The sequence below is a fragment of the Antechinus flavipes genome, chromosome 2 (assembly GCF_016432865.1).
Source record: "Antechinus flavipes isolate AdamAnt ecotype Samford, QLD, Australia chromosome 2, AdamAnt_v2, whole genome shotgun sequence".
Classification (NCBI taxonomy): Eukaryota; Metazoa; Chordata; class Mammalia; order Dasyuromorphia; family Dasyuridae; genus Antechinus; species Antechinus flavipes.
In genome coordinates, this window is record NC_067399.1 from 367,841,932 (window position 1) to 368,123,479 (window position 281,548).

A 281,548-nucleotide genomic window follows, 5' to 3' on the forward strand; every position below is an offset into this window, starting at 1 on the left:
AGTGAATGACACACCCTTATAAAAATCAAGCAAGGCTTCAAAGAAGAGATATAAGAGGTACCCATAATTCACTTTTTTGAAAAGATAGAGCTCCATGGACTTAGCACTTTTTGTATAACTTCAGATTGTGTATTCATTTGTTATACTATTTCTCCTCTTCTTTTAAAAATATTATTTGTTATATGGGATAATTATTAGGGAAGGAGAAGTAGGAAAGATATGAAGAGAAATTCTGGTGATTAAAAAAAATAGATATCAGTAAAAAGTATCTTTTAAAAAAGATATCAAATTAGAGTCTCCATGGACAGACTCCACTCAACATCTGCAGAACTTTTTTTCCCCTGTGGCAGCATTCTCAAGATGGCATCCCAGCAATCAAACAGTTACAGAATATTTTGTCTATTCATATGAGTTGTAGTTACAAGTCTGGAACTTTGTGAAACAGCAAATCCAGGGAAGAATGGAGTTTGCCAGGTGGAGACACTCAAAAGCAAATTCTGATTGGGTAAATCCACAATAATCCAAATCCTGTGCATATGGAATAGCACGACTGCACCAAAAAAGATAAAGCTGAGAGATAGAAGTATCTCTACTTCTGAGATCTACTCTCAGAATCTATTCTGAGAACAACAGAGAGCTCAGGAATTCCTCAGGGACTCAGCCCAGTGAGGGGACCACACAACTTCAGATCCTTTCTGTTGAATAGAATTAGGATAATAGATGTCAGTGCCACCTGGTGGTTAAAAAAAAGTGCTTTTCAGATTTCCATGATCCTTCCTGGGCTGATCACACTACTCTCTCCAATAATCTATAGAAAAATCTAAGTGTTCAACAATCTTCTCTTTGTCTCCTCCCATTCTTCAGTCTTCTGACAGAGTTTAAGACTCCTTTTTTTTCTCTTTAGATCCTTTTTCTTCTTTATTTTTATTTTAAAGCATTTCTTCAGGTCTTGAAAAAACACTTCATTCTGTCTGAGGCAAATTAAGTTGCCTTGTGCTATTCACAGCATTTAAATGTGACGTGTGTAAACTCTTAAGGTATACCATATTAATTCCAGCTCCTTCCCTTTGTTGATTATTTCCAATTTAATTTGTATATGACTTGTTTGTACATAGCTGTTTGTATATTATCTCTCTCATTATACTGTGAGGTGTTTGAGGGCAAGAATAGTCTTTTATTTTTCTTTGTATTCCCCAGCACTTTGCACGGGGCCTGGAAGAGTGGGCAATTAATAAATGATTTTCCTATATAAGTTAAAAGTACTATAATATTTGTTATATTCCTCAATACCATTTGTTTTAATAGGTATAATATAATAAATAATAAATAATGAATCATTAAAAAAAACTTAGTTTCCACAAAATGTCAGTTTTACAAAATGCAATTGAGAATGAGTTATAAGAGAATTTGAAATTTTCAGTAATTAAATTTAATAATTAAATTTTTGTTTCTAATTTAAATTGAAATACTATTCTTTGGTAATGGATAAAATGTAACTGGTTTAAAGAGAAAAATCAATTGGATCAGCTGAAGCTAATATAAGCAACTCTGATAGTTTAGATAATAGAAATACAGGAATACAAAATAAAAAAAAAACAAATCCAGAAATATAATTCACCATATTTATCATTAGATTTCATTATTTTATTGTGCTTTAACTTCAGATTATGAGTGCTTTAACTTCAGATTTTTGAAATCTAATAAATTAAAATGACATCTTAAAATGTAGGGGCAGCTAGGTGGTGAAGTGGACAGAGCACCAGCAAATACTTAACATTGCCTATGTGTGTTACCCTGGGCAAATCACTTACCCCCAATTGCCTCATCAAAAAAGAAAAAAAAAGTGTATTAATGAATATGTTGACTTTTTCCTGAGAAAATTAGGTGCCTTAATAAGAAGAAAAAACTTTTTAACAAAAACCATTGACATCAAAAGATTGTTTACATCATAAGTTGCTTACAGAATCACTCAGTATAAAATCTGTCATTGGATAAGAGAAACTTTGATATTACTTGTAGCTATGAATATATTAGAAATGATGCTTAGCAAATTATATGCAAAATAACTTCAGTGATTCCATTTGCAAGTAATATGCTGGGGAAAAGAAAATTGACTATATGCATAAAGATCTTTTTAATCAATTATTTGAGGAACTAACATCTTCATATTTTGGATTTTTTAAAAGTGGTTGAAGCAACAGATATAGTTAAAGACATTCATTTGATTACACATGTACAATATATTATTGAAACTAATGGTAGCAAAGATAAATTATTTTATAAACCTCTTGATAGCAATACTACAGAAAGAAAATTTCAATATAATTGAATAAGATATATGATGGCTAAGGAATAGGGATAGATGAAATGATAGGAGATTATGATCAGATAAACAAGTTCTTGATCATAGAAATTGATTAATGAGTAATAGTACAATGACCCTTGTGTACAGCTGAGGTGGAATATAAAAGTAAGTGATGGGAGTTTGATAGTGATAGAGAAATTGAGAGTGTGTGGTTTAGGTGTTTGAAGGATTATCAACATTAATGATGACATCCTCTAATACGAGGGTACAAGTTTGGGTGGAGGAGATTTTGAGTTAGGACTTGAACTCATTCACCAAAAAAAAAACATATTCTGGAGACTGGTTTATTAACAGTCAGCTGCTTCTGGGTAGAGTGATAAATTTAGAAAAAGTTAACTTCAAAAGGGAAGGCACTTCATGGTGGCAACTAGTGTTTATAGACTTATGTTTTATTCTGGTATTTATCATTACAGAGTTCAATGCAATTTCCCCACATTATGCTATTTTCATCTTAAGATGCTTTGGTTTCACTTTCTTACTGTCCCAATCTCAAACATTTAGTTCAATTTTACATTATCTTCTGCTCTTCAGTCCTATGCTCCTTTTTCTTGTCATAAATCATATCTTCCCGCTAGATTACTTCCATCATTCACCTCTTAAATGGAAGTGAAGGAAGTGATATGACCATGTTCACTGGATCTAGTGCAAATTTATGTCATCTAATCTCAATGGGGATCTCATTGAAGCAAGGCAATCAGTCCTTTTACTTTTCCCTAGTTGATTTTCTGTGTCATCACAGCAGGTGTTTTAAACTATTTTTGTGATGAGGAGGTGTGCCTTCTAACTTAAGACTCTATATGAACAAATGGTCCCATCCCCCAACCCCTCACTTTTCTCCAGCCAGTTCCCATCATCATCATCATCATCATCATCATCATCATCATCATCATCATCAACATCATCATCATCATCTCTCTCTCTCTCTCTCTCTCTCTCTCTCTCTCTCTCTCTCTCACACACACACACACACACACACACTAACACACAAATAATTTCTTATTTTCCTACCTACTAATTCTTACTTCCCTGCTGTCTATAAATACACCTAGGTCTCCTGCATACTTTAAAAAATAAAACAAAACCTTCACTTGATGATGAGTATATAGTTACAATTGGAAGGGACCTCATCAGCCATCTAATCCAACCCCATCATTTTACAGATAAGGAAACTGAGACCTAAACATTGCTTTCCTGAGCTCATATAGGTAGTAAACCTCAGAAGTTGGATTTAAACCCAAGTTCTCCTCTGATTCCAGAACTAGTGTTCTTTCTACAATAGAATGCTGCCTGGCCACCTATATCTTTTCTCTCTTTCTCAGTTAAGCTCTTTGAAAAAAAATTGTCTATGCTCATTGTCCCAACTTCTCACTCTTTTCTTTAATTTTTTTTGAAGATCTGCTTCCTTTCCCTTCTTCTCTTCATCTTCCACCTCCACTTCACCTTCCACCATTGAGAGAGTAAGTGCAACAAAATCCCTATTGCAAACAAGAATAATCAAGAAAAATAAATTCTTGTAAAATCATGTCTTACTCTATACTCTGAATTCAACATCTCTCTGTTGTCTGATTCTCACTCTTTTTTAAACTCTTCTCAATCTGGCTTCTGAAATAGCATTCAAATGAGTTATCTATGATCTCTTAATTGCCATATCTAATAGCCTTTGATTATTATTCATCCTTATAGATTTCTTTGTCACATTTAATACTATTGGTCATCATCTCCTGGATATTCTCTTTGGGTTTTCATAACTCTCATTTGATTTTCCAGTGCCCATCTCACTACTTCTGTCTGTTTTGCTGAATGTTCTCCATAGCATGTCCCCATGGGTGTTCCTTAAAGAATTTGGGGCCCTCTTCTTTCTTAAAAAAAATTTTTTTTGGATATACTCTTTCACTTTATGACCATATCAATTTTCTTGGGTTCAATTTTCATTCTTTTGCAGGTAACTCCCAGATCTAAATATTTGGTATAGTCTTTCTCCCAAGTTCCCATCTCACATCATTATCTGCCTACTAGATATTTCAAGCAAATTAACCAGTAGATAGGAAACCATAAAATGTCCATGCCGCTCTGTGTGTGTGTGTGTGTGTGTGTGTGTGTGTGTGTGTGTGTGTGTGAGATGTGTAGGCATATCGAAATCAACAAGTCCAAAACAGAACACGTTTTCTTTCCTCAAAATCTATTCTTCCAGACTTCCTTTTTTTCTGTCAAAGGCATCATCTTCAGAGAGTTAATAGACTTAAAACGCAATTTAAGACACACTTATGATTATGGCCCTTGTGGGAATTCTTTTGTTTGAATAATGCATATCTTACAAAGATTTTGTTTTCCTTTTATTTTTCAGTAAGGAAAGGAAATGGGTTGGAGAGAAATATATATATATTTTTAAAAGACCATCATCATCCTTCCAGTCATTCAAACCCATAAATTTGGTATCATTCTCTACCTCTTACTCTCACTCACTCCACATCCACAGTAAGTTTTCAAATGGGGTCACAGTCTTAAAAAATATTTGACATGATTGAACAACAAAATAATTAAACTTTTATTGTTTTGTGTTTGTTCTTTTCATTTATATTGTTGTACATTGTCTTCTTGGCTCAATCTACTTTAATGTGCATCAGATTGTATAAATCTTTCCTCATCTGAGTCTAATTTAGTGCCTAAGTCTATCTAGCCTGAACAATTGAAATATATTTGCTTTTTCCCACAGGTTCAAAATAAACTTCAATGTCTCAAAGTTCAGGATCAAATATCAACTCTGGCATTTTAAGTCCTTCACAACCTGACTCAATCCTATCTATCACCCACATCCTTACCACACATTATTTCCCTCCGTGCATTCTACAATACGTCAAAACTAGCCTTCTTGTTGATTCTCAGACAGGATACTTCATCTCTAACTCTATCTCCATATATTGGCAGAACTCCACACCTAGAATTCACTCCTTTTTCATCTCCATACCTTGAAATCCCTATTGTTGTTCAGTTGTGCCTGATTCTTTGTAACCTCATTGATGATTTTCTTGGCAAAGATAGTGGAGTGGTTTACCATTTCCCTCTCCAGCTCATTTTACAGCTGAGGAAACTGAAGCAGAGTTAAGTAGCTAGTCCGGGTCACACAGTTAGTATGTGTCTGAAGCCAGATTTGAACTCAGGAAGATGAATCTTCTTGATTCCAAGCCTGGTATTCTATTGGCTACACCTAGCTGTCCTTGAAATCCCTAATTTCCAAGACTCGGCTTAAGCACCACCTTCATGTGAGGCCTTTACTGTTTACCCTGATCATGAGTGCCTTCTCCTCAAACTTACCTTGTATCTGCTCTGTGAGGGTTTTGCGTGTATCTTTACATGATCCTGTTATTTCCCCTTTGGGGAAATTTTTTTTTCTTGTGCCAAGTGAACTTAAGAAATAATTATTAAAATTTTCTTTTGTTATGGTTTGATATTAATAATACATTCAAGTACTTTTAGACAATAAATGTTAGTTAATTGAAATATAGATAATGTAATTTATCATTTATACTAAGAAAATATGAGTGAAGAGCTGCATATAGTGGATTTTTTTATTTTTTTGTGGGGGGTTTTGCTGAGGCAATTGGGGTTAAGTGATTTGCCCAGGGTCACACAGCTAAAAAATGTTAAGTATCTGAGGCCAGATTTGAACTGATTTCAGGCCTGGTGCTCTATCCATTATACCAACTAGCTGCCCCTGCATATAGATTTTAAAATCTATAAGAGTATTTTTTTAAACACTCCAAATTATGTGATAATATGGAAACAAGGCATAGGGCATGCCTATGTAATTTCAAAACACGTTTACTTTCTAGTGTCAATATATTTCAAAAGGTGTATAAGCAAAAAGAAAACATTGACATTTTTCTCAATGATAATAATAAAGGTGAAGTAAGTTCTTTCTATAATATAAATATCTCTCTAAATGTGTATTTTAAATATGCTAACTATAATGGGCCTTTCTTTATATCCCAAACAAGGGCAACTAGGCAAGGAAGTAGATAAAGTGCCAGACCTGATGTCAGGAAGGCTCATCTCTAAATTCAAGTTCAAATCTGTCCTTAGACACTAGATATACGACTCTAGGTATGTTATTTAATCCTGTTTGCCTCAGTTTTTTCTTCTGTAAAATGAGCATGAGAAGGAAATAGTAAACCACTCCAGTGTCTTTACCAAGAAAATCTCAAATGGGGTTATAAATTCTGGGAGTTGAGTAGCCATAGGTCATATGTAGAGATTGTATGTGGAGGTGGTTCATCCCTGGACTTTCCTGCCTATAGAACAGTGAATGTTTGCCTTAAGTAAAGCCACACCCAACATGCTAGAACTTCCCAATTTGACTAGTTTGCTGGGAATGCAATTAAAACTCCCTATATTTAGTCTGAGGACATGTCTTCCTTGTGGTTTGGTCCACATTGGTATGAACTGGTCCCACTCCCTGCTGTAGCCCATAAAGCTCCAGCTGGGGAAATGGGATGAGGTTTATACAACGACAGCCTAAGGTGCAGAATCTTTGGGATAGAGAGAGAAAGACTCAATTCAAGTAAAATATCATACCCAGAGGGCCAGACCAATGCTGGGGCAGACTTTAGGGGTAGCTGGTCTCAATAATTATTGAGTGAGTTTCAGCGTGTTAGGGGGGAGCCAGTGTTATTATGCAAGATCTTTTCAGCTTTAATATCCTATGATGCTATGGAATAGAAGAAAGGAGGGGAAAAAAAACAGCATTTACTGACTACCTTCTATATGCCAGGCACAGTGCTAAGCTATTTGTAAATATCGCAAATATTATTTCATCCTCACAACAACCCTAGGAGAGAGATGCTATTATTAAATCCGTTCTGTTGTTGTTGTTTAGTCATGTCCGACTCTTCATAACTTCATTTGGGATTTTACTGGCAAAGATATTAGAGTGATTTCCCATTTCCTTCTCAAGTTATTTTACAGATGAGTAATTGAGGCAAACAGAATTAAGTGATTTACATTGAGTCACACAGCTAGTGTCTGAGGTTAGATTTAAACTCAGGAAAATGAGTCTTGATGACTACAAGTCCAGTATTCCAACCTCTATACCACCCCATTTTATAGTTGAGAAAACTAATGCAGGCAGATTAATTGACTGGTCCAGAATTATACAGCTAGTAAGTATATAAGATTTGAATTTAGATCTGCTCTTCCTGACTCTCAGCCCAGCACCTAGCTGTCCCAGAAACATCCTGCTACTATCTGCCATAGGTGTCTTTGGACAGAGGAAGCTCAAAGTAGGCCCATGGGAACACTGAGTCCTGATTGCTTTCCTCAAGAGGCAGGAGGTTAGAAAGTAAGTCAAGTAGGTCCAGCCTTAGGCCAATCTAATATAATAAAAACTCTTGCTTTAGTCATTGAATTTTCCTAGGAATTGATGGTTCATCTCAGGATCTATCAAACTATTTTCTTTTATCCACAGAATTCCATTTTCTTAGAGGTGAGTAGACCTTCAGAGTTCTTCCCAACCAATCTTACTCTATGAACTGAGAGGCAGTATGGTATTGTAAAAAGCTCTGATCTACTCTTAGATATTTCATTTATAATATTTATAATCTTGGACAAATTTTGTCCCTTTGTTGGATCTAATATTTTTTAATCTGTAAAATAGAGGGTATTGGATAGCTTTAAATACTACAGCTTTGAAAGACTGGCATATAAATTAGTAGAAACATTAAATATGTGTGTATAATTATCACACACACACACACACACACACACACACACATTAAACTACATATATACTAAACTAAACAGTAAGACTTATTCTACTTTCCCCTGAGGGCAGCAGAAATCACAAGGAGACAGATTTCAGTTTCATATAAGGAAGAATGTCCTAATATTTACAGTGATTTCATAATTAAATGAGTTGCCTTGGGAGGAAATGAACTCCTTATCACTGTTGATGGGAAGAAGGGATGGATGTCTATTGGTGATATTAAAGGTTTTAACAATCATCTTTGTGGGAAAATATATATGCATGGCATTCTTTAAAATTTAATCTATTATTAATATTTTATCTATAACTTTCTTTTTTTAATTTAATTTAATTAAAAAATAATAATACCTAAGGGATCCCATAAACAGTTATGGACACAAGATGAGTAACCTAAGAGTTATTGTGTAGAAAGGAAAATTTCCAGATTGAGTCCAGCCTACAGTGGGGAAAGTGTCCCCCAATAATTCACTGTACTAACACAATTCCCATATAATAGGGAATACATATATCTGATTGGGGTTGGACTAAATCATAATAATGGTAATTACTCAACTTAAATATCATTTTAAGGTATATTTTCCTCATGATAATAAGACAAAAAAATAAATTGAGAATAGGCAAAATTATTTTTATTTTCAGACACTATAGGATAACTTAAGAGAAGTCCAGAGAATCAATGAAAAATTCAATTTAAAAAATTAATGACTTCAGGAAATTAACAGAATATATAATATTTTGCCAAAAAATAAATCCAAGTTTTCTATAAAACTTGGAAAGATTCATTCAAACTAAAATGCATAAAATATCTGGGTATTAACCTGCTAAAATATGATCAAGACATATAAATATGGCCATAACACATAAGTTATTAAAGTAAAGATCATTGTCCATGTCTAGGTTGAATTAATTAAAATAATCATACTGTTTAAATTAATTTAAAAATTTAGTGCTATATAAATAGAACTACCAGGGAGTTACTTTATAGAACTAATGAAAATAATAATAAAATTCATTCAGAGGAATAAAAGACTAAGAATTATGAAGGAAGTAGGAAGTAAGGAGGTCTAGTATTACTAGATCTCAAACTTATCTCAAAGCAGTAATTATCAATGCTACTTGGTTCTAGTTAAAAATAGAAAAGCAGATCAGCGGAACAGATTAGATAAGCAAGACCCAGAAGCAATCAAAAACAGTAGCCCAATGTTTGATAAATGAAAGAACACAAAGTACTGAGGGAAGGACTCTCTTTTAGACAAGAGTTGTTGGAAAAATGGAAAGGTAGCTTATCAGAAATTTGCTTTAGACTCTAAAATTTAAATCTTGGGGGTTTTTGAAACCCTTTCAGAGGGTCTAAAAATTCAAAATGAGTTTTTATTTCTAACATGGTAAATATCTGTAAATACAACCCACATAAACAAAATTTTTTTGGACAGATCCTCAATAATTTTTAATAGCATAAAGATATTGACAGCCATGGTACTATCTTATACTATGTAAGGTAAAAATGAATAAGCAACCCAAATATAAAAGAATACATTGTAAAAAAAAATTTTTTTAATGGAAGAAAGTATGTTTCAGGCCTATATTTAAGTATAGACAAAAAAGGGATAAAGGGAATTATAAAAGATAGCTTTAATTCTAAAATCAAAAAGGGGTTGTATGAACAAGATCAATGTAGATAGAATAAGTAGAGAAGCTAATAATGAGGAGGGGAGGGAATCTTTGAAGCAAATGTGTCTGAGATAGTTGAAAAATCTAATACTTAAGTAAGGAGATAAGAAAGCATCTAGCTGTCCAAGATAAAGTTCCTTGTTACCCAAGCCCTGATGAACAAAATCTGAGTCCTGAAAGAGCTGGCAGATGTCTTTGGTGAGCCACTCTCAGTAGAAAAGGTGCAACAAGACTGAAAAAAAGTTTTCAAAAAATTAAGAGGATATATTCTGCAAACTATAGGTTAATAAATTTTAGTTCACTTCCTGCCAGTTTTAGAAGATATTGTATTTGTACTAGATCTCAAACTTATCTCAAAGCAGTAATTATCAATGCTACTTGGTTCTAGTTAAAAATAGAAAAGCAGATCAGCGGAACACCAAAAGATATTACATTAACCAACTGCTGCCCTCAAGAGCTCAGGAAAGCTAGTAGCCAACGATACTCTATAGCTCTGTCCCCTTATATGAATGGTACTGTACAAATTCTTGATTTAGGGATATGTTTGTGTGTTTAATAATCAAATCACCTGACTAGTGGTCCCCACTTACTAACTTTGCCCCATTCCTACCTTCAAGCTGTGCCTCATTGAATCCTTTCTACCAAGAATATTATTTTTAAGATGTTACTATATTTATTATAATTGTTACAAAAGATTACTAATAAAATTTAAATTCTTTAAATGCTTGAATTCTTCTTTAAGTTTTTAAATTTTATTTTAAACAAATACAAAATAAGAGAAAAAAACAGTGCCATGTCACAACAGAACTTGAGAAAAGATTCAATGTAAAGCCATTTTCTTCATTCCCTCTTTTCTTGGCTGCATACATATACATACTTATACATACTTTTACTTATACACACTTTTATTTATACATTTTAAGTTTAACGTAAAATAATTAAAATTAGCCATTTTATATCTCAACAATGCTCTTAAATTATAATGGTTTAAGGTCTGATACTACTGAATTTGTTTTCTTTGTCTCTTTTGCCCCCATTCTTTTGTTCTTCCAAATGAACTTTGTTATTTTTTCCTAACTCAGTGAAAATAAAATTTTATTAATTTATTTGGGATAGCATTATATAAATGTTAGGTAAAATTATCATTTTTTTATTATATTCACTTTATCTAGTCATGAACAATAAATATTATTTTAATTATATAAGTCTAATTTTTTTAACAAAAATTTTTATATTTATATTTGTATAGTTCCTGTGTTTTGGCACATATCCTCTCCAGTATTTTATACTGCCCAGTTATTTTTAAATGGTCTGAAACAATATTGAATAGTATTGTTGACACATAGGTAGTTTCCCTATTTTTCTCTTTTAATTAAATCTATTTCAGCTTTAACTTTGTCTGGGATCACAATTATTACCACTGTTTCTTTTACATAATAAATTCTATTCCTGACCTTTATTTTATGTTTGTGTGTATCACTCATTTTCATAGCATTTTCTTAAAGCAAACATATTGTTGAATTCAAACTTTTAATTGCTATCCCTTTTTGCTTTATGGGTAAATTCATCTCATTCACATTCTAAACTATACTTGTTTGTTGTTTATTTTCCTCCTGTTTTTCCTAAATATCCTCAAACTATTCTTATTTCTGTACTTTACTTCTACCCGCTGTTTTGCTTTCTTATTCCTTAATTTAGCTCAATTCTCCAATAATCCTTCCTTCAGCCTCTCCCTTCACCTTATCCCTTTGCCCTCTTATTCCTTTCTGAATTTAAAAGACAAATTTTTAGACATATGTGTTATTCCTCCTTTATAACTCATTCCCACTGAGAGTAGAGATCCCACACTACTGCCCTCTCCCCTACTAACTTTTTCTCTTATCAATTTTTCCTGGTTTGCCTCATTTGTATTAGATAATTGCTCCTTTTTATCTCTCCTTAGTTTTTTTTAAGAATCACTCTTATACTCAGCTCAACCCAAATCTTTCTTTCAAACTATGCAAATGAAAATGACAGTCATAAAGGAACTGACATTTTCATATGTAAGAAAGTGATTTTATTTCTTTGCATTGCTCCTTCATGTTTCCTTTATATTCCTCCTAGATAATGTATGTAGAATTTTCCTTTAATTTGTGCTGTTTTTGTCACATACATCTGAAAGTCTTTCAATTCATTGTGTCTTTTTTTTTTTTTTTCATTCAGGATTTTACTTAACTTGGTTAGGTAAGTTATCCCTGATCATAACCCCCACTCTTTTGCTCTACAAAATATAATATTCCAAGACTTACATTCTTTCAAAGTAATGGCTGCTAGATCCTGTGTAATCCCTCTTGTACTTCCATAATATTTAATTTTTTTTCTTGTTATTCCCAATGTTTTCTCCTTAATTGGGAGTTTTGAAACTTGGCTGTGATAATCCTGTAAATTTTCCTCCTGGAGTCTGTTTCAGGTGGTCATTTATGGATTTTTTATATTACTGCTTTGCCTCCTTGTTCTAGAACTTCAGGGCAATTTCAGGGATAATTTCTCATACTATTGAATCAAGATTCTTTTTTAAATAATCATAATTGTCAGCAGCCTGACAATTCTTATATTGTTTTTCCTTGATTTGTTCTCCAGTTATTTTTCTTATGAGATGCCTCATTTTTCTATGTTTTCATTCTTTTGATTTTGTTTTATTATTTCTTTGTGTGTTAGAACATCATTAATTTTTCCTTTAAAAGTTATTTATTATTTTTTAACATATATTTTATAAGATTTTGGCTTCCATTTTTCCTTTTATCCTTCCCTCCCCCCTCCAAGATGGCAGTCTGCTATAGATTACACACACAATAATATTAACCATATTTCCATATGAGGCACGTTGTAAAAAAAAAGAAAGATTCAGAATAAAATAAACTTCAAGAAAGAAGAAATAACCAAAAAATTAAAATAGTATGCTTTGATCTACATTCAGACATTTCCTGGATGTGTATAGCATTTTCCATCACGGGTTTTTGTGGTGTTCTCTTCTTTTCAAAATTATAATGGTTCTCTCTGGGAGGAGGTTTGGAGGCAACCTTAGTTTCAGTTCAAAGTAATAATCACCTCAAATGCAGCCAGGTGTTAAAGTAGTTCTTTATTGTTTCTTCCAAAATAGCCCAGTTAGCTTTCTTTGGTTCTGAGAGCTGTCGTTGCTAGTCTTTTGCCTCTTCCAGCTTCTGCCTCTAGCTCAACTCCAACTCCTGGCTTCTCAATCCCCTCAGCTGACTGACTCACTTCTCAGTCTCTTCAAGTCTCTTGTTTCTGACTCCAAGACTCCTTATATATGATCTCTTAAAGGTGTGAACCCAAAGATTAACTCCTCCTCTGAGAGAGTGGGATTGTGGGCTTCTGACTTGTGAATCTCCTGAACTTGTGAACTCTAATGTGTGAGCTAATATGTGAACTCTCAAAGGTGTAAACTTAAGCATTGTTTCTATCAATTCTAGTGACTTAACATCTTGTTTCAAGTTCTGGCTCATAACAGGTTTTTTGGAATTATTTTAGGTTATTGTGTAATGCCAGAGAAACTGAGGCAAGATAGAGATTAGAGAGTTTTTAATATTTTATTTGAAAGGAGAAATTTACTGGGACCAAATGGATCCATGGTTTGGTCCCAGGGCTGAATGAGACTATCGTCTCCATGAATCCAGCCAACAATGTGAGTTCTCAATGACATATATACACGTGGCTCAGATACAGGGGGTAGACCGAGGCAGGGGCGGAGTCAGAATGCTGAGATTGGAAATGGGACTCTGACAGGGTGGGGGGAGGCACCAAACATTCTGGGATTACAGAATGGGGAGAGCCACTCAACATTCTGATGATGCCTAAGATAGAAGATCTTTCTTCTTATCTGGATCATCATAATTAGGAGGGAGGGATGGTGTTGCAGGATTGATCAGAATAATTAGGAACTGAGGCAGAACAATTCAGGGAAACTAAGGCAGGACAATTCAGGGAAATCGAGGCAGGACAATTAGGGAAACTGAGTCAGGACAATAAAAGAGAACTGTGCCACAACATTCCATACTCTCTTACTTCTGAATGTTCAAATCATTGAATTACCTTCCTCTAGGTACGTGGAAGGTCTTGCATCATAATTTCGACCAACCCTATGTAAAGCAGGTAAACCAAAATAAAACTAGAAAAATGCAAGGACTTATGGCAAGGACAAGTCTCTCCCTGATAACCCCAGAATTAATCAGCAATACAAAGGGTCCTGTTGCAAGCATGTCAGGTCCTCTGCTGTTCCAGAGCCTCTCAGCCAGAGAATCCAGTTTGAGATGGACAGTTCACTGTGAGTTAGGTGGTCTGCAGTCATTTGTGCACTATAAGCTTATAGAGCAGCAGGATTCAAGGGCTCAAGGCCCATTCAGAGGGGCAACCCTCTCCTGGGGAGAAGGGTGAAGCTTGGAGTAGCTCCATCTGTCCCCTCTCAATAGAACAGGAGCTGCTACTAGGATTCAGATTTCTGAGCAGATTATACACAGTTAGATCAAGGTAGGTAACCCTTTTACAAGTCTGATACCAAACTGCGAGGTCCTTTGAGAATGCTGAAATACTAATTAAGGAACTGGGGTTACAGGAGTGGAGAAACAGATCAGAGTGACTGCCAGTCCCAAGACAGGTGTCTGATTTCTGGTTGTTTCTGAAAAATAATCCCCAAAACTGAATCTGCCAGGGCAATTCCAGCAGAATAAGGGATTTCAAAGTTAAAGCATAACTAACAAATCATAGTCCAATAAATTTAAGCAAGGAGTAAAAACGAAAAGGACTATTTAAAGGATTTCCAACTCAATCTGAACTAGTGAGATAGGGGGTGGGGCAGGAGTACCTAAAGCAAAGTGAATAGGATTCCCATTCTTTCAAGTATTTTGAGAAAAATACATCAGTTTCCCCAATTTCCTATCTCTTCCTCCCCCTTTTTTTTTCTCATAGAAAGGAATTATCAAATAATCATTCCATATATAAATCCCAAGAATTAATCAAAATTCCTATATATAACAGACTAGTACAGTTTTAACAAATTCCATCCCAAATCATAATAGATGATCCAATCAGGGTTCCCAAATTTCCCCATACCAGTCCATTCAAAGCCTCATTCAAAACTGCTTCAGGCTGAGCACAGGCGGAGGCTCTCAGTCCATGCAGAGGGTGGATATGGCGTGCTGACAACTACCAAACTTCAGATGGGCCGATCCATGTCCCAGAAGCAAGTCAATATCTGTAATTTGACCAAAATCTTTATTAAAAAAACCCACAAATCTAACAAATAAAGGTTAGAACAGTCTGAGATGGAAAGACTGGTCCACAAGGACCAGATATGGAAGGCCAAAATAGATTGGCCAACAGCTTAACAGATTTTCTTCACAGGACAGGCAAAAAGCCTGTCAGCTGTAGTCCCAATAGCAGTTAGTTTTCATAGACCACTGTTAATTGTCCTCTTATCATTTAGAAACCCTAAAAAAACTTGAATATGAAGACACAATATCCAGTAATAGATAGATGACCAGGTAAATACTCATTTGCCTAAGTATTTAGGGTATAATGATTATAGATAACCAGATTGGAAACAGCAAGGTATGACATAAATGAATTGCATTAACAGTTTCTATTGACCATTGCTCTGATCATAGAAATCAATCACAGGAGGAAAAAATGCAGGGATATAACTATAACATAAGCAGTTAAAACTCAATCTCCAGCACATACAGGATAAAATAGCTTCAATTCATTTTTACTCCAATTAATTGTCCCACTTTAAAACTCCCAAAAAGCATTAACTTATAAGCCCAAGAAATTTTACTTCCAATAACAAATCACATTAACCAAAATTTCAGATAAATCCTAAACAGATATTTACCATAACCTTATATTTATAACAGTAAGAATTTGTCTCAGTAAGTTCACTTCTTTCATATCTAAGTAGACAGTTTCACAAGTGAACATTATACATACAAATCATTTTGCTTTTAAAATGCCCAATACATAGACAAGTATCCCAAATTATATACTGTCCTTAACAGAAACATTTTCAAAAGGACAAAGAAAAAAACTTTTATTTTCAGAGGCCCTTTAAATGAACTCAGGATGACCCAATACAATCATTTAAAACTTAGATAGAATATCCTATACAGAATATCCTAATACCACATAAAAGAATCCAAGAAATTCTTAAAAATATTAAGCTTTTAGAAATAATCCTACCAAAGTATGGATCACATTTATGACTATATTCCTTAAACAAGGAAACCATTATGTATCAAAAGAAACAAATATTCAATTAACTTAAATTACAGTTTATTCTTCCAGGTGGCTATAAAATAAAAAAGGAACGGCTGGAAGACACTTAGTGGTGGTGGGGTGGGAGTGGAGGAGAGGATTCCACATGGCCACCCTTCTCCCCACTCTACCTCCAATGAGCAGGAGGGAGGGAAGGCCAGCTAAACTGCACCCCTGAACAAAAGATTCCCTCATGTTCCCTACTCTTAAACTCAAAGATAACCAAATCTAGCCAGCATAGGCAACAGTAAAATTATTTCCCATAATTTTAAAATTGCCCAAAAGAATACTCAGAACAAATCTGGCATGCAAAGGCAATAGTAAAATTATTTCCCACAATTTCAAAATCATCCTAAAATTCCTAATCAAATGTTTTCTCCTGCCTGAGTTTCAAAGTAATTAGCATAAACTTCTTTGTCCTCCAGAGTCCCTATCTGCCCAGTACAGTCTAGGCCAGGCTTGAATTTGAATCAGGTGAGGTCATATTGCTCTTTCCTTTGAAATCCTACTAGCCGGCTTTGAAAAATGCTTCCAGAAAAAAACCAAGTGCCAGTTTAAATACTTTAAAATACTAAAAAATTAGTGCAACAAGTTAAAAAGTTTAAAATCACAAGCAAGTTCTATGCCAAGCACAGCTGCAAAATTGAAATAACCAATTCTTAACCATTGTTCTTAAACCTTCAGCAGAGCTCTTTAACAGAACAGAACGAACAGAATAGACAGACAAGTCACACAGAACACAGAACACAGACATAGACTGCACAGTTAAAACATTAAACAAACATTTGACACATATAACCATAGAGTGCCCAAAAAGGCACTCAGAATCAGATCAGAACAAATGTGTCTTAGAAGACACCCAAACCAGAGGGGATCATCCTGTGTCCTGGAATGATACCCTTCTCAGAATTTAATGATGTCAGCATTTTATTAATCTGAGAATCCAGATGCTAGCACATGTGAGGGATGAAGAAGACCCTTACCCAAAATGACTACTCAGAGATCACTCAGTAGAAAGCAAAAAAGTTATTTATTAATAAATTCTAATGAGAATGAGCAATTCTACTGCAAGGAGGGAAAGAGAAAAAGCTCACAGTAGAAGGGCTAAAGATTTAGGAAAGATATACAGTTTTTATAGGTTTGGTTACAAAGGATTACATCATAGGTTGGGGAGCATTGAGAAATAGGGGCCTTCTCCCCTAATTGAATGTTAAACATTGGTGCCAAAGGCAGATTAGAACGGAATGCTTTGTTTCCCTCATTCCAAGGGGAATGTTCAGTCAGACCTTCAAACTTCAGATTACTGAGCTGACACATTTAATAATCTAAATATTGATAATATTGAACAAGGATAAATGTCATCATTTCTTGTTAAATAAATATATTTAGTTTTAAGTAAATATTGGCTTGCACACACCGTACTTATGCAGGTCATAGAGACATAGAAATAATAAAAATAAAATACAGAAAAAGAATTCATACATTCCTGTAAGTTCTTCACCTTATCTCTCTCTATTCCCCACACACAGATAGAACAGGTAAACAGATTATGTCCTAAAACATCGAGACTTACTCTCCCGTGGCCAAATTGAAAGTGTCTACCATCAGTGTGGCTGCGGCTGGAGAACTGCTCTCTTCCCAGAGACTTTGAGAAATTTAGAGAACTAACCTTTCCCAAGAAAAAAACCCAGATCCCCAACTGTCCCCTGCCCCAAGGTGGAGACCCAAAAGATTTCTAACCTCTAATCCCATTCTCACTTTCTAATATCTCAGTGGGACTTCCAAAATGTAATGATGGAGAAACTGAGGCAAGATAGAAATTAGAGAGTTATAATAATTTAATTTATTGGAGAGTTAATCAATTGACTGGATACTTGGAGATGAGAGTCCATTCCAGTCAATTGGTTAACTCTCCAATAAATTAAATTATTATAATTCTCTAACTTCTATCTTGCCTCAGTTTCTCTGGCATTACAATTGTATTGGTGAGGAGACATTAATTTCCCTTTGCCCAATTCTAGTTTTCAAGGAGTTATTTTCTTCCTTAGTTTTTGATTCTCTATTTCTAGTTGGTCATCTTTCTCTTCATAATTTTCTTGATTTTCTTAGATTACTCTTTTTTTCACCTAACTTTTCCTCTTATTTCTCTTATATAATTTTTAAAGTCCTTTTTAAGTTCTTTTAAGAAATCTTTTAATGCTTGGGACAATTTGACATTCTTTGTTGAAAAAGAAGTGGTTCTTACTCCTCTGAATATGACCTCAGATCTTCTTTATCCCAATAGGAGCCATTGAACATTGGGTTTTTTCTCACATGCTTGCTTATTTTAATTTTAATTTTGTTTTGTTTTTTATGTTTTGCTATTAGTGTTGATGATTGAATGAATGAGATCCCTCCTTTTTGGAAAAGCAGGTTCAGAAGCCACAGAATTTGCTAACCCAGAGGCTGTGAGAAAAATAGGAGATTTTATTTTACATTTAGAGGCTCTCCCTTAGCAGGCCTATTTTTTCCATGAAGAAAATCTGCAAAGAACGATTAGCAAAAGACCTATTTTATAGGTAAGTCTGGGGGAGGTTTGATAATCAGACCAGGATTTCTCAATTGAATGTGAAGTTTTTTTCTGACTTCTTAAAAGAGCAATAGGAATTTGATTTGCCCTTGAATGGTACTGCTTATCTCACTCTGAGAGGAAGTGAGACCATTTGGAGCCTGGGTTATTGCAGATCAAAGGGTACATGGTTTTTGTGATTTTACACAATTTTTACAGAGTTCACTTGGGTCATTTTCAGATTATTTTACACAAATCTTATAGAATTCACTTGTGTCAGTGTGATCAAGTTCTAATTCTAAGCTATGGGGAATGATGACCAAGGCTTGAGTCCTTCTTATTGTTATTTTCTGAGGTCTGTTCTAGGGCTCAATCTTGGGCCTTCCTCTTCACTCTTCACTCCTAAGCCAAGGCTAGAGTACCATCCTTCCTCTTCCCTATGCTGTCCCACAAATAATCTTACTCCCTTTGTAATTTTGGTGGCTGCAAATTGTAGCTGTCCTCTCTGCCCTAAACTAAAACTAGGTACTCTGCTTTTCTTGCAATTGCGAGCAGGGTCTCTGTCCTTCTTCTACTCAATAGGTGTGTATGCCTTTTTCCCCACAGCATCAGCTCAGCCTGAAACATGTCTATGCTATGCTAGGCATCCTTCAACAATGGAAGATCCTTCTTTTTCTACTCAGAGGTCAGACCCCAAACTGTGGAAAAAGAAAGTTTCTAAGGCTGAGGTTGCCTCCCACCTTCAAATGCGCCCAGACTTATTTGTTGATTCTGCAGAAATGTTTTTAGTCATTTTACTCAGATAAGATCTTAAGGTCAGGTCTTTCCTGGGGATTTCTTATGTTGTCATAAGGGAAGAATTGCTTTATCCTTATTTTTGTCTACTTTTACTGTTCTATATTGACTTTTAGGCAATTTCTGTGTTTTTCTGTGAAAAAAATTTGAAGAATAGAGTTTTCTGATCAACTCTGCCATCTTTCCAAGATTCTTTCCTAAGATCATCACTAAACAACAACAACAATACATTAACAAAGTGGGAACATAAACTTAAGTATATTAATACCAAAGAAATAATAGCAGGTATCATATACTGAGACTTGTTCAATCTAAAATTCCATCCCTAGTAAAGGGAAAAAATCCTGTTCAGGTTGATATCTATTTCTCCACTCCCAACCAGCATCTTCATCCACAGTCTGAGTCTTGGAAGAATACTTATTACTAAATTTTCCACCTCTCAGGAAAAAATAAAGCTTTGATACATATATTTAACTCATTGCTGTCATAGAGAGTACCATAAAGACTTTCCTGGTTGTACCTGCAACAAGCAAATGGAGCTGCAGGGATTCAAGCATTGCACTTTTCAGAATCTGCAACTTCAATGGGCTTCAGTCTATCCTAGCAACTCCCAACACTAAAATGTGCTATAAATTAAATATTTCACAAATTAATTGCCCCCAAAAAGTGTAGTAACACATAAGGTCATTTAATTAAAGGAACATGATTAGTATCTAGACCAGGTGTTCTCAAACTCTTTAGTATTTAGGACCATCTTATCCTTTTCTTTTCCCCAATTTTTATTTTTCCAATTATATGTAAAGATAATTTGCAACATTCATTTTTGCAAGATTTCAAGTTGCAAATTTTCTCTTCCTCTTTCTCCCACCTTTCCCCTCCCCAAGATAGTAAGCAATCTGATATGTTATACATGTTAATCATTTTAAACTCATTTCCATATTTGTCATGTTATGAAAAAAATCAGAAGAAAAAGTAAGAAACACAAGAAAGAAGAAGCAAGCAAACAAACAAATAAACAAAGGTGAAAATAGTATGCTTCAATCCACATTCAGTTTCCATAGTTTTCTCTCTGGATTCGAATGGCATTTTCCAACCCAAGTCTTTTGAAATTGTCTTGGATCACTGCCTTGCTGAGAAGAGGTAAGAATTTCATAGTTGATTATCACACAATCTTTCTGTTACTGTGTACAATGTTTTTCTGGTTCTGCTCCCTTCATAGCATCAGTTCATGTAAATCTTCAAGGCTTTTTTGAAAGCAGCCTGCTCATCATTTCTTATAGAACAATAATATTCCATTACATTCATAGACCATAACTTATTCAACTATTCCTCAAATGATGGGCATCCTCTCAATTTCCAGTTCCTTGCCACTACAAAAAGAACTGCTAAAAACATTTTTGTACATGTGGATCCATTCCTCTATTTGATGATCTCTTTGGGATATACAGACCCACTAGTGAGACTGCTGGATTAAAGAGTATGCACAGTTTTATAGTCCTTGAGAGTGTAGTTCCAAAAATAATTTCCAAAATGATCCAAATGGATCAGTTCACAACTCCTCCAACAATGCATTAGTGTCCTAGTTTTTCCATACATTCTCCAACATTTATCATTATCTTTTCCTGTCATCTTAGCCAATCTGATAAGTGTGAGATGGTATGTGAGATGGTATCGTAGTGTTGTTTTAATTTGCATTTCTCTAATCAATAGAGGTTAATTGTGGTGATTGAAATATTAATACAACAAAGTAGTCCCAAAACTGGAAATTAGTATGGCAGAAACGAGGTACTGACCCACACTTAACACCGTACATCAAGATAAGGTCAAAATGAGTTCATGACCTAGGCATAAAAAATGAAGTTATAAATAAGTTGGAAGAGCATAGGATAGTTTACCTCTCAGACCTGTGGAAGAGGAAGAAATTTATGACCAAAGAAGAACTAGGGATCACAGTGACTGACCACAAAATAGAAAATTTTGATTATATCAAATTGAAAAGTTTTTGTATAAACAAAACTAATGCAGACAAGATTAGAAGGGAAACAATAAACTGGGAAAACATTTTTACAGTCAAAGGGTCTGATAAAGGCCTCATTTCCAAAATATATAGAGAATTGACTCTAATTTATAAGAAATCAAGCCATTCTCCAATTGATAAATGGTCAAAGGATATAAACAGACAATTCTCAGACAAAGAAATTGAAGCTATTTATAGACATATGAAAATATGCTCCAAGTCATTATTAATCAGAGAAATGCAAATTAAGACAACTCTGAGATACCACTACACACCTGTCAGATTGGCTAGAATGACAGGGAAAAATAATGGGGAATGTTGGAGAGGATGTGGGAAAACAGGGACACTGATACATTGTTGGTGGAATTGTAAACACATCCAGCCATTCTGGAGAGCAATTTGGAACTATGCTCAAAAAGTTATCAAACTGTGAATACCCTTTGATCCAGCAGTGTTACTACTGGGCTTATACCCCAAAGAGATACTAAAGAAGGGAAAAGGACCTGTATGTGCCAAAATGTTTGTGGCAGCCCTGTTTGTAGTGACTAGAAACTGGAAAATGAATGGATGCCCATCAATTGGAGAATGGTTGAGTAAATTGTGGTATATGAACGTTATGGAATATTATTATTCTGTAAGAAATGACCAGCAGGATGAATACAGAGAGGACTGGCAAGATTTACATGAACTGATGCTAAGTGAAATGAGCAGAACCAGGAGATCATTATATATCTCAACAACGATACTGTTTGAGGATGTATTCTGATGGAAGTGTATTTCTTTGACAAAGAGATCTAACAGTTTCAATTGATCAAAGATGGACAGAAGCAGCTACACCCAAAGAAAGGACATTGGGAAATGAATATAAACTGTGCTTGCATTTTTGTTTTTCTTCCCGGGTTATTTATACCTTCTGAATCCAATTCTCCCTGTGCAATAAGAGAACTGTTCGGTTCTGCACACATATATTATATCTAGGATATACTGTAACCTATTTAACATGTATAGAACTGCTTGCCATCTGCGGGAAGGGGTGGAAGGAGGGAAGGGAAAAATCAGAACAGAGGAGCGTACAAGGGATAATGTTGTAAAAAATTACCCTGGCATGGGTTCTGTCAATAAAAAGTTATTTAAACAAAGTAGTCCCAGTCTGTGAGCAAACTATGCCATTATGTTAATCTGTTTCTGTAGACTGTCATACTCATATATTGCTCTGATCAATTTTTATAATTTTTTTAAACAGTACCCAATAGATTCGATGATTATTCCTTTGTTATGTAGTTTAAGGCTATCTGTACTAGCCATCTCTCGCCACTTCTTCCTCATCTGTTTTTCATCCTCTTTTTTGAGATTCTTAATCTTTTGTTCCTCCAAAAGAAAAGATTTTTCTAGTTCTATAAAACAATCCCATGAAAATTTGATTGGTTTAGAACTGGTTAAGTAAGCCAATTAAACAATGTTGTCACTTTATTACACTGCTGCAGTCTAATCATGAAAAATAATTTTCCTCCAATTATTTAGGTATGTCTTTATTTTGATCGAGTATTTTGACATTATATTCATATAGTTCTTTTATGTATATTGCTAAATGGACTCCAAAATATTGTTTTCTATGTGGTCATTATTTTGAATTCAATTTCTCTATCTCTTCCTGCTGAATTTTGTTGGCAGTTTACAGAAAAACTAATAATTAATATAGGTTTATTTTTATATCTGCAACTTTGCTGAAGTTATTGTTTCAATTCATTTTTCATTGAATCTTTAGGGTTCTTTAAATAGTATATCATAGTATTTATAAGATCTTATATATATAATGGTTATATATGTATATATAACCATTATATATAGTGGTTCTTTTTATATATGTGGTTATAATGGAGTTACTTGCTTTAATCATGTATGAAACAATTTTTATAGAAATAAAGAACTGAATATTTGAAAAGATGTTCAATGTTTCGTAATTAGGATAAATAAGTAATAATAATTTCTGAATGAATTTATACATTTAAAGCTATGCTGATCAAATTAGACAAAATAACTATAGAATTCATAATAAATAAAAGGTCAGGAATACCAAAAGGAATTTTTTTTAAGTAAAAGGAAAAAAGGAGGCTTGAACTTTTAGCTCTCAAGTATGAAGCATCTGGTGGCACAGGGATAGAGTGCTGGACCTGGAATCAGAAACATCTGAGTTCAAATCTAATTCTAGACTTACTAGCTGTGTGATCCTGAATAAATCACTTAATCTGTTTACCTTAGGATTTTTTTCAATTGCAAAATGGGGATAATAACACCTACCTCACCGTGTTGTTATGAAGATTAAATGAGGCAATATTTGTAAAAAGCTCTTAGCACAGTCTGATATATGTTAGTGCTATATAAATGCTTATTTCCTCCTTCTTCTTTAAATTATACAACAAATTTTCTTCCCGGGTTATTTCTACCTTCTGAATTAAATTCTCCCTGTGCAACAAGAAAACTGTTCGGTTCTGCACACATATATTGTATCTAGGATATACTGTAACCTATTCAACATGTAAAGGACTGCTTGCCATCTGGGGGAGGGGGTAGAGGGAGGGAGGGGAAAAATCGGAACAGAAGTGAATGCAAGGGATAATGCTGTAAAAAATTACCCTGGCATGTGTTCTATCAATAAAAAGTTATTTAAAAAGTAAATTATACAACAAAGAAATAAGAACCCAAACTACCTGGCTATAGATAAAATACAGAAAAATAGGCCAGTGGAATAGATTAATCATAACAAGCTATAACAAGTTGCTTATTGTAGTCTGTTATATAAACCTGGAATCACAAAACATTAGGAAAATTATTCATCCTACAAAAATTGCTGTGGAAACAAGATTACCATTTGATGAAAAATGGAAACAAATTTCAGATCTCAAAAAGAACACAAATGGATTTATGATCACAATATTTTTTAAACCAAAAAACTTAAAGGACAAGAGATTATTATCTATTTCTCACTTGTAGAAATGGAATAATATATATATATATATATATTTTCTATTTAACTTTATTTTCAGTCCAAAATTTTCTCCCTCCTATCTCCTTCTCCCTTACTCATTGAGAAATCAAGAAAACAAAACACATTACAAATACTTATCATCAAGCAAACCAAATTCCTACAATTAATCATGTCAAAAAATCAATGTATGCTTCAATCTGAGTTTATTTCTCTAATGAGAGGCAGATAATATGTTTCATCATGAATAAAAAGAAATAAATTCCTAACAAATCTTGGTTTAGAAAAAAGACAAAATTTATAATTTTCATTATATTAAGATAAAGTTTTATGATCCCTCTTAATTATTCCTTTCCTTTCCCAAATGCCCACAAGAGCCTAATACTAGTGAAGTCAGTAATTTAAAGCCATTGCTTATGAACCCCCATTGGTGTTTTTTTTTAAACCAAACCAGATGACTATAAATTCAAAATTAAAATATTTAATGAAACTGAATGGGCAATAATATGGAATTAAATCAAATATTAATTCTCTAGCAGCGATTTACAAATAGCTGTCATATATTCCTCTAAATCTGTCTCTCATAGAACAGTAGTTTTGCTCATATTAAACCCTTGGTATTTCAAAACAGTAAGAGAGTATTTTTTACTCACTAGTGGAAAGTGCTAGGGAATATCCCAATAGACTAGCCTCAGCTGCTACCTCTGTCTTCCTATCACCCTGTTCTAGTCTACTTGATCACCCCTGCCACACTGGCTCTTACTGCAGAAGCAGCATGGAGTTCCTAGCTTCTTCTTGTAGTATCATATTAGAAATCTGACTTCTCAATAACATCTCTTCCTTCAGTTCCCTTATCTGTGGCCATGCCAGAAAAGCAAATAAAAGCAATCCCTCCCCCTTCCCCATCTAACCCAGAGAAATTGTTCAGAACAATAAAAAGAAGACAAAATATGGTCTAGTGACAACTCTGATAAAATAAACATACTAGATCCAACTATTCTGGAGAGCAATTTGAAACTAGGCCCAAAGGGTTATAAAACTGTGTATACCCTTTAACTAGCAGTGCCATTATTGGATCTATATCCCAAGGAAATCATAGAGGAGGGAAAGGGACCCACATGTGCAGGAATGTTTGTAGCAGCTCTTTTTGTGGTGGCAAGGAATTGGAAAATGAGAAGATGTTCATCAATTGGGCAATAGCTGGACAAGTTGTGGTATATGATAGTAATGGAATATTATTGTTCTATCAGAAATGATAAACAGGCTGATTTTACAAAAGCCTGAAAAGATTTACACAAACTGGTACCTAGCAAAACAACAGAATCAGGAATATATTGTACACAATAACATCAAGGATGTTCAATGATAACTATGAAAGACTTGGTTTTTTTTCCCAGTAATTCAGTGATTCAAAGCAATCCCAATAGACTTTGGACAGAAAATGCCATCTGCATCCAGAAAAAGGAACTATGGAGACTGAATGTAAATCCACATATGCTATGTTCACTTTGTTTTTCTGTTTTTTTTTTTTTATCTCTCCCATGGTTTTTCCCTTTTGCTCTGATTTTCCTCTCCCAACATGATTCATAAAGCAATGCATATTAAAAATAAATATTTTTAAATATATATACTATATTCCCATTTTAAAAATATACTATATTCCACTGTTGGTGAAATTGTAGCATGATCCAATATTTTTGGTCATGTGGAATTTTATGAGTTAAAAATGTGTCTTTCTTTTGACCTAGTCAAAAGATGTCACTTCTGAGCCTATACTCAAAAGATGCACTTGACAAGAAAAGAGACCTATCTGTACAAATATATTCCTAGGCACAATAACAACAACAATAACAAAAATCTTCCCAGAAATCAACAAGATCTGTTTATTGGGAAATTGCCAAATTAGAATATAGAAATTCTATATGAATATGATGAATTCAAGAAGAAAAAGAGGATGAAGAAATCAAAATGAAAATAATATGAACATCGAACACAATTATAGAGTTGAAGATATTACTGTTAGTAATAAAATATACTTTATATATATATATATATATGTATATATATATTTATAAAGATAAAAAGAGAATACATGGATGATGTGGATATTACTATGTAAAAGTTAACATGTACATCATTTAGGGTGGTATTAACATTCAGTAAATACTGGAAATTTACAGACGTGCATTTGGGACATATCTATCTACCTACACTTCCTAATCCCAAGGATTTTATCTTCTCTCCCTGCCTCCCCCTATCAGAGTCAGAGAAATATGTGCCTAGATTCAGGAGATTTGAATGAAGAGGTTCTGATCCTGATTGAGAGAGACTTCTGGGAATGACACTTAGAATGGTTTAAGAAAACCCTGGAAAGACATAGGAATTGAAGCAAAGTGAAGTGAGCAGAGCCAGGTGAACATTGTACACAGGAATAGCAACATTGTATTGAATACTATAATTCATGAGAACTCCAGAGTTTCAAAAAGAATGCTATACATATGTAGCTATTTACAAACTTTTGGGAGCTTCTGGTTTGTTTCATTTTGAACATTAATTTTTCTTTGAAATGGTGGTCCGTACCTGTACAAATGGTAAATCTCCACAAACTGAAAAGGGCTGAGAAGCTATTTTTACAAGAATGAGAAATAGCATGGAAGTAGCATGTGTGGACACTGTCACTGGTTCATTAGCTAACTTTTTTCCATTGATCTGCATAGTTGGAATTATTGGTACCTTCAAAATCCTTAGGACCTTATTTCCTTTTTCAGGTAAATTATTTGCCCAAGGGCACAAAATCAAGTGGCAGAACCAGGACTCAAATCTTTGTCTTCTGACTCCAAATCCTGGGATCTTTCCACACACAAGCAACTGGAGAATTGAGTCACAAAAACTTCAATTCAAATGAAGCCTCAAACACTTAGCTGTGTGACCCTAAGCAAGTTCAGATTCCTCAGTTTTAAATAGGGATAATAATAGTACCTGTCTCACAAGCTTATGGGCAGGAGAAAATAAAATAATATCTGTTAAGTACTTAGCATATTGTCTGACACATAGTACACAGATAATAATATTTGATCTCTTCTTTGACCTTTTTTTTTTTTTTTCCTCTGTTCTGAGTAAAGAGAGTGGAGCCTTTTACTTTGGTCAAGATGAGTCACACCTCACTGTACCAGACCTAAAAATTATATAATAAAGCATCAGTCATCAAAACATTTGATACTGGCTAAGAAATAAAGTAGTGGATCAGTGAAATAGGTTAAATCCACAAGAAGCAACAGTTAATGACTATAATCTATTATTTGTCATACCCAAAGATCTCAGTTCTGGGATGTGAACTTATTATTTGATAAAAATTTCTGGATAAACTGGAAAATAGTATAGGAGAAAGTTGACACTGACCAGCCTCTAACATCCTATGCCAAGATAAGGTCAAAATGGGTTCATGATTTAGACATAAAGAGTGTTATTATTAGCAAACTAGGAGGACAAGTGATAATCCTCTCTCCAGATTGATCTATGGCCAAAAGAACTAGATATCATTATGAAATGCTTATGGATAATATTAAGTATATTAAATTTTAAAGGTTTTGCACAAACAAAACCATTGTAGCCAAGATTAGCAGAAAACTGGGAAACATTTTTTACAGCCTGTGTTTCTGATAAAGGCCTCATTTCTAAAATATAGAGAGAATTGACTTAAACTTGTAAGAATACAAGCCATTCTCTAATTGGTAAATGGTCAAAGGATATAAATAATTTTCAAATTAAGAAATTACAGCTGTTTCTAGCCATCTAAAAAAACGTTCTAAATCACTGGTTAAGATGATGGGAAGAGAATGATAAATATTGGAGGAGATACAGAAAAATTAGGACACTAATGCATTGTTGGTGGAGTAGTGAACTGAACCAACCATTATAGAGAGCAATGAAACTATGCTCAAAGAACTATAAAACTGCACATCCTTTGATCCATTAGAGTGTCTACTAGGTCTGTGTCTCAAAGAGATCATGAAAGGGGGACAAGGATCCACATATACAAAAAAGTTTGTAGCAATCCTTTTTGTAGTGGCAAGGAAATAGAAACTGAGTATATATCCATTAGTTGGGGAATGGCTGAATAAGTTGTGGTATATGAATGTAACAGAATATTATTGTTCTACAAGAAATGATGAACAGGCTGATGTCAGAAAAGCTGGAAAGACTTACATGAATTGATACTAAATGAAGTGAGTAGAACCAAGAAAACATTATACACAGCAACAACAAGATTATGTGTTGCTTAACTGTGATGGACTTGTCTCTTTTCAACAATGAGGTGATTCAAGGCAATTCCAATAGATTGTAATGGAAAGAGCCATCCCCATCCAGAGACAGAACTTGGAGACTGAATGTGTATTCATAATATTTTCACCTTTTTATTATTGTTATTTGTTTTTTTTTCTTTCTCATGTTTTTTTTTCCCTTTTTGATCTGATTTTTCTTGCCCAGTGTGACAAATATAGAAATATGTTTAGAAGAATTGCACATGTTTAACCTATATTGGATTGCTTGCTATCTTGGGGTAGAAGGAGGGAGAAAATTTTGGAACCCAGGGTTTTGCAAAGATGAATGTTGAAAACTATCCTTGCATGTATTTGGAAAAATAAAATGCTATTTTTAAAAACTGATGATCCATAGCAGTGGATAGATTGAGGGGCCTGGAGTAAGGAAGACCTGAGTTTAAATCTTGCCTCAGATACTTTTTAGTTGTATACCTAAGCGAGTCACTTAACCTCCATTTTGCTTCAGCTTCCTCAACTATAAAATGAGGATAATGATAGCAACTACCACTCAGGGATGCTGTGATTCAGGGAGATATTTGTAAAGTAGTTAGCATAGTACCTGGCACATAAAAGTCACTTTATATATGCTTCTTTACTTATCCCCAAAGTTAGGACTTTTTGATCATCACAAAATCACTTTTCATTAATTCCCATTATTATTAAATTAAAAGATTTTTTTTTAAAGATGAATCATAGGAATGTGGGAATCAGAATCCTAGACATATGTTTCTGTCAGTTCAGCAATGATAACCCAAGGAACAAGGAACAATCTTTGGGAGTAACCTTCAGGACTTCTTTAGGCCCAATGGAAACATTTCATTTGGCAGTGATGCTATCTTTGGACATGAACTAGATGAGATTAATGCTGTATGTAACCTATTCCCTTAGAGACTAAGGTGGTATAGGATAGAGTAAAGCTTCAAAGTATCAGAAGAAATATTTGTATGTGAAGGAAATATTCCTCCCTAAAAGCTATCTAGTGTTAAATGGGAGTTAATGAAATTGGGAGTGATAGCTACTGGCCCGTCAAATTAGGAGAATATGTCTGGTGAGGGTTTAGTTAATGATAGAGAAGAGATACACTCTACAAGCTGAGGGGAAGATGTAGCCACTTGATTCTAAGAGAATAGAGTGAAAACACACCCCTTACATCTGATTTTCTATTCTTACCTTCTTGTTTATTTATTTGAATAGCTATACTTATCAATGGAAACTAAGATAAAATCTATAGTAAAAACAAGACTATTTTCTTCTCACTCAGAAGCACACAGCCATAGGTAATGTCCGAGGTAGGAGGAACTTTCCATTTCAATTTCCACTAAGCCCAAGACAAGGAAAGTGACTTATCCAAAACCAAGTAAGTGGCAGAGCTCCCTAAAGTCCTAGGATCACCCTAGTGGTTCTGAATGTGCTCCAAGTTGTTTATGTCTTACTTAAAACATTGTACACAGCATTAAAAATAATATTATAGTTGTAGTCTGACCAAGGTAGAGAAAGGAAAGAAGGAAGAAAGGAAGGAAGGAAAGAAGGAAGGAAGGAAGGAAGGAAGGAAGGAAGGAAGGAAGGAAGGAAGGAAGGAAGGAAGGAAGGAAAGAAGGAGAAGAAGCAAAGAAAAGGAGGGAAAAGAAGGAGGGATATGAAGGAGTTTGGGAGGTTGAAGAAAGTGGGGAGGGAGAGAGGGAAGAAGGGAAGAAGAGATGAAGACTATAAGATGGATCTAGGGAAAGAACATTCCAGGCTAAGGAACAGAAGCATAGTCACCTGTGGAGTACCCTAATACTCTCCTTAGATGAAATTCCACATTTTTTATAAGGATTTCTCCCTTCCTTTTCCCCTCCCTCCACTAGCTTCTCTGGCCTTCAGATCAGGAAGGATAAGCTCTCAGCCCTTCCATTGCTCCAAACTAAGGACTCCTGTGGCTCCCCCCACACATACACATATACTTACTCTCCTAGATGACATTGGCAATGACAAAAAGAGGAGAATGTCTTGCACCTATTCTTGGCTCCTTGGCTGACTCACTGTGGGATTTCAACCCAGTCATTTAACCTTAATGGACCTCAGTTACCCTTCCTCTAGAATGGGATAATAGTACATTGCTTGGACTCAGGCATGGTACTGAGGGAGCAGAATCTAGAAAGTATTTTGAGCAATGAAGATAAAAGGTTACAAATGAATACAAAGTATTATTACAATTGTTTGGATGGTGACATAAGGTTAATTTAGAAGGTGTGTAACAGAGGATCTGCTACCCCATCAAAAACATATCATTATTCTTCCTGTCATTTTCTGTGATGTGTCTCTGAAGTATATATAATTGGCTTTGTTTCACAGGTGACTATGCTATTGTTCTTTAGTCTGGAATGTGTTCCCCTTTTTTCTCAGATCATATCCTATATTCTTCCTCCTCCCTTCCTCTTATCTTCCTTTCCTTCTTTCCTCCCTCCCTATCATTTTTACTGTACTATGCACTAAGAACTGTGCTAACCTCTTTACAAATATTATTTCATTTGTTCCTCACAACAATCCTATGAGGTAGGTGCTACTATTATTCCCATTTTACAGATAAAGAAATCAAGACAAACATTTAATTATATACCCAAAGTTATCCTCTGAGGCTAAACTTAAACTCAGGTCTTCCTTTTTCCAGGCCCAGTATTCTATCCGCAATACCTACAGGTGTATGTTGTAAAAATAGTTTAAAACAAGGTTGTTTGAGAAAGAGAGCACTGGCAGTTGAGGAGTGGATTAGAAGTTTATGAAGAAGATGGTGCATCATAAAGGAACAAAGGGACTCTGGAGTTGATATATACCAGACTTTGGGAAGCAACCAGTGAAAAAACACAGAGGAAGAAGATGAAGTATTGTATGTGAGAAACAGAGAAGGCCAGTTTGGCTGGAATGAAGAATGCAAGAAGGGGAGTGCTATTCAACAGGGCCTTGGTAGTCCCCATCAACCTCTAGCCCTTGCCTTTTATAGCCAGACCAAGGTAGACTCCTCCTCCCTCTCCAAGAATCAGCTGTGGAGGGCCATGATTCAGAGCTGGCTACTGCCATTGCCACCACCAAAGGAGACCCTGCCAGGATCTTAAGAGGAGCTATACTCCAACAGTACAAGCAGTGGCAACAAGCCTGCTAGCTTCATTCATGATCTGTAATGACATTAAGGAAAAGATCTTGAGCTTGGATGGAGCAGCTCTAAGAGTTCACACTGTGATAGCTCTGGTTAGTTCACAGATACCCCAAGATATTAAAAGAACTTCTGAAATAGATATTCAGAGCACTGGAAAAAAAGAACAGCTTGCAATCTAAAGCAGATAATAGGGTGGAAAAAGAAAACAGAAAGAAATGAAAAGCATCTTGAAGAAAACAGTGTTTCAATCTGGGGCTGGTCAAGGAAGCCCCAAAAATAACCTCTGAAGGATTAAAAAAAAACCCAAACATTTAACACATTCAGCTACCCTCAGCATGAGAAACACAAAGATCACAAAAAAGGGAGGCATGTGCTGTTCTGAATTTTGGAACATTTTTCTTCCATCCCAGCTGCTATCTCATTTCTTCATTGTTAGATTGGGAATTTCTGTTGGAAGATTTCTCTACCACCTCCACCTTTTAGGGTCCAGCTTCTTAAATCCCCCATATAAAGGTATGTAAACTAAATGTAAGGGTTGCAAAATTATGATTTGATATCAGTAAATCTTTGATTTTTATGCTTATTTTATATACCTATGTACTTGGGTCACATAAAAATTTCTTGGGTGAAAAGGAGTCACAAATGGAAAAAGTTTAAGAAGCCCTGGTCTAGGGGAGCAGGCTTAGGAGTCTCACCAAGTAGCAGGACTTATCTTTGAGTATTCAGAATAGTTACTGGAGGAAGGTCCTGGATCATAGTTCCTGTGGCTTGAGTTCATGCTCCCAGTTCAATAAGAATGGGAGGATAGAGACTTATATTCATGTCCTAGGAATCAGCTTAAGTACATCAAACTGTTTCACATATTCTCTCTGTAACTTTTAGCTAGTGAAGTCTCTGATGAAGACCAGCATACATACATCAGCTACAATAAAATTATGTGATGTTCAATTCTGATGGATGTGGCTCTTTTCAGGCTAATTCCAAAGGACCTCTTCTTCTTCTTTTTTTTTAATTTGCTGAGGCAATTGGGGTTAAGTGACCTGCCCAGGGTCACACAGCTAGGAAGTGTTAAGTGTCTGAGACTAGATTTGAACTCAGGTCCTCCTGACTTCAAGGCTGGTGCTCTATCCACTGTATTATTTAGCTGCCCCTCCAATAGACTTCTGATGGAGAGAGCCATCTGTATCCAGAAAGAGGACTGTGGGGACTGAATGTAGATCACAGCATAGTATTTTTATCTTTTTTATTGTTGTTTGCTTGCATTTTTTGTTTCTTATTTTTTTCCTTTTTAATCTGATTTTTTTTTTTGTGTGTGCAGCATGATAAATGTGGAAATACCTATAGAAGAATTGTACATGTTTAACATATATTGGATTACTTGCTGTCTAGGGGAGGAGGGGAAAAGAGGGAGAAAATCTTCGCTTGTATTTTGAAAATAAAAGGCTATTATTTAAAAAAAAAAAAAAGATCAATATGCGTTACCTTTCCTACCCCAAGGCTTGGTGAGGCTTGATGGATTGTCATGAAATCCAAAAACTTCTGGATTCCCCTAAAGAATAATTTGTATTTTGAACAGGTGGATCTTGTCCAAATTAAAAGCATCATATTTAGGAACATGTCCAAAATAACTCTGTGGACTTGTAGTCACAAATGGTCACAAATAACTCTCTGGATCAGCTTGCATAGGCTCGAATAGTCTCTTGATGAAGATTTCCTTGAGCCCTACTGAATGGTTTTCCTGAATAAATGTTAACATAGAAAGAAAGCCAGAAAGGTAACAATTCGGACTTTTCAGGAGGCGATGCACTAAGCTCAATTTTTCTCATGCAATGTTAAAAACAATTTGTTTCAGGAAAAAAAAAAAATTCCTTCATTTCACTTGTCCTACCTCTACCTTGCTTCCTTTCCCTAGAACTTAAATGAGCAATCCTCTGCTTAGGCCTATGTCAATAGGCTAGACTTGCCTGATTTGGCTATTTCCTTTACCCTGCTATATAATGAACCAACACTTGTTCATTTGCCTACATTTTCCAAATCCATTTTATCACGAAAAAGCCTCTATTTTAATAACTATAAGTGGAAAGAGAACAATTTTTTTCAAAATCTTTCAAAGATGCTTGTATTTAGTTCACCAGAATCCTGTGAACCTTCAAATTTTCCTAGTCTATTTGAACAATTTCTTTTAAAAGACCACATTTTTACCATGCTAGACACACTAAACATTTGTTTATGTTTATCCCTTTTTCCCCTCACTTCCTCATTTCACTTAAACTGAAATAAATGCAACCTTTTACTTTGAAAGAAAAAAAAAACTTGACTGTCTTAGGGGAAGTCAGAGAAGAAAGATCATAGGATCACAGAGGGTCTTTCATCTTCATTCAGACCAGAAGACCAAAGCGACCCAGAAAGTGGGGAATGAGTGATTCAGGAAGAGCCGGAGGCACAGGTTGTGAGACTTAGCAGGAAATCAAGAGCCATAGTTTCCTTAGGGGAAGATCAAGAGCAAATTTTAGAATGACTCCCTGCCCCATGACCTAGAGGAGGGATAGATTAGAGTGGAGGAGGAATGTGATACTCCCCCAACTGCTTTGAGGAACAGAAGCCTTCTCTGAATATAGGCCTAGGATTTAGGACCAGAGTAGAAAGAGGAAAAAGTAGCAGTGCTCCCATTCCTACTTTGGGGTGACATGTCTTGCCATTGCTATTTCTGTCCCATTAGTAGGATGTTTCCTCAGAAAATATCCCCTCTAAAAATTCCAGTCATCCCCTACAATGTAATTTCATTAAGGCTACAGGTACCCTAAAGGTACCAATATGGAACCAATATGGCTGGGTACTGCAGAAAAGAAATCAGGAAAAAAAAGTGAGCAAGGAAGAGAAGAGGGAAAGAAAGAGACCTCCTTGGGAGAGAGATTTCAGACTTTCAGATCTGAAAGGAATTTTATGGATCCAGTTTCCCTTATTCCATCCCACTTCTCTAATTTAAGCTCACAAATCACATCTCTATATTTCCTACTATTACTCAACCTCTGCTTGAACACTTCCAGTGACAGAGAGAGAGTCTACTCATAGCACTCCTATAGTATTTTGTTTCCTTCATTTAGAAGGGATCTGTGTTTGAATCTTGATTCTACCACTTGTTACCTATATGGTATTGGACAAGTCTCTGGCCCTCAGTTTCCTCATTTGCAAAATGAGGAGTTGGACTAGATGACTTCTAAGGTCTTTTCCAGTTCTAGTTCTGTGGTCCTATGCATTATTATTTACATACCACCTACCTCACAGAGTTGCTGTGAAAATCAAATGACAGTATATACAAACCTTAAAGTTTTATACAAATGTCAATTATCATTACCTTTATTGTTGTTGTTATTAGTTAACATTGTTTAATTTAGTTAATTTCACCTTTTTAAATATTATGTGTCAGGAACCGTACTTGGTGTTGACAATACAAGTATGAAAGTGAGACAGATCCTGCCCTCTGTGAGTTCACATTCTACTAGAGACATTCAAACTTGAAAATAAGTTTTTAATACAGCAAATAACTCAGGAAGCTGTGCTAAGTAACGCTTTAATAAATGATCTGGATAGAGGCAGAGAGGAAGCTGACAAGAAACATTAAAATTAATAATAATAATAGCATCAATATGTTTTTTTTTAAGGTTTGAAAGGCATTTCAAACATTCAAAAGAAACAAGTACAGGATAAACCCTAAAGAATTGATTGTGTCCCTTTCCCCAAATCAGATCACAAACAGATCAGGGAATAAAAAATATTTGGGAGGATGGGAGAACTGGAGAAGGGAAGAGAAAAGAAAAACATTGAGAGAGACAGAGATAATTTAACTTAGTTCATTGTCCCAGTCATCAGAAAAAAAGCACAGCCAGTCTTACTTGTATAGAATGATGGATTTCATCTTTTAATAATTCTAGAGGAAGTTTTTAATTTTTTTCCCTGAGGCAATTGTGGGATTAAGTGACTTGCTCAGGGTCACTCAGCTAGGTGTCTGAGGTCAAATTTGAACTCAGGTCCTCCTAACTTCAGGGCTGGTGCTCTATCCACTATGCCACCTTGCTGCCCCAGGAAGTTTCTTTATTTCTTTGTAAGCATCTAGCTGGCTCAGTGAGTAAAGCACAGGACCTTGAGTCAGTAATACCTGAATTGAAATTCAGCCTCATACTAGTGACTCTGGATAAGTTATTTAATTTTTGTCTACCTCAGTTTCCTCATCTGTAAAATGAGGATGATAATAAGAGGATATACCTTGCAGGCTTTTGCAAGGATCAAATGGTATAATGTTTTTGAAATGCTTTGCAAACCTTAAAAGAACCACATTGATGCTGTTATTATTATTAATTTTAATATTTCTTGTCAGCTTCCTCTCTGCCTCTATCCAGATCATTTATTAAAGCATTATTTAGCACAGTTTCCTGACTTATTTACTGTATTAAAAACTTATTTTCAAGTTGATATTGAACAATTATTGACTACTTGTTGGTTTCTGACATTCAACCACTTCCAAAGCCACCTACATACATCTGGTTCCTAGTTCTACCTTCTGAGGTTAAGCAACAATCTGCTCCCACTTCCCCACAATAGCTCGATAATTTTTCAAATACTTGAACATTGGCAACATCTTTCTCCACACCCTCTCTCCTTTATGTAGGATTTAGGAAAGAGACATTTACACAGTCTTTAGTGACTCCACAGCGCCTTCTACCGACAGACGCAAAAGGCTACTTTAGCCTACTCTGGACTGGACTTGGTCCATTCTTCCTTGGCATTAAGGGCAAGCTGAGTGTATGCTGATTGATTGTTTGGCTTGTTGTGGAGCGAAGGGAGGCTCGGGGGAAGTCACTCCAACCAATGAGTATCTCCTGTCCTTTTAACTTTGGAATTCTGTCCCCTGCCTCTATCCATAAATCCTTCGGCTTGGCCCTATCTCCAAAACTGAGCAGGAAAGAACTTCAGAAATCACAATCTGTCCCTGAATAGTCTTAGTCTGTTTCCCTAGATGCCTCCCTATGCTTTTTCCCTGCATCTGTCCTTCCATCAGTATATGTATCTCCCCCCACACATACACTCCTCAGTCTTCCTCCATACCTCCCTCTGCTTTTGTCCATCCTTCCATCTGTCTCTGTCCTTATTCTTCTGTTATTGTTTCTATCTATCCCTCCATCAGTCCCTACCACTGTCATTATTTCTCTGTGTCTTTTCCTATGTTCATCTCTGTACCAGTCTATTCCTCTGTCTGTCCGCTTAATCATACCCCGCTCCCAAATGCCGCAGACACATATCGTCAGAACATTTTATAAAACAAGAGCCTGAGCCAGAAACTGCAGCAGAGTCTCAGAGGGGAGGTACCCACTTGGTGCCGCTGGCAGCAGGGAGTGCTATAGGGTCGCCAAAAGCCAGAGGAGGGCAGTCGTATACCAGCTATAGCGAGAAGACCGACCTACATCGCTGCGATCGCATCTGGCTGACCGCCCTCTAAGCCAGGGAGCTAGGGAGAGATGGGGAATGGGGAATGGGCGGTAGGCGGCGCCTTCCTTTCCTCCTCTCCTTCTTCCTCTCTTTCTTTCCTCCTTCCTTCATCACTAGTCTTTGTTAAAGACTTCCAGTGAGAAAATGACGACTTTCCCTGCCACTTGCTGTACTTCTGGAAGCTTTGGTGGTTAGAAAACTTTTCCTGACATCAAATCTAAACCCGCCTCTTTGCAGATTCCCACTTTTTGCTCTTGGTTCTGCCCTTTGGGGCTAAACAAAATTAAGTCCTTACTTATTACTGCTTTTCAATTACTTGAAAATAGTTGTCATGTCTTTTCTTCTTCAATTTCTTCAGTTGGCCCTCATTAGTCAGGCAAATAGTACAGTGGATAGATCCCTGAAATTGGAGGCAAGAAGATCTGAATTAAAATCCCATGTCAGGCATTTACTATGGGCAAGTTTTAAAATCTGTTTCCTCATCTGTAAAATGGGGTACCTACTTCCCAGAACTATTGTGAAAATGAAATGAGATAATATTCATAAAGTATTTTGGAATCCTTCAGTATCATATAAATACTAGTTAGAATAATTAGTAATATTTAGCAATTAACCTATTAAATAATTTAGTAATATTTGCACCTGCTAATTTTTTTTAGATTCAATCCAAACTTCTAATCTATAAATATTTGTCATCCAATTCTTCCTCCTAGCTTTTTCTCATCTATAATTTTTATAAGCTATTGCCTATATTTTCTTTAATGTTTATTTTCTATACTTTTATTTACCATCATCTTAACATTTATTTAAAATGTTACCCAGCACTAGATTAAGCACAGCTTCCTCAGTTACTGTATTAGAGATTTCCTGTTCAATGATATTGAACAATTGTTGATTATTCTTTGGGGTCTGTCATTTAACCACTCTTAAATCCTAAATATACTATCAAAACTCTCCAACTTACAAAAATAATATGAGAGACTTTGTAAAATGTCTTGGTCTAAAAGTCTGGTACCCCTGTCACAAAAGTATTTAAGGATAGTCTTTTATGACTGATTCATTTTTTAAAATTCATTTTATTTTTAATTTATGGAATAAAACTAACATAACAGTATAATGAAAAAAGATGATTGTACATAAAATGGCAAATCTATTCTTTTTTTTTTCTTCTCTTCCTCTACCCCACCCTAGAGATGGCCACCATTAGACATAGTTATATATATGGAAAATTATTCTATACATATTTCTATTTATCAGACAGCTCCTTTCACTGTCAGTCTTTCAGCACTGTCTTGAAACATCACACATACATTCTTGATAAAGCCTTTGTCATTACTATTTTCTTTCCTAAGTGTTCACTAACATGTTCAAAAATTTAGTCAGGACCTGGGGCAACTGAGTGGCACCATGGATAGAATACCAGTTATGGAATAAAGCCTCAAACACTTACTAGCTGTGTGATCCTGAACAAGTCACTTAATCCCAATTACCTCATTTAAAAATATTCAGCAATGAAGATCCCCCACAAAGACATGATAAGATAGGGACCAAGTTTGGGGGTAAGGGAGAGGAAAATGGCAAGGACAAAATTTAACTTTCAAGACTAGACTACTGTGAGAAATGAACAAAACGATTCAGAAACAGTTCTGGGTACACTCAAATTGGAACATCTTGAGTCCTGAGGGTGAATTCAAACACTTCCAGAAACTGGGAGTTCATTTTCTCCCAAGGCAGCCCATATCCCTGTAGAATAGATAATTTGAATTATTGGGAAGCTTTTTCTTAGAGTAAGCTAAAATTTGTCTTTTTATGGTTTCTGCTGATTGGACCTACTTCTGCCCTCAGGGGCCACATAGAGAGAGTCTGATCTTTATTTCATATGACTGTCTTTCAAATGTGGGATATCATAGAAAGGAATCATGGATATCAAAGGAGTTAAGAGTGTGAAGGTCTTTAAAAAGCATCTAAATTATGCATGAGGGGAAAAAAAGATGTGGAGAGGGGAAAGGTCTTATCCAAGATAGAGAATGTTAATAGATCTAAGACTTTGGGACAGCTAAGTGGTGAAATTGTTGGAGCACTAGGTCTGGAGTAAAGATGAGTCAAGTTCAAATCTGACCTTAAACACTTGACAGTGACTGAGCTATGTGTCCCTGTGAGTCACTTAACCCTGATTGCCTCTTCTTTCCCCCCCCCCAAAATCTAGATCCAGGAGTTCTGGGGTCCAGATCTAGATTCTTCCCAATATACATATTACCCCTTTGCACAGGGCAGTGGGAAAGGTAAAATGGGGGGGGGGGAACAGGGAACGAAGAGGTAGAATTTGAATGGAATGCCCTCTGAAATTCCTCCCAGTTTCAAGAGTCTATGATTCTAGTGCTAAAATAAAAACATATTTGGTGCTTCATATGATCATCAACTCCAAGGACAACTTGATAACCCAAGCAAAAGGTTCAGATCCTGAAAACTTCCATTGTCATATTTGCCTTAAGTTTGGGCCTCTTTCTATTCATTTTCTCTTCCTTCAGGGTAAAAAAGATTTGACTATAGATCTTTGGTTTGCAAGTCTAGCTGTCTGTTTCTCTTAAGGAGCATCTAGTATAAATAACAATAAACCCTCTCTAAGCATTGGCTATGTGCATTGCCCTATCATAGGCCTGATGGTATAAATTGTTTTTTAATGCTATAATTCCTGTCCTCAAGGAGCTTATGGTCTACAAGGTATAAACATTTTGTCAAATTTATTCTTAAGAAGTTTTCTTCAATATATGTATATTTCCATTTTGCAAAATTTAGTTTTTAAGGAGTTGTTTTCTTCAATCAATTTCTATGCTTCCTTTTCCAAGGCCTTGACTTTTTCAAACCATTTTCATAACTCTCCTGTAAAGCTCTCATTTCTTTTCCCCATTTTTCTTCTATCTCTCTTTTTAAATCCTTTTTGAACTCTTCCAAGAGAGTCTTTTGAGATGGAGATCAGTTCATATCCTTTGAGCCTTCATCTGAAGGCATTTTGCCTTTGCTGTCCTCTTCTGTGTTTGTGTCTGATCTTTCCTGTCTCCATAGTAACTCTCTATGGTCAGAGCTCTTTTTGCTTTTTTGCTTATTTTTATAGGTTGAGTTCCACTCCTTGGGCACAGGGAAGATTTTCTTGAGATTCCTCTGTAGGAGGTCAGGGATTTTTCATTGATTGCTGGGATCAGTGGTGCTTCAGGTTTTCACATTGGTTGGGTGGAGTCTGTTATGTTCTGTCAAAGTATGATAGGGTTCAGAGGCTAGCAATTTGCCTTCTGTAGTTGTGTTAAAGTTCTCACAGCTGATATACTGATCCCCTGGCCTTCTGAACCAGAACAAAGTAGACAATGCTGCTGTATTTTGGCTAAGAGCCTCCCATGAGATTCCCCTGCAAGTCTACCTGCACCTGTGTAATACCTGTGTTAGACAGCGTTCCCCCCTGCCCAATTGTCCTAAAGTCTTTCCAAGATATCTTAAGATGGAAAATTAGTCTACTCCAAATATTTGTGGGTTCTGTCATTTCAAAATCCATTCAGAAGCTTGATCTAGTAGTGTTGATTTTGAGAGAAGCTGGGGAGAGCTCAGGCAATGTCTGTCTACTTTCCACGATCTTGACTCTGTCCCTTACTAGGATATAAACAGATAAACATAAACAGATAAATATATCATCAGGTAGGTATTATGGGGGCAAAGGAAAGATCTTTGTCTTGTATCCATTGTCAGACTTCGGTGTTTTTTTTTTTTTAATCTGCCAATTATCCTTTTCTTTTTTTTTTTATTGTCAAGGATGATTCAATATTTTTGTTGTTGTGCAGTCATTTTTCAGTTTTGTCCATCTCTTTGTGACTCCATTTTAGATTTTCTTGGCAAAGATACTGAAGTGATTTGCCATTGCCTTCTCCAGCTCGTTTTACAGAGGAGGAAACAGGCAATCTGGGTTAAGTGACTTGCCTAAGATCATACAGCTATTTTTGTCTAAGGCCCGATTTGAACACAGGAAAATGAGTCTTCCTTACTCTAGGTTTAGCTCTCTATTCACTGTGCCATCTAGCTTCTCCAGTTCATTGTTAGAGAAGGGGAATATGACAGGAACTAATTGTGATGTTTAAAAACAAGGCAATACAATTTTTAAATGGGAAAAATAGACAATGAATCTCTTCTTTTAAAGAGAATTTTTATTATAATAATACCATATGGACTATAACAAGATTTCTGCCTCTAATAGCTAGCATTTTAGATAGTGTTTTAAGGTTTACAAAACTCTTTACAAATATTATTTTATTTTATCCTCTCAACAATTCTAGGGGAAGGTGCTATTATCTCCATTTAACAGATGAAGAAACTGAGGTAGACAAGGGTTAAATCATTTGTCCATGGGTTCTTTTTTTTCTCAATAATATTTTATTTTTCCAAATACAGGTAAAGATATTTTCAACATTCATTTTTGTAAGATTTTGAGTTCTAAATTTTTTCCCCCTTCTTTACCTTCCCTTTCCCCAAGACAGTAAATAATTTGATATAGGTTAAACATGTATAATCATTTAAAAAATATTTCCATATTTGTCATGTTATGAAAGAAAAATCAGAATAAGAAAGGAAAACCATGAGAAAGAAAAACAAAGAAAGAAAGATGAAAATAGTATGCTTCAATCAACATTCAATCTCCATAGTTCTCTCATGTGGATGACATCCCAAGTCTATTGGAATTGTCTTAAATCACTGCATTGCTGAGAAGAACCAAATCCATCACAGTTGATGATCACATTATCTTGCTGTTGCTGTGTACAATGTTCTCTTGGTTCTGCTCACTTCACTAAGCATCAGTTCATATAGGTCTTTCCAGGCTTTTCTGAAAGCAACTTACTCATAATTTCTTATAGAATAATAGTATTCCATTATATTCATATACCATAATTTATTCAGCCATTCCCCAATTATTGGGCATCCACTCAATTTTCAGTTCCTTGCCTCTACAAAAAGTGTATTATAAACATCTTTTGGTTTTTTCCCTTCTTTTATGATCTCTTTGAAATACAGATGCAGCAGTCACACTGCTGAATCAAAGGGTATGCACAGTTTTATAAATCTTTGGATGTAATTCCAAATTTGCCCATGGTTTCATAGCTAAGAAGTCTCTTAAGCTGGATCTGAACTCAGCTTTTCCTGACTCCAGGTTCAAATCTATCCACTGTACAACTTAGCTGGCTCTCTATAAAAGGCAGACTATCTTTCCTTCAGATATTTGGAAAGTTTTTTGTAATTATAAACCAAAAGTTGTAATGTTCAGACTAGCTTTCTGGAGGACTTCGAGATCAGCCCAAGTCCCTTGGTCTTAGTAGAGAAGTGATGAACTCAGGACAGCCACCAAGAGGCTGGTCAACAATGGAATATCTTTCTTCCAGTCCTTCTTAGCCCTTATATACCCTATTATAATTACATCATTATAGTATACTATGTATGTGTGAACTAGAGAACCATTACATCACCATACTAAGTACTAAGTATATATGTGAACCAATTCCACTGAGTTAACACCTTGTTTCAAGTATACTTCTCCAGAATTCTAGCCCTCTACAAAAAGTAATTTTTGAGGTTGCTTTTAAAGATCACAAAGAAATTTCAGTATGTAGAATTTTGGCTTTCATTGAATTCTAAAGCTGTATCATGGTTTAATCTGATGCCAGATAAAAAAGAACATAGCAAAACTGATGTAATAGAGAATATTTTCAAGCAGTGGATCAGGAAGATCTCCCCAGAGGGAATAGTGGCCAACTGGAGCTTTATAGGAATATAAGGATGTGAAGAGGAAGGGTAGTCTAGGCATAGAGGACAACCTGGACAATCTCCATGGATGTATATTCAGTTAAGGGAACAAGTAGATCCAATTTAACTGGAACATTCAGTTTGTCAAGTGCAGTTAATGTTAAATATAAGACTGGAAAGGTAGATTCAAGCCAGTTTATATAGAAATTTAAATGCAGACTAAGAAGTTTCTATTTGGCATAGGGAATCACTAAAGTTTTGGAAGGTTTTCTTTTTTGGGCGGGGATGAGCAGGGAAATGACACTGCTAAAAAGTTGCATCTTGTGGAGATTATTATTGTGGCAGCCCTGTGAGGGATAGGTTATCGAGGGGAGAAAGAATGAAATCAGGGAGACCAATTAGGAGGGCTATTACCAGAGTAACTGAAATGAGACAAAGTACAGTTATCCCTTCCACAGAGTGATTTTCCCCATCAAGATTTTGACATATCATGGATCAGCATAAAAAGATTAAGTGGGAACTTTTTGAAAGTTTTGCAGAAGCCATAAACAATATGAGAAAGGCCAGTAGACAACACAGAAAAAATTTAGAAACTCAGAAATGCATAAAATATATGTATAGTTTTATGTAACATCAACATATTTTATCTTTTAATACCATAGTTATTCAGATTTCTCTGGTACAAAGGAAGGACCCCCAAATTTTCCAGATCATGAGAGTGCCATGCCCCTAACCTCTGAGATATGGAAGGGATAACTGTCTTTGAACTAAAGTGGTGATAGTATAAGTAGAGGATAGTAAATGGATTTGGAAGAAGTTGCGAGTAGAATCAGTAGGAATTAAGCTAGCAATTGATTGGCTATGTGAAATTAGAGCAAGGAAAGTGTATTAGGTGAGGGAGGATTTTGTTAAGTACTTCGGAAGATAGAAATGCCATTAATTGAAACCACAAAGTTTTATATATATATTTAAGGTTCATTTCTTTCTATTGAAATCTTTCTTTTCCTTCAAGGCCTAGTTTAAATAGCCCTGCAGGAAAGGCTTTGAGTACAGTCCAGGGAATAAACTATATCATCTCTCTTAGAACACAACTAGAAGCTAGTATAGAGAGGATCATCCACAATAGGTTCACCTCTTGATAATTATTCTTTTTTCATGGGAACACAGGAAACAAATAAAAATGCAAAATACCCTCCATACCAATAGAGTCCCTTGCACTTGTGCACTGTGGTAGAAAAGGACACAGAGAGTACTAAGAATCATGCAGACCAACTCTAAGAATCAACTTAACTGTTGTTACTCTAAATGAGAATTCCTTGTCACCCCCAGTCAACAAGTAGACAGATGTATAAATACTGGAGGAGTCAGATTGTATTCATCTTGACATTCTTGTTATAAATGGATACAGAAAAATGAAGGAAGTTGTTGCTAAATGGAAAAATAGCTCACAGATTTTCCTTTGAGGGAAAATAAAGGAGTAAATTGAGGTAACTGATTTTATGGGGTGACTAAGAAAATAAGAAACATCATTCCATGGGTCATTTTGTCATCTCTTATTGCAGTGCTCATAATAAACATTAGCAAAGATATCATAATGGAAAATTGCATCTTCTATATCCACATCTGCTACAGAGGATGTGGAAATAGAGAAATTCCATGAATAATTTAATAATACCCTATAAATTGAATCAATGTGTACTCTGATATTTGATAACTATACTGCAAAGGTAGGTTAAGGGGATGACTGCAGAAAACATGTTGGAAAGTGTTATTCAGGAGTAATGGGGGAAAAAGCTCAACGTCTTAGAGACCCCAAAGAAAACCTTATGTTGATATATTATAATTATATTCTCCAAAAAAAGGGACACAGTGAAAATGACAAACATTGAACCTCATGAAAAAGAAATGAAATTGATATTTTAACAGATAGACCCTATGACTTATTACTGATGTAATTCTCAAATCAGATGTCTATGTTAGATCATTGAATTGTTAAATGAAAAATCAAAACCAACAGAAAAACTAGAAGAAAAAATAAAAATGGGGTAAAAAGATTGGATATTCAATTAAAACAACTCCTGCCAGAACAACTCTATGAAACAAGTCATTGATGCCAAAAAATGGAAAGAATAACCTTCAACATAGATTATAATAATTTCCTAAAGATGTTTAACTGATATAAATCAGTTGCCTCCAATGAATAGCCCTAAAGTGCCTAGAAATTATTTCAACAAGCCAACATTTAGTCTTCTTGCCAAGCACAGAGATATAACAGCCAATGGCACCATCAGTATAGAATTTAAGCTCATTAAAAAAAAAAAAAACCTCTATATGAGTATGACAAAACACGATATATAGAATCCCTACTAAAATAGCAAGGTGCAATGGAAATACAAACAAGTTTAAAGAAAAGTTGGCAAAAGAGCCAACTAAGCAAAATCATGCCAAGGTCATTTAATGATGAGAGTAGAAGCAAAAATATGAAAAAGAAAATATTTTAGTTGCTTAATAAAAACTTATTGACTGATTGATTGATATAAAGAAGCATTTGATTTACTAGAGAAAAACAGAACTTTGCAGGATCTTCTCCAAGAAGATGTCTCTGGTATGTCATATAAGATTCCTTAAAAGATGACAACTTAGTTAGATGATCCTCTGTTATAAATACCCAATTAGCCAGGTAAAAAAAGAGAAATGCATACATGAGTGGCTAGATTAATGAATAACACATTTACTAAATATTTACTATGTGAAAAACAGTGCGCTGGGGAGATAAGAGAAGAGTTAGACAGTCTCTGTTCTCAAGAAGTTTGTATTCTATTGGGGAGACAATATATATGGAATATTTTCCCAGCAAATCAGATAGAAGCATATGTACTACCTCTTCTTTAGTGTCATTTCCATCATAAAAATAATATTAGTTTCTGATGTTGAATCATTTGACAATGTCAAAGACTTTGGTGAGAACTTTTTTTTCAAGGGGATTTTCAAAAGATGTGGCTGTAGCACGGACAGAAGTATGATCAATAAGGATATTTGTCAAGGAGGATTCCTTATAGAGAGTTAAAATCAAAGAGAAATTTCCTACAGCTAGTGCTTCCTGTATGCTCCTATTTGGGGATAACATAATTCTGATTGCTTTCAGTATTAGACCAGAGGTCCTCAAAGTGTAGTCCAAAGAATTGTTGGGGTCTCTGAACCCCTTTTAGAAGATCTACAAATTCAAAATTATGTTTTATTTCTAATATAGTAAATAGCTATAAATATAACCCATGTGAACAAAAGCTCTTTGAACAGATCCTCGATAAATTTTTAACATGAAGATACTGAGAACAAAGGTTTGAGAACCACTGTTCTAGACAATGCAGAAAATCCTAGATTAAATTCGTAATCATTCAGAAGAATACAGTCTTTCTTACACAGAAAAAATAAGCAGACAGAATACTTATTGTCTTAAATTATACAATTATAATAATAAAGTACACAATCAGATGAACAATTTCTCTTTGGATCTTCCAATACCCATAGATAATCATGGAAACATCAGAATGATGTGAAAAAGATTAGTTGCACATGGCCCTATCTACCAGAACTGGGTGGAATATATCAAAGTTACAGAGACAATGTCAGTAATTTCCTATCAATCAATCAACCTGCCTCTAGTACATTCTAGCTATAGCAAGTTATTAAAAGGCATCAGTGTCCCAGACAACTATAGGAATCTTATGTTACTGAGTAATTGTTCAACATTGATGGCAGAAATTTCTAAAATAGGAACTCCCAACAATAATAACTCCAGATCTGCCAAAAAAAATCAAAAATCAAAAAACCTCAAACCTTAATAACTCTCAGCAAAAATCCATCAAATGAATATCCAAAACAAAGAACAAATTATTAACTTAAATCCATAACTCTTAAAAGTCAGAACCCAAATGAATTAACAAACAACAAGGAAAAATCTTTTGAACATGTAATGTTCTTATTTCCTAAAATATGATGGTTCTGTGGGAGCAGGTTTCCTGGGGAGCTTCTGGAGGCAGCCTTAGTTCAGATCAATAATCACCTCAAATGCAGCCAGGTGTTAAAAGTTTAAATCCTTTATTGTCTCCTTCAAAATAGCCCGGTTTGTTTTCTTAGAGGCCTATCTCCCTCCTTGGTTCCAAGAGCTCTTGCAGCTTGTCTGCCAGCTTCAGTCTCCAGCTCTCTCTGAATCTTGGTTCTCTAGACTTGCCTAAAATACCACTTTTGGTTTTGATTTCCTTCCTAAAAAAAAAAAAAAAAAAAAAAAGTAAGTTCCTGTCCCTTCCTCGTGTGGACATTTTATTTACTAAAGGGTCAGAAAAAGACATTTTGTGTGAAACAGAGAAAAGCAATTTGAAGAAATACAAATAGTTCTGAACAGGTTGGGGGTGGGGAATGTCTCAGATAAAAGTACTAAGAAGATCTAGATGAAAGTAATTCAAAAGCAAAAGTATTGACAGAATATAAAGATGACTGAAGTACATTCTTTCCCAGAATGATTTGAATATAATTATTTTCAAGAATTTGGAATTTACTCTTTGGAGACTCTACACAAAAGAACTATTGGGAACTTTGTATAATAACCATTCATGTCATACTTAATAGAAATATGGATTTCTTCTCATTATTACATAAATCAGCACTTCTTTGAAGTATTAAGTCAATAGTAATCAGCTGAGGACAAAAATCACATGCAAAAAAAAAAAGAACAATAAGTGGGCAAACACTGAGAAAGAGAAATAAAAGAGTAGCTGAACTGGGAGCTAAAAGGATGTGGAAAACTAAACAGCACCACCCCACACACAAACACACACATACACACTTCTCCCAACTTCTCTATAAGCTGAGAGTGGGAAAGACAGACGTTGCTGCTAGGAACTGACTAAAGGAAACATCTGATGTAGGGAGCTGATTGGAGAAATCATTTTATTTCTATTTTAAAAACTGTTGAAGCCTGTCTGCCTTGCTCTTTAGCACCATTTATAGAGTTTGAGAAATGACTGAAGATAAACTGTAATTCTATAAACTAATTTTTTTGAAAGATCCTGGATATTGAATATAAGTAGAATTTTTTGTGGTTTGCTTTTTGGCATTATCTATAGCTTGAAGGAAGAGACTCTTTGACTGCATTGTCCTCTATTGAACTCTTTGGTTAGAGATGAAAAAATTTAAAGCCCAGAAAATAGACCTGTATTGCTCTATGGATTCTAGGTAACTACTTATTATTTTAAGATATATAATATTTCTGCCTTTATAGAGCTTAATATTACTTCAATGGCCCAAGCAAAGAAACAGCTTTGCTCAACAGAATATTGGAGAGATCCAGAAAAGGTCTTATTTAATAGATGATATATGGTATAGATTGTCTCATAAAGAATCCAACAGCCTCAAGGTCTGTAGTTCAGAATCATAAGTTGCTCTAGAAACATGGGTTTTCCTGTTTGTGTGCTTCGTTGTTAAGTTTCTATAAGTTTATGCTTATTCTCTTCCACCTTTGACATTGTGTGCATTGGTAGAATAATGTGACGTGGGTTTCTGGATAGATATTTATATTTTGATTATTTTTCTTTGACCTGCTACTTACTATATTTATGTTATGATTTTTCTTGTCTTTGCCTTCTCATTAAGTAAATGTTTCATTTTTAAGAATTAGTGGTATTGGGGCAGCTAGATGTTGCAGTTGATAGAGCATCAGTTCTGAAGACAGGAGAACCTGAGTTCAAATCTGTTCTCAGACATTTAACTCTTCCTAGCTTTGTAAGCATGGGCAAGTCATTTAACCTCAAATGCCTCACCAAAAAAAAAAAAATCAACGGTGTTATTATGACTGATATATACAAATTGGAAACACATTAGGGAGGACGCAAGAGCTACAATTATGAATGTATATGTGTATTTTCTCAAAAAAGGGTTATCTTCAGCATCTTCAGAGTTTAGTTATAGCAACATAGCTACCTGGGCAAGATTCCTTCTAAAAAACTCCTCAGAACTGTCAACATGTGTACAGATTAGGAACACGTCATTCCATAGAGAGGTAGAGGGAGGGGCAGGAGATAGTTCCATATCTTCTTTTATTTACTACATAAATGCAATTCTGGTTCTGCTGGTTTTACTCTTCATCCTTTCACATTTTCTGATATGTTTCATATTTTAGTATCATGACATCACAATTTTCGACTACCTATAAATTTATTGTTATTCTCCAATTTTTGAACAGGTTAAATAGGTTGATTCCAATTTTGTTGTTATTATAAATAGAGCTACTAAGAATATCTTTGTAGAGATAGTTCCTTTCTTCCTTTTTATGATTTTTTTGAGAATGACTCCTAACAATGGTATTATGTCAAAAAGTATGATCAGTTTTTACCCTTTTTATACATTGCCGTTAAATTAATATGTAGTAACAACAATAGTGTATTAGAGTGCCTATTTTCCCACAGTTCTACCAACCCTAGACTTAAACTTTTGAAAAATATTTTTTGTCATTCTACTAGGTGTAAAGTGACATCCTAATGTTGTCTTGATTTATATTCATCTTACTAGGAAAGTTGAGCATCTTTTCATGGAGATTTGCATTCTTTTCTTTGCAAATTGTCTTTTAATGTCTTTTGACCCTTGCTTCACTAAAGAGTATATATTATTAACTTTATAAATGTGCATAAATTCTTTATATATTTTGGATGTGAGATGCATAGGGCAACTCAAAGCCTGGGAGGTTTATTTCCAATTGCCTTCACGTGAAAGTCAGAGGTGTAAAGCAATAATTTCACAATTGCCCCATCAATCCTTTTTAATTATTGTTTTCCCAAACATATTTATCTAACTCTCAAGACTCCAGTGATTTGAAAGATACTGAGGTACTGAAGGAACTTGCAATATCTCAGATCCACACAATCACTCTTCCTTGTTTTTTGGCAGAGACCTACTTTGTTGGGAGGGGGGGAGGTAGAAATTAACAATCAAGAATTTATGTAAGTTAAAAGAGACTTTTTAACTCAACTAAAATAGATATTAGGGGCAAGACATGGATGATGTCGTCAGGAAGAAGGTATTCAAAAAACGGATTAAATGTATATAGAATCTAATTAGCTAACTGGCTAGTCTATATTTCCAAAGAGGTTGGTCTTTGGAGGGAAGACTCTGGGAACTGATAGATATCTGTCTTCTTAAGAGAAGGCTACTTTTCACTTGTCTGATGATGATTGGGTATGTGAGGGCTCTACTTTTCTAAAAGGGCTGAGATTCAGCCTCTGGGCTCTAAACTGAGAGGAAGATGATAGTAGTAGAGGTGGAAGAGGAGGAAGAGTCTAGATTGAGTAAGAAATTTTGAAGACACCAGTTCCAATGGGGAACCATAGAAACCAGGTGATTTTGGTAAGCTTGAAACATCAGGGGCAGGAGTTTGCCCCTTCACATATGTAGCCTGTCCAGATAAATTTCTTACCTTGTAAATGACCTCTTTTCTTATATATGATCTGTGTATTTTTGGAAGGGTATGTCTCAGTTTTATGGAGGAAATAGTCTATAATTTCTCTTCTTACTATGCTAGTTTATTAAAAGTCTTTGCTTTGAAATAATTGTGTCTTCTGATTGACTAGTAAAAGTAAACATATTGATCAATTCTGGTAGATGTGGCTCTTTTCAACAATGAAGTGATTCAGGTCACTTCCAGTAGACTTATGATGAAGAGAGAACTATCTGTATCCAGAAAAAGGACTGTGGGACTGAGTGTAAATCACAATATATTATTTTCACCTTTTTTGTTGTTGTTTGCTTGTTTTTTGTTTTCTTTCTCATCTTTTTTCCTTTTTGATCTGATTTTTCTTGTGCAGCATGACAAATGTAGAAATATGTAGAGAAAAATTGCACATGTTAACATTACTTTCTGAAGGAAAGGTAGGGAGAAAAATTTGGAATACAAGATTTTACAAGGATGAATGTTGAAAACCACCTTTGTATATGTTTTGAAAGTGAAAAGCTATTATTAAAAATAATAAACATATTGATGAGAGCTTATGGGGGAGGCAGCTGGGATCAAATATTAGAACAGCAGAGAGTCAGGAAGATGTGAATTCATATTCTTTTTAAACTATTTATTAGCTATGTGATTCTGGGAAATTTACTTGATTTCTTTCTTCCTCAGTTTCCTTATCTGTAAAATGATGATAATAATAGTACCTACATGACCAGGGTTGTTTTGAGGATCAAACTAAAAAAAATATGTAAAGTGCTTTGCAAACCTTAAAGAGCTATTTATATTTATACATTTATATGTAGCTATTAATATTATTTGTGAGCTATAATTTAGGCTGGGTGAAGATCCAGTAGCATTCCCAGGAGGCCCAAGTACAAAAGAAGGCACTATTAAGTTCTACAGATATTTTCTCCAACTATTTTTTATTTTAATTTCAAACATTTTCAAATTAAATATTTTCATATTTAATTTCAAACACATTTTGGGGGAAAATGGTTTTATCCTTATGTAATTAAATTTATTTTGCTTTCAATGAGTTCTTCTATTTGTTTGATAATAATTATGTCCTTCTCCATAGTTAAAACAAATGTTTTATTCCTTTTCTATTATTTTAAAAATATTTTGATTACTGATTGAGTAAAGATTTATTGTGATATATATTGTGAGATGTAGTTCTAAATATTTTTTTGAGGGGGGGCATACACCAATCCATTTTTTTCAGCAGTTTTTGATGGAATAGCAATTCCATTCTCTACCACTTTTTAATTCAAATTTATCAAATATTTATCTATATTCATTGAATTTTAAAATTTGTTCTATTGATCTATTCTCTTTGTTTTATTTTAAAATTGTTACTCTATGGTATATTTTAATATTTGATAGTTATTTTCCTTCTGCTGATCGTCTTTTTCATACGTAAAAGGAGGGTGCTCCCATCAACAAGGCCACTTTTTTCACATCAGAAGTGGGGATAGGGCTTGGAATTGTACTCAAGGTACAATCTCTGTTTAAGATACCAGATGATATTCCAAGCTCAAGTTTTTCCAACTTCCTTGCTCTGCAGAGGCTTGGGCAGGACCTTGCAGCCCCGGACCTTTTCAGTTCTGTGCCTATATGGATGGGATTAGCTTAGTTTAAGCCAAATCTAAGATTATGAATAAATCTCCTTCAAATGCTCATAATTTACTAGGGTTAGTTCACCCTGGTCCCGTTGAAATTTGAATCTCCTTTCCTACTATTACCCAAAAGAATTACTCAAGGATCTGTAGATTAGAAATAAATATTCATTGAGTAAAATCAAAAACGAAAGGTACAGATTTAAAACTTTCCAGTGGCTCAGACACTCCTGGTTATAAAAGGTATCTCATCTTCTGTGCTTGGTTTTCTCATCTGGATAACTTTTTATCCAGCCTTTAAAGTCTCATTGAAAGAGGTGGAGATTATCTCACTGGCATTCTGCTCTGGCCAATAAATCAGACTCTTTCCTTCTGATCTATAGTGTGTTCTCTACTGCTGATCACCTAGATTCTTAGGCTAAAATATAGTTCTGAAGCAGCTTGCATCTCCTTTCCTGGTTTCTGGCATACCTTTCTCTACTAGCAAGGCTTCCAAAATCATAACAGGACATAACATTGTCACGTCTGATCTCTGAATACTTGACATTTAGTGTTCCTCTCTGTGGAATGAGAATGGGCCAGCCAGGCAAAATGCTGGGTGATCCATTGAAGATTCCTCTGCAGTTTATGATGACAACCTTGACAGTTGTCCTTTCCAATAACTTATTGAATCCATTCCTTTCTATCTTTTTGGCATTTCAGAGGAAATGAAGAGGAAAAAACTGGACTTCTGGAGCTTGTGAGAAGGTGCCCCAAATCAGATGGGATAAATAGTTCTGAATATATGTGCCCATTTATTTTTCCATGTGAATTTTGTTATGAATTTATCTAATTTTATAAATGTGGTAGGAGCAACATCAGAACCCCCATCCCTCATGCAAATTAGGTTGGTTTTTCCTTGAAAGGTATTAAAACTGTCTCCAAGACTTTGTTGGTTCAGGGAACCAAAAGCTCACACTGATGACATCACTTCCTCATTTACTGAGTTCCAAATAGCCACAAAGAATTCCCGGCACCTCCTCTGATGCTTAACTGGTGGAAAACGGTGGGAAATTTAGGAAAGGGAGCTTTGCCCAGCTCAATCAGCTCAGAATATCCTCATTGGGTGCTATGGTGAAGTACATCTTCTTTTGTTAACTATTGAATAATCTACAGTGTTTATTTGTGCAATATCAAATGTAAATTTCCAGTAGATAGGCCTAAGTCAAGCAATAAACTTTTAAGGAAGAAGAGATTTTTTTTTTCCTGATAATATCCTTAAAATGTAACTTCAAAAATTTACACATACTTCATATTACTCTTTGCTTTGCTTGGCCCCGGAGAGTAAGCATTGAATGAAGTTAAGAAGGTTCACATTTCAGCTCTATGTAAGATAAAACTTCCTATTGATTAGGACTCCTAACAGTGTTACCTAAAAGAAAGGAGGGTTTTCTCTATTCAGCAAGGACCTTCCCACATTCTGAAGGATGGCTTATCAGGGATGTTGGGTTGGACTGAAGACTGAGCGGGCCTTTTGCAGCTCTGAAGTTCTGTGACTGATGGTGGAGCGCATTCCCTGGCTCCAAGAGCCCGCTCTTTGGCTTTTTGTTGGTGCTACGCTTTGCGGAGCTGATGGAGCAGCCCCGAGGCTGTATAAAAAAGGGATTGGTCCCTGAGCATCCTGGGAAACGAATTCCTGTGGAAGACTTTCCCACCCTGTGAGTAGGTTCTAAGGGTTACAGAAAAGTTCTGTCCCCTCTCTCCTAGGTCGCTTTCTCTTGAGACAACTCTACCCTGTGCTCCCTGTGAAGCTGAGGGGACCATTCCAGCTGGGCGACCAGAAGTCACCTGCAGGTGGTCCCTAAGGGGGCCCACACCTCGCCCGGGCCCTGAGGGCTGCCAGAGGGCAGGCGGCCGAGCCCAGAGGCATCCCCGCCCTGCTGTGCTCTCCCAGGAGCTAGGCTGGCACAGACCCCTGGGATGGGGAAGACAGCTAACCGGCCTGCCAGGAACTAGCAGCTGGCCCTAGGAGAAGCTCACGCTCACTCACTTCCACATGACTGACCCCCCAGCACAATGGGGGAATTGTCCACCCCTCCCCCAGCCTCGCCGACGTGAGACGGCAACAACTCGGGCTTCACAAGCCCGGGACCTGAGGACCTGGAAGGCGCGGAGTCACAGCCTCCTTCGGATGCCTTTCCCCTGCCCCCAACCCTAGAGGCCTTGGAGAGGTCAGTGGGGCCAGAGGTTACACCGAGGTCATTTAGGAATAAGCCACCAACTCGGCCCTCTCTGATTCATTTTGCCCAGACTTCTCTTTCTCTGTTCCTGCACCTGTCTGTGTCTGTCTGCTTGGTCCCATGGCGGTTTTGCTTTGACTGTCCAGCCTTCTCTGCCCCTGACTCTTGCTTGCTTTTCTTTTTCCCTCACCCTGGCCCTCTCTGTACTTTTCTGACTCTGTGTACCTATCTTATTTTAGATTTTTCTTTTATCTATGAATCTATTTTCTCTCAGTTTCTGTCTCAGTTTCAGTCTATCTCTATGTTCCTGCATATTTCTTTCTCTAGGTCTGTCTCTGTCACTCTATTTTGTCTCTGTCTCTGTCTCTCTCTGTGATTCTCTGTCTCCCTGTGTTTCTCCCTTTCTAGCTCTCTATCTCTCCCTTTATTTCTTTCTCCCTGTTTCTTTTTTCTCTGTGTGTGTCTGTGTCTTTCTTTCTCTGTCTCTGTTCTGTCTCTCTCTCCATCTCTGTCTCTCTTTCTTTCTGTCTGTCTCTCCCTTTCTCTGTTGGTCTCATGTCCCTTGGTCTTACAGCCCTTTCTCCTGGCTCCCAGGGTCTTCCTGAAATAACAGCTGCTGCCCAAAATGGGTTCAGGGGGAGGGAGACCTAATGGGGAACTAGGGAATATGAAGGCCTCCAAGGACAGAACTCTGCGATGGAACTGTGACTGAAATGGGTTTGACCTTGGCCTCTTTCTCCTGCTCCCTCTTCTCCACGTCACAAATTATTAGCACAAATTGGCAGCTGTTTTAGCCGTTTTCCGAGCCCATCGAGGTTTGCTGAGCCCGCTGCTGTTTGTGATTCTAATTCCCTGCCTCCCAGGCATCCCAGAGTCTTTGTTCACTCGCCCTTTCTGAGCTAACTCCTCCCTCCCCTCCCCACCCCCACCCAGGCTGATCCGTCTGGGATTCTGGCTTTCTCTTGGCCCCAGCCCTGCTCCTCAGATGCCGCCCATCAGGATGTCCACTAGTCTTGCAATCGTAAGGCTTCTGTTATTCACTACTGTGTGATTGGGCAAATCACCTAATTTCTCTGGGTCTGTCTCCTTGTCTGTAAAAAGAAGAAACTTCACTAGATGACCTCTAAGTCATCTCTAAGGTGCTTTCTAGATATTAATCTATGATCTATTCCTTGTGAGCTCCCAATGCCTTTTGCTCACATTGTTTCCTGTTCCTAGAATATCCTTTACCATCTATCACCGTTTATTCCTTTTTCCTTCAGGGCCCATGCCAGGTACCACTTCCTCCATGAACCCTTCCCTGCTCTCCCTAAATAGATATGAATTCTCCCTCCTCTGACTCTTCAAGCCACTTGGCTGAACTTCTCTTGTGTAGTTATCATGTATCATTTTTGGATTTTAGTCATCTGTTGATACATTCCCCTATAAATGTCATGAAAACAGAGACTGTGTAATCTGAACTCTTTCCTAATGCAAATCACAAAGCTCTCTAGACAATGGGCATTTAATAAATATTGTTGGATAATCAAAGTTCCTCAGAAGATCAGTTTATCGATTTAGTACCTCTTTTCTAATTGCCTAAGTGCCCAGACATTATTCCTCTGTCATGGGGAAGAAGGAAAGTGAAAAGATTCCTGTTCGAAGAACTTCATAGAGTACCAGTTAGGAAAGAGTCCTTTAGTCCAATTCGTATATGTAATTGAAATGTATTGAAATTGTATGTGTATATAGTTCAGTCATCAATAGAACAGCCAAAAAAGTGAGATCTCTTTCCCTGAAAATTTCCCAAGATGGGAAACTCAGTGCTGACTTGGTTAACCCATTCTACTTTGGGACATCCATCATTAATAAGTTTTTCCTTATGGCTAGCTGAAGTCTGCCTTTTTACAACTTCCATCCACTGCTTTCTGGGGATAAGCAGCATAAAAGAACCAAAGTCCTGTTGCTTTCAAGTATCTACAGTAACTGGCACTAGGCAAACTAAATCTTGCCAAGAAATGTCCTTAGGGGGCTGACTTGAATGAATAAATAATGATTTGCCGAGCAAAGAAGTTATCTTGTTGAAATCTTTCTCTGCCTTCAAGGCTCATCTCAAGTAATCCTTTCTCCTTGTGGTCTTCCTTAATTCCTCAGGTCACTTCCAACTAAAAGTGATTCTTCACTTAATTTTTCTTGGAATACTTTGTCTGGATTTTAAATTTTAATTCAATTATTTAAGAAGTGAGAGATGCAGATAAAAACAAGAAAATAGCCCCCATCTTCAAGAGACTTTCCATCCATATCATTAAACTGTGCTCCAGGTCAGATATTTCCTTATCCCCTTCACCCTTACTCTTCACATGGTCTCTATTGTACTGGCCTTTATCCATTCCTAATAGGGGGATACATGTATTCAAATAAATAAATCAAATTCTCTCTTGTAGTATACTTGTATACAAGTTATAACCCATTAGATTATCATCTCCCTGAACTACAGAAGCAATTATCATTTTAAAAATCTAGCTATTTCTAAATATAACTCTGGTGGGTGTTGCTGTGGATGGTGAAGTTGGCAGGCTGGTACTCAATCCTTTCTATTGCCTCTTCCCTTTTGGAATAAAAAAAGCTAAATCCTTTCCTGGCCTTGTCTATCTTCCCCCTGGGAGGTGATTTATGGTGTGATCTTTTCTTCTTTATTTCCCTCTTCTTTCTCTCTCCCTTCTCCTTCCTATTGATTTAATCTGCAATACCCAGTTACAACAATTAGCTCCTGATAGTATTGGAGCAATGCAATTGCTTAGATTCATATGATCCTTTATTTTATGAAGTTTATATACATAAAAGTTACTGATACAATTACAATAGCTCAGAGCCCATAGTTAGTAAAAATTCCCAATATTCAAAGACCCATCAGTTCACTGCCTTAATTTATTTTTGTGTATTTTGAGCTAGCCCCTGTATTTCTCTCTTTCAGCTTAGACTAAATATATAATACAAGTCTTCAGAACTAAACCCATGTTTCTTCATCTATAAAGTAAAATCAGGAAACAGGAAATGCTTAAATAAAAGAAGCAAGAAGAATTTATAATGGCATGGGAAAGAGAACTTGTAGAAAGGAGTTTGGGAACTCCCCCTCCATGAAGAGGTGTTTATAAGCAGAAGTTTTGGTCCAAATTATTATTCCATTTTGAGATTTCATGGTTAGCCAACCAAAAAAAAAAAAAAAAGGGAAGGGGAAGGAAAGAAAAATAATCCTTGTTTTCAAGTTCAAAGTCTAATGGACCCTCTAGATATCTCTCTTATTTCCCCCCTCCCTCTAGCCCACTCTCTTCTCTCTACTCCTTCCTTTCTCGACTCCTACTCCTCTTCATTGCCCCTTTATATGATGCTTCTCTCTAGCTCAGCTCAAATAAATCCCAGCAAAGATGAGGATAACATCTCCCACATTGTCACTGATGCTCAGCTCAAGCATTCCCAGCTCCTTTCTTTCAGTCTTTTTTCTTTTCTGTGTAGCATCTTTTTCCAAACTCCCCAGCATTCATGACTCAAATCTACCTTTTGGCTAAAAGATTATAATAATCCAAATTGAGTTAGGACTAAAATGGAATGTCTATCCCTCTGAATTAATATCTAAACACTAGGCAGTTATCAAAATCTTTTACAAAAATATCAATGGAAAAGGATCCCATTGGTCATGGACAAATATAATTTGGAACTGCTTTGCCTTGAATTAATATGGTTAATAAATTTGGCTTGTGATAGTGCTGAAACAAGAATTTGAACCTGAAAATCTGATTATATATTTTGCCTACAGGTAAATAAAGAGTTCTCTGATCCATCAGAGCAATAAAAATGTTATACTCTTCATGACACCTTATAACACTACCACATATCTTTCCCTAGTTTCCAGGGTCACACAGACAGGAAGTATTACATGTCAAAGGGCAGATTTGAACTCAGGTCCTCCTAACTTCAGGGCTGGTACTCTATCCACTATACCTACCAGTTGTAGAACAAAACAAAACAAAACAATTAAAGTTTAAAAAAATGTTTTTAGGCAATGAAAGCATTTTTAAAACCCAACTGCTCAAACTCATTGGTGCAACATCTTGGACACCATAGGTATAAAATTCTGGGTTGTGAGAAGTTGGCACTTCTGAGGTTTGGATAAAAATCCAAAGTATACTTTTTTACTTTCTTATTTTTCTTGAAGTTTTTTTTGTCTGTCTTTTCTTTTGCTACATGGCTAATATGGCTTTACTATATAGTTGATATCAAATTGCCTTCTCAAGGAAGAGAATTTTTTTAAAATGAAGGTTAAAATAGTTTTTTACATGTAATTGGAAAATATTTAATCAAGTTAATAAAATATATATTTTTAAAGTTCCACTGTTTAATACAGCTAGTAAAGTCATCTGTCTGAATAGGTATACCATCATGGCAAATGCAGAAATGAAATGAGCTGTGCTGAACTGAATCAACACTATTATCTTTAATGATTATCCCTTCTATGTTATTGTTCAGTAAAACTTCCTTGTATTGCAGATTATTTAGTCCACAATTGTTTCATTTAATTCGACTCCAAAACTTAAAACCATTGGACCAGTTCAAGCCTTGCTCAGAGGATCTTGTCTTTAATACATTTTGGCTATGTGATATGAGCAAATTACTTACCTTTTTACTGGTAGATAGTCCTCTATGACTAAGTCTGCAATAAGTATCAATAGAAAGAGTTTCCTCATTGGAAGTTCCCTACACCAATGAAATTACAAGCCTGGTTGAAAAAAGAATATAAACTAAGAAAAAAATTTTTTTGTATAAATTGTTTTATGAAAAGAGTGGGAGACATGCTAATGTGTTGGGTGGGGGGATACTTACCACATAGTTTACAAAGCACTGCTCCTCTCCTCCTCCCTTAACTGAAATTGTTCTGAGTACCAGAATTGCTGGTTATGTTTCTATAAGATTCTTACATGCTAGCATCCCAAAGCCCTTTACCATCTTGGTCAGTTTCCTCTGGATGATCACTAGCTTAATATCTTTCCTAAGGTACAAACTACTCTAAAAGTTGTCTGACTAAAGCAGAGTATAATGGAAACATTACTTCCTTGTTTTAGACACTATGCCTCTCAATGAAGTTTATAAGATAGTATTAACTCTTGTGATGGCCTTTTTCATAGGAGCTGTTGTGAAGTCATTTATGTATTTGGAATACAAATGGAGGACTTTATATTTAACTCTATTAACTTCCATCATATTCTATCTGACCCATCAGTCATGGCCCAGAGAGATCTTTTTGAAATCTATCATCCAACACATTAACTATTCCTTTAAACTTTGTGTCACCAACAAATTTGACAAGTTTGTCTTCATCCAAGTCACTGATAAAAAATGCTGTGCCAAAGAAGCTCAATAATGCATCCTAGGAGCATTATACTAGAGACCACCCTCCAAGCTGGCATCAACCTATTAATGACAACTCTTTGGGGACAGTCATTCAGCCAGATATAATCTATCCAACTGCATTATCACCTACCAGTATCTTTCCATCTCATCCACAAGCAAAGCTTTGTATGAAGACTCAGTACGCAGAAGGCTTTGCAAATGCTTTAGTTTAATCTAATTATACTATTTCAACAACATTCCTCTGGTCAAGAAAGAGAGGACATTAGCTTGGCACAATTTGTTCTTCATGAAGCTCTTAGGGATTCCAATGCCCTTTTCTAAATTTTGAAAAAACTTCCCTTTACAAAATGACCTAGAATTTTGCCAGGAACAAGTTTACTAATCTATAGTATGAAAACTCTTCCCCCCCTTTTTTTTTTAAAAATTGGAAAATTTGCTCTTTTCCAATCTTGTGGTATCTCTCCTAATGAATAATAATAATAATTAACATATAGTACTTACTATGTGTCAGGTATTCTTGGAATAATTATCTCAAACCCTAAGCCAACAGGATAAGTGACCTGTCTAGGATCACAAAGGTAATAAGTATTGAGAGTGGATTTGTCTAGCACTCTATCTACTGTGCTACCTAGCTACCCCTAATTCTCTAAGATCTTTCAAAGATCAACAGTAACTCAGCAATCATATTTTACCGGTAACCTACAATGTAATCTGTCCATTCCAAAATGATGACTTGGATTCAGAACCATAAATAGCAGTTTTAGTGCCCTAGACATTCTAGGACATCCCCTCAAATCAGTTTTACAATTCATAAAATTAAAATAATACAAGAAACAAGTGGAACAGATTCAACTGAGTGGAAGGGAACAAATGAAGGCCATTGTTTACAGAAGCTACATGGGAGAGAGGGATTGGGTCAAGAAATAGCTTACTGGAGTACAGCTCAACCATGTAGATGGAGCACAATCATTGGCCCACAGTAACTTCCTAGTTTAATTACTCTTGCTAATGCGATGGTAGGCTCAAAATTTTTCCATGTTATAGAAAAAGAATGAGCACTCTCAAAATGTAAATGTAACTATTTTCAACATTGTCTTCTTTACAGAGTATTCTTTTTAAATTGGGAAGGCCTTTTTAATTTCAGTGTCCTGGAGCAAAATCCCAGTTCTACAGACCAGGTGAGATCTCTGTTTGAATTCATTGAGGATAGTTAGTTGCTAATAAATCTCACTTATTTAAGGTTTTTTTGCACCTGCTAAAATACCCCCCCCCCCCCCCCCCCCCCGGGAAATAAAACAGAAACAAAATAAGATTTAAGTAGTATGAGCCTTCTTGAGAATATTCATTATCACATATCCAACCCAATGATTCAGTCCTTTCTCTATAATCCTTCTGTCACTCTTGATGCCACTTTAAAACACACACACACACACACACACACACACACACACACGCGCACACCCCCCCCCCCCACTTTCATTGTCCTCATCATTTGTTGCCAATCTCAGTTTGTTCTGGGCTTTAAGATTCCACACTATTCTCATAATGTTAACTATTCCCATACAGCCATGCTGCTTTTTCTTATTCATACTTAATTACTTTTCCTTGGTTACATCTTCTATACATATCCTTCTATAATCAGAGTTTGTTAATAAGACCCTGTGCATACATACCGGTCTCTTTGGGCAGCTTTTCTTTTTTTCTCATTATATTCATTTCTTCTTGGATCTTCAGAATTCCATGGTTGAGAGCTTCTCAATCCTCTTCAGCTAAAATTCTCATCAAAATATTAAACTATTATATTCCAACTATTCTTTCTCTGAATCCTTTGATACTGTCCAGTCTAACTCTTCATTTTATAGTTGGAAAACTGAGGCCCAGGAGGAAAAGGGACTTCACTAAAGTGAGTCAGCAACAGAGACCAGAGAATGGGCCTCTCTGTCCCAGCTAGTCCACAACTAAATTATAGTTTTCTAGAGGTTCGATGGCCCAGAAAGAGATCTTACCAGACTATTACTTCTAAGTCTTGTCTTATTTTGTTTTGTTCATTTCTGTCTCAATTCTTTTTAAAAAAAATATAAATAAAGCACTTGACTAGGTTAGATGAAGATGCAAAGGGGAAAGCATCTCCATTCAACTGAGAGACAGGAAGGGCAGAGTGGACAGAAATGGTGGAGTAAAGGAAATGCTCCAAAGCAGATCCTGAGAAGACAAACACGGGGTGGAGAGTAAAGCCCGGTTGATTTGGAGTTAGAAGACTCAAATCAGAAGTTCAGAGAATCACATACCTGGAGCTCTTAAAAAAACTACCTTCAGGGCCACTTAGAAGCAAGCTTGTAACAAACCCCTCTTTTACTAGTCAACCAGACGAAACCATTACTTCAAAACAAAGGTATTTAATGAACTATCATAAGAAAAGTGACAATAGAACTTTCCCTTTAGTCATCATAAGGTGGATGGATATTCACAGGCCATCCATGTAAGGATCATGTTAGTACAGTCTACATGCAGGTGGAAGAGCAACTCATCCTTTCCCTCATATTTCCAAGACATCAGGGCCACTGCTATCTGCAGGTGATATCCTCATAATGTTCTTAACCGCCCTCGCCTTCCCTACTTCCCACCACCTCCCCAACCCTACTTGTTCCCCAAAGGATAGCCAATAGCCTTTATTTGGCTTCTCATAACTGGGCTATTCCCATTGCTGCCACCTACTGGTCCTCTGCTGTAGTCCAGCTGAAGTATAATCTATTATAAAAGGAAGTGTTGAGTAAGGACTTACTCAAGATAATAGAAACCAATTAGCAGAGCTGGGATTTGAACTTGGCTCAGGTGATCCCACACTCACTTGACACTTTTTAGGATCTCTGTTTTCTCTTATGTGAATGGAGATTCATTATTTTAATCTAATTAGACAAATATTCATTTAGTTCCTACAGAGTTTAACATCTACTTGATGCTGAAGGAACTAAGGAAGACAAGAGTTTCTACCCTAATGAATCTTTAATCCATAGAATTTGGAACTGGAAAGAAATTGAAATTTTATCTAGTTCAATCCCTTTATCCTACAGTCATGGAAACTGAGAATCAGAGAAGTCCATAATTCTGATCAGGATCCGTCAGGTAATAAGCCAACAAATATCTAAACCTATAAATGCTAACTATAAATTCCAGATTTCCTGCTATTCCATGCCTTGGAGTTCACGGTCTAATTAGACACAAATAGCTATAGCACATAACCAAATGACATAATATGTGAAGAACACTTCACATACCATATAACTGTTAGCTATCACTATTTTTAGAAATATTAATAATAAACAATATTACATGAGTCCAGTCTTCCAGGGGCAGAAGGGGTTCAGAAAGTAGTATTTGAGTTGAGCTTTAAATGATATGTTAGATTTCATCAAATGAAGAGGACAGAAGACCTTCGAAGCTGCATAGAATGTCAGAAGTAGAACTAAGGGAATAGATGCAGGCTGGGTAAGGCTTTGGCTTTTGGCAGTCCTAGATAGAACATTGTTCACTTGTTGGTCAGTCATTTTTTTTAGTTGCATTTAATTCTTAGTGACCTCATTAGAGTTTTCTTGGCAAAGATACTGGAGTGGTTTGCTATTTCCTTCTCCAGCTTATTTTACAGATGAGGAAACTAAGGCAAATAGGATTAAGTGATTTGCCCAGCTATTATGTGTCCTAGGCCAGCTTTGAACTGGGGGAGATGCCTCCTGGACTGTTGCTCTATTCACTGCACCACTTAGCTGGCTGGCCCAGAACTTTAGTCTCATCTATTCACATCCATTTCTGAATAAGCCTGAAAGGTTGTCCAGAAAACCAAAGGTCATTCACTCCAACCTATATACAAACACACAGTATTTGCAACCTCCCCATTAAGTTATTAACTAGTCACCTCTTGAAGACCTACAATTAAGGTACAGAAGTGTCCCTAGATGAGCTCTTAACATGCCTTATAATATGAATATAATATTCATCATAATAATTTGATGCAGTAGATACAAGGGCAGTACCTAAAGTCAGAAAGACCTTCCTTTGAATTCCACTTCAGCCATTTATTAAATGACTTAAATTCTCTGTCTCAGTTTCTTCATGTGTAAAATGGAATAATAGTTCGTATCTTCAGAGATGTTAGGATTAACTGAGTTTTAACAGATATATTTTGACTTAACACTGACCTTATTTGTGGCAGCCCTTTTTGTAGTGGCAAGAAACTGAAAACTGAATGGATGCTCATCAGTTGGAGAATAGCTAAATAAGTTATTATTCCATAAGAAACAATCAGCAGGATGACTTCAGAGAGGCCTGGAGAGACATACACAAACTGATGCTAAGTGAAATGAATAGAATCAGGAGAACATCATACATGGCAACAAGATCATTCAATGATCAGTTCTGATGGACATGGCTCTTTTCAATAATGAGATATTCAGTTCAGTTCCAATGGTCTTGTAATGAAGAGAACCATCTACACCCAGAGAGAGGACTGTGGGAACTGAGTGTAGATTTTCATTTTTTGTTGTTGTTTGCTAGCATTTTGTTTTCTTTCTCATTTTTTTTCCTTTTTGATCTGATTTTTCTTGTGCAACATGATAATTGTAGAAATGTGTGTAGAAGAATTGCACATGTTTAACATATATTGGATGACTTTCCATTTAGGGGAGAGTGGGGGGAAGAGGGGAAATTTGGAACACAAGGTTTTCCTAGGATCAATGTTGAAAAATTATCCATGCATATGTTTTGAAAATAAAAAGCTTTAATTTAAAAAAGACTAATCCTAAAGAGCTACAGAAATGCTAACCATTATTAGCTATTATAAGGAGATATATTAGATGATCTTGTCCTGAAAGTCATGTGACCTATGGCTTAGTCCTGAGTCTGTTACTGACTGATTTGTGTGATGTCCATCAAGCTGTCAATAAGCATTCAATAACCGTGTACTGTGTGCCAGGAACAAGAGCTCTGAGGAAGCAAAGTGTGGGAGAAGACTTCTTTGATAATTTACATTTGCTAGGAGAGACAACATGCATCAACTATGTACAAACCAGGATAAAGTGGAGAGAACTTACCGAGAGGCGATATTAGAATTAAGGGGCACTGGGAAAGGCTTTCAGAATCAAATGGGATTTCAAAAAAACCCAGGCAAGGGAAATGAAGAAGAAAATTCCAGCTAATAAAAATGCCTGAATCTGGAGAAGAAGGATCTCGTTCTGGCAGGCCAGTATCACAGTGTGACAGAATATGTGGGGCTGAATAAGGTATGAGACTGAAAGAAAGGAGCTAAGTCTCATCTTCTCTTTTGGTTATTTCTCCATCTATAAAGTAGTATGGTTCAAAGAAAAGATTCCTAATACCTATTCTCAGTCTACTCCTTTATGTAAGTCATTTACCCTCGGGGTCCCAGGTTCATCTTCAGTAAAATGAGGGATTGGTACTAAATTGCTTGCGGATGCTTCGAGCTGTTGATCTATATAATCTCACTGTAGTGTTACAGAGGTGACAGTTAAGATTCTCCCTGAATAACATTCTCTTACCTGCACATACAACATACAATCTTTCCAACTCTGGGTGAAGGCTCATCAGGATTTTTTTTTTTGGTTTTGTTTTGTTTTTTAATAGAGACATTTAAACTAATTAATTAGCACTTATGAGAGAACTGGCTAGTAAGGCTTGCCCACCTGCCTGCCACTTCCCCACTATAACTGCCTGCTGCCAGGTGTCATGTTAGCAGGCTTAGATCAATTAGTAATTGTAATTGAAGCTGAATGTAATTAATTATATAATTAAATTCATGGGGCCCACACACATAGGAATTTCTGATCACATCACCCATTCATGAAAAACTATGGCTAGAAGATGTGGCCAAACCTCAATTAAACATTCAGGGGTGGGAAAGAGGATTTCTTTGCTATGATGGAGGCTGAATAATATCAAGTCAGATACAAAAACACAACATATAATAAAAATATAAAATACAAATATATTTATATTATGCATAATATAAATATATTTATATATTGAATATATATTAATATAAATATAATTTGGAAATATTTAACAAAAAATACAATATATAAACTAAACATAGATTTGTTTTCTAAGTCAATATGTGCAGAAAGTTTCCTTATATATGGTTAAGTGGCCTCATTTCTACGTGAATCTGACATTATTGGACTAAATAATTTGTGTGGGGCAGCCAAGTCCGGCAGTAGATAGACCACCAGCCTTGGAGTCAGTTGGACTCGGCCTCAGATACCTACTTGCTGTGTGACTCTGGGCAAGTCACTTTAGCTCCAGTTGTGTCCAAAACAAATATTGATAATCCCTAAAGTCCCTTTTCAGTGGTCCTATGGAATATGATACAAGTTGGTTGTAATGACAAACCACCAAGCAGTAGCTTAAGAGGGCTAGACAAAAACTAGACAAGCAAAAAAAGAGATGGTCACACATATCTATGATTTCAGAAAGATCTGTATGAAGAGATGCAAAGTGAAGTGAGTAGAACCAGAATAATGTATGCAATGACAATATGGTAGAGATGATTAACTTTGAAAGATGTGGTAACTCAGATCAACACAATGACCATCCACCATTCCAAAGGATTCATCATGAAACCCATCATCCATCTCCAGAAAGAGAAGGAATAGACTCAGAGTACAAATTCAACTTGTTTGTTCCTCCTTTTCTTAATTTCTTTCATTCTTCCTCCAAATTCCCACTAAAGTAGGAATTTGTTTTGCATGAGATATTTGCAATAGGTTTTGTTTTTCTTGCCTTCTCAGTGGGTAGGGGAAGGGGAGGGAATTTGGAACTGAAAATAAAATTGAAAAAAAAAAAAGAAACAAGCCTTTAAGTGTTGAGAGAGGTCCCAGCACAAACGACTTGTGTAATCTGGGAAGCCCTTAAGGCAGTGACGTTTGTCGTGGGATTTGAAGGAGAGAAAGAGATGGCCTAGATGTGACAAGAGAGCAGCAGAACAGGAGTGGGGAAGGAAGACCATGGTCCTTCAATGTGGCTTCATATCATTAGAACCAACTGGACCAAGGAAGATCCCTGGATAAAGATAATGCAACAATACCTTCTTCCTCAGGGCAGGGAGATGGGGGACAACCAGAGGTTAATATTGAATACATTTTAATCGTACCTTCTAGTATATGTTTTTGCTTAATTGTTTTTCTTTGTCACAAGGAAGGGTTCAATCTGGAAGGGGAAGTGGGGAAATGCTGTAATGATGTAAAGACAAAAGAAATCAATAGAATATATTTAAAAGAAAATAAAAAGAGCTGGAATCCTAGATTCAGAGTTTCACACATGGTGTTTCACAAGCCTAAAGTTGCACCAAGGCAAGAGAATACGCAGTTTTATAGTACCTACTAAGTGCTAGGGCAGCTAGGTAGTTCAGTGTATAGAGTATTGGGTCTAGAATCAAGAAGAACAGTTTAAATGTGACCTCAAAAATTTACTAGTTGTGTGACTCTAAGGCAAGTAATTTAACCTCAATTTGTTTAACCACTGGAGAAGGAAATGGCAACCCATTCCAGTATCTTTACCAAGAAAACTCAAAAGTTGGACAATGACTTATTGACTAAATAACAAACAATATTATGTACCAGGCATTGTGCTAAACACTTTACAATTCTCTTTTGATCCTCACAACAACCTTGGGAGGTAGGTGCTGTTTTTATCTCCATGTGACAGATAAGGAAACCGAGGCAAACAGATTAAGTGTCTTGTATAGGGTGACTATGCTACTGTTGAAGGGAAGATTTGAATTCCAGTCTTCCTGATTTCTATATACTTCACTACCAGCCTCTAACACATTAGATGCTTGACAATGTTATTAGCAAAAAGGATTCCTAGAACCATAGAATCCAATTAGTATTTCAAAATAACAGCCCACAGCCCATAAGCAATGTCTTCCATATCCTTAGCTTCTCAGAAATTGGAAGGGACTTCAGAAGGCCCCAGTCCAAGTCCTTCAACCATTCAAGTTCCCTTTGTTGAGATTCCACTTGTGACAAGATCTCTCCCTTCTGTATCTGGTCCCAGGCTCTTTAACCCTCTTCAGCAGGGCCAAACAGGATACCATCTATAGATTTTAGAGACAGACCAATCTCTGCCTCCTCGAAGCACCTTAGGGTCTGCAGAACAAAAATTGATGTCTTGCCTGAGAGCTTCATAATCATTACCCATAGAAATCTTTATGATGGCTCAGTGAGGTCAGCAAGGCAGACATTTCTATTCTAGGTCTAGGTAATAACTGAGGACCAAAAGGGATTATGACTTGCCCAATGTCACACAGATAGTTCGAATTAGGAGTGGTACTCTGTATTTTTTATCAAAACATCATCTGGTCCAGGTAGGTGGCAAAGTAGATAGAGAACTAAGTCTTGAATCAAAAGAGCTGAATTCAAATCCTACCTCAGGCACTTACTAGTTGTATCCCTCTGGGAAAGTCACTTAACCTATTTGTCTCTGTCATCTATAAAATGGGGGATAATAGCACTTATGTCCGGGTTTGTCGTGAGGATCAAATGAGAAAATTGTAAAAGTGCTTCAAAAATTGGAGGAGGAGTGCAAATTAGGGGAAGGGTCAACATGAGCTGGTAGAATTTTCAATTTAATTTGCAAGATTAGAATGAGCCATTTTCTTCCCAAAAGGAAGAATGGAAAGCTCCTATTAATGCATCCACTCCAGCAACTCTCTGCCCACTCACCCTGGAATAATCAACTTTGGCTAATTTCTTTAATTGGAATCTAATCCCCCCACCCCAAGAACATCTTTGCCCAAAAACTCTGAGCTCTATACCCCCAACTCCTCATCCCAAGGACTATTCTTTGAGCCAATAAGGCCACCTCCCTAGCCTCTACATCTCCCAGAAGCAAGGCCCAGCTTCAAGGATGACTCCAACAGTAAATACTAGGAGGAGGGTGGGTTGTTTTTATTATTTTTGCAAAAAACGGAGAGACAGCAATTCCCAGTCAAGATTGTCACAGTTTGACAGCACACATGGATACAGCTGCAAAATGAAGATGACACCTTGAAAATCATCACTTTTCCCAAAGGTCCTACAGGCTCTGCGATCATCTCCTTTGGACTAACCAATCACCATTTACAGAAGGAAAGAAATTCACTAGAAAACAGGGATTGAACCATTTGATAAAATAGATTTCATTCGATTAGCTTTACTACAGGCTGTAGGTTTGTTTGCTATAAAACTCTCCCACAAAAATTAGTTTTTAAATATACATATTTAATCTGAACTGCATTGATTAAAAAATTAAAAATTGATGATTTTTTTTACATTAACTTCACAGTATTTGTTTGCAGATGACGACAAACCCAGTGTTAACGAGTCAAGGCAGGACCGCTCTCCAAGAAAATAAACTCTCCAGGACTGGAATCACCCACATGGGAGAGAGTGTGCAGCAGCATCTCCCAACTGTTCCACCAGGAAGTGACCCACTGTGGGAAGAGCTGTGCTCAGACCTATGGTCTTCAAACACTCACACACATATATACACAGTCACACACATCACACACAGGCACACACTTCAGCAGAATACAGACACAAGTGCAAAAGTCCTTGTTAGAGCTGCCCAATGGCAGGAGCCAGGAAGACAGCATCTCTACAGCGAGAGTTCAAGTATTTTCTTATTTTTCCCCACAATTACCACACCTTGGAGCCCCTGACACCCACCTGTCTTCCCTAGCCTGTAGGTTTTTCTAAACTAAAAGATCTAAGCTCATCTAAGCTCACAGCATCACAAAGTTGGAAAGAACTTTAAGTATCACCTAGGTCCAATCTGCACAAAAGCAAAAAGCTTTTCTGTGGTCTTGGATACCTTTGTCATGTCAAGGCTGGGGATGTAGGTTCCAGATCTGGCTTTGCTGATGATTCCCTAGATAAATTTAGACAAGTCCCTTCTCCCCTTGAGCCTGTTTCCCCATTTGTAAAAGGAGGGAATTAGACATGACTTGTAAAGTCCTTTTTGGCTCCAGACTTTGTGATCACCAGTGAGTAATCAGCCCTCTGCTTGAAGGGCATCCACTGAAGGGAAGCTTCAGTTATACATGGCCCTACCTGCAGTCCCCTGTCTCACTACTACTTGGGTATGGATTGGGCTTGGTATGGAATATGTGAGTCTGCAAATTTACTTTTATTCACAGAGATCACAAAAAACATTATGCAAAATTTTAAAGTAAAAAAATAAAAACTTAGAAAAACTTCAGCTACCCTTCTCACCAATACTAATATATATTAGTTACTCGTTCCTTTACCAAACAAAGAAACTTTGGGAAGCATTACAGCGGAGATAAACTCATCATTTAAAACAAAAAAAGGTTTCTAGCAGTTACAGTATCACTTCAAATTAAAACTTCTAATAAATACTACATCAAGTTTCATCAGGAGAAAAGGAAAATAACTTAATTTTAGTAGACTTCGTCCTCAGTGCTATTTCCAATCACAGCAATATATATATATATATATATATATATATATATATATATATATATATATATATATATATATATGCCTATCTATATGTGTAAAGTATGTATTGATATATTATTCAGTAGGCTAAGACCACAATACAGAGTCACACGTCCACAGGACGACAATGCAGGTCACCACATTTTCCAAAGCCATGTAACAGTTTCAGCAGAAGTACAGATACAGTCAGGTAATGAAATGAGACACATGCCATAAATAAAATGAATTTTCACATTACATTCAGAGTTCAAAAGGGGCTGGTGCTAGGGTAGATAGGGAAGAAGGAGAACAAGCCAAAGTTCCTTAAAGAAACAGCCTTCCCACAGGTTGCAGCTAAACAGCTCCCATATGGCCCTCCTGAAACCATACATCTCCTTACCACAGTCAGTGCTCATGATCAGGGAGGGCAAACAGACAAATGTGCAAAAAAAAAAAAAAAAAAAAAGAAAGAAAGAAAGAAAGAAAAAAGAAAAGAAATCCTCATCCCACCCCACCCCCCCCTAGAAAAATCTGAAGTGTTTCAGAAAGTAAGCTCAGTGCTATTAATAACAAGCAACCTTATGGAAATTCCAGGTAAATGGGGGAGTGGATGATGAGGAAGCAGTGGCCAGTGGTCAATCCCGCTCAGCCCCACCTCAGGATGGTCAATCCCTCTCAGCCCCACCTCAGTTAGGAGACCAGCCAGCTGAGCAACACTCAGATCCACAAACACACCCAAACATCATTTGCTCAGACACACTCAGGGACTCGGATTCAAAGAGGAAAAATAATTGACAGTTAAATCTGACCTCCTTCTCAGACTCCACCAGCAAGCCTTCTAAGAGGTACATTCAATTCCCATACCCTAAAGAGAGGCAATCACTTGAGACTTTGCATAGAGAAGGTGGATCCAACTTGGGTGAACTCTCAGATCCTTTAATAACTCCAAAGGATCCATTTATTTCTGATCCCAGCTTAAATCTGTCTTTAAAACAGAGTTTTAACTACTGGATATTCTTGCCTTAAATCCTACATTTGACAGGATATGGGGACCTCAAATGTTCTTTCCACTACTTGCCTCAAAATACATACTTGAATAACAATTGTTCCTACCTTTCCAAGGGCACACCTATTACTTTACTTGCCACTTTCCTGGTCTTCTCCCATGGTTACCATTCCCCACCCTCCAGTTCCAATCTTTCCAACTCAGAACCAGGAACATGGAATGTCTTGTTTGTTCTGTGGCTCATCCAACACCAAATTCTGCCCCCACTATTCCCAGTATATCAAAGAGCTTCTATCCTGATCCCAAGGCTCTAATAGAGCTCACTAATTCCCAAAGACATCATTTTGCATGACATACATATTCTTCATTGGGAAAGGGCAAAAGGAAAAAGGCAAGTACTACAATTATTCCCTTTACATTCCAAAAGGCCCAGGGAAGGAAGATGAACAATCCATAAGATCAATAAAAGAAGAAATCTTGAAAATGACATTTACTCAAAGGAAATTCTAGAAAGTGAATAGTGGAAATGAGAAACAACCACATAAAACCTCCTGAGAAACGATCAAGAAGAGAATGTTAAGTGGAACTTAAAGGGGTCTCTCTATCTCTCTGTTTCCTAATGCTTGCTGCGTGGAGCCCAGTTGGCAGAAATAGGTAAGTCAGCATAGAAAGCATTTTAGTTTCTAAGAAGCACATTCTCTTCTTTTTGAGCTAAGAAAAAAAAACAAATAAACAAGGGAAAAAACATCACGAGGTAAGAACTTCAAAAGACAGGTCCTCTTGGCCTCTAATCATATCCCTGGGAAAAAAGGCTTTTCTAGAGGCAGCTTCAGAATTCAACTCAGAGGTTAGATCAGGCATTCCAGGAAGTGGTGATGCAAGACCACCTCTCCACAACGGTTTCTGCATGTCCCTGTCCTGCAGTAGGACCGCCCAGCTTTACACCCAAAAGCCCCTCGGGCTGGGTGCCGCAGCTACAACCATTCTCCAAATCTCTCTCTCTTTCTCACACACACACACACACACACACACACACACACACACACACACACACACTTCAGCTCAACCCCAACTCCTTCAGCACACTTCACACCACCAGGGACTTGACAAGGCCACAGTGGAACTTTCGGATGTGCCGGTACAAATCCCCAGATTGTGTAAAACGGCGCTCACACCACTTGCAGGCATGAGGCTTTTCCCGAGTGTGCACCACCGCGTGCCGGCTAAGATTGTGCGAGTACTGGAAGCTCTTGCCACACTGCACACAAGTGTACGGCTTCTCGCCTGAGTGGGTCCGCTCATGCCTCTTAAGGGTGTACATGCACGAGAAGGTTTTTCCACAGAGAGTGCAGGTGGGTACTGACCCTTCTGGTGACAATCGAGCCCTTGAGCCACCATCTTTGTCCCGAAAGTGAGAACTCAGGTGCAGCTGCAGGACGTGGGGATTGGGGAATACCTTGCTGCAGAGGGGACAGATGCAGATGTGACCGGGGGGCCCCAGCACCTCTGAAGCAGAGAGGTCTGATGCATCCAGGTCATCTTCGCTCTCATCCCTCTCCGGATCTAGCTCATCTTCTTGGCCATGAAACATGTGACCCAGGCCTGTGACTAGGCTTTTAGCCACAGGCCCAAATGGTTGGCCCTCTGGACTCCTTGCCTTGCTGTCCTCCTGGTCTGACAATGAGTCCTGCTCATCTTTCACCATCAGCTCTGCTTCCTGCTGCCGATGATCAGAAGCCAGCTGTCTGAAGACGTAAGAGGTGTGGAGGGCATCCCTCCCTGAAATGGGCTTCAGAGACAGATCCAGAGCACACTCTGAGTCACCAGGGGCCGGAGTGGGTATTGGGAGTTCAGTCCTCTGAGACAGAGAGACCCCCACACCATTATCCAAGGGTTTGGCCTTCCCAGGTCCTGGACTCAGCTCTGCTTTTTTGGACAATGAGGCAGGCCCCAAGAGGTTGTTAGACCAGGTGGGGTGGGCCCCAGACCGATCATACTCAAGGGGACTGAATCTTGGCTGGCCGGGCAACTCTAACTCATGGCCCAGGGATATGCTAGGGCCCAGGAAAGATCTGTCCTTCTCTTCCTCAATCACTAGTTCTTTTTCCTTTAGTTTACCCTTGCAGACTTTGACAATGTCATACATGTGGAGGTAGCTGGCAGCAGCTAGGATGTCCTCAATAGGCAGGCTGCTCAACTCCAGCTTGCCCTCATACATGAATTCAAGCAGCAGGCTGAAGGCTGGGGCCGTGACAATGTCACTGTTCAGATGCACAATCTCCCTTTTGTCTAACTGGTCCCTGTAGAAGAGGTAGAAGTACATGCTGCAGGAAGCGAGCACAGCTCTATGAGCCTGGAACCGAGCTTCCCCGACAAGCACAGTGGAGTCGCACAGGAATCCTTGGTGTCTCTGCTGACTCAGGCACTGCAGCAGCTGCCGGCTGTGGTCCGGGAACTCCATTCTGCCTTCATAACCTGGGCACAAACAGGAAAAACTTGAATGCGCCTGGAAACTCAAACCTCCTAGCAGCTGTAACCAAACAAGTCGGCTCTTCTCTTCGCTAGCTGGCTCTCTCTCCCTCCCTCCTTGCTCGCCTGCCTGTCTGCCTGCCTGCCTCCCTCCCTCTCCCTGCCTAGGTAGCAAAGAGCCAGTCAGGAATAATTGTTCGCTGGAGTTTGGTTTGTATTAAACTAACTCTCCCATCCCTCGGCACCTGCTAGAGAGCAGGAAAAACTTGATCATAAGTAAACAAGAGCTTCAGAAACACAGTGGGGGGAAAGATAGCCGGCAAGAGACTGGAAGGAAAAAAAGATCTAGGATAGAGGGAGAAAGAGAAAGAGGAGAGGGGTGAGGATAAGAAAGGGTGAGACATAGAAGAATGATCCAGAGCTTGGGTGAGAAGGGGAGACGGAAGGGGGAGGTGAGGGGGGAGAAAGAGATAGGGGAAAAGAAAGAGACACCGAGTTGGGAAGAGTCAGAGACGAGAAGATGAGAGACATAGAAAGGGAAAGACACAGAAATCCAGAGGGGGAAAGAAAAGGAAAAAGAGAAAAATGGGAAGAGAAGAAGAAAAGCAGTCTAACCTTTGTCTGTCTCACTCAGAAGAGATAAATCCCACAAGTACAAGTTACTGTGGTCACAGAAGCTGCCCTCCTCCTCCTCCCCCACCCCTTCCCAGGCCCTTGCAGAGCCCCCCAGATCCCCCCCTCCTTTATTCCCTCCCTCCCCCTCCTCCAGCTCCATGGGAGCCAAACTTCCCCCGCCCCGAGAATGAACTTCACTTTTCTTTGCTACATCGAAACCCTGGACTCCCTGACCCAGCCAGAGCCAGATCTCAGAGCCAGATTCACAGCCACAGCCCAAGCTAGAACCAGATCCAGAGCCGGGGCCAGAACCAGACCCAAAGCTGGAGTGGGGAGGACAGCGAGGAAAAGGAGGAGAAGGGAGGTCTTTTCAACTCCCAAGTTCCCCAAAGCCCACAGCCCCCTTACCTTCCCCGGGTACCCCCCGGGCGACAAGCCGAGCATGGACACCCCCCCTCCCCGCCTCCTTCCCACCCTCCGCCTGGGCGGGCGCCAGCACCCGGGGCCGGGAACAGCCACCACTGCCGGGCCAAGGGGGAGAAGGAGAGTGAGTGTGTGAGAGTGTGCAAGGAGGAGAGAGGGAGGGAGAGAAGGAGGGAGGGAAGGCTGCTGCGAGGGGGAGAGGGAGAGAAGGGGGGGCGGGGGAGAGGAGTGCTCGGTTTGCTAATTACAAGGCAAGCTGGAGAGTCAGCTGCTCCGACTTCCCAGCGATAGAAATGTTACCTCCAGCTGCGCTCCTTTTAATGCCATATGTTGCTCGGAATCTCGCTACCAGCCAACCACAGCGGGGCCGCCTTTTAAAGTTTCTTCAGCCCCATTGGGAGCTGCGCGACGGCAGCCCCGGCACTCCCTTGCCCTTCCCGAGCCGCCGGGCCCCGGGGCCCAGTTCGGCTGACCCTCGCCGCTGTCCTGAAGTTTCTTGCTCTCTTTCTTCTCCCTTCCCTCCCCCGCGCCAGTCCCAGGCCCCGACGCAAAAAAAAAAAAAAAGAAAAGAAAAAAAAAGAAAAGAAAAGAAAAGAAAAGAAAAAGAAAAAAAGTTTCAGGAAGTGCGCGTCGAAGCAGCCGCGGCCCGGCGGGAGCTGCGGGAACCGGGTTGGGGCTGCGGGGAGCGGTCCGGGAGCTGCCCCGGGGAGGGAGCAAACCGTGCGCAGGGCTGGCCGCACGCAACGCAGCTGGGAGCCAAACTTCGGAGCCGGGAGGGAGGGCGGGACGGACCCAGGGACTGAGGGAGGGAGGGACGCACAGAGGGGGCGGAGATGCCGGGGACTTCCAGGAGCGGGGCAGGAATGAGGTCACCCCACACACCCCCTTCTCCACCTCCGCCTGGGGCGGGCTGGTCCCAGCCCCGGGCGGCCCCTGGAAGGCGGGGTAAAGGGGGAGAAAAAGGGAGGAGGGATGGGCTGGACAACTGGGAGGCTTCGGCGGCTCCAGCGGTGCGCGCCCAGCCAGCTGCGGCGCCCAGTTCCCCCCGCCCCGCAGGGATCAGCCCCCGTCTGGGAGTGAGCTTTAATAGGAATATGTGCGCGCGCCGAGCAGGTTGGTAACCGGTCGCTCTCGCGATACTTCTCACACTCCGGCCACCGCCCCCCCTCCTCCCCGGGGGCCGACTGTCGTGCCAAGCCCGAGTGCCCCCTCCCCCAACTCGCCGTGGTTCTATAGAAGCAGCCGGAGGCGGGACAGCGCACCGGCTTCTAAGTTTGCGCTCATGCGCTCCTCTCCAGCCCTGGATGGGGTTTCGAGGTGCGGGAGCAGGGAAAAGCACTGTGCTCTCGGGTCAAGGCAAGGAAATATCGCAGTCTGATTCGGGGCTTCCCTGACCCCAAGAATGGACAAAATAGACTGGGGTGAAGGAGAGGAGGCTCCAAGGACAGTAGAAAGAGCTTTGGGCTTGGAGCTGGACACCTGTGATCTCCATCTAGCTAGTTTTGACGTTACCTCTGTTTCGGGCAAGTCCCCTCTGCATCTCGAGCCTCAGCTTCCCCATCCGTAAAACGGGATTGGACTAGATGATCCCTAATATCCCTTCTAAATATAACAGCCTTACGAAGCGAAGAATTGTAAAATAGGGCGTGGGAGGATGTCACTAGATGTTATGAGTTGGACAGCCCACCCGCCCCCGAAGTCCAAGGATCTGGGTTCAAGTCTCACCCCTGACTCCCACTACATGCAAGAATTTGGATTGTTCACTAAAACTTTCGTGGTCCCGGGTTTCCTAATCTGTAAAATTAGGGCGTTTTACTAGGTAGTCTCTGAGGTCTTTTGGTGATCATTTGACCTTTGCCTCTAAAAGCAGAACTGGCGTCACCTCCTCTTAAAAAGCCTCTGCCCTCACCACCCCATGTTCTCTCCCACTCACCCCTTTTTCCGAATTTACACCCTATCCATATTGGAACATTAGAAAGTGTAAGCTCATTGAAGCGCTTAGCACTGTGTGTGGGCACTTCGTAGGCGTTTATTAAGAGTCTGTTCCCTTCCTCCCAAGAGCTGCTCACATGCCTTCCTCACACATAGCGGATCCTTAATAAATGTATTTAACCCGAAGTGATTTGGAAGTCTGGACTACCTTCCCTGTTTCCAAGCCCTTCAAGCTGGAGATCATTTCCTGAGGTTCAATTTTTCTCCTTTTGTGAATAAAGAAACATTTACTAAGTCCCTACTGTGTGCCAACTGCAAAGATTGGATTTAACATTTTAATTAGCTGTGTTTCCACCCATGGGAAAAGCTTAACCTTTGATTCACACAGGAATAGGCACAGATCCACACTCTCACTCCCTCAGACACATTCCTCCCAAGCATGATCACAAAATCTTGTTCCTGCTTCTCTTTCTTCACATTCACAGATTCACACTTACTTTCCCCAGACATAACTCAGACTCACAAATAATCTCTTCCATACACAGACTTACCTCTGCATATTTACATATCAGGCACCACTCACAGAAGCCCTCACCTCCAAAACCTGCATACACTTTATCAGATATACTCATTTATACTCATCTTGGACACATATTCCCTGAAATACTCATCCAAGAGTGTTGTTGTACACATACTTCCAACTCAAATCCCATACAATAAGTTGAGTTCAAATCCAACCTTAGACACTTTACTGTCTGTGTGATCTCAGATTAGACACTCAATTGCTCTCTGCCTCCGTTTTCTCATCAGTAAAATGGGAATAATAATGCCCCCTACTTCACTGAATGATTGTGAACATAATTATGTAAATGCAGGTAATTATTATTTGGCTCCTTTACATTCATATTCACACCACACCAGAGATGTACATAAACCATTCCATAAACTAGCAGTGGTAGGAAGGAGCTACCCAGTTCAATCTCTTTTTATAGAAAGAGAAACTGAGGAAGAGAGACAGGGAAATGGAGATAGAGAAATGGACAGAGACAGAGAAACTGAGGCAAACTTGTTCAAGGTCACCCACAGTGTCTGAACCAGTACTCAGACTCCGGACTTCTGGTTCCCATCACCTTTTTCCTATTTTATACATGGGGCCCTCTTACACTAAACTATTCTGCCTACTGTTTTTAAAGATTGTTTTCGGGAAGCTCAAGGCCAGGCTTTATTTTTGAATGATGGCATTAAGAAATCAAGACAAAGGAAAGGAATTAATGGAAAGAGCCCTGGATCTAGGGATTGAAGGGCCAGTATTTTTGGGTCCTGTCTTGGCCACTTAGTGGCAAATCACATAATTTTTTTGTCCTTATTTTCCCCATCTGTAAAATGGGATCAATAATGGTTGTATTTCCTGCCTTCCAAAGAGAAACATGATTTGTATAGTTAAGACACTAGAGAAATAAGATATACACTTATGCGATGTCCCCAAATTTAATGAAGTTGTCCTTTTTCTATTCTTTTTGTGAATTATTCCAAGCAAGGTTTTTCAAATCTCTTCATTTTGAATTGCTAGAGGCATAATAATAATGCCTTTTTCTCAGGCCCCATAGCAAGCCCATCTTTCCACTGTAACTTTGTTTCCACTGTAACATCTTTTTCTACTGTAGAAGCTCTCCTCTTCCCAGCTTGCCCAGAGTTTCCCTTATGTCTAGCTCTCTCTCTTTCTCCTTTGACCTGCCAGAGCATCTCTTGTGTCTATCCTCCTTTTACCCCTTCTGCCTGACCAGAGCATTCTCTTTATTCTCCCACCTGTCTGTGGCCCACATTTGGAATGGCAATATGACCAGGGACTGCTGCTCCAGATGAGCCCATGTCCATCCCACAGATGCTGCAGAGAATTCATTGCAGCCCCTTAGGGCTGCCAGGTCCCAGGACCTCCTGGCTAGGATAATGATAGTCAACAGCTGCAGACTTACAAGGGACTCAAGGGCAAGGATAGAAAAAGAAGAGATCGGGTCCCATTCCCACTGCCTCAGTTTCAGCTGGGAATATTTGTTGGGTAATGGGGGGAAGGGAGGAGGAATAGTCAGATTCAGTTGCAGCCAGAGGAAAAATAGATTCCCAGCAAAGCCTAGGCAGCATTTTAGTGGACTCCTAGGTAGCTGGCACTTCAGGAAGTAGCAGGGGCCAAGAGACTTCTTAGTTCAAATAGAAAGATCACTTATGGAACAAAATCATAAATTTAGAGCTGGAATAGACTTCAAAGGACATTTCAACCCCCACATTTTACAGAAAAGGAAATCGAGAGGGCAATAAGGTGGTGCAGTGATTAGAGCACCGGCCCTAGAGTCAGGAATTCAAATGTGACTTCAGATGCTTACTAGCTGTGTAATCCTGGGCAATTCACTTAACCTGGTTGCCATTAAAAAAAAAAATAGAAAAGGCGAGGGGGGGGGGAGGAAAACAGGGCTGTAGAAGTCAAATAACTTATTTCAAGTCCCTTGAGCAGTAAGCATCCTCCAAGATTTGAACCCAGCCTCTCTGGCTCTAGACAAGAGCTAGGCAATGAATCCTTCCTCTATTTCTCACTGCCTAGGTCACCTTGGGCAAGTCATTTGTGAAAGATGATCTCTGTATTTACTTTTAGCTCTACAGTAGTTCCTGTGATCCTTCAGCGGCAGTAATTTACCCTGGGACTGATGATGATCCCCCTTGTCTGTTATCCTCCCCTCCCCTTTCCTACCTCTTGAAGTCAATGTTGAAGTTCCCTTATTTCCTCTTCCCCAGAGGGCAATCAGAAATGAAAGAAGAAACTTAAATGAGATGTCCTAATTCCATTCAATTCATACCTTTCCAGAGGAACCCCCCCCCCTTCTGGGTCCTATCTCATATTTAAGCTCGGTGGGAATAGGTGGGCAGCTACTGGATGCAGTAGATAGCATTGCCCCCACTCCATTCTCACCTCCCCAGCCTGGCATCAGGAAGACTCATCTGCCTGCATTCAAATCTGGCCTCAGACTCTTACTAGCTGTGTGATTCTAGATAAGTCACTGTTTGCCTCAGTTTCCTCATCAGTAAAATGAGCTGAAGAAGGACAAATCACTCCAGTATTTTTTTTTTTCCAAGAAAACTCTAAGTTCAGTTTTCTGACAAGGAGTCAGACATGACTGAAAAATGACTGAACAACAAGGGGAAGGAGGAACAAATTTAGGCAACAATCCCTGAGAAATCATGATTTGGTGAAGGAGAACTAAAAATCGATAGATCAACAAGCATTTAAGTTTGGGAGATAAGACAGAAGCAGGGTCTCTACTGGATCTGTAACCCAAAGAGATCATAAAAGAGAAGGAAAAGAACCCACATGTGTAAAAACATTTGTAGTAGTCCTTTTTGTAATGGCAAGGAACTGTAAAGTGATGGAAAGCCCATCAGTTGGAGAATGGCTGAATAAGTTATGGTATATGAATGTTATGGAATATTAGTGTTCCATAAGAAAAGACAAGCAGGCTGAATTCAGAAAAACCTGGAAAGTTTTACATGAACTGATGCTGAGTGAAGTGAGCAGACCCAAGAGAACATGATAGACAATAACAAGGTTATATGATGATCAACTGTGATGGACTTGGCTTTTTTCAACAATGAGATGATTCAAGACAATTCCAATAGACTTGGGATAGAAAGTGGCATCTGCATCCAGAGAGAGAACTATGGAAATTAAATGCGGATCAAAGCATAGTATTTTTGCTTTTTTGTTGTTGCTGTTTGTTTTTCTTTCTCATTTTTTTTCCTTTTAATCTCATTTTTTTCTGCAGCATGAAAAATATGGAAATATGTTTAGAAGAATTACACATTTAATCTATGTTGGATTGCTTGCTGTCTTGGGTGGGGGAAGTAAGAGGGGGGAAATTTGGCCCACAAAGTTCTATAAAGGTGAGTGTTGAAAACTATCTTTGCATGTATTTGGAAAAAGAACATAAGGCAGAAAGAACAGTAGTTGGTCAACAGATGAATTTTTGCAATTAGTGCACTGAAAAGCAAGGGGCATTCAGAAGGCTGGGAAGGCTTCTGGAAGGATCCTAGCTCATAGATTTAGAACTAGAAAGGACATGGAAGGTCATAGAATCCAACCCCCTCATTTTACTGATGACAAAGCTTTGCTTATATAGCTAGTAAGAGTCTGAAATGAAATTTGAACCCAAATACTCCTGACTCCTCTATATCATAATAAGATTGAGTAATATCTAGAAGTAGGAATTTAGACGGGGAAGAGAGAAGGAAAGGATGCTAAGATGGGGGAAGAGTGTAATCAAAGATAAGGAGGTAAGGATGATAAACAACATCTTTGTTGTTTAGTCATTTTCAGTTCTCCAGACTCTTCATGACCCCATTTCGGGTTTTCTTGGTAAGATCCTAGAATAGTTTACTATTTCCTTCTCCAGCTTATTTTACAAATGAGGGAACTGAAGCAAACAGGATCAAGTGACTAGCCCAGGGTCACACATCTAGTAAATATCTCAGGTCACATTTGAACTCAGAAAGATGAGTGTTCTGTCTCTAAACCCAATACACTCTATCTTTTGCCCCCTAGCTGCCCCCTAATAGACAAATTAGATTAGTAGGAAAAAATTCTGAATTGAGAGTCAGAAGACCTGCCTTCTACTTACATACTGCAAGACCAGGGAATTGCTAAGAACAGAATTCCACTTCAGGGAGGTAGTCTGGTCATCTTGGAGAAACAAATTAGCATAGTGCAAAGAACTCTGGCTTTAGAGGTAGGATTATGGGATCATAGGCTTAGCTGAAACAGATTGTAGAGGTCATGGAGTCCACCCCTTTCATTTTAGAGATAAAGTAACAGAGTTCTGAAGGGTCAAGGGACTTGACTAGGGTTACACAACTAATAAGTGTCTGAGGCAGGATTCAGACTCAGGTTCTCCTGATTCCCAGCCCCCTGCTCTGTTCACTATTTCATGCTGGTTCTGGAACTCTGATTAGCCATGTTACTTTAAGAAAAGCCATTTGATCCCCTGAAACCTCAGTGTCTTCCTATCTTCCAGGTTTATTGCCAAGAAGTCCTTTGTATCCATCCCTAAATCCTATATAAACACAAATGCCAATCCTAGGATTTAGATCTCCAACAGGTTTTGGAGATCATCTGCTCAGAAGTCCTCATTTTACAGACAAGAAAACTAAGATTCACAGAACAGTTCAACAAACATTTATCAAACACCTGTGCTAAACTCTGGGATTTCAAATGTAACCCTATACTTGCCATGTAAAGAAAAACAGAATAGTCCCTGGCTTTATGGAACTTACATGGTAGGGGAGAACACAAAACGTATTCAAATATGCCAATGTTAAGTATATGTAGTTGGGGGGAAGGGGAAGAGTGAGAAAGAGAGACAGGCAGAGACACAGAGATATTGAGATAGAGAGAGAAGGGGAGAGAGAGAGAGACAGAGGGAAAGGGATAGAGAGAAAGAGACAGAGGCATAGAAAAAAGGGAGAAATAGACACCAGCAAAAAGGAAAGACACAGAGAGACAGGGAAAGACTCAGAGAGCTAGAGAAAAAGAGAGACACACAGAGAGACCTACAGACAAAAAGAGAGATATAAAGACAGACAGAGATACAGAGACAAAAAGACAAAAAACAAGAGAGGCAGAAGAAGAAGAAGAAGAAGAAGAAGAAGAAGAAGAAGAAGAAGAAGAAGAAGAAGAAGAAGAAGAAGAAGAAGAAGAAGAAGAAGAAGAAGAAGAAGAGAAGAAGAAGAAAGAGAGAGAGAGAGAGAGAGAGAGAGAGAGAGAGAGAGAGAGAGAGAGAAAGGGACATATAAAGACAAAGACAAAAAAAGAGACAGAAAAAAAGAAAGAGAAAGAGAAGGAAAAGGAGGGAATAGAAAAGGAAGAATGGGAGAGAGGAAGGGAAAGAGTAAATATGAATAGCTGGAGGAATTTGAAGAGTCCTTGTATTGGAGATGGTATCTAAGCTGTGCCTTAAAGCAAGCTAAAGATGCTAAAATGTATGAAAAAAAATCAAATAGCCTGGTCATATCTGCAATTAGTAAGGATTGACTGATGGACACTACACTATGTTCTCTTGTAAACTGTACTTTCAATGTGAAGACAAAGTAAAGAAGTCTCCCAGGATATTGGATGTACTCTTACTGTCAACTGGATAAGAGGACAAGATCCACATAGGACTGGAAGTGAGGAGGAAGGGGTTTCTTGGCATAGGGGAATACTTTTGAAAGACACATGCAGGAGTGAGGAGATGGAAGATTGTGCCCTGGGAAGAGCTACCAGACTAGTTTGACTGGACTGTAGAATAAATGATAGGGAGTAATATAAACAAACAAATTGGAAAGGTAAGTGGTAGTCATATTATAGATATCTCTTCTTCTCATGGTGGTATCTTTTCATTCTCTCTGTTGAGAAAAAAAAGTACTTGTTACCTGAAAAAAATGAAAACAAATCCACGCACCTTCCAGTTTCTCCAAGGCATTTCCCTTACATGTGATCACTGCTCTCCCAGAAGCAGCTCCCTAGCATCCTCCTACTTGAAGAACTAGTGGCCATGAATGGCACTTTTATTATATTGACCAACATATCACTTGACTCTCGTAGTTTATACAGTGTTTTAGAGAGCTTTAAATGCCAACTGAGAATTTTGTGTTTTATTTTAGAGGCAATAGGAATCCTCTGAAGATTTGTGAATAGGGGTGTGACATGGCCAGATCTTTGTTTTAAAAATATCAATTTGACAACAATGTGGAGAAATGCTTATTATTAAAACTCCACATAGCTAAATAGCCAAGTAACCATTATGTATCTATTTGTGTTTGTATAAATTGTATATATGTATGCATGTGTACACACTTGGCTCATATAGAGCCAAGTAACCTGTATTTATCTATATGTGTATATGTATATGTGTAGTATATATATGCTAATATATTTAGTATATATGTAGGCATCTTGAGCAGACAATTAGAAAGATGTAGTAAGATAGTCCCAAAATTAGATAAGAATAGGAATGTGGGTTAGGTTAACTTTGGGAAATTGTATTTCTTTTAATCAGCAAAATAGTCCCCTGAGATAAAGACCTAACTTTTTCTGTGTTGTTTTTATACTTTAAATTATTATTAATATCTAAAATTTTATGTTATTTCCCCCAAAATCTATACCTTTCTTATCTTCTATCAGTCTGTCCTCCCTTGTAATGAAAACATAAAAAAGATGATTATGTGTTCTTAAGAGAAGAAAACAGTATAGCTATAGATTATTATTAAACTACTCTAGCACAAATCAGGTCAAAGGCTTATCATTTAAATAGTAATGTTAATGTTGTCTAACTGTGAGGCATGAAACATTATAGTTTGAGAGGACCGGAAGTTACTATTAACCCAAAGGGTATTGGAAGGGTACCTGGTGAACAAGAGCTGACTTCAATATAAAGAAAGAATTAGAAGAGAGAAGCAATGTGAACAATAACATAAAAAAAATGTATGAAAAGAAACCAAAGATAGCCTGGTCGTATCTGCAATTAGTAAGGACTGACTGATGGACATTATACTAGTAAACTGTATTCTCAATGTGAAGACAAAGTAAAGAAGGCTCCCAGAATATTGGCTGTACCCTTACTGTCAACTGGATAAGAGGACCTAGACAAGATCCACATAGGACTGGAAGTAATTCATGAGTTGTGATCTGTACATCTCAGGGAACTACCCACATGACTGTGTATTCCTGGCAAACTTTGCTTCCTTGGGTTTTTTTTTAACTTCATTTTTTCAATCAATGAAAATCTGCCTTCTCTTCCTTTTACCTCTCTTTATACCAGCTGCCCCCACTGAGAAAAAGAAAAACAAATCCCCTGTTACTAGCATGAATAACAGTCAAGTAAAACAAATTCCTGTATTAGCCATGTTCAAAAAAAATTAACAATTTGCTTTGTTTTTGATACTTTTCTGAGCCAAGTATCACCAATGAGATCGCAGCTCCATTGAGGATTTATGTAAATGAATAAACACTTGCCATATGCAAAATATTGTGTAAAGTAATGATATTACAAATAGAGAAACAAAGCAATCCCTACTCTCAAGAAGCTTCCATTCCAGTAAGGGAGACAGATTTCAACAACATAGAAAAATTTCTTGGTCCTCAGGATGCAGCCACAAAGCAGATGTTAATGCTTCCTCTTGGGCATTTCACTAATAAAATCATATGTTTCTAATGTTGAACCATTTGACAGTGCCATGAACTTTGGTGGCAAGAACTCCCCTTTCTGAGTCTTTGGTAACTGTGACTGTAATACCTGTAGGAAAATGGTCAGACCATATGTTCTCAGATGATGTCTGAAGGCACTGAGCTGAAAGCTTTGCTATTCCAAAGGCTCTTGGGTTCAGGGTTTAAGGACTTTTTTATCAAGATCTGAAGGAAGATTGTGTCCAAGGTTGTAGGGATGGTTTGACTTGCCTGGTATATATACTGCTTCATGTCTTTCTGAAAGGGTCTTCCTGATTCAGTTTAGTCTGTTGGTTGGTCAAGATGACTGGCCCCTCCTTCACAGGAAATGCTTTTCCAGATGATAGCCGTCAGACTAGAGGAAGGGCTGGTGGTCAGGGGTGGGGTGGTAGTACTGCCATTCCTAAGGCTCTTGCATCTTTTCTTGAATGAAATGGAGGAGAAATTGGAAGTAGGGAGACTAATTTGGATATCGTAGTACTACAGATCAGAAATGATGAAGGCTTCAGAGTAGTGTCTGGATTAATGGAGAGAATGGAATTTTATTGGGATTAAAATTGGCAAGACTTGGTAACTGATTAAATATGGAGATGCAACAGGATGAAGGGAGAAGGAAGAGTTAAGTTTGGTTTCATTTGCAAACATGTACCACGGGAAGAATGGTAATATCCTCAATGGAAAAAGGCAAGTTTGGAGGAAGGATAGATTTGGGAGACAATATAATTCCATCATGACCATGTTGAAGTTGAGAAGTCTATAGGACATCCACATGAAGATATGTAGAAGGATATTAGTACTGCAGTGATTTGCCCAAGTTTACATATGTAATAAAAAGGAAAGCCAAGATTCTGGGAATTTTTGAAAGCCAAAAATGAAAAGCAAAGACCAGCAGATGACAGAGAACCTTTGACCAAATACTTAACCCAAATTTTACAATAAACCATAATATCCATAATAGTATATCACAGCTGGGAGGGACCTAAATATCTATCTGCTTCAATATTCATAGTTTCAGAGAAAGAAACCAAGGTCCAGAGATGGGGACAGACTAGTTTAAGATTACGTAAACAGTATCAGAAGCAGAACTTTAACCTAGAGCTTCACATTTCAAACCTAGCTATCTTTCCACAGTTATATGCAACCTCTCTCTAAGTCTTAGGTGCCAAGTAGGCTCAGGGGTCAGAAGGCTTGGAATTTTGAGCTAAGCTTCAGGGATCAAACAAGTTTACTAAGAGATGAAAGGTGAAAGGGCTGGAAAATGAAGGCAAAGGCCCCAGAATTAATCTGAGAGAAAACTGGTATTCTGAAAGATGACTGAGTAAGTGAAGCTTGACTCAGGATTCTAGCATACCCTAAAAGGTGTATAAAGAAAGTAGGTCTCTTTTGCACACTGTAGGGAGATTTGTTAATGAACCTCATCTATAAGAATAAGCAAGACATATTTAACCTATATCAGATTGTTTACTGTCTTGGGAAGGGAGAAGGTAAGAAAGGAAGGGAGAAAAAAATGGAACTTAAAACCTTACAAAAATGAATGTTTGAAAACTATCTTTACATTTATTTGGAAAAATAAAATACTTAAATTTTAAATTATTTAAAAATTTTTTTTAAAGAAAACAAAGAAAACCATTATGGGGTAAGCATGCCTTTGTGACATCTTCCTGGTGGATGCTGGCGGCAGGTTGCAGTGATAGAATTATGGTTAAAGTGATTTTATGGGGAGGAGCAGCCATTTTCCATTAATTTATTCATTTTTTCATTGATTTATTTAATAAATATTTAGGAATTGCTTGCTGTATTCAAAGCATTATGTATGGTTGGGCCTGGGGCTGGTATAAAATTGAGATAATAAGTCCCATTAGATAATGGTATATTAATAATAATAATAGTTGCCCAATGGTATATTAATAATAATAATAAGTACCCAAACAGAGATACGTGCAATGCAAAAACAATAACAATTATAAGATTGTTGTTTATCCTTCATTTTAGAAGAGGACCAATGACATCATGAGATGATGTCTTGATTTAAATTAGATTAAGTGAGGCAGAGTTGCATAAATTCATTAGGCTCACTTCCAGATTTAATGGAAGTCCTATGGCAGGACAAATGGTAAGGATGCAGTGGATGATAATGTCTTTGAGGTTGGACCAAGCTCTAAGTGCTCCACAGTGCCAGCTTCAATTGCCTTCATGACCACTGGAGTAAGTTGATCTCATCTATACATTTTGTAGGGAGAAGTCTTCAAATGCTTGGAACAGTCATCCCCCTAAGCCACAGATGAGTTTGAGATCATCTAGTTACTTTCAATCTGATCTAGACTGTCTGCTGTTTTACTGGGATGAGGCTGCTGTTCATGCAGCATTGGAGTTACAGGTGAGAGTTGGACAAAAGGTGGACTCCAAAGATGGATGAAAGGCCTTGAAAAAAGGTTTGCCACCATGTTTAACCTATATCTGATTGTTTGTTATCTTGGGGAGGGGGCAGGGGAGAGAAAGGGAGAAAAGTTTGAAACACAAGGTTTTGCAAAGGTGAATGTTGAAAACTATCTTTGCATGTATTTTGAAAAATAAAATACTATTAAGAAAAGAAAAAAAGAAAAGGACTTAAAAATCTAATATGAGAGACAGCAAACAAACATATACAAATTATGCACAGAATAAATAGGAAATTTCTAAACAGGTATAGAGGAGCAGTATTAAATAAGTTCATGTATAGGAAGATCAGGTCTCAAGTAATACATGGACCACATTCTTTCTGAACATGGACTTATTCAATATTGGCCCTCTACAAATAGGAAAGACAAAGGAAGGTGCTAAGAATAAGAAGAGTTGGGAAAGGACTTCTTGTAGAGGATAGGATGTTAGTTGGGACTTGAAGCAAGCCAGGGAAATCTTCAGGTGCCAATGAGAAGGGAGAACGTTCCAAGTGTGGAGTACAGCGAAAGAAAATGCTTTGGACCTGAGAGATGGAATATTTTGTCTAGGAACAGCCAGGAAACCAGGTTCACTAGATTGAAACATAAAGCATAAGTAGACTAAAAAGGTAGGAGAGAGCTAGGTTATGAGGGCCTTGAATGTCAAAAAGAAAATATTGTATTTGACCTTGAAAGCAAGAGGGAGCCACTAGAGTTTATTGAGTAGAGGGAGAGAATGACTGGGTCAGCCTCATAGTTTAGGAAAATCATTTTGTGGCTTATTGGAGAATTGATTGGAGTGGGGAGAGATTAGCAGCAGGTTTTTGCAGGATTCAAATGAGGATAAAATATTAAGGCATTCATATAATCCATTAACTCTTTTTAGAAGAGAATTGAACCTGAAAGTAGTATAATACAGGAGAGCAAGCCTTTGACATTATAGTGAATTTTTTCCCACAATTCCATTGAAAATGAGTATTATCTGCAGACAAGATTAGAAGGGAAGCAATAAGTGGGAAAACATTTTTACAGTCAAAGGTTCTGGTAGAGGCCTCATTTCCAAAATATAGAGAGAATTGACTCTAATTTATAAGAAATCAAGCCATTCTGCAATTGAGAAATGGTCAAAGGATATGAACAGACAATTCTCAGATGAAGAAATTGAAACTATTCCTAGCCATATGAAAAGATGCTCCAAGTCATTATTAATCAGAGAAATGCAAATTAAGACAACTCTGAGATACTACTACACACCTGTCAGATTGGCTAAAATGACAGGGAAAGATAATGTGGAATGTTGGAAGGGATGTGGGAAAACTGGGACACTGATACATTATTGGTGGAGTTGTGAATACATCCAGCCATTCTGGAGAGCAATTTGGAACTATGCTCAAAAAGTTATTGAACTGTGCATACCCTTTGATCCAGCAGTGTTACTACTGGGCTTATATCCCAAAGAGATTTTAAAGAAGGGAAAGGGACCCACATGTGCAAAAATGTTTGTGGCAGCCCGCTTTGTAGTAGCCAGAAACTGGAAACTGAGTGAATGCCCATCAATTGGAGAATGGCTGAATAAATTGTGGTATATGAATATTATGGAATATTATTGCTCTGTAAGAAATGACCAGCAGGATGATTTCAGAAAGGCCTGGAATGAGTTACATGAACTGATGCTGAGTGAAATGAGCAGGACCAGGAAATCATTATATATTTCAACAACAATACTATCTGATGATCAATTCTGATGGACATGGTTCTCTTTAATAATGAGATGAACCAAATCAGTTCCAATAGAGCAGTAATGAACCAGTTTCACCCAGCAAAAGAACTCTGGGAGATGGCTATGAACCACTTCATAGAATTCCCAATCCCTCTATTTTTGTCCGCCTGCATTTTTGATTTCCTTCACAGGTTAATTGTACACTATTTCAAAGTCCAACTCTTTTTGTACAGCAAAATAACTGTTTGGACATGTATACATATATTGTATTTAACTTATACTTTAACATATTTAACATGTATTGGTCAACCTGCCATTAGGGGGAAGAGGTGGAGGGAAGGAGGGAAAAAGTTGGAACAAAAGGTTTTGCAATTGTCAATGCTGAAAAATTACCCATGCATATATCTTGTAAATAAAAAATTATAATAAAAAAATAAAGATGCAAAAAAAAGAAAAGAAAATGAGTATTATCACTCTGTTATTTAATTTCCCTGAATGGTAAACAGACTTTCAGGGTTGTTAAATAAGGACTCTCCTTCCCACTGGACATATACTATACAAGTAAATCAACAGTTTTGCTTAAAAGAATGTGAGTAGGAATTGTGTGGACTACCCCACTCAATCTATTTACAAGGAGCAAGCTACAACAAAAAACTCCCTCTTTCTCTATAAGTTCCATTCCCTGAACTCTAAAACTTGGAAACTTTTCAATTTGGAATAACCTATGAAGCAACCCCTAAAGCTGACACTCTCCAGGAAATCTCTTTTCTTTAGTTAGAAGACTAGATTCTGGAAACATGGTGCCAGGGAATTCAAAATTGCTTCTTTTCTACACAAGAGATGAGGCTTCTGGATTACTGTCCATGAGTTATCCTCTTAGATCCCATGGAAGCACATGTCCATTTCTGTCATGTACTTTTACTGCAAGCTACCATTGACTTTTCCTGGGGAGAAAAAAATGTGCATTGGCACAGTTCTGACTGTGCCACACTGGCAGATATCTTCTATGTCAATCTGTCTTTGGAAAGAGAAAACAAGTCCAACAGAGAGAAAAAAATTTTGAATTGGTCTTACCATGGAAGAAGAGGATGAAACCTCTGATAAGAAGCTCTTCTCCTGAGTTCCAGTCATCCCATCATCAGTAGTTCCTTGTGTATTCTGAACAGATGCCATAGGGCATGACATCATTCCAAGGGGAAGGTCCCCTTGGATGCATCCAAAAAAAGCCCACATTCTGTAATCTTATCAGGTATATTAGAGGAACTCATAAAATTGTTCAGGGGATTCCCTGATCCAATTGCCTCTACTGAATTGTAATTCAGATAGGGAAGTGCTTTTTTCTAATATGACTGAGGTCTAACACTGAGCTAGGTTAGACAAACCTAAAGGTGGGTAGAGCCCAGGAGGGAGGAGGCAAGCATAAGTTAAAGAAAGAAAGAAACCTGTGGGGCATCTCTTCCAGTTAAAGATAACATCCTGATTTCATGAATATAAGGAGTATTTTTTTAATGATTTCAATAATATTTTGTTTTTCCAACCTCAAATATATATACAAAGATAGCCCTCCGCATTCATTTCTGTAAGATTTTTAGTCACCCATTTTTTTCTTCCTTACTTCCTTGCTCCCCCCCAAAACAGCAAGCATGTACAATTATTTTAAACATATTTCTAAATTAGTTAGTTATGTTGTGAAAGAAAAATCAGAACAAAGGGGAAAAACATGAGGGGAAAAACAAGAAAGAAAGAAAGGAAGGAAGAAAGAAAGAAAGAAAGAAAGAAAGAAAGAAAGAAAGAAAGAAAGAAAGAAAAAGAAAGAAAGAAAGAAGGAAGGAAGGAAAGAAGGAAGGAAGGAAGAAGGAAGGAAGGAGGGAAGGAAAAAAAGAAAGAAAGAAAGAAGGAAGGAAGGAAAGATGAAAATAGTATGGAGAGAGGGAAGGAAGGAAGGAGGGAAGGAAGGAAGAAAAAAAAGAAAAAGGAAGAAAGAAAGAGAAAGAAAGAAAGAAAAAAGATGAAAATAGCAGTCTACATCGTTTTCCCTCTAGATGAGAATGGCATTTTCCATCCCAAATCTACTGGAATTGTCTTGGATCACTGCATTGTTGAGAAGAGCCAAGTCCTTCATTGTTGATCATCACATAATCTTGCTGTTACTGTGCACAGTGTTCTCCTGATTCTGCTCACCTTATTCAGCATCAGTCCATGCAAATCTCTCCAGGCTTTTCTGAAATCAGCCTGCTCATCATCTCCTGTTTTCTTTTTTTTTAATAACAGACTTTTATTTTCCAAATACATGAGAAGATAATTTTCAATATTCATCCTTGCCAAACCTTTTATTACAAAATTTTCTCCCTTCATTCCCCTCTCCCTTTCTCTAGATAGCAAGAAATTCAATATAGGTTAAACACGTGCAATTCTTCTAAACATATTTCCACATTTATCATATTGCACAAGAAAAATCAGATCAAAAAGAAAAGAGAGAGAGAAAAAAAGCAATCAAACAACAGTAAAAAAGGTGAAAGTACTGTTGTGATCCACATTCAGTCTTCTGTCCTTTTTCTGGATGCAGATGGCTCTCTCTATTGCAAGTCTATTGGAACTGGCCTGAATCATCTCACTGTTGAAAAGAGGTAAGTCCATCTGAGTTGATCATTGTATAATCTTATTGTTGCTATGTATAATGTTCTCTTGGTTCTACTCATTTCACTTAGCATCAATTCATATAAGTCTCTCCAGGTCTTCCTGAAATCATCCTACAGATCATTTCTTATAAACCAATAAAAGGGCTGCTACAAACATTTTTGCATATGTGGATCCTTTTCCCTTTTCATGATCTCTTTGGGATACAGACCCAGTAGCTGCTCATCATTTCTTAGAGAACAATAATATTCTAATACATGCACATACAACTTTTTCAGCCATTACCCAAATGATGGGCATCCACTCAGTTTCCAATATCTTGCCACTGCAAAAAGAACTGCTACAAACATTTTTGCACATGTAAATTCTTTTCCCTTTTTTATGCTCTCTTTGGGGTATAGAACCAGTAGGGACACTATTGGATGGTATGCACCATAGTGTGCATAACAAAGGATATACACAGTTTGATAATCCTTTGGGAATATTTCTAAGTTACCCTCCAGAATGGCTGGATCAACTTACACAACTCCACCAACAATGCATTAGTGTTGCAATTTCCTCATATCCCCTCCATCATTTATTATTATTTTTTCCTGTCATCTTAGCCAATCTGATAGATGTGAGATAGTATCTCAGAGTTGTTTTAATTTGTTTTAATCTCTGGTCAATAGTGATTAGAGCATTATTTCTCCTTACTATAGTTGACTTTAATTTCTTTATCTGAAAATTGTCTCTTCATGTCCTTTGACCATTTCTCAATTGGGGAATTGGGGAATATATATATTCTTATAAATTTGACTCAGTTTTCTATATATTTTAGAAATGAGCCATTTATCAGAAATTCTGGTGGTATAATTTTTCCCCAGCTTTCTTCTTTTCTTCTAATCTTGCCTACGTTGATTTTGTTTGAGTCACCAGGTCTGAATCCCATATGGAGCTCAAACTAAAACTTTTTTAGTCTTCTGAGATTAAATTAGTATGTGGCAGATAGGTGACATAGTGGATAGAGTACTGGTCCTGCAGTCAGGAGGTCCTGTGTGACTTCGAGCAATTCACTTAACACAGGTTGAAAAAAAAATAAATTAATTGTCCTCTTTTGTAAAATGGGGACTCTCTTAGGCTCAGAATAGCTTACATTTATTTGGCTTATATAATAAGATTTACAAAAGACTTTATGGATAGTATCTTATTTGATCCTTACAAAGGCCTGGTAAAGGAAGGAGGGCAAGTATTATTAGTCCTATTTTGTAAATGAGAAAATTGAGGTCTAGAAGGGGAAACAGCCTGATTAGAGTCACATAAATGGTAGAGGGTAAAGCCTTAATTCAAATCTAGGTCTTTTGACTTCATCTCCAAGACTTTTCTAGTCTTATATTCTTCTCTAGGAAGAATAGTGCTTTCATAGACAGGGACAACTACTAAGTTAAGTTAGGGAGCTGACTAAAACTCCCTGAGTTCTAGAATTGTTGTATTTGAAAGCCACTTTTTGTATCATCATTTTATATATGTTTGTAAGCTTTTCTTACTCAAGAGGGCTAGAATTTGAGAGATAAAAGCAGAAGTGGACCATAAATATAGTGCTCATGCTCTGCAAGTGCAACAAAAAAAGGCAATAATTTTGACCTTGTAACTTACCTGCTTAAGAAGATTCAGAGACTCCCTATTGTCTCTGGGATAAAAAAAAAAAAAGTAGAGGGTATCCAAAAGTCTTAGTGCAGTGCTAAATTGCAGTGTTAATCTGACTCAATTTTCTTTCCAGAAGTTCCTATTACTTATCTCCACACTCTACTTTTTTTGCCAGACTGGGTCTACTTGCTATTCTTTGTCCATGACATTTCATCTTTAGCCTCTGTTTGCACAGACTGTTATGTTTTTGTGGAATGTCCTCCTTCCTCATTTTGGAATCCTTATATCCCTTCAAGATTCAGTCCAAGTGCCATCTCTTCCATGAGACCTATTCTGTAATTGTGTTTCTCCCTGGAAATTACTTTCTATTTACTCTGTATATAGTTTGTATTTACTTATTCATGTACTTGTTGTTTCCTTTACCTGGTAAAATGTAAACTCCCTGAGAGCAGGGACTATTCACAGATTTTTTGTTTCTTAGTATGTTTTATAATCCCAATGCCTAGCGTGGTTTCTAGCATGCAGGAGGTACTTAATAAATGCTTGATGACATCAAGATTATGTGATGATCAACTCTGATGGAGGTGGCTCTTTTCAAAAATGAGATGATTCAGGCCAATTCAATGGATTTGTGATGGACAGAGCCATCTGCATCCGGAGAGAGGACTATAGAGACTGAATGTGGATCACAACACAGTATCTTCACCGTTTTTGTTGTTGTTTGCTTGCTTTTTTCATTTCCCCCCATTTTGATCTGATTTTTCTTGTGCAGTATGCTAAATATGGAAATATGTTTGGAAGAATTGCACATGTTTAACCTAGATCGGATTACTGTCTAGAGAAGGAGGGAGGTGTGGATGTAAGGAGACAAATTTGGAACAGAAGATTTTTCAAGGGTGAATGCTGAAAATTATCTTTGAATGTATTTTGAAAAATAAAAAGCTATTATCATAAAATAAATAAATAACTTAAAAAAATACTTGCTGACTTGAGCCAAAAGGAATTGAACTGAGCCGTGTCAAGCAACTGAGCATTGTTTCAATCAGTGAACTAAGTGGGACAATCTCCCCAAGGGACAGCAATATGGATGCCATCCAAGTCCCAAGATTGCACGATTCTGCAGCGCCTCACACACAAGAGATACTTAATATATGTTATTTGAAGCACAAAGTTTTGCAAAGGTGAATACTGAAAACTATCTTTGCATGTATTTGGAAAAATAAAATACTGTTTTAAAAAAGATAATAAATGTTTTCCTGGATTGAATTTATTTGATTTTTTAAAAATTTATGCAATAAAACAAATATCTTTATAACAAAGTATAATAAAAAGATGATTGCATATGAAATTATAAATCTACTATGTACAACTTGCTATTTTTTCAAATATACAACAAAATTTTTAATGTAAATTCCTTCCCCATTCCATTTTAGAGATGACAAACATTAGACACAAATATATATGTATATAAAATTACTCTATGCATTCTTCTATTTATAAATTCTTTCTCTGCATGCTGATACCTTCTTTCTTCATATATATTTTAGGTACTTATAATAGTCAAAATAATTTGTCAAAGTTGTTCTTTTTTTGTTAGCATAACTTCTATTTTGTAATATTTTTCCCCAATAGTATTTTATTTTCCCAGATACATGTAAAAATACTTTTTAACATTCATTTTTGTAAGACGTTGAATTCTACATTTTTCTCCCTTATCCCCTTACCTTCCCCTTCCCCAAGACAGCAAGCAATCTGATAAAGGTTAAATATGTGCAATATTTTTAAACATATTTGTCATGTTGTACAAGAAAAATCAGACCAAAAGGGAAAAAAAAAAACATGAGAAGAAAAAGAAAATCAAGCAAACACAAAAGTGGAAATACTATACTTTAATTCACATTCAGACTCCATAGTTGTCTCTCTGGATGCTATCGGCATTCAAAGTCATTCTTAAAACAATATTGCTGTTGCTGTATACAATGTTTTCTTGGTTCTGTTTGTTTTGCTCTCATTATTCTATGTTTTTCCATGTTTTTCTAAAATCATTGAGTTCATCATTTCTTACAGCAGCATAATATTTCATCATAAATATGTAACACAGTTTGTTCAGCCATTCCCCAGTTGCCTAGTGGGGCATCCTTACAATTTCCAGTTCTTGCCACCAAGAAAGCTGCTTTTAACGTTCTAGAATATATAGGTTCTTTTCTTTTTTTCCTAATCATCTTTGGAAATAGATTAGTTAGTGGTATTGCTGGATTGAATTCTAAGGGTCTCCAATGTGGAACTTAAGAATTGAGTTTTTAACTTTTGCTGCAAGTGAAGGACTGATGAATTGATTCAGGAATATCCTCCTAGAAGTAGTTGGATTTCATTTATTGGTTTATGGTGCTTGCCTTATTAGCATGATATTGTCTAAGGAAAAGGCTGTGAGAGACACAGGGAAGGCTTCAGCATTAGAAAATTTCTCTTCTATTACTGTTAAAGAACCTGAAATTCACTATCATCTATTGTACTTTGCCCTTCATTCTGAAAGATAATCATGACATCAGAGAGGTGATACCATGACATGCAAGTAGATTAGATTTGAGTAAAAGAGGGCTGTACAAGATTATCAGCCTCACTTTCTCTTCTGGAGTCATTTAGGTCCAGTGACCAAACTTAATTCAGTAAACACTGACCAAGCTCTACTGTGGGAAAGGTCCCTCACTTGTTGATGGGGATGCATAGAACAAAAAATAGTGAACAACAATTCCTGCCTTAAAGGAATTCACATTCTACTGCAGGCTATAATCTGCAAATAGGTTAAGTAAATAGGAAATAATTTGAAGAGAGACAGAACACTAACACAATAGGGAGATCCCCAAAGGCTTATTGTAGGAGGAGGTGAGGGTAGCTAAGTGATGCAGTAGTTAGAGTGCTAAGCTTGCAGTCAGGAAAACTCATCTTCCTGAATTCAAATCTGACCTCAGATACTTACTAGCTGGTTGACCTTGGACAAGTCACTTAACCAGGTTTGTCTAACTTTCTTCCTTTGTCAAATTAGCTGGAAAAGGAAATGGCAAACCACTCCAGGATCTCTTCCAAGAAAACTCCAAATGGGGATGTGAAGATCCTAACAACAACAAACAAAAAGGAGGAGGTGGTGTAATCAGCATGGCCCTTTCCCTTCTGCCTTGGGAAGGAGCCCACACGCATATCTGACCAGTTAGAAAGAGTGAGGGGATTATGTACTGTCGAGTGAGCAGTGGATAGAAAGACTAAGTGGACTGCGGGATTTGACAGAGGAGTGGGGCCAAAAAAGCCAACTCCTTCAGGCAACCTGGCTCAATATGCCCAAAGTCCATTCTGTACCTCTGTTTACAGGAAAGAAGACTACAGGGATTATGGAGATATTGTGGAAATATTATTGGATTTGAAGTCAGAGGCTGGATCCCAATCCCAGTTCTGGTCTTTTTGTGAACTTGAGTAAGTCTCTCTAGATCTCAGTTTCTTCCTCTATAAAACAGGGTCTGTAGTCTGGTCTACCTTACAAGATTATTGGGATGCTTAAAAGAGCTGGTGATATATAAAAATGTTATGGAAAGTGCTAGATTTGGAAACTAGTGTGACTTTGGGCAAATCTGTGGGCTTCTCCAAATCTATTTCCCCATCTGTAAAATGAGGAGTTTGTCTCTACAGTCCTTTCCAGCTTTAAATCCTGTAACTTATGACTGTCACTATTTGATTTCTAGTGTTTAATTGTTGGACTTCATCCAAGTATAGCTACTGAATTACAAATACATTTTATTTTGTTTATTTCTTTTTATGGGGATTGGAGGTAATTAAAAAAATTTTATTTTATTAGAACTCAAGATGTTCACAAATTCCTTCTGGGTCCCAGAGACAGAGTTTTCCCAAGTATTGTCCCTACCTCCCTATTCCCCCACCATGGTCAAGGCCTCGACTCTGCTCTGCCTTTAGTGTGGGGCTGTGGGAAGTTATTGCCTGATTGTTTACTCAGGAAGGTTGATAGTCACAGGTCCTGAACAAAGGTATAAGTCAGGTTTGGGCTTCAAGTATCAGGGTCCAGCTGGGAGGGGTAGCCAGATATTGGTGTAAGATACTATTTTAGACAACTCAAATCAGAGTGAAAGAAATAAGAAGGAAGTGGAGAGTTGTCAATTTCATTCTCAAAAATGCACACTAATCTCTCAGGACTTTAGGCTTGGAATGGCTTTATGGTGAAGGATACCAGTCTAAGTATTATTCTTGCCAAAACTGCTTTTGAATTTTTCCTGTAATTCTTGGCAAATGCGAATTCACACACCCTCCCATTCTTCCCAACTCCCACCTCCATTACTGTGTTTGGCATCCTCAGGATAAGAAAAGGGAATGTATCAACTCGGGAAATAAAGTAGAAATATTGACCAGGAAACTGGGATTTTAGTCCTGACTTTGTCCTTAAATCACAGTGTGGTCTCCATCATGTCACTGTCCCTCTCTGGATTTCTCCATTTGAAAAATAATAGGGTTTAACTAAGTATCCTTTTAAACTACTATTTTATATTATTGTAATCTACTCAGTACTGCATTTCTTTAGTTTAAGGACCCTTCCAGCTCTAAGAATCTATGGCTTAAGATCCCTGTCTAATAGGTCTATGAGTATGTGGAAGGTTCTGGTCTATTAGAGTATTTGGGGGTACTACTGACTCTATCCCTATCCTTTCCTACTTGCTCTAAAATATTTTATCCGTCTACCTGCTATGCTATTAAGGCTTGCTTCTTTCATTTGTTCAACAAACATCAATTGAATCCCTCTTGTCCAACTCCTTATGTTCTCATCCCTGTATTCTGCTTACTAGGAAGTTAGGAAGATGGGCAAAATCTGGCTCTGCTCTCAGGGAGCTCACAATGGGTGCAGAGGCAGAGATAAATAGAATTTGCCCTCAGGAACTAACAATTTAGAAGGATGGCTAGGACCTGAGCACTATAACTTCAAACCAAGGCCGATTCTGAGTAGAGCCATATAAAATGATAACATGGGGAGGTGAAGCCAAGATGACAGAGTAAAGGGACTAGTCAAATTCTTTCCCAAGTCCCTCCAAATTCCTTTAAATAATGACTAAACAAATTTTAGAGCATCAGATCGCACAGAAAGACAGAATAGAACAATTTTCCAGTCAAGGACAACTTAGGTTAGTAGGTAAGGTCTATGGCACCCTGGTGGGAGTCCAGCCATAGGCCCCAATATCCCAGCTCAGGCAGGCTGCTAGCAAGGTAGAAACAGGCCTTGGGGTCTCTGAATCAGGAACAGTATTGGCAGTTCAAGATCTTTCAGCTCAGAGACACCAAAGATGACTTGGAAGGTCAGCAGGAAAGGTTTGTCAATAGAGTGAGAAATTAGCAAATCAGTAGTTATGGGTGGTAATAGCAGCAGCAGCTTCTGGAGGCTCAGCTCACAGGAGGTCTCTTTACTAGCACTGAGGAAGAATTTTATTATTTTAGCACACTAGAACTTACTGACACAGTGGAATGATAAAATTGTTCACAGTTCCTGCGTCCCCTTCCCCCTGCACTCCCACCTTGGAAACTGAGCCTGACTTTAACAAAGAACTAAAAGTCAAGTCATAGGCTGGAGATATGAACAAACAACAGAAAAAGATTTTGACCATAGAAAGTAACTATGATGACAAGTAAGATCAAACCATACTCAGAAGATAACAGAATCAATGCTCTTACATCCAAAGCCTCCAAGAAAAATAAGAATTGGTCTTGAGCTATGGAAAAGTTCAAAAGGATTTTGAAAATCAAATAAGAGAGATAAGGGAAAAATTAGGAAGAGAATTGAGAGTGGTACGAAAGGAAATGCAAAAAACTGATGAGGAAAAGAATGCCGTAAAAAGTAAAATTAATCAAATGGAAAAGGTGGTACAAAAACTCACTGAGGAAAATTATTCCTTGAAAATTAGAATTGAGCAAATGGAAGTTAATGACTTTTTGAAAATCAATAAATAATAAAACAAAACCAAAAGAATGAAAAAATGGAAATATATCATTGGAAAAACAATGTGAAATATCTCATTGGAAAATAGATCAGAAAGCTAATTTTTAAAATATTGATATACCTGAAAACCATGATAAAAAAAACTTAGACATCATCTTCCAAGAAATTTTCAAGGAAGACTGTCCTGATATTCTAGAACCAGAGGATAAAATAGAAATTGAAAGAATCTACTGATGATCTCCTGAAAGAAACCCCAAAAGGAAAACCCCAAGGAATATTGTAGCCAAATTCTGGAACTCCCAGGTCAAGGAGATGTTGCAAACATCCAGAAAGAAACAACCCAATTATAGTAGAGACACAGTAAGGATAACACAAGATTTAGCAGCTTCTACATTAAAGGATCAGAAGATTTGGAATATTATATTCTAGAGAGAAATGGAGGTAGACTTACAACCAAGAATCATCTACCTAGCAAAACTGAATATAATCTTTAAGGAGAAAAGGTGAATATTCAATAAAATAAAGCACTTTCAAGCATTATTGATGAAAAGAGTTGAGCAGAGTAGAAAATTTGATTTCCAAATACAGCACTTAGGAGAAGTATAAGGAGATAAGTAGGAAAGGAATATCATAAGGGACTTAGTAAGATTTATCTATTTACATTCATGCATGGGAGTATGATACTTGTAACTCATAAGAACTTTCTCACTATTATGGCAGTTAAAATGAATATATATAGCCAGAGGACAAAGGTGTGAATTGAATATGAAGGGATAATATCTAAAAAATAAAATAAGGTAAGAGAAGGGAATGTGCTAGGGTAATGGGAAAGGGAAAGGTTAAATGGCATAAATTATCTGCCATAAAAAGGCAAGAAAAAGCTTTTACATTGGAGAAGAGGGGAAGGGAGAGAGAATTAGTGAACTTAACTCTCTTCAGACTTGACTCAAAGAGGAAATAACACATACACTCTATATGGATTTAGAAATCTATCTTTACCCTGCAGAAAAGTAGGAGAGAAAGGGGTTATTGGAAGGAGGGAGGGTGATAGAATAAAGGGCATGTTAGGAGTGGTCAGTAGCAAAACACTTTTCAGGAGGGTCAGGGTGAAGAGAGAGAATAGAGTAAACAGAGGGAAAATGCAGTTAACAATAGTAATTGGGAATAGAATTTTGAATAAGTTTCTTTTTTTTTAAATAACTTTTTATTGATAGAACTCATGCCAGGGTAATTTTTTACAACATTATCCCTTGCATTCACTTCTGTTCCGATTTTTCCCCTTCCTCCCTCCATCCCTTCCTCCAGATGGCAAGCAATCCTTTACATGTTGAATAGGTTACAGTATATTCTGGATACAATATACGTGTGCAGAACCGAACAGTTTTCTTGTTGCACAGGGAGAACTGAATTCAGAAAGTATAAATAATCCAGGAAGAAAAACAAAAATGCAAGCAATTTATATTCATCTCCCAGTGTTCTTTCTTTGGGCGTAGCTGCTTCTGCCCATCTTTGATCAATTGAAACTGAATTAGCTCTCTTTATCGAAGAGATCCATTTCCATCAGAATACATCCTCAAACAGTATCATTGTTGAGGTATATAATGATCTCCTGGTTCTGCTCATTTCACTCAGCATCAGTTCATGTAAGTCTCGCCAGTCCTCTCTGTATTCATCCTGCTGGTCATTCCTTACAGAACAATAATATTCTATGACGTTCATATACCACAATTTACTCAACCATTCTCCAATTGATGGACATCCTTTCATTTTCCAGCTTCTAGCCACTACAAACAGGGCTGCCACAAACATTTTGGCACATACAGGTCCCTTTCCCTTCTTTAGTATCTCTTTGGGGTATAAGCCCAGTAGAAACACTGCTGGATCAAAGGGTATGCACAGTTTGATAACTTTTTGAGCATAGTTCCAAATTGCTCTCCAGAATGGCTGGATGTGTTCACAATTCCACCAACAATGTATCAGTGTCCCTGTTTTCCCACATCCGCTCCAACATTCCCCATTATCTTTCCCTGTCATTCTAGTCAGTCTGACAGGTGTGTAGTGGTATCTCAGAGTTGTCTTAATTTGCATTTCTCTGATTAATAATGATTTGGAACATATTTTCATATGTCTATAAATAGTTTCAATTTCTTCATCTGAGTATTGTCTGTTCATATCCTTTGACCATTTATCAATTGGAGAATGGTTTGATTTCTTATAAATTAGAGTCAATTCTCTATATATTTTGGAAATGAGGCCTTTATCAGAACCTTTGATTGTAAAAATGTTTTCCCAGTTTATTGTTTCCCTTCTAATCTTGTCTTCATTTGTTTTGTTTGTACAAAAACTTTTCAATTTGATATAATCAAAATTTTCTATTTTGTGGTCAATAGTGATCTCTAGTTCTTCTTTGGTCATAAATTCCTTCCTCTTCCACAGGTCTGAGAGGTAAACTATCCTATGCTCTTCCAATTTATTTATAATCTCATTCTTTATGCCTAGGTCATGAACCCATTTTGACCTTATCTTGGTGTATGGTGTTAAGTGTGGGTCAATGCCTAGTTTCTGCCACACTAATTTCCAATTTTCCCAGCAATTTTTGTCAAATAGTGGATTCTTATCCCAGAAACTGGTGTCTTTGGGTTTGTCAAACACTATATTATTAACGTTATTGGCTGTTTTGTCCTTTGAATCTAACCTATTCCATTGATCAACTAGTCTATTTCTTAGCCAATACCAGATGGTTTTAGTAACTGCTGCTTTATAATTGAATAAGTTTTTTTGATGAAAGGCTCATTTCTCAAATTTATAGGGAATTAGTCAAATTTTTTTTATCATAGCTTTTTATATACAAAAACATATGCATAGGTAATTTTTCAGCATTGACCCTTGCAAAAACTTCTGTTTCAACTTTTTCCCTCCTTCCCTCTACCCCCTCCCCTAGTTGGCAGGTTGACCAATACATGTTAAAGTATATGATAAATACAATATATGTATACATATTTATACAGTTATCTTGTTGCACAAGAAAGATCGGATTTAGAAAGAAGGTAAAAATTACCTGAGAAGAAAAAACAAAAATGCAAGCAAAACAATAACAGAAAGCGTGGAAATGTTATGTTGTGATCCATACTCATTTCTCAGTTTTCTTTCTCTGGGTATAGCTGGTTCTGTTCATTACAGATCAATTGGAACTGATTTGGATCCTCTCATTATTGAAGAGAGCCACATCCATCAGAATTGATCATCATGTAGTATTGTTGTTGATTTCCTGCTTCTGCTCATTTCACTTAGCATCAGTTCATGTAAGTCTCCCCAGGCCTTTCTGAAATCATCCTGCTGGTCATTTCTTATAGAACAATAATATTGCATAACATTCATATACTACAATTTATTCAGCCATCCTCCAATTTGTAGGCATCCCTTCAATTTCCAGTTTGAACTGAGTCAAATTTATATATAAAAAAAGCCATTTTCCAGTTGATAAATGATCAAAAGATATGATGTATGCCCAAAGGACTATAAAATCATGCTTATCCTTTGCTTTAACAATACCACTACTAGGCATGAATCCCAAAAGAGATTTTTTTAAAAAGAAAAAGAACCTATATATACAAAAATATTTATAGCAGCTCTCTTCTCAGTGCAAAGAACTGGAAATTGAAAGGTGCCTATCAGTTGGGGAATGGTTGAATAAATTGTGGTACATGATTATGATGGAATATTATTGTTGTGGGAAACGATGAGCAGGATGCTCTCAGACAAATCTGAAAAGTCCTCCATGAACTCAAGCAAAATGAAATGTACTACATACAAAATAATAGCAATATTATGGGATGATCATTTATGAATGACTGTTATTCTCAGTAATACAGTGATCCAAGACTACTCTGAAGGACTTATGATGAAAAATGCTATCCATACCCAGAGAAAGATGATTTTATTTGAATATGGATTGAAGCATATTCTTTTTTTAAACTTTATTTTTCTTGAGGGTTTTTTAGGGGGTGTAGATCCATGTTTTTTTTTTTCCACAACATGGCTTTTATGGAAATGTTTTACATAACTTCATATGTACTTTTTAAAAGGGTTGGAGGTGGGGAGGAAGAGAGAGAATCTGGAACTCAAAGTTTTAAAAATAATTATAAAAATACAAATATTAAAATAGTATGAGTTTTTCTTAATGATAACATGTTTTTATAGTGCTTCAAAGTTTACAAAGCATTTTCCTCACCACCCACTCATGAAATAGGTTATACCAGTATCATATCTATTTTGTTACTATTGTTCAACCTTCATTCTAAGATTTTACAGATAAGGACACTGACATTCAGAGGTGAAAGGTCTTTCTTCAAACTATAAGTGATGTTTTCTCTCTCATAAGAGCACTATAACTATTTGACTTTAAGGTTTTAATGGAGAATGATATTACTTTTGTCTGGAGTCATCAAAAAAGACTTCATAGAGAAAATATCATTTGAGGTGGAAAATTGGTGGAAAAACTTAAAACTAAGAAACCATTGTTTATTGGGAGAATCCTGTAGATCTGTGAGTAAATAGATTTCCATTTAAAACAATTCAGTCCATTTAAAACACTCCAGCTTTTAAGAATGTATAGATTCAACAAACATATTCTGTGTCTACTGAGTACACTAAATGAAGCATATATTAGAAACTTATTGTGTATCAAGTGCTGTGCTATATACCAGGGACATGTAGTAGAAAAGGCAACAGTCTTTATTCTCATGGAATTTATAGTCTATTGGGAAAATAACATGTAAACATTTAAGTAAATACAAAATAGCAGCTGGGGTTATAGGAAAAGTCTCATGTAAGAGGTGCCACATGACCTGAAGTTAAGGATTATAAGAGATGAAATAGGACTGCATTCTAGGGATGGGATAATAAAATAATAATAATAATAAACTGACATTTATATAATGCTTGGGCAGCTGAGTGTCCCAATAGATAAGTTAGGAAGACTCCTCTTCCTGAGTTCAATCTGACTTTAGATACTTGCTAGCAGTATGACACAGGGCAAGTCACTTCACCTGGTTTGCTTCAGTTTCCTTATCAGTGAAATAAACTGAAAAAAAAATCATTCTAGTATCTTTAACAAAAAAATCTCAAACAAGGTCATGAAGAGCTGGACTCGATTGAAATTACCAAATACTATACAACATTGATTATATGCCAGGCACTGTGGTAAGTAATTTACAATTATCATTTCATGTGATCCATACAACAACCCTGAGGAAACTGAGGCAAACAGAAATAAAGTGACTTTCCCAGGATCACATAGCATCTGCCTGACTCCAGGCCCAGCATTTGATTCATTGCAAGGTTATACTTCAGTTAAATAAGAGAAGAAATGAGCCATTCATCAAGAGCTATTTCTCCAGACTTCTTCCCCAACTGTCTGTCTGTCTGTCTGTCTGTCTCTCTTTTTTACCTCTGTCACACATGAAGAAGTGGCTTTTTCTCCCTTTCCATCCTATTCTTCAACAGATTTTCCCCTCTATAATCCACACTCTATCTAATGTTCAATCTTTAACAACTTCCTAATGCATACAAACACACCCATCTCTCCTCCATTCTCCAAAAAAACTCTCATATCATCCATCCCTCCAAATTAGTAATCATTCTCTATTGTTCTCTTCTCTTTCCTGGTTAACCTTCTTGAAAAAATTCTCTACAATTGATGTCTTAATTTCCTCTCCTCCTTCTTGTCCTCCTCCTCTTCTTCTTCAATTTCAACCTTATCATTCACCCAAAATGCCTTTCTCCAAAGTTACCAATGATCTCTTAACTGACAAATGTAACAACCTTCATCCTTTTTGACTTGTCAAGCCTTTGACATTGTCTTTTACTCTCTTCTAGATACTCTCCCCTCTCTAGGTTTTCATGAGAAGACTCTTTCCTGGTTCTCCTCCCATCTGATTGGTCCTTGTCAGATTTTTCATAGCTTTTAGTTAGTAGCACTCAGTTAGAAATTATCATGCATTGTTTTCTTTCATGATGAGTCTCTTCCTCTTCCTTCTTTTAAAGTCATGATTATTTAGTTACAGAAAAAAAACAAAAAAAAATCAAACAAGTTTATGGACCTCAGGATAAGAAACCCTGCTTGATTTGGAACTATGCCCAAAGAGCTATAAAACTGTGCATACCCTTTGCTATTGAGTCTGTATCTCAAAGAAATCATAAAAGAGGGAAAGGACCCATATGTACAAAAAATATTTGTAGCAGCTCTTTTTTGTAGTGGCAAGGAATTGAAAATGGAGTGGCTGCCCATCTATTGGGGAATGGCTGAATAAATTATGATATGTGAATGTAATAGAAGACTTTTGTTCTATAAGAACAGGCCTGATTTCCCAATTCTTTCCCTCTCTCCCACCTTTTCCCTACCTTTAGGAAGGCAAGAAATGTGGTATACATGTCTTACTTCCTTAATTCTCTAAAATCTGGCTTTCAATATTATCATTCAAGCAAAATGCCTTTGTTCAGTTACCAATGATTTCTTAACCGAAAAATGTAACAACCTTCATTCTTCTTGACTTCTCTGAAGCCTTTGACACTGTTTTTCACCCTCTTTTTCTGGATTCTCTTCTCTCTCTAGGTTTTCATAACAAGGTTCTTTCCTGGTTCTCTTTTCACCAGGCTGACTGGTCCTTGTGAAATTTTTCACAGCTTCTAGTTAGTATTCACTTAGAAATTATCATGCATTGGTTTTTTTCTTGACTAGTCTCCTTTCTGTCCTTAGACTGTGAGTTCTCTTGAGGGCAGGGTCTGCCTGGGATTATTCCTTTTCTGCCTCCCTTATATATTTGAACTGAAAACATCCAAGGACTTAATTAAAATTCTTTCTTCTTTTCTCCAATTAAAAGAATTGATTTAAGGCCCACTAGCCTATTCCTGAGTCTCCTCTCTCCTCTACCTTAGACTTGGCCACAGGCTTCAACATAGTCTCATAGGTTACAGAATCATTAATTTTTGAAGCAAAAAATGGTCTCGCCCCTGTTAGGCAGCTTAATAAGTTCCCTCCCCATTTTCCCCCCCTGGAACCTCTTGCTTATAATAGAGGTCCTTACTCTGGCTAGGTTGAGCCATTTTCCTCCCTATTTAGATAGTCTGGCACATTGTCCAGCAGGGATTTCCTTAGAATGGGTCACAGTTTGCCAATTTTATTCTCACCTTCTTGTATCTGAAAGTGCCATGAATCAGAAGTAGGGAATTCTACTTTTCCCAGTTTTTTCAACAAAACATTCTTTCTTGGTGTGGGTGGGAGGAACTGCATAATTATTCTCCCTCCCTTGGAAAAAAGATGGTTTTCAAATTACAGCTTTGTTATTTATTATCTGTCATCCTATTAACCACTGGGTATCAGTTTCTTCATCTGTAAAACAGAACTAGTTATAATCAGTGTCTCCTTCGGATGTTGTGAGGATCAAATGAGATTATTATAAAGCATTTAGCCAGTGCCTGGCACATAATAAGTACTAAATAGATATTAATTATTTTATTATTTGTTTAAAAAAAAGGGGGGAGGAAGAGCTATGCTAGAGGACTAGTAAGCTCCTTTTCAGTTCTAAATCTGTTGATCTAACAAACTTAGAGCTAGAAATTGATGACGATGGAAAAGCAAAATAGAAGATAATAGAGTAGAAGGTAGTTTATTCCATGTTCAATTTTTCTGACTCAGTTTCCTCATCTGTAAAATGAGGGGGTTGGATTAGAAGACAAAGTCACAATGTATGTTCCTAAGGCTACAAAAGAGGAGGAGGAGGAAGGAAGAGTCAGAAAGAGAGGAAAGGAGAGGGAAGAGAAGGTGGAAGAGAGGGAAGAGGAAGGAAGAAGGGGATGAAAAAGAGGAGTCGAGAAGGAGGAGGAGAAAGGGAAGGGGGAGGAGGGAAAAGAGGAAGAAGGAGGCGGGGAGGAGCCGGGCGGATGTTGGCTGCATAGTTGGGGGAGGGCGGGGAAATGGGAGGGCGGGCGAAATAGCCGGGGTGGTGTGTGCCTGTGTGTTTGTGAGTGTCTCTGTGTGTATGTGTTTGTGTATGTGTGTGCGCGCGTGTGTGTAGGACAGTGTGAGTCCGGGTCGCCAGGGAGGAGGAGGAGCCGGACGCGCTGGAGGGATCCGGAGGCCCCGCGCCCGGACCTGCGCCCCCCCCTCGCCCGCCGGGGCCGCGGTAGCCCCAGCCTAGAGCCCAGCAGGCGGCCGGGGGGTGGCTCTCCGGGCCGCCCCTCCCTCCTGCCCTCCTCGGCCGGACCCTGCGCCCCCTGCACGGCCCAGCCCCCGCCCGGCCCCGGATCCGGCGGGAGGAGGAGGAGGAGGGAGGCGGGCAGGCTAGCCGGACTCCGCAGCTGTAACAGCGGCTGCCACAACTGGATCCCCGGCCCGGCCAATCCCGGCTGCGGCGGCGGCGGCGGCGGCAGCAGCGTCCGGGGCCCGGGAGGGTGGGAGGAGGGAGGGGAGGCGCCGCGCCCCCCGCTCCCAGCCCCCCGCCCCGGAGCGGACTGGCATGCAGAGCGGGAGGCGGCCCCGGCCCGGGTAGGCCCGCGCCCCGCCAGCGGCAGAGACCCCCCCCCCCAACTCCGGGCCTGGCCAGGCCCGGCTCTCCGCAGGTAAGCCCGCATCCCGGCCCGGCCATAGGCGCCCGGAGTCCAGGAGTCTTTCCTCCTGAGCCCCAGGGCCGGGGGGGAGGGAGGGGGGCGCCCTGTACGGCGCGGGGGTGGTGGTCCGGCCTGGTGTGCCCCGGCGCAGGACCTGCGGCAGTGCGCGGCGAGGGCGCGGGCGCTTTGTTCCACGGGGTTGCGCCCCGGGACGTGGCTTTTTGTGTTTCCTTTTGTGCAAAAAAAAAAAAAAAAGGAAGCGGGGCCGGGCAGGCTGCCCTCCCGCCTCTGCCCGCCTCTCCTCCCCGACCTTCTCTTCTCTCCCCGCCGCCGCCGTATCCTGCGATTAGCGAACAGGAAGCTGTTGGCCGCCCCAAGCCAGCCGGGCCCGGGAGCCCAGACCTGCGAGCGCTAGGCGCCCGCCGCCCTCGGCCCGGCTGGCGGGGGGCGTGGCGGGGCGCGCCGGGGCTAGGGGCTGGGGGTCGGGAGCGAGCCGGGGCCAGTTGGCGTGCCATCCGGAGGAAGGGACCCGGGCGCACACCCATTGAGGCTTCCCCCGGAGAGATTTGGGGCACCCGGGGAGGTGGGCCAGGCTGGATCAGCAAGGACCCCAAGAGAGCCTTTGCTCCTCGGTATCCCTAGGCCGGGCCGGTCAGTGGCTTGTTTTTGATTGCAGGCATCAGATTTTGCTGGGCAGCTCTGGGTGCTGGTCCCGTCTCTGTTCTCTTCTGTTTGACTTTGGGCAAATCAATTCACTTGACTAAGTGTGCAAAATTCAGTTCAACAAATGTTAAGTGCCCGTTGTGGACAGGATCCGAGGTTGGCACTCTGAATTCAAAAACAGAAGCAGCCTGGCACGCCCTTCTCTCAGGAAGCTTACAGTCTAATAGGGAAAGACGTGTCTACAAATTACTGATCCTAGAGACAATATGACAAGGCTTTTCAGTCTAAACAGCAGAAACGAGAAGAGGAGAAATGAGTTTTAGCTGGGGGAGAACAGCTTCACGTAGGGAACAGTGAGTAGTTGGAATGTTTACTGCAGAGGTGAGATTGCAGGGTGGATAGATTAGGGTTGGACTATTGAGGCCCTTGACTGGCAGGATCTTTATTAGGCAGAGGGGAGTAGCTGAGGATTCACTGCCTGCCTCCTATTGTGAGGATTTAATGAGAGAATGGAAGGGAAAGTGCTTTGAAAGCTATAAAGCATCTCATACCTGTGAGGGATCATTATTTTTGTTGTTAATGTATTCACAAGCAATATGACCTTGGGTGAGTAACTACTTTCACCACCTCTGTTTCCTCATCTATCAGCTGGTGGTAAATAGTATCCATTATTTGGGGGATAGGGTGGGGTGGAAGAGAGATAGGTTGGAAAGAGGCTTTGTTGAGGAATTAAGAAACTTTAATTTTCATCCCAGCTGTCACCTTTGTGCTTTCTGTACCAGTTTCACTAGCTCTAAAAGGAGACTCATTTTTTAGATTGTAAGAGCCATTGGTTAAAGTGTTTTGGATGAAAGACTAAGACCCGAGTTCAAATCCAGCATCTTGACTCATGTTCATTGTGTGATCACAAAGCTTAACTTCTCATTGCCTCAGGCAACTGTCTTAAACTGTAAGTTACCAAGGAGTTGCCAGGTTGCACACTGATGAGAGGGTTGGTTGTGTGTGGGTGTGTGTATTTGGGAAAGACATGAATAGCTTGGTGGTTCTTAAGACACCTTTCCTTTCTGAACTCCTTCTTTTTGCCTGGCCAGCCATTCTCAGACTGAAAGCTCAGTGAGGGACATCATATCTCAGCACAGACCACAGGAGTTCTTTCCAAATAACAGATTTTCAGTACTTGTCGGTTGGTTGTGAGTTTATAAAGCCAGTAGGCTTTTGAGGAAAACTTTGTGGTCTGCACAGGCCCCAATAAAGAGTTTGGGAATTGTCAGGTTTTGCTGGACTCTGGGTTTCATTAAGCTTGTCCTTGAAACTTAGGAAATTTCATCCCCTCACTCCTACCCTTTGTGTGGTCTTTAGTGGGTTAAAGGTCACAAAGCATTTTCTTCATAACAGTGCTGTAAACAAATATCAGTCTGATTTTACAGACAAGTAAATTGAGGCTAGAGAGGGAATATGGCTTGTCCAGGACCATAGGGCTGGTAAGTATGCAGGTTTCTACTGTGCTACCTTACTATACGTTGAGTCTTTGAGTCTGGGCTGTGCTCGGCTCTGATGGAAGAGAGATCAGAAGAAGAGACATGAGCTGTGCCTCTGGGCATTCTGTCTGGAGACTGCCATTGTAAACAATATATGATGCAAGATCATATGTATAATGGGACTTGAGAACAGCAAGTGCTCGTGGTCAGGAAGGGAGAGGTCAGCATAAGTTGTAGTAGTCTAGAAGGGCTTCCTGGAGAAGGTAGAACTTAAAAACAAAACTTGCTAGCATTTATATATATACAACTTTAAAGTTTGCAAGGCACCTATAAATATATCATAGATCTCACAATAGTCTTGCTGGGCCTCAAGAGTTGGGCCAGTATTTGTTTCTAGTCCCTTAGGTTCTCCAAAATGCTTCCTTATCTTTATTTCATTTAATGTTTACCATAAGAGGGGCTTGGATCAGGGTTTTGTTTTGTTTTGTTTTTTTTTAAACTATCTCTTTTAATAGATGAGGAAACTAGCCCCGAGTGCTTGTGACTTGCCTAAGGTCACATGGTAAGTTAGATTCTGCAGGGAAAAAGGCTTCCGCTGTTTGTAGATTCTTGGTTGGCCCAGGGGGTAGGCTAATTTCAAGAGAATAATTTCTTTGGCTTTTGCGCCTCATTCACCACTTATGACACCCATGGAAAAATCATTGTTGCGTGGGACTCGAGTGTCTGATTTGGGGGAGGGTCTCTCTTTTTATCTCTTCCCTTTCCTAAGGGGTCAATGATAGAGGCAAATAACAGGCCTTTTGTGTGTTTGTGTGTGTGTGTGTTTTTTTTTTCTCAGTTTTCCCCTTCCCCATCTCCCCTGCAGCCACTCACCTTCTGTGATTCAATTTTAGTGTTTTCCTCTTCTTCTTTCTGCCCCCTTAATGTGGGTATCCTCTAAGGTGCTGTCCATAAACTTTTTTCTTTTCTCTGGTCTTCCTTTGGCAGGCTTCTCTAATTTGATTCAATAAACATCCCACTGTTTCTCAAATACAACACTCATTTCTTTTCTCTGTGTCTTGGCATTGCTCCCCTCCCCCTTCCCCCACATTCCTCCCTCCTGCCTGGAATGCTCTCCCTCTTCATTTCTGTAGCATAGAATCCCTCCTGGCTTCCTTCAGGGTCCAGCTCAAACACTACCCTCAGCAGGCCTTCTCAGTCCCTACTACTTGCTAGACTCCTTCCACTAAAGTCATTCATCTTGTAGGTACCTGTTTATTTACAAGTTACCTCTTTATTAGAATGTGAGTTCCTTTGGGGTCAGAGAAACTATTTGTATTTCTCTTTGTATCCACAGTGCTTAGCATAGGGCCTGCCACATAGTGAGGATTTAATATTTGCTTGTTGAATGACTTTTTTTATGGTTCAGAATTTTTATATTTTTCTTTTTTAATGACCTTCATTTCCAGTTATATTTTTCTTGTCCATCTCTTGAGAACCAGCCTTTGTAAAAATACTAACTTATCAACAGTCTGACAGTTATATGAAATCAATCACACTTGTAGTCTGCCCCCACTACAAAGATCAACAAATACTTATTAAATTCCTTCTCTGTTCAAAGTATTAAGGGAAATGCAAAATTTGAAAAAGACTGTTTTTGTTCTCATGGAGCTGACAATCTGAAGAAGATGAGACACAAATGGAGGTAATTATATACATGGAAATATGGAAGAGAGATGGAAGATAAAGGAAGTTTCCTGGCATTTGAAGGCCAAGATGTACAAAATCACTTTTTACATCCCCTAAATGTTATTGTCACCTTGGATACCCCACTGGTACTTCAAACTCAGTAGATCGCCAAATGACCTATCTTCCCTCCCATACCTGGCCTTCCTCTCAGTTTCCTTCTCTTGGGTGACACTACTATTCTCTCAGTCACCCACACTTAAAACCTCAGTCATTCTTTGATTCTTTCTTCTACGTCACCTCCCTATCCAATTACTCACTAGGTCCTGTATCTACCTTCACAATCTCTCATCCTTCCCCTTCTCTTCATTTGAATTTGCCACAAATTCAGTTTTTCACCATCTCTCACCTGGATGTATTATAATAGCCTGCTCTCTGATTTCCCTTGCTCTCTATCACTTTTCTATTTCATTTTGTACAAGACATCTTCCTAAAGTATAATTAACCAAAGTTATTCAGTGGCTCCCTATTGTTGGTAGGAGAAAAATACCATCTCTTCTGTTTGACATTTAGTTCTTCTTATCATATACAACTTTGGCTTCTGTGACTTGACTTTACCCATTAAATAAAATATCTTCCTTCCCCTCCTCCCCTCCACCTCCCAAATCCTGTCAGGCTTTCAGAATTTAACTTACGTGCTATTTCTTTTAATCTTTCCTGATTTCTCTCTTTCTGATCTAAAAGGATTCTCCTTCTTCCCCTCCCATTTTCTACAACTTATGATTCATGTCCCTCTGTAATGTGCTCTTAAAGTATTTTATATTGTTATCTTTGTAATATGATTTCAAAACCTTAGAGAAAGAAAGACTCTTCTATTATAAACCCCACATTTTAGAGGAGGTAAACATGCCCAGAAGAGATTTTACCAAAATCATAGAGCAAGTCAGAAATCAAACAATTTCCTGACTCTAAATTCAGCTCATTATTTTTTAAATGGACAAACATTTATTTTCTCTTTGTCCCACTTCTCCCATCCCCATTGTGCCAAAGTAAAACATGCAGAGTCAAAGTAAATTCCCCCCTGAGCATATCTAAAAATGAAGAATTCTTCATATTGAGTCCATCACCCCTCTTTTTAAAGAGTATGTTTCATCATGGATCCTCTGGAGTTGTGATATATCAGTACATTGATCTAAAAGTCTAAAGTCTTTCCAAGTTGTTTGCCTTTAGAGTATTGTTATTGTATCACTACTTCTGTTTCTGCTCAGTTCACTCCAAATGAGTTGATAAAAGTCTTTGTTTTTTCTAACACTGTCCATTTTGTCATTTTTCATGATGAAATAACATCCTACTATATTCACGTACTTTAATTTATTTAGCCATTTCTCAAATAGGTGGCTTCTTCTTAGTTTCCCTTTTTGGGCTCCTGTGAAAAGTGCTGCTATAAATATTTCTGTACGTGAATTCTCTTCCTCATTTCTTTGATCTCTTGCAGTTATAGGCCTTGTAGTACTATCTCTAGAGGTCTTTGAAATGTTTTTCAACATATAAATACCCCAGTGATGCATCTTCTCATTGGTATTATGTCCCTCTGAAGTTGCAGATAACCCATCTGTGAGGATTTTGTGGAGGGACCTTTTTTTAGTAGTATTTTATTTTTCCAAATATACGTAAAGAAAGTTTTCAACATTAATTTTTTTATTATAGCCTTTTATTTACAAGATATATGCATATGTAATTTTCCACCATTGACAGTTGCAAAACCTTTTGTTACAATTTTTCCCCTCCTTCCCCCCACCTCCTCCCCCAGAGGGCAGGTTGACCAATACATGTTATATATGTTAAATACAATATATGTATACATGTCCATACAGTTCTTTTGATGTACAAAAAGAATTGGACTTTGAAATAGTTCAACATTGATTTTTGTAAGATTTTGTATTCCAAATTTTTCTCCTTCCTTCCCTTACCTCCCCACTCTCCAAGACAGCAAGCAATCTGATAGAGGTTAAACATGTATAATTCCATATTCCCATCTTTGTCTTGTTTACAAGAAAAATTAGACCAAAAGGGAAAAAGCCATGAGAAAGAAAAAGCAAACAAATTAAAAAAGAGAGAAAATGCTGTGATCCTCATTCAGTCTCCATAGTTCCCTCTCTTTATGTGGATGACATTTTCCATCCCAAGTCTATTGGAATTGTCTTGAATATGAGGTATCTTCTTGTCCACAAGATCATTGTTCATATCTTCCTATCATTCCCCCATCTATCTATCTAATAAGCTGCAGGTTTCCTTCTGAGTCAAAATTTGTAAATCATTTTTATATCATGGACTCTGTTGGCAAGGCTAGGGAAGCCTACTTATGGACTCCTCAGAATAGTGTTTTTTTGAATGCAAAAAACAAAATACATAGGACTGGAAAAGAAATCAATTGTATTGAAATATAGTTATAAAATACTTTAAAAGTCCCACAAGTTCATGGACTTTAGACTTTTAGATCAATGTAATACAAGTTTTAGCAAGTATTGGTACAGCTCTTTAGGCTGTTTTTTATAGATTCTGCTACTCAATAGGCTGACCTGGCCTTTTTGGACTAAGCATTTCCTGGATGTGTATTTTATATTACTGGTTTTGGTTCGAGTCATTGTTGATAATAAGTGGCAGCCCACTCATGCCTTAGTCATATATCTCTTCCATGGCCTTTACTTAGGGTCATCAATAATTCTGAACCTTTGAAATTGTAGTAGTCCATGATTCACCACCACATAGCATCAGCAAGAGAAATAATAGTGTTAAAGAAAAGATGGGCTTTTTTGACAGAGAGCAGCTTGGGAGTGCCATGTAATTTCCCAAATGCAATCCAACCTTCTGTCATCTCCCTATTTGATTTTGGGCCCAGTTTGTGGTCTTTCCACCTTCTGTATCTGCCCGAGGTCTGTGTTCTCTTGGATTGACTCAGTGGACTGCCAATCATATTGCAGTAATAGGTATTCTTCCCCCATTTGGTTTTTTCTCAGTTGATAGGTCAGTCTCTTTTGAGCAGTCTTGAATTTTGTTTCAGAGGCCCAGTAGTATAAACTCAATTCTTGAATTTCATTTATTTACTTATTTGCAGATGAAGAAACTGAAATTCCCCAGAAGTGCCTCAGGTCACATAGGTAATAAATTGGAGAAGGCAGGATTTTAATTCTGGTCCTCTGAGCCTCTGCCTCTATTCTCCCAAAGTATTTATCTAGTTCTTCTGGAGAACCCTACCACTTCTGTTTGAACTTTTTATATGGCATTCCCTGTGATTGTAATGAGCCCTTTTGATCATACATGTCCCTTTGTTTGATGCTGAGATGGATATTTTCAGTCAGAGGATTTCTGAGCACTCTTATGGGATACTCTCTATTTTGGAATTTCCTATCATCTTAATATTCCTGGAAGATACTGAATTCTGTCCTACTGAGTCAATTTTTTAAAAAGAAATATTAAAAAGCACTGTGATCTAAAACTTTCTTACTATTTTAAGTGAACATCTATATGATTATTATGCTATAGAAAATTGTTTGCAAAAGCTTGTCTATCCATTCTCTTGTTTTCCTTGTTTCTCCTCTAAGAATATAGCTCATTCTTTTTTCCCTCAATAGTATTTTATTTTTTTCTAAATAGATGTAAAGATAGTCTTCAGCATTCATTTTTGTAAAACTAGGCTTTCCAAATTTTTCTCCCTTCCTCTTTTAACTCCCTAACTGAGCAAGCAATCTGATATAGGTTAAATATGTGCAATTCTTAAAAACATATTTCCCTATTTGTCACACTTGGCTTATAAAGATTTTATTGAGATGAGTTCACATAGTTTAATCCTTGATGTTTCCTTTTTTTTTCTTTAGTAGTAATAAAAATGCAAAGCAGCAGCATGCTGTATGCTGTATATTGGTAGAGAATTGGGCCTGACCTTATACCATAGTATTTATGGTAGGAGAGAGTTGCCAGGAACAGGCAATGAGAATTTAAATGACTTGCCTGGGGTCACACTGAAAGAATTTGTCCTATGTAGTATAGTGACTGACCTAGGGTTAGGGTTTGCCACTTAACCTCTGACTACCCCCAAATAATCTGATCCTGAAAGTTATTGAACATCTTCTTTGATAGAGCAAATTTCCTTATCAGAAAGTTTTCCTAATCCAGAAATCACAGATCTTGATCAGAAAAAGTCTGATTTTTTTTTTCCCCCAGTTGGACAGTATAGATTTGCATTCATAGAGAATGTTTTCTCTCCTGGAGGTTCCCTTGAATCTTGAAATAAAAAATCTGGACCAAAAAAAGTCTCGTGATTTTTTTTTTTTCAGTTTCTTATTTCCTTACTCTCAGATTTCCTGAAAATACATCCTTCAGTGCTTTTCAGAGTTGTGTTGCTTATAACCACAAATTTCTTTTATGTACTTGATCTGGTCCAACCACACTGGAGACACTAAGACTGGTGATTCAGTTGCCAGGACAATGAAACTAGATTGCTATAGAAACCCCCATTGAATCTGTTCCATTTTTCATCTATTTGTTGTCCTCTTTCAAGTTTCCTTTGTGAAGTGCTCTTGAGATAACCTGACATAGTTGGGTCATTACAGATCTTTTAACATATTTCCCTTTCCTGTTACTCCTTATATTGTTTTATCACCTTCCTTTGTGACATTTTGCAAATAAATTTGTAGTATAAATAAATATGGCCTTTAAAAGCCTTTGCTTTAAGGAGATCAGGTTTCTTTGCTGAGGAAATTTTGCTATTGGCCTTCTTAACTGGGCGATTGCTTACATTGCTTAAAGTTTCCAGTGGTTCTCAAACTTTTGTTTTCAGTATCTTTATCCTATTAAAAATTATTGAGGATCTCTCCAAAGTGTTTTTGTTTATCTGGATTATATTTATAGACATTTACCATATTGGAAATAAAAATTATTTTTGAATTTGTAGACCTTCTAAAAGGGTTTCAGAGATCCCCAGCATTCTCTAGACCATACTTTGAGAACCACTGGAAACTCTTGTAGGAAGTTGAGATACAGCTCTACAACTTTTCCTTTGTCCTTGTCTTATTTTTCTGTGTAAGTAGCTTTTTTGAATAGATCAGGTTGAAGCTGTTGTAACTTAACTAGTTTCATCTTCATATCTGGAGCTTTTCTTTCAACTTGCTCTGGACCTTTGACCTTTCCTGTAAGTAGTCATTGATCAGATTGATTCCGCTTTGGTCACCATTGATATCTTGCTGTTAAGCTCTAATCAATTTCATTTTCTATGTGTGTAATGATTGCTGCCTGCAGTGGCCACCACATTCCAACTCTTCTTTAAAGAAAATCTTCAGGATACATAATTGCAAGGCATATTACATAATACATGTATGTGTATGTACACATGTGTGTATATACATATGTATTTGATATATTTTTGTTTTATTAAATATTTCCTAATTAAAAATAGTTTTTAACACTCATTTAAAAACATTTTGAATTCCAAAATTGTCCCTCTCCCTCTTGTCCCTCTTAGGCCCTTGAGAAAGTAAACAATTTGATATTCATTATACATCCAAGACACATTTCCATATTAGCCAAGTTGCAAAAGCAAACACATAAAGTAAGAAAAATAAAGCAAAAAAGAAATATGTTTCAGTCTGCATTTAGAGTTCATTAGTTCTTTCTCTGGAGGTGGATAATATTTTTGATCATGGGTCCTTTGGAATTGTTAGTTGCTAGGCTTTGAATAAGTTTTTTTTCCCACTCTCCTCTCTGTCCCACTGAAGATACCTAGCATCTCTCTATATATTGATTTGGTTCTAAGGATTTTGTCACATTAAAAAAATTTTTTTAATTGAGCATTTCCTTTTATGTAGTCTTCTATAGCAGAAGTTGGCATGTAAACCAAAATTATTTTCTTCATGGTATTTTTATCAAGATGAAATAAATACACATTTCACAAAATAATGTTTCTTATTGCTTTTTGGGTAAAAGATTGAAACTGATGCCTACCAACACCTATACTTGCTTCCCCAATAATAATCTATGAGCCATGCTTCCATTTGATTGAAACTTCCTCTTGTCTCCATTTCATTTGTGAGAATGTCAATATTGATATGATTCACTTCCTCTACTAGTATGTCATAGTGTTGGTCATGAGACAATAGGATCTCACATTTAATGTACCAACAGTTAAATTAATGTTGGTAGACAGTCTAAAAATTGTTTGATTTTTAGCACCTTTTGCCCCTTTTCTCCAAGTTTTGTAACTGTCACTCCAGAAGTAGAAAGGAACCCAAACAGGGTTTGGGGTTGCCATGGTTGAAAAATCCATTAGCTACCAGCCAGCCTTTCTTGGGGAAGAGCCTTTCTTTACTTACTTAGTAGATAATAAATAGCAGGCTCAATCTTCTACTAGGACCATGCTCAAAACTTTTCCCGTTTAATCTGAAAGTGAATAAGAGGATGGGAATAAACATTTATTATGTGCCTGGGATTGTGCTAAGTGCTTTATCAATATCCCATTTGAGACTCACGACAACTCTGGGAGGCAGGTATATAATAGTTTATTATTCCCATTATACCCATGGGGGAACTGAGATAAGTGACTTTCCCAGAGTCATCCAGCTAGAGAATGAGTTAGAACTCAGGTTTTCTTGACTCCAGGCCCAGTCACCAAAGATGACTCTATGCACTGTGTCATCTAGCTCCTTCTTTTAAAGGATCTTAGATTAAGTCCAAACCCTTATCCATAGTCACTCAGGTAATAGGAGATAGAGCCAATATCCAAACTTAGGTTTTCTGATTCTGAAGCTTAATATTCTTTACAATGTAGTATATTGAATATAGTCTATCCTCCCCCCTCAAACAAACAGTATTTTGAGTATAGGGATCTTAATTAATAAATCATCTTTGTTCTCTGTTATATTCAGAATATGGGACATGGAAATATCTGGTGATACTGTGGATAGAGCTCTGGACTTGGAGCTATGAAGATCTGAATTCAAATTTGACCTCAGACATGAATGTAGTAACTGTGGGCAAATCCCTTAACCTCTGTTTGCCTTAGTTTCTTGATCTATAAAATGGCTGTAATAATAGCATTTATCTCCCAATGTTGTTGTAAGGACCAAATGACAATATTTCTAAATTATTAACATGCTGTCCTGCTATATACAAGTACAATAAGCCCTTTCCTTTTTACTCCCCTTTTCCCTTTCTCTCCCCCTTTCCTTTTCTCTCCCCCTTTCCCTTTTCCTCTCCCTTTCCCTTTTCCTCTCCCTCCCCCTTTCCCTTTCTCTCCCCCTTTCCTTTCTCTCCCCCTTTCCCTTTTCCTCCTCCTTTCCCTTTCCCTCTTCCTCCCCCTTTTCCTTTCTCTCCCCCTTTCCCTTTTTCTCCCCCTTTCCCTTTTTCTCCCCCTTTCCCTTTCCCTCTTCCTCCCCCTTTCCCTTTCTCTCCCCCTTTCCCTTTCTTTCCCCCTTTCCCTTTTCCTCTCTCTCTCCTTCCTTCCTACCTCTATCCCTCCCTCTCTTTCCTTTTTCTTTCTTTCCTTCCTCTTTTCTTCCTTCCCTCCCTCTCTTTCCTTTATTTTCCTTCCTTTCTCCCTTCCTTTCCTCCTTCTTTCCCTCCTCTCCTACCTAAAACTCAGAGGAGAAAGCAAAGGAGGGCAAACACCAGCTCACATAGCATGCCCCAAAAGTCTTAGGGCAGTTTTAAGGTGTGGCTTTAAAAGCTGAAGACTTTTGGGATGCTGTATGATGCCGATTCTAAGTATTACTGGAAAGATCATAACTTTATATCTGGAAAGAACCTCAGAAGCCATCTAGTTCCACTTCTTCATTCCTGGCCAAGGGAGTTAATAGATAGTGCATAAGTGAACACAATAGGATTTGAACTCTCATCCTCTGACTCTAGGATCAGTGTTCTGTTCTTTCTACTGTGCATTGATGTCTCTCGGGACTGGAAACTTTCCTGTATTTGAGTTAACTTGAATAAGCCATATAATTTATCTCTTGTTTTAAAAAATGTTTGTTATTTTTCTTGTCATATAACTTTCATTTCAAAATCTGTCACCTCATCTATCAAAAGATCCATATCCTGTAACAAAGAAGATAAAAAGGAAGGGCAAAAAAAAAAAAAACCTTTTAAGTAAAACTAACCCATCTTCTAACCTAACAGTATAAATAAGCAGTGTTGTACACTCATAATCCCTCATCTTGGTAATGAAGAGAGGAATGTGCTTTTTTTTCCCCATTAGGGACCAAGCTTAGTCATTTTCCTTGTACAACATTTAAATTTTTTTGTTCTTTTCATTTACATTTTAGTCTTATGTATTGTTTTCCTGGTTCTTTCTTCCTTCTTTCCTTCACTCTCTCCTTCCTTCTCTCCCTTCCTCTCATCCTTCCCCTCTTCCTTCTCCCTTCCCTCCCTCCCTCTCTGTCTCTGTCTCTGTCTCTGTTTCTCTCTCTCTCTCTCTCTCTCTCTCTCTCTCTCTCTCTCTCTCTCTCTCTCTCTCTCATAGGGCAATTGGGAGTGACTTGCCTGGAGTCACAGAATAAGTTTCAAGTGTTTAACACCAGATTTCAACTCAGATCCTCTTTACTCCAGGGCAGGTGCTCTATCCAATATTGCACTTAGCTGCCCTGCCTTCTATCAATTCAACTGTTCATCTGAGTCTTCCTCTGATTGCCCCATAGTCATAATTTCAAAATCTGAGAAATTATGGCTCTGTATCATTTCATTACATTTATGAACCCCAGTTTATTTAGCCCATTTAAAAAGCATCTACTTAGTTTTCAGTTCTTTCCTACCACAAGACTGCTGCTATAAATATTTTGGTGTAAATAGAACCATTCTTTCTATGTTTGAACTCCTTGGAGTATACACCTAGCAATAAGATCTCTGGGTCAAAGGATAGGAGTATTTAAACCACTTCTTTAGAATAAATTCAACTCCTAGGACTTCAACAAACAGAAAGGAAGAAAAAAAGACTTTCCTGGGCTTGGAAAGAGTCTAAGGAAAGGTATATGAAGAGATATGAGGCTGGGGAGATCAGCCTGATCAAGAATAGATGATGAAGGGGAGAGAACATGTGACAAACATTTTGGTTTTGGAAATAATGTTTTATTTTTTTCCACAATTATGTATAAAAATAATTTTTTGGGGTGTGTGTGTGTGTGTATAGCAGTTGGGGTTAAGTGACTTATCATACAGCTGATAAGTGTTTAGGTCTTCCTGACTCCAAGGCCTGTGTTCTATCCACTGTGTTACCTAGATGCCCCAAAACAATTTTTAACATTTGTTTTCTTTAAAAAATTTTGAGTCCCAACTTCTTTCCTTCCCTTTCCTTCCATATACCTGAGATAGTAACCAATTTGATTTTTTTTTTTTTTTTTGACTAGGTGAAAGAGCCATTCTTTGCCTCAATTGCTACCCAGCTTTAATTATTGAATGGGTGGGTCCTCAGTCAAACTGAGACCTGCTGAAGACCTTAGCTTTAAAAGGCCAAGATCTTCCACTGCAGCCAAGGCCATCTCCAGTCTTTTGGATCTATATCTGGCCACTGGACCCAGATGGCTCTGCAGGAGAAAATGAAGTTGGTAACTTGTCACAGCCCTCCCTCACTTAAATCCAATTCACTTGCATGTCATGGTATCACTTTCCCTGATGTCATGATCTTCTTCAAGGTCAAAGGACAAACAACAACAACTGATTTGCTATAGGGTATATATATTCAGTCTTGCAAAATTTTCCATGTTAGTTATCAACAAACACTTTAAAACTTTTACTGACTTGTGTTATATAAATTTAGGTAACACAAGGGCTGCCCATATAATATTTACAGGCCAGATTTTTTTTTTTTTTTAGACAGGCATTTATTAAATATCTTACCATGTCCCAGGGATCATGTGATCTCTCCACAGAGACTGTGTCAGATCTTCATGACAATTCTGGGAAGTAGGTGTTATTATTATCCCTCTTTTTCAGAGGAGGAAACTGAGGCAAAGTGGTTAAGTGACTTACTCAAGGCCAAACAACTGAGTGCTGAGGTTGGATTAGAACTCCCATCTTTTTGACTCTACACCCGGAATTCTATTCACTTCACCTCCTAAAATCCCCTAGATTGATTGAGCCTGTAGCCTGATCCTAGCTTATATGCAAATATATGTTGAACAAATGCATTATGGAGACCATTTCCTTAAATTTTGGCTAAGGAGTCTGTAAGGATTTTTTTGTTGGAGGCATTCCTTGTGATCCTGGAGTACAGGTTGGATATGTGTGACACCTTGTGTGATAAATAGCCTTCGATGTCCCTAGTTCTAAGCCTGTTCCTAAAAGGTCACATGGGTCCTGACTCTGTGGCCCCAAAACATCCCAATTTAACTCTTTTCCTTCTTAATTTCTTCCAGAATTGTTGGAACTGGTACCCAGGCTTGGGAGTCCAGAGCTCTTCCAGTCCTTCCAGGAGGATCAAGGTGACCACTCGGAGACCACCCAACCTCTCCTCACCTGCTGGCGGCCATGAACGACGTTGCGATTGTGAAGGAGGGCTGGCTGCATAAGCGAGGTCAGTGTCACTCTGATTACCTAGCCCAGGGGGTCCTGGAAACTCTACTATTTGGGATGCCTGGTGTGCTTGATGTATAAGTTAACATTGTGAAATAGTGATTTTAATTCAAAATACTGAGATTCAAACCCTTTGTTTCTTAATTATCTGTGTGACTTGGACAAACTATTAATCTCTCTGGGGTTTGGTTTTTTTCATCTGTAAAATGAAGAAATTGAAGTGGATGATTCTCTAAGGGTATTTCTATATGTATATATTTCCATTTTTATATCTATGACCTTCTGGTTCTAGCAGGGCATTCTGGTTCTTGGAGGAAGAAAGTAGGAGCACTAGTTGGGGAGAATAGAGATTCCACAGTACTGAGGATAAATGTTTATATTGCCAGATTTCTCCTTTCTGCATATGTGTCCCTTCCTTTGTCTCTTTTTAGAAAGCCACCCTTATAATAATTTTTTAAAGAAAGAAAAAGAGGAATAAGAAGGGGATCTACTCTCTTCTTTTCAAAGAAGTTGGAGGAATCTTCTCATAGCTCTTTGGGATCAAATTTATTTTTTAACTTTTCAATAATTTTCTCTACAATTACATGCAAAGATAGTTTGCAACATTCATTTTTATAAGATTTTGAGCTTCAAATTTTTTCTCTCTCTTTCCTTTGTCTCTCCCTCCTCAAGATAGCTAATGGTCTGATATAGAATATACAAGTAAAATCATTTTAAACATATTTTCCTATTCATCATTTTGGGAAAGAAGAAATGAGAATTAAAGGGAGAAACCACAAGAAAGAAAAAGCAAAACAAAAAAAAGGTGAAAATAGTATGCTTCAATCTGCATTTAGTCCCTATAGTTCTCTCCCTGGATGCAGATGGTATTTTCCATCTCAAGTCTGTTGGAATTGTCTTGAATAACAGCGTTGCTGAGAAAAGCTAAGTCTGTCAAAGTTGATCATCATGTAATGTCGCTGTTACTTTTTACAATGTTCTCCTGTTTCTGCTCACTTCACTCAGTCTTTTCAGGCTTTTCTGAAATCACCTGCTGATCATTTCTTATAGAACAATAATATTTCCTTACATTGATATACCATAACTTATTCAACCATTCCCCAAATGATGGACATCCACTCAATTTCCAGTTTTGGGGCCAAGTTTCTTTTTGATTTTGCAACATTCATGTTTGGCTGCTCTTGTCCCTTCTGTTGACATTATTATAGTTATTGTGTATCCTGTTTTCTTGACTGATTACTTCACTCTGCATCAGTTCATGTCTTTTCTCTGCTTTTTGGGAAAAGCTGTTTTTGAGCATAGATTATTAGGCCTTAGAATCAGTCTTGTGCTGGACTTGGGAAGGGGTGTAGAAGGAGCAGCATTCAAAGGGATTCCTGCATATGGGGCTGAGTGAGGAAGGAAGGAAGCATGTGGGAAGCCTGGTCTGAAAGGGAGACAAGACTCGGGTAATTACCATCACCATTTACCCACAGTAACTATTGCTGACAAGAACACTAAGGTTCCCAGGTAGGCCTCCCGTGCATTATCTCATTTGAATCTACCGTGTAAGAGAAGTACTCAAGTATGATAGTCCCCTTTTCACAGATGAGGATCCAGTTTTTCCTAGGATCGCATAATTAGTAAGTGACTGAGATGGGGTTCCACATAGATCTTCTTGAATGCAAGTCTGGTGGCCTACCTGCTAGGCCATGCTGTCTGTCAACAATGCAGGTGTAATAGTTCCTGTCCACAATACAGGTGTAATAGCTCAATTAAAGGCTATTAGAATTTATAAGAGCTTTGTGGGCTGGGTGGTGGGCAAGGCAAGGTGAGGGTGGGAACAGGTAGTCTGTCTTACCCAAGTTATGGCTTCCTCAGTGCCAGATTGTGTGCACAGCAGGTAGTTAATAAGTGTTTCTTGAACTGGCCTTGGGAGATGAGAGGTGAGAGGGAACATTCTAGGGACATACATATGTGTGAAGGGTTGCTTAGTTTCAAAGGCTTGCAAGTTGGAATAAACAGCTTATGGGGTCCTCTATAATAAGATTTTAGGGATCAGTCAGGAAAATTCAGAAGAAGAAAGGAATGGAGTCATTCTCTCAATAGGACACAGTTTTATCAATCAAAAAATTGTTTAGCTGTATCAATTAATCAGTAAGCATTTACTAAGCATTTTCTGTGTGCCAGGCACTGTGTTAAGCTCTTAGGACACAAAGAAAAGCAAATAATCCCTAAAAATATATTCTAGTGGGGGGAGTCAACATGTATATAAATAGGTACATACAGGATCCAAAATTATTCCTCCTTTGGGAAGGCACTGGCAGCTAGAAGGATCAAGAAAAGCCTCCTCTATAAGTCGAGTTTGATTTGAGTGTTTAAGAAAACAGGGATTTTAAGAGGCAGAGGTAAGAAGGGAAAGCATTCTAGGTGTGGGGTTCAGCAAACACAAAGGCCTGGAGTTAGGGTATTGATCAAGCGGTGTGCTATGAGGAATCATAGTGGGCCAGCATGGCTGTTCAGTAGAGTAAAGAGGAGAATGAAGTGTAAGAAAGCTGAAAGGAAAGAAAGGGGCCAGGTTTAAGGACCTTTAAATGCTAGAGTTTTTTATTTGTCCCTGGAGGGTAAGCGCCAGCCACTGAATTTTAAAATACTAATTGTAAGAGTCCTTAGCACAGTGCCTCACATATATAGTAAGCATTATGTAAATATTAGCTGTTGCTCTACTATTATTATTGTTTAAGAAAGGTGACATGGCTTGACCTTTTGGCAGCTCTGTAGAAAATGGATTGGAATATGAGAACACAATTAGGAGGTTGTTGCATTTGGCCAGGGGAGAGGTGATGAAGGGCAGAGCCAGGGAGTTGATAGTGTGAGGAGGAAATGTCTTCTAGAGACATGGGGGGGGGGGGGGCATACCTAGGGGACTAGAACAAAGGTGATACCTTGCACTATAATGGGGAAAAAGAGGGGTAGGTTTTGGGGAAAAGATAATAAATTCTATTTCGGACATGTGGAATTAGAGATATGTCTGGGACATCCCTAATAGGTTCTTTAGTGAGATAGTAGTATAATCTGGGCTCTTTTTTCTTCTATGGCAAAATCTGCGTATGTATGAGTTTAGGATGACTGGAGGAGATGCTTGTAAAGGGGGAGCCATTTGGCTTGACCATTTTCTTCCTTGGGCCAATCTCTCTGGGAGCTAGTCCCTCTGCTTTGAGCAGGGCGAGTCCAGGAAAACTGTGGGTTTTCCAACGCTATAGGCCCTCAGGCTGTTTTATCAGTGACCTTACCTGACTCCCAGGGGTGTCTTTGGCTTTCCTGGAAGGGAAAGGAAAACATTAGGTGCTTTCCACTTTCTACAAACTGACTGGACAGAAGCCTTCAACAGGTTTTTATACCTTGAAAGTTGGAAAGAACCTTAAAATTATGTCACCCAGAACTGGAAGAAGGACCCTCAGAGACCATCTTTTCCAAACCTTTCTATTTTGTGGATGTAGAAAGCAAACCTTAGGGAGGGGTCACATAGCAAATAAGTAGAAAGTAGAAACCAGAACCCAGGTCTCCTGGCCCTGAGCCTGGGACACCATCCTGTCTCTCATTGTTACTTCGGGGAAGGAAGGGATCGAATCATATTTTCATTTTCCATCTTCCTCTATTCCCAGCACATAATAGGTGCTTAATAAGTGCTTGTTAAATTGACTTTTTCAGAGAGCCACTTTTGCATAGGAAACAGAATATTGGCCCCAAAGGTCCTTAAGCCAGAACGACTTAGTATCCTGCCTCTAACATTTCCCAACTGGGTGTCCCAGGGACTTGATTTCCCTGAACTGACTTTGTAAAATGGGGAGAAAATGCCTGCCTTATAGGGTTGTTGAGAGGAGAATGCCTTATAATACTTAAGACTTGAAAAATCTAAATAATCCATGGGCCTAGTTATTATATTTCAAACTCTCTGTGTGATATTAGACAGTTCTTTTTTTTTTTTCTTTTCTCTTTTTTTTTCCAAATATAAAATTAGAGTTTTAGAGTAGAAGTGTTTAAGGTTCTTAGGAGCTAGATATGTTAGCCTATCTTATCTTAGGTCTGTTCTGTTCTGAGTCTTCTTGGTCAGTCTTTACATTAGGAAACTTTTCTTTTCTCTGCCAGTATGAGCTGAAGGCCTACCTGGAGGCTGGATATCTTGGTCAAGTAGTAAGAACCCATAGAAGCAGCTGTGACTTGCATTCCCTGACCCTCTTCCTTATCTGTTAGGAAGGGCAACTTCTGAGAGGTGCGTGCTGGTCAGGGGATCTCAGTCATTGTCACAGAATTTGAGTTGGAAGCCACCTCTGAATCTGCTTCCCTGGACCTGCATGTGGGCAAGATGCTTCTCTCTAAATTGTGCCTGACAAGTTCTAATGATTTTACATCAAGCATAAACTTATTCCTTTTTTACTTTTCCATCTTGTCTAGTTTAACTCTTGGGGCCAAGCAGAAAGTGCAGTTTTCTTCAATTCCTTCTGGGAGGGAGGAATTATATATATTCCTATGGAACAATCCCTGGCTTTGGCATCAGAGGATCTGATTTCAAATCTTTCATGCTATTTGTGTAACCTTGGGCAAGTGACTTAACTTTTTTTTTTTTTTTTTTTTTAAAGAGGCCTCAATTTCATTAACTGTAAAATGAGGGGATTGGACCGGGTGCCTTTTGAGGGCCACTTCTAGTGACAGCTCTATAATCCTTTGAAGTCAATTAAATTAAGTATTGGGTGCACTATTGATTTTTTAAGTTATCCTGTGTCCTCAGAGTGGTTAATGGGTATTAACCCACTTATTCCATAACTCCTAGGGCAGTGTCAAGATAAGTGGGAATTATGGTGGCCTTCTTTACTTTCAGCGGAGACCTAGCCAAGAAATGGGTGCAGTTTGATGTTAGGTGGGAAGGGACATATTTTAATGGTAGGCCACAGATAGGGAAAAGTGACAGGTGTCCATAAAAAGATGGGGATAAGGCAGAAGGGGGATTTTCTATTTTAGGCCAAGTGGAACTAAAGGAAGTTGATTAGTTAAAGGGAGGTGGGATTTTTAAAGACTGTTTTTGAGGAAGAAAGGGTAGAGGCTTTGTTAGACCGGATAAGGGGTAGTTGGATATAGTGAGAGAGTTGTGGGTTTTACAGTTGGACAGCTTGGGGTTCAGTTCCATTTAGTTCCTGTGTGGACCCTGAGTCTCGGTGCCTTTGTTTCTCATCTGTAAAATGAGGAAGGTTGGACTAGATAGTTCCTAAGGTTCCTAAGGAAGCATAGTATCTCAATAATAATTCTGAATTAGCATCTCAGGTTTTTAAGACCTCCATATTCTTTCTGTTCCTGAACTTCTTTTTCTGACTTCTGAATTCTTTGTTCATGGGGTTCCACTGCCTGGAATGCCTTCCTCCTGTTGAAATCATTCTCATGCTAAAAGACCTAGTTCCAGTGTCAGCTTCTTCATGAAGCCCTCGAAGTCTATTTGAATTTCTCAAGCTGGTAAATGATTTTGATTTCTTCAACAATCACAAACTTATTAAATTCCTGCTTCTGGATCATAAGGAGAAAAATAATTCCTATTCCCAGGGAATTTAACATTCAGTTGGGAGAGAATCAATATACACAGATACAAGTAAGTACAATATTCTCAGAGCACAGAGACTTGGATAACAACTAGAGACATCAGAAAAGACTTCTGTTTGGAGGGAGCATTAAAGCAAAACCTTGATGGAAGCTAGAGATTGGAAGTCTCAAGAGACAGAAATGAGAAGTGAGCTTTGCAGGCTGTTCAGAGAAATGGCTGGAGATGGTATGTCAAGCTAGGATGTATGATGGAAGTCAAAAGAAATAAGTCTGGAAAGGTAGTCAGGAGCTAGATTATGGAGGCCTTTAAATACTATAGTCAGGAATTTGTGTTTTATCTTAAAAGCAGGGATTCACAGAAAAGATTTGAGAGAAGTGACAGTGACATAGTCAAATTCACTTTTCAAGAGTGTAAATTAATTTAATAGCTATGAGGGGAATAGATTAAAGAGAGAAAAAGGGAGAGGGAAGCAGACCACTTAAGAAAACTGTTGGACATATCCAGACAAGGGCTGATGAAGGCCAGACCTAGGATGATAATGAGTACAAAAAAAGAGACAGATGGGAGATTTGGTAGACAAGGCATAAATAACATTTGGCAATTATTGGAGTTTGGGGGAGAATGGAAGAAAGAGAGCTAGGGGATCAACATAGGGGAGTAGAAGAATGTTAATCCCTGCAACAGAAGTAAGAAATTTTAGAGGAGAGGTTTGGGGTGAAAGTTAATGAGCCCTGTTTGGGCTAAATTTGAAGTGCTGTTGGGATACTCAGGTCAGGGATAGGATAGAATTCAGTAATCATTTGATGGTTGAGGAATCAGAGGCCTCAAGATATAATGAAAGGTCTTTCAGCCCAGAACATTATAAGAGAAGATGTCAGAGCTGTAATGGACTAGAGACCATTTAGCAACTAGATGGCCCAATGGATAGAGTGCTGGGATTATAGTCAAAAAAACCTGAGTTCAAATTTCAAATAATTACTAGCTATGTGATTTTGGGCAAGTCATTTAACTCTTTCTTATTTCACTGGAGAAGGAAATGCCAAGCCATTCCATTATTTTTGCCAAGACAGCCCCATGAAGTCATTATAAGTTGGACAGAACTGAATAACAACAGCCCAAATCCTCATTTTACAGATGAGAAGGCTAGAAAGAAGGAATTTAGGCAGTATCTGTTAGAACCTGGAATGATAAGACCTGAAGAGACCTTAGAGTTAGTATAGCGCAATGTTCATTTTAAAATTTAAATTAAAAAATTTTCGAACTTAACAAACACCAAATAAAATGGGCATTTCCATAAGTGAAGTAGAACAGAAAATGAGAATTGTATATGAAACTGTCCATCTCTGTTACTTTCAGCTTGCTTTTCCTTTCAGGTATATGATAAATAATTAAACATTTGACTTTCAAAGCAATCCTTGTTTTTGTTTTCTTCTGAACTTCCTTCTATTCTTTTTGCACATTAAAAAAAATGCTTGTGACCTCTCTTTTTCTTTTTTTTCTTTGTCAATTATATTGCTAGCTTTTCTCTCCCTTCCCCCTTCTTCTCACCTCTTCATTGGGGGTGGGGGGTGGGAAAGTTGGTAACAAGTCAAGCAGAACAAATTCTCACACTGGTGTTGTCTGAAAATGTATGTCTCATAACATACCATCACTGATCTGTCAGGAAGTGGGTATCATGCTTCATCATAATTCCTTTGGAATCATGGCTGATCCCTGTGCTGATCATAGCTCAGAGTTCCTAAATCTCCCCTGAGTTTTTACTCCACGGTGTGTTGTATACATTGTTTTGGTTCTGCTCACTTCCAACACTGTCAGGAAACTGAGACCCAGAAAGGGAAGGGATGAACTCAAGGCTTCAAAATAAGTCATTGAGGCAGAATCAGGACTCAACCATCCCAAGTCTCAGGCCAAAATGCTTCCCACTACAAATTGGAACTTGAAAAATCTTGAGTGTTTGAAAAAATGATTAAGTCCCGAGTCCCAAGGTAACTTTACTCTAGAGCTCAAGCATCCCACTGAATTGCTGTACTTTTTTCTCCACCTCCTTCACCCCGAAAGGGAAAATAAAAAAGAAACTACAATTCCTGGGGGCGGGGTGTGTGTGTGTGTGGAAAAGAGGGGGGTAAGGGGAGGAAATGACTGAGCAGCCTTCTGTCTGCCCTGCTGAGGGGAGGGGATCCTGCCATACTTAGAATAGGATGAGATCACCAACATCTGGGAGAATGAGTTGAGCTGGAGGGAAAAGGAAATCTCTCCTGGCTGGGTAGGACTGATTGGGAGAGCTTTTGGGGCCAGGAGGTGTGGTTTGGGGGAATGTCAGAAATTGAAGCTTACAGGAGGTTTGAGGAGTCACCCTGTCTTTTGGGAGGAGGATATTTACTTATCTTGAGAGCTGAGTGTAAGGAAGACCTTTCTGATGATTACAATGTCCTACAGGGGACTGACTGGTCAGCCTCAGGAAACTCCTCGTCATTGGGTGTCAGTTGATATTTATAAAGATGATTAGAGCTCTGGGAAAGAAGGTTAGTCAGGGGTGAGCACTATAGTTTTGATAACTCTGTGAGTTTAGATTCCTACTATTAAAAGATTTTAGAACTAGGTAGTATAGTACCTAGAGCAAAGCTTATTAAATGGTAGGTACAACTCCTCCCCATGTGGTGGTCTTGTAACTGGATGTGGGAGTCTGGAAATTGTGATTTATTATCAATAAATGTTTGATCTGTGTACCTATTTTATACACTTATATACCTAGAGTATCATAAAATTTTTTGGGGTGAAAAAATTTAAGAAGCCTTAACCCTTAGTTTAAATCTTGTCTCCGATGCTAATAAGCTGGATGAACTTGATTAAGTTACTTAATTTCTGTGCCTAGTTTCCTCATCAGTAAAATTCAGATAATAATAATATCTACCTATTCTGCTTATGTCCAAAATAGTGGTTTGAGATTTCCTTCTTCAGGGGATTAAGGCAAACAAGATTAAGTGACTTGACCAGGATCATACAGCTAATAAGTGGGTGAGGCTGGATTTGAACTCAGACCTTTATGCCTCCTGGCCCAGCAACCCATTTAGTGTACCACTTTTAGTGTGGTACTTGTACCACAACCCATTTAGTAGTCCCAGAGCTACTGGAGTGGTTTGCCATTTCCTTCATTGGATTGAGACAGACAGGTTAAATGACTTAGCCAGGATCACATAGCCAGTAAGAAGATAAGGCCATCTTTAAACTCAGTTCTTCTGCCTCCAGGCCCAGCACTCTCTCCACTGAATCATTGCACCTTGCAAACCTTACAATGCTATATAAGTGCTAGTTATTATTATTGCTGTTGTTATTTCCATTGTTTTTATAATTGAAGAAAACTCAATAATTACATATCTAATCCAATTCTTTTTACTGACTGAGAGCAAGGCTCAGAGAGGAAAGGTAGATTTATTGAGGTCCCACAGCTAGTTAGTGTCAGATTGATTTGAATTCAGATTGTCTGACTTCTAATTTTAGCACGCTTTCCTTTATAGAGAGTCCCTATATGCAGATCCCATCTGCTTGGGATGTATTGTGGTAGAAGGGAGCCTTGGCTGGAGAACCAGGGGACCTGGCTTCTAGTCCAGATTTGGCCCCTGCTTAAAGCTCTGTGACCGCAGGCCTCTCTGGGCCCAAATGCCCCACTTGTTAAACTAGGAGAATAATCCCTGACCTCTAGGGCTGCTGCTTTGAGACTCAAATGAGATAACTTGTGTAAATGTCCTTTGCCCGTCACAAAGCATGGCCCACATGTAAGAAGGGAATCTTCCCATTAGGTGTGTCACATGGAAGAACTGGCTACAGTTCCTTCCCTAGAGGGCTCACTAGGTATTACTCTGCCCAGAGGGACTTCTCTCCCAGGCTGACCTGAACCGAAGATTTGTGAAAGCCAACTGCCAGTCATTAACTGGACTATTACTCTAGAATTAGGGATTTAGAGCTGGAGCAGACCTTGGAGATCATCTGGCTCAGCCCTGCCTCATTTTACAAATGAGTAAACTGAGGCAATAGAGGTTAGTTACTCAAAGTCACACAGATAATACACAGTAGAGCTGGAATATCAGCCTAGGTGCTTTCCCATCCTGTTATATGACCTTTTAAAGTGTTAAATGATATTTCCTCACAAACTGCCTGTAATTTGGCCTTTCTCAGTGCCAGAGGCTGCATCATTATTCTGAACTGGGGACGTAGAGAGCTCTAGTCCTGTCTGAACTTGAGTTCCTCAGCAATTGCTGTATGGGAGAATTTAGCATCACTTGAGAAGATTCTGCCATTCGTCAGTTTACAATTTAATTAGTCTGTACTGGGTGTCTGGTGCTCGTCTGGGCCTTAGGGGAGACAGAAGGAGGGGCAGGTTGGAGCCCTGACCTTAGAGAGCTTATAGTCTGGGCAGGGGAGGAGGAATGAGACTCCTGTGTGATTAAACTCAAAGCCAAAGCTCGCTCTTCCTCTCTATCTAAGGGGGACATTTCTTGCTATCTCTTGGCTTCTCCCCTAGGTAGTTACAGGGCCAGACCATTGTTTCCAAGAAGAGTAGAATCAGATGCAGAGTCTTTATTTCTCCCCACTTTCCAGCCTTTTTCCACCCTCCATTGTAGCCCATTTAGTCCAATCCAGAGCTTTGTGGACCTCAGGAGAATGCTGGCTTTAAATTCTGGGGAGCAGTCAGTGATGGCTGTGTATACATTCAGGGCCTACGCTGTGGGACTTAGACTCTCAGGTGCTGTAGAAATTAGACATTCAATCCTTGAAGTAATGATGATTGGGGAGCAGGGAGATCAGGTGGCCTTAGTGAAAAAGAAGGCTTCGGAGGAGGTGGGGTTTGAACCACCCCATCATCCTCAGAGATCTGGAACTGGAATGAACTTTTAGAGGTCCTCTGGTCTAAGCTGCTCTTTTACAGATAAGGAAATAGAGGCTACTAAAGACACATAATTGTCCAAGGCCTATTGTGCTGCAGTGTAGCTGGTGACAGAGCTATAAGCTTCAAACCTTAGACTCCAGATTGAGCATTGTTGTAATTGAGGTTGCTAGAGTTTGGGGGCAGTTGAAGGGAAGGAGGAAAAGAGAAGGCAGAATGATAGGGCCAAAGGTTGAGAACACACAGTGGGTGGTAGGATCACTAGAGAAGAACAGACTAGCTGGAATGGAGGCCTGCATGCTGGAAATCGGAGAAAAGATTATAGGTGATGTATTGGATCCTCTTGTTCTTGGGAAATGATGACCTGGTGCTTGGGGAAAGGCCAGTGGCTTGCTACCACCTTGAGTACAGAAAAGAAAACTTTTTTTTTTTTTTTAAACCTTAGAAATCTGAGTGATATCTAGATTTGGCCATTTCTTTTCTTTAAAAAAATTAAATTTTATATTATTTGATTAATATAATTATAAAATTTATATATTATAATATGTTTTAAGTTCTGAACTGTCTCCCTCCCTCCTCAACCTTCATTAGAGAAAGCCATCATTTCACACACACACACACACATACAAAACCATACTTTTCTTTATCATTTATTATTGGGTGGTTAATTTCTTTCTTCTTAGGTTCTTTGTAGTTGATTTCAATATTTACAATATTTTTTCACAGTTATTCTTTGAAATTATTGTTATTACTGTTATAGAATGTTCTTTTGGTTCTCTGCTCATTTCACATCATTTTATGCAAGTATTTCCCTGTTCTTCTAAAATCAACCAATTCATCATTTCTTACAGCACAATTATTTCATCACAATTATATACCACAACTTGTTGAACCATTTCCCTAAATGATGGGTATTCCTTCAATTTCCATTTCTTTGATATCACAAAGAGAGCTGCCATAAACATTTTAGAACATAGGGGCTTTTTTCCCCCTTTTTTCCCTGTTCACCTTGGGAAACATATCCATACCAGTGGTATTTTCTGAGTCAAAGAATATACATAGTTTTTATAACTATTTGGGCATAATTTCAGATTGCTCTCCAAAATGGTTGCTCGGTTTACAATTCTACCAACAGTGTATGTATTAGGGTCCTAATTTTTGCACATGTCCTCCATTTGTCATTTTCCTCTTCCATTATTTTAGCCAATCTGATCAGTGAGATGGTATCTCAAAGTCATTTTAATTTATATTTTTCTAATCAGTAATGATTTTGAGCATTTTCTTTTCATATCACTATATGTAGGTTTGATCTCTTCATCAAAAAACTGCCTCTTCATATCCTTTGACTATCAGTTGGGGAATGACTCATATTCTTATAAATTTGACAACATTTTCTTTATATATTTGAGATATGAACCCTTTATCTGAGAAACTGTCCTCAATTTTTTTTTTTAGTCCCCTTTTCTTCTAATCTTGGCTATGTTGGTTTTATTTATACAAAATCTTTTTAATTTAATATAATTAAAACTATTCATTTTATATAAGCCTGATACATAATGTATTCGATGTTACTTAGGATATCACCTTTTATATCTAGATCATTTATCCATCTTGATCTTATCTTGGTGAATGATGTGTAAGATAAGTGATCTATACCCAATTATTGTCAGACTGCTTTTCACATTTTTGCCAGATAGTGAATTTTTATCCCCAAAGTTTAGATCCTTATATTTGTCAGGTACAAAGTTACTGTAATCATTTATTGCTATATATTACATATCTGCTCTATTCCATTGATTCACCTTTCTTTTTTTTTTTTGTTAGCCAGTACCAGAGAGTTTTAATTATTACTGCCATATAATACAATTTAAGATCTGGTACTGCTAGACTTCCTTATTTTATTTATTTATTTTTCATTAATTCCTTTGATATGCTTGACCTTTTTGTTCTTCCAAATGAATTTTATTTTTTTCTAGCTCTGTAAAATAATTTTTTGGTCATTTAATTGGAATAAGCAGCTTAGGTAGAATTGTTTTTTTTTTTATTATTATTATAATGGCTCTGCCCACCTGTGAACAATTATTGTTTTCTCCAGTTATTTAAATCTGTCTTTGTATTTGTGTTTTTAAATTATGTTCATGTAGTTCCAGGGTTGTCTTGGCAGGTATGCTCCCAGGTATTTTATGTTGTCTATGTTATTGCAAATGGGATATCTCTTACTATCTTTTCTTATAGGGTTTTGATGGTAATATATAGAAATGCCGATGATTTATGAGGGCTTATTTTATATTTTGCTATTTTGTTAAAGTTATTAATTGTTTCAGTTCATGACTATTTCTGATATGGAAATCCCTTCCTTTGTTACTCCTCACTAATAAGAGGGTTCTTACTAGTAAAGAGTATCACATGGGTTCTTAATCTGGTTCTCTCACTGATTTGCTGTTTGACCATAGTTAGGTCATTTGCCCAACCTAGGCCTCATTTTCCCCATTTGTAAAATGAAGGCTTTGGACTGGATGATCTCCCAAGGCCCTTTGTGTTCTTATAATTTGTGGCTGTATGGGAGCAGGGTTGGACCCACAACACTGCTAGCATGTGGCTACATTAAGCAATTAAAGATGTGAACTCCAAGGTAACCCCTTCCTCCTATCTTCCTCTCTGACTTTTTTTTTTTTTTTTAAACAGTATTAGATCTATTGCTATCTAAAAGTAGAGTAAGTTGCTTAGGTAGGTAAAAAATTCTCTTGTCAATGATGGTCTTCAAATAGAGATGAGATAACCCTTGTAAGTTGGACTAGGTAGTCTCTGAAGTCTTTACTGCCCTGAGTTTCTATGATTTTCTTTGCTTGGGCTGAGTAACCATTTGTGCTCATCATACCTGAACCTTTATCATTTATGCACAGTAAAATTTCATGACTTCATAGGCTGTTAAGTCTGAGTTTGTGAGTCTGGACTGAAACCTTTTATACTTGCATGATAATCTCTGGAAGAATTCTCCCAATCTCTTTCCCATTTGCTCTTTTAAAAAGATCATTTTATTCAATCCTTTTTTATTTGTTTTTTTATAACGTAGTCATTTTTCATAAAAGTACCTACTCTTCTCATTGAACCCTTCTTTGTAACAAAGATGCCTCTTTCCTGACCCACTGAAAGAAGAATGGTGTATTTGAGGATCAAGTTTGTTCACTATAAATTCATTCATTTGACTGCCTTGTCTTTTACATCATTGTCTTGGCTCTGCATATTGTTCTCTTGGCTCTGTTTTTTCATTCTCTATTTTTTCATGCAGATTCCCTCATCTTTCTCTGAATCCCTTATAGTCACTGCTTTTTATGGCATAGGATTTCATTCCATTCATCCATTCTCAAGTAATAGGGCATGTACCACTTCACCCCCAGTGCCATTCCCACCCTGTATTTTTTGCTACCACAAAAAGTGCAGCTTCTATGAATATGAAATCAACTTTCTTGGGTACATTCCACATAGTGAAAAAAAAGAACCATTTAGTGACCTACATAATTCCAATTGTTTTTCTAGAATGTTTGGACCAATTCACAGCTCTACCAACAGATTTAGTATTATGCCTGTCTTTCCACAGCCCCTCCAACACTGACTATTCCATTTAAGTAAATCATCTTTACCAGTTTTGAGTGATATGAGGTAAGACCTTAGAATTTTAATTTGCCCATTGGTTTTGAACTTGGATCTTTACAGTAGTCCTGTGAAAGTAGGTCAGATAGGGATGATTTGTCCCTGTATAACAAGGCAGGAAACTGAGGCCAAGGAATGTTCATACATTTGCCTGCATTTGTACTTCAGTGCAATGGCTGGGACTAGTGGGACAAGGGTCAGTTCCTGATTCCTAGGCTAGTGTTTTGTTTTGTTTTGTTTTTTTGACTGTTACCCTGCATTAATAAGAGGTGGTTGCTAAGCAAACATATAGTGTGAATGATAACAGTGATAATGATAATACTTACATGGAGCTGTGATTTCCTTGATGTGGGTGTTCTCTTTGCTGACCCAAAACTTGACCTTTTCATTCCTTAGTAGATAACTGTGAATTTCCATGAAAAATGTATTCCCTGGTAGTCAGCCCTCCGATGATGCTCTTAAATTAGGCAGTTCTTCAGGCTAGAGGCACAGACACATGCCTATACATTTATGTTTATCCTTGAAATCTTTTAAAAAATTTTTATTTATGGTCTTTTAATTTTTCATATCTATATCATATTTCTTTTCTCTTTTCATATCTGTATCATGTCTCATCATTCCATGCCTGGACTCCTTCCATTTAATGTGCTGGGGTAGGGGGTGGGATGTGTGGGGGAGGTCTTCCTGCCACAAATCTCTTCCCATCCCCATCTATCCTTCACTTGGCTATCAGACGTGATCTTCCCAAAACAAATATGGCAAAACAAATAAGCCCCTCTTTAGTAAGTACCTTTTGCCTCCGGGATCAAATATAAAATTCTCTATTTGGTTTTTAAAACACTTCATAACCTGGTCCCTTTCGAGTCTTCTTACCTTCCATTCTACTTTTATCTCATTTTACTCAATCCAGAGACACTGGCCACCTTGCTGTTCCTCCAGACACTCCATCTTCCAACTCCAGGCATTTTTTCCTGATTATCCCTCATTCTTGGAACTCTCACTCTCTTTATTTTTGTCTCCTGTATTCATTAGCTTTCTTCATACTTGGCTAAAGTCCTGTGTTTTGTAGGAAACTTCTCTTAGGCCTTCTTAATCTTAGTGTCTTTCCTCTTAACTTGTCCCGATTTCTCCTGTATATATCTTGTTTATAGAGTATCAGAAAGACCTGAGTTCAAATGGGGCCTCAGATACTAGCTGTGTGACCCTAGACAAGTCAATTAACCCTGTTTGTCTCAGTTTCCTCCTCCGTAACATGAACTGGAAAAGAAAACGGTAAACTACTGCAATATCTTTTCCAGGAAAACCCAAAACAGAGTCATGAAGAGTTGACACAACTGCCTGAAACAACTGAATAACAACAAGAAGATTATCTTGTGTGTATATAGTTGTTTGGTGTTGTTTTCTCCATTAGACTTTGAGTTTCTTCACTGGGACTGATTTTTTTTGCCTTTCTTTGTATCTCTGGTACCTAGCATGTTGCCTGACACATTATAGGTACTTAATAAGTGCTCATAGACTAACTGATTGGCTCCGTACATCCCCGCTCATCCACTTTCTCCAATTGAACACTATTCTTGTTACCAAGAATACTAGTAATCAAAACAAATCAAATTCTGTCCAAGTCTGCCAGTGTATGCCTCATTCTGTACCTGCAGTCCACCACTTCTCTGCAGAGAAACAGGAAGCATGCTTTATCATCAGTTCTCTGAACTAAACTTTCTTGCTTACTGACATGATGAGAATTCAATCTTTCATTTTTTTCTTTGTCATTGTGTAGATTAATTATGGTTCTTTTACTTTGGTCTGTATATGTTCAAAAAGTTTTCCTAGGTTTTTCTGAATTTGTTTACTGAAATCTTTCCAGTTTGGGTAGATCTTAACAGATAACTAAGTTCTGGCCTAGCTTTTCGAACCTAGGGTTCTTTCCCTACACAGTCAATCATTGGAGGAAGACATCAGTAGAGGAATAATAACTCACATTGATACAGTCTTATATAATTTACAAAGCACTTGTTTAACTCTATGGGGCAAATTAAGCCTACTTAAGAAATACTGTTTTGTAGTCAAAGTTGATTTTGGATTGAAAAGATAGGTTTACCATCCAAGTTGAGTTTGGGTTTGACTCTTGAATTTGCTAGTTTTATTACCTGTGGCTTTGGGAAAGGCACTTTCCTCCCTGAAGCCCAGTTTTCTCAGTAGACACAGTATAATATGAAGAGTTCTGCATTGGAATCAAGAGGTCCTGGCCTTGAAACCCAATCCTATCATATTTTGTTGCTGTCTCTCTTTGGGCAAGTCATTTTCTTATTAGTTAAAAAGAAGGAGTAATGTTAGGAAGCTTTTAAGATCCTTTACTGCTTTAAATATATTTGACTTTTGACTGAATTGCAAAACTACTATTAGGAATGATATGTGTGGTTCATCCAGGCTTTAAAAAAAAAAAAAAAAAAAAAAAAAGAATTTGTTACCCTTATGGGCAAGATGAAGAGCTAGCTGGTGGTTAGATATTAATTATATGCATCCAGCATTGTTAGATGATCAGATGTAAGTAGGTGATATAGTGGGTAAAATACTGGACCTGGTGTTAGAAAGACCAAATCTATCTTCAGATGCTAGCTGTGTCACCCTGGATAGATCACTTAATATCTATCTCAGTTCCTCATCTGCAAAATTGAGATAATAATAGTACCTATCTTCCAGGCTTATGAGAATAAAATGAGATAATTTTTGAAAAATGCTTTGGAAATCTTAAAGCCTATATAAATGCCAGCTATACATCTACTACCACTACTATTGCTGCTACTACTACTGTTATTACTGCTGCTGCTATTTCTGCTACTACTGATACTACTGTTACTGCTACTACTGCTACTGTAATTGCTGCAGTTGCTACTGCTGCTACTACTGTTATTGTTGCTGCTACTGCTACTCCTGCTACTACTACTATTACTACTTCTGCTATATTGTTAAGACTGCTGCCACTATTAATACTATTACTACTGCTACTATTGCTACTGTTGTTACTACTACTATTACTATTGCTACTACTGCTATACTGTTAAGACTTCTGCCACTACTACTACTGCTACTTCTACTGCCACTATTACTACTGCTACTATTGCTACTGCTGTTACTGCTACTACTACTATTACGACTGCTATACTGTTAAGACTGCTGCTGCTACTTCTACTACTGCTACTACTATTGCTGCTGCTTCTTTTTGCTGTTTTTTTTTTTTTAATTGCTAATGCTGCTGCTGCTGCTTCTCCTACTACTACTATTGTTGTTTAGTTAAGTTGTGTCTGACTCTTTGATCCTGTGGACTATAGCACAGCAACACTATTTATGAGGTTTTCTTGGCAAAGATACTGGAGTAGTTTGTTATTTCCTTCTCCAGTGCATTAAGGCAAACAGAGGTTTTTAGTTTACTTAGCTAATAAGTGCTACTACTATTTCTGTGACCCAAAGAATAGGCATTAATAGATTTTTAAAAGAATGTCTTTGGTGGGCCTTTTCCTATTCAGCTTTTTTTTTTTTTTTTTAAACAAATGATCTCAACAGGTTGGCTAAATATATTGTATGATGACACACTTAGAATCCATTAGGATATCTATAGACTAGTATGATCAGCCCAATCTAATTAGATGAAATTTAATAAGATTAATGTGAATTTTTGCCTTTGGGTTCACAAATCAATTTTACAAGTACAAGCTGTAGGTGGTGTGACAAGATTAGCCTTACACAGGGATTTGAGTGGGCTACAAATTCTCTGAGTACATGGTAACAGATAAAAAGTAATAGATCTAGAGCTGAAGAGGGATAGATCCTGGGATCTGGAAATCTCAGTGTCTTAGGCTTGAGTCAGAGTTCTTCTCAAGTACATTCAGGTCAGGGTGCTTTGTTTTTAGGGGCAGCAGGATAAGAGGACTGGAGACCACATCGTATCAGGATCATCTGAAGGACCTGGAACGAACAAGACTTAGAGAAGACATGGTCAGCGTACTGTGGCTTTATACAAAGGGGGCATAGGACTTTGGTGCTTTGGAAAGAGGACAGAGCTTTATTTTGAAGATGAATGCTTTATCTCTCATAGCACCTCCCTGTTCAAAGAATATAACAGCTGAGACTCACAAAACGTCTTTTTTTAATTGACCTCTGTTTTGTTTTCCATAAATGGGGAAAACTAGATGAAGCAGCCAAGTGAGTATAGTATTAGTCTTGGGTGTCAGGAAAATCTGAATTAAAATCCCACCCCAGGTTCTTGGGGACTGTGGGATCCTGGGCAAGTCACTTAATCCTGTTTGCCTCAGTTTCCTCATCTGTAATATGAGCTGAAGAAGGAAATACCAAATTGCTATCTTTGTCAAGAAAACCCCAAATGGGGTCATGAAGAGTCAGACTTAACTGAACAACAATGCCTCCCTGGGTTGTTATGAAGATCGAATGAGATAATATTTGTATGTAGCTCCTGATATAGTGCCTGACATATAATAGATACTATATGAATGTTTTTTCTCCTTCCACCTTCCCCTCTGAAAGTCCTTTTTTAATGATGTTTTATCTGATTTTTTAAATGACTTTATGCAACTTACTTATCTTAAAGATGAGTAAACCAAAACCTGAAGAGGAGAGGGGACTTTCCCAAGATGTCATAAAGAATTAGTGACAGAAACCATACTTGAACCCAAGTCCCTGAAGTTGCAAATGAGTTTTAATTGGTGATCTTTACCCTTTCCAAGGAAGGGATAGAGAGGAGGGGATTAGTCTCATCTCCCTCCTTCAGACCTCTTTGGATAGTCATTTTAAGCCCTCTTCTTGGCTGATGTAATAAAGGATAGAGAGGAACTGAACAGAGGTGAAAGGGAGGAAAGGAGGGAATGGGGAAATTACCCTCCCCCCTTTTTCCATCCCCCACAGCTCCTAGAAAAGGGCTAGTCACAGTGGGTTTGAATCATGCAATGTTTGCTGTGGTATTTCCTAGAAATGTTGTTTTACAGATTGAGATAATAAGAGGAAAGAAAACTGGCTTCCAAAGCCTTCAATTTTCAGATTTTGTTTTTGTGGGCTGTGTCCATCATACTAGTGAGATGGGACTGTGACTTGGAGCTTACAGTTTCTCTGGGGACCTCTCAACTCTTCAGTCAGTTGATTGGGAAACTCACAGATATTTGTTAAGCTCCATTTCAGACTCCTTTTCACCTGAGAAATTTTTATTAGATCCCATATATATAGGTATATAAAATAGGTATACCAATCACACATTTACTGATGATAAATCATAATTTTGTGACCCCATATAGGGTCGCAAACCACAGTTTAAGAAGCCTTGGTCCGGTTAAGACTTAGTTTTAGAATAGTCTCTACCCCGTTAGGCTCATAGACCTCGGAAATGTGGATATCTAATATGTAGAATCATAGAGAACTGTTGTGGTTCTATGTGAAAGCTGAAGAGGAGAGGTTTTCCTAATAAAGGGATCAGGAAACTGTTTTTGGAAGAGACAACATTGAGTTTAGCCTTGGATGATGACTAGGATTTCACCAACAACCTCATGACATTCATTGTAAATGTAGTACTTAATTATGGGAAGTCCAGAGCTTAGATAAATTTCAGTTTCTGCTCTCATGTGGTTCATAATCTATTAGGGGAATAAACTAAATAAGATGAACTATGGGAGGTTTGATAGGATGGCCTTTCCATGCCCAGATATTTGCTCCCTATTTGCACCTTTTTCATCTCAGTTTCTTTGAATCTCTAGCTTCTTTTCAAGGCTTACACTTCCTACACAAGGCTTTCCTGATGTCCTCTGATCGGTGCATTTTTCCTCCTGAAATGAATTGCATTTACTTGATCTGTATTTATATTAAATGACCCAGTAGAATGTCATCTCCTTGAGGTCAGCAGGTTTTTGTAACCCCAGCATCTGGCACGTGCTCTATATATTTTTGTCAAAACCTGTGATTTCATTGGATTAGGCAATTCCTGGGGAAGAACTTCTTCCTATTGAGATCAGCAGCTGTTCCCTGGCCTGTCATCACACTGTCTAGGACCCTGAGGCTCTGTACCTTTTCCTGGGGTTGACTTGCTAGTATATATCTGATTTGTTTGAATCCAGGTATTCCCATCTCAAAGGCTGGCTCTCTCTCCCTTGCTTTTATATAGCATGTCCTTAATGCTGAAATGAGTCGAAGGTCTTTATTTTTAAGCAATCAGAGGAATTTCCCAGAGGATGTAGCTTTTCAATTGGTCCTTAATGGATGGTTAGAAACTCAGGATGGAGAAAGGACTTTCTGTAACTAGAAGATTCCCTCCTCTGCTTCCTTCCCAGGGCTTTTAGGAGGATGAAACGATAAGAAGACGGGAAAGGAGTCTGTGTGCATGTGAGCAAGAAAGGTACAGAGAGGCAGGAAAGCATGGGCATGTTTGGAGACAGGGCCCTCCTGTTTGCTGTGGTTGCTGTTTGTCCTGCATTTTCGAAGAGGAATAATGATGACTTGTTTGTGAATTGGGTTTAAGTGGGACAGACTTGCACAAAATCCTTTCCCAGAGTCATCGAAGTCTAGTGGCAGGACAAAAGTCCTGGATGTGGCGGATGACCTTGGTAGCTTTGATGTGTGACTGAGCTCCTGCTTCAGCTGCCTTCGTAGTTGTTGGAACATATTATTCTAATCTGCCCATTCTTCTGGGGAAGGTCGTCTTCACGTGTTTGTGGTAGACATCCCCCATACCCCCCAAGCTAGGATGGTATCAATTAGAGCGGGCTTTCAAATGCCCTCAGGAATCAGAACTTTATTTTGTGGGTAATAGGAAACCATGAAGTTGCCCAGGATGCTTCTCTTTCTAAGTCTTCCAACCTGGTCCCAACCTTGGGTTTCTCTCTTTACTGGCTTGAGAAAAAGTTCCTCTCCCAGGACTGCTTCCCTCCCAGGACTAAGGAGAAGACAGCACCAAGTCCCAAGACTTTGATTGAAGTTCAGGGTTTGACTGCAGTTGACTCGCAGCTCTCCGATCCCTTGGTGTCTGTGGCGTGTTCTGCCTCTGGGGTCGGGCTTGGGGACTCACCTTTCTCAGGTAGGGAGCCGTGACCTCCTCTCCTCCCCCCTCCCCAAACCTCCTCACGGGGTCCATCCCGGCTGGGAGCCGGGCACCGGAAACAAACAGATCCGAGCCAGCCCTCACGCCAGGGAGACAAAGTGCCTCTGAGTGGCCCCTGCTGGCTGGCAGGTCGGCGCGATTTATCGGCTGCTAGGGCCTTAATGGGGCTGCCGTCAGCGGCGCTGTTTGCTCAATGTTGTGTAGAAAGTTAATGGGGACCCAGCAGCTGTTGGTATTTGACTGGCTGTGTGTGTGGAGGGGGGACGGCTCACTCACCTCTGTCAGCTGTCTCGCTGCTCGGCGGGCCTGCTGGGGCTCACGGCACCGTGGAGAAGCAGCCCACGCGGCAGCGGGCATGGTCGGTGCCTGCCTGGCCCGCTGCCAGCCCGCTGTCTGCCGGGTGCACAAGTGTCTATCCAGCAATTTTCTTGAAAATCGGTAACTTAGAGAAGGTATTTTTTAAACTTCAGGCAAGGAGAAGAGAATGGGGGGAGTGATGTCGCTGAGGACCATTTCCAGTGACTTTGCACATGTGTGTGGACTCTTCATTGATATGCCAGTGCATGAGCTTATTGATGTTTACTCCATCCATCTCTGAGTCCATGCACACACATGCTTTGTATACATCTTCCTACATGTGTGTTGCACACCAGATACATGCGGCAGAGAGCTTCAGGGGGCCAGGGTGTGTCCCATTTGGGGGGCATGTATGTCTGGACTCCTGTATGCCCTGTGAATATGTGTTCAGATGTTCTGCACATGTGCAGATGTCTCTACCTCTGTTCTTTGCAGGACTTTGTGTTTTTCTAGGAGTTCTTTGTGCTGAGTTTCTCTAAGCTTTAGAAACAGTTTCTAAATTCAGGGCTTAAGTACTCCAACCTTCTTATTCTAGAATAGAAAACTGAGATCCAGAACAGAAAAGACCTGCCCGGCTTCGGTCACACAACTAGTAAGTGCTTCAGGTCAGATTTAAAATCAAGCCTCTCTAACTCCAGCATTGTGTCCATTGAACCATCTAGCCGCCTTATTCTTTCATTACCTATGTTTTATTTGTATAAATGAATAGTAGGAACTGTCTTGTGCCTTTCTTTGTATCTCCAGTGCTTAGCAATGTGCTTGGCACAAAGTAGGCGCTTATAAATGCTTATTGACTGGCTTTACATGTGGCAGGTGCTTAATAAATGCTTATTGACAGATTCTAAACATAACAGGTGCTTAATACATGCTTATTGACTGACTCTACTTATAGTACACATTTAATAAATGCTTACTGACAGTCTAAACATAGTAGGTGCTTAATACGTGCTTATTGGCTAACTCTACTTATAGTACACATTTAATAAATGCTTACTGACAGATTCTAAACATAGTAGGTGCTTAATACATGCTTATTGACTGGCTTTACATGTGGTAGGTGCTTAATAAATGCTTACTGACAGATTCTAAACATAGTAGGTGCTTAATACGTGCCTATTGACTGACTCTATTTATAGTACACACTAATAAATGCTTATTGGGGTTCTATACACTCCGCTTGTGGGGTACGTGCATCTCTGTTTATCTGTGCAGATATACTGCATACACACGCTTTGTGATGTGGGAGTATGTGGATATCTGTGTATCACTGCACACGTCCCATACATCCTTATCTGTGCGTTTTGCTTCTGATATCTGATGGCTTTGTATGCACGCTCTGGGTGTGTGTTCTGGGCGTGCTTGAATGTGTACATGTGTGTGCCTGCTTTGCATGTGTGTGATTGGGTCATCTGCCCACACTTGCCTGCTTGGATTCCTCCACCATTTTAGGACCAGCCTCTCCTGGGTGGAAAAGTACCGGGAGCTGGCCCAGACTGGGGGGGAGGGTAGTTCCATGTGCTCCTTGTGATGGCCACTTCCATGCAGTTCCAGCCCAAGCTGGCTCATCTTGGACTATCTTTGCAGAGACTGTCCCCAGGCCTGGAATGCTCTCCCTCCATAGCCCTGCTTCCCGGCTTCCTTCAGAACTCAGCTCAAATCCCAGCTTCTGTAGGACATCTTCTCTCTGCTCTCCTCACTTCTTTATAGAGTCATACCTTGTAAAATATGCAAATAACAATGATTTGCATATTGTCTACATCATTAGAATATATGCTTCTTCAGGGAAGGGATACTTTTTGCCTTTCTTTGCATCCTCCACACTTAGCACAATGCCTGAAGCATGTTTGCTGATTGATGATTGACTAACATTGACTGTCTTCCCTGGGTGCCCAAATAGCACTTAAATGGGAATTAGGAGCCCTGGGATCTGAATCTTGGATCAGAATTCCTTTTTGAGGGACTTTGCTGCTTCTCTCTGTTCACATCTCTAAAATGAGAAGAATTAGCCTAGATGACCACAAAGGTCCCTTTCAACTCTAAATCTTAAGGAGGAGTTAGACCTTAGAAAAATTAAGGGATTGACTTGATTTTCAATTCCAGAGAAATCCAGTTGAGTGTTTAATGAGGCTCTCTTCTAGGCACTGAGGGGAGAGACAGCCCAGGGCCTCCTTTGTGAGAAGTCACTCTTGTAGTAAACAGGACAGCTCCTAGCAGTAAGGAGGGAATACTGACCCAACTGGGAAGAAAGGAGGGGGAGAGATTTATTCAGTGCCTATTATGGGCCAGTCACTGTGTTGCACAATTTAAAATTATCTCATTTGATCTTCACACATGTGATCCTCTGAAAGGTAGGTGTTTTTACTGTGATCCTTGCTTTTGGAAGTGCCCTGTACTCTTATCTTTGCCAATTAATAATAATAATAGCTAACATTTATATGGTACTTACTACATGTCAGACAAGTGCTGAATAATTTACAGTTATTATCTCATTTGATCCTCACAACAGCCTTGGGAGAAAGGTGTTATTATTATCCCTCTTTTATAGTTGAGGAAATGAGGCAAATAGTGGTTAAATAGCTTACTTGCCCTGTCACAGAGCTGTGATGTGTTTGAGGATGGATTTGAACTCAGGAGTTTCTGGTTCCAGGCCCAGTACTCAGTTCACTGCCCCAGAGATTCAAGTACCCAGGCTAGACAAAGGCTATGTTTTTCCCTCTGATTGGGCCCTACTAAGAGTAGGGGTCCTAACTATCATGTTTACCTTGTAGATTGATTTAGCAGAGACCCTAAAGTCATGGATTATGAGATGCTAACTTCAATAGACAGTTATCAGGAAGCTCTCTATATCTATATCTGTGTATCAATTTTATACATATCTATATAAATAATCTGTGTCTATATCTGAGTTTCTGTATCTATATCTGTCTATTCATATTCTCTTTCTAAATCTTGTTTCCCCGAATGTGAACTATCTGCATTTTTGTTTTTCTTCCCGGGTTATTTATACCTTCTGAATCCAATTCTCCCTGTGCAACAAGAGATCTGTTCGGTTCTGCAAACATATATTGTATCTAGGATATACTGCAACATATCCAACATATAAAGAACTGCTTGCCATCTAGGGGAGGGGGTGGAGGGAGGGAGGGGAAAAATCGGAACAGAAATGAGTGCAAGGGATAATGTTGTAAAAAAAATTACCCTGACATGGATTCTGTCGATATAAAGTAATTATTAAATAAAAATTAAAACAAAAACAAAAACAAAAAAAATAATAAATCTTGTTTCCCATGTGTCAAATGGGAGTAAATAATTACCTATTCATACTTCAGAGCTTTTTATGAGGAATAGCTTTTGCTAACTGCCAAGCACTGGAGCAGTGGGAAATTTCATTCACTTTATTTCAACAAACCATTATTAAGTGCTTCTTATGTGCAAGAGACTCCGCTAGGTGCTGGAGAAATACAGACAGATTCAATAACATTCTTTAATAGGTAACTGAGAAAAGATCTATGTGGTAAGGTTCTCTGATAAAGGTTACACATTGAAGATATATTAGGAATTTATTTAAATTAATGAGACTAAGATCCATTCTTCAAATAAGGGCCTTGAATGAGCAGTTTTCAAAAGAAGAAGGCCAAGTTATCAATTAACCATATACAAATGGTTCAAAATGTGATTAATTAGAGAAGTGCCGATTAAACCAAATCTGAGGTTTGACCTCATGCCCATCTGATTAGTAAAATGATAAAATAGGAAAATGACATATTGGAAGTACGGTAAATTGATCCAACCATTCTGCGAAGCAATTTAGAACTATATTCAATCAGTTGCTAAACTGTGTGTATCCTTTAACTCAACTATACTGCTACTAAGCCTATATGCCAGAAAGATCCAATAAGAAGGAAAAGAGACTTATATGTATAAAAACATTTATAACAGCTCTGAAATTAGAAACTAAGGTGATGTCCATCTATTGGGCAATGGCTAAATATGTGGTTTATGAATATAATGCACTAAGAAATCCTGCTGGCACAAATAGCTAGTTATTCAGAGGAAACTGGGAAGAGTTCAGTGAACTGATTCAAGGGGAAGTAAGCAGACCTAGAATGATTTACACAATAACTTTATAGAGAAACAGCTTTGAAACATTTTGGAGCTGTGATGAAAGTGACAGGGAGCCATAAGTCCAGAGTATGAATCAGACCACCCATCTCCAGCTAGATAGATAATAAATAGATATAAAATCTACAAGAAATGAATTTTTATATACACCTGCTAATATGGAAATTTGTTTTGCTGTGAGGATTTTTAAAAACAATTTTGGGGACAGGCATAGAGAACAGTGGGAAGAAGAGATAATGAAGGCTTGTAAAAACAAATTTAAAAGACAAACTAAAAAAAAGAGACCCTGCTTTCAAGTTGCTTATACACAATATGTACACGTATAAGTAAAAAGTTATTTCAGGATGCAGGCTCAGGGAAAAAAAATGTCTCTTCATGAGATCTCAACTGAACTATGCTTCTGAGGCCAGAAATTGTATTAGGCAATATTGAGAGAGCAAATTTTAAACACTTGAGAAGAAGGATTAGATGGTTTATGTCAACCCTTCTTAATTCCAGTTCTTTCCCTACATTAATTCCTATAATAATTTTTTTGGGGAAGGCAATCAGGGTTAAATGACTTAACCAGGGTCACACAGCTAGTAAATAAATGTATGAGACTGGATTTGAACTCTGGCCCTCCTAACTCCTGAGCTCAAGTTTTATCCTCTTGTCACCTAACTGCCTCCCATTAATATAGCTTATTTTGTTTTCATGTTGTTTTCCATCATTAGATTATAAGTTCCTTGAGGGCAGGGATAGCCTTTGGCCTCTATTTGTATCCTTTGCATTTAGCTCAGTACAAAATAGCCTCTTAACATTTATCAGTTGATTTATTGGAGGCTTCCCAAGCCAGGAGAGGCTTTCTAATTATTCATTGATTCCCAAATTGAGCTTGAATGGAAAAATGGAAAAGTATGGATTGACCCAAATACTCATGCCAGTTTCTAAGTTTACATAAAAGCCTTTCGACAAGTGACTGCTGTTGGAAGAAATTGCCCACTTATCATTTAGCTGGGTTCCAGAGAATCCATGCAAGCAGTTGGGGCTCACAGTTTGCGATGATGCATCGTGGGGGAACAGATTGTAAGAGGCTCATTTTTCAGCCTCACACAATTGGGGGGAATGTGGGTGCGCTATTTTCTTTGCATAAGGACTACAGGGACCCAGTCGGTTCCCACATGGGATGTGCACTTAACATCTTCGGGGATGGGGAGGGCCCTCCTTCCCTGGCACTGGGATAGTTTGGGAAGCTTGTCATTATAAGGATGACTTCATTTGTGTGATATTTCTCTCCTTCTTTCCTGGCTCACCCCAAGTCAGGAAACTGCTCTGGGTGAGGGTGGGCCTGATGAATTGAGGCAGGCTTAGATAGGAATTCCCCTCCTTGATGTCTCTGAGACAGCATAAACCAACATGGTTGACCTTCTAACATAGAAAAATGTAGAATGGGGGAGGTCAGGGAAGATTGAGAAGGAGAGAGAGAGAGAGACCCAGACTCCCAAACAGCCTGGGTCTTTAGTGCTTAACACAGTGCCTGGTACAGAGTAATTTAAATCTGTGTTGATTGATTTGGACTTGCCCAGGAAGAGGGATAGTCATCCTTTTTAGTGCTGACTTAGAAAATTCCATTGAAGCAATTTCTCTCCCACTTCACGTTTTCTTAGATTGGTCTGACTGCTTTTCCTTTGATCTTGCCTCAGTCTCCTTGGGATCATATTTATTTATATATGTGTCCCATCGTCCTATACAGTTGTAAACTTGTTGAGGTGTCAGGGACTATCTTGTTTCATTCATCCTTGAATCACTAGCTTCCAGCATTAGAAAGTCCTTTTTGATGTTCATTGAATTTGAACCGAATGGATTCCAGTGAATTCATTTAGTAGAATGTAAGATCCTTTAGGAGTAGAGACTGCCTCGCTTTTCTATCCAAGTATAATGTTTGTGGCAGAGGCAATGAGTTAGCCTATATTAAAATTAATATGATAGTGGCTAAAGTTATTTTGGGGCAGAGCTAGAGATAATCCATTGGATAGAGACTAATCTTCCTGAGTTCCAGTGTGACTTCAGACATTTTCAGATATACATTCAGGGTGTGTGACCCTGGGCAGGTCACTTAACCCTATTTACCTCAATTTCCTCATTTGTAAAATAAGCTGGAGAAGGAAATGCCAAACCATTCCACTTTCTTTGTCAAGAAAGATCCCAAATGGAGTCACCAAGTAGTACACAACTGAAAAAGATTGAACAACAACAACAAAGTGGAAATAGGAGAAAGTGTACTTAAAAGGTAGAAATGCCTTCCAAAGAAAAAGATGAAATTTGATATCCAGGTTTATAACCATTATTTACTAATAACATTTAAAATATAACTTGCCAATACAGGATAATTTAATTTTCTATGTTCCTTGAATAGATTGTGATTTCCTTGGACAGAGTAATTTGGTCAGTGCCCTAGTATATGTCTGTAGCAAGACTTAGACCATGGTGTTCTTCATTGTGAGGTCAGCCCTCTATCCACCATGTTGGACTGTCTGTCCAATAATAGTAGTAGTAGTTGACATTTATATTGAACTTGAAGGTTTGTAAAGTGTTTTTTGTGAACTATTTTATTTAGGCCTTAGAAACCCCATCCCGCTCCCTTTTTTAAATGGGGAAACTGACTCTGAGAAATTAAGAAGCTTGTCTGAGATCAAAGGTTTTCTTATTAACAAAGGCTGGAATTCAAACTCATAGCTGACTCTCACTTTCTCCTCTGTGCCATCTTACATTTTGAGGTTATAGCTGACTTTAGGAGTCCTGCCCTCTCATTTTACATAGAAGAACCAGCTGGAAAAGGGACCTAAGTGTCCAACATTACCAGTGAGTCAGTCATTGAACTAGGAGTAGAACTGACTCAGAAGCTCTTTTTTGCCACTCTGGGCTGCATCTTAATTTTTTTTTCCACTTTGTTTGATGGCCAGTGAATGATTCAGTTCATCTTAAAAATCCAGACTTTGTAGTTTGCACATCTTTGGTATTTTGTGAGACGTGATTTCCCCCAAACTAAGATTCAGCTTGGGCTCTTAATGGGGTTCATAGGATTTAGATCTGGAAGGAGTTTTGAGGTAATGCTGTCTAACCCCTCCTTTGTTGCTGTTCAGACCTTTCAGGCTTTCCATAATTTTCAGATTATTAAGGGCTAAAGTGAGGCTTTAATATTTGATATGGGAAATATTGGAAGGAGCCAACTCTTGCTGACCCTGTTTGGAGTTTTCTTGGCAGAGACACTGGAGTAATTTGCCATTTCCTTCCGTAGCTCATTTTTACAATTGAGGAAACTGAGCAAACGGTTAAATTGACTCACCCAGAGTCATCCAGCTAGTGAATGAATTCAGGAAGACGTCTTCCTGAATACAGGCCCAGCTCTTTCGCTGTCCCAAAACAGCATGCCGACCCATCTGGACAAAGTTTTCCCCTAGTATCATGTGTGTATGTGTGTACACACACACATTTATTTATTTTTATTTTTTATTTATTTTTTATTTCCACACACATATATCACAGTACAGTGGGAAAAAGAACATAGTAGACACTTAATAAATGTTTATTGACAGTAACTACTTTTAGGAAGATTACTTTGGCAGCTGTGTGAAGAATAGAATGGAGTATGGAGAAATTTTCTCGGGTCCTCCTCTCTCCATCTTCTGTAATTCTTACCTGTTCTTAATTTACCCAGACCCAGCTGAGCGCCTGCCCCCAAGAAGCCATCCCTGATTGCCCCTAGCCAGAAGTAATCTCTCCTTCCTCCCGGCCTCCGAGGTCCCTGTGTCAGTCCCCAGGCCTGAGCCTCTCTCGCCTTTTGCTCCACTTCTCACACTATTTATACACCCAACTCGGCTTATGTATTAACGGCCCTGGCCAGACCAACGCCCAGTAGGCCTTCAGTAAGTGTTTGGCGGATGAATGAAGGAATGAGTGGGCGGATGAGGGGGCTGGCCCGAGCGTGGTGGGATCTGTTTTGTTAGAATTCTCCGGGAACCTCAGCCCAGCTCCTCCTTTCCCTGGGCCCCTCCTCCAGCACATACACTTTTAAACTCTGCTCCGGGCCTGGCTGAATAGGAGTCCCATTTAATTCACTCCTCCTGCCCCACCTCCAGCTCCCCCGCCCCCAAATTCCCTGCAGATATGATAATTAAGCAGGTGCCAGATATGTTCGCTTTGTGTGAGCGTGAGAACTGGGGCCGGGCTGGGCGCCGGCGAGGCCGCGGAGACAGGGCTGTTTCTTCTTGACCGGATGGTAGCAGTCCCAGCTCATCATTATGGCCTGGGCCAGCAGAGGGGGGGTTGTAAGGCCTCCCTTGGCCTGCCCAGCCCTTCCAGCTGCTTGGGGCTCCCTTCTGGTCTCCCGGGCCTGTTAGCCTGTGGGGACTTGTTGGGGACGGAGGAGCCGGCCTTCTGTGGTTGTGGGAAGCCAGGGCTGGGACGTGCATGGGGTGAGCAGAGCAGACAGCTGGGCCGGCCCGTCTCCCCCCTTCCCTCCCCCGGTGGGCACCCTGGCGGGCTGGCCGGGCTGTCTGGGCCTCTCTCATTGAGATGCACGGCACGGCCAGAGGGAGGGTCTGTGGCTGGGAGCTTTGAGGCCTGGGAATAGCTACCGAGTGACCCAGATAAAGGAGGGGGATCAGAGCCGTCCTCCCGGGAGCAGGGAGCAAGCCGAGGGAACCAGCTGGGCAGGGTGGAATGTCAGCTGCCAGCATTTTCACCTCGGCCCCCTGGCGAGTCCTGCTGCCAGCTCTGGGGGGCACTGGATGTAGAGGGTTGAGAGGTGGAGAAGGAGCCATCTTTGTCTTTGTGTGTTCCCAAATCCCAAACTTCCTAACTGAAGTCTCAGTTTCCCTCTCTGCAAAAGGAAGATCAGAATGCTTGCCTCATAGAATGGTCATTGGGAAAGTACTTTTTAAACCTTGAAGTGCAATAGAAATGGGAGTTGCATCATATTCAGTTACTATATTTCTTAGACAAATACTCAGCCTGTCTCTCATTGTGGTTCAGCTGCAAGAAAGCTGCTTTTGGAGGGTGAGTTTTTATTCAGCAGTTTACTCCTATGAGATCTTGGACAACTTACTTTCTCTCAGTTTCCATCTGTAAAACGAAAGGATTCGCTTATCAGGGGTCCTTATACTTTTTAAATAGGGGGCCAGTTCACTGTCCCTCAGACTGTTGGAGCGCTGGACTATAGTAAAAACAAAAACTTTGTTTTGTGGGCCTTTATTTATTTGTCCTTTATTTAAAATTTATTTATTTAATATTTGATTACTTAATTAATATTTATTTAAAAGAAAGAAGCTTCATAGCCCTGGGTGAGGGGGATAATTGTCCTCAGCTGACGCATCTGGCCCGCGGGCCATAGTTTGAAGACCCCTAGCTGAGATGAACTGACTGAGGTAGCTTCTAGCTCTCTGTTTATGTCACTACAATGATTATGGGATTTGAAGCAAGAAGTCCAGTTGGAACCTGCTTGCTTCCTTGGGGTAGGCTGCAAACCTATTTCCAGCTCCCATCTCCCGGGAGTCTTGATGCCAACGGCTCCAGTTTTGGATTTGGTCCTGGCAGGAGTAAGATTGTCACTTCAGTTTTGAAATGAAGAAATTGAAATCTTGAGGGAAGTGGGGCCCAGGGTTACACACTCAGTAAATCAGCAATGCAAACCAAGACTTGAATCCAATTCCTGTGTAGGAATTTCTAGAGGAGGGCACTGTTTCTTTCACTAGGGTGGTAAGGGTGAATAAAGGCAATTCCAGTCAACCTATGTCTGTGGGGGTTTTTAAGCCTTACTGGAGAAGCATCAGAGTATAATTACAGAGTCAAAATCTCAATATAGATACTATATAACTGGCAAATTTTTCAAAAATTCATTTAAAAAATCACATTAGTAAACTCATTACATGCTAAAAAATTTTTTTTAATGAAAAAGAACTCTTTTCTAAAACAAATTGAGTGAAAAGAGTAGCAGTGTTTTATTATACCCTAACAAGTCACTTGATCTCTCTGGTCCTCAGTTTTCTCTTGATGACTTTGAATGGCCTTTCTCTTTCAGTTCTAAATTAAGCTCTAATGACCAGGCCTTCTCTGGGTACTCTGGAGGAGGCAGAGGTGATAGAGACTCAATCTGTAACCTCTGAGAGCTCACCTTGGAAGAAGCTCACCTTGGAAGGTTTAATGATAAAAGAGAAAGTGGAAAAATGAGGCCTATATTCAGGAAGTTTGGAGCCTGGGAATTGCAGTGTTGTTGTTTTTTCATTTTAAATTAGTCAATCAATAAATATTTATTAAGTGCCTACTATGTAAAAGACTGTACTAAATTCTAGGGATATTAAAAAAAAAATAGACAAATAACAATCCCTGCCTTCAGTTTAAATAGTTTTTTCCAATTTGCTATGCCAGAAAAGTCAAATGGAGCCAGATTGTAAAAGGTTTTGAATACCAGACAGAAGAATTTTGATTTTGTTCAGTAGGCAATTAGAAGCTGTGGAAGTGTTTTGAATCTGGGAGTATCATAATCATGGTAGAGTTTGTGTATGTTTGTTTATTCATACATAGGTATACAAAATCCTTTAATAATAATTGATTTATGGGATAGGATGATACTTGTCATCTAGGCTAGCTCTATTTACTAGCCATTAAGAGTACAATTTCCAGATGTGACCTATGAGATGTTAGTCAAAGCAGCACTATTATAGAATCCTTCTCCAAATGGAGCATCCCTATTTAGTTCCTTCAGCTGATCCTCATGTGGAATGATCTCAAGGTCTGTTTGGGAGGATGTCCACCTTTTCCATGCCTTTCTAAGATGGGATGCCATTTTAGAAGAATGATACCTAGTACCCATAGTATAGATATTTGCCTTTGACTTAAGCATTTCAAGATTGTGGTGTGTTGTTCAGTTTTTCAGTTGTGTCCCACTCTTTGTGACTCCATTTGGGGTTTTCTTGACAAAAATACTGAGTGGTTTGGCATTTCTTCCAGTTCATTTCTACAAATGCAGAAAGTGAGGCAAATAGGATTTAAGTGATTTGTCCAAGGTCACACAACTAGTAAATGTAAGTGTCTGAGGCTAGACTTGAACTCATGAGTATAAGTCTTCTGAGTTCACACCCAGTGGTCTACCACTGCACTCCCTAGCTGCCCCTTGTATTATTTTTGCTAATTGTTTTTTTTCCCCCTCTTTTTTCTTTTTTATCTAAAAATATTCTCTGTTACGTGGGATAATTTTCCTGAGAGAAAGGGAGGGAAACAGAAATTTAAGTGATGTCAAAAAAAAAAAAAAAAAAGAATTTACTTAAAAACCATGGGATTTCTTTTTACTACAGACAAATAAAAAATCTTAAAATGAGTTTGGGCAAAGGATACCTTTTTTTACCTTAGAGTCATAGTGAGAGTGGATGTTCTATGTGGAGAGTGTTATTTGGGTGACTCATTCGGGTGGAGTACTGTGGCTAGAAAGAACAACAGCCACCAGAGTACAAGATAGAGGGAAGGAATACCAAATTTGGGATAAGAACACCAAACTTGATCTTTGTTATTGTACTGTATTATCTTGGTCAAGTCATATAATCTTTGAATCTAAGTTTCCTCATTTGTAAAATGAAGTGGTGGTTGGACTAGATCAGCAGTTCTTAAAATGTGGTCTCAGGGTGTTGGGGGTCCCCCAGGGTCTTTTTAGAGGGTATTTAAGGTCAAAACTATTTTCATAATAATATTAAGACATTATTTGCCTATTAAAATGCCTTTCTTCTTCGAACTATATATCTGTGTGAGGCCACATCTTCCTGTATTTCAACCAAAACAACATATCGCAACAAATTGAATGCAGAAGCAAATGAGAATCCAGCTGTCTTCTATTAAGCCAAACATTAAAGAGATTTGTAAAAAATATAAAACACTGCTACTCTTCACTAAATTTATTTTAGAAAAGAGTTATTTTTCATTAAAATTGTTTTTTTCGCATGTAATGGGTTTACTAATGTTATTTTTAAATGAATTTTTGAAAAATTTGTCAATTTTAATTTCTAATATATGTCATTGTATCTGTATCTATAAACTAGCTCTCTCTCTCTCTCTCTCTCTCTCTCACACACACACACACACACACACACACACACACACACACACACACACACACCTATACAAAGATTTTTGGAGAGAGGATCCTCAGTAATTTTTATAAGAGTATAAAGGGATCCTAAGATTTAAAAAAAAGCTTGAGAACTGCTAACGGATCTCAGCAGTCCCTGATCCCCTTCATCACTATGAGTTTTGTGGTCCACATTTCCCTCATCATTAAAGATGATTTTCATAGAATCATTTTTCTTATATGTTCTAGAATTTCACTGGAAATTTTGAAGCTCAGTGGTCTGGTTGGAAAACTATCCTTACCAGTTGGAAAACTATCCTTACCACTGTTTTCTTTCTTAGACGTTCTTTTTTTTTTAAATCATCCATTACCATTCCAGAGATGTCCTAGAGTCAAGTTCATGCCAACTAGAGCTAATTGTTAAATTTTCAATATGAATATTTTTAGCTTTGAGAGTGACAAATTTTGGAAATGAGTAAATGCAACAATTGTCTAGATGTATGAAAGTGATGGAGAAAATATTAATAACATTAAATTTAAAGGTGTATTAGGTACATTCTTCAAAGGTGGTTGTTAAACATTTATCAGCATGCCCTGATTGTTCTTAATTTCCTTGAGTCCCAGTTCTCTCCTTTGATTTTCCTTTGTTTCTAATACAGTTTAAAAGTGTACCTTCTCCCATCCCTTAAAAAAAAAAAAAAATCAGTTATCACTAGTTAATTTTGAGCTTTAGTGCTTGGGATCCTGATTTGCCAGGATTGTCCCATCTTTTTGATTTCATCCTTGATTATCTGCTTTTATTTTCTTGTACCATTCCTGCTACCCCTATCAGTTTCATCAGATGGTTTTCCCTTTTTATTTCTCATTGAAGGAATTTGGTTTATGTTATCAGTTTCATTTTTGAGAATTTCTTATTCCCTCTTAGGTGAAATTCTCCATATAACTTATGACCTGTCTTTCTCTGAACTTAAATTTTTTCAAATCAATTTTAAAAAGAAAAAGAAAGTATGCTCTGTTCCAACCTAGGTGGCATGCCACTTTATCCCTGGATTTTCCTCCTATTCTCTATCACAAATTCTGGGTTGTCATGATCACTTCTTCTCAAAGTTCCTCCCATTTTCTATTTTGAACCCCAGTTCCTCTTTAATGGTTAGACTCAAGTCCAGAATAGCAGTTCCCCTTTTGGCTTCCTCCATCTTCTGAAGGATGAAATTAATAGCTAGATAGGTCCAAAGATTTCTTAGCTGTTTTGACAGAGCCTTCCCTCTAGCAGATGTCTGGATGGTTGACATCCTTCATTCATACAATTACCTGTCTCTTTGTAATCTGCATCAGTAACTCATCATCCATTCCCTCCTTCTGTCCAGATGGTCTGTACTATAATCTTATCATGTTGTCATGTTTTCTTCTTGCACCATTGATCCTCATTCATATTTTTTTGGTATCCCATTGTAATAGGTGGTTACCACATGTGTATATTTTCTATATTGAGATCAGAGATTACATTCTCAAAATTAGCTTCTGCAACAAATATAATCAATATCATAAGTTATAGGATTACAGAATTGTAGATTTACACTGAAAAGGATCTTAGAGGTCATTGCATAAAACCTTTTCATTTTACAGATGAAGAAACTGTAGCCTAGAAAGGGAATAATTAGTTTTCCAGGGAATATGCTGCTATAGTGAGTATGCCTCTGAGGTGGGATTTCAATCCAGGTATTCCTGATCACAAGTCTAGCTCTCTAGCTGTGATATCACAGTCTATGCTGGGTATTGTGGGAGATATAGAAATTTCACTAAACACAGTCTTTATCTTTCTGTAGTTCATGGTCTGAGTTCTACTGGTAAATATTTAGCAACTAGCTCTCCAGGAGGAAAAAAGCATCCATGACACACTTTTAAATTAAATCTGCATTAACATTTTGTCCATCACTTTTTTAAGTCTAGACAGTTATCAATACAATAAACCAAGCCCCAATTTCTAATTTGCCAGTTTCCAAGGTATAAATATATACATTGAAAATTTAACAATTGGTTTTTCAGAGCCTTGTCCAAGCTGAATCCGGTACACCTTTGCAAAATGAGACACAAATACCGATAATTACAATGCATAATATTACACGATAGGTACATTAAACAATTGCACAATGAAATGAGATCTGAGAAGGAAGGGTGTTTCCAACAGGGAAATTTTCTCAGAAGAGGTGGTCTCAGAGTAGGGCTTCAGAGGATAAATGGAAGAGGCAAAGAAGGGAAAGGGGAAGGCATTCTAGTCCAAGATAGCATGAACAAATATGGAGAAATGATGAAAGCATGAAGAGTCCCTGAGGACAACTGTTGATTGTAGTCTAGGATTCATGGAAGGGAATAATGAGTAAGTCTGGACAGCTATTGTGGTACCAGATAGCTGTTGTCCAGAGCCACTGGCTGACTCTCAGTGACCCCATTGGGGGTGTTCTTGACAAAGATACTGGAGATTCAGACTTTGGCCATTTCCTTTTCCATTTCCCTTTACAGATGAAGAAACTGAGGCAAACAAGATTAAGTGACTTGCCCAGGGTCATACAGCTAGGAAGTATCTGAGGCTGGATTTGAATACAGGAGGATGAGTCTTCTTGACTCCAGGCCTGTCACTCAATCTGCTGTGCCACCTAGATTGAGGAGGGCCTTAATGATCTGGTGGATGCGGGGTGGCAAGTCATTTAACCCTATTTGTCTCAGTTTCCTCCTCTGTAAGATGAAGTGGTCTTGAAGGTTTCCAAGAGCTGTCTAGTCCAAGTCCGCTGTTACCCTGTCCCGTGTCCCATTCCAGGTGACCTTTCTGACTTCTCTGGGCCTGGCTTCCTCCTCCTTAATCTTTGGCTGTCGGATTAGCTAGTCTGTAAGAAGAGTTCAATCCGGCAAACATTTATTAAGCCTGTCGAGCTCCCTGCGCGACTCGTTTACAGCCTACTCTGTAGTGCATGTATAGGGCTCGATGGGATATGTGTCTCACATGTGCTAACTGGGGAGGGTGGGTGCGGGCTGGGGCAGAGTCTGATACAGCAGTAAGCTTGCAGCAGTTGGTAAATAAAGATGGATTTTCCTTTGTTCTGCTGGTGCGGGCTGCTCATCACTCTCTCCTTACGCTGTGAGCTTCCTGGGGAGTGGCAGCTGTTTCTGATGTGAGACACTCCATCAGGGGCCGACAGCTCCAGATTTGCTCAGACACTGGGGTGGAAAGGGGGGAGAGTGCTGGGAGTTGGGGAGGGGGGAACTGTTATTGTACACCCCCTGGAGAGTTTACTTTTCCTGATGAAGGCGGGTTTCCCAGCGTTCCCCTCTGAAGTGGAGAAGTTGGGGCTATAGCAGGGATGTTTTTGCACTTGACAGGCATTTAGTTGCTGATTGAATTGGATGGGCCATGCCTGGCAGGACTGCTAGATCTCTTAAGCCTTTTTCTTTGACATTTAGGTGTCTCTCTCCCCAGGTGGCATAGGCTGGAGGGAGATAGTGCTGGTGGTAATAGTAATAGTAGTAGTCTAGGTGGGTTTAATGATTGAATGAGGCAGGACTTAGCCTTTCTTTGGGCCTCGGTTTCCCTACTGTAAAATTAAAGCATTGAAATAGGTTTTTAGGATACTTTTCTCTGATTTTGTTATAAGTTGACAACCTTGAATTGTGTTTTAAAAAAAAAAAATGGATTAGTTTTCTCTTTAGTCCTTCCCTTTGCCGCTCCCATCACCTAGGCTCTGAGTACAGTTTGGGTGCTTGCCATGTTTGGGTGAGTTGGGAGTAACCAGCTATAGTTCTTTCGATGAGGTGGAGTCCATCTTTTTTGCTGTTTCACCTGAGGATCTCTGGACCTTGCCATCTACACCACTGCTCTACCCTTAGGACTTTGAGGCATTTCTGTCTGCTCTGTACCTGAATGAATCAGTTAAGTGTGAACTTGCTTTTTCTGACTCTCTTTCCAGTGCTTAGCACTGTGGTTGGCACAGCAAGCCCTTAATAAATGTTCATTCATTCATTCCTAGCAGCTCATTTAAATATAGACCTGAAAGGGGTTTGGTGGTGGGGGTCAGAGTAGCCAGAGGCAACAGGCATCCTAGAGATGAAGGCCTGACTATCTGGGCAAAGTTGTCTTCTCAGGGAGAATCTGGAGTGTTTTTCTCTAATTTAATTGCAAGGGAACAATTTTTAACTCTCAGACCCAGTAAAGATCTTCCTTTTTTCCTTGAATTTTCCTAGACTATGAATTCCTTAATGACTTTCTGTCTCTCTTAATGATAAAGCACTGTGCTCTGTACTTAATAAGACAGTCAAACATTTATTAAGCACCTGCTGTATGCTAGGCACTTTCTACAGGCGTTTAGGAGACATAAAGAGGCCTTAAGGAACTCATGGTCTATTGGGATAGATGGCAAGTTAACAAATATGTACAGACAAGTTTTATACAGGCTAAAAAGGAAGTAATTAGTAGAGCGAAGGCACTGGAATTGAGAGACATTGGGTAAGGCTTCCAGTAGAAGGTGGAATTGTAGTTGGGACATAAGGAATCCAGGGAAGGTCAGTAGTTGGAGATGAGGAAGAGAGCTTTCCAGACATGAGGGAAAGACTGAGAAAATGTCCTGAGCTTGTTGTCAGACCAGCCAGGAAAGTGATGTCACTGGATTGAAGACTTTGTGATGGGGAGGGGGGGTGAGGGGGAGTGGAATGAGGTGTAATAAGATGGAAAGGTGGGAGGGGATTCCTTGGGGCTTTGAATGCCAAATAGAGCCCTTTATATTTGATTCTGGAGGTGATAGGAAGCCGCTGGAGTTTTTAATGAGTGCTTGTGTGTGAAGAATCACTTAATAAGTGATAAGGTTCTTAATAAATGTTGTTTGAATAAGTCGTTTGTTTTGTTTGATTGTTTTTTAAAGAAAACCACAAATGTTTCACTTCATAGAAGCCATCCTGGGCAGCCCAGTAGCTTTCATACCAGGCCTCGAGGGCCTTAGCGTGTTTGTGCAAGAAGTGAGAGTAGCCCCGGGTCATAGGCAGAGTTACAGTGAAAAGCCAGTGTTGGAAACTGGCCATCCCTTCTAGTCCTGAGTAGGCTTTTCTCCCTCTCCAGACTTATGTCTCACAACTCTGCAATAGGGGCTGGAACCTCATTCACACAGGAAGGATCTTGATGGTAGTAGTTTTCATTTCAACTGTGATTTAGGATTTACAAAAGATTTTTCTCACAGCTTTGTGAGATATATAGGGAAGTAATTGGTCAAGTAACACTCCCATAACTAGCAACTGGGAGAACTGGGATTTCAGTCACTCAGCAACACATTTATTTTATTATTTTATTTTTTCAAGTGACTATTTTTATTTCTTTCTCTAATTACATGTAATAATTTTAACATTTAAAAATTTTTATAAGTTCTAAATTCTCTTGCTCCCTTCCTCACCTCCCCCCATTCTTGAGAAGGCAAGCAATACATATGTGCAGTCATGCAAAAACATATTTCCATATTAGCCATTTTGTGAAAGAAAACATAACACCTCCCCCCAAAAGAACAAGCACAAAAATAAAGTTTAAAAAATGCTTTGATCTGCATTCAGACTCCATCAATTCTTTTTCCAGAAGTGGATAGCATTTTTCATCATGGGTCCTTTTGAATTGTGTTGGGATCATTGTATTATCGTTGTCAAGATATTAGGAGACACCCTGTTTTTCGGAGTCTTAGAAGCAAGCAAGCAAAGTAGTTATTAAGTCCTGCTGTGTGCCGGGCACTTTGTTAAAACACTGAGCATTCAGAGTTAGACTGTCCTGTAAGTTTCTATGTTAGGAAACGGCATATTCCACATGTAAAGATTTACAAAATGTAGTTAGTGACGGTATGGAAGTAAGATAAAATGCTTCAAATATGAGTCTTGAGGGAACATGGGGATTGCAAGAGGCAGAGATGAGGAAAAAAAGAGAGCATTTGAGACACAGGCAGAGAGAGGGAAGATGGCATCTCATGTGTGAGGAACAGTACGGAGGCCAGTTTGACCAGGTCCTGACCAATGTGGTAAAGGAAGCAGATTGGGAACGTAGCTTGGAGGCAGTTGTGAAAGGTTCTAAATAAATGCCAAACTGAGGAGTTTATTTGATTCTGGGGTTGATATTAAGCCAGGTCCTGGACCTGCTGCTTCTATCCAGAGTGTTTTCTACACTGTTGTAAGAGGGATGGGGGGGGGGGGTAAGGGAAGGAGGGAAAGGAGAACATCAGTCTGGCAAAGATTCATTTGGTAGATGGGGCTTTTTCTAAAAAGGAAAGAATTGAATGTTTTGATTTACCAACCTCCCCCAAAAGCTCTGTACTTTCTGGAAATATATAAAAAGCAGAGACACATCCTCTTCCTTCTGGGAACCCCCAGCCTGAGGGGGAAATGTGACCCTGCCCTTAGGGAGTCCCTTTGTGAAGGGGAAGCAGTTCTAAAGGATAAGGCCCATTTCTTTTCTTCTTCCTCCTGTTTTCCCCAAAGTAGAGCTGAGCCCAGAGCCCAGAAAGTTCTTGTCAAACATAATGAAGATTGTTTCTGTTCGTGCTGGAGGAATGTATGATACGCAGATGCCTGCTTCCCTTTCTAGGGCTTTCTGGACCCAAACAAAAGAATTGGGAGAGACACAAGAAGTGCTTTAGCCAAAATCCACCTTCTCTTCAGTCTGTTTTGAATCCTCCTTGGATGAGAGAGTTTATGAGCTATGGGTTAGGGTCTCTCTCCGCCTTAGAAAATGAGGACAGTTTGTTATTACACAAAAAGCAATCTTGGACTTTTGGGATGAAGTGTTGATCATTATTGTACTCTAGGTAATGCCTCTGGGCTTGCCTATTTCCCATGCTATTTAATAGTTTCATCCAGTGACTAGGATAAAGGGATAGATGGGTTGTGAGGTTGTTAATTCAAGTCTGAGGGTGGGTTGGGGTGGGGCATGGTTAGCATGCTGAACAGTAAATTCAATATCCAGAAAGATGTGAAGAATTTGAATGAAGAGAGTCACTTCTTTAGCCTTCTTTTTCCCTGTTGAAAAAATATTTTATTTTTCCAAATACATGCAGAGATAGTTTTCAACATTCACCTTTGCAAAACCTTGTGTTCCAAAATTTTTTCTCCCTCTACTTCCCTCCCCAAGACAACAAGCAATCTAGCTTAAAATTGTGCAGTTCTTCTAAACATATTTCCATATCTATCATGCTGTGTAAGAAAAATCAGATCAAACACAAAAAAGAAAAAAAAAGTAAACAAACAACAGCCACAAAAAAAGGTGAAGACACTGTGATTTGATTCACATTCAGTCTCTCTGGTCGCAAATGGCACTTTCACAAGATTATTGGAATTTAGGCTTCTTTTTTCTTACCTGTTAAAATAAGGAAGTTGAATTTAGTATTCTCTGTTTTTCTTTCTAAATCTCTGATTCTGTTATCTCGGCAGGCCTGCAACCAAGGAGACCTGATTTCAAATCCGGATTCAGACATTGTAGCTGTGTGACTCTGGGCAAGTCACTCATCTGGAGAATGGACTGGAAATGGCAAACCACTCCAGTAGTTATGCCATGAAAACCCCAAATGAAGTCACAAAAAGTCAGTCACTATTGAAACTACTCAATAGCAACCACAACAACAGTTCATGTCTGACTCTGATTCTATTTGAGGTTTTCTTGGCAATGACAGGGAGTGGCTACTTATTACCTTCAGCTCATTTTCCAGATGAGGAAACTGAGGCACACAGGGTTAAGTGACTTGCTCAGGGTCACACAGCTCATATCAAATGTCTGACATCAGATTTGACCTCCGGTCTTCCTAGCTCCAGGCCTGACATTCTACCCACCATGCCATCTATGCTCATAATAGCTGTTTTTAAGTTTCTGAAAAGTTGGTACATGAGAGAGGAATTGGATTGAGCTCAGGAGCAGAAATAATGGTGGGAAGTTATGGGGAGGCACATTAAAAAATAATTTTAATGATCTTTTATTACCTGTATTTCCCATTGTTTCCTTTCCCAATTCAAGTCAAGTTAGGCAACATTTATTAAGCAATGACTGTTTGCCCTGTTTTCTGGACTAGGTATTTATAGAAAAAAGTAAAAAAGAGGAAGAAAAAAATCCAGCACAACTAACCCATTAGGGAAAAAACATGATCTATGTAGAATCCCCCACCTCTGTAGAGAAAGAAATTGGGGAGAGGGAAGGTATTTTCCCAGATTTCTTCTTAGGGGCCAAGCTTGGTCGTGATTTCACAGCATTTAGGTTTTGTTGTTTAATGTTTTTTTTTTTTTTTCTATTTACATTGTTGGAGTCATGTAAATATATAAATATATTTTTTTTTCTTGGCTCTTGTTTATTTTACTTTACACATCAATTCCTATAAGCCTCACCACAATTCTCTGTATTCATCATATTCTTTATTTTTTATAGTACAAGTAATATTTCATTGCATTTTTACATCAGTTTGTTTAGCTATTCCCCAGAGATAGACATCTACTTTGTTTCTAATTCTTTGTTGATACAAAAATATGCTGCCTTAAATATTTTGGTTTATTTGGTGTGTGTGTGTCTGTGTCTGTGTGAGTGAGAGCTGGGAGAAAGGGAGGAGGAAAAGAGAGAAAGGGAGGGAAGGAGGGAGAGGAAAAGAGAGAGGGAAGAAGGGAGGGAGAAAGAGAGAGAGAGAGAGAGAGAGAGGAGAGAGAGAGAGAGAGAGAGAGAGAGAGAGAGAGAGAAAGAAAGAAAGAAAGAAGGGGGGGAAGGGAGGAGAGAGAGAGATTGATTGTCCACCTTGGGATATGTGCTTTGGTCAAAGAGTCAAAACATTTTGAGCATATTTTTTTGCCTAATGCCAAATTACTTTTAAGAATGGGTGGAGCAGATCACAACTTCACCAATTATGAATTGTGGTTCAGTCATTTGAGTCATGTATGTTTGTTTTTCCATTGTCCCTCTAATAGACTATATTTTGCTATAAGGAAGTATATTTTGACTCAGCATAAGGAATTTTTTTTGAAGTAATCACTCAACAAGTATTTACTTAGTATTTATTATATACTCCAGATACTGTGTTAAGTTCTTTGAATATGAAGGCAAGCAAGGAGATAAGATTTAGAGGAAAGTGACTTCAATCAAGAAAGAATTTTCTAAGGATTGCAATTGTCCGACAGTGGGACTGCCCTAGGAATTTCTGGGGATGTATCCAGCAGGGATGCCCCTCATCATGAAAGGCTATGTGTGATGCTCCTTAAGACACTGGTGGCTAGCTACTTGTACTTTCAGTGAGTCTGGGGATAATAAGAGAGAGGATAAAGAAAGATGAGGGCTGGGAAGGAGAAAGGGCTGAGATCTGTCACGGAATTCAGGATGTGCATGGCATTTGCATATGGGATGTTCTTCCTGGTCTCATCAATTATTAATTGGCTTTGTGTCTTCTGGTTTTTTAATTTCATTTTTTTTTAAGATGAAGTAAAATGCACTTCACTTATGAGTATTCTAGGTGTTGTAGAGACAAAGCCATTTATGGGTGTGTTAGCTGCTTTCCTGAGCCATTCCTTAGGGCTGATAGGGTCTGGGAGAACAGCCATGGCAGATGGTGGCCCAGTGATTATAGACAGCACTAGAGCCATTATGTCTAACCCTTGATGAACCCGTTTGGGATTTTTTTGACAAAGACACTGGAGTGGATTGTCATTTCTTTCTTCAGATGAGGAAACTGAGGCAAACAAGGTTAAGTGATTTCCCCTGGGTCACACAGCCAGAAAGTGTCTGGGGCCCGCTTTGAATTCAGGAAGATGATCTTCCAGACTCCAGGCTGGCACTCTAGCCACTGAGCCATCTGGCTGACCTGAGTTCAAATTTGTCCTCAGATACTTGCTAGCTGTGTGACCCTGGGCAAGTCACTTAACCGACGTTCACTTCAGTTTCTTCAGTTTGTTGTTATTGTGAGGATCAAATGGGCTATTTTAAAAGCATTCAGCACGGATAATTTGAAGGGGGAAAGGAAAGATATTGTAAGTAAAGTGAAGAAGGCAGGGAATGAGAGTTGAGTACAGAGAGAATGGCATGAGAAGAAGGCTGTTCTGGTGCCAAATTGCTGGTTGCTGAGTATGGACAAAAGGTTTGCACTTGACCACGGAGATAGTGGGAGTATTTTAAACATCATCATGATCAGATTTATGGCTAAATGATCATTCTGGAAGCATGTGGAGGGATGGCTATGAGGGATGGGGAGGGGGTGGCAGAGGAGGATTGAGTTGGAAGATCTATTAGAGTATTAATAATCCTGCTAAAAAAGCAGCCATTGGGTTCAACCCTTTTATTGTACATATGGGGAAAACAGACCCAAAGTTTTGCTCAGGTTTACATAGAAATGGGATAAAAATTTTCCCACCATTCTTTTTTAGAGGCAGACTGCCATTCTCCAGGTGCTGCTGATCTGAATGAATGGTCTATAACTTAAATTTATGATACTGTCCACCACTCCTGTCCTTCCCCCTTCACTCCTCCCCCCCAACCTCCCTAAGTGCCAAGTTTGATAAAGCAGTTGACTAATTAGCAAATCGCCCATTGTTGCACAAAGCACTTGCTCTGCAAAATGTAAATGGGAAAAAAGAAGTTTTTTTTGGTGTGTCAGTATGAAAAATGACAAGAGCTAAAATACTGTGGAGGACATCTGCTGCTAGGATAGGACGCTGAGCCCTGTGGAAGGCAGATGTTGAGACACTTTCAAGAAGCTCCCAGTTTACCTTTTTGAGGTTCCACTAAATAGACAGACCCCACAATGGACTGAGAAGCAGGAGAACCTATGTCCATACTCTGCCATTAACTTGATGTATGTGACCTCCCAGCCAGCCTCTGTGCTTTTCTGAGCATCCATTTCCTTGTCTGAAAAATGGGGATAACCCTTGCCCTGCCAACCTCCCCCAGCTGTTTCGAAGTTCACTTAAGATAATGGATGAAAGCTTTGTAGCCCATAAGGCACTAAAATAGAGAGAACAATTATTATTACGTGCAAGAGACTTAAAAAGAATTTACTTTCCACTGGTGACACATTCTGTGAGCAGATAAATGTAAGATGATTTGAGGAGAAAGAACTCAGAACTGGGGGATCAAGAAAGGCCTTTTGGAGGAGGTATTAGTAGCAACTGGGCTGAACCTTGAACTTTATGGAAACTGGGATTCTATAGAAGTCAGAAGTGAGGAAATAACTCATTGTAGACATTAGGGCCACAGCTTTTTGGCAGAAGGGGAAGAGGGGATGCTATGGTGGAACAGCAAGGAGACTAGTTCGAATGCACTATTATTATTACTATTATTTTCCTCATTATTATTATTCTCATCTTCTTTATTATTATTAGAACCACATTTCTTAATTTTTCTTGCTTTCCTCCTCTCTTACTTTTACTCTACAAAGACAAAGAATGCCTGCCTTCAAGAAAATTGCATTCCAGTGGAAGGGAAAGAACTTGTTCTGGGCTAATTACTTGTACTGTGATCATGTATAATGTATGTAGGAGGGAGTGAGAGAGCCAGGTGATTTGCTGCAGGAATATTTGAGGAAAGAGAAGACTGGGATTTCCAGGCTTAGGGGACAGGAAGGATGTGGATGATAAAACTTTTGATCAGACCAACAGAGAACAGACAGAATCAAGTAAAGTAAGAGGTGAGAGGGTATCCAGTAGAGGAGGTTCAGCAGTATTAAAAGCTGTGGAGAGGTCGAGGAGAATACTGACTGAAGAAAAGGCAGTTGGATTTAGCCATTGAAACTACTGGTAAGCATTAAAATCGTAGGGTTGGAAGTCAGAGTGTGCTGAGTTAAAGAGTGAGTGGGTAGTGAGTAAGTAGAGGAAAATTATTTTAGCATCTATGCAGAGAATGGATTGAGGAGTATAGAGGCAAAGTGGCGTGACCAGTTCAGGAGGCTAGGATCAGAGGTATAGAGCCAGAAGGAAACTTTGTGGTGCAGTTGTTTCTTTTGTGTCCTTTTTTTGTGAATCCTTTGGGGTTGGGGTTTTTTTTTTTTTGTTTTTGTTTTTGTTTTGTTTTGTTTTGGCAAAGATACTACAACAGTTTGCCCTTTCTTTCTCTAGCTCATTTTACAGATAAAGAAACTGAGGCAAATAGAAGTAAGTGAAGTAACCAAGAAGTTCATAGTTATTAATTATCTGAGGACAGATTTGAATTTAGGAAGAGGAGTCTTCACTCTATTTACTGGACCACCTACTTGCCAGTGAAGGGAACTTAAAAGTCAGTTATCTTTTGTTTCCCCTATTTCATCATTCCTTCATTTTACAGCTAAATGCAGAAAAATCCTTATTTAAAGTCACAAAAGTTGTAAGGGAACAGCTGGGACCTGGCTGAACTTTGGTTCTAAACGATACGTAATCTTTCCATTCTACCATACAACTTTCCCTTGTAATAGTCTTAAGAGAGAGGACATAAGAATTTGAATTCTGGTGATTATATCTAATTTAACCTTTCTGTCTATATCTTGTTTGTACATAGAAGTTTTCGTGTTGTCTCTTCCCATTAGTATGAGCTCCTTAAGATCAGGTACTGTGTTTTTTGACCCCTTTTTGGGGGGAGGTATTCTCAGTAATTATCAGAGTAACTGACACATAGTAGGTATTTAATGAATATCGATTAATTGGTGACACTTAATGTGAGCTGGAAGCACTGAAGTGTTAAAGAAAAATGTGAAACTTATTTCCCTCAAGGAACTAAGCCAACATTCTATTGGAAGAGACAAATGCACAGATAAACAGATACAAAATAAAAATAAGATCAATTAAGGGAGTTGACACTCCCTTGCAGTTGGAAAGGAGGACTTCAGGTAGAATGTGGTCTTTGGAGGAAACAGGAGATAATAAATGGGGAACAGCTAGGGCAAAGGTACTAAGATGGGAAATGGAAGGTCATAGATGAGCAACATCAAGAAGGCATGTGCTGTAAACTTGGCAGTGGATATTGTCCTGGGTCTGGAGCCCTGGTTCAAATCCAGCCTCAGATATTTCCTAGCAATGGGACTCTGGAGAAGTCACTTAATTTTTTTAACTGCCTCTACTTCCTCAGCTGTAAGATGTGGATCATCCTATCATTGTTGGGAGGTTCAAATAAACAAGGTTAATATTTGTAAAGTGCTTATTAACAAAGTGTCTGTGCTAAGCAGTAGTATTAGGTATGTGATAGGTGCTTAATAAATGCATATTTCCTTTCCTCTTCCCTCATCTGACTTTAGGTTTCCAGGACTCTGTCTGCTGTCAGATATCTTGATTCAAATGATTTTTTCCCCTTCTTTCCGTATACATTCTTCTCTTAAAAATTAAATCATTTTTTTTCTAACAGTGAAAATCTACTTTCTTTCTCTCCCTCCCACTTACTCCCTATACTCACATCCATTAAGAAAGAAAAATGAAACATGTTAGAAATATTTACATACATTTTTAAAGAGCCAGGTTCTCTACCCACTAATGCCATGCTTCTTTTGTGGTACAATAATATTCTATTACATTCATATACTGCTGTTAGACTGAACATTGCCTAATCAAAGAAGTTACCTGCTTTCCTTATAATTCTTTGTTATTACAAATGTGCTGCTATACAAATATTTGCACACATAGGAGTTTGTCTCTTCAACTGCTTTTCGAGTTTATGGCTAATAATGGTGTCACTGGGTCAAAGTGACTTTTCTAGTTTCATTTCTCATTATTTTCCAGAATGTCACTCTACTAGCAAAGTATTAGTGTGCCTGTAATGCTTCCAACCTTGATTGTTTTTGGATTTTTCCATTTTACCAATTTGATGCACATGAAATAAAACTCTTGAGAGACTTTCTCAAATGCTTTGCTAAATTTAAGTAGACTGTGACTGTAGGGTTCCCCTGATCTGTTGGTCTAGTAATCCTGCCAGAAAAGGAAATGAGGTTAGCCTGGAATGACCTATTCTTAATGAAGTCATTCTGGCTCTTAGGGATCACCACTTCCTTTTCCAAATGCTCACAAATCATCTCTTTGAATAATATGTTCCAGAATTTTGCTAGTAACTGAAGTCAGATTTGCTATCTTAACCCTCAAATATTCCAACCTCTCCCCTATTTTTAAAGAAAAAGTCCTCTCTTTCTTTAAAATAACAGCCATTTTAGAATCTTTTGAAATCAGAACATTTGCCCATCTGCACTCCAGGAGTATCTCACTTTTAACCTCCTATGGATGATTTTTGTTCTATCCTTTCTGGTCCAAAGATTGTTCTCCTTTAAAAAAAAATTTTTTTTTGAGGCAGTCAGGGTTAAATGATTTGCCCTGGTCATATGTCTAGTAAGTGTCAAGTATGAAGCCACATTTAAACTCATGTCTTTCTGGCTCCAGGGCTAATGCTTTCACTGTGCCATTTAGGTACTCCTGATTATTCTTTTTGAGGGAGAAAACAGAAGCAAAATAAGTCTTTTCCCCATTTGGCTCATTATCACTAACCTATCCATCTTGACTCTTACCGAACATAGATCTAAGCACTTTTGGTTCTCCATGGCCTTCCTCTGCTATTCTGAATTATAGCATTTTCTTTTAAATAATAGCTTTTTATTTTTGTAATACATGCAAAGATACTTTTCAACTTTCACCCTTGCAAAACCTTGTGTTCCAAATTTTTCTCTTTCTCTTCCCCCCCCCCCCCTAGACAGCAAGCAATCCAATATCGGTTTGAATATAAACTTTGTTTATATTCAAATTTCATTGCTTGCTCTTGCTTCTATTGTCCAGTCATAGTTATTCAATTCTGAATTATTTAAGGATTTCCCCTTTTTGGTTTTTGTATTATTTTATTTTAGCTAGATTCCCCTTTTCTTCTTCAGGATTCCATTCTTGAGACTGGAAGACTATAGATTTGTACCTGGATGATACTTCAGAAGTTGCTTGGTCCAGTCTTCTCTGCCCTTTCCCCACATCCCATTTTATAGATGCAGAAATGGAGTCCCAGAGAGTTTTTAACTTCCTTGAAGAATCAGAAGTGGGATTTAGGTCCTTTGATTCCAAATCCAAGCAATGTTCCTTCCTCATTGGGCTTCCCCTGCAGAATTTCATTCCATAGGTTCCTAGCTATCCTTCCTTGAACCTTTCCAAGTCTTAAGTCTAGGGTTTCCAGTAGATTCTAGGTGGGTTTTTTTTTTCTCTTTTATCATGTCATCAAGGATAATCATCATTAAGGATATCAATAAGTCCTAAGTTGAAGAAAAAGAATCCAAGGGCTAAAAGAGCAGACCTAGTGTAGCAGATATAACACCAAACCTGGAATCAAGAAGATCTGAGTTCAAATCTCACCTTAGACACTTACTAGCTGTGTGACCTGGTCAAGTCAATTCACCCTATTTGCCTCAGTTTCCTCATCTGCAAAATGAGCTCGAGAAGGAAATGGCAAACACGACTTCAGTATCTCTGCCAAGAAAACCCCAAATGAGGTCATGAAGAGTCAGAGATGACTGAAAACAACCAAACAACAAATATCAGAAACATATTTGGTCAACACATATTTGGTAGTACTCCTAACCCCTTCTGTTGCTCCCCCCACACTCCATTCTATGTAATGATTGACTTACATCCTTGGACAAGGCTGCTTCTTTCTATTGAGGTGCTTTCTGTAATTAAGCCAAACTGTCCCTGCCCCACTTGCCCATTCATTTTTGTCTCACTCTTCCCCTAAATTCCTTCCATCCACTGGTAATCTTTTAGTTGCATGGACTGTTCCCTGTGACCCTTTATTAGTCGCTGTTATGTGCAAAGCAGGGCCAGGGGAGTAAGGCGGGAATATTTGCTACCTTATCCTCCTCAAGTCATTTTCTAACTTCTTCACAGCTTGGGGACTACCTCCTGACTGTATTGTCTGTTCCCCATCCCTCTAATTACTAGCATTTTCTTCTTCTCAAAATGGTTTTTGTATAACTTTGAATCATTATTTTCTACAACTTTGCATCATTATTTTGTACTTGCCTACTTGTATACATGTCTCCCCAGGAGAATACTCCTTGAGGGCAGGGATTATACTCCTAGCACTTACCATCATTCTTGGGCATAATGGATGATTAAATAAATATTTGTTGAATTGAGAGGACCATGATGTTTTTTGGAAAGGATAGATTTGGAAACAGGTTTCATTCCTGATTGTGCTACTAACTGCTGCCAGCAGCAGTTTTGGACCAACTGTCTTGACAGCAAAGGGCCTAAAGCCTTCTCAGCATCTCTTCCCATTTCTTGGGTTCTCCTCCACTTGTTTATCCTTCTCTTCCTAAACACCCTCCTGACCCCCTCCAGCTCTGTGTGGGGAAGTGTGATATGTTGGAAAGAGCCCTTGGTGGGAGGCAGAAGAGCAGAGATCTAGCCCCGAACCTGCCATTGTGACCTTGCTTATCCCCAGGAACAAGTCCCATCCTCCCCCTTCCTGAGACCCGTCTTACAAATAAATCCTAGGTCAATAAACCTATGTATAAGACTATTGTCCATTTCATACTTTCTTCATCAGTCATTGTCATTAAGAATTAAGTAGTTAAACAGAGAAAATGAAAACATTTCCTACTCCCAAGAAGTTTAAATTCTGATAAGGAAGAAAACATCATCATCCATTATTAATAAAACCCTTTGTCTCATTTGTCCTCATAATAACCCAAAATAGGTTGGTGGCCAGTGTGATTCCCCATTTCCCAGATGAGAAAACTAAGGCAGGTGGCTCACACAGTTAGGATGGATTTGAGGCAGGATTTGAATTCAGGGCTTTCTGACTCTGGGACGGTGCACTATCCCATTCTTCCACATAAGTAGGTATATATGAATTCCATACGAACTCTCAGGAAGGTGAATGTAGAAGGAAAGTTGGGAGGAGAGGATTCTACAGAAAGTGGCTTTTGAACTTAAAAGACAAGGATTCTAGAGATGGTTCTTAAGTGTTAGTGACAAGCAGGACAAAGGCACAGAGGTGAGAGGTGGAACATTGTAAGAAAGAATACATTAACCAGTTAACAGGACCATAGAGTGTATGGAAAGGAACAATATGCAAGGAGACTAAAACACATTCAGCCTCGGACACTTATCAGATGAGTGGCCCTGGACAAGTCACCTAACCCTGTTTGCGTCAGTTTCCTCATCTGTAAAATGTGCTGGAGAAGGAAATGTCCTGGAAGGACAAGAAAAGCCCAAATGGGGTCGCCAAGAGTTGGATACAGCCGAAATGAGTGGAGAAAAGGAAGAAGACAGGTTGTAAAGCGGTTTAATGGCAAACAAGGGTTTCTATTTGATCCTAGAGATAATTGGGTATCTGTTGTGGCTATATACATTCCCTAAGGGATAGAACCTTTTGAAGAACCGAAAGCAGCTGGTGTAACTGCTTTATGTATTACGTGATAATCCTATTTTTGTAAACAGAATCCTGATTCCCATCAGCTTTCATTGTCATAATGGAAATGAGTTGTCTTTTTCAGTAAGTCTTAGAGAAGTTGGATTAGTGTAAAGCTTCTTTACAAACACTTAAATGTACCAAGTGAACCCAATCGTGATTGAGTAAAATGCTGGGTGGCACAGGGAATTGAGCACTGGGCTTGAAATTAAGAAGATTGGGTTCGTGGGTTCAAATCCAGATTCAGACACTTCCTAGCTGTGTGACCCCGGGTAAGTCACTTATCCCTGTTTTGCCTCTTTTTCCTCATGGAATTGGCAGATCACCCCAGTACCTTTACCAAGAAAAGCCCAAATAGGACTGAAATGAACAAACAACTGCAAAATGGAGAAAACTTCTAGAAAGTGAATTGACCCAAGAAAGAATGCTCCAGATGACTAATAATAAGAAATGAAACCAAAACAGCTCTGAGGCTTTGCCTCATTCCCAAGATGAAAAAGACTGCAGTAGTTTGGAATTGTGGAAAGATAGGCAGCGTCTTGTCTTGTTCAATTTGAAGTTATACAGCTAAAATGACTAAAATGTGTGTACCCTCTGACCTAGAGATTCCACTCTGACCTAGAGAGGTCTTTGACTCTCCCTTCCATCTCCTCCTTTTCCCCCCAAAAAAGTCAACAGCAAAAAAAGATCCACATACATCAAGATGTTTATAGCAACACTTTTGTGGTGGTAGAGCACATCTGGAAACTAGACCAGATGTTCATGAGTTGGGAAATAGCTCAATAAATCATGGTACCTGAATATAATGGAATATTACTGTATTATAAGAAATGATAAAAAGGATGACTTCAGAGAGCCATGGAGAGACTTACATAAACTGTGAGAAAGTGAAATGGATCCAGGAAAGCAGTATTCAAAATGGTTACAGTAGTGTAAGTGGAAAGAACAATAACGCCAAGTCAAGCAGTCAGTAAGCATTAAGTGCCACCAGTATGCTAGCTACCAAGCATACAAAAGAAAGGTAAAAGAATCCCATCATCATCAAAGGTGAATGTAGTAAAACTATTAAGAACAAATTTGCTCTCAGAAGAAAATGAGAAGATATATCCCCTCTGCACTTTTGCATAGATTGAGGTCTACAGGTGTGATACATTGCATAGATATCATGTTTTGTGTATGCTGAATTTGTTTCTCTTCTTTTTAGATTCTTTCTATAATCCTAGAGGGGATGGCTTTCTGGGAGTGGGGAAGAAAAGAGATATGGAAAAAATCTAGATGATGTATAAAATAATGGTATCCTTATAGAAAAAAGTGATTCATTCTCTAACATCTTTTCTTTTTTTCCCCCTCAATTTTTTAATTAAAGCTATTTATTTTCAAAACATATGCATGAGTAATTTTTCAACATTGACCCTTGTGTTCCAAATATTCTCCCTTTCCCGCCACCGCCTCCCCTAGATGGCAAGTAATCCAATATATATTAAACATGTTAAAAATATGTTAAATCCAATATGTATACATATTTATGCAATTATCTTGCACAAGAAAAAACAGATCAAAAAGGAAAAAAATTAGAAAGAAAACAAAATGCAAGCAAACATAAAAAAAAAAAAAAGAGTGAAAATGCTATGTTGTGATTCACACTCAGTTCCCACAGTTCTCTCTCTGGGTGTTGATGGCTCTCTTCAAGACAACATTATTGGAACTGGCCATAAAAATGAAATTAGTACAATTAGTTTATTCTCATTCTAAGTGTTCATGCTATTCTATTAGTTCTGTAAATTACTGATACAATGCAGTCTATTTAACCCTTTAAGGTTAAATCTGGGTAGGAAAAAAAAAACACTGAAAACATCAGGTCTTCACCTCCTGTCTCTGGCTATGCTTCTAGGAGAATACATCAAAACGTGGCGGCCACGCTACTTCTTGCTAAAGAGTGATGGGACCTTCATTGGCTATAAGGAACGGCCACAAGATGTGGACCAGCGGGAGTCACCCCTCAACAACTTCTCAGTTGCACGTAAGTAATTCCCTCAATTCTGACAAACTGACCCTGTGCGATATTGGGTCTTCCTGACCTGTGTGACTTCAGATAAGTTACTTAACCACTTTGTCTCTTAGCCTCAACAAAATGAGGGAGTTGAAGGAGATGTCCGCTGAGATTTCTTCCATTTCTTAAATTAAAGATTTTGTGGAGAGATGAATTCTTCATCTCTAAATTTGAGACTTTTAGACTCAATGTAGCTTGACCCCTCTGCAATGTGAGACCAAGTCTTAGGTGGAAAATCTGATGAACTTGAGGAGACAGAGTATAGGGGGAGCATAACTTAGGAGTGACCATGGCATTCCTAGGTACTCCAAAGATAGCCACCAATGTTTCCCCAGGTACCTGTTGAGAGCTCATGTTCAGTCTTCTCATGGCAGCTTGGTTATTTTCCCTGAAAGCTCATCTTTTTTTTTTTTTTTTTTTTTTTTAAATACACATTGCTTTATGAATCATGTTGGGAGAGAAAAATCAACAAAAGGAAAAAACTATGGGAGAGAAAAAAAAAGTGTGTTGATTTACTTCAATCTCCATAGATGGCATTTTCTGTCCAAAGTCTATTGGATTGTTTTGTGTCACTGAACCACTGAGAAGAACCACGCCTTTCATAGTTGATCATCACACAATCTTGCTGTTATTGTGTACAATATATTCTTGGTTCTGCTTGTTCCATTCAATATCAGTTCATGTCAATCTTTCCAGGCCTTTCTAAAATCAGCTTGTTCATCATTTTTTATAGAACAATAATATCCCATTACCTTCCTATACTACAGCCATTTTCCCATGATGGGGATCTACTCATTTTCCAATTCTTTGCTGCCACAAAGAACTACTATAAACATTTTTGTGCATGTGGGTCCTTTCCCTTCCTTTATGATTTCCTTGGGATACAGACCCAGAGTGACACAGCTGAATCAAAGAGCCCGGAAGCACATCTTAATACTGGACAGTCGCTCTGTTGATGATCTTAAAATATTTTTCCCCTCCTGTCTTTGGGGGCAATCCTTCTACCTCTGTCTCTGCCCCCTGGACACATTTAGAGATGCTGCGGGCAAAGCCAGGCACTGAGGGGTTAGATTGTCTGAACTGACGTGCCTTTCTCACAGATTATAATCCAAAGTCTTGTGTAAACAGTTTTTGGATAATCTGGGGGTGGGGCTATTAAGAGATTATTATTTTTTTAATTGTCTCTATTTTTATTGGTGCCCCCTTTTCCCTTCTGCTAGTCAGGACTTGACACACTAAGTGGCCTGTTGAGTCCTTGGGGAAGTTTGGGTGCCCATCAGAGAAAAATACATGTTCGTGTGTGGAGGCGTGGGCCCTTCAGGAAGGTGGAGGTTCACTCTGTTCCTGCCACAGGTTTCTGTTGGCAGGCTAGCTTTTCCAGCTGAATTTGGCAGGGTTTTAGAACCTGGTTTTTCAGGCTTCATTTTGCCCCCCAGGGATGTGCTAGGAAAGGCAAAAGGAAGACTCAGAGTGCCCTCCTCAGCATGTTCTGCGGTTTGGCAGACTCTCCAGCTCAAACGCCCCTAGCACCAGCCCCAGCCATCAGTATATGTGCGATGTGGGGGAGGGGAACGATTGGATGGAGGCCCTGGCGGCAGCCTCGGCTGAGCCGGCCCAGGGCGGGAAGGGCAGAGCGGGCCCAGAACCACTTCTCCACAAGCCTCGTCAGTGTGCTAAGCTGGGCACCCCCTTTCTTCTCCAGATGCCTCTCCTCAGCTGCATACAGATATATGGCACTAATAATAAAAAGAAGCCCAAACTTAGAGTCAAGAGAGCTAGACTTCAGTCTTTGCTGTGTTGTGACTAAGTAAATCTATTCCCCCCTTTGGGCCTCAGTTTCCCCTAAAATAGGGATTTGAACTAGGTGAAATATGGGAGGAAGCAGTGGAGTAGCAGATCCACTGTTCTTGGAGGTCTCACTGTTTGGGGGAGACCGAGGAAAAGCATCCTCAAGTCCTGCCCACAGGGTGTTTCTGGTCCGATTTAGCAGATGAGATTCACTCACCTAGGACAGCAGTGAATGATAAAAATTAATTTTTGAGGAAGCATTTACTTGTGTGGCTCAAGCTTCTGAAGGTAAATAGAAGTCAGGGAAAGGAGAAGTTGGATTGGGATAAGACAGGTTTCCTGAAGGAGACAGGGGCGGATTTTGAAGACTAAGTAGTGTTCAGATCGGAGAAGAGGACCAAAGGGAAGGACAGTCTAAGCTAGAGGAACACACATAGAGATAGGAATGAGGATGGCGTGTCTGGAGATCAAGTTGAAACTAGGTCTCCTTGTTTGGATTTCAAGAAGGGTTAGGAAGCTCACGGTATTTTGTTGCCACCCCCAAGTATCAGTTATTTAGTAACCCTTCTTCCATCCTCTGCCTCCCCCATCCGCCATTTTTCTTTTTCCCACTTAGAGTCCAAACTAAGACATGAATATCGGGCTTCCAATTCCTGAGAGAGAATGCCCAAGTGACAGTTTCTTAATCACAAGAATGCTAGCTCTTTAACCAGTGTGGAAACTGAACCTCACAGAGTAACTCTCACTTGTTGGTGAGTGACAGAGATGGCTCTTCGTCCGGGTGGGAGAGAACAGTCGATTCAAGCCTTTGTTGAGTGCTTCTTACATACTAGACAGTAGGTTTGGGATACAAGGATGAAAAACAAATCAAATGGGAATGCAGCATGCAGAAATAGCTGTGTTGAGAAGTAGAAGAGGATAGAGGCAGAAATCCAAGTCTCATGCCGTGAGGAAGGTAGAAGGATCTCATAAAAGTAGAGGTGCAGGGAAAACTCCATGGAGCTGATGATACCTGAGCCGAGGAAAGGAGGGATTCCATCAGATAAGAGACGAAGTAAAAAGTGGTGGAAGAAGCAGACATGGAAAAGAGCAAGAGGAGAGGAGGGAGAGAGGAAGATGGAGAATTAAAGATTCAAGGTCACAAACCTCCTGACTCTGAATGAGGGAGGGAGAGAGAAGGAGGAGGCATTCATGAGACATCATTACATCTGTGTGCCTCAGACTTCCCCAGTGATAGTCTTTTGCTTAGAAATGTTTGGAGAAGGGAGAAAGACTCCATCCACAGCTTTGCTTAATAAACTTAGGAGTCTCTAACATAAAGTCTCTCCCAGTTCCCTCATACTGCAGTTTATTTAGCTTGGTCCCTCTTTTTCTGAAAAGTTGGGTATACTGTAGAAACCTCCCTTCAGGTTTAAATTGCTAATATGAGTCAGTATACGCTGCCCTTATTCTCTCAAGTCAGTCAACAAGCATTTTGTTGTTGTTCAGTCGTGTCCGACACTTTATGACCCCATCTGGGGATTTCTTGGCAAAGATACTAGAGTGTTTTGCATTTTCTTCTCTAGCTCATTTTACAGCTGAGGAACTGAGGCAAGCAGAGGTAAGTCCAGGATCACACAGCTAGTAAATGTCTGAGGCTGGATTTGAACTGAGGAAGATGAGTCTTCCTGATTCCAGGCCCAGAACTTTGGCACACTGGGCCACCTTGTTTTTGACCAATGTATAAAGGCAAAAACAGTCCCTGGACTCAAGGAATTTGCTTTGTAATAGGGTGAGGAGGAAGAGACACACACACACAGATAGATTCGAAGACAGAGATAGAGAAACGAGTCAAGTGACAGAGAGAAAAAGAGACACACACAGAGAACCTTTAGAGTAAACATCCTTTCCAGAAACAGGTTTTAAAGATACTCTATGTCTCTGTGATATTTTTTCTGTATGATAATGATCACGTTAAACAGTAGATGTTTACTTTGGACTTTAAAGTTTGGAATATGATTCACATTATCTTCTCATTTAAGACTGATAGAAAACCTCTGTAAGGTAGTTATTTATAATGATTCCCATTTTATGTATGTAAAAACAGAATGACTAAGCCTTAGATAATGACACAGGCTGTTAGTTAATAGAATCACATCTTATATGTCTTTGACTTAAACTGTCTGTACACCGTTCTTAGCTCTCTCCCATGAATGTAGAGTCCATATACCATCCCTTCATTTTCTTCTGGGCCTCAGGTTCCTGCTGTGTAAAATAAGATGATTAGTCTAGAAAGTTTCTAAGACTGTCCAGATCTGACATTAGTCAGTGAGATGTTATCTCCATTTTATACACGGGTGCCACTGGGGCTCCTCGGTTAGGGAAGACACTCAGAATCACCTAAGAGATTTGGTGGTAGAAGCAAGCCTGGGACCCTGGTCTTCTGGCTCCCAGCCTGGGTTCCACCTGCCCCGCTCTCCCAGCACCCGTGCCTAGTGAGTATTGTTTGTACTTGTGTTCCAAGGCAGAGAGAAGGCTCTGCTCTGGGAAGTATTGTTGGTTAATGACTGAGCAGGGCAATTAGAGGGCATATTTGTTCACCAAACAAAAACCTTCCCTGTGACATGGTTGAATGATAGTGGTTATTAAATGATAAATCTCTATTATTCATCTTGCTGTGCGTGTAGTTAGGGTTAGCAGTTGGAATACTACTGGTAGAAAATGCTGATTTGGGGAAAGGGGGTGATTAGATTCCTCCACAACACACAACATACACACACTCTCTCTGTCTCTCTGTCTCTGAATCTCTTTTTCTCTGTCTCTGTCCTCCCCCCTCCCCCCCCAGCCCATTTATCTCTCTCTCTCTCTGTCTCTTTTTTCCTTTTTCTCTCTTCCTGTTTCTCTTTATGTGTCTCTCTCTGTCTTTACAAGAGAATTAATTGGTGTGATGGGGTGGTGGAAAGAGACCTAAGCTTTGGCATTGGCTAATTAGCTTTGTGACCTTGGACTAATCAGTTCACCTTTCTGCATGTTCTTTTCCTTATCTGTGAAATGGGGATGAAGAATAAACTTAGACTGTCTGCCTCACAGAGTTATTGTAAGGATGCAGGAAACATGGGTCAAAGGCCTTTTCTAGAGATAGGACACAGAAGAGCCCCAAAGGTCTCCTTTGGGATCACCTGTACAGTGGGGGGAGATAGAGCATCCCATACACTAAGTTGATAGCAAGCCTGTTGAGCTGGTCTAATATGGGAAGGGTAGTAATAGAATATAAAGTTGGAAAGGCAATTGAAGTGCCACTTGAAAATGGATTTTATTTGGGAGACAATAGAACAGTTTTTGAGAAGGATTATGGACATGGCCAATCAGTGAGTGGAGAATATTAATTTATTTTATATAGATAGATAGATAGATATAGATAGGAGAAAAGAAAAAAGACTTAGGTCACGGAGACTAATTAAAAGGCTATTGAGGGTCATTTAGGCAACTGTGATTTTTAAGGTCCCTTCCACTTCTTAATGCAGTGTTTCTACAGACCTGTCCAGGGGTCTGACTCCCAGAAGAGTCCATTTCATGGCTCTGATGGTCAGAGTCCTAAGTTCCAGAACAGTGAACTTTCTTCTGCAGTAGTCTTTTATCTGCATTACCTGGAGACTTCTGGCATTGAGGTGGTCTCACTGCACTCCCATTCTAAGTACAGAGGAAATGAGCTTGCAAATATCCAGGACAACTTGGGGGTCCTTAGTCTACATGTTACCCTTCTTCCAGGGCCCTGTTTAATTGTATCTCCTCTACAAAGCCTTCTCTGACCTCTAGCAATGCACAGGTGCTCTCCTTCCTGTAAGCTCCCACAGCTCTCACTTTGATACTCATGCCTTGAATTCCTACCTAATCAAAAATTGATTGCCCCATATTATTATCTTTTTTTTTTTTGTCTCTCAAATATAATTTCCCCCAATCATACTGTGAGCTCCCAGGGGGCTGACTTAATTATGTTCCACTTTTTTCCTCAGCTGCTGAAGTGCCAAACTCGTAGTAGGCACTCAGTAAATATTTAATTGAGTAAGTCATGAAGCCCTTCTCGGTGCCCAGTTCTGTGCTCAGTTCTGTAAGGCATAGGGAGTCTCGGAGTTCTTACAGAGTGCTACCTTGCTAGGGGATTTGAGGAAGTCATGAACAATGGGATTTTTAGGAAACGCGAGTAGTGTTTTTAATCCGGCAGTCAAAGGTGATGTTCTGGAGGCAGGGCCGTCAGAATGTGGCCCAAATCAATGGGGAGGGTTTGATGATAGGAGGACATTTTGCTTGGGTTTTGGATAGGTAGCCAGAGGGGTTGTGAACAGTGCACAGTTTTGAAGTGTGTGCTTGGTTGGTGCTTGCAGAAATTGAGTCAGCCCTTGTGAAGCTCCTTCTCTCATTCTGTCCATCCTCCTGTATCCCTTCCCCGCTCTTGGGGTCTGGGGTGGGCATTGTAGTGAGCTCGTGGCTCTTGTGAGCTGCCTGTGTTGGTTTTACTCTGCAGTGAGTTCTCAGTTCCTTTACTGGCTCATCTGTGATTCCTAAGGCAGCTGGTTGGGCTGGGGAGCCAGGCAGGCTCTGAAGGGCAATCAGGGAGCTGAGATTTCACTGCGGGGATTGTTCAATATCTGATGTGTGCCCCTGACCCTTGGGGCCCCTCCAGAGGTCAGTTCCCATGCCCTGAAAAGCCCCTAACCTGCCTGGTTGCTAGTGCTCGAGATGGAATTCCAGACATTCTCCGCAGACGGCCCGGATTCCCCAGGCAGGGCCCCCGTCCTGAGCCCTCGAGAGCTTCCCTCCCGGGTTCTGATCCTGCGAGGGGAGGGTGTGTTAAAAATCTTGGAATTTTTAATTTATTCAAAAAGTTTCTTTCTCTTCTCCCTCCTCCCTTTCCTGGATATCATGTGGTAGGTGAGTCTTTAGAGCAGGTGGGGAACACTTTGGTTCTCAGATTCCTCCTAGGCTTCTGTGTGTGTGATTATCAGAGACCTCCCCCTCCCCAATGACATTCAATCCTTTCAGTGTTTAGAGAGGCTAGATGTTCAGAGGAGCAACCGTACCTCAAATTTCTGGGTTTTTTTGAATTTACCAGATTCTTTCCTCATGGGGCATGTCACATGCAAGGGGTGATTACGGTAATTGAGGGTTTGGATTGAATTAATTTAAAGTAAAAGCAAACCTGCCCTTTCAGGTAAGTAGAGATAATATAAGCCCCTGATTAATTCAATTCAGTGAACATTTCATGGATTTGTGTTCAGGTACAGGTTGGACTAGCTTATTTCTAAGATGTAGCTTCTATCATCCATCAGCTGACTGGAATGAGAGCCAAAGGAGATAAAAATTTTCAATCACATGTGGGCTCTACCTTTATGAAGCTGACAGTTTAATAGCATAATATGTGGGAAGGAGGCAGGGCCAGAATTCAACAGGAGGGCCAGACTTCCTGACTCTAAATCCAGTACTCATCTATTGACATTTCCTTCCTGTTGACCCTTGCCTATTCCAGGACTTATTAAATTTTTTCTACTGGTGAGCCCTTTTTACTAGAGAAATTTTTGTGCAGCCTCGGGTATATAGATATATAAATCAAACATTCATTGATAATAAATCATAGAGAAATTTATGTTAAAACAATTCTCTGGTATATCTATACTTTTACCATTTATTAAAGATGACAGCAAATTTGCATACTAATGGGATAGATGTGCTTATTTGTTTTTTCCATAAAAATTAAATCTTGGCAGAATATTTGGTATCTTTTTGTGCTTATCAATTTTTTTGTGACCTCCACATTCAGCTAGGTGAATTTATTTTTAATCGTTTATATTTATTTTTTTATTTTTATTTTTATTTAAGAAGTAAATACAAATGTACCTGTTTGTGTCTTGCTTGGGAAGATGAGGGGGTGGGGTAGCATTCAGGTATTCACACTCAGAAGGCCCCATCTGTCAACATGGGAGATTATCTCTGACCTTCTGACTGATGAGAGGATAGTGTGAGATACATTAAGAGAGGAGGAAACTGAGACTTGTGTAGGTAAGTGACTCACTCAGAGTTGCAAGATGGTGAGGGCTGTAGCAGGATATTGGAACCCAGGTCTTCTGATTACAAATTCCATGATTTTTCTCCACTCTGCCTTGTTGACAGGTGCATCCATCTCTGGTTTTACAACATTCTTTTGGGTAAAATCTCCAAGGTGACTCTCCCTGTGTGGGAACCTCCCTCCCCAGACTTGGAGATGATTTCTGGCTGAGAGCTAGTGCTGCCATCAGGATGGATCTTAGGTCTTAGAGAATTTAGTGCCAGAGGAACTTTAGAGGTCACCTAATTAAATCCTTTTTTTGATCCTAGAGGCAACTGAGTTTCAGAGAAGGGAAGGACTTTTCCAAGATCACCCAGATAGGTAGGGGACAAAGCCAGAATTTAAATTTAAGGTTGGACGAGAGATTTAATACTTTTTCTCCTCTCTATTTAGGTCCCTTTCTTTGCCTGCTGTGTGACCTGAATAGCCCCCTGTCTGGTCCCCAGCCCCCCCAGCCACCCAGAGTGTTTGCCCAGGTCCCCTGGCTTCTCAGCGCCCCCCTCCCCGAGCCGCATGCAGACGGTTTCTGTGCCTCCCTGAGGAGCGTACTAGCGACATTCCCTGGCTGATGAATTGAAGCCACTCGAGGGATTGGAATAAAGACAAATGATTATTTAAACTTGCTTACATACCGTGACTTCTTTTCCTTGACTGTGGTAGAATGCCAGCTGATGAAGACAGAGCGACCCAAACCCAATACATTCATCATCCGCTGCCTGCAGTGGACCACGGTAATTGAGAGAACGTTTCACGTGGAGACCCCCGAGGAGCGGTATGTTTCATTCATGTTTAATAGAGAAACCCCTCCCAGAGACAGATGGGAAGGGGGAAAGGGGAAAGAAAGGAGGGAGGTGGGTTCTAAAAACTTCAGATTTGGAGTTGGAGTCCCCAGAGTGCACTATATTACCTGGGTAACTATGGGGAAGACATGGCCCTTGTCCACACCTGCGCCATCTCTCCCTTAAAATGGAATTGGACTCATTAACATTCCTCATTCTAGTTCTCATTTAGCCCCTGAGGCTATAGGAGCTGACCTTAGGTGGATGCTCTTCAGGACTGGTCTGTCTTAGGGGCTCTACTTGTGTAATTCTTCCCCTTTTCACTATAAGTCCTCAAAGGACTGCTCCAATTTACAGATGAGGAAATTGAGTTTCAAAGAGAAGAAAGAACTCATCTGAGGTTATACAGCAAGGGAAGAGGGACTGAATTGAAATGGGACTAGAGTTTAGGTGCTCTGAATCTCTTTCTGCCCAGTGACATTGTTCTACCAGCTTAGAAATCCCCTTTGCACTTTCCCTGGCAGCTGGTCATCCAGCTTTTGCTCAAACATCTTCAGTAGCAGGGAGCTCACTACCTACTCACTCTTCTTCCCTTCCATCAATCCTAGCCCTATCTTCCAGCACTCAAATAGAAGACATCCATTTTGAAGAAAATTCGAAATCCAGAACTAAATCCCTACCCCAATCTGGGAGTGATTGCTCTCTAATTAAATTCTAGAACACTCTGTATATCTCTTATCATTTCATCCATTCAGCCTCTTCTTCCTCTGATAAACTGAACTTTTCACCAACAGGGACAGTGTCTTCTTTAGCTCAGGTCAGTAGAAATAAAAGTCTCTAGTAGTTAGAATTGTCTTAGGGTATTGTGAGCTGTCTCAGGGTAGTTTCCCTTTGCAGGAAGTCATTAAGCTATTTTGTCAGAAATTCTGGCTTCAGCGTGGATTAGACTGGCCTTTAAAATCTGCTAAAACTCTGAGATTCTGTCATTTGGGATTGTGGCCTTTTTGTCAGCAGATATATTACAAGTAGCCTAGCACTCAGCAAGCAGTAATTATATATTTGCTGTGAAGATCAAGTGAAATAATACATGCAAAGTATTTTGCAGACTTTTAAGCACTATATAATTGTTAGCTATGATTTGCTGTTACTGAATGAGCATTATCAAAGTCCAGAGGGATCTAGCTGAGAAAACACATGGTTAATTGAATCTTTTCTTACCTGGGTAGTAACTGGGACTGGGAAATGTATGCCCTGTGTGAGCAGCAGGTGAGGAAGGCCTGACTTGACTCCTATCCTCTGTGACCCTTTTCAGGGAAGAATGGACCAAAGCCATCCAGATGGTGGCTGACAGCCTAAAAAAGCAGGAGGAAGAACTCATGGACTTCCGATCAGGCTCACCCAGTGACAATTCTGGGGCTGAGGAGATGGAGGTGTCTACAACAAAGCCCAAACACAAAGTGGTAAGGATGGTCCGTCCAGATGAATGAGCTCCCTTCTCCCTAAGCCTTGCCCTGTTCTGCAGGGATCTTGTTGCATCTGAGGGGACTGAGACAGGGACGACTTTGAAAAGTTAGTAGTGATATACAAATACCAGGTGTTGTTCTTGGTGGCAGACATGAACACTGTGATTCTTTTTTTTAGAAAGATCATTTTTTTAATTAAAGCTTTTTATTTTCAAAACATATACATTAATTTTTCAACACTGAACCTTGCAAGATCTTTTTCCCTTCCTTCTTCCCACCCCCTCCCCTAGATGACAAGTAATCCAATATATGTTAAACATGTTAAATATATATGTTAAATCCAATATATGTATACATTTATCTTGTTGCACAAGAAAAATCAGATCAAAAAGGGAAACAAAATGTAAGCAGACAACAACAAAAAGAGTGGAACTCTTTTTGAGGACTGTATTCTTCTTCCCTCACTTTTCTCTCCAACCTCATTCTTAAATTTTTAATTTTAAGATGTTTAATATTTGGTTAAACATGTTGGAGAAAGCTGTCTCTCTCCCCCTCCTCCTCCTCCATACTCTTACCCCTGAGTTCTATCGGCAAGCTTCTGGGCTACTAGAGCATCTCTGGTCTCTGGAGAAAGATCTGCCTAGTGCAGTGAAGGATGTATCAAGGACATCAGGGGCCCTCATCTTGCCCTTGATCTGCCAAAAGTAGTTTCCAAGGGAGAGACTGTGGCTTTACCACCTGGCTTTTTCTCTAGAAATGTATTTTTAGTTATGGTGCAAGGCTCTGTTATATCTTAAAACAGAAGCCCCCTGAGTGCATGCCTTCCTGCTTAGCCAGTGCTGACTCTGTGCTCATCTGAAATGCCTTTCCAGACAATGAATGAGTTCGAATACCTGAAGCTGCTGGGCAAAGGCACATTTGGGAAGGTGATCCTAGTGAAGGAGAAGGCAACTGGGCGATATTATGCCATGAAGATCCTCAAGAAGGAAGTGATCGTGGCCAAGGTGAGCCCAGACTGGGTTTGGAAATGACCGGCCCCGGGACAGTTAGCCTTAGGGACTTGGTCTCTGGGGGAGGAGGATGTTTGGATGCATGGATGGAAGAGTGATAACCATTTTGGGGTCTTGTCTTACAGGATGAGGTGGCTCATACGCTTACGGAAAATCGAGTCTTACAGAACTCCAGGCACCCATTCCTGACAGTAAGTGTTGGTCTTCTCATCATGAGTTAGGGGCTCAGAGAGCCATCTTACCATAAACCCTCCTGATCACTCTGTCTATAACCAGGGATGGATCAAGTGCTCTCATTCTTTTATTTATTTTATGAGGTTTTTGCTTTAACTTTTTTTTTTTTAATTTCTCCTAGTTACATGTAATTTCCAAAAAATTGTTTAAAAATTTTTTTTAAACTTTTTAAAAAAGAAAAACATTTGACTTCCCCCCTTCCCAGTAATGTCATTTCTTCCTAATCTATCTCCATTTTCCCTTCTGTCCTATAACAAAGATAAATAATTTAAGAAAAACAAACTCCTATATGACCATGTCTTGACAAGGTGCCACTCTTTATACACCTGTAGATAACCATCTCTATTCCAAGGGGGGTGGGGGGGATGGATTTTTGTAACCAGTTTTGTGGAGTCAAGAGCAAGTAATGCTTTTGAGCAGAATTCTAAAGTCTCTTCCTTCTCTTCATATTAATGGCTTTTAGAAAGGATCCTGGCTTAAGTGTGGTTTGTGACCAAACCTTTCAATCGCCTTCAGATTCTAACATTCTAGTTCAGAGTTCAAATGGACCATCTTGGGGTGTGGGGGGGTGCGTGCCTGCATGTGCACATTCAAGATGGGGAGACAGATTGGGATTGTGTGGATTTTATTGTTGAAATAGAAATGATGGAAATTTTGGTAAGGAGTGTTACCTCCATCTTAAAATTTACAGTAGAGAGGTAGGAGAAAATAGACATAATCTGACATGCATCCTAGCTTTAGGAGAGCTGATTTCACAGAGTTCAGACGAAGATAGGTAGAATACCATGGACTATAGTTCTGCACAATAATGTTAACCTTGGTGGAGTTAGAAGCCCTCAAAAATGAAAATCTGAAGACATAAACATATACTTGAGATGACAAGAAGAAAGGCATGTTTGTTGCCTAAGATGTGGAAACTCAAAAATGAATTTAAAATTTTAGTAGATGTACATAGAAGATAAAAACAAGGGAAGCCTGACACAAACTTGGAATAGACTTGAAGAAGGTGTCAAAAGTACAAAAATTTAAGATGAGTTGACAAAGAATATGAAAAGATTTTATTTATAGTTAATTTCTCCCAGATTAATTCCAGTAATGGAATCCATAAACTGGCCTCATTATTCCAGTTTGCACTGCAGATTTCCATTGGGCAGGCACCAATATTTTATATAATTATCACTTCAAATGGTGTGAGTTTCAAGCCTTCACAGAATTCATTATTTAAACTAATTTGAGCCTAGATATAGCTTTTATATCTTTAGGTCTGTATCTCTATATAGATATATCTATTATGTATCTAGAAACATTTACATAATATAGATAAAATAAATATAATAGTGATGCTTATATCTAAATATCTCTAAAATATATCTATATAATGTAGATAAAGTAAATGTTTATATCTAGATATCTCTAAAAATATCTGTACCAATATATAATATATTTCAGCATATCTTATATAGATAGGGCTTTATTTTAACATTTTTGAGGAAAAAAGCTTGGAGAAAGGTATCCATTGGAGTATACTAAGAATTTGTGTTTGTGCTGTGCTGTTCAAAATTTGTTTCAGTGACTTGAGTAAAGAAGTAAATTGTAGATTTATCAAATTTGTTACTGCAGGAAGCTAGCAGAGATAGCTAACATGTTGAACAAAGGAAGTATAATTCCAAAAGATCTCAACGGGTTAGAAAGGTGAGCTGAATCAAAGAACTGAATTTTTATTAGACTTAATATGGATTTATGTAGAGATAAATTTAACAAGGATTAAACATGATGTAATGAGGATAAATAAAAATGGAATTTAAGAAGTAGAAATGTAAAATTCTTTTATTGGGTTAAAGAAATAACAGCCCATTATTATAAGCTAGGGAAAGTGGGGACCAAATAGGAGTTCATCTGAAAAAATTCTTTCATTCCTTATGAGTCAGAACTATAATATGGCAGCCAGAAAAGCTAACAGGATCTTAGGCTGCATTCAGAGGTATAATTGCTTAGGATTAGGGAGGTATTAGTGGTCTAACTCTACTTTAGTCAAAGAACATGTGGAATTCTGCATTCATTTCTTGATATCACATTTTAGGAAGGGCATAGAGAATGTGGAAGAATATTTGGTAGAGGGGGAACCAGGATGGTACAAAGAGTGGAGGATCAATTAAAGGGATTTGGGGGATGTTTACCTGTTTAACCTGAGGGAACCAGGTAGTACAGTGGAAAGAATGCTGGATCTATAGTAGGAAGACCCAAATTGGCTCCAGATACTTAACCAGTTATGTGACTTCACAAGCTACTTAACCTCTGTCTGCCTACTTCCTTCATCTGTAAAATGAGGGTAATAATAGCACCTATCTCTTAGGGTTCTAAGTGAGATGAAGTGCTTAGTAACTGCTAGAAATTGCAAAGTGGCAGATTTGGGCTCCATGTAAGGAAAATATTCCTAATGATTTGAGCTTTGGAATTGTAGCGAGGACACCATCATTAAAGGTCTTTCATTAAAGTCTGGTGGCCATTTTGGGGAGATTTATAGAGGGAATTCCTGGTTAGAGGAGAGATTCCAAGGTCCTTCCTTTCTTGGGCTGAGATTCTGAGTGTCTATATGTAACAACAGTTTACTTCTGTCCAGAAGATAGAGGCAGCATGCTGTAGTGGAAAGTAAATCCAGAGCCAGATTCAGGGATTGTGAGTTTGAAGCTCAACTCTAGCTCTTAGGATTCACATGAACCTGGAGCAACAGTTGACTCACTTTTCTTCATATGTAAAATGGAAGTAATAATGAGAATGATAATACCGTACTGTCTGTCTTACAAGAGAAAGAGGAAATTATCCTATAACTTTAAAGTGTTATAGGGAACCTCAAGTTCCACTGTCCCCCCTTCTCATGAGGAACTCTCTTTCTTAAGTGCTGGTTAGTGTCTTCTTTGCAAATTGGATAAGTTAGAGAGAATTGCCTTGCCCAGGTTTATACTGGCAGTGTATGTTAGAGGTAGAACTTGAATGCAGTTCTCTCTCCACTATGCTATGCTGCCTTTCATAAAAATGTGAGTTATTATATATATATATATATGTATATGTACATATATATATATATGTATATGTACATATATATATATGTACATATATATATTATGTGTATATATGTGTGTATATATATGTGTGTGTGTGTATATAATATTACACACATACGCACCCACACATTATTGGGGCTGTTAGGTGTCATAGGGAATAGAGTGCAGGGCCAGGAGTCAGGAAAAGCTGAGTTCAAATCCAGCCTCAGACACTTTCTGGCTAGTTACTTAACTCTCTTTGCCTAATTCAGAAAATGAGCTGGGGAAGGAAATGGCAAACTATTCTAATATCTTTGTTAAGAAACCTGAAATGAGATCAAGAAGTGACTTGACAACAAAACCCTAAATATACATAGGAGACTAATAATGCTTTTGCAGAAAGAACAACTAACAATTGCATGGGCTTCCTTTGAGCTTCCATTCCTAAGGATAATCCATCGAAGGGCTCACTTATACATTAGAGTTCATAGTAGTTCTGACTAGGAAAGCCCTTATTTTCAAAGGCAGAGGGATGAGGGACAAAATGCACAATTAGGCAGATTCTTGGCTGATCCAACTTTGATGTCCCACTGTTACACAGAAGTATCCTAGAACATAGGCGAAAGATCTGAGAACTCTGGGTACCATGTCAGTAGCAGGACCAAAAGGAGGGATGAAAATCCCTGACCCCAGAATCCCTCAGTTCTCACTGCCTTTATTGGACCCCTGCTGTGAAGAGCTGTTAGCACAGCCTGGCTCCCTAACGATATGCTCTGTATACAGAGCCAGCAGTCTGGCTCTCCCAGCTTCACTGGGGCATCTCGGAAGTGGCCATTGGCCACCCACGATCCACAAAGGGAACAAACTGACAGCTACACTCTTTTGGCACAAGCCCACCTGAGTAGTGACTAATAGCCACATTTACAGGCTGTGCCCCTGTTTGTGTTTCTCTTCCCAGTGTCTTTAAAGAATAAGACTTAGCTATATTAGGTACTGTAGTTACCATGCATGGAAAAGTTACAGGTTGTATTTACCTTTTATTTCCAAGGACAAATAATCAAATCAAAGAAGCCATGGGAAAATGGAAAAAAATAGCCCCGATCTGGGCATTAGCCTACTCCAGGCTCCATTGTACTATAGGTAGTAGCTAATAGAGCAATAATACCTCCTATCACCCAAGGGAACCACGGACTCATCCCTACTGTTTTTGTTTTGTCCTGTAGAAGAGATAGAAGAGCAGCAAACCTGCCTCTGTTTTCAGGAAGCTAAGAATCTTCTTTAGTTTAATTTTACCATGTAAAACAATTTTTTACATTTGTTTTAAAAACTTTCAGTTTTAGATTCTTTCCCTTCCCTTAATATTGCCCCACAGCTCAGCTCTGTCAAAGCACTAATAAGTAGATGCTGACCACCTCCTCCCCCTCAAACTTTACTCTGCTGGAGATATTCCAGAATCCCTCCTCTGTTCTAACCTTTGAACCCGTTATCTTCTTGGGAAGGCACCATATGCCCTACCATTGGTCTTGCCATGGGGCCTTGTCATCTGCTCTACTATTTCCCTTCCTAAGGGGTTTTTTAAAGTAGTATTTTATTTTTCCAAATGCATTCACCTTTGCAAAACCTTGTGTTCCAAATTTTTCTCCCTATCTCCTTTTCCCCAAGATAGCAAGCAATCCAATATAGGTTAAACATGTACAATTCTTCTAAACATATTTTCATATTTGTCTTGCCACACAAGAAAAATCAGATCAAAAGGGGGAAAAAACATGAGAAAGAAAAAAAAAAAAACAAGCCAATAACAATAACAACAAAAAGGTGAAAAATACAATGCTTTGATTCACAGTCAGTCTCCATAGTTCTCTCACTGGATATGGATGGCACTTTCTATCTGTTTCCCTGCCTAAGTATTGCCCGAATTTTCCTTCTGCCACTATCTGAAGATAAACATAAAATCTTCTTTATGTTTTGTCTTCTCAATTAGAGTATGAGCTCCTATGAATGTCTCTTAACACTTAGCATAGTGATTAGCACTTAGTAACTTCTTAATAATAAACCATTAGAACAACACACACACAAAAAAAATTACAAGAGGCAAGAGACATGGATTTGAATTCCGGCTACATCACTTACAATCAGAACTGAGAAGTTTCATGGGAGACCAGTTAGTTTACTGTAATCATTTTGTGAAGGGGTAAACTGAGGCCTGCTTGGTAAAGAGAAGAGACTTGGTACAAGGTCACACACTTTTATTGATGACAGGACTAGGACCAGCACCTGGGTGTCTGGGCTTCTTCCATTATAAAACATTATTTCCTCTTATTATCTGTGTAACACTGGGCAAATAATTTATTTGCTGAAGCTGTTTCCTCCTCTGATAACCATTTACACTGTCTTTCTCATCATGAGGTATTGTGGGGAAAGTGTTTGGTAACTGTAAAATTCAGCTGTTTTTCAGTCATATCCAACTCTTTGTGACTTCATTTGGGGTTTTCACGGCAAAGATACTAGTGTGGTTTCCATTTTCTACTCCCACTCATTTTACAGATGAGGAAACTGAGGCAAATAATGACTTGCAAATAGTTAAATGACTTGTTCAGGGCCAGGTTTGAATTCAGGAAGATGAGTCTTCTTGGCTCCAACCCTAGTGCCCTATCCACTGCTCCGCTGAGCTACCCTATCTTCAGGATTTAGTCATCATCAAAAGTTAATATATTTGTTGAGCTCCTGTTTTTGTTTTGTCCTGTATCTAGTTTACTTGTAGAAGAGATATAAGAGGAGAAAACCTGCCTCTGCTTTCAGGAAACTAATAATCTTCTTTAGTTTAGTTTTCCCCAGCTATATGTAAAACAGTTTTTTATATTTGTTTTTTAAAACTTTCAGTTTCAGGTTCTTTCCCTTCCTCCCTACTCCCAACCCACATTAAGAAGGAACATGTGATTTTATACAAAACATTTCCGTAAAAGTCACGTTGCAAAAGAAAACATTCCACTCACCACCCCCCCCCCAAAAAAAAAATCCTCAAGAAAAATAAAGTTTAAAAAATAGATTATGCTTTAGTCTATATTCACACACAATCAATACTTTCTTTGGCTATGGATGGCATTTTTCATCATAGGTCCTTCAGAGTAGTCTGGAATCATTGTATTGCTGAGAATAGCAAAATCATTTATAGCTGATTATTCCACAATATTGCTATTACTTTGTACACAGTACATTTCACTTTGCTTGAGTTGATGGAGCACTTTCCAGGTTTTTCTGAGAGCATCCTGCTTGTCATTTCCCGTAGAACAATAGCATCCCATCATAACCACGTACCATAATTCATTCAGTTATTCTCCAATTAAAGGGCATCTCTTCAATTTCCATTCTTTGCCCTGAGAAAAGAGCAGCTATAAATATTTTTGTACAAACTGGTCCTTTTTCCTGTTTACTCATAGTCTTCTTGGGAGAGGAGGTGTACACACACGGAGGGCACCGCAGGACAGCGCGTACAAGAGGGGTAGCTAGTGAGTGTAGATGTGGAATTAGCAGGACCCAAGGTAGAATGGAGGCTTGGCTACATCTTGGGCAAGTTACTTCTAGGCTTTAGTTTTGTCCACAAGCCTCTGATATTCCTTCTGTCTTGAAATGGCTGATCTTTCACAGCTCTTGTCAACAATGAGGTGTTTCAGGCCAGTTCCAATGGTCCTGGGCTGGAAAGAGCCATGTACTGTGGGAGCTGAGTGTGGATCACAGCATAGCATTTTCACTCATTCTGTTGTTATTTGCTGACTTTTTGTTTTCTTTCTTATTTTTTTTTCCTTTTTGATCTGATTTTTCTTGTGCAGCAACATAATTGTATAACTATGTATAAATATTTTGGATTTAACATATTTTTAATATGTTTAACATATATTGGATTACTTGCTATCTAGGGGAGAGGATAAGGGGAAGGGGTCTAAAATTTGGAACATAAGGTTTTGCAAGGAGGGTCAGCATTGAAAAATTATCAGGGCATATATTTTGAAAATAAAAAGCTTTAATTTAAAAAAAGAAGAAGAAGAAAAATAAATAAATGAATAAAAGAATGCCTGGTCCTTTCTCTCTTAGGCACTGAAGTACTCGTTCCAGACGCATGACCGCCTGTGCTTTGTGATGGAGTATGCCAATGGAGGAGAGGTAAGGATGAGCCCTGGCAGATCCGTGGTCTCAGTCCGGAGTAATGGCCAGGCGCTGGGGAGGAGAGATAGGGCCTGGCCACGCCCCTCGGGCGCGTGCTTGTAAGGCACACAGATAGCCCGGGTACACGGTGTCAGGGACACATAGGTGGGAGCCGGCTCCCTGAAGAAGGGAGGTGTGGGATCTCTGGGGATGGTTATTTCTCATCAAAGGGATCCCCTCTGGGAATGTGGCCCATGAATTGGCTTCTAACAGGAAATCCAGTGGGGGAAGAAGGGGGGGAGACTCATTCCAGAACGATGGGGACCTTTGGACGATGGTAGAGAGGAGTCTGGTTTGGCTGTAGCATATATTTATTTATTTTTTAAATAGCTTTTTATTTACAGGTTATATGCATGGGTAATTTTACAGCACTGACAATTGCCAAACTTTTTGTTTCAATTTTTCCCCTCCTTCCCCCCACCCTCTCCCCCAGATGGCAGGGTGACCAATACATGTTAAATATGTTAAAGTATAAATTAGATACACAATAAGTATACATGGTGGTTTGGCTGGAGCATAAACAACTAGGCTTATAGCCAGAAAGACCTGGATTCAAATGTAGCCGCGGACACTCACTGCTTCTCTGATCCCGGGCATGTCACTTCACTCTCTTATGTTTATAAAATGGGGATAATAATGTTTCCCACTGCCAGGGCTCTTGTGAGGATAAAAATGACATGATTGCCAAGTACTTAGCACAGTGCCTGTTACATAGTAAGGGCTATGTGAATGTTAGTTTTCATCCTCCTCCTCCGTGGAGACAGTATAAATGGCACGGATGGGTGCTTCCAGTTTGTGGAGGATCTCGGATACTCTGCACATGAACTTGAACTTAACTTGGCAATAGGGAGTCATAGAAAGTTTAGAGCAGAATAATACGACCCAATCTGTGCAGAAGGAAAATGGATGGCCTGGGAAGGGTAAATTGGAAGGGCAAAAGGGTAGATGCTCTTAGCAGCACCCTTCGCTTTAGAAATGCTTCACTTTCTGATTCTGGTTAACTTGTTTGATTACAGGAAACAGTAATACACTGATGATTAATGCACGAAAATAGAAACTACCAGCTGTGACTGGGATGTAGGAAGCTCTCTTATCTATGGGATTTTTTTTTTTTTTTTTTTTTTGGATGGTCATACTGAAGACACTACTTTTCCTCTTCGACTTCCAGGAGTTTAGGACTCATTGGAGAGGATTAAATAGTATCTTGTCAACTTAATACCTAGTAAACATATTAAGTTATTAGAAATAGGTTAAGGTGGATAAGGATACAGGGGAAGGTAGTCAGAAAGCATTGAGTTCAAATCTGGCTTCAGTCACTTACTAACTGATCCTGGACAAGTCACTTCATCTTTTTCTGCCCCATTTCCTCACCTATAAAATGGAGTTTAATAATAGCATCTACCTTTCAGGCTTATTATGAAAGTCAGATAAGATATTTGTAAACCACTTAGCACAGTGCCTGGCACACAGTTGGAATTGTTTCTTAATTGTTGTTTTGTTTCTTTCCTTCCTTCCCTTCCCTAGAGCTGAACCTGTGGGAAGAAGGAGAAATGAAGCTTTGTGGTAGAATTGTGTTTTCCCCAGAGTCCCTGGAGGATGTGTGTAGAGGAATAGTGGTTTGAATCCAGTGTGTTTTCAGACAAAACAGACTGTATTGGCGTTTAACCTAAGAACTTCACATTATCAAGATCAATAGATTTTGTGGAAAGAGTTTTGGGAAAGAAGTCCATGGAACCCGAGTTCTTAACTCTGCTTTGTCACTTGATAGCTTATAGATTTTTTGTTTTTTGTTATTTTTCAACTTATAAAATAGATAGGATGATGCTTGAACTATTTACTTCATGGAAGGTTATAGGTTATAAAGAAAGTGCTCTGTAAGAATTAAGATGTTACTCTCTAGGGAGGAAGGAGAGAAGGAATGGAAGGAGAAAAAAAATTTGGAACTCAAAACTTATAAAAATGAGTGTTGAAAACTTTGGATGTAATTGGAAAAAATAAAATAATATTAAGTAAAAGGAAAATTAGAAGTAAGAGTCCTTCTTCCCTTTGTTTGAAAATGGTCAATTAAGAGACTGCCCTCCTAAACCTCCTGAAGCCAAGTTAGTACTCTTTCCACCTTGTCCCTTTTCCCAGTATGCTGTCTCAAAGGTTTCAGGGCACAGGGATTTGAATGCTGACTGTAGCTTCCTCTTCCAGGACTCATTTCTAGATTAGTTGGTCATTTAGACCCATGGTTCTCAAAATGTGATCCAGCGAATCTTGGGGGGAGGTGTCTCTGAAACCCTTTCAGAGGGTCTACAAATTGAAAATTAGTTTTTATTTCTAATATGGTCAGTATTTGTAAATATAACCATATGAACAAAAACTCTTTGGACAGATTCTCAATAATTTTCAATAGTATAAAGATATTGAGAACAAAAGTTTGAGAACCACTTATTTAATTAGTATTTGAATACACAGAATGCCCTCTCTTTAGTAGACCCCTTATGAAGGTTTGAATTGAAATTTTAAGAATATCTATACACAAAACTTTGGGACAAATGGGAGAAGGTGTTCATCAGGACTAGCAATCATTTTATTCCTCATACCTGCCTCAGTGCTGTTTTTTTGTCCAAAGGTCAGGAAAAAGGGAATTGAGGAGGTATAATGTGTCTCTGTCTCCACAGCTATTTTTCCATCTTTCTCGAGAACGGGTATTCTCTGAAGACAGAGCCAGGTTCTATGGGGCAGAGATCGTGTCTGCGCTGGACTACTTGCATTCTGAGAAGAATGTGGTATACAGAGACCTCAAGGTAGGGAGAACCATAATTTGGGCCTTGAAAAAAAGGGGAAGGAATACGTAACAGTATTAAAGTCAGTCTCTTGATTTTAAAAAGTTATGAAGTAAACAGAGGCAATTTGGGGTTGTGGAATTAAGAGCTAGTCTAAAAGCCAGGAAAATTTAGATTGAAATCCCACTTCTGACACTTAATGCGTGTGTCCTACTGTGTGAATGAAGTAAATCTCTCAACCTCTCTGCCCTGGGTAGTTCTCTAAGGCTTCTCTGTAAATTGCAGAGAAGGTGACAGTCTGCATCAGTAAAAGGAGGTTCTACCTCTGTCCTTATCTCCTTACATTAAATTTAACCAGCTAGTAATAAAATTGCCCTATTTTATTATATTGTTCCCATTTTTTTTTGTTTTTCTTCTGCATTTTAAAAGATGTTTTATTCCGATCTTTTCTTTTCCATTCCTTATTGTCATATCCTATAAATTAGTCCCTCTTTCACTCTACAAACCCTTCATTGTAACAAATAAGTAGATGCAAGCAAAGTATCAACATGTTGGCAGGTTTGAAAATGTGCATCTTCTTCTACACTTTTAGTCCATTATTTCTCTGCCGTAGGCAGAAAGTAAGTGTCCTCATCCCATCCAAGAGGTTTTTGAAGTCATGATTGGCCACTGCATTTCCTAAGTCCAAAGCCTTTCTGCTCAATAATTTACATTATTGTGGTCATCATATGTTCTTCTGGTTCTGAAGAGCCAGTTACTTAGCCTAGAGAAATGGCAAGAACCAGGCAAGAAGCAGAATAAACCCTGGATTTGATGTCCAGTTTTGGTGGGGAAAAGTTTGAAAGAGAAAAGAATTGAGGAAAGAAACTGAATATCTAGAGGCTTTTGGAATTGTGAAGAATACCCTCCTTTTCTGGGGAGCAAAATATGAATAGAAAAAGCACTGACACAGAATGATCACTAAAGCCTCCGTCTGATCCTTTTCTCCCCATCAAAACTCCCAAGAGTTTTGGGAACTCCAAAGAATGGTCTAGTCCACAGGTCATTTCTTCCTGGGGTGCATGTTATCCTATTCCCCAAGACCCCCATGACATCGACTATTAGGCTCCTCCTGTCCGAACACTAATTAGTACCCATGAAAAACAGTTTCTTCTCCCATAGATACTACATTCAGACCTCAGTGTTTTCTGTTATTCTTTTTAATAATGCTCATGTTGGTGAGGGACAGGGAGGTCAGTGGGATAGAACCACTTGAACAGAGCTAAACAATCCATTTTCACCAGGACATATGTGATAGCCAAGACCCTATTTGGGGCATTAGGAGAAATCGTTTGGATTTTTGTTCTATTGCTTGTTGGCTGGAGGCAGATAACTTTCTCTGGACTTTAGCTTTCTTCACTCTTAAATAAGGGGATAAAACTTCATACAGGGCACTAAGTCCTAAAGCCACAGAACTGATCTTTTTTAATCCTGATATTCAGTGTGTTAGTTTTCCTACCTACTTTTGTATTCCCTTCTTATTTGATAGACATGCTATCTACGCCTTTATTCTAGTTATTCATAAAAGTATTAAATAGCATGAGGTCAAGGACAGATCTCTGGGGCACCGCCTTTTTCCTCTCCCCTCAAGGCTGACATTGAACTACTCTTAGGTCATTCAATCAGAGTGTAACCCATCTAACTGTACTATCATCTATCTCACATCTGTCCTTCTTGCTGATAAGAAAAACATGAGCTACTTGGTTAAATACTTTGCCAAACTCTTGGTTAAAGTGTGTAGCATTTCTCTTATCTGCTAGGATATTAATCATGAAATAAAAGGAAATGAGATTAAATGCCTAGCATGAACTATTCTTTAAAAAAAATTAATGCCTCAATAATAATAATACTATAGTGTTTATATAATGTTGTAAGATTTGGAAATTACTGAGTGTTATATGGCTGAGTGTCTGAGATAGGCTTTATTTTCAGATCTTCCTGACTCACTGTACCCACTGCACCATCTAGACTATTTTTTACATCACATTTCCCATTGTTTTTCTAGATTCAGTTCTCCTTTGTGACAAGGAAAAAAATTTAAGCAAAACATCTGACAATGTTTATGTATATAATAATTTGTTCTAGTCATTCCTTTTCTCTCTAAGGCAATGGAGAGGAACGGTATATTTGATTTCTCTCTCCCTCTTCCTCCCCCTTCCCCCACCCCCCCCCCCTCCCCCCTCCCCCAGGACTTTTGTTCATTTTTCTACTATTGAAAATTCAACTTCTTTTTAGTGATCTTTTTTGTTTACCTTGTTGTAAACATTGTTTATAGTGTTTTCTTAGTTTGGCTTGTTTTGTTCTCTATTGGTTCATGCAAATTTTGCCTGAACTCTATGAATTCTTTGTATTTCTCATTTTTTACTACATAATAGTATTTCATTACATTCAAAACCTTTTTTTTTTTCCTTTACTATTCTCCAGTCAATGGGCACTTGGTCTGTTTCCAGTGCTTTGCTGCTACAAAGAATGCTGCTATTAACATTTGAGCATATACTGGACCTTTGTTTGTCTACTTCCTTTGCAGTATAAGTCCAGTAGTGGGATAGCTAAGGCAAAAAGTAAGGGTGGCTTACTTTTTCTACATAATTACACATTGAAATCTTTAATAATTAGGCAACTTGTGGTAATCCCCTGTATATTTTGGACATCAAAATATTCCTGGATTCCCAGAAATATTCAGTATAACAACCCCCACCCTCGTTCAACAGTTTTCTTCTTACACAAGTGCTTTCAATTCCACTTAGACTAACTTGCCCTTCAGATTATTATTAGGTTAGTGGATCCTACATGTTCTTTCTTTGAAACCTTTGAAACCTTCCCTAAAACCTAGATTAGATATCAGCTTTGGGGGTCACTCTTTCTTCTCCTTCTCTATCAAAATTCTATGATGGAATTCCCCCCGCCCCGGTTCCCATCATTTTTATGTCAATCAGTTCCTCCTTCTTGATGAGAACAAGGTCAAGAATAGTAGTTCCTCTTGTTAGTTCTTCCACCTTTAGAACAATGCAATTAGATAAGCCAAGAACTTATTATCTATCCTACTTCAAGTAGAATAAGGGAGAAAGCTGTAACAGATACTTAACTAAGTGAATTCTCCCATCACTATATCATATCCCAGTGCCATACTTGTGGTCGCTGATATACTCCAGGGACAATATTGATTAGTTCTGTTTCTGCCTTTGCTGCTCTTATTCCAAAGGCTTGCACCCAGGTTTCCCTCCTGTGGTTCCTTGATCTCCTCATATGGGTTTCTTTTTTAATATGTACTGCTATTTTTAAAAATATATTTTTATTTTGACTATTTCCCATTTACATGTAAAATTATTTTAACATTAATTTTCTTTAAAATTTTGAGTTCCAAACTCTCTTCTCCTCTCCTTCCCCACCTGGATTTGATATTGATTATATATTGTTATTTCAAGCTTCTCTTCCATCCCCATTTCCCTTTCTTGCCCAGCTTTACCTTATTTTATAAGATATGCCCTTCTAAAGCCATATTCCACTCAATGGATCTCCATTCACCAATTGTTAGTGATATCTATTAAGTCCTATCTACTTCATTATGTTAGGATCTCATTCAGCTTATTTGCTACCATTCTTTGTGCATTTCTTTTATTATTATAATTTTTTAAAAAAGATAGCTTTTTATTTTCAAAACATAGACAAAAAAGTTTTCAACATTCACCCTTGCAAAATCTGTGTTTCAAATTTTTCTTCCCCCCCTCCCCTAGGCGCAATATATGTTAGACATATGCATTTCTTCTATACATATTTCCACATTTATCATGTTACACCTGAAAAATCAGATCAAAAAGGAGAAAAAAATGAGAAAACAAACAAGAAAAAAAGGTGAAAATGCTATGTTGTGATACATATTCAGTCTCAACAGTCTTCTTTCTGCATGCAGACGTCTCTCTCTATCTCTCTGTGCTTTTCTATATAGACATCTGAGGTCAAGGCTATCTCCTTCCTTGGATTTTATCTCTTGTTATTTCTGGGCATCTCTTCTTCCTACTCATGTGTCTTGCTCTCTTTCATATCTAGCCTGTAGATGTTTTTAGGGTTTCTTTTTTTCCTCCTTTGCCTCTTTATTTTTGTTTTAAAGTCCTTTTAATTATATTTGTAAAACTCCACGCAAACCCGTTTTTACCAGCTTTTATTAAGTGCACTACTGACCTAGGAATGAGCTCAAGATTTCTGTATGTACCAAGGCACTTTTGCATCCATTTCTGCAAGTTATCCAGTGACTCCCACATATATTTCTGGAACACCAGTGGTTTGTGCTCAGAGCTTTGGGAGAGTCAGAAAGTCAAAAGACTTGATCCTATGCTTAGGAATCACCTCATTTGGGCAGGTGGAATCAGGGAGAATGGAAATGCACGCAGCTATAGGAGCATTGAGGAGGGGGAATACTTTTTGATTTTAGGGGTAGGAAGTGTAACACAGGGAAGGCTTTACAGAGAGGGGAGCATTGGAAGTCTGGGGAGACTTTTCCATGTGGTTTTTGGTACTCTCTCAGATGTGTTAGTTTCCACATCTGGCTTTTTCTTGCCTAAAAGGTGAATAATAGCTAGGGTACAACAGGAGGAGTTCCTAGCTTGGAAATCAGGAGATTTTGGGTTCTTATATGAATCTTGGGTGAATCCCCTTCCTGGATAAAACAGATTGGGGTCGGGAGTCAGTGAATTCTGACCTTCTCTTATCTGAGGTCTATCCCAGCTCCAGTTTTCTATGTTCTCTTGGGTCCAGTCTGTGGTTCTAACCTTGTATTGTTTTGGACTTCTCCTGCTCAGTTGGAAAACCTAATGCTGGACAAAGATGGTCACATCAAAATCACTGACTTCGGTCTGTGCAAGGAGGGGATCAAGGATGGTGCTACGATGAAGACCTTCTGCGGGACTCCAGAATATCTGGCCCCTGAGGTAAGTTGGTTCTATTGGTTCTGTCTCCCTGCCCTCCTTTCTTTTGTGGGCCTCAGTTTCTCCACTTGCAAAGTGAGGGGGTTGGAGCGGATGAGCACCACGGCGTACACATGGGAGGTAAACTATCTTTACCATTCTTCATAGAGGTGATTAATAAATACTTATTGGCTGGCTAGGCCAGCTGCTTTGTGTTCCAACTCAGTTTTCTTGGGAGATTGGTACTTTCAGTAGATATTTGTTGAGCCTGATACATGTAGAATACTGCTCCAAGAAGATACATGGTTTGGATGATTTCAGTTCCTACTGCCATTGAGATCCTCTCTAGCGTGCTCTAGATTACATGCCATCTTTCAATGACCCACAGTTAGAGATTTCTCTCTCAGTGCCTCACTAAAGGAACTCATGCTAACTACTAAACCCATTTCCTTTTTTAAAGTGATTTTCCCCCCAATTACATATAAAAACAATTTTAACATTGTTTTTCAAATTTTGAGTTTCAAATTCTCTCCCTTCCCCTCTCATTGAGAGGCAAGCAATTTTACTACATTATACATGTGTAGTCATGTAAAACCCAGTTGCATTTAAGTCATGCTGTGAAAGAATCATAGACCCAAAAAATGCAGAACAAGGGCAGCTAGGTGGTGCAGTGGGTAGAGCACCAGCCCTGAAGTCAGGAGGACCTGAGTTCAAATATGGTCTCAGACACTTAACACTTCCTAGCTGTGTGACCCTGGGCAAGTCACTTAATCCCAATTGCCTCAGCAAAAAAAAAAAAAAAAAAAAAAAACCCCCCAAAACACAAAACCCCCTGAAAAATAAAGAAGGTGAAGAAAAAGAATCGGTCTGTTTTCAGGCTGCAGTTGTTCTTTCTTTGGAGATGGACAGCACCTTTCAGAATTGTCTCATGTCATTGTATTGCTGAGAATTGCTAAATTATTCTGAGCAGATCATCATATAGTATTGCTGTCACTATGTACAATATTCTGCTGGTTCTGCTTATTTCACTTAACATCAATTCATGTAAGTCTTTCTAGGTTTTTCTGAGAGCATCTTGCTCATCATTTCTTATAGTGGGATAATATTCCATCACAATCATATATAATCCCTTGTTCAACCATTCCCCAATTTTTGGGTATCTTCTCAATTTCTAATTCTTTGCCACCACTGAAAGAGCTGCTATAAATAACCCATTTCTTTTTATAGGAAACTGAAAACAACTGCTAAGCACTCTAAGTATAAATACTTTGCAGAGGCCAAAGGTTGTTCTAATCCTGCTCATAACTTTCTCCTCTTTGATTTAAATAGTCTTCTTTCCTTTTTAAAACAAATTGACACATTTTTTTCTGATGTGACAAGAGCTTCCCAGCAAGTCTCCTTCTAAAGTATTCCAAATGTCTTGGTTTTGAGAGTATAGTACTAACATTAACTTTGTATTTGATCAGAGTTTTGTTGCCTTCATTGTTCTGGTTGTTATGTATAGTATAGTGGTTGCTGTTTATATTGTCCTGCTGTTTTCACTCTGTATCATTTCAGTTTTCCCGGATTTCTCTGAATTGTTCACTTTTTGCTTCTTTTTTTGCTATCTTTTATTACTCACATATAACTCATAGTTTCAACAGTTACTCCATCATTGGTTACATATTTTGTTTTCAGCTTTTTTGGTGTTCTTTTGAGAGGAAGAACTGCCTTTTGCTTTTCTTTGTATTCCCAGCACTTGTCATAGTACCTGGCACACAGTAGGTACTTAATAAATGCCTTTTTACTGACTATTACAAATAATGGTGTTCTGAACATTTTTGTACATTTGGGTTTTTTTCTTGCTGTCAGTAACCTCCTGGGGTATATCCAGGCCCAGTAGTGAAATCTTTGGGTCAAAGGGTATGAACAATTTAGTAATTTTTCTTGTGTAACACCAAATGGTTTTCCAGAATGGTTGAACCAATTCAAAGCTTTACCAGCAGGGAATTAGCATGTCTGCCTCTGTTACTTGTAATATGTTTTTAACTTGATGGATGTGAGGCAATACTTCAGGGTTGTTTTAATTTTAGTTTTCTCTAATTATTAAATGATTTGAACATTTTTTAAGGGATGACTGGTAGCCTGTATTTTTTTTTAATTACTCATATTCTTTGACCACATGTGTATTTAATAATGGTTCTTAGTTATGTAAATAAGTATCCATTCCCTAGTAATTTTGGATAAGAACTGTTTTTTTAATAAACTAGCCTTTTCTTTATCTCAATTGTGAGCTTTGCTGGGGGTGGGGGCGGGGAGAGGGAGTGTTCCTCTTTGGGTCTACCCTTTCTTCTTTGATGGGTAAGTTCTGTATTGAGTGCTGAAAGACCTACACAATTTAGGTAAAACACAGAAAAGAGGTAGGATGCAAACACAGAAAATTATAATTTATAGTATTACAATAATAGTAGCTTAGTGGTATAGTAGATAGAATGCTGGATCTGTTGTCATAAGAACCTAAGTTCAACTCTGGACTCAAGATTTTAATTAGCTATATTTAATAGCTAATAGTAGGTAAATGACTTAACCTCTGTTTGCCTTAGTTCCCTCATCTGTAAAATAGTGATAATAATATGTACTTTTCAGAATTGTTGTGAGAACCAAATGAATAATATTTGTAAAATACTTAGTGCAGTGCCTGGCACATAGTAGGCATTTAATAAATGCTTTTTTCTATCTTTTTTCCTTCAGTAAGGGAAAAGTATATAATGCACTGACTATGTCCTGGATTATCTCTCCTTTACTCAAGGTCACCTTTCAGTCCCCACTTGGAAATGAAGTCCAGTTTTTTGCATCCCAAGGTCTCAACCTTTTATTTACCCTCACCATTGTTGGCTCACAATAGCTAATAATCTCCCGTTTGGCCCTTTTATTTCCCATTCCCCACTTTGCTACCATCTGGGGGGGGGGGGGAGGACGGACAGACGGTCTCTCAGTTTTTCCCTCTTTCAAATGAAGGAATCAAATTAATTTCTTTTCCCTTTCTGGGATTTAATTTTTTTATTTGTAAATTGACAGTATTTGGCCCTTTGAGCACTGAGATTCTACATTCTGTGACTGTTGACTTGGCTTAAATTGGGTTTGAGAAGGAACACGCTGTTTGTTTAATCACTGCCCCTGATCATCCTCTGGTCTGGACATTAACTAAGAGCTAATGTCAATCATGTTTGGATTGTTGTGAGGAAGATTTGAGTTACCCATAAGGGAGATGGGCTTACTTCAGCAGGTGGTAAGTTCCTTATCACTGGAAGTATTCAAAGACAGGGAGGATGACCACTTAGTTGTTAGGGATATTGTAGAAAGAGATGTTTATTCAGATATGATTGGAATTCTCCACTTCTATGGCTTTAGCTCTGTCCTAACTCCCTAAACTTTATTAGCTGTGCTAAGTGACAAAACCCTGGAACTAATGTGTTGAATTTCTTTGTCCCATGTCCACTTGCCACCCACTGTCTCTTTCCCTGAGATGGGATTCACATGCTTCTTCAGTGTGGAAATGAGAATACTGAGTTTCAAAAAGTTAAGTTAATTTGTTTGGGGTCTTACACCAGCATGGAGGCTAAACCAGGGCTTGCATCCAAGTGTCCTGACCTCCTATCTGGTGTCCCAATCATGGAATTCCTTTACTGCATGCATGCATGTGTGTTTGTATGTGGGTTTACATCCTTTTTTTGCTTTTTTATATGTATTTTTGAACTTGAATTTTCAAGGTTTCTCCCCTCCACTTGCAAGAATTAAGATTGCCATTAAACATATGAAGTCATACTATAAGCTTCATCTGGGATTAGAGGTACTACTTGTTATTATGCAGGCTTATGGGGCTCTGACTTAATCTCACATAGCTAAAATATCTCTTCCCTTTCAAGTGTACCAGATTCTTTTACCCAGTAAATCTCAATCAAAAGAGCCTTGAATTAGAGATTAGGAAAAGGAAGGGTATAATCATTTATTAAGCTCTTATTATAATAAAATTAAAATCAATATATAAAATGAAATATAAATAAAAGCCAGATAATTGTGCTAAGTCCTTTACTTTTACTCATTTGATCCTCACTACAGCCCTGTATTGTAGATGCTATTCTTTTACCAGTTTTAAAGTTAATAAAAACTGAGGCAGGCAGAAGTTAAGTAGCTTTTGATCCTTACAACAATCTGTAAAGTAAGGGTTATTATTATTCCCATTTTTTGAGGAAATTGAGGGAGGCAAAGGTTAAGTAACTTTGCTGGGGACACACCATTACTAATTGTCTGGTCTTCCTGACTTTAAGCCCATTAGCTTTATCTATTACACCACATAGCTACCCCTAGGGCATGTTGATTTGAGCTCAGTGTGATTTGAGACAAGTCAGTTTACTCCTTTTTGCCTCAGGTTTGTTCACCTGTAAAATGGACAAGATATATTCTAATATTGCCAGGTTCTTGAGGTTTTGAGGAGAGTACTTAAGAAAAAAATTGAAAACCCTGTAGAAATGTGAGTATTTGTTGTCTTTGAGGGCACCAGGAAAAGGAGTTATTATTGGAATTCAGTAGGGAGGAAGGGACAGATGAAATAGAGGAAGGGTTGTGAGCAAAAGTATAGAATTAGGGAAAGGGCATTTTTTTTTTTTGTATTTTGGGGGAAGTGGGGTGATTCTAAAATATACTTTTTTTTGTTTAATAGTTTTTTTTATTTTTCCAAATACATGCAAAGGTAGTTTCCAAAATTTTCTTCTGCCTTCTTTACTTCCCCCCTTTTAAAGACAGCAAGCAATCTGATATAGGTTAAACATGTGCAGTTCTTCTAATGCACGAGAAAAATCAAAGAGGGGAAAAAACATGAGAAAGAAAAAACAAACAACAACAAAAGGGGGAAAACACTATGCTTTTAGCCACATTCAGTCTCCATGGTTCTGTCTCTGAAGGCGCATGGCTCTTTCCATCCCAAGTCTGTTGGAATTACCTTGAATCACCTTATCGTTAAAAAAGAGAAAGGACATTGTTTTGAAAGCGAAGGGAAGAGGGGATTCCTTAGAGCAGTGGTCCCCAAACTTTTGTTTTCAGTGTCTTTATTCTATTAAAAATTATTGAGGATCTCTCCAAAGCGTTTTTGTTTATCTGGATTATATTTATAGACATTTACCATATTGGAAATAAAAACTATTTTTGAATTTGTAGACCCTCTAAAAGGGATTCAGAGATCCCCAGGATTCTCTAGACTATGCTTTGAGAACCACTGCCTTAGAGGAATCCTAAGGGAAAACGTATAGAGGGAGTGGGATATTTGGGGGGGGGGGGTGTCTCTAGCAGTGTTTGATGTATGTCACTGTGTTAAGTATGTGGCTGGTCATATGTTGGTACAGGAGATATAATTCGTGTATCATTTGTGTGTCAGAGAGGTAATTCTGTCCCTGTGATGGGAGAAGACGAGGAGAGCTGGCTTCCCCAGCCGTGAGTATGAGGGAAAGAAAAGCATAGTAGTGCCCTTGTCGCTTTACAGGTCTGGGGCGGATGAGGCTGTGCTTCAAAGGTAGAGACACTGCTGTGACCTCCTGTTAGGCCGACTCAGGCTCTGGGAATCCAGGAATCCCAGCGGGGAGAGGCCGGGCAGCTGTGTTGGTCTGTGTTCTGTGGGCAGCTGCAGTGACAGCTGTCCTATTAGGGTGAATTACCCAGAGAGGCTGTAAATAGACCTGAGGCCAGGGGAGGGACGGCAACCTGATCCTCAGCCCTAACCTTCCCAGAAGCATCCCCCATCCCCCAAGTGCTCAATGATAGGCAGGGAGCTTCATGGGCAGAGGTGGGTCTGACCGCACCAGAAATCTCCCTTATAGGATTTAGAACTGGAAGAAACATCAAAAACTCATTTTTTCCCCCATATCACCTTCATTTCAGAATTAAATATATCCTTCCCCTTCCCTGCTCAGTGATCCTTCCCCAATTAATTAAAAGAGAAAAGAAAAAGATGGAAATCAGTTGAGTGATGTTGGCCAATGCATTGGCCATGTCTAATAGAGTATGCAATATTCCATACCCAAATCCCCCAACTCTGCAAAGAAGGGAAGGGACTGCTTCTCTTCTCCAGGGCCAAGTTTGGTTCTTATAATTACATAATATTCAGTTCTATTTTTATTCTTTCCTTTTATATTGTCATTCTAACCCCTTCATTTTATAACTGGAAAAATAGGCCTTTTCCAAGGTCACATAGGTAGTAGTAGTGGGCAGAAAGGAGATTAGAATCTAGGTCTGCTTCATATTTTACTCCCTCCAGTAGGCAGAGAACTCAGAGTGGGATGGTGAAAAAAGGTAGGGAGTTCCTTGATAAACTTTAGTGGGAGAGACCATCGGACTAAGACTAAAGCTCTCTTGCTTATGTGTTGTGTGATCTTTCTTGGGCTCTCCTTTCTCCAGACCCGTCATACTTCCATTCCCTTGAAGGTTGGACTAGGTGATAGATTCTAAGTTCCCTTCCAGATCTGTTATTTTCTTTTTTAGTCCCATGTCACTGAAACTATTCAAACAAAAGCTTGATAACCCCCTGCCCGGAGACTGATTCAGGGATTCCTTTATGTGTGAAATTGCGCTAGTGCTCTCACTTCTGTAAGGTAATGGGCTCCTCATCTCTGAAGATGTTTGAGCAGAAGCTGGGTGACTCTCAGAGGCTGGAGAGTGAATGACCTTCAATGGGAGCTTACTGCAGAGATTTCTTCCTAATAAACATTGGAGATTAATCTCTTTCTGTGTAAATATTACCCTTCATCTTTAAAAAGGTCTCATTGAAGAATCTCGTTTATGCCTCTTGTCCAGCTAGTGTCTATACATCTACGGCACTTTCCAAAACTGTTTCTCAATAATAGTCATAGTAACAAGACCTAATTAGGAAACACCTCACTTACAAGTTAAGTAGTAAAAAGCATTAGTTTCACCATTTTATTGGTGAAGAAACTGGGTTTTAATCTTAAGCCATTTGTCCCAGTAAACCCAGCTCATAAAGATCAGTGCTGAGACTTGAACCTCTCTCTCTCCATGCCCAGCATTCTTTCCACTTCACTGTACTCTGTTCACTATTCTTCTGTTATCACTGCTAATCCTCACGACAGCTGGGCAAGACTTCCAGGTCGGTCCTCCCTCCATCTTGGCTCGAATGTAAACTCCTCAAGGGCAAGGACTTTATTTCATTCTTGCCTTTTTGTCTATAGTTTTTTGTGCAAAATAGGTAACTAGTATGTGTTGATAGGTTGATGTTGAGAAAGAAACTTAGACATAAAGGAAGAGACCACGTCATGGTGTCAAAATCCAGGGAATAATTAACCCAAGAAGGGCTAGTGAAGAAAGGAAGCTGGCTGCGAGCTCCTTGGCAAGGCACTATGGTGGGAAAGACCTCTGGCCTAAGAGTTTAGAGGCCAGGGTTCAAGTCCTAACCCTGGAATCTCCCTCTTGTTTCCTTGCCCCACAGGTGCTAGAAGACAATGACTATGGACGGGCAGTGGACTGGTGGGGCCTGGGAGTGGTCATGTATGAGATGATGTGTGGCCGGCTGCCCTTCTACAACCAGGATCATGAGAAGCTGTTTGAGCTGATCCTCATGGAGGAGATTCGATTTCCTCGAACACTGTCCCCGGACGCCAAGTCTCTTTTGTCAGGGTTGCTGAAAAAGGACCCCAAGCAGAGGTAAGCCCTGCTGGCTGCATCTTCACTTAGAAAACGACAAATTCGTATTATCTGTGTTCTATTGTATTTTTGGTTTATTTTGTTAAGTATTTCCCAATTACAGTTTAATCTGGTGCCAGACCCAGAGTCTGTTTGACAACTCTGTCCTAGAGCAAATAAGTGCCTAGCACAGGGTCACAGCGCCCATAGGTGACATTAATCGAAGTTGAACCATGCCTTCTTTGGCTTTGAAGCTAGTTCTCATGCTGTCTCTCAAAAGGAAAAACTTGTAAACGTCTAAAAATTAGAACTGCTCAAAAGTAATGTGGACCACTTTCAGGAAGTAATTGGCTCCCTGTTACCACAAGGGCCTAATTAGATGGATTCAGTGATCAGAGTGATCACCAAAGGATTTCTTTCCTAGGAAGATGGACTACTGAGTAGTCCTTCCTAAGCTTGAGAGTGTGGAATTCAATGTGGAATACTAAGTGAGATGAAGGAAATGCCTGAGGTGCCATATATCAGGGGACATTGTAAGTTATTCTGCAGCCATGGGCAGAAATTTTGCCCCAAAGTTCCTCTGTTTCGGAGGCTCATTATGCAGAGGCCTGGTCTCTTGACCTTGAACTCTCCTGGTTTATAAAATGATTTCTTCATGATAGCCCTTTGAGGATAGGGAATGAAAAATAATTCTTTTTTAAAAAGAATTTTTTTTTTCCCCAAAATATACATAAAGATAGTTTTCAACGTTCAACTTTGTAAAACCTTGTGTCCCAAACTTTTCTCTCTCCTTAATCTCCCCTCTCCCCAGGAAAAAACACAATCTGATATATGTTAAATTATGGGCAATCCTTTTAAACATTTCTATATCTGTCATGTTGTACGAGAAAAATCAGACCAAAAGAGTGGTTTTTTTACACCACAAGAAAAGTTGAAAATACTATGCTTCAATAGAGTCTTCATAGTCTGCTCTCTGGATGTGGATGACATTTTCCATCATAATGGTCTGAGGTCACTGCATTGCTGAGAAGAGCTAAGTCTGTTATTTTTTTTTTTTAATAGCTTTTTATTTACAAGATATATGCATGGGTAGTTTTTCAGCATTGACAATTGTAAAACCTTTTGTTCCAGTTTTTCTCCTCCTTCTCCCCACCCTCTCCCCCAGATGGCAGGTTGACCAATACATGTAAAATATGTTAAAGTTAAATACAACATATGTATACATGTCCATATAGTTATTTTGTAGCACAAGAAGCATTGGACTTTGAAATAGTGTACAATTAGCCTGTGAAGGAAATCAAAAATGCAGGTGGACAAAAATAGAGGGATTGGGAATTTTGTGTAGTGGTTCATAGTCATCTCCCAGAGTTCTTTCCCTGGGTGTAGCACCTATGGGCACTGTGGCCCTGTCTCTTCATTATTGAACAAATCTCATTGTTTCATCTCATTGTCGAAGAGGGCCACATCCATCAGAATTGATATTGAAGTATATAATGTTCCTGGCCTCGCTCATTTCACACAGCATCAGTTCGTGTAAGTCTCTCCAAGACTCTCTGTATTCATCCTGCTGGTCATTTCTTACAGAACAATAATATTCCATAATATTCATATACTGCAATTTACCCAGCCATTCTCCAACTGATGGGCATCCATTCATTTTCCAGCTTCTAGCCACTACAAACAGGGCTGCCACAAACATTTTGGCACATACAGGTCCCTTTCCCTCCTTTATGATCTCTTTGGGATATAAGCTTAGTAGTAGCACTGATGGATCAGTGGGTATGCACAGTTTGGTAACTTTTTGAGCATAGTTCCAAATCATTCTCCAGAATGGCTGGCTGTATTCACAATTTCACCAACAATGTATCAGTGTCCCTGTTTTCCCACATCCCCTCTGACATTGCACATTATCTTTCCCTGTCATTCTAGCCAATCTGACAGGTGTGTAGTGGTATCTCAGAGTGGTCTTAATTTGCATTTCTCTGATTAATAATGTAAATCTGTCATTGTTGACCATTACATAATCTTGCTATTACTGTGTATAGTGTTTTCCTGGTTATTCTCACTACTCACTCACTCACTCAGCATCAGTTCATATAAGATTTTTTCAGGCTTTTCTGAAATTAGCCTGTTCATCATATGAAAAATAATTCTAGCTGCTACAGAGGCCTGTGATAACTTGCCTAAGATTTTCAGTACTTATAGAGAGTTGTCAGAGCTGGGATTTAAACTCATCTCCTGATTCCAAATCTGGATGTACTCTAGGGAACTGGAAGGCAAAATCAAACTTGGTCCGTAGATTTTGATCTCTCTTGCATTCCCAGCAATCTGTAAACTTGAGAGGGCAGAATCTCTCATGTTACAGAATTGGCCTTGTTTTGCCCAAGGAGGCATCTCCCTTTTTCCTCTGGAAACATTCTGAGCATGGCTTCGGAGGAGTCTTTTCCTGTTGCCCAAGCTGAGTCCATCCCTACTGGGTACCCAGCCAGGGCCCTGAGAAACAGCCCTGGCCTAGTTGGGAATCTCCACCCTACCCTCAGGGAGCGTTTGTTCTACAATTGCATGTGTAATTAGTAGTCCTGCTCTTATTCCTCATGCATGAAGGAAGAAGCCTCTGGGTTCTCCAAGGTTGTTCTAAGACAATAGAAATTCTGTCAGTCCCCTCAGTTGAGTTTTAGATGTGCACCTTGTAACAGCCCTTGTCTCTCTTAACCAGGGGACCAGATAAAGCCAGGGAAGGCTCTTCCTTAACAAGTCAGCCCCAGGGTGCTGAGTGTTTTGGCCAGAGCCACCCTAGAAGATAACCTGCTAAGTCAGAGTGAGCTTGTGAGCCATTGGTGGAGGGAGTGCCAACCCTGAAGAAATTAGCTCTTTGAAGTATGGAAGAAATAATGTATTAGAGGATGAAATAGGGTGTGGGTAGGAAGAGAGCCTGGGGGATTTGGGGAGAGGAAGTTAAGCAGACAGGGTTCTGAGCCTTCTTGCACACAGATTACACACTTTATAAATGGGAGTGGGAAGTAGTTAAAGCAGGCCTAAACATGGAGCTCTCATGTTAAATTCTAAGTCTTTTCTTGTGTTGATTTAGTTTGCAAGGTTCCAATTTACATATACCACCTCGGTGACAGTTGTTTTATTAAGCAAGGTTAAGTGGAGGTGGATCGTGGACTTTGTGAAATCTCTGGGCAGAATCTCAGAGCTGAAAAAGCCCCCATTTAGTTCACTGAGTATGGAGAACTTATTACTCATTCCACTTTTGGACAACTCTCATTATTTGGAACCAAGCCAGAGAGAGTGTGTGATTACTAGCTATTCATTTTGAGTCTGGTTACTAACTGAAGTGATTTGTCTGAGAATTTTGTTCATCTTGTTATTCAGTAACATTTATTGATGATGAAGAAATAACATTCAAATGACCTTCAGGCGACCTTCAAGTTCAAAAGAATGATGATAATTGCTGTTTATAAAGTACTTTAAAAGTACAGAGTGTACCTATTTTAAATGACCTTCAGGTGACCTTCAAGATCAAATAAATGACAATAACAACAGTAATTGCTGTTTATAAAGCACTTTAAAAGCACACAGAATGAAGCTGTCACTTGGGGCCCTGGACTATATTGGCAGAGCAGGTGGGGCAGACAGATTTGTCTACCTACTCACTGCTTTTGGTAGTAAGGACAATAGCTCTTATTTTACTATGTTCAAGGCACTGTGCTAAGGGCTTTACAATTATAATCATTTGATTTTCACAACAGTCTTGGTAGATAGGGCTACTATTATCCCTGTTTTCTTGTTCAGTTGTATTTCATTTGTGTCCAGTTCCTTGTAACCCCATTTGGGGTTTTTTAGGCAAAGATAGTAGAGTGATTTGCTATTTCCTTCTCCAGCTCATTTTATAGACAAGGAAACTGAGGCAAATGGGATTAAGGGACTTGTCCAAGGTCACACAGCTGATATATGTTTAATATCAGATTTGGACACAGGGAGACCCAGACCCAGCGCTCTGTGCATTGTGGTACTACCTGGTTACCCCTCTCCCTCTTTTACAGATGAGGAAATTGAGGCAGATAGAAATTCAGTAATTTGCTCAGGATCACACAGCTAATAAGTGAAGAAGTTCAGCTACGAACTCAGATTATCCTGAATCCTGGGTAGGGTTTTTTCCATCCAAATGCTAGCAGTTAGCCATCCCCTGAAACACCTAGCTATCCACTCACATAAGCAATGACGGAGCTGAAGCCAGAGCCCAGGAATCTCTTCATCATTTCCCCCTGGATTAGTGCTCCACTGGGTGTTGGGCCTAATTAAACCATTTCAGCCCTTGGGGTTGAGACACAGCAAAGGTAGTTGTGTGAGAACACAGGAGGCTGCTTTCTCTTGGTTAACCAGAAAGAAGTTGAGATGGAAGTTCCTCTCTGGCCCAACTTCTCCTTGGCCCAGAGTCTGGCGTCCTTGGTTGGAACTGCCCCTCCCCACACCACTGCTTGTGTCCCGAGAGCTAGCTGGGAAACTGCTGTGTGGGGCCCAAGGTGGTGCTTGTGTTCTGCTGCTCTAGGAGTTCCCGGCCTTGCAGCTGCTGCTTGGAGCATCCTCCGAAGGAGAGGAGCCAGCTGCCTCCCCTGGCCTCCTTGGCTGGGTTGCCACAGAGAAGAGCCATGGGAGCTGTTTGCATCCAGAATGACAGTCCCCTCTCCGATATGATTCATAGCTCTTGCCATGCCCTGTCCAGAGTCACGTGCTCCCCAGCTCTCTCCTAGAAGGAGGGCCAGTCCTTCTTCTTTTTCTTCCCCCAGAAAAAGAGAATTTACTTCAGAAGCGAGAGAATTCCATTGGCACTCCTGGGAGAATTAAGACCCATTTAAAGAGTGGACCAAAGCAAACAAGATTGAATATAATTGGATATGTGGGATCTGTGACCTCAGTGATCTGGGACCTTCACCCACTGGTCCAGATTACGGCCTATCTTGGCTCTCTCATCTGCTGTAATTCTGTTTGACCCAGTGCAGATTTATAAGATATGAAGAATCAGATTTAATAAATAAATATTTTTATTTAGATAATTAAATTATTTTTATTTTTAAATTATTATTATATATTAATTATATTATATTTATTATTTATTTATTATATATTATTATATATATCATATATTAAATTATTATTAAACAAATAAATGATATAAATAAATGAATGAATAGTGGATCTAAAATTCTTCACTTTAAGAAAAATTGGGTGAAGATATAGCTGAATAATAATACACATTTAAAAGGAAAACATTTTGTTCATTGTGACTCCCCAAAAGTGTAATTTGGAGCCCAAGAAAAAACCAAGGCCAGATTCTAGATGGAGCTAGGTGAAAGTCCCATTGTTTCCTACCCTGGCCAGACTCTCCTAAAATATCGTGTCTAATCCTGGGCACCGTGTTGAAGGAATCACATTGACAGATTAGAATGTCAGAGGAGGTGACAAATTGAGAGGACTGGGAACTGTGTTTTATGTTGATCGGTTGAAAAGAACTAGAGACAAAAACTGTTTAGCCTTCATCTATTATTTCCAGCTCTTTGCATACAGTAGGTTCTTAATAAATCCTTGATTAATTTAATTCCTCGAGAACAAGGATGGTTTTATTTTTACATTTTTTTTTTCCGTAGCACTGTGCCTGGCATGAAGTAGGATCTTAATAAATGCAATAGGTGGCACAGTAGATAAGAGTACTGGGTCAAGATGCAAGAACTGAGTTCTGGCCCCAGACACTTAACACTGCTTTACTTTTCTCCTCTGTAAAATAAATCTGCATAATAACAGCACCCACCTTTCAGGGTTGTTGCAAGGATTTAATGAGATATTTATTTTGTAAAGGTATTTGCAGACTATATAATCTAGTTATTTTTATTATTATAACTGTTTAATGATTAATATTTTACAAAACTTAGTGGGGGAAGGATATTTCATAATCTCTCTCCTTAAGCATCTGAAAGGTTGTCATGTGGAAGAGATTACAGTACTCCAGATAATATGACTATTTATGGAGGTTGTGGAGAGGGCATCCCTTCTGCATAGGTTAGCTCAAGCAGGTTTCTTTCAGCCTTGAGATTTGGCCTTTGCTTTGGCAGAGTGGGGTGCAGTATATTGATTATTCTAGCTTGCTTTCTTCTGGTAATTTCCAACATCTGAAGATCCCAAACTATGATAATTCCTCCCAATGATACAGAACTTTACTATTCAGAAAACAATTTCCTCTCTTTATGAAATAGGGAAAAGTGGGGATTTGCCCATTTTACAGATGAGAAAATGGGCCCAAAACTCAGAAATGGCTTTATCTTTTGAGTCTCCTGCAAATGAGCTTTGAAGTCTGTGCAGGTACACAGGATTTTTCTATCCCTGTGTCTAGTATATACCACATTGTGTCTCTGAACAGACCAGAGAGGAGATGTGGGAGTGGAGGAATGAGTTGTCTGTGCCTTAGGTCCACTAAGAACCTGGAGATCAAGAGAGAAATTTTCTTTGGTAGCACAGACCTTCTGCTCAGCATAATTCTGCCATATCTGCAAAGGGACAGTGGCTTTCTTGCTGGGGCCTCCACTCTCTTTTTACACACAGGTCCTTATCTGTCCCCTCCAACCCACTGCTCCTCAAAGTCAAAAGTCATTGAATACCTACTATTATTGTCTGAGATGTAAGCCAACTTCCTTAAAATTTAGATTTCAGTATATGGTACATTAACAGATAGCCCATTTCTTTCTTGCCTTTTGGATGAGAGAGGAAGTGTAGGCAAGGAGGGACAGAATTTGGAAAAAAATCTGGAAAATAAATTTTTTAAAAGGAAAAAAAATGATACAGGGGAATACACTGGATTTGGAACCTGAAATTTCATTTCAAATCCCATCTGCTATTTATAATTTGTGTGACCCTTGGTTAGTCACTTTACCATTCTGGAACCCACATTCATTCCCCATTTGAAAAATTTAGAAGTTGAACCACATGACCTAGAAGGTTCCTTTCATTCTAAAATAAATGATCCTTCCAGCTCTCTTTTCTCCCCAAATAATTGGGGGGAAAGCTCCAGTTCTTCCTTCCCAACAATGTCATCATACACTCCAGCAATGTCTGATTTCAGTGGCACAGCTCAAAGTACATCCACGGCAGCACATTTCTGTGCCACTTGTTTCCATGTCTTCCAATTTGCAAACTTTACAAGTATTATGTAGGGGTTAATTATTATAAATATCAGAGAACTAGTAGCTAAGGTAAAATGATAGTAATAACAATAACAATAGTTGTTATCTGTATAGCACCTCCTATGTGCAGGACACTGTACTAAGTGTTTTTTAATTATTATCTCATTTGATTCTCATAACAATTCTGTACCTTAGGTACTCATATCACCCCCATTTTACAGATGACAAATCTGAGGTAGGGGTTAACTGACTTCCCAAGGATCACACAGCTGGCAAATGCCTGAGATTAGAGTTAAACTCAGTTCTTCTTGACTCCAGGCCCAGTACTACATCCATTGCACCATCCAGCTATCCCAACTTAGATTCCAGATGCTGTGCTAAGCTTTATAATTATTATCTTATTTGCTCCTCTTAACAGTCCTTGGAAGTAGGTGCTCTTTTTAATCTGCATTTTACAAGTGAAGAAGCCGAGGTAAAAAAAGATTAAATGACTTGCACCGGGTCACACAGATAGTGAGTATCTGAGGCTGGATTTGACAGGTCTTTCTGACCCCAGACCCAGTGGCCTTGTCCACTCTTGTCACTTTGCAAACTCCACCAGGCCCTACTTTTAGGCCTTACAGTGGCACATAAGTGAGCCTGGACTCTCCTTATCAATCTTATCAGCAAAGCTCAAGTTCTCCTAAGCTGGAAAGATTATATAATAGCAAGAGATCATGGCTATCTTCCTAAAGACCAGCTCATGAGCTGGGAAGAGACTTATCACCCCATCCCATAAAACAAAGAAAAATACACAGCCCACTAGCAAATTTAAAACTAGAGATACAAAAATGGAGGACTTTCCTCAGATACTTCCCATCCTCCTGGCCTATATCCTGCTTATTTCTCTAATTATTCAGCTTCCCAGACCTTAGGACAGAAATATTCTGACCTGAGGCCTCTGGGACAGTAGTAGGATAGTGAGAGGGGAAGAATTATGCAAAGAATGAAAAACTGACCTGTTGGAAACTTATATTTGATCTTTGTCATGCTAAATCTGAATCCAAAGAGTTTTCTTTGAGGATTAGATTGTCTTAATTATTAGTTATTATTAATAATTATTATCTTCTACCAGTTTGTCAACTTACCTTCATGTTTGAGTGTCACATCTTATACTCCCATGTAATTATTTTTGAACCACGTGAAAAATAAATTGTCCCTTCTCTATCAGAAATGAATATTGTTGTTCTTCTAGTGATTCTGCTTACTCCCTTGGTGACCACACAAAATTTCAGTGATTATGGTAGGAAAGAAGCTAAAAGAGCCATTTCTCAATGGACAAATAGCCAGAGGTAATACATAGGTAGGTTTCAAAGGAAGAAATTGATGTTATTAACAGCTATGTAAAAAAAAACAAAAAACCTCCAAATTACTAATAATTAAAGAAATGCAAATTAAAGCAACTCTTAAGTTTCTATTTCAAATCCATCAGGCTGGCAAAGCTGATACAAAAAAAAAGAAAAATGAGAACTGTTGGAAGGACCTTGGGAAAGTAGACATACTAGTAGATTATTGGTGAAGCTATGAATTGGTTCAGCCATTCTGAAAAGCAATTTGGAACTGTGCTCCAAAATTTTATATATCCTTTGACCCAGTGTAACTATAAGCCTATATCCCAAGGAGATAAAAGAAAGGAGAGGATTAATAGGTACAGAAATATTTATAGCAATTCTTTTTCTGGTGGCAAAGAATTGAAAATTAAGCAGTGTCTGTCAATTACTCAATGACTGAATATATTATAATATGTGAGTATAATGGAATTCTGTTGTACTATAAGAAAGAACAAAAAGAATGATTTTAGAGGGGATAAAAAAACTTGGGAAGGCATGTATGAGCTGTTGCTAATTTAAGTAAGCAGGACTAAGAAGACAATTTTTCATACTATGAAGCCAGGATGAGATCCACTAAGCAACAACTTTGGAAGACTTAGGAACTGGTCAGTGCAATGAACTAATCATTAATTCAGAGGATTGATATTGAAACAGGCTGAGAGGATAAAGTCAAAATGCAGGGAAAAGATATGCATTTTTAGACATGATCAGTGTGGAAATCTTTTACCTCACTATGACAGGGAATGACTAAACAAATTGTATTTTATTCAGAGAAGAACAGGAAGATTTATATGAACTGATGCAAAATTAAGCAGCAAGGAAAAAAATGTGTTATGACTACAACAATGTAAAAAGAAAGAAGAAAAAAAAAAGGAAACATAAAACTTGGCTCTAGGAACTGAAAAAATGTACCTGTTTCCTTTACTGCTTATCTGCGGGCCTGTGGCTGTGGAATGATATACAGTTCTCTGATACACTTCATAGAATCATGTAGCTTGAACTCTAGAAAAGATCGTAGATACTATCAGTCTAATCCTCTCATTAGACAGATGAGAAAACTGAGACCAAGGTTGAGTAACTTGCCCAGAGTTATTATAGAAAGTGAAAGAGCTGAGTTTCAAACTCAGTTTCTATGACTTCCACTTTGGTATAGTGCTATGGTTGATTGCTCTATTGACTTGGAGAAGAGCAAAGACCCACACTGGAAGATTTACAGAAAATGGGTACTTTCAGGTGTAACATTTATCACTGCGCAAGTCCACAAAAATAAAAGCACATACATGCTATACAGCAAAATCAAATGACAAAGGCTTGGCTGTGCAAGGCCAAGGTTACTCACAGTGTGAGGGAAATGTATTACAGTGGTGAGATCTCAATGAGCATACACACTCAGAATATGATCTAAGCAGAAAAGTTACCTTAAAATTAAGACTTGATTGAGAACAAATAATGTGGTTAAGAAATTATCTGAATTGCTTTTTGATATCTGACTTGGATGGGGGAGTTTTCCCAATTTGGATGAAAATTTGGGTAAAGGTCTGAATCTGTCATTAGCGACCTCAGAAATGGGTATTGTAGTAGTGTACTGAGTCTCATAGCTTTGATCATGTAGATGTTTGATGTAAGATTACAATGAATCAGGGCAGTGGAAAAGTACAGGCTGTCTTTTATCATTTATATACTTATAGTCATTAAGATCACTTTACCTAAGTGATTCCATATTGGAGTCCTGTCACTTGTACTATAACATCAAAAAACATATTTCATAAATTAAAATTATTATATTGATGTTAGTTTTTTGGGGGGGACTTTCTTTTAAAATATTTACTCAAATGATTAATTGAGTAGGGAAAGGAGATGGCATGTAATACATGTGTATATACATATGTATACAAATACATACACATTTAGAAATAGAGACAGTAGATAGAGCACTGGGTCTGGAGTCAGAAGGACCTGCGGGTCAAATGTGATCTTAGGCATTTCCCAGCAATGTGACCCTGGGCAAGTCATATGACCCTGTTTGCCCCAGTTTCCTTATCTAGCAAATGAGCTAGAGAAGGAAATGGCAAATTACTCCAGTATCTCTGCCAAAAAAACCCCAAAGAGGGCATGACCAAACAATAATAAAGATTTTATATATATGATGTGTTTATATGCATACAAAATACAGAGAAAATATATGCACATATATAGAAATAGATTTTTTTAGATACATATGTTTGTAAATGGATGTGACATAAAGAACAAAGTTTATCAATAAGCGTAAGTAAATTTTTTAGAAAAGGCCCGGCTTTCAGTGTTGCCTCTGTTCCTTATTGCTGTGCTCACTTTTCCCTTCAGGTCCCCAGTTTCCTTACCCGTGACCTCTAAGGTAGCTCTGATAACCTCTAAAATGCTTTAGGAGAAACCCTGCTGTAAATTTATCATTGTGGTTGGTTTGAAAATAACTTTGTCCTTTTTTCTCCTCCTTCCCCTTCTTTCTCTGTTTCTGCAGGTTAGGTGGGGGACCAGATGATGCAAAAGAGATTATGCAGCACAAGTTTTTTGCTGGCATTGTATGGCAAGATGTCTATGAAAAAAAGGTGGGTTCCCAGGAGGCAAGGGAAGTGGGATGGCTAAGTGGGGCATGGGCCTATTACTGTGGGCTTTTCTTCACAGAGGATACCCAACAACATTGGGACTGTTTCAAAGTAAAATGGGACTTTTCAAGGAAGTATCAAGTTTTCCATCCCTACAGATATTCCATCAGAGGCTGAATAACCACTTGTGGGGATGTTACAGGTGTGTGTGGGGGTATATGTGTGGGAGGGATTCCTGCTCATGTGTAAGGTGAAAGAGTAGACCTCTGAAATCTCTTCCCACTCTGAAGTTATATGATCCTGTAACATTTACATAATGCTTTTAACAGCTGCAAAATTCTTTACAGTATTTTATCCTCACGATAGCCCTGAAAGGCAGGTGCTATTATTATCCCCTTTTTATTTACAGATGATGAAACTGAGGCTTAAGTGATTTGCTCAGGGTCATCTAGTCAGTGTCTGAAGTGGATTTGAGCTAAGGCTTTCTTGATTCCAGGTATAGCTTTCTGTCTACTGTGTCTCCATTGTTGTGAAGTTGAGGTTAGGCCATTGGAGAGCTGCCTCCATTTTTTTAATATCTTATTTCCCCATTGGAAAATGGAAAAGGGGACTTCTAGGGTGGGGTGGAGCTATTGGCAAGGCTAAGGCACCCGTTTCTGGCCCCTGGCCTGGCTTGGGTGCCAGCCAGAACCAAGAGGCCCTTGATACTTTTCCCCATTCCCTGTTTCATTGTAAAAACCAGGAGGCTCAGGAAGTCATAGGTAGCTGGGGGTAGGGGAAGCATTCTATCTTGGTATTTCTTCCTGAGCATCAGACCCTGTTTGGATTCATAGCCTGCATCTTCTTAATAACTGGATTTATTTTTAAGACCTTATTTAATAGATGCCTAGCACTACTCTTGGCTGCTGCTTCCAAAAAACCAATTTCTCTCTCTCTCTCTCTCCTTCTCTCTCTCTCTCTCTCTCTCTCTCTCTCTCTCCCCCTCTCTCTCTCCCTCTCTCCTTCCCTCTCTTCCTTTCTCCCTCTCTCCCTCTCCCTCTCTGTGTTTGTCTGTCTCTCTCCCTCTCTCCTGCCCCATGCAGTGAGAAGGCAAGAAACATGGGTGATATGTTCTAGCCCTTAGTAATCCTGCCTCTCCTGTTTAAGAATCAAAGAATTTGAGGGTTGCAGGGACCTAGATCCAATCCATTCCATGCACAAATCCAGCCCCGACCATGACACAGACAACAGGTGCCCACCCAGTCCCTATACACCCCCTATACAAGCCCCTGTAGCTCCCTGGGGCAAAGACCCAGCGAGGCCCACAGAGGTGGCAGCGAGTGCTAAGTGCCTCACTGGCTGACACTCCACATCTTTCATTGCAGCTCCTGGCTTAGGGCATGTGCCACTTGGCTTTCTGTTCTTCAGCTCTGGGTCCCCAGCCCCTGGGTCATGTACACTGCCATGAGACCCTGAGCAAGCAACTGCTCTTCAGCCGGGACAAAGGTCTTTACTCAGAAATGCTTCACCTGTCCCCAGTTCCTGGTAACAGGCTCGTTTCATTTCCTCTTATCTTTTGATGATGAGACACAAGCTTCCTCACTGCCATATTCCAGGCCCTAGCAGGGAGCCTCACTGGATGGTCACGCCTTCAAATTTGTCTTGGGCCTCCCTTTGTTCCTCTTTGTCATATGTGGCCCAGAAGCCCACCTGCACCCTTTTCTCCTAGGAGGGCTCAGACTACAGAGGGAAAGTTACTCATTAGCCTCCATCCCCTTATTAGTTTCTTCTGGCCTCCTGGCTGACCCCTGAGTGAGGATTCTCTACTCTTCTCCTACCACTACTATCCCATACCCAACCAGTAGAGTTTTATTTATTAGATTCTTCTGGCTTGAGTGTGGATACCTAGACATTCCCCAAAACAAAAGTGGAATTTTTCTTTTTCTTTAAATAGTTTTTTCTTTTTAAAAAAATTCTGAACTCAAAACACCAAAAAAAGAGAACATTTTGCTACATACAGTATAACATTAAAAAGGAGTATATATGAGCCATGAATCTGCATTTCATTCTGTTTGCTTTTTAAAAAAAATTTATAATAAATTCTACACACTACTTTTTCAGAGCTGTCCTATTTATGTTTCCTTCTGTTTGTTTTTGTGCATTTAAATTTTTTTTTTACAATACCTTTTTTTTTCTTTTTCTTTTGACATTACTGGTGCTATCTCCTTCCCCAATAATCCCCTCCCCCCCTTAATTCAAGAAATAAAAAGAAATGGGGTAGAAGCTTGTAAAAGTTTAGCATATCCAAATAAAACCTCCCCACAGAGTTACCACGAATAATAATGTAGGTCTCTATACTTTGTATTCATTACTTAGATTCTCTGGAGACATGGTTAGTTACTGCTTTCATAAGCATCATCATCATAATAACAACAACAATAGCAGCTAGCATTTATATAGTGCTTACATAGTGCCAGGCACTGTGCTAAGTGCTTACAATTATTGTATCATTTGATCATCACAATTTTGGGAGGTAGGTGCTGTGATTATCACTCCCATTTTACAGATAAGAAAATTGAGTCCAACAGAAGTTAAGTTCCTTCCTCAGAGTAAGCATTGGGAGTTGGATTTGAACTCTGCCCTTCCTGACTCTCAACCCAGTGCTGTATTCACTGTACCATCTAGCTAATTACCTTTGATCAAGTTTTTAATTCTTAGTTGTTTTTCTTTATGGTCTGTTTCTCTTGGTTCTGCTTACTTCATTCTCAGGATTCTCTGAAATCATTTCTGTGGTCTATTTAAAAAATAATATTTTATCATAATTTTCCCAATTATATGTAAAAGCAAATTTTTAACATTCATTTTTTAAAATTATGAGTTCAAAATTCTCTTCTTTCCTTCTCCTCTTTCTCTGAGATGGTAAGCAATCTAATATAGATTGTACATTGTAATCATGCAAAACATTTCCATATTAGTCACGTTATGAAAGAAAACAGACCAAAAACAAAACAAAACAAAAAAAAAAACACCAAAAAAAAAGTAAAAATTGTATGCTTCCAATATGCATTTAGAATTGTCTTGGATCGTTGCAATACTAAAAATAGCTAAGTTATTCACAATTGATCACTATACTCTTTGTTCATTTCTTACAGTTTGATAATATCACCTTACGTTTATGTGCATTTTCCATTTGTTCAACCTTTCTTAGTTTCCTAAAAGGCAGCCTGGAATATTCCCTTAGAGTCTAGGGTTTTTTTTTTTCCCTCCTCTTCTTCCTTCCAAATTCCTGTCTTAAGGATCAGGAAATTTGTTTTGCTTGTTATGACTTTTCCCTTCCCAATATTATACTCCCACTTAATACCCTCTTCCCTCATTTTCCACTGGATTACCTCCTGAGTTTGAGGAACTTCTGCACTACGTTCTAATGCACAACTCTTTTTTATGTTTTTAACTCTTTCTTTGTCACTTTCAGAAAAGATTGGAGTTCACCTGAAGCCCAGTTCTCTTATCTTTCTTTCCATGTTTAAATGTTCTTAAGGAACTCAATTATAATTGTCAAGTTCCACCCCACTTTCTACTTTTTTCCTTCTTTTCTTCTCTTTACTTTCTTTTTTCTTCCCGCTTTTAAATTCACAGAACAGAACTAGTCCTCTTTCCCCGCTTACATACCTCCAACCTCTGCCCAGTACTGTTTTTCTTATTTCAATATTTCTTTTTTATCTTTTGAAGACAGAGTTCTGAAGGAATACTTATTTCTAGTATCCTCATTAGAATGTGAGTATTCCCTCATCCTATAGCTCCTTATAGTGTCTCAAATGAATTACTAGATTTCTCTGGACTCTTGGGTTTGTATTTCAAAATACCTATTCAGTTCTGATCAAGCATTTCATCAGATATGATTGTGGGTCCTCCATTCCATTACTGATTTACTTTTTCTCTTATAGAATTAGGTTCAGCTTTGCAGGATAAATTAATTGTTTCTGTTTGTAAGCCTATTATTTTTCTTTACTTTTTGGAATATTGAGTGCCAAGATCTCCTCTGGTTTTTATTAGAAATTGTTAGATTTTGTATGAACATGGTTGTATAAGTCTTTGGTATATGAATTGCTTCTTTATCAATTCTTAGAAAAAATACAACTTAGATGAGTGGAACTTTGGATTTTGATAGTGATAATTCTGAAATTTAAAACTTTGGGGTTCCTTTCAGAAAGTGGATTCTTTCCATTTTTGTTCTCTGGTCCTTATAGGTTTGGGTAGTTTTACTTATTTCTTGAAATAAAGTATGTAGACTTTTTTCTTTTTTAATAAATCACAGTTTTGGAGCAGTTTGGTGGATTCTTAAATTCTCTCCTTGAAGGAGAAACCAATTGTTTGGTTTTGTTCTAATATCTTTTGCTGTTTTGTGAAATCATCGATTTTTGTTTGGTTTATTCTGCTTTTTTTAGAGGTTTTATTTCCTGGGTAAGGATTGCCACTTTCTCTTTTGACCTACTTATTCTCTTTCCAATTCTTTCCTCAAGAGCTCATTTCCTTTTTTAATGTCTTGCTTCATTTCTTCTAGGTATTCATGTATTTCTTGTGGAAAATCCCATATTTTTTTCTTTGAGTCTTTGCTTGTGGTTCTTAGAATTAGATTTGCAGTGGGTTTTTTTTCAGTTTAAAAAAAATTTTACTATTTATTTTTAACATTCTTTTAAAAGAAATTTTGAGTTCTAAATTCTTTCCCTCTATCTTCCCACTTACTGAGAAAGTAAGCAATATGATATCAATTATACTTATGAAATCATGCAAAACATATTATCCATGTGACAAAAAAAGAAAGTGAGAAAATTATACTTCAATTTGCACTGAGAATTTATGAGTTCTCTCTCTGGAGATGATGGATAGCATATTTTATCCTGAGTCCTTCGGAATTTTCTTTGATCATTGAATAAATCAGAGTAATAACTAAGTCACAGTTGATCATTGTTACAATATTGTTGTTACTTTATACAGTGATCTCTTAGTTCTTTTGCAGTGGTTTTTGATGCCATATGGTATTTTTTTACTTGTTCATCTATCCATGTTTAGTTTCTGAATTAGGGCTTCATGCCAGGACCCTGTTGCACTTTTGAAGGAAATGATGTGGTTTGTTTCTGGATCCCCATGTATTGACCTTTGCGTCCTAGAGTTCAACTGCCTCTGAATCTTTGAGGTTCAAAGCAATGGATTTTCAGGTCTTTCTCCAGCCTTTAAGCACATGGTTAGGAACTTCAGAGTCCCTGGGCCTAAGGTGGACCAGGCTGAGGGCTATAGGAGCTTTCTGACAACCCTGGTTGCTTTTAAGGCAATTGCTGCATCTGGACATAGAGCCTTACAGGCTACATATGTTCTGTGTCTGATCAGCTAAGTGGCCTTGCCAGGCTTTTCTGAGAGTTGAGGATGGGTCCTGCCCTATTATGCATGGACTACTGACTAATTTGTGTGTGTGTGTAGTTCTGGAGTGGAAGACATCACTTACTGTAGTTTCTCCTTGGATTTCTTGATCATTTTTTCAGTCTGGTGTGAACTCCAGGGTCTTGCTGGAATAGGGATGTGCATGCTGGATGATCTGACTCACATTCAAGTAGCCATCTTGGCAAAAAGACAAATGCAGAGTTTATCATCAACTAGGGGAAGGGGTTAGAAAGCTGCCTGAGACCCACGAACCAGAATGGTTTTTAAATTTTTATATAAAGTTTCATGTATTGAAAAAATGTAAAAACCAGTCTCGTCTCCAAATAATATTAGACAGCTGGTTTGAATTTAGCATTCAGGCCATAGTTTACTGAGGCTAAAGTAGAGATTGTAAATTAAGGAGCATTTTTAGAATCTAGAAGTCTTACTCTTGGAGAATAGCAACTCATTGTATAATAATAATAATACCTAAAAGCTAACATGCTTTAAAGTAGTGCTTTAAAGGTTTGCAAAATGCTTTATATTATCTCAGTAAATATGTAATATGTTATACTTATGCTTTAAGTATATAAAATGTGTATATATATATTATTTTAGTAAGTACATAACATATTTATTTCATGTCATGCCATATATTATGTCACACATTACATAGTGCCACATATTAGATTATATTATTTTTATCATGTCCTTTTACCTATTACATTCTATTCTGTTCTATTACATACTACATTATGTCATATATTACCTTTTATTATGTCACTATATAATAGATAGCATATCGTATTACATTACAGCATTGTATAGTATAAATAGTGTAGTATAATTTGAGTGCTAGACTTGCGAGATTTGGATACATTCAAACCCTGGCCCTGACTTTTTTCTCTTTGTGTGACTGTCACCCTTGGCATATTACTCTGTTTCCTCACCTGTAAAAAGGGCAGAAGGTTATTGCTAATTGGTCAAAAAAGCATGTGTTAAGTGCCTGCTTTGTACCAGGCACTGAGCTTGGGATACTGAGGCACAAGAGGAACAATCCCTATCTTTAAGGAAGTTCATTCTTTGGAAGGAGACAGGGATATAAGAAGATACAAGCTGACTATGAGGGTTCTCTGTAGTATATTAAGGCTTATGAAGCATATTGATTATAGCATCCCCATGAGGTGGATGGTTCCCAGATTATTCCCATTTTGCAGATGATGAAACCAAATCTTAGAGAAATGAAGTAAGTTATGGAGATCTCTTTCATCTTCCTGGGGAAGCCAGCCCAGCTCCTTCCTAACCAGCTCCCTTGCCATCTAGTAAATATTCGGGCCTCTCCCTGCCTTGCATTTCAGAAGAAAACCCCTTCTCGTCTGCCTCCCCCTAGTTTCCTCCCTTTTTCAAGCTGACACCCTCCAAGGCTCTTATCATGAGTTCTGGGTAAGGCTTAAGGTTCTGTCATTCAGATAGTGATGATGGTTAGTCTCTTCCATGCACAGAAATTCAAGTTCAGCTCTTCATGGGTTCTGATAAGGGGAATGACTGGCCAGAGATCCAAGCTTGGCAAAGCCAGGGTTAGAGCCCAGACCCTTTGGCTCATTCGTCGTGTGATTTAGCCTTTGTTCTTGAAGAGGACCATGACATCAGGGAGATGACACCATGACATGCAAGTGAATTGGGTTGAAGGGAGAAAGGGCTGGGCGAGGGCACCTGCCTTAGTCATTCTTCCAGAGCCAGTCCAATGGCCAGTTCGTCAGTACTCGAGTGAATGGATGTAGGTGGTTTGATGCCATCTTCCTCTCTTTACCCTTTTCCCACCTTGCCAGTCTGTTCTCTGGTTGATGAAGAGTTGGCCAAAACAGGGTCTGGGGCTGCTCCACAGCAAGTAATTTTGAAGTACCTACTGTGTGCTGTGTATGACGTGCTAGGGATACAAAACAAGGCAGCCTGACACCTGTGCTTCAAGGACCTGACTAGCTAAAGACAAAAAAGGAATTCATAAAGGGAGGCTGGAAAGTGAGGGACATGGAACAAAAGTCTAGTTTCCATTAAAGCCAAGGCCCCGGGGACAGGGTCCAAAGGAGCAAGGCCAGAAAAGTCAGAGAAGTGACACCATCATGGTCTCCCGTCATCCCCTGCGTATCAGGCACCCAGGGCTCTCTGGCTGCTTTGGCAGGTCCTGAGATCTAAACTTTTCACTTCCTCCTTATTAAAAACCTATTTCATGGACCGTTCCCCTAAGACACTGTGCTTGCGTACCCGCAAGCGTTCCTAGGTTAATGGACACTAAATCTGGAGCCGGGCGACCTTGGTTGGCCACTTACGTGCTTTGGGATCCTAGCTTCTCGGGCTCTAGTTTGCTCATGAGAACACTGAACGAGTGATCTCTGCGGACCCTCCATTCTGACATTCTAAGATTTTTCTTCTGTATAATGTCTTGGCTTTCCTCACAGGGCCTTCGGAAGACGTGTCTCAGTACTGTAGGCGGGCTTTTTAGCCCGTAGGGGAGGGATGAAGTAGTTGTTCCTCTGGGGCTGGAGGCACTCACCCAGGGATGGGGGGAGTAGTGTTGCCTGGCTGAACTTTGAGGAAGGCCGGAGAAATCTGCCATCAGCAGGGGAAAGCCTGAGTCAGTCTCCGCCCAGGCCGTAGCTCTCAGGTCCGCTTCCCCTGGGCGAGCAGCCCGAGGATACTTCGGACACGCAGGATCAGAATGACCGGGATGGCTTGGAGAACTGAGGACTCACACGCATTTCTCTCTTCCCGTCTCTCCCGGCAGCTGGTGCCTCCGTTTAAGCCGCAGGTCACATCTGAGACCGACACCAGGTATTTTGATGAGGAGTTTACAGCCCAGATGATCACAATCACCCCTCCTGACCAAGGTGAGTTCTGGGGCTTGGAGGGGCAGCTGCTGGGGCAGGACTGCTTGGGCCCTGGGGCAGGAGGAGCAGTCTTTGAGAGGTCTCGACTAAAGGGAAGGGCCGGACATACATGGGGAGGCAGAGATTGGATTAGGATGCAGCAGAAAAAAGCTAGGGAATAGAGGCAGAGGCCAGAAGTTGAGGAGAGAGAGCAGAAATCTGAACTAGAGGGAAAAAAGGCCTGTGCTAAAGGGGAGACGCAGACTGGGTTTGGGAAGATGGAAGCCAGGGGACAGAAGGACATTGAGCACACCATCTTCTCATGGATGAGATTGGTCAGAGCATCTTTGAACCATAGATTTAGATTGGAAGATCATGTACCCTCACCCCCTTATTTGACATAGGCCCAGGTCTTTGATTTGCCAAAGGTCACAAAAGTAGCAGAGCTTGGAGTTGACTTCCAGATGTGTGACTCCAAACAAGGAGAGTCTCTCAGATGCACCTTTTGTGCCACGGTGGGGAAACTCCTGGCTCCAGAGTCATGAGAGCTGAGTTCAGGGATTGCTTATAATGCTGACTACCTGTCTGACCTTGGGCAAGTTAACTTCCGAGGTCCCTCCCAGTTCTCTGTCTCTCATCTACTCCTTCCCTTCCTCCACCCCATTTTACAGACAGGAAGCCTGAGATCTAGAGAGGAAAAGACTAATATAAATAATAAGTGGCAGAGTCTGACATGACTACTTAGACTTGGGGTCAATTTTTGGAAAAATTAAATAAACTAAGTTTTATCAACTAAACTGCTGCATCTTAAAAGCAGCTCCTTCTGAAGGCTACACATGGATTCCTGTGTGGTTGTCATAGTTCAGCCATTGGAGGAAAGTGATGGGAAAGACCTGTAGGACCCACATCACACTTGTCTCCTGTGCTGGGTCTGGGGAGGGGGAAATTATAGATTTAGAGCTGGTAAGAGGCTATGGCCTGGTTCCCACTCCATCCCCGTCCTTGAAAATGACTCAGGCGGTTGGAACAGTTGGAGCTCTGACTGTAACTTGGGTGGGACCGTAGAGGAGCAATATGTGGGAGAACTAAAAGAGATGCTCAGGAGCCTGTTGTGGATATGGCAAGTCTGGTCTGTCTGAAGAAGCTATTACTTGATCCCTTGTTGGAGGCTTTCTCTGTGTTTAGGCTGGTGTGCAAGTAAAGAAGGACATCAGTAACGAGCAACTCTTAACAAGGAGGCAGGAGATCTTGGCTTTAGTGTGTGGTTCTGACATGAACTTGCTGTGTCACCTTAACGGAGTGTCTGTGACTCTCTTATTTGCTATGTAAATTGAGGGGGTTTTACTGGATGGTATTTAAGAGACCCCTTTTACTTCTAATATTCTGTTTTAGAAGAATAACTTTTATTTTTATAGTCCTTATAGATTTACAGAGGGTTTTTTCTTAGTGACCTTGTGTGTTGGATAGAAATTAAGTTTTATCATCTGTAGTTGTGGTGATAGTGATAATAGTAGTAGAAGTAATAGTTTTTTTACAGATGGGTAAAATGAAGCTCAGAAAAATTAGAGTTGTCCAAAGTTCCAATAATAAGCATTTATTAAGCACCTGCTAGCTGCCAAAAACTGGGGATATAAAGGCACAAATGATGAGAGAAAAAAGAAGGGATTTAAATTCATATGTGTTCCTGCATTCTCACTTGTGGCAGGGCAAACTGCAGAAACCCCATCCATCTCCAGATTAAGCTTTATGACCCCCACTCAGCTCTCAAGTGACTGATTGATGGCCTGACCCACTCTTCTGTTCAGTAGAGGATGAGAGAGCGAAGGCCAGCCAGTCTGGGAGGTCTACCTGGAGCCTGCACCCAGCCATGCTTTAGATTTAGAGGAGACTTGACTGTGTGACCTTGGACAGGTTGTATCTACCTCTGAACCTCATTTGTGAAATGAGATCTTCCCAGGGCTTTTGAGGAAAAATACAATGCCTGGACATAGTAGGTGCTTTGTAAATGTTTATTGAGGAACTGTTACTGCTCTGGGGTCCCTTCCAATTCTTGATGTATGTTTTAGTAACTCACATTTACATGGCCCAGCTTCCTTCTGTTTACAGATAGGGAAACGGAGGAAAGGAGAAGGGAAGGAGAGAAAGGTAGAAGTTCTATACATTTTAACTCCCTCTGAGTTGTTGTTTTCCCAGACTCGAGAAAGACATCCTCCGATTAGAGTTTGCAAACTCAGAATGAGTTTTTGGCTTTCTTCTCACCTTCCTCCCTCCAGCCTCTATCCCTAGCAAAGCCTTGTGCGTGGACCAGTGGGCAGGACTGGGCCCATCAGCCAGCCTCCCAAAGACTGGGCCAGCACTGCAACAGGCCCATCCTGGTCTTCAGAGGAGTTTTGGCTTGGAAGGGAGTGGAGCCCAAAGCTATACCCTGACAGGGAGGGAGTTTCCCACTCCAACAAGTCCTGCCTAAGCTCCAGCAGATTCAGTGTCAGGACCTCCCAGAATACACATGGCCTGAAAGGTTCCAAGAGGAACAGGGTTGTCTTAAAGGCAACCAGGGCCATCAGAAAGCTCCAGACCCCAAAAGGTGCAAGGTTTTCCTTTTTTATTTTCCAGATGGAAAAACTGAGCTTCAGAGAGAAGCACTTGTTTAAGGTCACAGAGTGAGTTCATGGCGGCACCCAGGAATAGATAGATGCCAGCTCTCTCCCTCCGGGAGCTGGGCTCTCTTGTTTTCAGACAGTTGTTCTTTTAAGACAAATTGAGCTCAATTCCCTTGCTCAGCAGGGAATTCTTCAGACTTCAAAGTTTTATTGGCTGCAGATGTTTTTTAAGTTATAAATACAAAAGAGGGTGATAGTAAAGGTTCTTTTTTTTAAGAGTAGATTATCTGGTCTTCCACTTTCCTCTATCCTAGTAGTCACTAATGTTTGGCACGTCTCTCAATTCATGTGCTGCTATAGTTCATTCTAGAAGCCGACTTTCGTGAGGGAGCCTTAGTCTTCACTAAGGCTTCCATGGTTCCTAAGTGTCCCACAGTTCATCTCAGTTTTCTCCAGAAGTGTCCAGAACAACTCAAGAAATCCTAAAATCACACTTTTTGTTCATTTTTGAAAATTCACTATTAGTACGTTTTTATTGATGACCAAAATTAAATGGGTTTTATATGAGGAAAATGTTTTATAATAATAATATAATTACCTTATTATATAATCATGCTATATATCATAATCACATTAATATCAACATAAAAGTTGTGATACAATAGAAACAGTAAAAGTATTGGGCAACATAGAATATAGATTTATCTTAAAATGTTAAGCATAGAAAATAAAAAATCTTTCTTTAATATAATCTCTAAAAAGAATTATATAAGAACAAACAGAAAAATGAATTAAAACAATTCATTGATACACCAAAATACCAAGAAAAATATGCAGTAAATGCACAAAAATTACTTATATGTTTTGTATATTTCTAACAATATTTAAAAGAGCAAGTCTGTAAAATAAAGGCAAAATGCATTCAGAATCTGCATATGAACCTATCAGGAAATTGACAGGGATTATATCAGTACACCTGAACAGAAAACAAGTCAGCCAAGACTTGGAAGAGGCAAGTGTGGAGGCATGTGGATCTCCAGGAGATAGTATCAGGGCCCAGTAAGAATTGAGGCTCTGAGATGAGGGACTTGTTAAAGTTCTTTTGTGTTGGATACTAACACCTATTTGAAAAGGTGACCCTCTGAATGGAATGGGCACCTTGCTTATGACTTATGTGTTTAAACTAATTTTTCACAAACGTATTTAATTCTCTCTGCTTATGTGGGATGTTGTACTATTTGTGTATCTATTCTTCTCTGTCCCTTTCCCCACTGCACACAGAAAAAAATTCAGAAGTGGTCTCTGAACTTACCTAGAAGGGTTATTGTGACGATTCAATGAGATAACATTTATAAAAGGCACCTATCACAGTGCCTGGTACTTCATAGTTGCCATATTAATATTTATTCCTTTTCCCTTTCCTCCTCCCACTATGAGTGGGAACTGAGTTCACAATTCTTAAATATTTCCCGTCTGTATTATAAATTATATCCATGTAAAATAAAGACTGAGAAGTATGAGAGACAGACAGACAGACAGACAGAGACAGAGAGGGGGAGGGAAGGAGGGGTAGAAGGAGGAAGGGAAGAAACAGAGGAGGGAGGGAAAGGACAAGGGTAGGACTCTGCCTTTTATGGGTTCACCAGGGACCTGTCACTGTAGAATGATATGATCAAAACAGACCATTCGTGTTTCTCCTCATGGTATCCTGAGTGGCACTGGTGAGTGTAATGCTGTGAGCCCTGATAAAACTGATAGAGAATGGGCTGGACAAATAATTCTCCTAGGGAAATGTGGCTTGGCCCTGGGAGTTTTCTAGTCCTGTTCCCTGTTGTTAATTTGTGTGATGTTAAACAAGTCTTTGCCAAACCTCTATAAAAGCTGCTAAATTTGAAGATCTAGATTGCAATTGTAGCTCTGCCACTTTTAAAACCATTTATATGATCTTTGGGCAAATTAGTTCTTAGAGACTCTGTAAAACAGAGGATTTGTTCTACAGGGCTTTTTTTGTCCTTTCCAGATCTGTGATCCTCAGTTTCCCTGTTTGCAGAATAAAGGGTCTGGACTTGGTCTTTGAGGTCCCTGCCAGGGCTTTAGCTAGGGTAATAGCACATTCCTTGTACCTGAAGCCCTGGCACATGTCCAGCCAGGATTCTAGGAAAAGTGCAATCTTGGTCTGTGTCTACCCCAAAGACCTCGGGTATCTTTATGGACTGGAGTCTGTGACATTTAACTGTTCAGCCAGGGTTATATTTGGACTGAAAGAGGGGAGAAGAGAAACTGTAGAGGGATAAGGAAGGAGAAAAACATTTCTTAAGTGGTCATGGTGCTGCCAGGCACTAGTCTTAAGTTCTTCAGTACCTTATTTGATCTCTACAGAAATCTTGTGAGGTAGGTGCTATTATTGTCCATTTTACTGTTGAGGAAACTGAGTCAGGCAGAAGTTAAGTGACTTAGTCAGGATCATCCAGGGGGTGTCTTCAGTGTGATGCGGCTCCATGTGGGCTCCAGGTCCATCCACTTCATCACCTAGCTGCCCACCAGATTGCAGGACCAAGGCTTGGGGATGCAGAGGAATGAGAAGAGAAGAGGTAAGACCAGGGAAGGAGGGAAGGTAGCACAGGGCTGAGTGTCAGACCTCCCAGTGGCCGGCCGGCCGTGACTCGTGCCCATGCACTTCACACAGCATTTTATCCCGCTGTTCTTCTTTGCAGATGACAACATGGAATGTGTGGATAACGAGAGACGGCCCCATTTTCCTCAGTTCTCATACTCTGCTAGTGGGACAGCTTGATATGTGGCCGCCCCATGGGCATCCATTCTGAAGCAAAACATGGACTGCATTTGGGGGAACTTGGGCTTCAACAGACACTAGGGAACTTCCTGTGTTACCTGACTCATGAACAACGTTGCTTTGTACAACGCTTTAGATTAATTCCTAGGAAGTCTCACCATTGATTCGTATTTTAAAAAAAGAAAGAAAGAAAAATTCTCTGATGTGTTTTTGAGAGGAACCGAAGCAATTATGATATTAAGTCATTTTCATGCGATCAGAACCTAAGGGTCGGAAAGAACATTTTTTTTTTTTTAAAGGTTCATTTTAGGAATAAGACATCCAACATATCAGCCAGTTTGAAAAGAAAAATCCCCCTCATCTTTTTATTTATTTCATCTAGCTTTTTAATTTTTTCACCTCTATGTTGTCTCGGCACTCAGAACACCCAAGTGGATGGATTTATTTAGAAAGATGTAAAAGACATTTGTCGCTAGTGCAATAATTAACCTCAGCAACAAGAGGAACAGGCTTCAAGGGCCAAGGAAAGCTTGGGGCGTGGGCGTGGGTGTGGATCCTCACCACCAGTGCAGAGACTGACTCCCCAAAAGGAGCCAAGCTAACGGCCTCAGTGAGGCGCTCAGCAGCCCCGGTGTGGTGACCACGACTCCTGATGCACGGCGAGCGAGATGGTTCGGGGGGCTAATCGAGGTTCTGCCTAGGAAGCAAGGGTTCTGCGCTGTCATCTCGGGGAGCATCCGTGGACATTGGCGCCAGCTCCCTGCCAGCTTCCTCCACTTCTCTCTCCCCATCCTCCCTCCCCATCGGGCCTCATGTACATCCTACCGGAATTTCTCCAGTGAAATAAATATTGGCACTGAGCCCCTCCCCAATTCCTCAGCTACCTTCAGAGTATAGGTGGTGAGTTCCTGGATGTGAGTATGTAGGAAAAAGCCCCAGTAACCTTCTATAATTGTGCCCAGGCCACGTTCACTCTCAGAGAAGCTTTTTTTTTTCTTGGCCTATATATAATGAAAGAACTTGAATTTGAATTTTTTCTCTGTATTCAAAGGAATATGTCAAAGTACATGGGGGGGAGGGGGTCTTGTTAACTGTATTGTGGACAGGAGCTACTCTACCCCACTCCCTCAACACATACACACCCCCTTCCTCACATTTCATCGTCCAAGTCATCTTAGTAACTTTTCACAAACAGCATCTCGCTATGTTTCCAGCGAGTGCCCGCCTCCCCCGTTGTAGGTTATATTCTTTCTAGTTTGCTTATGCACCACTCCCCAACTGTCCAACCCCATGAAATGAAATGTGCTGCAGGCATGAGATGCTTAGGCCGCAGGGCACCCATTGCATCCCCCACCCCCTGCCCTTCACCTCTGTCCACAGCATTTTTTTATAATGTTCAACTTTACTATTTTTACTATTATAATATGGAAAATTTCCCTCAGAATACTTCAATAAAAATTGCTTTACAAGTTAGGCCTTTGTTGTTTTCTTGGAAGCTGTGGATCAAGTGGGAGGGAAAGGTGTCATGTCAGCAGGAGATAAGAGAGAGCTTAGCAAGATGTTTGAATGAGTGAACAAAATAGTATTTACTAAATAATAAACTATGTGCAAAGTGCTGGAGAGGCAAGGAAAAGCGATACTCAAGTTCTTTCTCTCGAAGAGCTCATACTCTTAATTTTTTTTTTTTTTGATGGTTGTCTTTTTGGGGATGTTTTTCCAAGTTTTCATTGCTGTGATGGCTGGTTAGAGATGCACAGCACCTGCCAAAGCAGCTGCCAAGCTACCTCTCCGTGAGGGGTGCTTCCCTGGATGATGGCTACAAAGATGGGACTGGAAGCCGGACCCACGGGCCTGGAGGGCACTGCTGCTCCCTGACTGTTGTGCCCAGATTCTTGGCCAGCTCTGGGTCTGAGGGGAAGTGATGGGGGTGGTTTGTCTTGCAGACCATATGCTATGCTGCTTTAACAAGAATGAGGCAACTTCAAGCAGGAAGGAGTCTTAAAGTTTATCTTTATTCCCTCTTTACTGGCTGAGGCAAACCGAGGCCCTGAAAGCTTGATTCTTCCAGCAGTAAATCTGAGGATTCTGACTCCAAATTCTGGCTCTTTCCATCCCACTGAGCTGCTGCTCAGGTTCAGCAAGAATTTATTAACTGTCTATCCCTCCTGAGGTAATGCTGCCCTTGGAATCAGGAACACTTTGAATCCAAGTCCTGATTGTAACGTATGACCCTGGGCAGCCTCTCATTGGCCTGTGAGATGCTAAGACTGTAAGTAAGTTGCAGAAAGGTTGCCAGTCGGTGTTGATAGATTCCTCAGTTGGGCAATCCCTCCACAGTGAAGTTGCAGGTCTAGTAGGAAATTCCTCCTAATAGCAACTTGCTCTCTCTCCCCCGTAATTCCTGAATTTTTCCTACACTCCTTCAATATTTATCATATTTCCCATGACTTATTGTATTAATTCTGTCATCCCTTTAATAGTTCATATTTACAGAGCGCTTTAAGGTTTACAAAGATACATTATTTGAGCCTCACAACCGTGTAACATAGTAAGCTTCAACCATGTATTAAGGGCCTACTGTGCCAGGTCCTACATTTAAGTGCTTAAGGTGGCAGTGAAAGCCAAAAGAAAGATCCCACCCTAAAGGTGCTTCCATTCTAATGGAGAAACATCCAAAATGGGTATGTGGATACAGTAAGGGCCTGGTTAATATAAATCCTCTTAAGATGGTGGATTCTCACTATTTGAGTTCTAAGTTGGTCCCAGCCCAGCAAAAATATGCAGTGTGAATTTGAACTATGAGACCATTCTTGGGGAATTCCCATACTATTATATGGTATTACTGTATAATGTGGCATTACCGTACCATTGCCTACTGAAGCTGAAATGTTGTGATTTGCCTACAGTCAGATGTGTCAATTTGTAGTATTTGGCCTTCCTCTTCCAATTCTAGTACTGTATCTACTTTATAATGCTGCTTCAACTATAAACTCAAGGAGGACAAGACCCCCATCTTAGTTAACTTTTCTCTACATTTCCTGCACCCAGTAAGTATATCTTCATGGTGCACTTGTTTTCCTCAGTTTCCTGAGTTGTAGAGGGAAACAGCAAACTCCAGTGTCTTTGCCAAGAAAAGCCCAAATGGGATCATGAAGAGTTGGACAGGATGAAAAACGACTGACAACAACAATCTATACATAGTAATCTCTGTAGTTTATATGTTGACTTAGTTTTAAAATGTAATATTTTGTTTTATTGGGCCTATATTTATTCTGGTTTAGGTCATGCTCTGGAGTGCTTTGAGTCTCAAGTCACCTGCCAGTTGTATGTTTGAGACTAGAGATTGGGTGGAGGCCGGACCCACGGGCCTGGAGGGCACTGTTGCTCCCTGACTGTTGTGCCCAGGTTCTTGGCCAGCTCTGGGTCTGAGGGGAAGTGATGTGGGTGGTTTTACTTGCAGACCATATCCTGTGCTGTTTCAACAAGAATGAGACAACTTCAAGCAGGAAGGAGTATTAAAATTTATCTTTATACCTATTACTAAGCTGAGGTAAACCGAGGCCCAGAAAACTCGATTCTCCCAGCAATAGATCCAAGGATTCTGACTCCAAATTCTGGCTTTTTCCTAGTTCCATTTACTTTGTTCTACTTCAGTTCCTACCTCTCTGAATACCTTTAGCTTTAAAGGGCCATTCCCCAAAGGTGTTTAAGGGTCCATGGGGGTCATTGCTGCCATGGAAATCTGAGATAAACTTTCTTGGGTGAGGCTTTTGCCTGAAAACCCTTTCTGTGAGTTTTTGATGGTAGCTCTGACTCAGGTATCACAATGAAGTCTGGGGAGGGAGGGAGGAAGAGAGTAGGGTTTAAACATGAGAGGAAGAAGATAAGGAAAGAATTGTCAAAGCACCGAAGAAAATAAATAGGTTCCCCCCATTCCCTCTCCAAAGTAGTGCCCCATCCATCCCTATCACCCCTTCCCTTCAGGCCATCAGTATGTCTTGGTTCCTAGAATATAGACCTACAATTTTATTTCAGATCAGTTTCCATCCTTTCTTAGAAGCAATCTGGACAAATGAAAAGTACCATGGAGTTGAAATACGAAAGCCTGGATTCAAATCCCAACCCCAACAATTTTCCAACTTGGGCTCTTTTCTGATTCCTAGCATCCTAAGTTATTTTTTTATCTTAAAATATACTACATACCTCACAGAATTGTGATGAGGAAAGTAAACCTAAAGGGCTAGAGAGATCTAAGGTGTTATTACTAATATTTATATTTGATGCCTGAGGTAAATATCTAACAGCTCTACTGCTGCAGATGTTGCCTAGGGAAGGCAATGGCTACTTACGGGGGTCATTTACAGGCCCCGGGCCTCGAAGAAGCCAACCAACCAACCAAATAATGAGAGGAAGTTATAATTAAATGCTTTGGAAAGAGCAAGCCAAAAGCTAGCCACTATTACTTGTTGGAACTATGTGATGACAGAGGTGGAAAGAATCTGAATTGCAATGGACTTTAAAGATTCCAAAGTCTCATTCCCCATTTTACAAGATGAGATGTAATGAATTCTCAAAGATTACAGAATAAACAAGGCCTAGGATTAGGAACCTCAAAGTTCCTGCTTAAAGGTTTGGGGGGGGGGGTTCTGTCAGGAGAAAGCTTCTATCAGGAGGGGCTGTAGCTGACCCCCTGACCCTGGTGGTCGCTTTCCACTGTTGGTTCAGTGTGAACCTTCCCCATGGTCTTTGAGGACAAAGCTGGTCCTTGAAGAGTAAGATTGCACAAAAATGGTTTCCTTTTCCTTGGCCCCTTTGCTGGGAGCAAATGGGGTGAAGATATATTGAGGCAGATTTCAATAAGAAAAAAATCCAAGAACTTCCTAAGTTAGGATTGTCTTAGAAGAATGGCCTGCTTTCCACAGGTAGTAAGAGCCTCATCATTACGGATTTGAACAGAGGTTGGATGATCAATTAGAATTATTCAGAAGATGCCTTCTCAGGCACCTGGGATCCTTTTGAGTCCCTTTCAACTCAAAGTATACTTAAAGAGGTGGCAAAGAAAGAGCCAGTCCAGAGATGGGCTTGTGATTCATTATTATAACTCACATTTCCTAAATTCTTCAAAAAATACTTTATTTTTTCAAATACATGCGAAGATAATTTTCAGCGTTAATCTTTGCAAAATTTTGTATTCCAAATCTTTCTCCCTCCCTCATTTTTCCCTCTCCAGACGGCAAGCAATTCAATATAGGTTGAATATTTACAATTTTTCTAAATAGTTCCATATTTGTCATACTGTGCAAAAACAATCAAGATCAAAAAGGGGGAAAAAAAACATGAGAAAGAAAAAAGAACAAATAAAAAACAAGGTGAAAATACTGTCACATTTCTTGTGTTACAAAATCTTCCATTTCCCACTCACACCTGCCCTGTGAAGTAGGTTGTATAATCAGTTGTGTGTTGTGCAGTTATTTTACAAATGAAACCTAGGTTTAGATAGGGGAATGTACATGTTTAAAGTTACACGACAAGTAAGTATCAGAGCTGATGTACTGTTCTTTCAATTAAGTGAAACTATCTCTTAGTGTTCCATGGGATGTTATGCATTCCTAAGTTGCTTGAAACTATGAACCAGAGTCAGATGGGGAGAATTTTATAGAGAGAATCACACTATTGTCAGAGATTCTCATTGACTTAATAAATCAATAAGAGATGATTTGAAGGACTGCTAACCAGAGCTCAGGGCCCAGTTAGGATAGTCTAGCTTTTATTCCCCAATCCTCTTGAAGCTGGATGAGGGCTCTTCTGCAGAGTATATCTAATGTCTTTGAGCACTTCATTAGAAATGATGTTGAAGCACTAGCCCTGAAGTCAGGAGGACCTGAGTTCAAATTTGACCTCAGACACTTAACACTTCCTGGCTGTGTGACCCTAGGCAAGTCACTTAGCCCCAATTGCCTCAGGGAGAAAAAAAGAAATGTTGAAAAGCTGCAGAACACCCTGCAGAGGGCAACCAAGATAGTGAAGTGTAGGAGGGGAGAAGATTCAATTGGAGAACATGTCAGAAAAATGCTTGACCCTAAAAAACTAAGGCCAGTGTCCAGTTAAGGGAGGTGAAAATCTCATTGTTCTCTATTCAGGTCAGACCCCACCTAAAATGTTGTGTCTACTGATCCTCAGTGGAAGAGGTACAGGGATGAGCCAAATGTTGTCTAGAGGAAGGTGACCAAGGACATGTGATCACCAGGAGGTGGGGAGCTGGTAATGTTTATCTAGAAAAGAGTGCTCATGGCTGCTCTCTTCCAATCTTTGAGGGGCTATCATATGGAGATTATTAACCTTATTCTTTTTGTCCTGAGAAGGCAGAACTAGGAATGATGGATAAAAGGACAATTTAGACTTAATATCAGGAAAAAATGTCCTAACATTTCAAGGGGTCATGTCAAAGTGAACATGGAAAGAAGCTGGAAACAGGGTCTTATATTATGTCTCTGGAGCTCGAAGGAAGCTCAGGGGTTAACTAATTCAACTCACTCATTCTATTGATGGAGAACCTGAGGTGGAGACTAGAAGTGACTTCTCCCAAGTCAGTCAAATTCAGAGGAGAGGATCAAGACCATGCCCATGTGAAAGGTTTGACTTTATTATGACACTTCTTCTCTGAGACTGTAGAGAGTAGCCCATGAGATGAAGCAAGGAGAGCAAGATTTGGTCCCTCTGGTAAGGAAGAGGAAAAAGATGGAGAGTGAAGGCTTGAGATAAGGAATTCAGTTATGGAGACCTTCTCTAAGTTAAAGTTCCCTTCTTGAATCTTTTTTGTCTGTATTCCAGCGCTTTTTGTCCAATTCTCACCTCCTCGAGCCTCAGTTTCCTTCTTTGTACAATGAAAAGTTGGCACTGAAGTCCTGAAATAGCTGAGAGACTTAATGAGTTAATTAGAGATGACTCAAAGGTGAGCTAGGCTGGGCTCAGTTGAGATAAAACCCCACTGGAAGCCTTCAAGCTGGAAATAAATGACCACTTGTTTAGGTTGAAAAGGGCATTCTATTTTTTCAGGTATGGATTGGACTAAATGTTCTCTGACAGTTCTTTGATACCAAAAACTTTAAAAACCATTTCCAAGTCCTTAAGACTTGGATGTTGATGGGCAAACCATAGGATGCCACCTTGTGGATATTTAACCACACTGCCCTGAACCCCTATCCTATCAGCTGCTTTAGTTCTATTCAGTTCCAGTATCTGTTTAACACAAACGGTGCAAATGGCCCTTTGTTGGCCACTTGGATTTTCAGAAAGAGAGATCAAGTGGGAAGAAGCAAACCTTTGACCATTTCAATCAATTGAAAGGCAGCATGGCGTAATGAAAAGAATACAGTACAGGAAAGGGAAGAACCAAGTTCACATCCTGTTTTTGACATGTATTAACCATGGGGCCGTAAGCAAGATATTTAACCTCTCTGTGCCTCAATTTCCTTATCTGTTAAAAATAAAGGATGGTTTCTAAGATCTCTTCTGTCTCTAAATCTATGATCCTATGACTAAGTTTAAAGAAAATCAAAACTTGAAAAAGACTATGAAGTACTGTACATCTTCACTTTAATAATTTCAAATGATAACAGTAAACTAACATTTGTATAGTGCTTCATGGTTGACAAAATACTTGACATTTATAATTATTTCATTTGATCTTCAAAGCAATTCAGTGTGGTATGCAATTCCACGGTCATTTCCATTTTACAAATGAGGAAACTCAAGCTCAACAACTTACCCAAACTCTCACAATCAATTAAATGGTAAAATTGTGACTTGAAACCATTTTTTCTGATTCCAAAGCTAGTAGAGAGAGTACTAGTACTCTCTCTACAACACTGTAATCCCTCAAAAGATCTGTGAGGTGTTAGTGTAGTTAATTCCTTCTATGGAAAAAAATTTCAGTACCTTAATAAAACTCTTTAAATACATCAATATTGTGCACATCAGGGCTGAAAAGGACAAGAACAGCAAGCATTTATATTTTGCTTTAGATTTACAAATCACTCTATATACTGACACATATTTTGTTATTTATATTGAAACCATTGGATAAAGTTTAGATATAGATTAGATATCATTAGATATTAGTTATCTCACTGGCACCTTACAACTATTTTCTGAATTTAAAACCAGTGTTAGGGGACCCATAGGAAGACAGATACACTCATATACTACTAGTAGAGTTGTCAGATTAATTGGTAGAGTTAATCATTTTTCAAAACAATCTGGAATTACATTTTAAAAAATAATTACCCATGCATATGCTTTGTAAATAAAAAGCCTTAATAAAATTTAAAAAATAATTGTATAAATATGTATGTCTATATTGGATTTACATATATTTTTACCATGTTTTAAGATATATTGAATTACTTGTCATCTAAGGGAGGAGGTGAGGGGGTAGAGAGGAAAATTGGAACACAACATTTTACAAAGGTCAATGTTGAAAAATCCTTGCATAGGTTTTGAAAATAAAAAAGAGAAAAGAGAGAGAAAAAGATCTTAGAAAATAAGATATCAGAACTAGAGGTTCTTTAGATCCAAGAGTATGGCATATCATAGTCTCAATGGACCTTAAGATTGTCTCATTCAGTGTCCTCTTTCTATAGGGAAATTGACATCCAGGACTTGCCCAAGTAGTACTTGTCCAGATACTTTGCTTTAGACAAATATCCACTTTGCATTGAGAAGCATGTTACTGTTTTCGTTATGTCTGATTCTTTTTTATCCCATTTAGGGCAAAGACACTGGAGTGATTTGCCATTTCCTTCTCAAGCTTATTTTATAGATGAAGAAACTGAGCCAAAGGAGGTTATGTGACCCGATTTTGGGGATCAGTTGCAAGTAGTTCTACCTCCCCATATTCACAAGGGAAAGAGAAGCACCCTTTTTGTATGCCCCCCAGTTCCAGGTTAGCAGGCCTTGAATTGTCTGCCCTTCTAGCTCCATAGATAATTAGAAGACTTTTCATCATAACTTAATACCAGCCCCAGAGTCATGCACATAGTTGCTTGTCCACTCATACTATATATTACTGGATGACTATGATTGTCAAGAAGCTTATTAGTCAGCTGAAAATTTTCACCCTTTAATTTCAAAGGCTTTAGTTAATTCTGCCCTTAGGTCAAGCCAGGTAGTCATAATTTGATGCTAAATACTTCTGAAATTCATTAGGCAAGAGTCTCAGGAACCAGACAGCCTCTACAACCTTTTAAAAACTGATCAATTTGAAAGCCACTTGACTTTAACCACAGAAGCAATTTTGTGACAACTAAAAGGCAAAATGAATTCTATTTACTTTTTTAAAAAGTAAAAGGATGCAGAAGAGCTTGTCAGTCAACTAGTCTACTAGGAATGATTTTAGAAACATAGAGAACTAAGGAAACATAATTGTAAAAATGAGGACTTTCCTTGTTAGCTTATAGAGCTTCTCCTTGCAATAGGAAGGATATTGAAATCATTGTCCAGATGAAGGTGAACTGAGACTTGGAAGGAAGGAACTTGCCAAAAGTTGGACATCTAGTGAGCAGAAGAGTCAGGATTCAGATACAGACTCCAAATCCATTGTTTTTTCCACTCGTTAGTCAACAGGAACATGGCTGTCATAGTGCTTCTCTTCTGAGTAGCTACCCTTCAATAGTGTCATATTAAAGTGACATAATGGCACATAGTAGAGCTACGTTCAATACATCTTTTTTATTTTTCTCTTCCTATTCCTAGTACAATACTTCCTATAGTAACATATATATTTGTTGTTCAGTTGTTTCAGTTATGTTTGACCCTTTGGGATCCCATTTGGGTTTTCTTGGCAGAGATACTGGAGTGGTTTGCCATTTGCCTCATTTTACAGATGAGGAAACTGAGGTAAACAAGGTGATACAACTAGTAATTGTTTAAGGCCAGATTTCAATTCAGGAAGATAAATCTTCTTGATTCCAGGACCCTGACATTATATTACCTAATTAGTTGCCCAATATACATTTATGTTTTGTTTTACAACTTCAAGAGCTTTACATTCAGTTCCATACCTCATGTAGCAAGGAATATTTCTTCTTTCTCCCACCTCTAATCACTTTACTGGTGGGAGGAGGTATATGTCTAGATCTTTGCTCCTCTGCCCCATCTATCCTGCTGTCAATTTTTACTTCTCCACTGCTCTCACTATAGGTGTGATAAATAATAATTATCATTCTTTATCTATAATCCCACTCAGTTGTCCCTTGGGAAACTTAGGAGAGACAAGTGGGAGAAATTGGACTTCATACTCCTCATTTCTTCAGGCACAGTGATATTTCCATTACTTTCATGACCCATTATTTATTCAGCTATTTCTCAACTATAATTAGCCTCTACTTTCTTTTTCTTTTTAAAAATTTTTTGATGTTTCAAGAAATGCTGTGATAACCATGTTAGTGGGATCTTTGCGTCTTCAAGCTCTCAGGGCCACGTGGCTAGCACACCACACGTGGGATGTTTTGGATAATTACAGGAGGAGCCACATGGACTGATAGTGAAGAACTGAGAGAAAGGTCAATCACTGGCAGCTGGGATGATTTCTTATGAACTTCACTGTGAGTTCTATTTGTTTTCTTTGACTTGTAATTACAACTTTTCTTTCTTTGAGTTTTGTTTGCAAAGAGAGTTGGTAACAGTACACTAGTTGGCAAAAATCATAGCCAACACATATAGATTGTTTTAATGTTTATAAAACTCTGCATACATCATCTCATTTGGTCTTTCCAACTACGAGAGTATGCATTACATGTATATTATCCCAATTTTAAAGAGGAGAAACTCACAATAACTTGTCTAGGGTCTTACAACTACCAAGTGTGGAGGAAGAATCTTCTGGCTTGAATTCCAGGACTGATTCCATTGCTCCAAACTGCCTCTTGAGTGTTCTTAAGTAGGAGTTAGGTAGCAGAGAAGGAAAAGTCCTGATAAGCATCCCCAGGCCACTTGTGACTTTTGAGAATCTCTGACACAAGCATTATACTTGTTCTGTAATAGTCCTGTGATCTACTTAGTGTAGGTATTAGTGACTCATTTTGCATATGAAAAAAATTGAAGCACAAAAAACCAACTGAACTTATTGCATTGAATAGTAGGGGAAGAGACTTTATCCTTTTTTTCACCTTTTATTTTACCTTTTTTTCAATTTCATACATAGGATCATATGGCTTTGAATTGAAAAACACCTTATAAATTATCTAATTCAAACATTGTCGATTCTTTGCCCCCTTGTTCTATTACCAATCATGTCTTGATAAACCTCAACCCTAGGTTACTACCATCTTCTTCCTTCAGTGCTATTCATATACTGTTGAATGGAATTAGAGGAAATCAGTTCACTGGGTCAATTACACATGTATGTTCTCCATATATACAGTTACAGTAAGATTGTATGATGATCAATTGTGATGGACTTGACTCTTCTCAGCACTATGCTGATTCAAGACAATTCCATTAGACTTGGGATCGAAAGCACACAGAAAGAACTTTGGAGACTAAATGTGGATTGAAGCATAATATTTTCACCTTTTTGTTTGTTTTTTGCCCATGGTTTTTTCCCTTTTGGTTTGATTTTTCTTGTACAATATGACAAAAATGGAAATACATTTAAAAGAATAGTATATGTATAACCTATATGAGATTGCTTGCTGTCTTGGGGATGGGGACATGTGGACATCCATGGGGATGGGGAAAAAACAAAAATTTGGAACACAAAATCTTACAAAAATGATTGTTGAAAACTACATGTATTTGGGAAAATAAAATATTATTGAGAAAAAAATCTAAACAAACAAGTAAACAAAAAACCAAATATACGTTCTCTCATTTCAGTGGGGTGCTTACTGTAGACAAGACAATAATTCTGCTCCTCTCTATTTGATTTACTATTCCATTCTCCAAAATAGAAGTTCCAAACTTTAACATTTCTCCTCAAGATGCCTTCAACACTTTCTTCCCCTTCATTTTCTTAGTTGGAAGTAATATTTCACTTAAAAAATTGAAACCATCATCTAAAAGCTCTCACCTCTCTCTCCCTCTCAATAACTTCATTTACTCCTTCTTGGATGAAGACCTTTCTCTTTGCCAAGACTAACCTCTCTGCAAGCACCCTTCATCCCATCCCTATCCACAACCTCTAGGAGATTGCTCCTACTATCATTCCCATTCTCTTCAGTCTCTCCATTTTTACTGGTTTCTTCCCTGATGCCTACAAGCATATTCACATTTCTCCTGTCTTCAGAAAACAACAACAACCCTCACTGGATCCAGTCATGTCTGCTAGCTGTCATCCAATATATCTCCTTCCTTTCATGGGCAAACTTCTAGAGAAAGTCATTTATATTCAGGGCCTTCTCTTCCTCTTCTTTCTCATTCTCTTCCAAACCCTCTGCAATCTGTCTTCTGGCCTCATTATTCAACACTCCAAAGATACTAGCAAGCTTTTAATTGCCAAACTGAATAGCTTTTTCTCTGTTTTCATCTTTCTTGACTTCTCTTGCAGCTTTTGACAGTTATCACCCTTTCTTCCTAAATAATCTCTCCTATTTAGGATTTTATGACATTTCTCTCTGCTAGTTCTCCTGTCTGAATATTCCTCAGTTTCATTTGCTAGTCCTTCATCTATGTCATGCCTTTTTAACTTGGGTGTCCCCCAAGAATCTGTCCAGGCCTTCTCTCTATTCTGCTCCATCTATATCACCTTACTTGGCAATCTTATTAACTTCCATGCATTCCATTACCATCTCTATGCATATGATTTCCATATTTTTGTTGTTCAATTGTTTCAGTCATGTCCAACTCTGTGACCTCATTTTGGGGTTTTCTTGGCAGAGATACTGGAGTGGTGTGCCATTTCCTTCTTCAGCACATGAAGTGAGGAAACCGAAGCAAATAAGGTAAAGTGACTTGTTTGGGATTACAGAGCTAATAAGTACCTTAAGCTGGATTTGAACTCTAGAAAATGAATCATCTTGACTGGCACTTTATACATTGTACCACTTAACTGCCCTTCCAAATTATGTGTAAGGATTTGTGTGTGTGTATACATGTATATATGTATGTTTATATACATATATTCAGATGTATTTATAAGATATATATGTGTGATATATACACATACATACACACATGTGTATTTATAAGATACACATATACACATATTTATAAAATAAATATGCACATATATATGTATATCTCTGTGTATATATGAAATATGTATGTGTGTTTAGCTCATGTCTCTCTCTTGGGCTAGTCACACATCAACAGCTGCTTCTTGAACATCTTGAACTAGATGTCTTTTAGACATCTCAAGTCATTACATCTAAAGCAGAACCTGCTATCTTTCCTACCTCCTCCTGCAGCCCTTCTTTCTTCCCAACTGGATTATTATTGATGAGGACTCTATCATCTTCCTGGTCACCCAGGCCTCTAACTTTTACCTGTTTTGTAGATAGCCTCTTTCTTCCCTCCACTTCTACAGCTGCCATCCCACTTGTATAACCAACTCTTCTCACCTGAACTACTACTATTGCCTTCCACTTGATCTCCCAGCCTCATGACTCTCCCACCTTGACTTTTTCTCCATTCAGCTGCCAAAGTGATTTTCCCTAAAGCACAGGCCTTCCCTTGTCACTGCCCCACTCAATGTCATGACTCCCTGCTATCACTAGAACCAAACATAAAATCTGGATTTTAAAACCCTTTCCAACCCTTTCTACTGTTCCAGTCTTCTCAGTTTGGCAAGGCTGGTTTTCATGGTTTTTTTTTTATATAGTGTGGTGCACTTATCTCCTATATTTTTTTTCAGGTTGTCCTCCATATCTGGAATCTTTTCCCTCTTGTCTTCTGATTCTTAGCTTCCTTCAATGCTCAGTTTAAAAATCCATCTTCTGTAAGACCTTTTAGCTCCTTCTTTCCCTCCATCTTCCAGTACCTCTCTTCTGAGATAATCATCAGGATTCCATATGAACCTTGTATGTTCATAGTTATTTGCATGTGTTCCCCCATTAGAATATGAGCTACCTAGGGTCAGGGACTTTTTTGGCCTCTGGGTCTGCCTAGTGTTTACTTAGCACAATGCTGACATCTTCATTTTCTAGAGGGGGAAACTGAGGCTGGGAGAAGGAAGGGGCCTAGGCCAAGGTCACATAGATTAAAAACCAAAGTACTAAGACTTGAACTCAAATTTGTTTGGTTTCCCCCAAGATTTAGGCTTTTTCTACAGTTCCTAGCCTAGAGCTCATCAGTTCAATTTACTTTACATCAGAATGGAATTGAACTGAATTTTCTCTTTGCTGGTCTATGGCCCTCTTGGGCCTTATTAGCCTTTATTTGACTCTCTGAAGTAGAGCACCACTCTGTTTCTTCCCGTTTGCAGACCTTTGGCTCGCCTTCCTTCCTTCCTATCCGATTGTTTCTTCTGCCTGACTCACCTACCATAAGGCATGTGGAGACTGGCCCCTGAGGAGCTGGGGAACATGTCTCAGAACTGTTTTGAGTCACACTGCCCCATCAGGAATCACACGGCTTAGAATTATTGGGTATCTGAGCCAAGATAGACCTTAGAATATAGATGACCAGAGCTAGAAGGGTTTAAAGTGAATATAGTCTAACAGTTTGCCAATGCTGGAGAAGGGAAAGGATTTACCTACAAATGTTATTCAACTGAAAGAATCAGAATTAGAACTCAAGATTTCCTCATTTCCAGTTCAGTGGGGTGGAGCAGTGGTCCTGGACTCAAGTAAATCAGAATTAGAACTCAGATTTCCTCATTTCCGGTTCAGAGGGATTTCCAGCAGGGTGGTGCAGTGGGTGGAGCAGTGGTACTGGAGTTCTGAGTTCAAATGTAGCCTCAGACATTTACTAGCTGTGTGATTCTGGACACATCACCCAATCTTTGTTTGTCTATTGTTTTCCTCCAGAAAGTTTTTGTAAAAGCTTTCAACTGTTGATGCTTCTTTTTATGGTATTCCACCACTATTTCCCTTTCTTTAAAGGGCACAGATGTGATAGGCACTAAATAAATGTTAGTTGTTGTTATTATTATTATTATACTGTGATGGCTTCTTTATTCCCATCTGTTCCCTTTGAAAGGAAAATTGCATTTTACAACTTAACACTCAAGGCTGCAACTTCACATTTTCTGACCCTAGAATCAGAGTGAAGTAATCAAAGCAACTCTGGGAGATCCTACTGCTAGCCACATGGCCATAGAAACTTAAAGACACAAAGGAAGGTTCCCAGGGACACTAACATGTTTATCAGAGCTTTTCTGAAAACATTAAAGAATAGAAAAATAAAAGGAGGGTTAGAGAAAGGGAAGGCCAACAGTTGAGAAATATTGAACAAATACAAAAGTAATAGAAATGTCACTATGCCGGGAAAAATGAGGAGTGTGAAGAATTCTGAGAAACCTGAGAAGGAATATAGACTGACACAGAAGGAGGTAAGCAGAACCAGGGGGAAATATGCGTAATGATTAAAACAATGTGAACAGGAAAAAAAATTTATTTATTTATTTAGGAAAAACAATTCAAAAAACTTGGATGCTATAGAATCATAATGACCATGTTCAAACCCAGAGAAGAGCTGAAAAAACGAACCTTAAGCTATTCCTTGCAGAGGTGGGAGATTGGTTAGTTCTACTGGACTGCTTCCCCCTTTTTCCTTTTCTTTAACCTATGTTTTAAGAGTTCCTGAGTAGAGGAGGGAGAGATATATTCAGAAATAGAAACATAAGACATGAATTTTTTAAAAAGTGAATGAACTCTGTATGAGGATGGATAATTTATTTGTTGTCAGGGGCAGTGTGGTATAGTAGAGAGAGACTTGAAGGCCCTAGGTTCAAATTGTAGCTCTACTTACCTGTTAAGTGCTCTTCAGTGAATATTATTTTACCTCTTTGTCCTAATCTGTAAAATGAGATTGAAATCTTTATGTTCCTTCTAGTTGTATGATCTTATGACCAATGGAGGGGAAGTCTTTTCTATTTTTCACAGTAACTTTTCTGTTTTAATTTAAAAGTTTTAGTTCTAAATTCTCTCCATTCCTCCATCTCCTTCCCCACCGATTCAGAAGGCAAGAAATATGATACTCATACTATTTCCACATTAACCACCGTGCCAAAAAGAGCAAGAAAAAAAAAAAGAAAAGCATTGTTTTTAAAAAATAAATCAACAGTTTATCAGTTCTCTCTCTGGAGGTTGATGGCATTTTTCATTCTGGGTCCTTTAGATTTGCTATAGATCACTGTATTGATCACAATAGTTAAGTATTTCACAGCTGTTGAGCATAAAATATTGCTATTACTGTGACAATGTTCTCCTGGTTCTGCTTACTTCACTTTGCATCAGTTCATATAAATCTTCCCAGGTCTTTCTGAAGCTATTCCATTTATCATTTCTTATAGCGCAGTAGTATTCTATCACAATCATACTCTTTGGGTATTTATCAGCTAATAAATTGATAAGTACCTCAAGGATATTAATACAAAATTTTTAGAAATCAAAGCTATCATTAGTAATTTATGGATAATCCTATCACTTTATGGCTTCTTCCATATCTATAGTGAATAATAAAGGAGCAGAAAAGGGGTCAATGAGTACCAAGAATTTTGTAGTTTGTAAATCATTAACTAATATTCATTTACCTGTCAGGACTCTCTAGATACTTTCATCCCTGGTCAGAGATTAGTGGTCAATGAGAAACTAAACCTAAAGGAACTGAAACATAAGATGAGAAGGGTGGGAAAGGACACTCTTTGCATTGATGAGTGGAGTATCTGTATCTCATAATTGCTTTGTTTCAGAAATTTTGCATGCCAAAATACTGGACATCTCCATATTTTATTCATGTTACTTATGTATGCTTTGAATAGGCTCCCCAATAAGTTCACCTATTGCAGTTCTCCCCTTTTTTCAAAGCTAGCTCAATCCGGAGTTCAATCCCCTCCTCCACATCATACTCTCCTCCCCAGATGAGAGTGTTTTCTCCTTAGGATTTTCATTTTTGGAGAACTTTGTCTGGATGACTCCTTTGCCCCTATTACATTTTACCTTATATTAACTGAATATAATCAACACCATCTCACTCTGTCCCCCCACTCCATTTATAAGTTACTTGAAGATAGGAATTCTGCCATTTTTCATCCTGGTCTAGTCTTGACAAATCATTGCTACATCTACAAGGGCTGGGTTATTGAAGTCACTAAAAGAGTGGCTGGGCTCCCTTTTCTCACATTCTTCTGCTTATTAAATCCTACGCCTCAGTGTCCTGGAGAAAAATTACTTAAGATTTAGGTTATGACTCACAACTAGGGGTTCTCCCCAAAGAGGAAGCAACAACTGTTCTCAGAGTACAATAATGAATCTGGTATGGAATAGAAAGTTTTTTTTCTTAAACATACGAAATACCAACATAAAAGACTCATAGAAGATAGTCATATTACCAGACTAGAATTCAATAACAGCTTGAAACTACTCTATTACAGTTTGTCCTACTTAAATCTCATCAGGATATAAAGCAGTTTTCAGAACTTTTAAGTAGGCAGCTTACATTTCATCTTGGCTCTGCACCATCCAAACAGCTAACTAAAATCTCATCTTTACAGAAAACCTTTCTCAATCCCTCTTACATTGTGTCTTTACTTATTTTTCCTTTATATAGCTTGTTTGTATATATTTGTTTGTTGTCTTCCCCATTAGACTGTGAGCTCTTTGAGAGCAGGTACTATCTTTTGCCAGTTTTTGTATCTCTGGCACTTAAGCTCATGGTACCTGACACATATTAGATGCTTAATAAATGTTTACTGATTGATTAGTATATATCTGCTGGTAAAATGTTTAAATTTGAGCCAATGAAAACATTGTTCTTTCTAACAAAGAAATTCCCTTTGCTACCACTTAGAACCTCTAGACCTCTTGAATTTGCTAGATCACCTCAAAGTCTGGGTCTGATCTTCAGAATGATGCTCCCTGAAGGGCAATTTCTTTGATCCAGCTCAGTGGTAATTAAATCTCCATGTGGAAGTGGATTTAGTGGGAGGAATGCTTTATAGCAAACCATTTAAGTTTGGACCTACTCTCCCCAAGGACTGGGGTGACTTAGGGAAGAAGGTGGCTCACAGGTGCTGGGGAGGAAATGTTTGTACTTCTATTCTCACCAAACCTTCTAGTAAATACCTCTTTGTAAAAGTTAATTGCTATTAACTGGTTAAGTGATACAGGAGCATTAATCACTACTGGGGAAAGGTAATGAGGATAATAGGTCCAGCCTAACAGAATTGGGACTTGTGCCTATAGCATTAGGGAATCATTCTAACCCCTCAGGGGGATCTCTGGAACAGTGAGAGTGAGATGTGGCTTGGTTGGGGATCCAACTCATCTCTGAGAGTGGGAATTGTGATGAGAATCTTCTGGGCTTCAGTTTGATCTGTATGATTGTTTTTAACTACTGTTCATGCTTTCAATGACTCTAATAGTTCTGAGATTTTATGATTTTCCCATAGGAGAACATAAAGGACTTTCTTGGAAGCTGCTATTCCCCAGACTTGACACTCCATCTTCTGCTTCCATACTCCTGTACAGGCCAGTCCTCCATGAATGTAATTAATGTAATTCCTCCTTACCTCCATCCCTTAGAATCCTTACTTTCTTAAAGGATAATTTTGTGTGCTGCCTTCTATGGAAAGCCTTTTTTGACTTCCACTAATTGCTAGTGCTTCTCCTTCCTCAAATTATGCTCTATTACATGTTGTTGTTCAGTTGTTTTTTCAGTCATATCTCATTCTTCATGATCTCATTTGGGATTTTCTTGACAAAGATTTTGGAGTATTTTGTCATTTCCTTCTCATTTTACAGATGGGGAAACTGAGACAAATAGGATTAAGTGATTTGCCCAGGGTCACACAGTTAATAAAAGTCTGAGGCTGAGTATATGCCCATCAATTGGGGAATGGCTGAATAAGTTATGGTACATAAATGTAATGAAATATTATTGTTCTATAAGAAATGAGGAGCAGTTTGATTTCAGAGAAGCCTAGAAAGACTTATATGAACAGATGCTGAGTGAAGAGAGCAGAACCAAGAAAACATTGTACACAATAGCAATAAAATTATGTGATGATCAACTGTGATAGACTTGGCTCTTTGCAACAATAAGGAGTTTGAAAGAAATTCCAATAGGTTTGTGATGGAAAGTACCATCTGCATCTATAGAAAGAGAACTATGAAGACTGAATATAGATCAAAGTGTAGTAATTTTGCCTTTTTGTTGTTGTTTGTTGTTTTTTTTCTTTCTCTTTTTTTTCCCTTTTTGATCTGATTTTTCTTGCAAAACATGATGAATAAGTAAATATGTTTAGAAGAATTGCACATATTTAACCTATACTGGATTGCTTGCTCTCTTGAGGAGGGGTTGGAAGGAAAGAAAGGGAGAAAAAAATTGGAACCTTGTGGTTTTGCAAAGATGAAAGTTGAAAACTATCTTTGCATATATTTAGAAAAATAAAATATGTAAATGTAATCATGGAATATTTAAATAAAAAATAAAACTTTTTTTTTTTAAAGAGTCTGAGGCTGAATTTGAACTCAGGAAAACATATCTTCCTAACTCGAGATACAGTGCCTGATATATATATCTGCTCCTATACTACTGTACTTATTTGCCTCCTTGCTTCAAGTTTCTCCTCTCTAATCTATTCTCCACACAGCCACCAAACTGATATTCCCAAACTATAGGTCTAACCATGTCAATTCCTTGCTCAAAAAGCTTTATTATCTGTTTTCTCTGGGATAAAAGACAAATTCCTCTGACATTTAAAGCCTATTTTATTAGATTGTCTCAGGTCATCTGCTGAATAAAGAACATAAGCAAAATACAAATGAAGGAATTTAGACTGTTTTATGTCATTTGATATTTTCATGACTGAAAAAAATCCTTAAAAAATCTTTAGCAGACCTCCCAGGGCTCAGTTCATTCTGGCCTTTAACACTCCTGCATTCTTTTTTTTCATCTTTTTTAAAAATTATTTTATTTTTAAATTTTAATTTCTATTATTATTATTATAGTTTTTTATTTACAAAACATATGCATGGGCAATTTTTCAAATTGACCCTTGCAAAACCTTGTGTTCCAACTTTTCCCCTCCTTTCCCTCCCCACTCCTCTAGATGACCAATACATGTTAAATATGTTAAAGTATATGTTAAATCCAATATATGTATACATATTTATATAGTTATCTTGCTGCACAAGAAAAATTGTATCTAGAAAGAAAGAAAAAAATCTGAGAAGGAAAACAAAAATGCAAGCAAATAATAGCACAAAGAATGAAAATGCTATGGTGTGGTCCACACTCATTTCCCATAGTTCTCTCTCTGGGTGTAGCTGATTCTCTTCTTTACTGAACAATTGGAACTGGTTTGAATCATCTCATTGTTGAAGAGAGCCATGTCCATCAGAATTGATCATCATATACTCTTGTTGTTGCCATACATAGTGATCTTCTGGTTCTGCTCATTTCACTCAGCATCAGTTCATGTAAGTCTCTCTAAGCCTCTCTATATTCATCCTGCTGGTCATTTCTTACAGAACAATAATATTCTATAACATTCATATACCACAATTTATTCAGCCATTCTCCAATTGATGGGCATCAATTCCAATTTCTAGCCACTGCAAACAGGGCTGCCACAAACATTTTGGCACATACAGGTCCCTTTCCTTCTTTAGTATCTCTTTGGGATATAAGCCCAGTAGTAACACTTCTGGATCAAAGGGTATGCACAGTTTGATAACTTTTTGAGCATAGTTCCAAATTGCTCTCCAGAATGGTTGAGTGTATTCACAATTCCACCAACAATGTATCAGTGTCCCTGTTTTCCCACATCCCCTCCAACATTTTTCATTATCTTTTCCTGTCATCTCAGCCAATCTGAGAGGTGTGTAGTGGTACCTCAGAGTTGTCTTACTTTGAATTTCTCTGATGAATACACTCCTGCATTCTTAAAGAACAATAGGATACTTTTGTATTTAATATTCAAATACAATTCAAAATCTGTGTTGGTCAGTGAATTCTCTATAAAGTCACACTGCTCTCTTTCATTTCATTTCATAACCTTTCATATTTATGCTTTTAGAAATTCCTTTTCAAGAGCTTGGACCATCTTTTCCTATAAAATATCAGATCCTTGGCTCCTAGTTTTCCTTCTGAAAAGTAGATTCTTTCCAAAAATCTTGTTTCACTTTAGATTACACATGGTTTTCTCTTTTATCATGAAAGTAGTCACTTGCTCTTAGTATCCTTATCAATCCTACTGCAGAAACTAGTTCCTTTTTGTTCAGAATTGGGTGTAGAATACTGGAGATCCTTGTTGCTTCCTCCATCTTGGAGAATGATATTATTAAGATATGTCAAGGCTTCATTCATCAGCTCTTTAGACTTTCAGCACTGAGCTTTAGAAGATGCCCAGGTAGCTGAAAAGCCCCTCACTACCATATCATATCTCCATGTCAAGTCAGTGCTCTATTCTAAATCCCTTATCTAATTCTTCCTGCTGTTTAGTACATTCCCATGATGACATTACTTCTGATTTTTCTAATTTTCACCCAAATGTCCTCTATTTCTTATCTTGGGTTCCTAGATTTCTTAATGGAACAGGGATGCTCTCTTGTGGCTCAGCATATGAAGATGAACATATACATCAGCTTAATTAAAGAGAAATACTTTGTTTTCAGATGACCTAACAATTCCTCAATGTATGGCCAAACAATTCCTCATTTATAATTGGAGGTTCCATTAAAAGGGATTAGAAAAATATTATTAAAAGGGTAATGGAGTCAAGAAGAGCTACCCACTCACTCTGTGGGAGGAAAGATGGCTTCTAGTCTCTTTCAAGATGATTTCTTTGTTGAAGTACAGCAAACAAGAGCTCTCCTCTAAACCCCTAGTTTGGGAATTGGGGAAAGTGGAGTAGGGGGATGTCTTTTCCTTCCCCACTCTCAGCAGCCTTTGGTGGCTATGAACTGGAAATAAAATCATATGCTTTCCTAGGCACGCCCAGGGCTGTAACTTAAGCCCCTGGTTGCCTCCTTTGGGTTATGTCTTTTCCTGAGCTAGGTGACCAAACAATAGTCCTAAGGGATCTGTTTCTACCTTTGCAGTAACCTTTTCAATTTGAGATGTCAGATGTTCATGAATCAGGTGCTGGTGTTCCCAGCAGGCAGTGATCTCCACATCTTGGGGAGCCTCTTGGGGAAGCTGGAAGGAAGGACTACCTGGAGCATTCTGCTAGACAGGCTACTTTGGCTTGCCAAAGGATTTGGATTTTGTGAATTGCTCATTCAATACAGTTTTGAGTGGGGAGGCTGATCTCAAAGAGAGAGGGTCAAGCTTTTATTTTTCTTGTAATCTCTGTCTCATTTTGATCTCATGTCCCAAAGTTTTAGGGAAAATCTCTAAAATTAATTTAGGTATGGCTCATATTTGGGTCTCCATTAAAAGGGATAAGAAGTTCTTTTCCAAGTATGGTACAAACTTTACAAAAGAATCATTAGCTATAAGATAACTACTTATATTTCCACTACAAAAAAAGACACATAACTGCACATAAACAAACTCTAACACATGAAACTGTACCACTTTGTTCCTTTTAAATTCTTTGGAAGTAAAGATAATTTTCTAAGACTGCTCAACAGATATGACATGTTCTCTCTGAGACTATATATACCATGATACCTCTCAATGTAAACTTAAGTTCTACTAATAGAGGCAGAATGTCACATAGTCACAGAGGTGATAATTCCCTTGCTTTTTGCTCTGATTAGCCCATGTCTGGAGTATTGTGAACAATTATGGGAATAAGGGGGAGGTTAAAAACTGGGGGTTTGACATTTACTGATATCCATTGATTGGGAAATTGTTAAAGAAATTGTGATATATAAATACAATGAATATTACTGTGAGAATTGCTGTAAGAAATTATGAATATGATGAATGCAGAGAAGCATGGGAAGAGTTACATGAACTAATGCATAGTGAAGTAATCAGAGCCAGGAAAAAAATATATATAAATGACTATAAAAATATAACTGGAAAGATCAATGTTACAATGAATGTTACAACATTACAGAACAATGATGGACCCATGTAAGAGATATGAGAAGATAACCTCTACTACTCTCCATTTCTTTATAGCGATAGAATGGATCCCTGGGTGAGGAACATAGAATATAAAGTCATATTTTTTCCAGTATATTGATTGGGCTTGCTAGATATTTGTCTTTTTTCTCTTTTTTATTCCTTTTTTTTAAAAAAAATCATTTGTTATAAGGGATGGCTGCAAAAAGAAAAAGAAATAATTTAAGCAATGTTAAAATAAAATATAACTATTTTTAAAAACTAGATTTGCAATATACTATATAAATAGTAGGTACAAAATGCTGAGTGACAGAATGATTCAGTTTAAGAATAAACACCCTAAGGTGTCCAATAATGGAATAGAAATGGAATAGAAATCTGTTGATTGTCTAAGTTGGGGATGAGTCCCTCATCACTACAGATGCCAAAACAGAGGCTAAGAGATTCTTTTCATAAATGTAGAAATGGAGATTCCTGCTCAAAGAAGGATCAGGCTAGACGACCTCAAAATTGCCTTTTAACTTTGAAATTCTGTGATTTTGGAGAGAGTCCCTGAAATGAATGGTTCTCTTATATTTTAAAACCAAAAGGATGATTAATACCCATTGCATAAGGACCTATTGCTGTAGCCTCCAGCAATGGAAATCAGGAAAAAGAAAGTAGTGGAACCAAGTAGGAAGGAGAGAAGAGCCAAAAACGAGACTTGGAAATATGAAGAACCCAGATTTTGTTTATCAGAGTTAGATGATGATTTAAAAAGGCCACTAAAAACCATAGATTAGAAAATGGAAAAATGGGAAGAGAAAGAGGGCAGAGATATTCTAAGCAGAGGAGTTGTTGAAACATACATCAAAATGAGAGACAAAATCCAAAAGAGAGAAGCACTAAAATAGTAGTGTTTCTAGTTATGTTTAAGTATTCCAGTTCTTTGAGACTTCATTTGGGTGACAAGTCTTTTAAAAAGAATGTCCTTCAGAAATCATCATATTTTAAAATCTGAAAATATTCTTAGACATCAGTCAACACTGCATAAGAGAAAAGAAATCAAGCCTATAGGGGCAATGGAGTCCATGATGAACTGAGAATGAGTCTGAATTGGAGTCTTATCTGAAAAAGCAAACTTGATATTTCATTATAGTAATAGGAGAATGACAAATACGAGTAAAGCACTTAATGCCCATCCGTCTATGGCACGGCTAGGCCACACTTACCCGTCTTCGGGCACCAACCTGGATCCCTCAGAGACAGACCACCAGGAGGTAGGGGTGAAGTGAAAGAGAATCTTATTCTTAGATAGCACATATTTATTACGCCCCCCCCCCCCAGAAGATCTGGGGGAAGGGAGAGGTCCTCTAGGAACCTGGCATAATGGGATTGGCCAGAGAAGGAGGAAGGCATTGCAAGGCTTTGAGAGCACTAAAGAGGGAGACATGGTACCTGGAATCAGATACCTTCTCCTGGGGCTAAGCCCCACCTCCACGTAGGACTCACCTGGGCCTCAGTACCTCTCATCCCTCAGGTCTTCCCACATGCCTTGAACTGCATTCCTTGCTCCCAGAGGCTTTTTAACCCTTACAGGTGAGGAAAAGTGTTCTGTGACTGTGCCAAGCTTATTAGTATTTCTGCAGATGTTCCTTAAAGGCAAGTCTAGATACCTTACTGACAAATTCTCATGAACCAATGAAATTGTTAGCAAATCTGAGAGTATTTAAAAATTGATCCATGCTTGATTTAAATCAAAAGTTGAAAATTAGTCACTTACTTAAAGTGGCAAGTCCTCTGATTTTCAGCAGTCTCTATCCAGTACTCTATGCACTGAGGTAGTTAGATGCCTAGCCTAGGAAAGGATCTTTGAAGATCGACCACAACATTCTTCTTGTAGCTAAGACTGTTGATTTATAAAAATGATCATAAACCATGTTTATTTAGTGCTTTTAAGTTTACAAAATATGTTATATACATTCTTATCTGAACCTCACAACAATCCTGAGATAGTTATCTCCTTTTTATAGATGGAGAAACTGAGGCAAGCTAAACATTTGCCCAGTCATACAGCTTATATTTGTCAGAAGAAAGAGGCTTTCTGACTCTAAATTTGACATTTTAATTTTAGTCTATTATTCAGTCAAATTCTTGAATTTCTACTGTATGTTCATTCTACATTGGAGTAGATTCTGTGTTTGTATGTGAAGGGGGTCAGAAGCACACAATAAAAAGTATATTCTCACCTTTGTTCTTAAGAAATTTCATGAAAATAAAATTATCTACTTTTTTATTTTTGCAATTGCCTCTATCCCTTGTTTGGTAATGAATACATGCTTAACTATGGATTTGAGAAGTATAGAATCTACTGCACTTCTGATATTTTATGATTATTAATATTCAAATCGTGTCCATTTTGAATTTCTTATGAAAGATGGGTAAGATGCTGGTCCAAGCCTAATTTCTGCCAGACTGTTTTTCAGTTTTCCCAGGTCTTGAGCTTTTTTTCATAATATATTGTGAGATTTATCAAACATTAATTTATCAAGTCCCTTATTTATTTTTAAAAATGATACTTTATTTTTCCTCAATTACATGTAAAAATTAATATATTTTTTAAAATTTTGAGTTCCAAATTCTATCCCTCCCTTTCTCTCCTCCCTGTTCTCTGAGATAGTAAACAATTTAATATGGGTTAAATATGTGCAATCACGTAAAATATTTTCATATCAGTCATTTTATGGAAGAAAACTAAAAGGAAGGAGGGAAGGAAGGAAGGAAAGAAGGGAAAAAAAAAACATGCTTCAATCTATAGAAAGAAGGAAAGAAAAAGAAAGAAAACATTCAAATTGCCACTAGTTCTTTCTCTGGGGATAGGTAGAATTTTTTTTATCATGAGCCCTCTGGGATTGTTTTGGATCACTGTATTGCTGAGACTATTCTCAAAGTCATTCACAATTATTGCTGTTACTAGGTACAGTGTTCTAGTTCTGTTCACTTTTAAGTTCATTTAAGTCTTTCCAGGTTTTTCTAAAGCGCATCCTGCTTATCATTTCTTATGGTGTAATATTCCATTACAACTATATTGTTCAGCTATGAACAGTTGATGAGCATCCCTTCCTTTTGCAATTCTTAGCCACCACAAAAAGTTATAATATATATTTTTGTACCAATAGATTATTTTCCCTTTTTCTTTTTTTGTGGGGGGAGAGGGGGATTTCTCTGGGATACAGATTTAGTAGTATTGTTAGCCCTTTGTGATAGTTCCAAATTGCTCTCCAGAATGGCTGGATCAGTTCACAATTCCACCAACAATGCATTAGTGTCCTAGATTTCCCACATCCCCTCCAAAATTTATCAGTTTCTTTTTCTATCATCTTAGACAATGTGATAGGTATGGCACCTCAGAGTTTTAATTTGCATTTCTCTAATCAATAGTGATTTAGAGCATTTTTTCATATACTTATAATTTCAATTTCTTTATCTAAAAATTGCCTGTTCATATCCCTTGACCACTTATCAATTGTGTATTCTTACAAATTTGACTCAATTTTCTGTACATTTGAGAAATAAGGCCTTTAATAGATATACTTGCTATAAATTTCCTTTCTAGTTTTCTTTCTTTCTAGTTTTGATTACAATGGCTTTGTGCAAAAAGTTTTTAAAATTATATAATCAAAATTACCATTTTACATTTTGTAATGCTCTCTATATCTTATTTGCTCCTAAATTCTTCCCTTATCATAGATCTGCAATTCCATGCAGATTTGCCTATATCATACTTTGTCTAAATCATGTACCCATTTTTGCCTTATAATGGTATATGGTTGTAAGATATTGGTCTATACCCAGTTTCTGTCAAACTGCTTTCTAGTTTTTCGAGAAATTTGTCAAATAGAGATTTTTTGCTCTAAAAATTTGTATATTTGGATTTATCCAACACCAGATTATTATGGTCATTTACTACAATGTAATCTATTTCACTGATCCAGCACTCTATTTTTTTCTAGTCTCAGATAACTTCAATGATTACTACTTTATAATATAATAAAGTTTGAGATCTAGTATATCTAACCTTCCTTCCTTTGCATTTTTTTGGTTGATTCCCTTGATATCGCTTGACCTTTTATTCTTCCAAATGAATTCTATTATTTTGACTTTATTTGTGTGACAAGTATTTCATAGTTGTGTTCATATAGTTCCTGCATTTGTGTTGGCAGTTAGGTAGTCTTCAAAGTATTTTGTCTAGTTATTCTAAATGGAATTTCTTTTTTCTTGCTGCTGGAATTTGTTGGTAATATATAGAAATGCTAATAGTTTATATGGGTTTATTTTATATCATGCAAGTTGCTTAAGTTGTTAAGGATACCATCATATTATCTGTAAAGAACAAGTTTTATTTTCTTATTGCCTCTTCTAATTTTTAAAATTCTCTTTTCTTCTTTTGCTGCCAAAGCTAAAATTTCTAGTATAATATATCATTTCAGATAATGCTTACTGATAATTTTACATAGATACTTATCATTTTAAGAAAAGGTCCGTTGATTCCTATGCTTGATAACGTTTTATGAGGAATTGGGTGTGTTATATTTTGTGAAGGCTTTTTATGCATTATTGAAATAATCATGATTTTTGTTGGTTTTGTTATTGATAGTCAATTATGCTTATATTTTCTTAATATTAAACCAGCCCAGCATTCCTGGCATAGTTTCCATCTGATCATAATATATAACATTGTGATATATATTGCTGTGAATTCACCCCTTTCTTTCATTCTGGATTTGTAATTTGTTCCTCTTTTTCAAAATCAAATTAACCAATTGTTTATTTTATTCTTTAAAAAAAAACATTATTAGTTTTATTAGTTCAGTGGTCTTCTTACTTTCAATTTTATTAATCTCTTCTTTGATTTTCAGAATTTCCAATTTGGTATTGAGGATTTTAACTAGTTCTTCTGCTAGTGTTTTTAGTTACATTCCCCATTCATTGATCTGCTCTTCCTCTATTTTACTGACATAAGCAATTAGATATAAAATTTCCCTAAGTACTGATTCTCACTGTTGTCTCATTATAGTTAAATTTTTCTTTAAATAAATTATTATTTCAATTTGTTCTTTGACCTTATTTTTTAGGATAAGATTAGTTTCCATTTAATTTCTTCTAATACTTCTTCTATTCAGCTATCAAAATGATCTTCCTAAAGAACATGTCTGACCACAGCATTCCCTATCCTGTTATTTAATAAACTCTAGTAACTCTATTATTATTTCTTGGATCACATATAAAATCGTATTTGTCTTTAAAGTCCCTTCTTTTCTTTCCAATCTCTTACATCTTACTCCCTTCTAACAATTCTACACTCCATTGACACTGCTCTCTTTGCTGTGCCTTATACATATTTCATTTCTGGAATCTGCATTTTCATTGGTTGGCCCTTAGTCTTGGAAGCCTTTCCCTTCTTATGTCCACCTGCCTGGTTTTCTTCAAGCCACAATGCTACCTTCTACAAGAACCCTTTCCCAATCCCTTTTAATTTTAGTACCTACCTGTAAGATTACCGTCAATGTTTCCTGTCTTTATCTTGTTTGTACTTAGTTATTTACATGCTATCTTCCCACTTACATGTGAATGCCTTGAGTTGAGGCATTTCATTGTATTCCCAAAACTTAGCATAATGCAGTATCTAGCACACTATAGGCACTTAATAAATGCTTGACAATTTGCTTTTGGATAGGAAAAGTAAAAATTGCTAACTGTAAAAATCTCCAGGACTTCCGGGGGCGGAGCCAAGATGGCGGAGCAGGTACACACGACTCTCTAAGCTCCTCTCATTCCCCTCATAACCAACTATTTAATCCAGCCTCAAAAATAGCTCTTCACTGCTTAAATTCATGAAGATTAGAAGCACTACAACTTACCAGCCTAAATCAATTTGGAAGATCGCCAGGAAAGGTTTGTCCTGAGGGGCCAGGAACAGACTAGCACAGGCAGTGAGAGACAATGAGAAGGGGGTGATCTCTGTGGCTAGAGAAGTTATAGAGACGACTCTGCTATAGGCTAACTGCTCTGCCTTGACTACAAAGCAGTAAACTGGCAGAGATATTAAAGCCTAAAACAGAGGGTCCTCTAAAAAACGCCAGAACCTAACGAGATCTGGCTGTAACCCCTCAAACCCGGAAGTGTCTCAGGCAGACTTTACCACAGCCCTACAGCCACGTCCTGCAGTTCGGGGCTTTTGCGGGGACAGTTACTAATCTGCACAGCAGGGGGGTACAGCCTGGGCAGCCTCTAATTGGCAGAGTGGGGGCTCAGCCTGGGGCAATAGAACCTCTGCAGCTGACTGTGCTTCCCTGGCAGACACTTCTGGTCCCTGCAAATCCATTCACTGCTCAGCTGCTAACACCTACAGCCCCAGGGCAGGCTTTGGCTTGGGAAGTGAAATTCTCACTGCTCAGCCTCTAGCCCCAGGGCAGTCGTTATCTCACACAGCAGGGGTTTTTTGCAGGGCACTTTCCCAGCTCAGCCCTGCAGGCCTGAGTTACTTTCTGGTGGGGAACTCTTTCCCAGAGCACTCCAGTACCTCACTGTTTTTGTAGCCGGTTGGCAGGACAGCTACCCATCCATACACCTTTCACTGCTCTGCAGAGGAAGCTGGTAACCTCCTAGCCCTGAAGGCAGACCCTACAGGCAGACCCTAAAGGTTTTAACAAAATGAGTAAAAAAATCAAAAGAACAATTGATAGTTTCTATACAGAAAAAGAACAGCTTTTCAACCCTGAAGAGACTAATAGCAGACAGTCTCCAGACAATTGTTGGTCTCCAATACAAAAGGCTCCCCTAGAAGAGACTATTAACCTTAAAAGAGAGCTAGAAGAAAAATGGGGAAAGGAAAGAGAAGCTATGCAAGAGAGCAACAGCTTCCTAAAATGTGAATTGGAAAAGATAAAAAACTCCCAAGAAGTGCAGGAAAACATAATTTGCGAATTGGAAAAAGAAAATAACTCACTAAAAAAAAAAAAAATTAGTGAAATGGAAAAAAATTCCATAGAGCAAAACAACTCAATTGGACATATACAAAAAGAAGTAAAAAAAGCTAATGAAGAAAATAACTCACTAAAAATCAGAACTGAACAAATAGAAATGACTGATTCATTGAGACATCAAGAATCAGTCCAGCAAAACCAAAAAAAATGAAAGATTGGAAAAAAACGTCAAATATTTACTTGGAAAAACAACAGACCTGGAAAATAGATCTAGGAGAGATAACCTGAGGATCATCGGACTACCAGAAAATTATGATGAAAAAAAGAGCCTAGATACTATTTTACAGGAAATCATCAAAGAGAACTGCCCAGAAGTAATAGAACCGGAAGGGAAAATAGGCATTGAAAGAATTCATCGAACACCTTCTGAAAAAGACCTTAAAATAAAGACTCCGAGGAATATTGTGGCCAGACTTCAGAATTTTCAGACTAAAGAAAAAATTTTACAAGCAGCCAGGAAAAAACAGTTCAAATACCAAGGTGCCACAATAAGGGTCACGCAAGATCTGGCTGCCTCAACATTAAAGGATCGAAGGGCCTGGAATCAGATATTCCGAAAGGCAAAAGAACGTGGAATGCAGCCAAAAATAAACTACCCAGCTAAGCTGAGTATTTTTTTCCACGGAAGAAGATGGACATTTAGTGAAACAGAGGAATTCCATCTGTTTCTAAGGAAAAGCCAGACTTAAACAAAAAATTTGATCTCCAACAACAGGAATCAAGAGAAGTAGAAAAAGGAGAAACTAGACAACATAGTAAAGTAAGAGAATACAGTTCAACCCAACTCCTCCTATAACTACTTCAACAAAGATGAGAAATTGAAGGATACACTGCATGACTCAAGTGTTTCATTCAAGTCCTCTATCTTCAGAGTCAATGTTCTTTTCACTTGCCATTGTGCTCCCCATGGTCAGGCACGCTGTAACATACCCTTGACTCCTGTGCCTCCAAATCCTGTATTTGGAGTGACCAAATAAATGTCTCCTCCCCAATCCACTCACCAAAAAAAAAAAAGGGATGGAGCACAGGACCTAGAGTCAAGAAGAACTGAATTCAAATCTAGCCTCACATCCTGCCTAGCCCTGGGCAAGTCATTTTACCTCTGACTATCTGACAAAATGGATCCACTGGATTCACTAGGGAAGATCTCTGCCAAGAAAAGGTCAAATGGGGACAACAAGGGCTGGACATGGCTGTCACAACTGAGCAACAACCAGAGAGAAGTTTTCCTGATGCCAGGCCCAGCCTTCTAGCCACTCTGCCACCCAAAATGCCCTTATTAATATGCCTATTAGCAACCTTTGTGTTATATATGTTTATTTTAATATGTGCCTATTAACACTTTTGTGTTATACATTATGTGTTAATTTTAATATGTGCCTATTAACAGTCTCTGTGTTATATGTTATATATTAATTTTAATGTGTGCCTATTAACAATTTTGTATTATCTTAATTTTTAACATATGCCTATTAAAAATTTTTGTTTTATAAAAAAAAAAAAAATTGCTAACTGTAAAGGGCAGGAACTTGAAAGGCTCAGTATGACTGATTTAATCCTAAAACAAGGTGTCAACTTATAGAACTATACTAAGTACTAAGTACATGTAAACTAGAGAATCATTATCTTAATTCTACCAAGTTAACACCTTATTTTAGGATTAAATCAATCATACAGAGTTCTTGCCCTTTACTGCTACCCTAGAAGGAACCCCCAAAATATAATCACTTTAAAATAAACTATTTAAATGATTTAGATTTAAAAAATTATACATTTTAGACATAAGAATAGGAAACTTTCAGTAAGTTACTTCACAGGACCTGGATATCTCTTTTCAATATCCTGCATAATAATAATCTTTAAAGGCTTGGCATTTTACACCCTTCACAAAAGTAATAAAAAGGTGCCAAGTCATTCAAATATAAAAAGATTTTATTCAATTCTGTTACTTACACTATTTAGAGTACAAAATATAAAACATACAAACCACAAAATACTAGAAATCCTGTAGTTCTTCCACCTACACCCCAGTGCTAATTGTGCAGATGGAGATGACCAAGGTGTACAGGCCTCCCAGACAGGAGAGGTAGTTCTTTCTAACTGAACATCAGGTTTCAAACATAGAGCAGCCACTGCAGAGTGCACTCTCACCAATGTCACTGTAACTGGGTAGAAGACCATGGAGAAAGAGAAGACAAAAAAAATCTATTAGATAAGCCTGTTGACAAGAGTTTGAAAAATTATGAAACAGTGGAAAAGGACCAGGCCTGGAGTTCAGGCAACCTACATTCTAGTCTTAGGTTCTGCATCTAAACTTCTGTGATAATTTGGGCAGATCACATTCCCTTTCTATCAGTGACTATTCTCATCTGTAAAATGAAGGGCCTGGACTATATCTGGGGTTCTTAACCCCAAAGGAGTCTATATATGAATTTCAGGGAATCTATGAACTTGGATGGGGAACTGCTTTTCTTAGAAGCCGAATGTATTTTATTTATGCCTTTAAAAACATTCTTTTTACAAGAAATGTATAGCTCTGACTAGTCTAGGACCCAAAAAAATTTAAGAACCCTTGAATCAGATAATCTCTAAGGTCTCTTCCAGCTCTGACATTCTGTGATCCCATAATAATGGTATGTAAGATTGGAGTCAGACCACATGGGAGTGATTTCAGCTCTTTACTTCCTATCTATGTGGCTTCTGGGAGGTCATTCTGTGTCTGGTCCTCTCTCATCCCTAAGCGAAAGAGATGTCCTCTAAGGTTTCTTCTAACTTTAGTTTTAGCACCTATCAACTCAACTGCTGGAAAGAACAATCTGGCAGAAAGGGAGTAATGTCCATTTGTTGACAATATTTACCACCCCAGTTAATTTACCACACCCAGTGTGCTCTTGCCACCAATATCCTAATAGTGCCATGACCTTTCCTGCCAATACGACTTTCTGGAGCACTTACTTAACAATAGCACACAGAGAGCAGACTGCAGTGTTACAGCCATAGCAGATTTTGATGCAGCTCTGACAGAGGAAGCGGTCACACTGGCTACAGGTTTCTTTCCCACAGACAGTCCTTACACAGGAAGAGCAGGTTTTGGACATTCCCTCTGATGAGTCTGTTTGGGAAATAAAGTGCTGTGGTAAACTGATTTGGCCATACAGAAATGCTGGAAGCCTTTTGCCATGTCCAAACTGACCCCACTGCTAAGTTTCTGCTTGCTTTCTTCTAAATGACCACCCAGGGAATAAAAGACAGTTTTTCCCAGTTCATATTAAAATGGTATACTTTCCTTGGTGGGGGGCTTCTTTTGTTCTCAGTTACTGAATTTATGTTGGAGCCCACAGTTCCATGAAGCTCCATAATCCCTACTATTCCACACCAATTTTTTCAATTCTCAAGATGATTTCTTTGCTCTTTTGCTATAGTATGAGAGAATGCCTCAAATATGGACTGAGAAGTTAAGAGAATTAACTGTGCTCATCAGGGATGCTTTCAGAGTTTGACGGGCTGGAGAAAAATTCAGATCTAATTTTTAACTTACGATTATCAGTTAAAAGCTGTTTAACCTAGTTGCAAATTTAAAATTGTAACTGGAGTCAAAGCTTTTTGTCTTCCTGAAAGAACAAGACAGTTCTCTCATACTGGCCCAATTTGTAAAGCAAAACCATCTGAGGTTTTTTTTTTTTTTTTTTTTACTGAAACCAAGAAAATCTTCATGAATTTTAAGTACCTGTGGATAATACCATGAATTTTATGAAGAAAAGGCAACATGCATCCAACTGAGGAAGCTTCTGCTACTAGCTGCTTAGTTTAGTTACCTGTATCAAGTGTGGTCTGTGCACACCTCCTGAGCAGTTTTCCATCCTGCCCTATCAGCATCTGCCCACTCAGAGTACACATTGTCCTGGGGGCTTCATGACCATGTTTTGCTGGCTCTGGCAGGTGGTCCATGGCACAGCTCTCATCCCACATGTGGTCCATGTAGGCTTGGGCTCCCCGGAACAAGAGCTGCTTGGTTTTCTCTGGAAAAGCAGTGAGAGATAGTACATTAAAAGGAAAAGAAAGAAACAAATTCCTGACCTTAAGAAATTTAGTTAGGGGAATAAGTAAATAAAATCTCATTTGAGGAAGGATAGTGTCTTCCTAGCTGGGGTCAGGGAGAAGAAAAGGGCTTCTGTAAAGACTCACAGAGTATGTGGCACTTGAACAGAGCCCTGAAGTCTGTCTTGGGTAGATAAAGAAAACAGAATTCCTAACCCAACAAAAGAACTAGAGAAAGGCACCTTGTGATATCCCAATGACGCTCATTTTCTCTCTTCCTCCTCAAACTAATTTCATTATTTTTGGAAGGCAGAAAGACATAAAAGTTATAGACTATGCCTTTAAGGACCACGGTTAAAGACAACAGAAATTCTGGTTTGAAAATTACTTTTCAAGCCTTATCAATCCATAAGTATTTATCAACCACCTATTTGTGCTAGGCTCTAGAGATAGAAGAAAAGAAGGAAATAGTACCTGCTCCTCAAGAAGTTTTATGTCCACTGGGCACAATTACAAGACCTGCACTTGTGCAAGAATATGCAAAATAATATACAAAATATCCAAATATAAGACAACCTGGGGGGGCCCACTAACAATTAGGGAAATTGGGAAAGGCTTCAAGGAAAATAAGACCATGGAGCTGGGCTCCCAAGGAAACCAGAGAGAGCTGAAGATGAAGGAGAAATGAATTCCAGGCCAGGGGAACATTTATTCCACAAGCCCCTATTATATGTCTTCTATATCCCTACCACCAGTCTAGAAAACTATCTGAGTAGATAAGCTCTTTAACACAAGCCTAGAAAATGAATTTTACAAGAACTTTTAGCTTAGATCAGGCTAACCACTCTAATTTATGGAGAAAAACCAGGTTAATGGGTAATTGGAAAATGAGCTAATGAAGCCAGAACAAGAGAAAAATGCAAGGTATTAGAAGCCAAGGAGAAGGGAATTTCTATTCACAAAGTTTTTATAAACAATAGTTCACAAAAGATTTCTCCTTATGACACTCAGAGCCTGAAATAATTTAGCACCTACAAGTTAACTCCTGTGTATTTTCTGTGCATTAATCTTAACTCTCCAACAAAAAATCTGGTTCCCATACTGTATGCATGTGTGTTTGGGGTGGGCGAGTATTACAAAAAGAGTGGGGAGAAATTCATGAGCTACTGGTTAAGAACTCTTGCCTTTTTAGACAAACATGTAAATGGGAGATAATATTAGACAGGATATCTACTAGCTTTGGAGAAATCAGGAGAAGCTTCTTGTAGAAGGTGGCTTTTAAGCTCAGTTTTGAAGGATACCACTGATTGTAGGGGGGGATGGACGAGAGCATTCTAAGCAAGGTGGACAAAGAAAGGCAGAGGGATAGGACATGCACTCAGCTGCCCCTTCATTGTGCCCCAGGAACCTCTTCATCCCACAAAAATCACTTTAATCAGTTCCCTCTGTCTCTGGGTGCCCTCTCTTTCTTGACTAGAGGATGGAGAGCTGAGACTTTGATTTAGGAATAGTTGTCCAGGTCAGCCCTCCTCTTCATTTCCACCATGCTCCACTCTTCTGGATTTCTCCATCATGCCCTAATCTGGTTACCGATACTCCTATTTTTTTTTTTTAACTTCCTTTTGTGTGTTGCCTTCTATTATTAGAAGAAGGCTGAAAAGAGAGAAAGTAATTGTGTTGTCAGGACTTTAAATTCCAAAAGACTGTATTTAATCCTGGAAGTAGCAGGGAATCACTTGTGTTTAGTAGGAAGAGAAAATTTGGGGAGGGGAGGTGTGAATGGTTAGATCTGTGCTTTAGGAAAATCACTTTGGCTGCTTAGGGAGGCCACAAGAAGGCTACTGCAATAGTTCAGGGGTAGCAGATATGTGAGCGAAGAGAAGGAGAGTTACACCAGAGATGCTGTCAAGGCAGAAACAAAAAGATTTAGTAATCCATATATGGATGAGTGAGAGTGAAGAACTGAGGATGTTAAAAGCTTCCAGCCTGGGTGACTGGGAATATGGTGGTGACCTTAACAATCATAGGTTGGTTAGTTTGGAAGATGAAAAGGGTAGAGAATGCTTGGGCAGGGAGAAGGATCAATAAGTCCTGTTCTGGTTATATTAGGTTTGAGATGCCTATGGTACACTTAGATTGGGTGCTGTTATGTTGGTGATCTAAGAATCCAAGCTTAGAGTCCAAGAGAAAGATAAGGGCTGGATATGTAGATCTGGGAGTCTGGCATAAAAAAAAAAAAAAATCACAATTTATTCCCTTGGAGATGATGACACTACTGAGAGAATATGAAGAAAAAAGAAGAAACATTCATGTAAAGGGGGTGGGGTGCAAATGTGGATGATATGATACGCTCTAGGGATGGCAGAGAGCAGAGGCTCAGTGTCTGGGTCAGTGAATGCCTGGCAACGGGATCCCCAGGGACCAGCTAACCTCCGAAGTGGTGCCAGCTGGCCCAAGCTCATGATCACAAGGGATGACGCTCATCCAGAAGTTACCCTGAAAATAAAGTTAGGACTCGACTCTGTGCCTGGTAGGCAGGAGAAAACAGAAGTGGAACTTCTACACTCTGTTCTCAATAAAATTGTCGAAGTAAAATCCTTTACCTTCTGGGGCTATTTCTTTATCTATAAAAGGGAAGAGAGGGTGATTAGGCCAAATAATTGCTGAGGACAAAATTGGCTATAAATATTGTTAGCTTCCAAATACCTATGACAGAGCAGTGTATAACATAGCCTTGTGATAAATGTTTATTTTGATTTTACTTCGACAATTCATAGCCAGAATCCCTATTTTGTTCAGACATGATACATTCTAATAAATGATGAAGAGGCAGCTAGCTATCCATTCTCCTTGTATTCTCCTGTCTCTTGCCACAGAGTGCTCCCACAATTAAGCCCTTTCTACTTTTCAACTTCTTCCTATTAGCTTCCCACAAACAAGCCTAAGTTTCTCCCATCTTAAAAAAAAGTCACTTGACTATCCCTCAAATAATCATATTCTCTCTTCTCCCTCATAGCCAAACTCCTAGAAAAAATTGTTTACACTCCTCTCTTCTTTTCTTCCTTCTCATTCACTTCTCAACCCTTGGTAATCTGGTTTCTAATATCACTATATTCAGGTTCTCTCCAAAATACCAATAAAAACACCATATAAAAATACCATAAAAACACCTCTCCCCATCTGTCTTTCCTCAGTTTTAATCCTCCTCATGACACTATTGATCATTCTTTCTTCCTCCTCTCTTGATGAAACTCCTCTTACTTTCTTTTATTAGACCATCTAGTGCCTACCTTCTAACTACAGATGTACCCCAATGTCCTGTGTTGGGCTCTCTTCTGTTTTCTCTTAAGTTCTCTTATTGATTCCATCAGGTCCTGTTATCATCTCCATGCAGATGACTCAAATATGTATTTGTCCATTCACTATCTCTTGAGCTCCAGTTCTGTAACACCATCATGTGCATATTTCCAACTAACTGTCATAGGCACCTGGATTCTAATATACCCAAAATATACCCAATTAACCCCAGCCCCCCAAACCTGACCTTCCTCCCTATTTCCTTATTTCTGCAACAGGAGCACCTAATTTCACAAACTCAGAATCATACTTAACTCCTCACATCCTCTATATTTATATTCAATTAGTTGTCACATCTTGTCAATTTTTCCTCTGCCATACCTCTCAAATCTATGCCTTTCTCTCCACTCTGGCTTTTAGTGAAGGTCTTCATTTGTCTCTTACACGGATGGTTACAGTAGCCTAATTGACTTCTCTGTCTCAAATTTTTCCTTCTTCCTGTCAATTTTCCATACATCTATTAAAATGATATTCCTAAGGGCAGCTAGGAGATGCAATGTATAAAGTGCCAAGCTTGGAAGTAGGAAGAACTTGAGTTCAAATTCAACTTAAGACATTTATTAGTTGTGTGACTCTGGGCAAGTCACTTCAACCTGTTTGCCTCAATTTCCTCATCTGTAAAATAAGCTGAAGAAGAAAATGGTTAACCACTCTGGTATCTCTGCCAAGAAAACCCCCAAAAGGACTCATAAAGAGTTGGACATGACTGAAAAGGACTAAACAACAAACAGCAACAAAAGTATAAGTCTGAGTATATCATTCTTCTGCTCAAAAAAGTTCAATAGCTCTCTATTGCCTCTAGGGAAAAAACACAAACTTAGCTGCTCAAATTTAAAGCCCTTTACAAACTGGCTGCAGCCTACCTATTCAGATTTACAAACTGACCCCTCCATGTACTGAGTCCTCTACTTCACAGAAGTCTTAGTTTCCTTTTAAGCTCAGCTCAAATGATGCTTCCAGCACTCCCTTTGCCATTAAAATTACTTTGCATCTACTTTTTATATACAGGGTATCTAAAACGCCTTTTAAACTCAGCTTACAATTGCACTAAAGGCTTTTGGGACATTTTGATTTTTGTAATTATTTACGTGTTCATGGTTTTTCTATCAGAACATTAAGCACCCCAGCAAAATAATTGCATAAATCTGTATGCATATATTGGATTTAACATTTATTTTTACCATGTTTAACATATATTGGATTACTTGCCACCTGGGTTGGGGGTGGGGAAAGGGAGGGGAATTAGAACACAAGCTTTTGCAAGGACCAATGTGGAAAAATTATTCATGCATATGTTTTGAAAATAAAAAGCTTTAAATAAACAAACAAACCCAAAACATAGAGCACCCAAAAGTGTGTTTGTATTGCTATTGCTTAGCAAATAGCGCGCATTGAATAAATGCACCACAACCTTAGCATAGGAAGATTTCCAAATCTGGAATGCATTCCATTTTCACCTCAATCTGGGTATCCCTAACCCCTTTTCAATGCACACTGCATGTTTCGCTTTCAATAGGCCTCTCCCAATTTCCCATGCGCCCTAAAGTCTTCCATACTCCTAGAAATTACTTTATAGTCACTTATCTGCAAACATCTTGCATTTGGTCCGGGAATCCAAGTTCCTCGAGCGAGAAGACTTTTTTTTTTTTTTTTTTTTAAAGCTTTGCATCACTCAGCATAGTGCCTGGCGCACAGTACCCAGCCTTGTTCTTTGCATGCGGTCACCCCCCATTAGATCGTCTGCTCCCATGGAGCACTATTGCTTTTGGTTTTGCGGGGGTAGGGACTTTGTATCCTTGACTCTTAACACTGTGTTCCTAACCCTAATAAATGTTTATTAATTGACCACTGGAGGAGACAGTTTAGATAAGAGAGAGGACCTTGCACTCAAAGAATTCACAATTTAAGAGACGACAGTAGTCCACAACGGTGCTGGGGGGTATGACAGGGAAGGTCCCGGTTAGAAAGGTCAATTGGCTATAGCACTTTTGCCTACCCCCGGTTTCTCTTCCAGGTGTTCTTCCCGACATAGCCCCTTGTTCACCCTCTTCCCAAATTCCCTCTACTCTCCTCTAGCTCCTTCTCCCGGGGTTCTTCTCCCCTCTTTAGTACCCTCCTCCCCTTTGCTCCGGCCCCTCCTCCGGGTTTCCCCCCCCTCAGCTCGCGACGCTGCACTCTTTCCCGGCTCCCTTGCCTCGCGGCCCTTACCAAAGATCTCCCGCGTATAGCGCTCTCCAAAAACGCCTCGGCTCAACTCCTTCGGGCCGACCCTAACCTTAAGTTGCAGCGGGGTCGCATCCCCAAAGGGACAGCATCGCTTCGGCATTGCCCCCGCTGCCACCAGCCCCTTAGCGCGGGGTTTCACTACCCCTTTCCCCTCCCGGGGCCGGACCGGTACAGCCGCGAGCCCCCGGGAAAAATTTCTGATCTCGTGACGTCACTGAGAGAGACCAGCCAATCAATAGCGACAAAAGAAGGGAAGAAGGCGGGAGAAAGGAAAAAGAAGACCCCGGGGCTGCGCGCGGAACGGCGGAGCTCGGAGGGGGCGGGGTTTCCCTGGACCACGCCGTGAGGAGAGGGAAGGAGCGTCCTTACGTTAGACGAGTTTTGAGAGCCCTCTGTAATACGGGGGAGTGACTGTTTCCTCGTCAAGAGTGGGGCTTGGTTTAGGGGCGGGAAAACGATCCGGAGGAGGGCGGGACTGCTAGCATTTTCTCTTCCAGAGGCGGGGCTTAGCTCTGGGCCCTGGTGGACGTTCCAGGGAGGTGATGACGGACATCCCCCTTTTGGGGGAGGGCTTTAGTTTAGCAGAGAGGGAAGCGCTCATGCGCTTTTCTCCGCGTTCTTCCGGAAAGGGAATCCGAGTTTCTTTCCTGCGGGGAGGAGAGACCAGTAAAATTAAGAAAGGCTTTCCTCACCAGCTCCCTGGAGCAGCTTTTCTTGCTTGATCCACTATCTCGGTATTTAGGGAATGGAGGGAAATTGGGTTATAGCTTAGCTCACTTCCAATACAGCATAAATCCCATGTGGGTGGGTGCGAGTGTAAAATATATTTTCTCAAATTGTTTGCTAATTGGGGATGATTGGAAGTTAGTAACCTTTTGGACAAGTCCTGCTATTGTGTCATAGAACTCCCCGCACTCATTACTCTTATAGTTCCATCAACTTTCAAAATGTAAACAAATCTTTTCTGGTTCCAATGTGCCTTATTTATGGGGCATGAGTTACTCTAATCCCGAACTTTCATTTTTTGCTAATATAATCAGAAGATTTTGCCCATTCGAATATTTTTCTTCCTACGCTCCTGCGAGTGATTTTATTGTTAGTTCCTTAGCGTTTATTTTAGTACACACTTTCTCCATATGAAGCTTATTTATAATTTTTTAATGTATATTATAAATAACAAATAGAAATAAATATTGTTTGTAAAATAATTTAATATTATATATAAATAAATATATAAATTTGTAAGTACCATGGTCCTGTGCCCAGAGTAAAAAGAATGATTATTACGGGCATGTTCATGAAAGCTTAAAGAACACTTGATGAACCTATGATGGTTTCATAGGATGCTCAGTAATAATAGTAGTTTGTATTTCTCAAAATACACTTTGAGATTTACAAAGTAATTTTCTTCAATAGCCCTGCAAGTAAATTGTAGGAATATCTCCCATTTCTAGATGAAGAACTGCATGTTGCCTTTATTTCATTAGATTATGATAAGCAATTGGATGGATAATTTATAGAACCTGTCTGTATGTATGAATACACAGTCTCCCAAATCATAGTTTTATTAAAAATATTTTTATGAAAAAATGTTAGCTTAGCATTATACCAACACTCTTGGGATATCCCACATCCAATCATCTATCTATCCAATTGCCTTTGGAAAATAGAAAAGTTTTTTAAAATAATTACTTTTTTCTGAAACAAAAGTCCATCTTTAAAAAAAAAAAAGTCTTCTGGTATTCTTTGTGAGTCATGGAACACATGGATCATCTAAAGGACAATAGAAAAAAGATGTGAAGTGAAAATTATGATGGAAAATTTTTATATGTCATCAAAAAGGAATGTCTGAAAATTATGATGATCTGGCTAAGAGGCAGGAGAAATAGATAACTAATGTAGAGCCTGTGTGTTCCATTGGTAACTTTGAAATCTCAGGAAGGCTTAAGAGAGGTCTTCAAGCATATGGGAAAACATGGATAGAAGTCAAGATGGAAGAGTTGATTAGTTCTCAGATCACCTGGAGTTTTGAGTATTTATAGAAGAAAGCAATTAAGATTTAAAGAGGCTTGCTCAGTATCACTAGTAAAAATTAGGCAAGACTTGAATTCAGGTCTTTTGACTCCAACTACTTCATTAATCCTACTAGACTATGTTAACTGTTCCAGAGACTGCATAAGAATCATCATCCTTTTCATTATTGTAGTCACTTTCAATTTTATTAGGAAAATAGCTCTAAAGAGTAGTGTCTAAGCTTTTAAGTTATATAATGTTCTACATAATGTTTTCTAAAACTAAGAAGCTAAGTGTTTTTCTCCTTTATGTGTTGTCTCCCTTCAATTAGAATTGAATTAGAATTAGAACATGGACTATCATATTTCTCATTGTGTTTTAGCATAGTGCTTGATACACAGCAGCTGCTTAATACATTTTTCTCAACACATACTCAGAATGTACAAAGTATACACACACACACAAACACACACACCCCTTAGCTTTTTTATCTTTCTGAGACCTGGGTACCTATGCCAGTCGGTTCCATCCAATCCTGTTTCAGCCTCCCATCTCTACCTTTCCCCTAACTTTCCATTTCCATTTTGTGAATTATCTTCCTCCATTAGAATTTAAGCTACATATGAGCAGAAATAACTTTGGAACTATAGAATTATAGAGTAAAAATGTGACCTAGATTTTGGGGTATTAAGGCAAGAAATAGGCATTTGTTTATTTGGTATCATTATCTCTTGGCCACAAGTTTTTGGCTTTACTGTGGACTTCACAGAACATCTCATGTTCTTGAAATTGCTACTTTGAAAAGATTGTATTTTTAGCTTTATAGATCAATTTTATACAATAATAGGGAAATTGTTATGAAAATTGCTCATATTTTCATATTTCTTTTTATAATAATAACATACATTTTTATAAAATTGTTATTGATGATTTTTTTAAACATCAACATGGTTTTCCCAGAATTTTCTCTTTGCCCCTTTCAGAGAGGCATCATATAACAAATAGTTTTTTTTTTTTTTTAAGAAAAAGAGAAAACAAAAGCAAAACCAGTCAATACAGCAAAGAAGTTTGAAAATATGTGCAACGCTTGTGGACTTTCTATTTATGCAAATATTTTGTATCTCTTTTTTATTATTATTAAAATTGTATTTTCAAAACATATGCATGAATAATTTTTCAACATTGATCCTTGCATAGCCTTGTATTCCAGATTTTCCCCTCCTTCCCCCCACCCCCTCCCCTAGATGGCAAGCAATCCAATATATATTATACACTTTAAGCTATATATTAAAGCCAATATATGTAAACCTATTTATACAATTATATTGCTGCACAAGAAAAATCAGATCAAAAAGGAAAGAAAATGATTAAGAAAACAAAATGCAAGCGAACAACAACAACAACAAAAAAGTGAGAATGTTATATTGTGATGTATTTCTTCTTTGGAGCCATACTTGTTCTTTGTAACTTTTGCAACATTCACTTTTGGGGATTTTTTTTGGTAGTTTGGTACTTCTTATTTACATTGTTATAATCATTGTGTATGTTGTTTTCTTGGCTTTTCTTCATGTTTTCATGATTCCATGATTTCCATGATTCTCTGTATTCATCTTACTCATTTCTAATAGTACAATGACATTCAATACTACAACTTGTTTAGCCATTGCCTAATCAATGGACATTGGCTTTGTTTCCAATCTTTGCTATCATAAAGAGGTCTTTTTCTTATCATTGGTCTCCTTGGTACATAAGCCTATTAATGAAATCTCTTTTGGACATTTTGGTTACTTTATTGGCATAATTCCAAATTGCTTTTCAAAATAGGTATACTACAGGTCTACCGACATTGAACTAACTTGCTCATCAACCCATAGTTCTCCAAGATTTATCATTTCTATCTTGAGTCATCTTTGCCAGTTGGGAGGTATGAAGTAAAATCTCAAATTCATATATATATCTTATTTAGTGTTATAGACCATTCTTTCCTTTAATTGTTAATAGTTTGTGTTTTATCTTTTGAGAACACTTTGTTCATAGATTTTGAGTGGAATAGCTTTTGCTCTTATTTGTCAATTATTTATTTACCCTGTGTACCAAACTCTTATCAGATAAATTTGATACAAAGATTTTTTTTTTCCATTTGACTGTTTCTCTTGTTATCCTAAGTGTATTAATTTTGTCTATGTGGAAGCTTTTTAGTTTCATGTCATCAAAGTTAGCTCTTTTATCTTTTGTAATTGTCTCCATCCCTTGTTTAATTAAGAATACATTTTCTACCTATACTGGTGAGAAATATATGATCTGCTTTTCTTCTAATTTTTTTTATTATGATCTTTAATGTTAAGTTTACAAGTTCATTTAGAAAGTGTTACAGAGTTTGATGTAATGTGCTGGTTTAAGCCCATTTCCTGCCAGTTTTTAGTGATTTCTTAAAATTAAATCAAATATCTTTACTATGTGATATTTATTGTCTGCTTGATTGAACACTGGGTTCCTGAGTTCTGCTTTGATTCTCTTGTCTAGTCTTTTTTATGCTTTCTACAGTATTTTTGGTTTCCAACTTATCTATTTATCCTCTAATTTTAATATCTGCTTTTTTATACTTAATTTAGGCTTGTAACTGAATTTCTAATTTTAAATTACACATTCAATTTATTAGTCCTTTTTTCTATTTTATTAATAAATATGTTTGTAAGCTTATGATTTCACCTTGAATATTACTTTAGCTTAATCCTAGAAATTTTATGTTGTTTCATTATTATAATTTTCTTTCACATGGTTATTACTGGTTTCTCTGATTTGTTCTTTGAATCACTCATTATCTAAGATTTCATTGTATTGAGTCTCCATTTGAATCTGTGCCTTTTGTTTGTAATTTGTAAATTGCTTATTTGTATTGTAATTATCATCTCTAAAGGATGCATTTATTATTGTTGTGTTTTTTTAAACATTTATTTGCTATATCTTTGTGTCCTAATACATGGTCAGTTTTTGTAAAAGTTGCATATGTGTTATGGGCCATAGGTACTGAGAAATATGTATATTCTTCAGCAGTTCCATTTAGAAGATACCATAAGTATTTTAACTTTATTTGCTCCATTAAATTTTTCTGTTCTATAGTTTCCATTTTGTTTATCTTTCTGTTAGCTTTACCCAAAATGAGAGAGTTTTATTGAAATCTCCTGGTACAATAGTGTTATTGTGCTCACATAATTCCAAGCTGACATCCAGAATGGTTTAGGCCAATTGATAGTTCCACCACCAATTTGTTGATTTCATTTACTATTTGTTTTATTTATTAGCTTTTTATTAGTGTCTCTCTGTCTTCCCTCAGCCCCTCAAGCATCATCTGTGCTTTTGCTTATCTTTGAAAATTTGCAGTGTGAAGTGACACCTCAAAATTTTCCATATTTATATTTCTTTTACTAATAGTGATTTGTTTTCATGTGGTTATTTATAATCTGTGATTCTTCTTTTGAAACCTTCATATCCTTTGATCACTAAACTATTGGGGAATGCTTATTAGTATTTTATATTTGGGTCAATTAGTTATATATCTTGATGTCAGGTTTTCATAAGTTATATTTGACATGCATCTTTTCTCCACTATAGCTTCTCTTCTAATTCTTTGTTAATTTTATTCATGGGAAAACCTTTTTCAGTTTTTATAGTGAAAATAATCTTTTTATCTTTTATGATATTTTCTATCCCTTGTTTAGTTAAACAATGGTTAATTCTTGAAGATTCACTTCTCCTTGAACCAAACAAGTTGCAAAACCCTGTCTCAGTCTTATTTAATATCACATTAATATCACATTTAATATCACAATAGCAATTTAAAACAATAGCTCATATTTATATTGCATTTTAAAGTTTGCAAAGCTCTTTTCTACAGTAGCTCTGAAGATATTAGTGATACCATGGAAAAACTAATCTTCTGAAAAATTAAATAATTTACTCATATTGTAGTATATGAACATTATGGAATATTATTGTTCTGTAAGAAATGACCAGCATGATGAATACAGAGAGGATTGGTGAGACTTACTTGAACTGATGCTAAGTGAAATGAGCAGAACCAGGAGATCATTATATACCTCAACAACGATACTGTATGAGGATGTATTCTGATGGAAGTGGGTCTGGAGAGCTAATTCAGTTTCAATTGATCAAGGATGGACAGAAGCAACTACACCCAAAGAAAGAACACTGGGAAATGAATATAAACTGCTTGCATTTTTGTTTTTCTTCCTGCTTTATTTATACCTTCTGAATCCAATTCTCCCTGTGCAATAAGAGAACTGTATGGTTCTGCACACATATATTGTATCTAGGATATACTGTAACCTATTTAACATGTAAAGGACTGCTTTCCATCTGGGGGAGGGGGTGGAGGGAGGGAGGGGAAAAATCGGAACAGAAGTGCGTACAAGGGATAGTGTTGTAAAACATTACCCTGGCATGGGTTCTGTCTTTAATAAAAAGTTATTAAAAAAATAAAAACAATTTACTCATGATCCCATGGTTTTGTAAGCTTCAGGAGAATTCAAACAGATTGTTTGATCCAATATTCAAGACACTTTAACCAAGCTGCAGCTTAATTATCATAAATCTTTTCCTTTAGCATCTCAACAGATGTACTTCAACCTTACTGGTTCTTGCCAAAGCTACTGTGTGACATAGCCAGGAGTTGAACTCAGAAATACTTACACAATAATAATGATTATAATAACTAGAATTTATATAGTGCTTTAAAGTTTGCAAAGTGCCTTATAAATATCCCGTTTTATTCCCAGAACAACCTTGAGATAGTGATATTTTGAGCCCCATTTTGCAGATGAGGGGCAAACAAATTATAAGTGATTGGCCCAGAGTTACACAGCTAATAAATATCAGAGGTTGGATTTGAACTCTGGTCTTCCCACTTCACTACATGGCTGCCATACTATGTTGAGTCCAGTCACCTTTCTTTTCTAGTGATACATGCATTTAAGTTATGAGAAGAAATATGGAATAATAATGGAATAAAGTCAGGTGATAGGGGTTGGATTTCTGATTCTGCCATTTCCTTGCTCAGTGACATTGTGCAAAGTCACTTACTATAGATCTCAATTTTCTCTTTTGAAAAATGGAACAACTATTTGGATTATCTAACTCATTGGATTATTGGGAGGATAGCATGTTATAAATCTTAAAATGTTCTAGAAATCAGAGTTATTATTAACATTTCCATTTTTAAAGCATGCTTAGGTAAGACATTAATTGAGATTTGAAATAACTTCTAAAGAAAAGTCATGAGGAAGTCAGTACAAAGAGAATCATAATTAAAATCATTAGTGTCTCTCCCACACAGTCTTTGTGGGATGGTAAAATCTT

The 281,548-nt window shown here is 38.6% G+C and overlaps 3 protein-coding genes across 4 annotated transcripts; 1 reads left to right on the forward strand and 2 right to left on the reverse strand.

Annotated features, from left to right (window-relative positions):
* Positions 1-72,403: 72,403 nt before the first annotated feature.
* ZBTB42 (zinc finger and BTB domain containing 42) lies at positions 72,404-75,416 on the reverse strand. The gene is made up of 2 exons (XM_051978262.1): positions 75,176-75,416; positions 72,404-73,843 (listed from the first exon to the last, which is right to left on the reverse strand). Exon 2 carries the CDS (start codon positions 73,827-73,829, stop codon positions 72,456-72,458), a length of 1,374 nt encoding a protein of 457 aa, XP_051834222.1. The 5' UTR covers positions 73,830-73,843; positions 75,176-75,416; the 3' UTR covers positions 72,404-72,455.
* Positions 75,417-107,957: 32,541 nt separating this feature from the next.
* Positions 107,958-235,805, forward strand: AKT1 (AKT serine/threonine kinase 1). Of its 2 annotated transcripts, none has more exons than XM_051978263.1 (14): positions 107,958-108,051; positions 122,240-122,397; positions 175,422-175,550; positions 184,108-184,219; positions 185,539-185,686; positions 186,562-186,693; positions 186,825-186,890; positions 194,064-194,132; positions 196,841-196,966; positions 201,781-201,909; positions 209,357-209,571; positions 220,596-220,683; positions 228,857-228,959; positions 234,253-235,805. In XM_051978263.1, exons 2-14 carry the CDS (start codon positions 122,352-122,354, stop codon positions 234,330-234,332), a joined length of 1,443 nt encoding a protein of 480 aa, XP_051834223.1. In that variant the 5' UTR covers positions 107,958-108,051; positions 122,240-122,351; the 3' UTR covers positions 234,333-235,805. The 2 variants fall into 2 exon arrangements, with proteins under 2 accessions (XP_051834223.1, XP_051834224.1); XM_051978264.1 differs by lacking the exon at positions 107,958-108,051 and adding an exon at positions 121,273-121,429.
* Positions 235,806-266,452: 30,647 nt separating this feature from the next.
* SIVA1 (SIVA1 apoptosis inducing factor) lies at positions 266,453-274,541 on the reverse strand. The gene is made up of 4 exons (XM_051978265.1): positions 274,142-274,541; positions 268,354-268,557; positions 267,494-267,650; positions 266,453-266,703 (listed from the first exon to the last, which is right to left on the reverse strand). Exons 1-4 carry the CDS (start codon positions 274,257-274,259, stop codon positions 266,646-266,648), a joined length of 537 nt encoding a protein of 178 aa, XP_051834225.1. The 5' UTR covers positions 274,260-274,541; the 3' UTR covers positions 266,453-266,645.
* Positions 274,542-281,548: the final 7,007 nt, after the last annotated feature.

Bases quoted from the DNA above. Each gene is read 5' to 3' on its own strand.
- ZBTB42 (XM_051978262.1), bottom strand. From the start codon at position 73,829: ATGGAGTTCCCGGACCACAGCCGGCAGCTGCTGCAGTGCCTGAGTCAG.
- AKT1 (XM_051978263.1), top strand. From the start codon at position 122,352: ATGAACGACGTTGCGATTGTGAAGGAGGGCTGGCTGCATAAGCGAG. The intron at 186,891-194,063 runs GTAAGTGTTGGT...TTTCTCTCTTAG, and splicing joins CCAGGCACCCATTCCTGACA to GCACTGAAGTACTCGTTCCA. The intron at 201,910-209,356 runs GTAAGTTGGTTC...CTTGCCCCACAG, and splicing joins CAGAATATCTGGCCCCTGAG to GTGCTAGAAGACAATGACTA.
- SIVA1 (XM_051978265.1), bottom strand. From the start codon at position 274,259: ATGCCGAAGCGATGCTGTCCCTTTGGGGATGCGACCCCGCTGCAACTT. The intron at 268,558-274,141 runs GTAAGGGCCGCG...CTGCTTTTCCAG, and splicing joins CTATACGCGGGAGATCTTTG to AGAAAACCAAGCAGCTCTTG. The intron at 266,704-267,493 runs GTAAGTGCTCCA...TCTTCTACCCAG, and splicing joins TCTCTGTGTGCTATTGTTAA to TTACAGTGACATTGGTGAGA.